Source organism: Schistocerca americana, chromosome 6, assembly GCF_021461395.2.
Source record: "Schistocerca americana isolate TAMUIC-IGC-003095 chromosome 6, iqSchAmer2.1, whole genome shotgun sequence".
Taxonomy (NCBI): Eukaryota; Metazoa; Arthropoda; class Insecta; order Orthoptera; family Acrididae; genus Schistocerca; species Schistocerca americana.
In genome coordinates, this window is record NC_060124.1 from 28,089,856 (window position 1) to 28,378,213 (window position 288,358).

Sequence of the window (288,358 nt, forward strand, 5' to 3'; positions counted from 1 at the left end):
ACTTGTAAATGCTTAGTTGGCACGGTACCCTTGACGTCATTATTAGGAACAGCAGAGAGGGTACAGGCTATCATAGGAGTGTTGCCATGCCCTTCTGCAGCACAGGAGACCAGCAGCTGTGGTGTTGCTTCTCTAGGTTACTCTTACATTATTTGCCTCATGAACAGTAATTGTCCCGCATGCAGTGAATACGGATGAGGTCCAACCTTCTACAAGTACTGATGTAATGCTTTGGAGTGAGGACATCATTGCTTCCTTGCACGTGTTGTTGTTTCCAACAAGATGTGAAGCAGAATGGTAATAAATTTTGAAGAAAGGATGTCCAGTACCAGCATACAATTTTTCAGATAGTATGTACCAAAGACATGCATTCCAAAGTTCATGTATGAGCAGCCCAAGTGGTTATCTTCAAGCCTTTCATAAGGAATATTATTGTGCTGGCCATGTTTTCTTTTAAACACAAGAAAAATTATAAGGTTTCAAAAACTACACAGAACAAGCTGATTGAATATATAAATGAGGTGGTTTATGAATAAATACATCCATGTTTGGATAGAACCTCATTTTATCCCTGTACTGTGAATGAGGCAACATATCTAGGATAAGCCACAAGGCTTCATTGTCGTGAAACTACTGGACTCCACTGGTGACATTCATTCAAGAACAAATTCTTTGTTTTCATCATTTTAGCGAACCTAGAACTGCTGCTGCTGCTGCTTTATTCAATGGGCTGAGTGCGCTGTTCCAAAATTCTGACACGAAAAACAAACTGGTGGCCCAAACCTATGATGTTGCTTCTGTTCTGGCAGGAGAATTAAATAGCCTGCAAGCTAAGGTCCGTGAAATTGCCCCCCAAGATGACTTTACTCACTGTTTTGCACATTGTTTGAATTTCGTTTTGCAGGAGAGCTATTTTTGTATAAAAACAGTAAGAATTTTTTTCTCCATGGTTTAGGGTATTCCTGCTTTTTCCACTGGCCTTCCAAATGTACATCAATTTTCAGCAGGTATTGTTTGTAACTCTTCCCTTTGAACTTTGAAATGAGTTGGACCTATACCACCTGCCATTCATGAAAACTATTTGGGGACAATTGCCGTTTCAAATGAAATAACTGACAGTCCCGACTCTAGTGCAATGACTACAAAAGAAGCTTTTTGGTTTCAAAAATAGCCTCCTAGACTAACTGTTTTTCTTCTCTCTGTTTTTCAAAACATATTTTAGAAGACTAAACTGCTTTTCAACATTCTTCAGAAAAGATAGTGATTCACAGTTTTGTAACAGTGCTGTCTCAGAATCCATAGCTTGTGTAGAAAACTTAAGAAATGAAGATAAATTGATAGACTTTTTAAATTGCACAAAATGATCAACTAATTCGCAGTCTGCAGCTTCCTTGAGTAGACCTGAAATGATGGATGAACACACTGGTAATCAATTGATGTCAAAATACAAGCATGTGTACTTCGAGGTTCTGGATAAAATTGTAATGCAACTGGAAACAAGATTTTCACATGGTCAGCGTTTCCCTGTAGAATCATCGAGTTAACTCGTTTTACAAGTAACAAAGCTGAAATGCCCACTTTAACAGTTTTTTTGTAAATAACACTATTATCATCATTAGCAGTAGTAATAGTATAGTGGTAATGGCTGTCGCCACTGACATCGTCGTCTTGGTAGTGGTCATTGTAGTAATAGTAGTAGTAGTAATAGTAGTAGTAGTAGTTGTAGTTGTTGTTGTCATAATTACAAACGCTAGGTACGTGTACATTAAAGGGAAGGAAAGGGGATTTTCTACATTATTTCTTGGTTTCACCAGAATTTAGAGCCACAACTTGCCACTGCATTCCTGTCTGGATCATTAGTACAATGAATCATCTATAAACATGGTTTCAACCCAATGTATTACCCCTAAACTTACCAAAAACCCCTCATATGACCCAGTTCAGTACAAAATAGTCAAAATTCTAAGATATTAAAACGTCATAAAAGTCAGGGCCTAGAAGAACTGCCTTCTGTCAGATTCCTAGAATTAAAGTGGTATAAACATGTTGAGTATCTAGTAAGAAAATTATGTGACTTTGCATTTGCAGTGTGAATATTAGCTAGTGCCCCTAGCAGACAAGGAAAAATCATGTATCATAAGTATTTCCAATCTATTGTAAGCTTTGATATTATTTTTTTGGTGAGGCTCAAGTAAGACTCGCATATACTGAAAACTGCAAAAAAGAATCATTAGAAACTGGCTGTACATCCAAGAGAATCACGTTGCCCATTATTTAAAAATCTAATGTTCAACAGTTTTCACCTTACGTATTTATATTATCATTTTTTACACAGGAATTTAGAAGTATTCAAGGAAACTTGTTTTGCTCATTCATATAATATGAGAAATATTGATAATTTTTTGCTCCCTGTCACACGTGCAACTACATTTTGAGACACCTAGTAAACTGGAATGAAAATTTACAGCAAACTAAAGCCAAGAACATTCAGAGTATGAAGCTGGACTTACCAGAAAAAGTTACGTCATTCCTCCAATGATCTTATAACTCAGTTGAAGATTTCATAAAGGATGAACTGATTATTTGATGGGATGTAATTTATCAACTTAAAATTAATGACACTATCAGGTCTCATTAACTATAGTTTTATATCACTTAAATTATACTACTAATTTTTTTGACATGTCTCCTATGCTCTAATCAAATGTTTATAGCATCTGTATGTTAGGAGATTACTAAATCACAATTCATTTTTTTTTTTCAGTTTTAATAGACTTCTTGTTTTGTAACACTGTATGTACAAAATTACTGGCGCACAGCAAAACTGATTTTAAAATACTTTGTCACTGATGCGAAGAAGTTCATAACAGTTGTATGATTCACAGTCACTTGTAAGGTCCAAGGTATCTGGAACAGAAGATTGTTTAGTCAAATAACAATCAGTTTCATTTTTGATTTTGGATACATTCAATGTACAGCCCACAAAGTCTAACTAAAATTAGAATCTATGATAATTAAGTGATGCTAAATTTACTATAACCATCCACTTCTTTACATTAATGTTCTGATGACTTTGACATCACAGCAAAATGAAGAGCTCTTACTTTAATAGAGTAAGAATGAATTACTGTAGGTCGTTCATTGAATTCTTGCACAGAGTAAATTATGTAACCATTATTAACTAGGTGTTTCTGACCACTTCAATTGGGAGTAGTAAAACCTTTTAACCTCCCCATTAAAATGAGCAGAAACATTGTTCTAATTCTGATTGGATAAAAATGAGAGAGTGACTTTGTCAGTCTTTTTGAAGGAACACTACCAACATTCAGCAGATATTTAGATAGCTGGGTGGAGCCTACTTTACCCTATTCAAAAATCTGTGAATGATGATTTGAAACCAGCTAATAATGTTTACAGAGTTTAGTTAATCTGTAAAATGAATAGTTACGGGATCTATATCCTGTGGCTGTCTTCATTCATTATGAAAAGGAATACACCTACACATGTTGGAGACCAGGATTAAATCCGTTTATCTCACATCTGAGAGGTAATACTACCTTTTTCCAATCTTACCATCATGAACTACTTTAAGAACGACTTCTCCAAATACATAACCCTTGTGGTCCAAAAACATTCTTCAGATCATAAATGTAATGCGGACTTTTCTGTTTAGCATATGTTACCCAATGCTTGATTATTAGTCATCTCTGCCACAGTCGCCAAATTCTGAACACCTTCCATGCACTCAAGGGTTGAAAAAATCTTAACTATGATACTTCAATACTTTAAAAAAGTACATTTTTAGACCAAGAGTGGAATGCACTTTGTGTGTATTTACTGCATTTTGTGCTTGCTTTAAAAACCATGGTGACTGTGTGGCATAGGGTTATTAATCACTCATTAAGTGGTACGATTGACTGCCTTTGAGTATGCTGATGTGAACAGAGATTTAGTGAGACAGAACTCATTGGCATGCGATGCCCATTCCAAATATGGTGCTGCTGTGTAAATTTGTTGGGTCACTATGTCATACTCCAATCTGTTGATTAATTTTGTCTGTTCCAGTACACCACTTGCAGGAACACTTTCTTCAGCATACTTATATAATAATAGATCAGCATTAAAGTCTCAAGTTGATAACTTTAATAGTTTCTGAGGAACATAAATTTACTTAAGACTCTAAATTTTCAGTCTTTCATAAAACTAGCTTCCTGGTACACTAGTGTAACACTGCATATCTTATAAGTGTTGTAACTAAACATCATCTTGTCCAACAGTGCTAAACTAGCTTCTAACAACACAAGTAAGATTATATTGCAGATATTTCAGAATGTCTATTTTTATTTAAAATTCTTTTTATTTAATAATGTACAGCTTTTATGCTATCTGAATATGCAGTGGAACAAATGAAGAGTATAGATGATGAGATGTATGTAACATATTACAGTCTGGTAGTGGATCACTTACATTGTATGAAAGCCATTTTGTAAAACAATCAGTACTTGTATACATTGTATGAAAGCCATTTTGTAAAACAATCAGTATTTGTATTGAGGAAATCAACAACCCTCATTGTCCACAGTCTGTCTCCCATCAATCACAAAAAGAGCATAGTACCATGTTCTAGAGACAGTAGGCTAACAATACCAATTAATTGTACAGGTCTCAAAAGCTAGTGTTAACTGCCTTCTATTACACAACCAATCTTCTGTGGGTAAGTAGTTACCTTTCCCTTATTTTATGTGTTTTACCTTTCTATTTTTAATTCATGCAGAGTTCCACTAATTCATGTTTATGGTTAATTTTCCTCAAAGTTCTTTGGTCACCACCTGTTTCAAAACCTCATAGCACCATGAACTGCTTGAAATAATACCTATTTACTCACATAGTTCCACATGTGGTGAGCAGGTAATGGAATGTTTAGGAATCAAGAGCCATATTTAGTTTTCATCAGTCCAGTAAATTTGTTTCCTACTCCTTTGTTTTACGTGCACTCTTTGCTCCCCGCAAATTAATATGCAACACAACAGATGAAACTGTCAAGAATTTAGCTAATTAACACATTAATTCAAGTATAAGAACACAGTTTAGACAACTTACCTTCTTTGTAGCAAACTTTCTCTGGAAATATTGGTGATTTAGTGAAAACAAACATAGATTTCACTTTTAAACATTTGTTTTCTGAAGTCAAACTTAATCCAAAGTGCAGAAATTCACTGAAACCAATTAACATTCCATATATCAAGAATTGAAATAGTATTAAAATGGTACTGTTTACAACATCAAATTAAGACTATAATAGTGTGACATTAGCATGTAATGTGTGTTATGAATAGTTAACTAATTCATGTGCAGTAAGCATTATTTACATGTAACAAAGGTTTCAGTAAAATTCACCAATTATTTAAACAGTACAATTAGGGAGTGCATATTATTTCATTAAGTTCAAAAAGTTACCCACAGTGTAAAATGTTAACACATTTACACTCTGTGTAATATTTCATTTTCATACGACAACTTATACTTAACAAATGGTTAGAGCACTCTGGCAGCAAAACAGCTTGTAAACAAAGAGATACAGATGTTGTTGGTGTCAGAAGTTTTGATGCAAAGGAAAACCACAGACTATCAACTAAATAACACACCTACATTTACACTCTGCAAACCACTGAAGAGCATGACAGAGACTGTATCCCACTGTACCAGTTATTATGGTTTATTCCCGTTCCATTCACATATGATGCATGGGAGGAATGATTGCTGGAATGCCTCTGTACCTGCAGCAATTACTCTAATCTTGTCCTTACAATCCCTATGTGAGCAATATGTAAGGGGCTGTAGCACATTTGTAGAATCATCATTTAAAATCTGTTCTTAAAGCTTTGTTAGTAGACTTTTTTGGGATAATTTATGTCTATCTCCAAGAGGCTGCCAGTTCACCTTCCTCAGCATCTCTGTAACACTTTTCCACGTATCAAACCTGTAACCATTCATGCTGCCCTTCTCCGTATAAGTTCAATATTCCCTTGGTACAGGTCCCACACACTTGGGCAGTATTCTAGAACTGCTTGCACGAATGTGTGTAAGCAGTCTCCTTTGTAGACTGATTGCATTTCCCCAGTATATAACCAATAAACCAAAATCTACCACCTGCTTCACCCACAACTGAGCTTATGTGATTATTCCATTTCATATCCCTAAAAAGTGCTGCACCCAGGTATTTGTGAGAGTTGGCGGATTCCATCTGTGAGTCACTGATGTTAAAACAACAATGTAGGAAAGTATTTACCATAAAGAAGACACGTATAAAGTTGGCCAAATCCAGCATCTTCGGCCTGGCATTCCGATTTGTGATGCTGGAGTTGGTGGTCACGTGTGCATTAGGTGTGCTTGCTTCTCTCTCTCTCTCTTTCTCTCTCTCTCTCTCTCTCTCTCTCTCTCTCTCTCTCTGACAAAGGCTGTGGCCGAAAGCTTTATGCGAGTGTCTCAATTGTGTCTTCAACTTGACATGTCTTCTTTATGGCAAGTAGCAATCTTGTCTTTTCCTACATTGTTGATATTCATACCTGGAGTTTCCTTTGTTTCATTGATATTATATATATTCTGCTATGGTAGTCACTGAAGGCTTCACTCATTGCTCTTCTGACACCAAAACGTGTTTCATTCAGCATCTCTATCCATAGTCCAATGCTTTATTTTACACTCATTCTGTAGTAGCCTGTTTCATTAGAAATTTCTTTACAGTGAGTGTATAGCATAGAGGGTCACTCCCATCGTTAACTGTTCTACTGGATATATATCTAACCAGTGCATGGTCAACTATTCTTTTAAACATGAGCCATAGCTCTTCTACATGCTCTTGCACTATGCTGAAATTTTTAAGTTCCTCATTTAGATATAACACTACCGATTTTTTTATCTAGCTTTCTGAACACATATGCCTCTCTGCTCATTTTAGTTGTTCTTTGTACTCTGGTAATCGTTGTTGCCACAACCGTGTCACAGTCACTGATACCAATTTCGATGTGGACACCCTCAAAGAGGTCAGGTCTATTTGTTGCCATTAGATCCAATATATTTCCATCATGAGTGGGGTTCCTGTCTGTCTGTTCTAGGTAATTTCTAGAGAAGGCATTTAGTAAAGTTTCACAGGATGTCTTACCACACCCACCACCAACAAAACTGTAATTGTCCCCATTAATTGTTGGAGGATTAAAGTTTCCATGATTGATTACAGTATGATTGGGGAACGTACATACAAGTGAACTGATGGTTTTCTCTTACATTTTCAGTTACATCAGGAGATGACAGAAGCATCCAATTACCATTTTATTTAAACCCCTGATACTGAGTCTTGCCCTTGCTGTTTCAATTTCCGTCTCCGTTGATTTGAGTTCCTTGTCTACTGCGACAAGTATACCACCTACACTTCCCATTAGCCTATCCTTTCAATATAAATTAAATTTTCTCCAAAAATCTCTCTGCTATCAATTTCAGTTTTCAATCACTTTTCTGTACCTATTGTTATGTGAGCTTCAATGCTTTTCAGAAGCTCTTTGAATTCAGGCACTCTGTTGCGAACGATTCGACAGTTGACCACTTGGATTTTAGTACTCTCACCTGTGTGAGGCATTTCTTCTGATATTACGATACTTCTGAGTTTCTTACAACTATCGTTATCTGGATTGGTTGGAGTCACTTAATCTAAAAAAAAAAACCAACACAAACCACCTTGTGTCCACCCTGCACACATTCGGCTACCTGGTAACAGCCTCTTATGTGTAGTGTACACCTGACCCATTTAGGGGGACCCTACAGTTCTCAACCCTATGGTGTAAATCCAGGAAGTCACAGGCTAACTTGTCACAGAATCTTCGAAGGACCTGGTTCAGTCCTTCCACTTATCTCAGAATCAAGAGGCCACAATCAATTCTGCGGACAATGCTTAAAACTGTGAGCTTCATTGAAACTGCAGGCACATGGCTGGTACCTTCTCTGCGTCGCTGGAATGATCCGACTATGACGTCTGAGCCCAGATGACAGGCATAATTTGCTGTAACGTGCACCACAATCTGCAGCTTGTTCCCTTAGTGGATGAGTAATGGCAGCTCCTGTACTTTCTACAGAGGAGACAGGATCCACAGGACAAGATAGTACTTGAGGTACCTTTGGTACTGGTACTACAGGCAGACTCTCAGGAGTTCTTATAACACACTGATTCGCAGCAGCTGCAAATGGTTTGACAGTAGTCGCAGCAATTTCCAGCTGCTTACAAATGTAACCAACTCATCCTGTGTTTGAGAACAGTATTCACAGTGAAGCTGCATTTTGGCTGGTGCAATGTATAACAGCACAGTGAACAAATAATTTTAGACTAAGCCAGCAGTTTATCTTTTGATCTGCCGAGCTAAGAAAGTACTAATTCCCTGTCAGAACTGAAGCAAATACACAAAATGAAATTTCTAATAAGGCAACAGAAAAACATGTGGTAAAAATTACTAGTTACCTACAAATTTTTGAAATTAATTATAGTTGCTAACAAACTTGAAAACAGAGTTAATTTATAATAAATTTAGATAATGTATCTTCTTTAAGGGAACACCAGATGTAACCCAATATGTTAGCTACAAAATAATCTACAGTTACTAAATCACAAACACTGATTAATAACAAATTATATTATGCACAGGACAATGGTAACTACCAAAAACTCTCAAAAATGCATGCTTATTTACATTAACATACAGTGAAATTCGGGGTGATTTATTCTTTCGCAGTAACTGTGAATCACAACACTGGCTTGCTATGAAATAAGTTATCCAAAAGACTAGTACTGGTAACTTATGAAAATGAATGAGGGTCGATGAATAAGTAATGCTCCACATTTTTTTTTTTTTTTTTTTTAATTGCTGTTAACATACATAGACAAACATCCTTGTTGGTGCTTCACATTTGATGGATGTTCTGTGCGCCGGTGAAGTTTCGAACCATTCTGGCAAATGGTACAGCTGTAGTACACCATCAAAATGACGTCTACATAGAACTCACATTACAAGCAGCATGCTGTAATTGAATTCTTGTGTGCAGAAAAAGAAACTGTGATGAACATCCATAAACATTTGTGTACAGTGTATGGCGATGCTGCAGTTGATAGGAGTAAAGTTGGGTGATGGGTAAAGAAAGTTACAGCCTCAGAAAACACAGAAACAGAGCTCCGTGATCAGCCAAGCTCAGGACATCATGTCACAGCCACTGCTCCAGACATGCTGATTCATGCAGACACCATTATTCGTGCTGACCAGAGCATCAGAACTCAACAATTGGCTCTACAGTTGTCGGTCAGCACTGGAACTGCGCCTGTAATAATCAAGACTCTCAGATATTCAAAGAGGTGCTCACGATGGGTTCCATAAATGCTCACAGCGGACACAAGATCCAAGGAAAGACCATTTCATCTGAATTGTTGGAGCGTTTTGAGACCAATATAGAGGAGTTTCTGTCACGGATCGTTATGAGGGACGAAAGCTGGGTGCACCACTTTGCACTGGAAACAAAAAGGCAGTCCATGGAGTGGCATCATCCTCATTTGCCACAAAAGAAGAAACTCAAGACAACCCCCTCTGCCGGAAAAGTCACGGTGGCACTCTTCTGGGATTGTGATAGCATCATTATTGTGCACATTTATGCCAAGAGGGTCAACCACCAATTCAGAGGCATACATGAAGATTCTGAATAAACTCAAGAACCGTTTTCGATGTGTTCGATCAGACAACAATCCAGCAGAAATCTTGCTCCAACATGATAATGCACGCCCACACACAAGTCTGAAAACCTGAGAATACATTGCCAAATTGGGTCAGACATCAACGCCTAATCCACCCTACAGTCCAGACCTGGCACCCTCAGACTTCTCCTTCTTTGGGCCGCTTGAAGAACACACTTTGAAGATAACGAGAGTGTCGGTCATAGAGTGAAAACAAGGCTATGCCTACAGGACAAGAGCTTTTACCAGCAGCGAAGATATGCTCTTCCACAAAGTTGGCGTACAGCCATAGAATGTGATGGAAACTATGTAGAAAAATAGGACATGGACAAGACATGTTGATGTATATTGTCACCAAATTCTGACTTAACAATAAATATGTTCTGAGAAAAAAAAAAAAAAAAAGTGGGATATTGCTTATTGAACGACCCTTGTATTTTTGTAAGTGTCTCAAAATTCTAAAAAGAGTAATCTATTTATCATATAATTACACGATGAAATTAGAGAACGGTGGTTTTGAACAGGGGTAGACTTACAGTTCACAAAATTTTAAGAGTGTACAAATAAGTTTAAGCCTGCAATGGACATTAACAGCACAAGTTTATCAGGGCACTAGAAAATGTTCGAAATTTTCCAATACAAACAGGCATTTATACAATCAATGCAAGATTATGTAGAAGAAATGCAAACAGTAAATATCCAAATCTAGAATTTCAAACCAGGGTACAAATCTTGCACACGTGGTCTCACACAAATGAAAATTTCTAAGTGAGCTTTTACGTATAAATAAATGTACATATTGCACAGGTTTTTCACTTAGCTGTTTCTGTGCCAACTTCTGCACTGGTGTCCCAAAGAAGAACACTGCAGCATGAATATATCTCAGTCAGAATAGAGAAATGTGCAGTACCAACATAGTAAGTCTTCTGCATGTTGCAGCCAACAGTGCAACTTCTCTGACTAGGCACTTTGTTTAAGACCTCATCAATGTTAACGTGCCAGGATGAGAACCGATATGAGGTGGCATGATGGGAAGTGCAATGAATGGGAACCCTGCCCCAGGTGTTAACAAACCTACTATTTGTGAAAACTTTAGTGACATTTGGCATCCTGAAAAACTGACAAATAAGCAAGGGACTAAGAAGCTAGATAGTGACTCACTTTACAACATTAATTCATACATTCATCCTGTACTATATATTTCATAAAAAAAGATAACTTTCAGGAATGTAGAGTGGAAGAAGTTGTCCATACACAGCAGGGAGTCATCCTGACTACTATCACGAAATTGAAAGCTGCTGCTAATGGTTGTGTTGGCAGAGCTATTGGGAGCCTCATACCCACCAAGACAACAAAGGTACTGCAAATACATTCTTCTCCTATTTGTCTCCTATCCAGGAGATACAGAACCTTCCACTTTTTGACAGCCTAACTGTAAGTGGGAGTGTCAGTGGCAGACCAAGGGGCTCTGTACAAGGGAGGCAGCAACCGGGAAGAACTCAGGGTACTACAGTCATATCCTCTTAACAAGTCCAAGTTATAATCTCTCTCTGAAACAAACTGAGCCAGTGTTTTATAGATGACTTCAACCTGTGAGGTGAAAGTTTGGTGGTTTGTTGCACAGCTGGAGGAGGAGACGGGGATGCTACCATGACACTGGGAGATTTCGCAACCACAGTGCTAAATTTGAGGTTGCATGTCTGCTTGGCCATGCCCTTAATGTAGCGAGATGTAGCAAGAGCAGTACTGTCTGTGCCAGTTGGTAAAATGCAGGGTTTCCAGCTAGCCAACAACTTGTGAGCGACCAGGTAAGGCACTTTTTCCTTCACCTGGATCTCCCGGACAACCCCCTCACCGAGATACTTGGGACAATCTCAGGAGGCGGCAGCATGGTTGCCGTTGCAGTTGATACAGCGGGGAGGAGGAGGCGGACAATCGTCCTCATGAGCAGCACTATCACAGGTTACACATTTGGCTGGGTGTCGACAGGGCTCTCTAGTGTGGTTGTAACGATGACAATGGTAGCAGAACATTGGGTTCGGAATGTACGGTTGTACTGTGATAACTTCACAGCCTGCTTTGATCTTTGACAGAAGCACAACTCCACAAAAAGTGAGAAAGAATGAGTGTGGGCAATAAGGATGCATCTACCTTTCTCATAATCCGATGTACTGCAATGACACCCTGATCAGGAGGTACATTTGGATTTCTATCTCAGTCAGACCATCGAGCAGGTTAGTGTAAATAAGAACACAGGAAGAATTCAGCGTACGATGGGCCTCGACATGAATGGGATAGCCGTGGAGGAGCTAAGCTGCAAGTAGTTGTGCTTGAGAATCAGTCGTCTCCAAAAGTGAAGTACCATTTCGTAACTGAGAGCAGGATTTCACAGGACCAGTGATTCCATCAACACCTTTCTGAATAATAAACTGACTTACTGTAGCAAAGGACTGACAGTCTTCAGTATTTGAAACCACAAGAAACCATGGTGGAGCTGGGTGTGTCTTTGAATCGTTAGTCTCATTCCGCGTATGTGTGTGAGACGGTGACAGTGAACAAGATGATTGGCTCATTGTGAGAAAATCCCCCATGATTGCCAGTGTCTCCAATGGCGTGCTCCTTCCAACTGGGAGGGGCCACGCAGTCCGTGACACGACACCTAAAACTACACAACCACTCCACATCGCACACTAAACTATCACCCGATATCATTAACATCCATCCATCACAGAACCTTAGAACATATTCTAAGCTCTCAAATAATTACATAATTTTAATAAAATGACCTCTTCCATGTCAACCAACATGGATCCCGAAAAAATCAGTCACGCAAAATCCAACTCACTTTTCTTACATTACATCCTTAAAGCCATGGATTATCACAATTACATAAATGCTATATTTCTTGACTTCCAAAAAGCATTCAACTCAGTATCACATCATGCTTTTCAACAAACCCACAAGATTTGAGACAAAAATTTGTTACTAGATTTAATGTTTGTTGGTAGGGAGTAAGCTGCATGTTATCATGGGTTGAAAATTATAAACAGGTACAGCAGTAACATCAAGCATGTCCCAGGGTAGTGTCTTGTGACCTTTGCTGCCCACGTTTTACTTCAATGACCAGGCAGACAGTAGTAACTTCAGGCTTTTGGTGGTGATGCTGTTATCTGTAATCAATTACTGTCCCAAAAAAATGCATAAATATTCAGTTACATCTTTTAAGTATTCAAAGGTTGTAAACTTGCTCACAATGTTCAGAACTTTAACATTATGCACAAGAGAGAGAGAGAGAGAGAGAGAGAGAGAGAGAGAGAGAGAGAGCTTACAGAAAATTTATGTAACTCATAACAGAATATTGTTTAAGCGTGTTGGGGATCCATACCAAATAGGACTAACAAGGGACACTGAATGTTTACAAAGGGCAGTACGAATGGTAACAGGTTTCTTTTAATTTACTTGAGGGCAATACAGAAATGCTGAAAACCCTGAACAGGCAGATGCTTCAAGACAGTAAACTATAATGTGAAAGCCTGCTTACAAAGGTTTGAGAGTGAGTATTAAGTAAAGAATCGAGGAGTACGCTATCACCCCTGTATATATTTCTCCTGTAAGGACTACGAAGTCACAATTAGACTAGTATCAGTGCCACAGCGATACTGAAAATAGCCATTATTTCCATGCTCCACATGAGAACCAAACAAGGTGAAACCTTAATCTGTAGTACCATGCTTAATATCTTTTGCCATGCATTATACCATGTGTTGCAGAGTATGGAGTGCAAGCAATTTTAGCCAACACTGTATTTTGCTGAAATTAATTGTTATATAACTGCTTTAGGGTTAAGAAGCCTGACAATGACCAGGAGAGCAGCATGCTGACCACATGCCCTTCTGTACCGCATCCAGTGGCAGATGATGGCACACTGGTCGGTCAGGCTCAATTGCCCTGTCTAAAGCCAGAACATGTAACTATCTACCTATATAACTGCTTTGTATGTAGAGGTAGAAGTTAAAAACAGCAGCTGAAGAACACAGAACCAGCAGTGGCTTTCTGAATACAAGCTACTTTTCCCTTAAGGCACCTTTAATGCAAAAGTAATTACCAGAATTACCATTGTGAGTAGATACAAACTAATCATTTGTTCCAAAATATCCTTAACAGCCCTTAAGTAGCTGCAATTTTCTATTAAAATACAACTTGTGTCAATCCACTCTCTTGAAAGATCTCATCCACGAGCTTTATGGGTCATCATCTGATGACTGAATGATTGAACGTAAAAAGGATATACACTCTTCACAGTCTCGACCATTTCTCACTACTCTGCAGCAGTTTTGATAGATGTCCACTGTGATGGCACTTTGCCTTGAGTGCTTGTTTAAATTTTACAGTTCAATGAAAAATTACATTTATGTGATTTTTATGGTTTCTTATTTAACTGAAAAGGGACTGATTTATGATATTCATTGTATGAGATAAACAGATGTTCACAAAGTGTGAACATTACATAGTAAACTAAATATCAGATTAATAGCTATATTTCAGTGAAAGATGTTTACTGTACATCATTTAATAACTGGCACTACAGCAGTAAATGAAATTAATTATGTTGCTTATGCTCCACAAGTGTGTGTGTGTGTGTGTGTGTGTGTGTGTGTGTGTGTGTGTGTGTGTGTGGGCGCGCGCGTGCCTGCGGGGGTATACCTGTCCTTTTCTCCCCCTAAAGTAAGTCTTTCCGCTCCCGAGATTGGAATGACTCCTTACCCTCTCCCTTAAAACCCACATCTTTTCGTCATTCCCTCTCCTTCCCTCTTTCCTGATGAAGCAACCTTAGGTTGCGAAAGCTCGAATTTTGTGTGTGTTTTTGTGTTTCTGTGTGTGTGTCTATCAGCATACCAACGCTTTCATTTGGTAAGTTACATCATCCTTGTTTTTAAATAACATAATTAGAAATATTTGGCCTGTAAAATAGCTTGTAACTGCTAACTATGAAATATTAACTAAAACTCTCAACTTAGGGTCTGAGTGACCTACTCCTCCTTTTTAAACTTTTCCAACCAATCCCTCTTTCCTCCCAGAAAAAGGAGCATGCAAGGTATTTCTAGGTTTAAGTTTTTCTCCTGGCACTGTTAGTAAATCTGCCTGTTGAAAGGTAAGTACTGACTAGCATTTCTACCTTGTTATTTTAACTACTGCATCACATGCAGCAATTAGTATTTTTGAGCAGTTAGTAGTAGCAACAGTAGTAGATAGACATGTTTCATATCAGTACAAAGTAGTTATATGAAATGTGACCTAGGTGTAAATTAAAATAATAAAAAGCATGAAGCAATGCTTAAATCATAGGCAGCAATTTGTGACTAAATGCATTGTATTTTCAATACCTGATCAATAACTGTAAAATAAATACACACTAAATATAGAAAGCTAACATTATTTATGACAGCAAAATACCTGTTCAGACTCTGCAGAACTAGTGCCATATCGACAGTAGTGTGCATTTTTATTGTTGGTTTAATTAACAAGTCTTCCAGACTGTGAACAGTAGAGTCACAGAAAACTACTGCATCTACTGCTAATGTTGATAAATAGTCTCTGTCAAGTAACAGCCACCTCTCAGCAGCTACCACAAGTTCAAGTGCAGCATGCCTCTTTGCCAGCCAAGCCATACAGTTATCAACATCCGATATCCTGAAAGCAATGACTTACTAAGTTGAAATCAAACAATGGAAAATCCAGGATGGAATGTAAAAATATTATGAAAAGGAAAGTCGCTACACACCATATAGCAGAGATGCAACTCAGCATCTCCGCTGTATGGTGAGTAGCAATTTTCGTTTTCATAATATTCTTACTAAGTTGAAAACATCATAAACTTTGGATAATCCCTTAGAGGAAGCTGTTAGCTGAACGATACATATTTTTAAAAGGGAAACTACTATGTATAAAGAATTTAATTTCACAGAATTATCAACCATACTGCTATCTTTGTTGCCCAATGGTGAAAGGTAGATATTTCTTTTAAGGTACAATTAAAAAGTTTTTATAAATTGTGGCTTTTACAAAATAACTACAAAATTTCAATTTTTGTTTCATTTTGAAAATCAGGGATCAGAGCAACACAGTTGCATATATTTTTCTGGGAGTGGATAATACCCACACCAATCAGAGCGACATCTTTTGCCAATGGTTAGTGACCACAAGAAGATACTGCCATTTTGTTCAAATTCCCTATAACCATTATTATTGTAATTGTAAAAGCAAAAAAGATGGAAGATTTAAACTTTTGTACTGTTTAGGTGCCATTTGTATCTCATTTTGAAGGGATACGATTTATCATGAATCACAAAAGCAAGTAGGTGTAACTGAAAATTTACGAGGGGCGTTCAATAAGTAATGCTCACTTTTTTTTTCTTAAAGCATGTTGGTTTTAATCAGGATTCCAAGTACACCATATTATTCCCTACTCTTTTGCTACATAACCCTATTTTTCAACATAATCTCACCTCAATGCGACAGCTTTATGCCACCTTACTGGGAGGGCCTGTATGCCTGCAGGCTACCACTCTTCTGGTCGACATTGAAGCCAACATCGTGCTGCATCAATAACCTCTCCATTGTCCACGTACTGCTTCCCGCAGAAGTGCATCCTTCATTGGGCCAAACGGAGAGAAGTTTCTCTTTATGGTCTTCTGTTAGGTGACGAGGAACCCAGCGGGCACACACCTTTGAGCACCCAAATGGTGGAAGAGAGTGTGTGACACTACCAACAGACAACCAGTTGAGTAATGAGATCTCTGGTTGTGATCCATCAATCTCCTGAACGAGAATGTCTGCACATCTAACATTGCAGGAGTCACAGCTGTGTGCAGCTGGCCCGCACATGGGAGATCGGGCGGGTTTGTGCAACCTTGTTGCAATGACTGACACCCCACCGAATGACTCACCATGCTTTTGTTCACAGCCAGGTCTCCGTAGATATTCTGCAAGTGCCTATGAATATCTGCAATGCTCTGGCTTTCCACCAAAATAAACTGAATAACAGCCCTCTGCTCGGAACGTACCTCCATTACAGACTCCATTTTGAAAGTCATATACAGTGAGACCATCTATTGGAATTTCATGGAACTACAAGGGCTGAAGGGAGAATAGTCCACAATGTCCCACAACAAAATCTGCACTTATTTAACCAAAATTTATCAAGAAAATAAAGATGTGTTTTATTACTTATTGAACATTACTGGAAAAAAAAAAAAAAAAAAAAAAAAGGGGGGGGGGGGGGGGGGGGGGGGGAACAAGTACTTTATTTGAGAAACAATGATAAATTACACTTTAAGTAGAACTTATTTTGCTGAATTCCCAACTTCTGTGTGAAATGCTTAAAAATGCAAAATACTGAAGCTATGATATTAAAGATACAAGATACACAAAGCAAAAAATTACATATTCTAGATGGTTGTCACAATACTATGGCAATATCTGCAGCTTAAAATATTTACACAGTTTCAAATTTAATAAATCCCATTAAAAAAATAAAAGATTAGACAAGTGTTAAATACATCACTGACTACAAAATATTAATTCAGTGAATTTATGAAGTTGAACAATATTTCAGGTAGTATGTATAAAGGGCTGTCAAATGGAAACGAGATGGAAAAACATAAGTAAACTGTTTATTATTTCAAAAGTAATAGCCATAACTGTTAAAACATTTATACCAGTGTGAAGAGATGGTAATGCCTTCACAAAAAAATGTTTGTGACTGCCGAAGGAACCATGATTGTATGCAAGCAAGCGTCTCTTTGCCTGAAGCAATCAGCAGCCATGAAGTTTCATAGGGAAGCCCTTGCACATCCTCCATGCAGTCCCAATCCTTCCTCATGTGATTTCCATATACAATCATGGTCCTGTAGGCAACTGCAAACATTTTCCATGGAGGCACTGACCATCTTCTCTCAGTGGGATGAAGGTATTAACTTTTTCCATAAGTCATTTTCATTTTCATTTGACTGCCTCTTGCATAAATTAAATCGCTGGTGGATGCAATAGCTATAAAAAAATAAAAATAAAATAAAAAATTTAAAAAACCAGCTGATATATCACACAGCTGCAAAATTTTCTGGATGCTAATAATAAAAATTCCCAACAAGAGTTAGCAAACAGTGACATCATATTTATATGCAGCTTTTTAACTAAAAATATGAATAAGAAATATGACATTCACAGTATGCCAGCATGCAGTTATGTAACATGAGGCGTATTATGGCAGGAAACAATAAAGTAAAACTGCATATCTGCAGAATAACTTGAGATATTCCATAGTTATGAGAAAGATGTTTCCAATATTTAACATTAGTACAAGAACACTATCACAGATATCATAAATACAAAAGTTCACCTGAGACACTGATAGTTTTGGAACCATAAAGTTCATCAACGAAGGATCTGGAAACTTAAGTTTATTACTGCATTTGATGTATCCTTAGTTACGTAGTGTCTCTTGCTCAATACAGTGCTGTTTGCGCACCACATGTTACTTTCCGAAGCATTGAAATCAGGATTGTGACGCGCTTTTGTAAGCCACTCATAGCTCACGTCATGTGATCTCGCCAGCAGATTACAGCGGATATTCCGTGCATAGGACACGTGATGTAGTCAGACAATGGCAACATCATGTTAAGTAGCGCGTGTACACAAATTGGAAAAGTTTACCGTTTAAATTAATATACATATTGTTGCTACAAGAACAGAAAAGCTTTCACATATAATATTGAACTTTTTGGCACATGTTTCACTTTAATATACATCACACAAATGTGCCAGTAAAATTTTTAATAACGACATATATTTGTGAACTTCTGGGCTCGAAATTTTTCTAAATGGTCGTCCTCAAAGAGTTGATTTTTTTAAATGAGAGTCAAAGGTTCTGTGATTTAAGAAATTCATTGTACACTCACACATAGTTCAGCTTGCATAAAATGAAATTTACTTTGCAAGTAATACTTTTCACACAACCATTCAGTATATTTTCCTGTGACCTGTTAGAAATAGGTATGTTTCCGCAGTTGCCAGAGACCGTCAGATAACAGGCGTCACCACTCTTGCGCAGCTACGATGACCCCAGGAAGCCCATATGTTCATACAGTGCACATTTGTATGTCAAGATTCAGATTTAGATTTTCTTGGAGTACCAGTACTGTATTATCTCATGTTTGGTTCTTTATTATGGCATAATGCCATATGTGCTATTAGATGAAAAGATGTAATTTTGAAATGCAGCGAACACTTTAAACTAGCCAGTAGCATGGAATTAAACATTTTGTTTCAAATAAATTGACTGCCTCGGCAGAAGAGATTAATAAAAGCCAAATTTCTTTTGCAAACCGACAAAAATAACTTCATTGTTCGGCAAGGCGATTAATGCTTGACTATCAAAGGTGGAAATAAAATAAAATCTGAAACTAATAACATATTTTAGCCTTCCGTAATTAAGTGAATGTATTTTAATTCACTTGATAGCTCCCAGCCACAGAAATCCGTTTTGTTTTCATTTTACATGAGAGCAATAAACGAAGAGGAAACAGTAAACTCACTAAACGTAAACACGGGTCACATGGAAACTACTCACCTCTCCACTGCAACAGACTGATCTGTACATCAGCACCAGATCAACGATATTTCGGAACCGCAGCAGCACTAGTAATGGTATGATTTTCATCTCCCTCCTCCCCCCCCCCCCCCCCCCCAAATACATTTCCCCCTGCGTCAATAATAAGCTGTTCAAATCTGAAGTCATTCTGAGCAGTTGCTCTCTTTGCATAGTGTTTGCAAATGAACTTAATTACGAACAATCTGCAGATGCAAGAGACACTCGTCTCTGTTCGTGAACAGCTGAAATTTGTTTTTTGTTTTAGGGTGCAAAACAACTAGGGTCATATGCACCCATGTCAAAACTATAGAACACAAAAACAGAGGGGAGTTAAAAACGACTACACGTCAATCCCAATAGACGTAAGAGAAGACGGCTAAAAACTAACTCAGAAGGAAAAACCAAGCGGAAATATAAATGGTTTTAAAAAAATTTAAAAAAATGGACATTGCGTCAGGAAATTGCGGACACTTAAAACTTGGGTGCAATGTGCACAAAGTGGTGGGGGAGTGCCACTTAAATGGCAATCGTTAAAAAGGTAGTGCCCCGTACGCAACCTAGTTAAAATGACCACCTCGCAATGGGAGGGCCAAGAGGAGGTCGTCCAAACCACCAGGAGAGACTTAATAATCTGGAGCTTATTTTCATGAAGGGAGGACAAGTGGTGATGCCAAAGTGACCCTACCTCCTGACAGATGGCAACACTGGTCATCAGAGGGAAGATAAGAACTAGCGGGCTGAGGTACGAGGCTTGCAGCCTTGGCAGCAGCCCCATTTCCTGGCACACTGGCACGACCAGGGGCGCACATAATCATTACGGTGGCTCCATCAAGAATGAGCAAGTGACAGTTTTCCTGGACCAGTTGCACAAACAGATGGGAGGTGTAAAGGGCACAGAGACTTTGAAGGGTGCTCAGAGAGTCTGAGCAGAGTACACAATTGAAAAACCTGTGTCATTGGACGTACTCCATGGCCAGATACAGGGTGAAGAGCTTTGCTGTAAATTCTGAGCATTATGCCAGAAGCCAATACCAAAAAATATCGGCACCAGTGATGAAGGCACACCCAACACCATGGTCAGTCCGAGAGCCATCAGTGTGCACAAAAGAACAAACACGAAGTTCCATGCGAAGGTCGTGAAACTGAAGACGATAGAGCAAGGCTGGAGTAGTGTCCTTACGAAGCAAATGAAGGCCAAGATGAACACGGACCACTGCACAAAACAAAGGTGGTGAAGGTTTCACATTCATAGGGAAAGTTGAGTAGCGTGAAGTTAGGTTGCTGGAGCAAGAGCCATAAGCAAATTCCAGGAAGTAGCAGAGAAGAGGGACATGCCCCATACTGGCGATCAAAGGATTCATCGAAGAAGGAGCCATAGGATGGGTGGCAATGCACAGCAGACAAACAGCGTGCATACCTGCCGAGGAGAAAGTCATGGCAGTAGGACAGTGGTACTTCAGCAGTTTCTGCATACAGACTCAACCAGGCAAGTGTAAAAGGCACCAGTGGCAAATGGGTGCCACGATGGTGGATAGTACTGAGACAGCGCAAGAGGGACAGATGCGCAGATGCATAAACAAAACACCCAAGGTCTAGTTTTGAACTGGCAAGGAGCCTCAATGGTACTTGGTTTGAGGACACCTAGGACATTGAGAGTCTGCATACAGCAGACTGCCAGGTAAGACACATGGGAGTGTTTCCTATCGAGCATGAGCCCCAGGAATTTCGTAATTTCAACGAACGGAAGAGCAACAAGCCCAAGATGTAAAGATGGTCGGAGAAACCAACTGCGCCACCAGAAATTCATACAAACTGTTTTTTCCGTGGAAAAACGAAAGCCATTGTCAATGCTCCATGAGCAAAGACGTCAAGACATCGCTGCTCAAGGAGACAAGTCCATGGAGAACTGCAATAGATCGCAAAAAGTGAGCCAAAGATGCCTGGCGGGAGACAGGCCATTGTAGGGTTAATGGTGACAGCAAAGAGGATGACACTCAGGACGGCACACCGTTTTCCTGGATAAAGGTATCAGACAAGGCAGAACCATACAAACCTTGAAAACTCAGTCTTTTAAAAATTTCTCAAGGAAACAGGGCAGGTGGCCATGGAAGGCCCACGTGTAGACAGTATGGAGGATACCAATCCAGTAGTGGACAAAGCGACGAGATGGTCAACTACAGAACAGCGCGCTCAAAATCCACTTTGTGAGGTTGTTAGTAAAGTGCGAGACTCGAGCCACCATACCAGCTGGGCATGAATCATATCTTCCATCAACTAGGAAAAAACAACTGGTGAGAGATGGGGCGATAGCTAGAAGGAAGGTGTTTGTCCTTACTGTGCTTAGGTATGAGTATGGCAGTGGCTTCATGCCAGCATCTAGAAAACATGCCCTCTGCCCAGATGCGGTTGTACCTATTAAGCAAAAAATGCTTGCCCGCAAGAGAAAGGTGCTGCAACATCTGAAAGTTAACAGCATCTGGCCCTGGGGTGTAGGATCAGGATGAAGTGAGAGCATGCTCCAGCTTCCTCATCGTAAAGGCACATTGTACCACTCACGATTCTGAGAAGAGAAGGGTATCGCCTGAGTCTCCTCTGCTCAGTTCCGATGGAGGAAGGCAGGGTGATAGTGGGAAGAGCTCGAAATTTCCGAAAAATGGTGGCCCAAGATGTTGGATATAGCAATAGGGTCCACAATGATGTCATCTGCTACTATCAGGCTGGAAATTGGGGAAGGGATCTTGGTTCCAGACAGCTGTTGGAGGTTGGCGCACATGACGGATGGAGGAGTTGAACTGTTAAAAGAACTAATAAAGGAAATCCAGCTGGCCTTTCTGCTATCCTGAAGAACGCAGTGACACTGTGCATACAACTGTTTGTAACGAATGCAGTTTGCCATCGTAGGATGATGCTTAAAAACATGGAGAGCATGTCTCCGTGTGCGGATAGCATCGCGGCATGCCTCAGTCCACCAATGGACCAGGACACAGCGAGGACCGGAATGTTCTGTGGTGGTAAGGATAATGTTTGTAAGATATTCTACCTGGTCATCGCAACTGGGGAAATCTTATTCGTCAAAGGTCGCCAGGGAGGAGTAAGGCCTCTAGTCAGCCTTATAAAGCTGCCATTTGGGTGCGCACGCAGGTGAGGGAGTCAGCAATCAGATGGCACATGGCAATGGTCGCTCAAGTATGTGTCAGAGACAACAGACCACTTGAGATGATGGGCAAGCTGGGCAGTGCAGGATAGATCCAAATGAGAATAGGTGTGTGAGGAGTCAGAAAGGAATGCGGGTGCTCCTGTGTTAAGGCAGAAGAGAGAAGTTGATTAAGGTGGTCTGAAGGTTCAGGGCGAGTCCCAAGGGGGATGGTACACATTAAAGTCACCGAGGAGCAGAAATGGGTGAGGTAGCTGCCCAGTGAGCTGGAGTAAGTCTGCCCTGGGGACATTGAACGATGGAGCGATATAAGTGGTACAAAGGGAAAAGGTCAAGTGAGGAAGGTAAAGGCGAACTGCAACAGCTTGAAGATGGGTAGTCAGGGAGATGGGTTGACTATGATCATCATCCCGTATGAGCAGCATGACTCCCCCATGAGGTGGAATGCCGACCTCAGGGGGAAAGCCAAAACGGCTTGAGAAGAAATGTGAAAACTCAAAGCAGGTATGAGGACTCAATTTTGTTTCCTGAGGGCAGAGTACAAATGGATGCTGCGATTATAAAAGCAACTGTTAATCCTCTTTGTCGGATCGAAGGCTGTGAATGTTCCATTGGAGGAGACTCATGATGAAGAAAAAATGAAGGGATATCACCTTGGCGACTGCTGAGAGGAGGCCTACAAAGAGTTGCAGATACAGGGCACAGAGGCAGGACGATCCTGCTCCAAGAGGTCCACAGACACGTCTGCTTTTATTGTGCTGTCAGCCTGCTGAGCCCATAGCAGAAAAACAGTTGGTGGCGTGCACCAGCATCACGGAGGCCGGCCAGATGAATGTATCACCTGGCAACAGCATCTAATAGGATCTTCGAGTCAGCGAAGGAGTCGGCAGAGTTTGCCTATGTTCGACTTTTTTTAGCCTTTCTGGTTAGTAAAGGAAGACTCAGTTGTTGGATGAGCAGAGGGACGTCGGAAGTCTTCACGGGAGTATTTCTTCTGTCCTTTCCAGCCTGCCGGTTGTGTAGCTGGTGACTTCACCCTGTGAGGTGAGAGTTTGATTGCTTGTTGCACAGCTGGACGAGGTGATGGCAATGCTACCATGACACTGGGCAATTTCACAACCACAGAGCTGAATTTCAGGTTTCATGTCTGCATGGGCATGTCTTTCATGGAGTAAGATGTAACAATAGCAGTACTGTAAGTGCCAGATGGTAGAACATAGGGTTTGCAACTAGCCAATAACTTTTGAGTGACCGGGTAAGGAACTTTTTCTTTTACCCGGATCTCCTGGACAGTCACTCATCGAGACACACCAGACAATCTCAAGAAGAGGCAGCATGCTCACCATTGCAGTTGACACAGCGGAGAGGAGGTGGCAGACAATCGCCCTCGTGTGCATCCCTACCACAGGTTACACATTTGGCCAGGTGTCAACAAGACATTCAAGTGTGGTGAAACTATGGCACTTGTAGCAGCACATTGGGTTCAGAAGGTACGATCGGTTTGTGATAACTTCCCAGCCTGCTTTAATCTTGGATGGAAGCACCACTCTATCGAGGTGAGAAAAAGGGTGCATGTGGGCACTAAGGAGGCATCTACAGTTTTCATCACCCAATGGACAGCAATGACAGCCTGATCAGAGAGGTATGTTTGGATTTCAGATTCGCTCAGACCATCGAGTAGCCTAGTGTAAACAACACCAAAGGAAGAGTTCAGAGTTCTATGGGCCTCGACACAAGCAGGATAGCCACAGAGAAGTGACGCAGCAAGCAGTAGTTGTGCTTGAGAATCCGAAGTAGTCTCCGAAAGCAAAGTGCCATTCTGTAAATGAGAACAGCATTTCACATGGCTGGCAATTGCATCAACATCTTTCTGAATAATGATCAGATTTACCATCGTGAATGACTGACCATTTTCAGTATATAAAGCCATAAGGAACCATGGTGCCGTTGGAAGGCTCTCTGAATCGTTAGCCTCTTTCCGTTTCCGTTTTATAGACGTTAATCGTGAAGATGATTGGCTCATTGCGAGAAAATCCTCATGATTGCCAGCATCTCCAATGGTGTGCTCCTTACAACTGGGGACCCCCTTCACAAGGGGCACTCCCGCTTTAGGTGATCGTTCACACCTCAGGTCACACCCTCCTGGACACCTGACAGAGGGACCGATCGGCAATTTGGGAAAGTAGCAGCTCAAGCAGTCAGCCTTCCCTAGGCCTGGTCTGTACCAGAGGTATGTGCAAACACTACCTGTCAACCCAGGGCTGGTAATTACACGTTACCCAGTCACCTGTTAGGGTCAGACACATGAGCCTGTCTTCAGGAGCACACAGTGAGGAGGAAGAAAAAGAGGAGCCTCAAACACCAAAGCGGAGGAAGGATAGGAGAAGGCGAATGAAGAAAGGAAAAGAATGAAAAACAGTGGTTAGACTGTTCTTATGTCAGAGACAGATAATGCAAAACATTCCCAAAACCACCCCAGACATGTTCCCCACAGGATGGGCGCCAAAAAATAGTAAGAGGATAAGCATGCAGCACAGAGGGGAAGAGATGCTGCAAAGGCTGCGGCCCCATAGTCGCCAAACACAAACCAGCCAAAGAGTGGCAAGCCCCCAGGGTTGCTGAAATTTGTGCTGCTTACACTTACTTGGCTAAACTATTTCTTTCATGTGTTACACTGCAGCACTGGCAGTTGATGCCCTAATATAAATTGTCGGTGCCAGTGAAAATCATTACAAAGTTGATATGAAGCACAAGAATTTTACTACAGAATACAACTACAAATAAAATAAATTACACTACAGCAGATATATTCATCCCGAGAGAATGAGCAACTGTGTTGATATTTAGACCAATTCTCCTTTATTCTTCAGTCCCAGTGGCATATTTTTAATTACATGAAATATTCCATTCACTCTGGATCACCTTCAGATATAAGTAGTTGTGTCCAACTGATCTTGTCTGTGTCAGAACCTCACAGTGTACTGAGACTGAATAATGAATGAGAAGTGTTTGAAATAAATTAGTCAAAAATACCACCAGCACTAGTCCCTTCCTTCAGTTGTGAAACATTTATCCTGTTGAAATTTTTCCTCACTTCTCAATCTGAGTCCATCAGTCACAAATCATAATCAGCCCTATTATTCTTCATCATGAATATTTTCTTGTCTACCATTAAACATGATGCACCACTTTTGAACTGAGTCATCATTCACCACATTTCAACCAGCTTTGGTTACCAGCCTATAAATTTCTGATGTACTGTTTGCTGTACATATCCATCCAAAATTTTAGGTAGCATTCCTACGTGGCATTCTACCATTTGTTTTAATCATAAGTACACCTGCTCACTATTAGCTAATGATTATATACAAAAATATTGTAGGATACTGTGAAATAAACTATTACGAACTAAACAACCTATAATCTTTTTGTATAAGTGCTACATTGTTTCATTATAATTTAGAAATCAACCACTGTTGTGGCTTGTACACTGCCATTTTACAGGAAGTGCAAGCTGAAAATAACATCACATAGTAATTAAAAGATTCAAATACCTTCCTGAAAAAATTAAATCCTGCTTCATCTGTTTGGGTGTTAGCAGATTTGTGCTCAGAAAGATATGTAAGTACTCATTAACAAGCTTCTCCAGACCCATTTCAATAATTATTTCCACACATTCATTACCCAGAAGCTCTGGCACTGTTTCTCGTTCACCAGAAATCAGCTCCTTAATAATCCTTGCAGCAGTTGTGCAGTTTGTGGGACGTACCTGTTTTGAACAAAATAAGAGATTGATGTATATTTATGGAAAATACTCCAGTACAGGGCAATCAAGACAGAGTCAAATAGGCACAAGGCTGGAGTAGGACTAATAACTAAGAAGAAAATACGAATGCACGTAATCCACTATCAACAACATAGTGAACACATCATCATACCCAAGAAAGACACAAAACTTAACACCTGCCACAGTGATACAGGTTTTTATGCCTACTAGTTCCATAAATAATGATGGGAGAAAGAATATGTAATGAGATAAAAGAAATAATTTAGTTAAGGGGGCTGAAAGTTAACTGGGAGTAGAGGGTAAAATAATAAGGATGTGGACTGTGGCAAAAGAATGAAGGGGAGATCTGTCTGGTAGAATTTTGCACAGAGCATAATTTAATCATTGCCAACATTTGTTTTAAGAATCATGAAAGAAGGTCATATATGCACAAGAGATCTGAAGACATTGGAAGATAAATTGAAATAACCACATGATGCTAAAGTTTGCAACAACTAACTGAAACAGAGGAAAGGAATACAACAGATGACAAAAGCTTAGTTTAGAGAGGTGAAACAGTGAAGGCAGCAGAGGAAAAATTATGCAAGAAGATAAGGCCTAATAGAAACCTTTCATCATATGAGATACTGAATTTAATCTATGAAAGAAGAAAATACAAAAATACAGCAAATACTGCAGTCAAAAAAAAGACTGGCAAAGCTGCAGGAACATATCACTATGGAAAAGATAGGTACCACTTATAGCAAAATTAAAGAGACCTCTGGAGAAGAGAGAATCGCTGGTATGAATATTATGAACTCAGATGGCTAACAATAACCAAGCAAACAAGAGGAAGCTGAAAGCTGGAAGGAATATATAGATGGTCTATACAAGGTAAATGAGCTTAAAGACAATATTACAGAAAGGGTATAGGAAGTAGATGAAAATAAAATAGGAAGCATGATACTGAAATAAAAATCTGACACAGCACTGGAAGACCTGCGGCAAAACAAGACCCCTGGAGTAGATAACATTCCCTTTAAAATCCTTGAGGGAGTCATCCATGACGAACTATTCCACTTGGTACACAAGATACATCAGAAAGACAAAATACCCTCAGAAGCATGTAATAAATCTAATTCTGTAGAAAGTAAGTGTTGGCTGATGTTACCAAACTGTCTGCTGAATAAGTCATGGTCACAAAACTGTCTCAAATTACTGCACTTACAAAAGTATGGAAGAACCAGTAGAAGCTGACCTCGGTGAAGATCAGTTTGGGTTACGGAGAATAGTGGGAATGTGTGAGGTAATGACAGGGTTGTACCCTATTCTGATCATACTCAATATGTACACAGAGCAAACAATGAAGGAATGAATTATTTTTTTTTTTTTTTTTTGGGAAGGGTGAAAGGGCTAAACATTAAGGTCATCAGTTCCTCTGTTCTTTTAATAATCAAATACTAAAGGTTTTCAGGAGAAGAAAAAGTTGGACTGCTAAATTAATCAGAGGCAGAGAGCCTGGTACAAAACAGAGGGAAGGAAAGGAATTGTCAATGCGAAAGGCACTGCACTGAGATAAGAGAAATGAGATGGTCTACAGCATCCCCTACCAGAAGGCTGTCCACAGGGCTCACCCTAAATATGCTAGTCCCAAGCCAGATCTTGCAAATAGTAAACCAGGCCCAGTAGCTGTAACATCGAAGGGGCACCGACTCATAAGCCAGACACCAAAAACTCAGCAGTGGTAGGACTAGTGCTTTGTACAGATGGAAGAAAGTGGAATGGTCCACACCCCAGAAGATGTGACTCAAGCAGCAGGGAGTGTCGGGTTTAAGCTGGCATTTCTTTTCAAGCTGGTGACTGTAGTAACCATGTTAATTACGCATCAAATAGAAATCCCAACAAACAATATGACAACCACACTGATCAGTTCATCAAAAAGGTAAAGTTTCGGCAGAAGTGCATAACACATATTTTCGCAGTGGAAAACTAAGCCATGGGCAAGAGCCTACCACTGTGCTTTCTGATGGCACCTTCCAGCTGCCATTCAATAACACTCCTTGTTAAAGAACTGCAGTAAATATATCAGTCATCCACATACAGAGGTGGTGAAACCATACATCCCAAAGCCTCTACAAGTCCGTTATTCACTATCAGAAAGAGGGTCAGACTCAGCACAGATCCCTGTGGGACGCCATTCTCCTGTATATCAAGAGTGCTACATGATGACCCAATTCAGATACAACACAACCAGAGAGAAAATTCCAGACAAATATCAGGAGGGGACTCTAAAATCCCACTTTTACAGTTTGGTAAGGATGTGGTAACACTATGAGGTGTCACAGGCCTTTTGTAAGTCCAAGAAGACAGTAGTGAGGTGTTGGCAGCGGACAAAAACTGCCCATTCAGGAAACTCCAGTTGAATTAAGTGGTAAGTAATGGATCAGACTTCCCTAAATCCACAATGGCTGTTTGACAAATGCCCCGTGTCTCTAAAGTTCAACATGGCTGTCAGTTCACCATTCGTTCAAGCTGGTTAAACAAAACAGTTATGAGTTGGCTAGGCTCACAGTGGTCCATTTCATATGGGGTTTTATCTGGTTTCAGAACTAAGGCAAATGTGATTTTCCCTCCACTGTGTCATGTCATGGCCAAGGGCCAGAGTACTGAGGAGTTCCCATTCACTGAAAGTAGTATTACATGATTCCAGATGTTGGGTAACGAGGGATAGATTGTTTCCCTCTACACTTCTTTTGTAGATGGACGGCTGAGGATTTGGTGTCAGATACAGGTGCTTGAGCAAAATGTGCTGCAAGGTGTTCTGCAAAAACAGTAGGGGCAGAAGGAATATTGCCTTCCGAGAGGATACCACAAATACTGGTTGTTAGCTAATAACTATTGACACAAAGCAACTTGGCCCATACCTGCAAAGGAAAGATATGGGTCACTATGGTAATAACGCACTTTTCCCAACACCCATTCTTCTGGTGCTTTATGAAGTAGAATTCCCAATCAAAGGCAAAAAGGTTTACACTGACAGATGGCACTTCTTACTTAAGGGTTTACACTGACAGATGGCACTTCTTACTTTTATATAGTTTATTACCAACAAATTTCAAACTCACATTAACTAATTGAATAGCTACTAGCATGTCAACAGCAATCCTAAGCATAGCAAAATATGGCCAATATTAGAAATATTATACCGTGGCAACTTATCATGAAATATACCTGCACGACACCCCCACCGCCTATGAACCATAGACCTTGCCATTGGTGGGGAGGCTTGCGTGCCTCAGCGATACAGATAGCCGTACTGTAGATGCAACCACAACGGAGGGGTATCTGGTGAGAGGCCAGACAAACGTGTGGTTCCTGAAGAGGGGCAGCAGCCTTTTCAGTAGTTCCAGGGCAACAGTCTGGATGATTGACTGATCTGGCCTTGTAACACTAACCAAAATGGCCTTGCTGTGCTGGTACTGTGAACGGCTGAAAACGAGGAGAAACTACAGTGGTAATCTTTCCCGAGGGCATGCAGCTTTACTGTATGGTTAAATGATGATGGCATCCCCTTGGGTAAAATATTCCGGAGGTAAAATAGTCCCCCATTCGGATCTCTGGGCGGGGACTACTCAGGAGGACGTCGTTATCAGGAGAAAGAAAACTGGCATTCTACAGACCGGAGCGTGGAATGTCGGATCCCTTAATTGGGCAGGTAGGTTAGAAAATTTAAAAACGGAAATGGATAGGTTAAAGTTAGATATAGTGGGAATTAGTGAAGTTCGGTGGCAGGAGGAACAAGACTTTTGGTCAGGTGAATACAGGGTTATAAATACAAAACCAAATAAGTATAATGCAGGAGTAGGTTTAATAATGAATAAAAAAATAGGAGTTCGGGTAAGCAACTACAAAAAAGCATTGTGAACCCATTATTGTGGCCAAGATAGACACAAAGCCCATGCCTACTACATTAGTACAAGTTTATATGCCAACTAGCTATGCAGATGACGAAGAAATTGAAGAAGTGTATAATGAGATAAAAGAAATTATTCAGATAGTGAAAGGAGAAGAAAATTTAATAGTCATGGGTGACGAATTTGATAGTAGGAAAAAGAAGAAGGAAATGTAGCAGGTGAATATGGATTGGGGGTAAGAAATGAAAGAGGAAGCTGCCTGGAAGAATTTTGCACAGAGCATAACTTCATCATAGCTAACACTTGTTTCAAGAATCATAAAAGAAGATTGTATACATGGAAGAAGCCTAGAGATACTGACAGGTTTCAGATAATTATATAATGGTAAGACAGAGATTTAGGAACCAGGTTTTAAATTGTAAGACCTTTCCTGGGGGCAGACGTGGACTCTGACCACAATCTATTGGTTATGAACTGTAGATTAAAACTGAAGAAACTGCAAAAAGGGGGGAATTTAAGGAGATGGGACCTGGATAAACTGACGAAACCAGAGGTTGTACAGAGTTTCAGGGAGAGCATAAGGGAACAACTGACAGGAATGCGGGAAAGAAATACAGCAGAAGAAGAATGGGTACCTTTGAGGGATGAAATAGTGACGGCAGCAGAGGATCAAGTAGGTAAAAAGACGAGGGCTAGTAGAAATCCTTGGGTAACAGAAGCTATACCGAATTTAATTGATGAAAGGAGAAAATATAAAAATGCAGTAAATGAAGCAGGCAAAAAGGAATACAAACGTCTCAAAAATGAGAGTGACAGGAATTGTAAAATGGCTAAGCAGGGGTCTAAGGACGCAGAGGGGGGGTCTCAGGACGCAGGGGGGGTCTAAGGACGAATGTAAGGACGCAGGGGGGGTGGGGTGGTAAAGACGCAGGGGGGGGGTTGTAAGGACGAAGGGGGGGGGGGGGGGTGTAAAACCGCAGGGGGGGGTGAAGACGAAGGGGGGGGGGGGTGTAAAACCGCAGGGGGGGGGGTGAAGACGAAGGGGGGGGGGGTGTAAAGACGCAGGGGGGGGGGGGGGGGGGGGGGGTGAAGACGCAGGAGGGGGGAGGTCTAAGGACGAAGGGGGGGGGGGGGAGGTCTAAGGACGAAGGGGGGGGGCTAAGGACGCAGGGGGGGGGGGGCTAAGGACGCAGGGGGGGGAGGCTAAAGACGCAGGGGGGGGGGAGGCTAAAGACGCAGGGGGGGGAGGCTAAAGACGCAGGGGGGGGAGGCTAAAGACGCAGGGGGGGGGTTAAGGACGCAGGGAGGGGGGGGGGTGTTAAGGACGCAGGGAGGGGGGGGGGGTGTTAAGGACGCAGGGAGGGGGGGGGGGGTTAAGGACGCAGGGAGGGGGGGGGGTTAAGGACGCAGGGAGGGGGGGGGGGTTAAGGACGCAGGGAGTGGTGGGGGTTAAGGACGCAGGGAGGGGGGGGGGTTAAGGACGCAGGGAGGGGGGGGGGGGTTAAGGACGCAGGGAGGGGGGGGTTAAGGACGCAGGGAGGGGGGGGGTTAAGGACGCAGGGGGGGTAAGGACGCAGGGGGGGGGTAAGGACGCAGGGGGGGGGGGGTAAGGACGCAGGGGGGAGGTAAGGACGCAGGGGGGGGGGGGGGGTAAGGACGCAGGGGGGGGGGGGGTAAGGACGCAGGGGGGGGGGGGGTGTAAGGACGCAGGGGGGGGGGGGTAAGGACGCAGGGGGGGGGGGGGTAAGGACGCAGGGGGGGGGGCGTAAGGACGCAGGGGGGGGGGGGCGTAAGGACGCAGGGGGGGGGCGTAAGGACGCAGGGGGGGAGCGTAAGGACGCAGGGGGGGAGCGTAAGGACGCAGGGGGGGGGCGTAAGGACGCAGGGGGGGGGCGTAAGGACGCAGGGGGGGGCGTAAGGACGCAGGGGGGGGGCGTAAGGACGCAGGGGGGGGGGGGGTAAGGGCGCAGGGGGGGGGTAAGGGCGCAGGGGGGGGTAAGGGCGCAGGGGGGGGTAAGGGCGCAGGGGGGGTGGTAAGGGCGCAGGGGGGGTGGTAAGGGCGCAGGGGGGGGGGGGGTAAGGGCGCAGGGGGGGGGGGGTAAGGGCGCAGGGGGGGGGGGGGGGGTAAGGGCGCAGGGGGGGGTAAGGGCGCAGGGGGGGTAAGGGCGCAGGGGGGGGTAAGGGCGCGGGGGGGGGTAAGGGCGCAGGGGGGGGGTAAGGGCGCAGGGGGGGGTAAGTGCGCAGGGGGGGTAAGTGCGCAGGGGGGGGTAAGTGCGCAGGGGGGGGTAAGGGCGCAGGGGGGGGTAAGGGCGCAGGGGGGGGTAAGGGCGCAGGGGGGGGGGGGGGGTAAGGGCGCAGGGGGGGGGGTAAGGGCGCAGGCGGGGGGGGGTAAGGGCGCAGGGGGGGGGGGGGTAAGGGCGCAGGGGGTAAGGATGTAGGTGGTAAGATGGATACTGACTACAGGAAAATTAAGAAGTCCTTTGGAGAAAAGAGAACCACTTGCATGAATATCAAGAGCTCAGATGGAAACCCAGTTCTACGCAAAGAAGGGAAAACAGAAAGGTGGAAGGAGTATATAGAGTGTATGTACAAGAGTGATGTACTTAAGGGCAATATTATGGAAATGGAAGAGGATGTAGATGAAGATGAAATGGGAGATACGATACTACGTGAAGAGTTCGATAGAGCACTAAAAGACCTAAGTCGAAACAAGGCCCCAGGAGTAGACAACATTCCATTAGAACTACTGATAGCATTGGGAGAGCCATCCCTGACAAAACTCTACCATCTGTTGAGCAAGATGTGTGAGACAGGTGAAATACCCTCAGACTTCAAGAAGAATATAATAATTCCAATCCCAAAGAAAGCAGGTGTTGACAGATGTGAAAATTACCGAACTATCAGTTTAATAAGTCACAGCTGCAAAATACTAACACGAATGGAAAAACTGGTAGAAGCCGACCTTGGGGAAGATCAGTTAGGATTCCTTAGAAATATTGGAACACAGGAGGCAATACTGACCCTACGACTTATCTTAGAAGCTAGATTAAGAAAAAGCAAACCTATGTTTCTAGCATTTGTAGACTTGGAGAAATGCTTTTGACAACGTTGACCGAAATACTCTCTTTCAAATTCTGAAGGTGGCAGGGGTAAAATACAGGGAGCGAAAGGCTATTTACAATTTGTACAGAAACAAGATGGCAGTTATAAGAGTAGAGGGGTATGAAAGGGAAGCAAAGGTTGGGAAGGGAGTGAGACAGGGTTGTAGCCTCCCCCCGATGTTATTCATTCTGTATATTGAGCAAGCAGTAAAGGAAACAAAAGAAAAATTCGGAGTAGGTATTAAAATCCATGGAGAGAAATAAAAACTTCGAGGTTCGCCGATGACATTGCAATTCTGTCAGAGACAGCAAAGGACTTGGAAGAGCAGTTGAACGGAATGGAGAGGGTCTTGAAAGGAGGATATAAGATGAACATCAACGAAAGCAAAACGAGGATAATGGAATGTAGTCAAATTGAGTCGAGCGATGCTGAGGGAATTAGATTAAGAAATGAGGTGCTTAAAGAAGTAAAGGAGTTTTGCTATTTGGGGAGCAAAATAACTGATGAGGGTCGAAGTGGAGAGGATATAAAATGTAGACCGGCAATGGCAAGGAAAGTATTTCTGAAGAAGATAAATTTGTTAACATCGAGTATAGATTTAAGTGTCTGGAAGTCATTTCTGAAAGTATTTGTATGGAATGTAGCCATGCATGGAGGTGAAACATGGACGATATATAGTTTGGACAAGAAGAGAATAGAAGCATTCGAAATGTGGTGCTACAGAAGAATGCTGAAGATTAGATGGGTAGATCACATAACTAATGAGGAGGTATTGAATAGAATCGGAGAGGAGAAAAATTTGTGGTACAACTTGACTAGAAGAAGGGATTGGTTGGTAGGACATGGTCTGAGGCATCAAGGGATCACCAATTTAGTATTCGAGGGCAGTGTGGAGGGTAAAAATCGTAGACGGAGACCAAGAGATGAATACACTAAGCAGATTCAGAAGGATGTAGGCTGCAGTACGTACTGGGAGATGAAGCAGCTTGCACAGGATAGAGTAGCATGGAGAGCTGCATCAAACCAGTCTCAGGACTGAAGACCACAACAACAACAACCTGCACAATGTTTTCGTTATGTCTCAGGTAGATGCTGTAATTCTAGTCCCTTGAAATTTATATATGTCTGCTACCATCATAATTGATAACATATTTAGAACAGAAGTAATTTGAAAGTAATTAAAATAAAAAAATAGGTGTTAATCATTGTTGTCAATATATAGCTTAAAACTAATGTGATTAAGAAACACAGAACAGAATCTAATTAAAATACGAGTGTAGCTATGAAAATGAAAAGCATATCCTGTTCACCAGATTCAATTTTGAAAACATTACTTTAATAAAATGAATTACAATTTTGAAGCTGTAAAGAATTTATATTCTCTATTTTATGAATAATCCACTAAAAGTTAATATGTATTGTTCTAATTATTTACCTGATTGTTTTCATTCTGTATGAAACTGCTTTGTTGCAAATTTCATGTATTACATAATGTAACTTTATTTTATGGTTAGTGTTATTTAATGTACTGTTATCTGTTTTTAGCAGTTACATCATTGTAGCAAAACCTATGTAGGGCAAATGTGGAGCCACTGTTGTACGCCCAGTTTTGGATGAAGTATTGACACGACACCTACATCGATCAGTTAACATGTAATCTATTCTAAATGACGCACACTGTGCCAACTTTGTATAGTTTTACTCTGAAATAAACATAACTGAAGCTCAAAACAAATTGTGGCATGAATTAAGTGAGCATTACAACCCACTTGGTCTGTATTTGTACCGCCTGGATGTTGATCTGTTCTTTTTATTTTATAAAGGAACTGCAACAAGATCAACTCTTTGAAGCTGTCAACGTAGGTTAAGTGTTTGATCCCAGCCTAAGAAAAGCCCTTTTTCATTTGGAAACTTTTCAGGAGCTCCCACCTGTTTGATCTCTGGTTGTCTTAGGATTTCCTGTGGCCACAGTGGGAGTGGTTTTTGATGGAATGTTCCATGGTGGGGCAGATTTCTAATGAGATGTTCCACCGTGGGACAGGTTTCGGAAGAGATATTCTCTGCTTTTATTCCCACCCCTTTGGGTGGCAGCACAGGGCTGAAATAATGTCACTTGGCTTTCTTGATGGACGCTCACTGGTCACTGGTTGGGTAATAATGTGGAAATGTCATGACAATCAAGAAATTATTACTCTCATACAAGTCATCATGTAGCCTCCATTACAGACCTTTGGCATACATGTCCCGTGTGCCACATGGATCTAGTGTGCCACTGCTTAGTAAACGTATGTCATGGTGTTCCATTATAGCACCTCTGTTAGATGTATCACAACCTCAAAACGGTTTGGGACATTCAATTTGCCCAGAATGGGACAATGTGAAGTTAGCCGACACATCAGGTCAACTATCTCCTGATATGTTACTTCCATGTTTGAAGTGATATGGGCAACACAGTAAGTTAAATCACAGTCATCATCTGTATGTTAACAGCCATTGCCTCGAACGCTCCATTGAATGGAAGTTTATCACTAAAAAAAAAAGTCTGCATGCACCAATTTGCATGATTTTTGTGAAAGAGTTCAAAGCCGGGAAACAACATTGAAAAATTACAATCTATACATAAAGCAATAGAGGAGAAGGCTAATAATTTAAGTTCTAAAACAGAGGGAAAAATAACCAAATTAGGTTCAAAAATAAACAGGGTACAGCAAACTGTTACAAATAAATTGAATGTATTATATAAAAAAGTAAATTAAATTCAGGAAAATTTTGTATCAAAAACTTACATGTGTATAGCGTCTGGTATGTCAGATGACTTAAGTTTGTCGAAATGGTTCCTTGGAGGGGAGGCATTGTCAGGGTCACTCAAAAATTTGATGAGTGGCAAATCTTTAGTGATTTTAAGAACAGTTTCTTCAATAAGTTTTGGTTCAAGTCTGAGCAAGCTAGAATTAAGAGTGAATTTTTGAATGGCCTTGTTTTTTAGAGGGACAAAAACAGTGAAAGATTTCTGCAGAAACCTTTTAAGGAGATAAGCACATTAACATAAACCTTCTGATGAAGGGACTCAGATACAATCAAAAGAAGGCTGGCTTAAAAACTACACTGGTATCTAGTTCATGGGCCAGACAAATCACTTCATCAGTTTCCGAAATATGTAGACAAATCGGTTGGTTGGTTTAAAGGAGTGGGGGGGGGGGGGGGGGCGGTGAAGTCATCGGTCCCTTGTTCCCAGTAAAGTAATTACCCGCGGGAAAGAATAAAAGAAAGGAGACGTACAGCACAATAACAGGAGAATGGAAGAACCAGAAGAACGACAGAAGAACAACCAACACTACTACGGGCAACACAGGAAAAGAAAATCATAGAGAGAAGCAAGAAACAGGTAGAAGGGATGAAAACAAGAGCAGACAACCCTGGCTGGCCAACCACGAGAATAAAAAGGAAAAGCCAACCACTCTGCGACACATTAAAACATCCAGCCTAAAAGCATTAGAGTGGAGAACACAAAGGGACAAGGACATGCACGAAAAATTATATAGAATGATAAAACCCACCGTCGCATATAAGACATAAAACTAAATTATCCGAGGAGGCATGGTCAGCTAAAATTAATGGCAATGAGTCCGGTAACTGGAGAGTCTATCGCAGGGCAGACTTAGACGGATATGGGCCACTGTCAGCCGGATGCCACACCGACACTGTGGTGGGTCATCATGGTGCTGGAGATAGCCATGTCACCAAAGCGTGGCCAATGCGGAGCTGTCAAAGAACCACACAGTCCCTGCGAGAGGCCCAGGTGGAGTTCTTCCACACATTCGTAGTCTCCTTAATAGCCCGCAGTTTGTTGTGTGTACTGAGGTTATGGCATTCTGTCTCCCAAAGCCACAAAACTTTGCAGCGTAGTACTGAACACAGGTCAATTGCAGAGAAGCCTATCTCAATAAGCAGATTCCGTGTAGTCTGTTTGGCCAGGCTGTCGGCAAGTTCATTGTATGGGTTTCCAACGTGACCTGGGGTCCAGACAAACACCACTGAACGACTGGACCGTTCCAGTGCATAGATGGACTCCTGGATGGTCACTACCAAAGGATGACAAGGGTAGCACTGGTCGACTCAGAGGCTCAAGCAAAGGGCTTGGCAATCAATTGCGTCAGTAGATTACATGCCATTTATGTTAACACCGGGAACACCTGTTGGGGTCTGGTACCCAAAAACAAGTTTGATCCTTGCTCAGACTTGAGAACGTGGCATATGGCACCCAATGGTCAGTGCAGAAAACGATACTGCCTAATAGATGGAAAAATACGCACCCAGGAGGGTGACCTCGCCCAACAGTTTGAGAACAAGGAGAAGTGCAGATCCATGTTAACAAAGGATGTGACAGGTCTCAGCGCATGATGGATACAATGCACCATGTAAGGTGCCCTTCCCCTGTTGTCTCACTCTTTGGGAAAATTTTGAACAATAGGGGACCATCACATAAAGGCTGAAATGTGCAAGACTCCTTTTAGTCGCCTCTTACGACAGGCAGGAATGCCTCGGGCCTATTCTAACCCCTGGACCTGCAGGGGAAGACAAATCAGAGAGGACTATGGAGAGGTGTGCAAGACTCCATTTAGTCGCCTCTTACGACAGGCAGGAATGCCTCGGGCCTATTCTAACCCCTGGACCTGCAGAGGAAGACAAATCAGAGAGGACTATGGAGAGGAATCATTCACAAAACATTAGTCACGAGACTTATCACCATGAAGGTTGGAACTCTAGTTCCAGTAGGGAGAATTATAGAAGAAAGGTTCGTGGGAACTTTGGACATGAAAAATCAGGATGATAGGGCAAGAGATTACGATGGAAACATGCAATAGAAGTTGGGAAAGAAATGTTGATAACGGAAATGATGCAAACAGACTGGGGGTAGGATGGCAGGCAAACCAAGTGGAAACATTGGGTCACCTCAATGAGGGTCCGCAGTTTGGGGTGAGCAGATCAAATTACAATTGGACCTCTAAATTTTGCAAGAATTCAAATAGGCATAACAATTAAAACAGCTCAAAGCACACAAGTAGATCAAATGGATCATGTAAGTTAAAATAAAAAAAAATTAGGATACTATGTGCAACATTGATCCACTAAGGAAAAAAGTGTGTTAAAAGAAGTAGAGAATCCAGATTTGCCAACAGAGACTATATGTGATTTGTACACCAGTTCTGAATTGGGGGATTGTTTGAAGAGAAAGATGACGGGTTAGTGAATAATAGTGTTGGGCTAAATGAGACTGCAAGGATGATGCAATGGTGGAGGATGCGGGATTGGGGGACAAGGGGATTGGGGGACAAGGTGAAGATAATGGTAATATGAGTACTACTGCTGATAAGAAAAAATCTTGAGGATTCTGGGGTAAGTATACTAGTGAAGTAAACGAAAACAAAATGTTGAAGCTTGATGCTGCTGTTTATTTTGTTAAATGAATCAAGGAAAATGTAGTAGATGGTGAATTTGCATCTGAAAACAGTTGCTGCCCACTCATACGAATTTCTTTAAAATATCCAGATGGGTATTATTATTGTCTTCTAGTTTTGAAACAACCAAAAACTTTTATTCGACAGTCCGATAATACAGATGAAGAAATGTTATTGTTAAAATTAAAATATTTTAATAATTACTCTTTGACTGGACTATGGGGACAAAACTGTTAAAGAGTAGTAATGAGGACACACACAATGTAAATGCTTGTGGTTTGGTGCGGGATGGGGGAAGGGGGGACGTCATGTGCAGCTGAGGCCATCACTCCCAGATTCACTTTTAGTTTTTTCCCCCCTCTTTCTTCTTTTATCCTTGTTCTCCTTGTGGAATTTAGTACTGTGTGTGTGTCAGGAAGGACGAGAATTAGCTGCCGTGTGGCCCATAGTCCAAGTCTCTGAAAAAGGTTTTAACTACGAGCATACTTAAAATTATGGTTCGGGGGAGAGGGCTTTCTGGCACAATTTTATTAAGACTTAAGGTTTACTATTTGATTTCAGTCAAGTAAGTATCGTACATTATCTAAATCCTTTAAAAGTGATCAACTCTCACAATTAATGATACGATAATTGGACATTGAGACTTCTGGGAATATACAATTTTTTATTTGACTGAGATAAGCAATCTGAAGGTGTTAGGGGACGGACAAACTGACACACCAACACCACACCAGCATGTGCGAAAACAAACATGATGATAAGTCCCTCGGTAGACCAAAGTATTCCCTCCCACCAGCACAAAAAATATACTATGTTAAAACATGATGCACCAAAAACACTGCATTCCAGTGGATCTTCACACCTCAAGACATAAGCAAGCTTCACTTGTCTGAATCTGATACAAAGGCGAGTGAGGGCCACTTCGTCCCTTCTCAGAGATTGAAAAGAAGTGTGCCATGGTCGAAAAGCTGGCTTGAGTGATCACAGCTTGTTGCTGGCCACTTCCAGGTACTATCTTTTCCAGTCATCCAACTGCTCTGTCAGCTTCCTCAGTCCCCTTGAATCCCATGTGTCCAGGACCCCAGCAGGAGGCCATCTTTTTCTGCTTCCTGTGCAGGAGGTGGATAGTGGTCCTGGACCATCTGAACTATCCTATCTGCTGGAAACATTTGCTGACTAGTCTTCAGAGCCTAAGAGAGCCCTAAAGACAAGAAATTTCCCTCCACTAGAGTCTCATGTGTTGCAGAGCCCTCTTGACCACCCACAGTTCTGCATAGTACACCAAGATGTGACTGGGTAGGTGGATTTTTAGTGACAAAATCTGAGAAGATAACAGAACACCTAACATTTTCCCCTTGATTTGGACCATCAGCAAAATTCACCATGTGCTTGTGACACTCCAATAAAAGGCATTAAGAACCCTTACAAATATAGGCAGAGTGGGGGCATTCTTGTGCTCCATCATGTCCAAGTTAAGAGCAGGCCTGTCAGTCATCCAAGGAGAGTATGTGCTCCAACCCTGTTTAAGAATTGGTATGGCTACTACACCAAACAGGAAAGAAAAAGCTTAGTTGCCTGGTGACTACTCAAACTTTGTTGTACGAATTGTTCAGCCCCAATACCAATAAGATGCTCAGAGATAGACCTCACATTTGTATACAGGTCAATCCATGAGGAGTTTGTCGTGGATGTTAAAAGGTGTTACACCAGCCTCTGCACACAGGCAAGAAATGGGAGTAGTTTGATAAGCTCCTGTAGCAAAGTCTGATGCCCAAGTAAGTAGGACTAGCTGAGCCACATACCACAAGTATCACACAGCGAAGAAGGACTGCAGCAAGATAGTGAGACATCCACGAAATCCCAATTCGTGCAGTCAAAGGACAATATTGTGTCTCCAGGTGGTGCCATACGCTTCCTCCAGATTGAAGAAGAGATCAGTGAACCGCTGTTTGTGTAGGAACGACTTATCACACCCTCTAACTGGAGGGACTGTCAAGCATGAACTGGTATTTCTGAAACCCAAATTGGAAACAGCTGAGCAATCTCTCAATGTCACAAGCCAACATTGAGCATCAGTTTAGCATCCATTCAGGAGTCTATCCTATGCAGCTAATGAGCTTAACACTTTTTTAGCTATCTGGAGACTTGTCCTTCCCTGGCTTGAGAAGTGGTATCAGAACTATCTCCCACCACTGATCTGGATAGTAGCCTTCGGTCCATATTTTGTCCCAGAGGCATAGGACAACTTCTTTCACCTCCACGCTTAGGTGTCATAGCATGCCATATTGAATCCAAATGGGTGCTGGAGCACTCTCATGCACATCTGTTAATGCAACTTTAGTTCCTACATGGAGATAGGGCGCTTACAATGCTCGAAGTTGCTAGGCGAAAAGTCTAGTCTGCTATTTGGAGGACACCATTGTTCAATATGGCAGGTATTGAACCCGAAATGTCAGTCCTTGATATACTCTGAATAGACACTAATGTAGCAGAAAGGAAAAATACATTAAGAACCATATTGATCTCAGCTCTACCACAAACTGCCAGTACCCATCTAACTAACTGCAGATGTGAAGTATATTCAGCTTTCTCTCTTTTGTATCAATGTTATCCATATAAAACCAATAGTTTGGGATGTACTTAGTCATCTTACTCTGTTATATCAACAAATTTGCATGAATGCTCTACTGTAAAGATTTTCAAATTTCCCAAGTAATGTAAACAATTACTGTTATTGGTATATTTCAAATACTGGTGCAGAAGTAATAAATGTATCAAATAATAAGATTACAGTAAAACATGCTAGGAACATTTACTTTTACACAATACTGAAGTAATTAACATTTTCATGTAAAGCATTGCTTGGACAAATAAGATCTCGTATTCACACAAGTCAGGTGTGCCATAAATTTACGTGATGAAAGAAGTAGACATAGATATCTTGTAACAAGACTTCAATTTTGGAGCGAAAGTCACCAGCTTTTTCTTGGAACTCAACAGAACTTAACACTGGTTTGTCTGCCAAGCTAATAACTGCAGCAGTGACTTTACAGGTGCAGCTACAAGCACACGTGGGTGTCTAGCATCTGCATTGGTAGTTTGTGTTGAGGCATCAAACTTTGCTACTTGTTGCTGCATGCTGGCAGATGTCCTAGCACATACATTGGCCATTTACATTGAGGCATCCAACTTGGCAACTGTTTGTTTGACAATGACAGAACAAGACTGCGACTGCTGGAAGCAAGTAAGATTTTCAAGGCTATGGAGCCTCCTGGTGACCCAAAGCTCTTGACCAAGACTGGATAAGCACCTGAGCAATTAACACGACAGGGAGGTGTATGGCAAGCCCTGGATCAAGAGTATCTAAACCACATCTTCCACAGGTTTGCTTACCTTTACACGCTAGGATGGTGTGCCCAAAATGTCTGGCACTGAAAAAAATGCATCAGATTGGGGACATACAGGTAGACTAAAATGTATGAAATCAACCTTGAAATATTCAGGTAATGTGGTTGAATTATAGGAAAGGATTAGGATAGTTGTTTTTTTTCCCTAATTCACCATCTATCCATTTCACCACATTTCTCACTTTATAATACTTTTACTTTCCCATTGCACTAAGCATTCACTTGGGTCCAGACAAATAGTGTTACTTCTTGACACAGTGCCTTTGCTGTAAGTGAGGACGTCTTGCATTTCAACAATGATAAGATATTCCCCAAGTTTTTTTTTTTCCTTTGCAGCAACTTAGGCACTCAACTGGACATCATTGTCTCTATTAGAAAGCTACCATTCTGCAATCTTAATAGACTTAGGAGCTCCACCATTTTCTGTACATAGAATGAAGATGTTCTCTCTAATGTTCCCTCCTCCCTATTCATGACAATGAATTCATTACTATGCTCTGGCAGTGTTCTGTTGCTGTTGTTCAACACTGATGTGTCCAGTGGGCTGCCCACCAAAAGTCTCTTTGTGGAGTGGGTAGGTAAACGTTCCAGTGGCCCACCTCTTCCACTGAGAGTTCGAATTTTGTTGTTATTCTGAGCCATTTTGGTCCCAAAAAATGCTAGGGAATCATTCACCCACCCAGACAAGAGTCCCATTGCCTAGGTAAGCCTTTCAGAACGGAGGTGCGACAGGTTCCCACTAATGACTGGTCTACCTCAACAGCCACGCATCTTATTGGCACACAGCATACCTTAAGATTGAGGCCTTTTTTTAAATAGAGGTGTGTACCTTCCTCGCAACCCAGGCAGTCAAGTCAAGACTCCAATTTGCTGACACACTGTGTTCTACCATTTCACCACACAATGGTCGCTGAAGTATGCCCAGAGTGTAGCGTTACTGACAACTGGTGGCATTTCCCAATCCCAAGCTCGCGAAACCCAGGATCACCAAACCTGTACAAAGACTGAACTCACTGAGGCACACGAGTTGGGAGACAGGTGTGGCTTTTTGAATGTCATGGATGCAGCGAGTGTTACACACCCGCACACTAGTACATACTCTGTTTCCTGGTTCAGGAAATTAACATCACTATCAGTAATTGTCATACTAACAGTTCTTTTCGCAATCGTGAAAACAGAGCAAAACTTCCTAAGAAAACACAAAAAATTAAAAACTGTTTTTGCCCATGGAATTAAATTGCACGGTAAAGAGTCTATGGTAATGGAAGAGAGAGAGACAACATCAACACGTTAAAAAAGGATTAAAGCAGTTCTTTTAGATAAAACAAACTACACACTCAATTATCATTTGAGCTACACATACTAGGGGTTGTTAAAAAAAGGATAAGTACAAATTAAACATCTATCATTTCACAATATACTTATTTCGTCTGGTACTGGAAAATTATGTGTTCAATATCTGCGATGATTTTGAGCTCAATGTCTTCACTTTGGAAGTACACTGACCCTCTTTCAGAGAGAGAAATGGGAACACACAAAATGAATGTAACAGAGAGATGAGGTATCATCATCCTGCCGAAGTCCACCGAAAGGATGTGAGTATGGTGTGTACAGTGACACTTGACAAGATATGAATAAGTACAGTAGCAGTGATTTTGGAATTAACTAGACTGTAAGTAATTATATGCCTGCATGTTTATTTAACTTTTATTTACAATTCACTCTTGTGTTAAGCTGGTATGTAAATATAGTAAATGGTTTGTAGATAACCAACTAAAATAATCACGTAACTAGATAGCAATCTCAGTTTATATCGTAATTAGAAACAAATAAAAGGCAATAAGTGAACAAAATAAATATATAAAACATATAACTTACATATGGATTTATTTTCTTGGAAAGGACACACCCAAAGAAGATACTGAAACATTGTTTGAGCTCAATCTGGTTACTGCAGTCTGAAAGTTAAAAAGTAAATATCCTTGAATAAAAAACAATAGCTGTTCCTATGAATATCAAAAAGTATATACTACTGAGTTAATGATGGTCTCTCTCTCTCTCTCTCTCTCTCTCTCTCTCTCTCTCTCTCCCCCCCCCCCCCCTCCTCCCCCTCCCCCCACTCTCATCAACCAAAAACAGTGTTTATAACACCATACAAGAACATACAACAAATGAGAACATGGTTAAATGGACACAAAAATGAGGCCACTGAAAAGAGGTGTCCTTTCTTCTCTTACAATTTCTGTATTAACTGGTTTAACACTGTCCTCCACAATTTCTTCTCCAGTGTACCAAAATGTGTATCTCAGACTAGGACTGTACATAGCATTCTAAATTATTTGTTGCATTTAGTCCAAGCTGCCTTCCAGTGTAGTTTTTTGCCATTTATGTCTTTATATCTCCCTCTAGTACACAAAGTTATTACCTGATGTTTTAACTTGTATCCTATCGTCTTGTTCCTTCCATTTGGTGTTTTCTACTTAATTTTTGGCTCTTTTTGTAACACCACACCGCAGATACTGATTCTCTTCTTTTCACATATAATGCTGTATTCACATGTACATTCCCAGAAATTGCTTTTTAAAAGCAAGGCTTAAGTGGGATACCAGTGGACTTCTTTCTTTGTATGGAATTATCATGCCTGTGTTAGTCTGATTTTTAAATCTTTGCTACATAATTCAGAAAAGTGGGTAGTGGTGGTTAGGACCCACATGGCACAGGTTGCAAAGCAATCACTGAACTCCAGAAAGTTCTGCCACTGGGTGGTCAACTCCACTCTTGCCACAGTTTGGCGGCAGCAGTCCATTCTAATAGACAACATGTTGGTAGTCATGCACATCTAAAATTCTGAGCAGAAATTGCTGCTTTCAAATGTGGCCTTTCCCCTGATGGGCTCAGATAATCCTGTGACAGGACTACAGTAAGATCTGCCAGTTGGGTGAACCTGACAGGTGTTGCACCTGTCTTGTACAGGGATATGACCTCCATCGCTTCGCCGGAGAGCTTCTGTAAAGTTAGGAAGGTAGGAGACGAGGTACTGGCAGAAGTAAAGCTGTGAGGACAGGGCGTGAGTTGCGCCTGGGTAGCTCAGTTGGTAGAGCACTTGCCCGCGAAAGGCAAAGGTCCCGAGTTCGAGTCTCGGTCCGGCACACAGTTTTAATCTGCCAGGAAGTTTCATATCAGCGCACACTCCGCTGCAGAGTGAAAATCTCATTCTGGAACTAAATGGATGATTTTAGTCTGCTTACTGACTTTATGAGATATCAAAACACCTTAGGATTTTTAGTCAGATTGTTTGCCAAAATTTTACTTCAAAATTCACTGAATGCTTCTTGCATCACTCTATTCACATTCATTTTGGCTTCACTTTCAGTTTGTCTACAAGATTGACTTCACTTACATTACAGATGCTCTCTTCACTTTCACTGTAACTTTCTACTATAACTACTGACCTACAGTGGCACTTTCACATACCTCACAACCTTACTCAGTACATACTTGTCTAAACATAGTGTACAGTGCTTTTGAGTTTTACTCATTTGTGTTCCACAACTCTGTCCTCAGAGCTGAATATTCGGCACTGTCTACCTAGATATTCTATAATTTGTCTCATGGCACTCATGCTAACCAAAAATATTTTACTACCTTCTTTAATATTCCTGTGCATTAATGGCAGCATCAACTATACTATCAGAATGAACCACTTCCCTGGTATCGTAAGTTTTCTAAAGCCAAACTATTCAAGTTGAAATAAATCCACAATTTTCTTTTTCATTATTTCACATGTTATTATTCTCAAGTTTTGATGCACGAGGCTTATCAGCAGCTCCCACATTTGTGTGTCTTTATTATTGTGGTTGATATTATTCTGAAAGTTTGATGGTTGGTCTCTAGTCACATAGCTTCTACACAAATATGAATAATTATTCAGCTGTCACTTCCTCCAATAGCACTAGAAATTCCCAAGGAATGTTACTTTTTCCAAATTATCCGAAGTTCTGACGAACTGACTAATACTGTATCCCATATGCCACCCATTCCTCCTATCATGCAAGGAGACAATTCCCCCCAGCCCCTCATGGAAGCTATCAATGTCCTCTCTCCACTATCCACTTTCTTCTGCATTTAACAACGGAATTTCTTTCATATTCTTAATATTGATGTCTGTTTCCAACTTCTCAAAATTTATTTTGACTTTACCGTATCCTTAACCTGCTTTTCTGCCAGCCATTTCTTTTTAAATTTCTTCTCAACTTCCCTGCAGCCATTTCACTAAAACTTGCTTTCACTTCCTTTTGAATTTCAGTTCAAAGTGACATTATTGTATCACTTCCCTATTCTTAGCATTACTGCATTTCCTTCTTTTGACTAACAGTAAAAGCATTACACATAGGGGGACAGCATTTTGTGAAGTAGTATATATGGTGTGGCCTTTCTTGGCTGCTGTACGCACCAATTTATTAGCCCAAATTTTTATTTTCCCTGGTAACCAGCAGCCTAACTTAAAATGCACTCACGAGATGAAGGAGAGGATATATATGCCTCAACTGCATATCTGTTCCAGAGCTCTTGAGATCACACAACCATTTAACATCTTGTAATAGGATCTTGAAAACACAACTGAATCAAAACAGAGATCAGCAAAGAATGTCACTCACTTTAGATCAATATAGCTGGCATGAAACTGTGGTAAACTATTAATTTAAAACAGCATCTTCTTATACTACAAGCAGTTGTGGGTTTCTTGGACATACAAAGTGTTACTCTACCAACCCTAGATAGTGCTGGATATTTGCTATACACAAAGACATGCTAGATATAGTTTTGCCTGAATACAAAATCACTTCATAGTATGTGAAAAGTTGGGGTGGGGAGGGGGGGGGGGAGGGGAGGGGGAGTTGCATTGGCCAGTAATTGTCAAAATGTAAAATTTTGCGACCATAGACCAGGCATGAACTCTTACGCACGCACACAACTGTCAGATAAGTAGTACAGCCCACAAACCTCAGTGCAGAGGGTGGCTCTGTGGCTGTTCTGTAGGCATAAAACAGGCCAAGAACTTATTCTTAGCAATCGTTGATTGCAATCATCTAGTTCAGGTATTATGAGAGTGGCTAGGCGTAAGCAAAGCGTCATGAATAAGAGCTAAAATAAACAATCAAACACATTTCTGTCTACATTATTTACATTCAAACCTTTTATTTTTAATTTGGAAAAATAAAAATAATTTTACCTGAAAGTATAAGCCATAGCTTGTCTGTTCCATCGAGTGGAACAGATGAATTATCTGTCACTGCATCAGAAACATTGGTGGGTGCAGATCCCCTTGATGGAGTATTCATGAATTCAAAATCATTCAATCTGTCTATAACATTGCCACTACCTGGAAGTTCCACATCATGACCACCACTAACACGAATACTTTTAAGTGATTTCACCCAATCATGCAACAGCATTAGATGCTGCCACAGCCTGTTAGCATTACTCCCAGCATCACATGTGATATTCTGAAAAAGTAATGTAAGTCAAGAAACACTGATATTTCTTTAAGCAAACTATTGTAACACAAAGTGACCTAAGATATACCTGCACTTCTTTGTTTGTAAAACACAAAGAGTCTGGCTCATAATGTCCCAGTTTCATTCATTAAGATTAAGCCAGTCAGGGTAGCTGTCAAAAATCCCATCATAGCACAAGAAAGTCAACTAAACAGGCTAAACAGGAACTTCAGATACCTAAAGTAACTATACACGATATTGTCAAAATCAAGGCTGTATCCAAAAAGGTCTAGACCATAAGGAAGCTATGACTGACAAACATGATAGAATAATAAAATTATGCACATGCTGTGTTTAACCACTTTGACAGGCAATGCTTGACTGTACAAACAACTTGCCTGGACACAATGCTCCTAAATTTTCTCATCTACAGCTACATCAGAGATAATTTTCACGCACATAAAGCACACAATATTCAAGATTTCAGAGTCTGGCTTGCAGACACCATCAGCATCACTTTTGATATGTTGAGTGGACATGCACACACATTGTCTTTAAACTGAACAGGTATCATTACAGCACAAAACAATATCTTTATTAACAGTATTACTAAACTTCAGTAAGGTAAATAGTTCATCTTTATACATCATAACTCTGAAAAGTAACAGTTGGCACCTCTGAAGCAGCGGTCTGCTGACACTGAAAGAGGTACTGTGTGAGACATGCCTAATGTAGATCCTCATGCCATCTAGCTGTTGCAATGATGCAATCCAGTTGTAAGAACGGGTGGGTTACAAATCGCCATACTGTGTTGCCACCTCATGGCAGTTGTAACAAATGGTCGATCTAAGTTACAAATTTACTAAATTATATTAGCTAGTAATTAAATATATTATTGTCTGCTAATTTTGTTAAAAAGCTTACAGTGTTAAAACAGGTGTAAAATTGCATATTGTGTATTATGTGGCTTTAGAAGTAAGTAATAACTGTTAATGGGATTCCCTCTTATTAATCTGAGCAGCAGTATCCCACCCTTTATGAGAAGAGAGAGCTTTTGAACAAAGATTGTCTAACAAGTCAGTACTAGTGCCAGCACAGTGCATGTGTATAGTGAAAATCTAGCACTGGTAAAATCAGTCTTGGACAACTGATGAATGGCACTACTATTTAATAAAATGTGCACATAAACTGTGTGCTAAGGAAGAAGAGGTTTGCTCTGACTTATTGTGGAGTAAAAATCCAATTGTGTTGTGGGTTACGGGGCTCTGCAAGCTGCAAGAGACATATTGCTGGCTATACGTACAACTGAAGAAGATCCTCTAGCATTTAGAGCTACAAATTGTAAGCTGCCACTTCACATTTGTTAAAGGGACTTGGACATAGCTCGCCACCACGTGAAATGCAACAACTTTATTTGGCCTGTGCCATAACATGTAACAATCTTATTTTGTTTGTGCTACAACATAAAGTGGACTTTGAGTAGGGAAGCCATGTTGGCAAAACATGTAAAAGTCATAACATAATTGGAACTGCATGTTGAATAATAATAGACTGGTTATTTATGAAGCAAATGCTTATCTCATGTGTTTGTTTATGTATTTAAAAATCAACACCTTATAGTTTCAATGTTTTAAACCAAAGATTTTTACAATGATAAAAGCTGGTATTTATTTCAGCAAAAGATCATTTACAGACTTACACTGGTTTTTAATATATAAATTACAAACCAGCCAAATTTCATAATGGATGCTGGGTGTCTCTGTTACTGTTGAGAAGAAGATACTAAAAGGTGAAGTGAAACTACTACTACTACTTTTCTCCAGAAAACTGTGGTGGCTTTGGTACTTCGCAAATCCAAACAAGTGGCGTGTGACAAAATCTGAGTGTGTTAATTAAAGTGAGGTATAGATCATAACTGAAACCCGTTACATAATTTCTGATTACATATTGCTAAGTGACAAACTTTTTCATCCCTGTGTGAAAGATTTTTATAACATCAACACTAAACATATTACCACCACAGTACATAAGCATCTTCAATGCTTCTCAAGTTATTCATTAAAAGTTTATTATGTCACTTTGATGAAAAGTGCTGTTCTATTTCAAATAATTACCTAAGTGTGAATATACGCACATTAATATTACGCATTCCTGCAAATTTCAGTGTTCCATGTTGAACAAACATCCTGTACGATCGTCACCTCAAAGGCAGTTAACATAAAATTATTAGGTTTCCTCTATGATCATTTGTTGTTAAGATCTGTTTACTACCTTTTAAAGTAATTTGTGTGGCAGATTGCAAGCTCTCACAGACAAAAGAGTGATCAGCCATCACATAGCTCAGTATCTATTGCATGCGACTGTCTCCTGTAACTTACAGGTTCAGCTATCAAATATGGTTAATAAAGCAATTATTACAACCTATGATACAATAAATTGAACAATGGAAACTCCAGGTACGAATATCAACAACATAGGAAAACGTAGATTGCTACTTACCATAAAGACAACGAGTTGCGCTCCAGACAGGAACACTTAAAAGACACTTACATAGAGTTTTCAGCCACAGCCTTTATCAGCAAAAGAGAGGTACACACCACTCACACACACACAGAAGCACATCTCATGCATACGAATGCTACCTCCAGCATCTTGGGCCAGAATGCAACTATCACGTGGGATGCAAGCAGCAATCTGCAGGGGGCGAGGAAGGAGAAGGGATAGTAGCACATGTGTGGGGAGAGACGAACGCTGTCTTGCAGAGTATGCAGGGCCTAGGAAGCCAAAGGGCACAGCGTCAGGGAGTTGTAGGGCAGGGAGACAGAAAAAAAAGGAGTAAATAAGGAGGGGAACTGGGAAACATTGGCGGGTGCATTGCCAGAGGGTGGGAAACGAAGGAGGTGGGATAAGAGAGCTGGTAGGAGATGACAGAATAGAGGGGGTAGAAACTGATGCGTTGAGGGTGTGGGAATGTGTGTTACCGTAGGCTGAGGCCAGGATAATTATGGGGGCGGAAAATGTGTTGTAAGGATAACTTCCATCTGTGCAGTTCAGAAAGGCTGGTGGTTGAGGGGAGGATCCATATGGCTCGGATACTGAAGAGTCATTAAAATCACCCATGTTATGTTCGTGCTACACGTTGGACTACTTTGCTCTTGGCCACAGTTTGGCAGTGGCTGTTCATCCTAGTGAACAGTTGGTTGGTAGTCATACCAATATAAAAAGCTGTATAATGGCTGCATCAGACCTGATAAATGACGTGGCTGCTTTCATACGTAACCCAGTCCCTGATGGGATAGGAGTACCTGTGATAGGTCTGGAATAGGAAATGCTAGGTGGGTGGGTTGGGCAGGTCTCACACCTGGGTCTTCCATAGAGCTATAATCCTTGAGAAAAGGGTTGGGGTTGAAGGTGGCACTGGGATGGACTAGGATGTTGTAGAGGTTGAGTGGGCAATGGAACACCACTTTAGGAGCGGTGGGAAGGATCTCAGGCGGGATGTCTCATTTCAGGGCACAACAATAGATAATCGAAGCCCTGATGAAGGATATGGTTCAGTTGTTCCAGTCTGGGGTGATACTGGGTGACAACTGAACATAACCTGCTTGATTTAAATGGTTGCTTCACTACTGAGCCATTTGTACCCTCTGCTCCATCACCAGCTTTTCCAAACTGCAGGGATGGAAGTATTCCTTACAACTCTTTCTTCATTCCTACATTAACCCTAGACTTAACCTGCAATAATGTACTGTCCTCACACACTACACCCAACAGTTTCCACCACATCAGTCGTATCATCTCCTACCCATTCTCATATCCTACACACTGTCTGCTGCCCTTTGCTAATGCAACCACCCATCTTTCCTCACTTCTCTCCTTTTTTCCCGACCTCCCTGTCCCACGATCTCTTGACGTTCTGCCTGTTGGCATTCTAGTCCCTGCATACTCTGCCAGACATGGTTCATCTCTCTTCTCACATGTACACTAGTATTCTATCCCCTTCCTTGCCCCCTCCAGATTGCTGCTTACATCCTATGTGATAGCTGCATTCCAGTCCAAGATGCTGGAGATGGCAGTCACGTGTGCATGAGGTGTGGTTGTTTTGTGTACGAATGGTATTAGTTTCTCTTTTGCTGATGAATGCTGTGGCCGAAAGCTCTATGTTAGTGTTAACTGTACCTATCTGCAACTTAACATGTCTTCTTTACAATAAGTAGCAATGTCTACTTTCCTGCACTGTTTACAAAATAAACTGAATCGAACAGGGACAACGCAACCTCAAACACATAACTGCAAAAGGAAATGTTGAAGTTTTGTGATTGTTGTTATCAAAAGAAACTGTAAAGCCCTTTGAGACATTTATGACTTGCATGTTTATCCTTGTTGATTTGATTCTTTAACATTACCAAATTGGGGCACTAGGAGCCAAACATCTTACAAGAGATAATGAGCTACTTAAACATTTTTGTAGACTTTCCCATCTGTAGTATGATGGATGATGAATGAATGATTACATGTGTTATTACATTTTAAAATACCTCAATATAATAATCATGCCCATTAAAAACAGTCAGTAGTAGAACTGTACCATCTTTTCTGAATCAATAGTGACAATGAACTACACACTCAGATTGCAAGAATGTGATATTTTCTATTTCTCAAAGGGGCAAAGAGAGTGCATTATGAATAACTGAAGGCTGTCAAGCAAGAACACTATTGCAACATATGAGAGATAACACAGTACTGTACAACTGATGAAACATAAACCTCGGCTGACTACTGATATCCCTTCTGTACAACTGCACTTGTGGCCAGTATAGTTATGCAGAAATGGAAGAAATTATTAGGTGAGATTTATTCACATCATCGACATGTCCTAGGATCATGACGCACATGACAAAAAGAGGATTGGAACCTCAATAACATTGACAATATCCATTCTACAACTACAACCACCAAGTTGTAGCAACAGTGCACAACACTTAAAGGTTGCAGGCTAAAGCAATCAATAATATAGCAGTGAATCTTGTGGCACTCTCAGTTCAATGTTAATTACACAAGACTGAACAAAGAGTTAGCTACTACATTAGAAATGTGTAGGTTTAAGTATTACAGCAGCATGAACACACTGGATAAGATATTTAATTTGTATTTCATAACTAAACTTTTTGTTAAATGGCATGAAAAAAGGGAAGGATTATGTATACAATAGAACTCTCAATAACTAAAATACACTGATAAGATTATTAAAAAAGCATGCATTGACTTTCAAATATGAAATGCAAAAAGAAGACTAAAATAAACAATGAATAATTTCCAACATCTAGCAAATCCACCATATTAAATTTGGTCTTTCAGTACCAGATCAATGAGGAAGTTTCAATATGGCCGACTTGCCTTCGTATTGTTCCATCCTAGACAATGTAACATTTTTAGTTGCATTTTCACTGCTTGGTTCCACTGCAACCATTTGAAGTAGACTGACTTTAATGGTGGCTACATGGAGCTGCAGGGGGGCAAGGTATAAGTACTCCCCTCCTCTTGTGGCATTTATTTCTCAGAAAAGATCAACTTTAACAGGGGTTACATTATATAGTTTTTACAGTGCTTTGTTCACCATATAGAAGTAATAAATTGAAATATTATTAAGGATGACAGTCAAAGCAGGTAACCTCAGGATCTCATGTCTAGTTTTTGCTGATGACCTGACCTTACTGGGAAATTAGCTGCAAGAGGTTTCTACACAACTCCAAGCACTGCATTTAATAGCAGAATAATCAAGTCTACTGATCAACATTGGAAATACCAGATTCGTTTCCAGTATTAAAGATACCGTTGCATGATTTCTTCATTCCATCATAGGACTGGTTTCCATTGGGAGGATCCACAGAAAAAGCACATCTCCACCTCTGCTAATTTTATGACCATAGCACTTGGCCCCTGTCAGATGTCAAATTTTCCCACGTGAGGTAGCGTCAAAAGTTAAGTCAGCATTACAAGAAGTCCAATAAGCTGTTCTGAGGGCCCTACTAGGTGCTGGTGTGGTAAAGACAGGACAATGGGGAACTAATTGCTATCACATACGCTATCTGATCTAAAGTATCTGGACACTTATTAACATACATTAATGTAGCTGTGTTAGCCTTCCCCTTTATGACCTCTTGAATTCCGTTGGGGATACTTTCATTGGGGTGTCAGAATGTCTGCGGAGGAATGACTGCTCATGTTTCCTCAAGAATTGAAACCAGAGAAGGTAATAGTGTTGGGCCGTTAGGGTCGGGTGCCAAGTCAATGTTCTAATTCATCCTGAAGGTGTTCCACCCAATTCAAATCAGGACTCTGGGCAGTCCAGTCCACTTCAGGAATGCTACTGTCCACAAATCATTGCCTCAGACAAGCTACTTTATGCGATCGTGCATTGTCATGCTGATACAATCATGGTCTCCAAACTACTACTTGACCCATTCTGATGCCACTGATACTACTGACAACAGAACACTCCCCACTGCCTTTTATACCAGCAGGTCCACGTCTCATTACATTTAGTGGCTGATTCCACATTACACACACAGGGGTGTCATGATACTTTTGATCAATTAGTGTAGACTATAAGGCTCTCTTCAAAGGAAGGAGAGGAGAAGACCTTTGGGCTATAGACTAATCTATGGCTGAAAATGTATCACACAACACACTGAAGCAAGTGGAACCAATGTTACTGAACTGGCATAAATCAAAGTCCAACTTAATTTGTTTTATTAGAGTACCTCAGCATGAAATCTCAGCTCTGGCTTCACAAAGAATTGTGGGCAATGAAGTCACCCAATGCAAGGAATGGCATGGGTAGCTCAGAAATCAGGATGGTTATTTCCCTACTGGTGACCTCCCCCTCTGGATGAAGACAGATCTTACAATGGGTAAGTACATTTATGTCCATTTTTGTACATCCACAACAGCCAACTCTGCATTGAATATAACTTGTTCAATGAAGGAGGTCTTTGAAATCAATGTAAAACCACTGATGTCTTTCAGTGCTAGCTCTATTTTTCACAAGAGGCTCAGTGTTTACATAGGAGTGTGTGTGTGTGTGTGTGTGTGTGTGTGTGTGTGTGTGTGTGTGTGTGTGTTATAGAGAAATTAAATAACTAAAGATCAATACTAACTGCTACATAAAATGGCCGTAACCATTTTGGTTGTGTGAGAAGATGAAAACAGTCATTACAATGCCATTAGATGATATCTGTGGCTGTACCCGGAAGTGGAAATATTGAAGCAAAAAGCCAGGTCCAATTAAGTCTTCTAATTGGTAAATACTGAACTAATCAGTTTGACAATCACTACATCCTGTAACACTTGACATCCATGCCAGTGGTCACATGATGTTCAGAGATGCAGAGTGTACCAGCTGGATTTGAAAACTCTGATTGATAAATGCAAGCAAGTTGTTCATTAATTTTACTCCTCAGTACTCAAATACTAATGATCTGGTAAGGATAACCAACATTTAACACTAACTATGTTACAATTGGTTGGAACTAAAATTTCTGGTGATAGCAAAAAAGGTTTTCAGTTAAGGGCTGTACCGATGCAGAATGCTTCAATTTTACTGGTTAGTATGAAAAGGAACTGACCAGTAAAATTGAAGCATTCATGTTGTACCACGTCAAGACAGACATCCTACCCAAAGTAGTGTTCTGCCACCCACCCAACATAAGAATATCCTTGTCTGTCCTTACTCCAATCCTCCTCCCAATCCTGCATCCCATGGGTCATTCCCTTACATCCCATGGGTTATTCCCTTACAGTCGACCCAGGTGCGAGACATGTTCCACACATCCCCCCCCCCTCCCCCAACAACTCCCCTCTCCTACTGGTCCAATCACAGGCATCTCTTGTCCAATAAAAGGCAGGACCATGCTTGAAAGCAGCATGTTACATTTCAGCTATGCTGCAATTACTGTAAAACATTTTATGTGAGCACGACAAATAAACCATTCAAGCACTTGAATGGCCACCACTCAACTGCAGCGAACTTTACCATCTAGTTGCCTAACATGCTGTGCACCACAACACTAATGACTTCAACAGCAGCTTCACTACATGGGCCATCTGGATACTCTCTCCCAGCACAATTTTCTCTGAACTACACAGGTAGGAATTCTCTCTCCAGTATATCCCGTGTTTTCTTAAGTTGTCTCTCACTGCTTCACCTTACCTTTACCTCCACCTGCCCAATTCCCTCTAGCTCCCTCCCTCCTCCCTCTCCCTCATGACCTTCCCTCTGAACTCTTTTCATCGTGTTGCACAGACACTGAATCATCTGACAAAATACCTGCCTCACACTATCCAGCTATGCCCCTTCTTGCCTTGTGTGTCCTTCCCTATCCTTTTCCCCTCCATCTATCTACCCAGGCTAGGCTTTTGAAAATCAATACTCAATAATCTGCCTAATTACTATCACAAGCATGTACATTTGGATGTCTGTGTGATTAAAGGATGTGTGTACTCTTACTAGAAAAAGGGCATGACCTTGACAGTTGTGTTAACTCTTTTCTATTATGTGTTTTTGTGCACCATGTACCAATACTCTACTGTTACCTGTCCAAGAGGGAAAAGGGGGGGGGGGTTAGAAAAGAGAGGGGGGGGGGGGGGGGAAAATCAGTCAACAGGAAAGAATCCTGTATTACGCTATCCGTCTTCGTCCAATTGGGATCTATCTACATTTGGTGTCCTGCAAGGTTCCATTTTTGGGCCATTACCTTTTTCTTGTGTATGTCAACACAAAAACAGTGGAAAACGTGACACACTAGAACAGTGGGAGGTGTCAGGGGTCAATCCACGTGAAATCACCTAAGCCTCTCTGCTGGACCATCATAAATTTCAGTGAAATTTTATGTGAACATTCACACATGTTACCAATGAACACTGGTAAAGCTTAATGTTCATTGAAGTAAGTCTGACAGATACAGTCATTTGTTTGACTCCACGTGTGACTTTGGACAGAGCAAGGATGAATTTCTGGTGACTGAACTGTTATATCTGGTGATATATTTTGGTGCAAGAATTGTAATTTGACCATCTTTTGTAACTTTATGCATCCTCTTGATAATAGTAATGAAAATAACTTGATGAGTGATACTTAGTCAGAAAATTTCAGGCAAAGTCGCCCAAAAAATGTCGAAGTTTGGCTTTTTGTATCTCAGGAAATAAAGGTATGATGAACATGAAACTTGGTATGTAGTAACCTAACAATACAAGGGTCTCAAATAGAGAGAGTTGTTTAGTACCACTTTCCAAAACTGAATAAATTAAGTGCAAAGGCAAAGATTTTGCAAAGCGGCGAAGATTTTGCAAAGAGGCGAATATTTTGCAAAGAGGCGAATATTTTGCAAAGAGGCGAATATTTTGCAAAGAGGCGAATATTTTGCAAAGAGGCGAATATTTTGCAAAGAGGCGAATATTTTGCAAAGAGGCGAATATTTTGCAAAGAGGCGAATATTTTGCAAAGAGGCGAATATTTTGCAAAGAGGCGAATATTTTGCAAAGAGGCGAATATTTTGCAAAGAGGCGAATATTTTGCAAAGAGGCGAATATTTTGCAAAGAGGCGAATATTTTGCAAAGAGGCGAATATTTTGCAAAGAGGCGAATATTTTGCAAAGAGGTGAATATTTTGCAAAGAGGCGAATATTTTGCAAAGAGGCGAATATTTTGCAAAGAGGCGAATATTTTGCAAAGAGGCGAATATTTTGCAAAGAGGCAAATATTTTGCAAAGAGGCGAATATTTTGCAAAGAGGCGAATATTTTGCAGAAAGGTCAAAAATGTGATATTTTCAATTTATTTTGCAAATTACTATTTACTATAAAACTCTCCAAATTGGGCTGATTAGAAAGACCACAGTCTCAAAAGCAAAACAAAATGTATCTGAATATCCAGTACGGATTAACAATGATAAATAATTTGAATCAAAATTGCACATGAAACTTGTGTACGTAAACTTCAGATTCTTGTATCTTATTAATACATGCTGATTCCAACATGGGCTAACAATGCTACATAAACTGAGGCAAAGTAGCCAGAAAGATCGCCATGAGAATAAAGTTTTAACTTAGACTTTTTGTATCTTCTTGATTAATGGAATTATAAACATGAAACTGTACAACAACTAAGCAGCATAAAGTTTTCCAATATAAAATATCATTCTTGTACTACTTTCCAAATTTCTACAAAATCAGTTAAAACTTTATTTCCATAAAAATTACAAAAATTGATCACATTCAATCTGCTTTTAAAAAATGTTTTCCGTAATTGTTTTCAAACTAATCACAATTGGAAAGAGCACATTTTAAAGCATCCAGAAAACCACATTTAATTTTCCACTGTGCACTAGCAGTACCTGAAAACAACAGACAAACTGAGGGAATGTACCACAACAGACTACATTCCAGAAACTTGTGCCTGTGTTTTGTTGCATCTGGTTCTAATTTTTAAACTGGCAAGTAATAACTCACTATATTGTGTTGGCCCATGGTGTCATTGTCACTACCCATTCCAGAGCATGAACTGCCAACTACCAGCTACAAGCGCGTTCTATATCTTGATTCCCATGCCTGTAATTTGGTTTCTTAATTTGGTTCCAAAGACATTAAAAATTATTAGTTTGTTTTGAAGGTGCTGCTCAGGGGTCTCACTGGGAAAATTTGCTAGCTACATCATATCCTTTTGTACCTTTTGTCTACGGGCACGTTGCAAACTGTTCATTGTTTAATTATTTCGGATCACCTCCAACTTGATACAGAACCTGTAAATGAGTTTATTCAAAAATTCATTGACTTTTGTCGAATCAAACAAAGACCAGTAAAACCATTTCATAAACATCTCAGCTGCGCAATATAAAACTAAGAATTTTGTCAATCAATGTAGCCACAAAAATGATTTAAACATTGATAAGGAATGTAACATATTCAGCACCAGCCATGGAAAATCTAGGTTTAATGGGATTGGTGGCACAACCAAGTGACTGCCTACTCAAGAAGCGTACAAAGGCTGTCAACAAATCAAATACTGATGGCAAAAGATCTATTCAACTTCTGCAACCAAAACTTACATTGGATCAAATATGTATGAGTACAAGTTCCTAAACAATAAAGCTAAGAAAGCAAAAAGTTTCAAAAAATAGAATAGCGAGAAAGCAGCACGGTTGCTGGTATGAGAGAAAATATTATCAAATGGATTTGTAAGCAGACAGGTACCACAACATGGCTTTGAAACCTCAACTATGAAACAATTACAGGCTTGGGGACCTGGATGAAGAGACCTACCTGTGGGTGGTATTTCGTAAACCCTATAGCAATGGGGTTGCCAATTAAGGTTTTTGAATGGGTAGTGACATCACCATAGACCAACACAAAATAGTGGGATATTAGTTGTTAATTCAAAAATAGAAACCACATGCAAAAAAACACAGACAACAGGTTGCTACAATGAAGTCTGTTGTCATGGTACATTACCCATAACTTGTCCATCATTTTCAGGTATTGTTAACACATACCGTAAAATCAAACATAATTTTCTGGATGCTTAAAAACATGTTCTTTTCAACTGCAGATAATGTGAAATCAATTATTGGAAACAAATTTTCTAAAAGCAAATTGAAGGTGATGTATTTTTGACATTTTTACAGAAATTGAGTTTCAATTGACTTTGTAGAAATTTGGTAAGCAGAAAAAGAATGATATTTTTTACTGGAAAACCTTAGGTTGCTAGGTAGTAGTTGTCCAGTTTAGTGTTTATCATGCCTTTAATCAACAAGATATAAGAAGCCGAAGTTAAAACTTTATTCACTGTGTGTTTTTTCCAGTACTTTGCCTCAATTTATGTAGCACTGTTAGCCCATTCTGGAAATTAAACCCACTGTTCTGGGAGAGCTTAAAACATATGTTTTCAAAAGAGATTGGTTTTGAAACTTTAATAGAAAAATATACCCCATTTTCAACATTTCACAAACATCACCATCTTTTCAATGAATTTGTAGATTATTGGAAAATAGTAGGTGAAATTTTCCATTTCACATCCTTATGCTACCAAGCTATTGCATATTAAGCTCATGTTCAGCAAGAGTTTACGAGATAAGAATCTGAAGTTTACAGTTTTTTCATGACGCAAGTTTCATGTCCAGTTAGCCCACATTGGATATTCATGTACACTTTCTTTTGCAGTTCAAACCATGGTCTTTCTAATGAGCCCAGTTTGGAGAGTTTCATAGTATACAGTTTCTTGCAACATCAAATTGAAAATACCACATTTTTATCTTTAACAAAAAAATTTGCACTTAATTTATTCAGTATTGAAAAGTGTTATATCAATAAAACTTAATATTTGAGAACTTTCTGTTGTTAGGTTGCTTCACGCCAAGTTTCACATTCATCATACCTTCATTTCCTGATGTACAAAAAAATCAAACTTTGAAAAAATTTAAATCACCAACAGTTGGGACAGTTCAGCAAAATGTGAACCACTGTCAAACAGGTGCCACAACAGTGGGATGGGTCCTCGCTAAGGATGAGATGACCATGAGTTAGCCAAGTATGGCCAACGTGGAGATTGCAGAGGATGGTCAAGTCCTTGCAAGACACCTGCATGAAGAACCTCCACAGATTCAGTCTCCTTTATCACCCGTAGTTTGTATGGTGAAGTCAGAGTGAACCATTCCATATTCCAGGCACCTAAAACTTGAAGGCGTAATAATGGTCAGAGGTCTGTTCCCGGGATACTGATCTCAAGAGCCGGTTAACTGGTAGCTAGTTTGGCCACGCTATCAGTGAAGTCATTACACCAGATCCCGACATAGCCCGGAGTCCATACGGTCACTGATCGTCCCAGTGTTCAAGGGCACATAGGGAATTCTGGGTAGCAGTGACCAAGAGATGGCGAGGGTAGCACTGGTCGAGAGCTTGCAAACTGCTCCAGGACTCACTGCAGGAACGCATATAATCAAGAGCACGAGACATGGCTACCAACTCCACTGTGAAAACACTAGAACCATCCAGCAAAGACAGCAGTTTAGTATGTCTCACAAAGCAAAGTCCACACAACTAGCAAACCATGGAGCCATCAGTGTAGATAACTTGTGAACCCTAGGATGCACCAAGGATGGAGAAAAATTGGCAGTGTAAGGCCTCAGGATGGACAGAGTCCTTCAGACCTTGTGAAAGGTCAGACTAAGCGGTAGCCGAGGGATGCACCACAAGGGTGGGCCCAGAGGAGAGGTAGAAGAGGAAACAACTGCAATTCAGAGAGGGCAGACCAGATATGGATTGTGATTGTAATGCCTTATCTGTTGCAGGAGATGGATTACTGTATTTGGAAAGGGGAGATGGTAATTTAGATGCAAACGAATGTGTGTAGCATAAATGACAAGCTGTTGTTGGCACTTTATCTGCAAAGGAGGAACCCCAGCCTCCATGTATAAGGTGTTCACAGGGCTAATTCAAAAGGCTCCCACCACAAGTCGAACCCCGCAGTGGTGTATCATATCCAGTACCTGCACAGCTGAGGTAAATGTTGAAACATATATCATACCCACATAATCGAGGCAGGATTGTATCAGGGCTTTGTAAAGCTGCAGGAAGGTAGTGTGATCTGCATCCCAGCTGGTGTTACTTACGCAGTGAGGTGTATTAAAGTGCAACCAGCACTTTCACTTAAGCTGGCAAAGATGGGGTATCCACGTCAACCGAGAATCTAAGATCAGTCTTAAAAAGTGGTAATTCTCCAACACATTGAGTAGTTGGTCATCGAGGTAAAGTTCTGGTTGTGGGTAAATGGTGTGACACCGACAAAAGTGCATGACGCGAGTTTTGGCAGCAGAAAATTGAAAGCCATGGGTGAGGGCCTATGCCTGTGCCTTTTGTATTCTGTCCTGTAGTCGACGTTCAGCAACACTCAAACTAGAGGAGGAAATGTAGAGGCAAAAGTCGCCAACATACAAGCAGGCTGATACTGAGGACCCCACAGCTGCTGCTGCTAGACCACTGATGGTTACTAGAAAGAGAAGGACATTCAGTATAGAGCCCTGTGGGACTCATTCACTTGGTTATGGGGGGTACTGTGGGAAGCACCAACTATGGCCGAGAACATACATTGCGACAAAGTTCTGGACGAAAATCAGGAGCAGATCTTTGAGACACCATTCATGTAAGATAGCAAGGATGTGGTGTCACGATGTGGTATTACAAGCCTTTTGCAGGTCGAAGAAAACAGCTATAAGGTGTTGATGTGGGGCAAAAGCTGTTCAGCTGGCACACTCTAGGTAAACCAGATTATCATTAGTGGAACGGCCTTGGCAAAAACCAACCTGGGGTCGAGCCAGAAGACCCCAAGACTCATGGAGCCAACATAGCTGCTGGATCACCATGCATTCAAGCAACTTACAGGAACATTGGTGAGACTTACACTGGGTGATAACTTAACACCTCTTACAGGATGCGTACCCAGTATCAGTACTGGAAGAATGATGCTTTTTCGCCATTGCAAAGGGAACTCGCCTTCGCTCCACATGCAGTTAAAGATGGTAAGGATGGTATCACGGTAACAATCGACCAGTAGGGATACTTGATCATTAGGTTAGGGAGGCATTCTGGCCCTGGGGCTATCAGGGCACTGGGGTATGACACTGCCAAATTCCTACTCGCTGAATGGAGCATTACACGGCTCCAGGTGGCGTGTAGTAAAAATAATTGCTTTCGCTACAACCACTGTTTTAGGACACGAAAGGCTGATTGATATTTCTCAGAAACTGACAATTGAGCGTAGTGCAGAGCAAAATGTTCCACGACAACGTCTGGGCCAGTGTAGACAGTGCCACTCAAGGTAATACCAGGTACACCTACAGGTGTCTGGTATCCATAGAGATGTCTGATATTAGCCTAAGCCTGCTAAGGAGAAGAAGGTGGTCTGATGGTTAAACGTACCATTCACAGCATTCTCACCTCTGTCTTTTTATCGGCCACTTAAAGCCAATAAGGTGCTCCACCGATGGGCACTGCTTATGGTACTGGAGAGCCTGACTACGATCTCAAATGGGCTCTGCAATATCTGAGGACCACCAAGATTTTGTGTTCTGTTGGGGAGGCCCGAGAAACAGGGGATTACTAAATCAGCTGCCAAAAGAAAGGCTGTAGTTGTATTCTGGACTGCCTCATCAGTATCTCCATGTGGTGGGGAGCCAAGGTCGACAGCAGAAGCAAAAGAAATCCTGTCAGCATTGTTGAGAGCCCATCTGCCGAGGTGCCCAGGGGAGGGATACTGAGGTAGGGAAAGGAAGATCAGGAAGTGGTCACTACCACACAGGTCATCATGGACCCTCAAGTGGATGGATGGGAGAAGACAAGGGTGCAAATTGAAAGGTCTTTGAGGTCTTTATAGCGGCCAGTGACCAGGGTTCCACCCCACAAAGCGTTAAGCGATTTGAATGCGCCCAAGATTAGGAAAAGGGGGGGGGGGGGGGGATGAGAAACCAGTGGGAATCAATGCAAACACAAACAGTATGTTCTGAGACACGTCACCATCTGAAGGAAGGTAAACACTTCAAATGGTAATATCCTAAAATGCACTTACCCAAACAGCCACAGCCTCCAAAGGGCTATCGAAAGGCACGAGTGCGTAGAATATACGTGCAAACTCCGCCCCACACCCTGCCATAGGCAGCAAGATTCTTACAATATCCCCAGTATCCACAAAGGACTGGGGTCTGTGTTGCTGGAAACACAGTCTCCTTAAGGGCAATGCAGAAGGCAGGAGATGTGTCAAAGATGTCTAGCTCAGCCAGGTGGTGGAAAAAAAAAATGCTAGAATTCCATTGGAGAATAATGACATCAAGTACAGTAAGGCCATGAAGGGACCAAGGGGACAGGTTATGCCTTAGGGTCACCTGCTGCCACTGGTTGAGGGGTTATGGCATCAATATACATAGGTTCCGGTTTCTGTTGTGGTGTGCAAACTGGGGCTTCAGGGGCTGCCGGAATCTCCACCTTGGCCACAGGACGAAAAGGCAGTATCTGGTGGGATGGGGGCCACCAGAATGTTGTCCTCCTTGGAGGACTTTTCCTTGTCTTTCCTCTCCTTAGAGGGTTTTTGTGATTGCAAGGGCTTCTCTGAATCAGTTTAAGGCAAAGAGCCCAATCATGAAGCACTGCGACCAGCAGCCTGTGGCTCCTTCAGACCACAATCTCTAAAGAATGGGCTAGCATAGCTGTGGGAAGAGAATATTTTAGGGTATTATCTCCCTGCATTGGGAGAGGACTGGGACTGTCCTTTCGTAGAGACTGCAGCGGCCATATGGCCACCAGCGGGAAATAACTTCATCCGTTTCATTTGCGGCAGATCCGCCATGGTGCTGCCTGCTCCTAACGGGTGCCACCCAGCTTCGGCATGGCTACCTGGCCATTGACCCATTGCTCAGAGGGCCCCAGTCACATACAATAGATGAAAGGTGGAAACTTGACACCCAGTAATAAACCAGGGGGCACCAAGAAAACCATTTGATGGAGGGACAGAAGGAGAAAGGGATAGTAGAAGTAAAAGCATGCAGCACAGAAAGGAAATAATGCTGCAAAGGCTGGGGCTCTGTGGTAGCCAAACACGAGGCCCAGAAATGTGACTTCTAAAGTACCTAACATTTCTTCATTTATTCCATTTGATTGTTTCGAAACATCAAAATAAAACTTTGAATATGGTATATTTCACACACATTTGTTGCAGATGGCTGTATTACTTTTTTCTCAAATGCCATTGGTCTCATTTTCTTTGTGCGTACAACTTGACACTTCTTTCTCTGTTGTATTTGTCTGGTCCTATGGCCCTGTCTTTGTTCAATTAGCTTTCTTGGTCCTGTCTGGCTCTTTGTCGTCTCCCATGTGTAAGATCATCTGAAGAACAATTGCCTTCCCTTCAGATTATTTTTGGTTATTTGATTGTAGATTATGCATGCATTTACTGTTTCCATATCTAGGATATTGTAGAAGACACATGTCAGCCATCTCTTACAAGCAATCTTATATGAATCTTTATGGATTGTTTTATTTACATCCACAACATGCTTTGTAGCATTTCTTCTTTCCTTTTCCCCTCAGTTCTATTTAGTGTACATAAAATAATGATATTCTTACTTTTCTTCCCTTTGTACACTGTTAGGGTGCAACCTGGCTTATTCCTCTTCTTCAAGATGATGATACAAAGTGAGTCAGAACAGTTGTTCACAGTTGGGGAGATTTCAGCAAATATTTTTCATTGTCCCCACAAATAACGTTTTCTTCTGTTGAATTTTCTCAGTAAGATGAAAGGATGCGAAAGAGTTGTTTGTTGTCAGAATTCTTCCTCGATTTAGGAATGGCTCCATGAGGAAATGGACAACATACTCTTCCAGTGTCTTGTGTAGCTGGAGTATTTATGTGCCAGGATATGGGAAGAAACTGCAAATGTATTTTGATGCCATGTCTGCAGCTGTCCAAAATTTGAATCAGTTTCTCTACTGTCATGTTTTCTAATATTCTAGAGAAACACTTTCATAAAGACTGTCAAATTTCAAAAATAAATATAATATACTATCAGCATCTCAATATGGTTTTAGAAAAAATCACTCTACTGAAACGGCAACCTTTCCTTTTCTGTATGAACTCTACAGGCCCTAGATAGGCAGGAACATACCTCAAGTAACTTCCTAGCCTTGTCAAAAGCATCTGATACAATCAATCACGATAAATTACTAGGTAAGATTCAGAACTAGGGTATTAGGGGAGCAGTGCATAATTGGATTAAATCATACCTCCACAAAAGAAAACAACTCATAGTGATATCGCATGAAGTAAATTCGACAATCAAAACTTGTCAATCAGATTTAGTGGTCACACATGGAGTTCCCTGTGGTTCCATATTGTGTCCAATTCTGTTCTTACTACGTGTAAATGATTTACATATGTTGTTGTTGTTGTTGTTGTTGTTGTTGTTGTTGTCCTCAGTCCTGAGACTGGTTTGATGCAGCTCTCCATGCTACTATATCCTGTGCAAGCTTCTTCATCTCGCATTACCTACTGCAGCCTACATCGTTCTGAATCTGCTTAGTGTATTCATCTCTTGGTCTCCCTCTACGATTTTTACCCACCACGCTGCCCTCCAATGCTAAATTTGATCCCTTGATGCTTCAGAACATGTCCTACCAACCGGTCTTCTTGTCAAGTTGTGCCACAAACTCCTCTTCTCCCCAATTCTATTCAATACCTCCTCATTAGTTACATGATCTACCCATCTAATCTTCAGCATTCTTCTGTAGCACCACATTTCAAAAGCTTCTATTCTCTTCTTGTCCAAACTAGTTATCGCCCATGTTTCACTTCCATATATGGCTACACTCCATACAAATACTTTCAAAAACGACTTCCTGACACTTAAATCTATACTCGATGTTAACAAATTTCTCTTCTTCAGAAACGCTTTCCTTGCCATTGACAGTCTACATTTTATATCCTCTCTACTTCGACCATCATCAGTTATTTTGCTCCCCAAATAGCAAAACTCCTTTACTACTTTAAGTATCTCATTTCCTAATCTAATTCCCTCAGCATCACCCGACTTAATTTGACTACATTCCATTATCCTCATTTTGCTTTTGTTGATGTTCATCTTATATCCTCCTTTCAAGACATTGTCCATTCCGTTCAACTGCTCTTCTAAGTCCTTTGCTGTCTCTGACAGAATTACAATGTCATCGTCGAACCTCAAAGTTTTTATTTCTTCTCCATGGACTTTAATACCTACTCCAAATTTTTCTTTTGTTTCCTTTACTGCTTGCTCAATATACAGAATGAATAACATCGGGGAGAGGCTACAACCCTGTCTCACTCCCTTCCCAACCATTGCTTCCCCTTCATACCCTCGACTCTTATAACTGCCATCTTGTTTCTGTACAAATTGTAAATAGCCTTTTGCTCCCTGTATTTTACCCCTGCCACCTTCAGAATTTGAAAGAGAGTATTCCAGTCAACATTGTCAAAAGCTTTCTCTAAGTGTACAAATGCTAGAAACGTAGGTTTGCCTTTTCTTAATCTAGTTTCTAAGATAAGTCGTAGGGTCAGTATTGCCTCCCGTGTTCCAATATTTCTGCGGAATCCAAACTGATCTTCCCCAAGGTCGGCTTCTACCAGTTCTTCCATTCGTCTGTAAAGAATTCGTGTTAGTATTTTGCAGCCGTGACTTATTAAACTGATAGTTCGGTAATTTTCACATCTGTCAACACCTGCTTTCTTTGGGATTGGAATTATTATATTCTTCTTGAAGTCTGAGGGTATTTCACCTGTCTCATACATTTTGCTCACCAGATGGTAGACTTTTGCCAGGACTGGGTCTCCCAAGGCCGTCAGTAGTTCTAATGGAATGTTGTCTACTCTCGGGGCCTTGTTTCGACTCAGATCTTTCAGTGCTCTGTCAAACTCTTCATGCAGCATCATATCTCCCATTTCACCTTCATCTACATCCTCTTCCATTTCCATAATATTGTCCTCAAGTACATCACCCTTGTATAGACACACTATATACTCCTTCCACCTTTCTGCTTTCCCTTCTTTGCTTAGAACTGGGTTTCCATCTGAGCTCTTGATATTCATGCAAGTGGTTCTCTTTTCTTCAAAGGTCTTTTTAATTTTCCTGTAGGCAGTATCTATCTTACCCCTAGTGAGATAAGCCTCTACATCCTTACATTTGACCTCCAGCCATCCCTGCTTAGACGTTTTGCACTTCCTGTCGATCTCATTTTTGAGACGTTTATATTCCTTTTTGCCTGCTTCATTTACTGCATTTTGGTATTTTCTCCTTTCGTCAATTTAATTCAATATTTATTTTGTCACCCAATGATTTCTTTCTACTAGCCCTCGTCTTTTTACGTACTTGATCCTCTGCTGCCTTCACTACTTCATCCCTCAAAGCTACCCATTCTTCTTCTACTGTATTTCTTTCCCCCATTCTTGTCAATTGGTCCCTTATGCTCTCCCTGAAACTCTGTACAACCTCTGGTTCTTTCAATTTATCCAGGTCCCATCACCTTAAATTGCCACCTTTTTGCAGTTTTTTCAGTTTTAATCTACAGTTCATAACCAATAGATTGTGGTCAGTCCACATTGCCCCTGGAAATGTCTTACAATTTAAAATCTGATTCCTAAATCTCTGTCTCACCATTATATAATCTATCTGAAACCTTCTAGTATCTCCAGGGTTCTTCCATGTGTACAACCTTCTTTTATGATTCTTGAACCAAATGTTAGCTATGATTAAGTTGTGCTCTGTGCAAAATTCTACCAGGCAGCTTCCTCTTTCATTTCTTACCCCCAATCCATATTCACCTACTACGTTTCCTTCTCTTCCTTTTCCTACTATCGAATTCCAGTCACCCATCACTAATAAATTTTCGTTCCCTTCACTACCTGAATAATTTCTTTTATTTCATCATACATTTCTTCAATTTCTTCGTCATCTGCAGAGCTAGTTGGCATATAAACTTGTACTATTGTAGTAGGCGTGGACTTCGTGTCTATCTTGGCCACAATAATGCATTCACTACGCTATTTGTAGTAGCTTACCCACATTCCTATTTTTTTTATTCATTTTTAAACCTACTCCTGCATTACCCCTATTTGACTTTGTATTTACAACCCTGTATTCGCCTGACCAAAAGTCTTGTTCCTCCTGCCACCGAACTTCACTAATTCCCACTATATGTAACTTTAACCTATCCATTTCCCTTTTTAAATTTTCGAACCTACCTGCCCGGTTAAGGGATCTGACATTCCACGCTCCGATCCGTAGAATGCCAATTTTCTTTCTCCTGATAACGATGTCCTCCTGAGTAGTCCCCGCCGGACATCCGAATGGGGGACTATTTTACTTCCGGAGTATTTTACCCAAGAGGACGCCATCATTATTTATCCGTACAGTAAAGCTGCATGCCCTTAGGAAAAATTACAGCCATAGTTTCCCCTTGCTTTCAGCCGTTCGTAGTACCATTTACATATAAACAGCAAAAACAGTAAGCCGTATCAATTTGCAGGTGACATCAGCATCTTAATTACAGGAAGTAGCCAAGAAAACTTTGAAAATGACATTAAGATCTTCACAGATAAGATATTACAGTACTTTGATGAAGACAGTTTGATTATAAATCTGGAAAAAAACTGCTGCAATGGATATTTTCACTACCCAGAAAGGACACCCACTAATCCTCCTGTAGGAGTAAGTGGACAAAAAAAATTGAAAAACAGAGGGAGTACAAAATTTCTCAGTAAATGGATTCAACAACACACGAAATGGGATACACATGTGGACTATGTGAACAAAAAACTGAGCAAAACGTGTTTTGTAATTAGAGTAATAAACTGTATACCTTATGATAATCTCAGGACCATATATTTTGCTTGCATTCATTCAATATTGAAATATGGTGTGCTGTTTTGAGGAAATTGTGGAGTTAGTCAGAAATCATTTAGATTGCAGAAAAATATTGTTAGATTAATGGAAGGATTGGCCCTGAGATCAGGCAAACCATATTTAGGAAAAATAAAATACTACCATTTCCATGCATTTATATACTCGAACATGTAATTATTATACAAGAAAAACTAAACAGTAGCAGTCCAAGCATCACCCATAGTGAATCTGTACATAGCTACCACACATAAATAATGTACATGTACAACAGACGAACACAGCACTACTACAGAGAGGTACTCCACCCTGCCATCAAATTGTACAATACACTACCCAAATCCACAAAAATAATAATGGACTTAAACAAGTTCAAATCAACTGTGAAGGATTACTTGGTTGAGCACTGCTTCTATACAGTAAGGGAACACCTAGAAAAACAAAACTGCCTCACCAATTAACAGTTTTTTTTAAATGTTTAGTGTAAGAAAAATATTGTATAATTTTATCTTTCTTTGACATGGTGTCTGAAAAAAATGAGAAAAAATCAAGGAATGTATATTGCAATTAATGAATGGTCCAATATGTTTTGTACACTGTACAGTCCTAGATTCACAGGACCAATAAATAAATAAATACATGTATAACATGTCTAAACATTCTCCTTAATCACTTTCCTGTATCTATACATTTCAATTTCATATTTATTTATACCACATCACGTTTCATTTATTTTCCCAATTTCTGTCTACCTGCATCACACTTTACAACTGCATTACATATTTTATATCTGCAGCACAATAACATAACTAACAGTTTTTAGAGTGGGGCATAATGACGTGTCATACATAATTCCACTGCTAATGGAGTTCTATTTTTAAAAAAATTATGAATACAACACTCACAATGACAGCTGTTGTATCATGAGGTGGTTTCTTCACTGGCTGGTTCCACTTTAATTTCACTGTAACACTTGTGTTCTCACTGTTCTCGTGGATTGAGTTCATATTTGTGTTTACATCACAGGTAGCAACAACATGACACTTTGGCTGTAACAAATGCAATAAATCATTAAAAATCTGTATTTTGATGCCAACTGAAGAGAATCTTGACAGTTTTAGATCCAACAATTTGATGTTTAAGAAGCAAGGAATCAAGAGGTTTCTGCGCTTCTAATTGTTTTGCTTTTCTCTAAATACACATTAATGAATTCCCTGCAGTGGCAAACTATAATTTTGGTATGACAATAGCTTACAAGTTTGCACATAAGGGTAAAAGATCAGCACCATAAGAATTTACAATGCACTAACATTAGCTTCTATATGTTAAAAGTAATCGTGAGAAATTGGAAAAGCTCAACAATGACAAATTTATCTAAATCTGCCTTTCACCCATGTGAATCGATCTGTGTCTGACAGTTGGAATTTCTAAGCAAGAATGTCATATTTAATCAGTAAAATCACAGTTCAAAATTTTTCATTGCATGCCAATCACACAACCTTGTTTTCAGTCTCATGTATTTCTCTCACAGAGGTTCCTTTGACTCCTCTAGAATGTCTTATTTTATGGCTGTATGCTTTATCTGTAGTTTCTTTTATTGTTAGAATTCATCTGCCAGCCTGTGCAAAAATTAGCCTAAAGTGGTGCTTCTATAGTTTCGTTCTCTGACCATCCTAAACTCAATTCCAATGAAAAGATTTCTCATTTAGATCAATGAGCAAATTTGGTAAATTTCAAATTGTAAAAAGTCTCATTTATTAACTCACTGCAATAACGTTACATTTTGTACGTGAAGTGAGCTACAATTAACACAGGGTAATAGGCAGCACAAAGAAATATGTATGGCTTTTCAGTGATATTTACTGCCGCATGTTTTAGAAAGTAAGGAAGTTCATGGATGCGAGAAAAAACAAGGATGATCTACACTCAACATTCTTCAATGACACTGTCAATAGACTCAGTACAAGCTCTGACATGGGGAGGGGGAAAGGCACACGAACAGAGGTTGCACAAGGGACTGGAGAAGACCGATAAAGCTTTTCTTCATAGTTTTGGGACAACACATCAAATTTTGAAAACAAGATAGGCATTGTTGTGTTTTTCTACACAGAAAGAGAGATTAAACAGTTGCTACTTGAATTCAGGTATTTCAAGAACAGAAACCAGAAATGATGAATACCCACTTTAAAAGGATATCAGAAGTCCTCGGTGGAATGCAAATAATGGAAAGGTAAGCACTCACCATATAGTTGAGGCATTGAATGGTCAAGAGAGACATAAACAAGAAAGAAAACAATGAGCCTTTGTATTACATCCTCCTACGACTAACAAAAAAATGTATATGTATGGTTAATTTTTCTGTCCCCCTACAATTTCCAGTGCATCTGATCAAGATCTGCTTTAAACTAACATGTGAAGTGAAGTAGAAATCAATGTAAAGTGAAGTAGAAATTAGAAAATAAAGGAAAACTTAGTTTAGAAGAATTCACACTGGCAAACAGTGGGCAGAGCAGAAGAGGCAATGACCGTGGAGTCAGTACGTTCAGGAGAAGCCATCACCCTCCCCACATAAGCGGACGCTGTCGATTCAGCCATCAGGGCATCGCCCGATCGACTTACGTGTTTCTCAATTGTCACGTGATCAAAGGCCCTCGCCTACATTCCAAGAGCCAATGACCGACGTTAGGAAGATTCTTCGAGAAGCTTTTCAACATGACAGAAGAGGCAATGATCGTGAAGTCTTTCACCTGCAGTGAACTGAAGTAAATAAATACACGAGACGCAGTGGGCCCGACAGTAGTTTTCAGTTTCAGTACAGTTCAGTCGGTGCTGAAGACCGTCATGCAGGAAGAGACTACATCGCACACACAAGCACCAAGTCCGCCGCTGTAATGGAATAGCAAGCAGCAGCCTCACCGCCAGAAGACAGAAGTTAAAAGGTGTTTGAAGACTGATTTTTACGTACCCAGGTGACTTGTGAGGATGGAAAGGAGACGGCCTCACATCAGCAGTCACCTGTGAGCTGGTAATGAAGATCTGACAGCCGAAGACCGCAAGCTGGAGTGCGTTGTTCGAGTCCTGGACACTGGCCTTCCCTCGCCTCGCCGCTCCGCTGGCCGACGCACAACACTGACACACGCGGCCGCTTAGAGAAGAGAAACACTGGGACGCCACATCCAAGGTATCACCACCCGATTCAAGACTTCGTTCTCAATAATTAAACGGGCCACAGCACGACGCGCGTCTCCAGTCAACTGGGCGAGACGGCAACACGAGATACACACCGCCAGACGTAATCAGACGCCGCCGCTGCCGCAGCAGAAGGCTTTGTAAATGACACAGCTGCCGCTCTCCCAGCCAGAACAATCCAGTAAGGAAGCCATTGTACGAATCTTTCAATAAAAGTTACTTATGTAAAAATGCTGTTTTGTTCTACCTCATACCAGAGCCAAGGAAGAACCCACCCTGTCCACATGTTGTTAAGAGAGAAAAAGTAATTTATTTAGTGTTTCTCACTCTGACATAATGCTTTAGAATCAAATGCCCTTTGCAGTAATGCTCATCCTGACAACTGACTAGCATCAAAAGAAAACTCAGTTACACATTACAACAAAAATTGAACATAGGTTTATTTCTCCTTAAACTGACCTTGACATCTGGCATCCGTGCAATAGAGGTATGCTTATTTACAAGTGATGAAACATCTACATCAATTAGGTATTTGGATCCACACTGAGTTACTAGTGTTCGTGACCACCAGCCTTGTACCAACTCCACAGCATGCAACACAGGGTTACCCTTTGTCAGCACCCACAATTCGGGACGATCCACGTGATCTTTGCAATAATTTTTTGTGTACTTGCGCAACAGTAGCCTGAAATATCAAATTCTGGTTAGCTTTATAATGGCATTAGCAGCGCACACAGTTTCATTTAGTGTTAATGAGATTCAAAATAAATGATTAACAATACCAAAATAATTATTCATATTCAATGTTCACAATTCCCATAAGGCCGAAAAAATCAAAAAAATGTAGATTCAACATAAATTTATATTCCACCACAAAATGTGATTGTTTAGCTGATCCAATCTAAAATAATTGTGAGAGTATGATAAGTGGGAAGACTTTCACTAAATTCTTTACTGCAGAATGAAGAAAATACCACAAGCTATCATAACCATTTAGTGTACACATCTTTGCCAGACAATGGAAATACTGAATATGTATGATTCACAAAGTACATATGAGACAATTGAAATAAGATGTACAAATGAAAAATGTTTAGAGAAGTTGGGCTCCGCACTGCAGTTTGAGACATGAAATGACATATATTGTACAGAAAATGTTGCAGACAAATGGAGTAACTTTTATAACACTTTCTTTGCCCATTTTAAAGTAACATGTCCAGTTACTTTAAAAAAGAAATATACTCAAAACCGCATAAGACTTCCTTCAGAAGTAAAACAGCTGAAGAAGAAAATGTTTATTACTTGGCAAATATATGAAGAGTTCCAGGACACATCAACTAGAGACAACTACCACACATGTCGAAAAGCCTATAAACAAGCACTGAATGTATACACAAAGGAAACTATACAGCAAAAAATTGCTACCTCGAATAACATAAGCAAATCATTCTGGAACTGTGTAAATGAGAGAATCAGCAGAAAACCAAACCCTAGTGTCAACAATATCCAACTAACAACTGATAATGTAAATATTTCAGATCCATATTTGATCAGCAATGTTTTTAATACCCACTTTATAAATTCAGGTAACATGTGCGTGACCTCTGACACTGATGACTACAGAACTCCTTACCAGGTACAAAAATCAGTGTTTATGTATGAAACAGATACAACTGAAGTAGAGGGAATAATAAATAAAATGCATAACAAATTCTCTAGGGGATGGGGTGAAATCTCCTCCATTACATTAAAACGATGCAAACATTCACTCATACCTGTTCTGGTCCACCTCTTCAATGAAAGTTTGAATAAAGGTGTGTTTCCATCTGAATTAAGATATACAATAGTCAAGCCATTGCACAAAAAAGGTAGTATCGACAAAGTCGAAAACTACCGACCCATTAGCTTAATTCCAATCCTAAGCAAAGTATTAGAAAAGATTATTTCACTATGGTTAGAGAAACTTCCTTGTCAAAGAGAAAGTGCTACAAGAAACCCAACATGGTTTTAGGAAAGGCTATTCAACATCATCTGCCATATGTGATGTAGTACATACAATACTTATGAAATTAGATGAAAAAGAAAGGGAGGCATGTTTGTTCCTAGATTTATCGCATGCATTCAACACGGTATCTCATGAGCTGCTACTTGAGAAAATGGAAACTTATGGTATTAGAGGAATAGCCAAAAGTCTCATACAGTCATACTTACGAGACAGATATGAGGTCACACAAGTCACACACAAAGTGGGCAATGTTATTAAGAAGCACAGCTCCAGTCCAGCCATAGTAAAGTATAGTGTGCACCAAGGGTCAGTTTTGGGTCCTTTATTGGTCATACGATATGTTAATGATCTGCCCACAGAACACAACAGCAAGACACTTAACTATACGGATGACACAACCGCTGTTAACTGGGGAACCAATGAGAATGATTTGGCCAAAAATTGTTCTGACATCTTATTTGGATTGAAGAACTACTTCCAAAACAATGACTTACGCTTAAACATCATCAATAAAACAAATCTAATGGAATTACAAATACACCACGAACAAGATGAAATGCAATGGAGTGTTGTGTCTGATAATGGTTCAGAAATAAAATTGAAAGATAAAACTTCCTTGGCGTAATGTTAGATCAGCATCTCTCTTGAGAGCATCGTATCTATTTCTTATGCCAAAAACTTAGCAAATCAGTTTATGCAATGTGGATAATGTCAGTTTCTTAAATATGATCAAATGAGTATAATCTACTATGGTTTAGCGTATCCGTACCTCACATATGGAATTGAAGTATGGGGATGTGCTGCTGCCAAGCATGTAAATAGGGTATTCATCCTTCAAAAAAAGGCAGTTAGGATCATGTGTAAGCTTAGATATAATGAGTCTTGCAAAGAAATTTTTAAAATTAAGAAACTACTAACACTCCCATCACTATATATTTATAAAACTGTTCAGGTGATGCTAAAATACAAGCAGTACAATCATCTAAATAGAGAAATGCACATGTACAATACTAGGAGGGACAATGATTATCACCAGGAAAGAAATAATACAAAACGTGCAGACAAGAGTCCCTATTACGTGGGGATCAAATTTTATAACAAACTTCCAAAAAAATTAAAAAGCTTAAGTGGAAGCTGCCTTGAAATCGCCTTGAAGGAGTTCCTCAGCAATAAGTGTTTTATAGTATTAAGGAATTCCTCTCAGAGGGATAGAATACTTCCATTTGTATAAATAGTATTTACATGTACAAAAAAAATCGCAACATAATTTTTTTATCTGTTAGACCTATTTTATATAATTTTTTCCCACAATGTTTTAAGGGGAAATGATCAATATGTAAACTACCCAAAACAAATCCTTGTATTTGTCCATGGAGAATAAATAAATAAATCATTTTGCAATCCATATTTATCTCCTCTTGACTTTACTAGATGACAAATTAGAGTACACTGGAGCACCAAAGAAACTGCCATAGGCAGGCATATTGAAATACAGATAGGTGCAAACAGATAGAATATGGCACTGCAGTCAGCAACGCCTATACAAGACAACAAGTGTCTAGCACAGTTGTTAGATCAGTTACTGCTGCTACAATGGTAGGTTATCAAGAATTAGGCGAGCTGGAAAGTGGTGTTATAGTCCGCACACGAGCGATGGGACACAATCTGCGAGGTAGCGATGAAATGGGGATTTTTCCCGTACGATCATTTCACGAGTGTACCCTGAATATCAGGATATGGTAAAACATCAAATCTCTTACAACGCTGCGGCCGGAAAAAGATCCTGCAAGAACAGGACCAACAACGACTGAAGAGAATTGTTAAGTGTGACAAAATCACCTGCATCCATTCATGTGCATTGCGCATTCTGACGGACTTGGGCAATTCCAGCAGGACAATGTGACACCCCACACATCCAGGATTGCTGCAGAGAGGCTCCAGGAACATTCTTCTAAGTAAGATAAACTACTAACAGCAACAAATAGGCCACCACCAATGATTTTAATCTCTGCTTTGTGAATTGCATTAGGTACTCATTAAAAACTTTAGTTGGACTTATCTCTAGCATTAGCCAGCTTTTAATGCCTGCTTCAACGCTTTCTCTTGATACTTGCAGCTCTGGTTCTTTCACAACATAGCTAAAACAATTTACAGATATAATACTGATGTTTTCCAGGTGTACCCTCTTCTTATGTTTGACCTGCACCTTTTGAGACTGAACATCTGTTTTTATTTTTCCTAGACTCTCTAAACTAAAAAATGTCCAGTCCACTCCACAAAGACCCACTTCTTGTGTAGCTGGCTCCTTTGTGTAATGCACCACTGATCTACTAAGTGGATCCCACCATACCTCTATCATGTGGTACAAGTCAAGGAATCTGCAGGCTGTATGGTCACAGCCTCGAATCTGAGTCTCTGATTTAGACTTTCCATTCGACTCTGTACCAAATGTTAACAGTTGGTCCTGTCAACTGTGAGACAGATGGTGAGCTCCATCTTCATCTTGAGAGCAAGACAGTATGTCTTCACCATTTCAGACAGCCACCAGAAACTTGAGAGACTTCTGAGCCAAAAGACAGATGTTAGTACCAACTTGAGAGACAACTTCAATTGGCTGTACCCCATGCTTTTCATGGCCTCCAGAAGGGCCAGTGCCACATCTGGGATGACTCCCCCTGATATATACACAGAGTGCACATGAAGCTGCTTCCCCTTCTTGGTAGCCATATGCCTAACAGGTTCCAATACACATCTATATTGGAGTCTCAGCTACCAATAATCCCTTGGGTCCACACATCGAGTCCCCCACTGTGATGCCCCTTGGCAACAGCTCAAGCTGTGAGACAAAGCCAGCACAGTCTGGAGCTATGAGTGAAGGGTCACCTACATAGCTCACATTTGAACACAGCATTCAGCCTCTTTCCATACTAGAGATGGTGTAAATCTTCACTACACTAACACGTGAGAAATACAATGGAGAGCCAAAGAAACTGGTACATCTGCCCAATATTGTGCAGAACCCCCACTAGCATGCAGATGTGCCACAGCATGACATAGCATGAACTTGACTAGTGTCTGAAGTAGTACTGGAGGGAATTGACACCGTGAATCCCATATCGCTCCAATTGCACATGCCCCACCAGCTTGAACAGTCCCCTGCTGACATGCAGGGTCCATGGATTCATGAGGTTGTGTCTCCATACCCATACACATAAACATACATCCACTCAATACAATTTGAAATGAGACTCGTTCGACCACGCAATATGTTTCCAGTCATCAGCAGTTCTCATGCTGATGGGCCCAGGAGAGGCCTAAAACTTTGTGTCGTGCAGTCGTCAAGGGTACACGAGTGGGTCTTTGGCTCCAAACACCCATACTGATGATGTTTTGTTGAATGGTTCACATGCTGACACTTTTTGATGGCCCGGCATTTAATTCTATAGCAATTTGTGGAAGGGTTGCACTTGTGTCACATTGGACAGTTCTCTTCAATTGCTGTTGGTTCCATTCTTGGAGGATCTTTTTTCGGCCACAGCAATATTGGAGATTTGATGTTTTGCCAGATTCCTAATACTCATGGTACACTCGTGAAATGGTCATATAGGAAAATCCCCACTTCATCGTTACATCGGAGAATCTGTATCCCATTGCTTGTACACCAACTATAAAACCACTCTCAAACTCATTTAAATCTTGATAATCTTTCACTGTAGCAGCAGCAACCGATCTAACAACTGCACCAGACACTTGTTGTCTTATATAGGTGGTGTTGACTGCAGCACTGTATTCTGCTGTTTACATATCTCTGTATTTGAATACGCATGCCTATACCAGTTTCTTTGGCACTTCAGTGTATAAGAATCGAACTACAAAAGCACACAGACAAAATTAAATAAGTACATCACTTCTAGCTAGAAGCCAGTAATATAATGAAAAACAGACTATGTGCTCTCCTGCTGTTAGAGCAAAGGCTGGTCCCTGAGTCAATTGAGATTCCAAGTTGTTCTGTAAGTCTTTTACAATTATTCAAAAAGATTCCAGTCACCCAATTTTTCTCCTCCAAATATGAAGAAATGTTGTCAACTCACACCTACAAAGGGAGAAATGACCATCACATGGAAACATTTACATATTCATTCTTCCTATGTTTTATTAGAGAGTGGAACAGTCGAGGAATAGTCTGAAAATTGTTCTGCAAACCCTGTGCGAAGCACTTAGATGTGAAAGGCTGCATAGTGATGTAAATGTATACATCACAGGATACTGTATGAATTTAGTAAAAGAAACCAAGTCATTCTTCATAAGCAAACTTACTGTGATTACATGCTATGGATATATATTAGCAGCTTTTTTAACCCTTGAGTGGTTGTGTCGATTTTAACAAGAGCGGGCATGTGGCATACTTTGTACACATGTAAAGAATAGTTGTCTATGGTACCATGTTAAACATGTATGAGCAAAATCACAGTTTACTCTTAGTTTAATTAAACAACAATAAAATGAACTTATATGAGTTGAATCACTGCTTTATTAAACAACAATAAAATAACTTTCATCACTCTGCTGCCATGTAGAGTGTTACCACACAGTATCGACCCACTCAAAGCATTAAACAGCGCTGCTGCATCAGATCCCAGCCAAATGCCTGTTCGATTACTATCTCTTAGACAACTGCCTCATTGTGTGATTGTGCTGCCAGCTCAGAACGTGGGGAATTTTCATGCACGGATCATAAATGTTTTCTCATCTAACTTGCTATTTATTTTATATTACTGCTGCTCACCTGGATGTATGACAACACAACTTATCACAGTGTTAACTGAAACAATAATGAAGGAATAGGTATGGGCTTGCAATTGTAAAACAACAGAATGACACAAGGCACTGTTATTTGTGATTGGCACACTTTATACATGGGCCCACCCGCTTGAGAGTCAAAGAATGTATGGCAGTACCAATTTTCAGGAGTGCCTCCCAGCACGGTTATTCCAAAATCGACCAACAGACCTAACATCAACCAGTAGGAGAAATGGTAGGGGATTTGTTCCACAAGAGTCTACTAGACCTCGCAGAGGTAAACACAGCGAGCAAACAGTGATTCTCCACCACACACGAATTTCAACTGTGACTGCTTGCAGTTCAGTAGCAGGTGGAAAGCGGAAGAGTTGTGTGAATTATTGACAAACAAAGCGACCTCTACCTAGGCCCTTTCCCCAATCAGGTCATCATCATGACAGAGCATATAGCGCCACAGTGCGACAGTACAGGGGCATCAGATGCTTTAAAATGAGTTTCCTACAAACACAAGCACAGGGGGTATTCCTGTGCTAGGAGTTTCAGCTCCTCCTCATGTGTCCTGAACCCTTTAATATTCCACTGTAGAAAGGGAACCATCTATCATGGGAGTAGCACTTTCATCCTGACTTTCAACTGCAGAGGGGAGCCCACAATGGGTGGAGGCTCAGTCTCAGGGTGAGATGATACAGACATCGTGGGACTATGTACTTCCATCTCCATCATTGGGTGATTTTTCACCTTCGACCCTGATTTTTTGGTCTGAGGAGGCTTCAGACCTACAACTGCGAGAGTAGTAGTGGCAGCACTGGATGGTGGACCAGACAATCTTTGAAGGGGCAGGGAGTCGTGCAATGTTAGCAACCACAGCCATTTCTGAAGTTCTCGATGGAGGGATAGGCTTCAAAATAACTGCAGCAGCACAAGTGCATTGACAAACACTAGCAACCTCTGTTGTGTAGCAACATCAGCTTTCTGCAATGGCTGTTAAGGAACTAAAGCAAAGGAGGTGGCAAATGTTGGGGGCAGCATGGCCTTATACATCTTTTTGGCTCACCATAGGGATGCACTTCATAGTCGTAAGGTCTTGTATCTTCCATCCTTCAAGACATACGTTGCAATCCTGACTCCAAATAGAGTGAGCCCCACACACTTCAAAAGACATGAACAAATGACTCCTCCTGGACTGCCTACTCACATTTACCACAAGTGGCTTCTCTATGACACCCAAGAGCAGTATGACCAGAGCACTGGTTTATTTGAAACAGTATATTGGGTTGGGGACATAAGGCCACATGCTTAAAGGAAGGAAACCTGCCTTATGCTCAGGAAGTTCAGTAGCATGAACGTCAGGCTAAAGGAGTCGGATTTTAAAAGATCCTCATCCACCCTCTTCATGATGTTTTACACATTGACTGTACCTTCTGGAGTTCACTCATCTCAGTTCCCCTTTGGGAATGTTCATTACATCCCTGCACATCACAACACCTTTGCTGTAATTAAAGGTGGTGTGTACCTAAGTTTTGATGGTGTAATCCCAAGGCGTTGAGCTTTCTGAAGGTTCTTAACTTCTTGGGAACTAAAACTTTCTGCCAACAGTGCCCCATTATGGAACTGCCTGACTGATTTTAAGTGCCAGCAATGCTCTCTCAGCCTTTTTGAATATAGAAAGGTGACACTTTCTTGAAGCTATCCTCTTTCTTTTACACTATTAAAAACACATTCTGATTACCAGCACGAGTTCTGTTACAACAGACAATACATTGGAAAAAACTCTTGAGTTAGGAGGTCTGGCTACAAGAACCCTCGTGTTTGGTTGAATGTTAGTATCTATCAGCAGCCCACCCTCTCCGCTGGGAAGAGAAGATAATTTTGAGGATTCCATCTTGGTCCCACGAGTAGCTGGGGGAATAAAGGTCCACCTAGACACAGCCCTGTGTGCCTAGATAAGCCTTTTACAACTGAGGTGCAGCAGATTCCCCAGAGGCTGCTTGCTAAAAACTGTTTCACCTCAACAGCCATACAGCTCATCAACACGCAGCTCACCTTGAGACTGAAGGTTTTTTTGTAGAGGTTTTTACCATCCTTGTGATCCAGTTGGTGAAGCCAATATCTCTAGTGGGAGAGAGGACTGGCGACACCATTCTACAGCTCAGGAACCCTGGGGTCAATATAATACTGCCGATTCAAAAGCTGATGTGATATATGCTAACGTAAATAACCACTGGGTACGATTAAATATAAATTTTCTTAAATTGAAAGTTAGTCCTCAAACTCCAAATGATGGTTTGCTTGGTTGCTTTCTTGTATATATGCATTCTGTTGTACGCACTGTTTTTGTCACTGTTGTCACAAGACATGCTTTCCATCTTTAAGCAAATCTTGGGATACATTCAATATTTTTTGAGGATTAGAAAGACAGAATTTCCACAGAAATTTCTCAATGAGCTTACATTTTTTTTATCCATCTTGTCCCATTATTAATCAAACTGGAAATAACTATGGGTTCTTAAATATTTCTGTAATAGATCGGGTAGAAAAGTTGTCCGGTAGAAAAGTTGTCCCGTAGAAAAGTTGTCCCGTAGAAAAGTTGTCCGGTAGAAAAGTTGTCCCGTAGAAAAGTTGTCCCGTAGAAAAGTTGTCCCGTAGAAAAGTTGTCCCGTAGAAAAGTTGTCCCGTAGAAAAGTTGTCCCGTAGAAAAGTTGTCCCGTAGAAAAGTTGTCCAGTAGAAAAGTTGTCCAGTAGAAAAGTTGTCCAGTAGAAAAGTTGTCCAGTAGAAAAGTTGTCCAGTAGAAAAGTTGTCCAGTAGAAAAGTTGTCCAGTAGAAAAGTTGTCCAGTAGAAAAGTTGTCCAGTAGAAAAGTTGTCCAGTAGAAAAGTTGTCCAGTAGAAAAGTTGTCCAGTAGAAAAGTTGTCCAGTAGAAAAGTTGTCCAGTAGAAAAGTTGTCCAGTAGAAAAGTTGTCCAGTAGAAAAGTTGTCCAGTAGAAAAGTTGTCCAGTAGAAAAGTTGTCCAGTAGAAAAGTTGTCCAGTAGAAAAGTTGTCCAGTAGAAAAGTTGTCCAGTAGAAAAGTTGTCCAGTAGAAAAGTTGTCCAGTAGAAAAGTTGTCCAGTAGAAAAGTTGTCCAGTAGAAAAGTTGTCCAGTAGAAAAGTTGTCCAGTAGAAAAGTTGTCCAGTAGAAAAGTTGTCCAGTAGAAAAGTTGTCCAGTAGAAAAGTTGTCCAGTAGAAAAGTTGTCCAGTAGAAAAGTTGTCCAGTAGAAAAGTTGTCCAGTAGAAAAGTTGTCCAGTAGAAAAGTTGTCCAGTAGAAAAGTTGTCCAGTAGAAAAGTTGTCCAGTAGAAAAGTTGTCCAGTAGAAAAGTTGTCCAGTAGAAAAGTTGTCCAGTAGAAAAGTTGTCCAGTAGAAAAGTTGTCCAGTAGAAAAGTTGTCCAGTAGAAAAGTTGTCCAGTAGAAAAGTTGTCCAGTAGAAAAGTTGTCCAGTAGAAAAGTTGTCCAGTAGAAAAGTTGTCCAGTAGAAAAGTTGTCCAGTAGAAAAGTTGTCCAGTAGAAAAGTTGTCCAGTAGAAAAGTTGTCCAGTAGAAAAGTTGTCCAGTAGAAAAGTTGTCCAGTAGAAAAGTTGTCCAGTAGAAAAGTTGTCCAGTAGAAAAGTTGTCCAGTAGAAAAGTTGTCCAGTAGAAAAGTTGTCCAGTAGAAAAGTTGTCCAGTAGAAAAGTTGTCCAGTAGAAAAGTTGTCCAGTAGAAAAGTTGTCCAGTAGAAAAGTTGTCCAGTAGAAAAGTTGTCCAGTAGAAAAGTTGTCCAGTAGAAAAGTTGTCCAGTAGAAAAGTTGTCCAGTAGAAAAGTTGTCCAGTAGAAAAGTTGTCCAGTAGAAAAGTTGTCCAGTAGAAAAGTTGTCCAGTAGAAAAGTTGTCCAGTAGAAAAGTTGTCCAGTAGAAAAGTTGTCCAGTAGAAAAGTTGTCCAGTAGAAAAGTTGTCCAGTAGAAAAGTTGTCCAGTAGAAAAGCTGTCCAGTAGAAAAGTTGTCCAGTAGAAAAGCTGTCCAGTAGAAAAGCTGTCCAGTAGAAAAGCTGTCCAGTAGAAAAGTTGTCCAGTAGAAAAGTTGTCCAGTAGAAAAGTTGTCCAGTAGAAAAGTTGTCCAGTAGAAAAGTTGTCCAGTAGAAAAGTTGTCCAGTAGAAAAGTTGTCCAGTAGAAAAGTTGTCCAGTAGAAAAGTTGTCCAGTAGAAAAGTTGTCTCGGTGTAAAGACCACAATACAGCATAGCTGGAAGTGAGTGACAGAGGATGGATTGCATTTATGATTAGAGACTACTGGACAGGACAAGCATTTTTCCAGTCTTGCATGGCAGTTGCACTATTGGTAGAGCTGTGAAAGAAAGGTCACTTTGAAGGCAGATCAGGCATAGTTGGCTTGCCAGCATCCAGGCAAATCCAACAAGCATACCCTTCACGCAGCACAAAATAGTACAAAACAGCACACTTTACATCCACCATTACGTAGTAATTGCTAACCTCCTGCACACTGCATACTTACTACAACCAAGTTCATAACACTTAATTTTAAAATATCCCTTACAATTCTTTTTTATGTTATATTCTGCTCACGCGTCTCTATTTTCACTCTGTAACACCTAGGTATGCAGCAAAGTTGTGTGTGTATCAGCGTTACAGTCCCTATGTAGCTGCTGACTGCTAGTAATAAACCAAATATATGCTTCTCTTCCACACAGCAATAATCTCTCGGACTCTCGGCATTTCAGCTTCTGTGGTTCCACATCCTTCCCACAGACAAAGCTAGTATCACACTTTGAACACCCTGCCCTAATGTTTGATAATCTGTATAGTATAGGTGCATTACTTTTGTTCAGCATGAAATGAGGCAGGTAACTTTTTAATGACCACACTGTCAATTTTTCTGGTTTTATTTTCATTGCAAACACACTTGCTTCTATATCACATCAGCTAAGAATGTGGTACAATGCCTCCCTTAACACATTACTTAGTTATAATATAATAAAGAATAATAATGAGCAAACACCATTTGTAGATACAGCAGACCACTCACTGTGCTTGTTTTAGTGTTGCATTTCGGTTCTTCCAAGTTGATTACAAAAATATATTTTACCTCCAGTTTCTGGTCATTTTTGAAAATGTAATGCCTGTCAATTCGGTGGTAAAATTTATCCAACCTGCTCTATTTATGAGTCAAATTCAGAAACGACAAGTGAAGCTAATTAAAGTTCTTTCTATGCATCTTGCATCCTGAAGCTACTGTACAACAGACACACTGTACTACACAAACTACTACACTGTACAACCAAGAAAGTATGTACCTCGCTTCTTGTTGAGCTAGTGGACAATAATCAGCCTCCTCACCCAGCCAGTTTTCACAAGTGTGCAATGGTTTACTTTCTTCATCAACAGCAAATGAACATTTCAATGGCGATCCTGTGATATCCAATCCACCTGAAATGATTTTTGAAACCTTTGTATAATTTAACATTAGTAAGATACTTAACAAAATTTCAGTTTTCTGAAGCAATGTCATAATATAGAACAAAAAAACAATGCCTAATCACACATGCTAAAGGACTCACCTGACACTATCCACTAACAACTGCCTGACTTCCCATTACAAAGCAGAAAAATCATGTATTAGAGCATCCATGTAGAAACTCAGTTATTGATCCCAGATACTTAATGCATTCAGCAAACATTTGCAATTATACTAGATGATATGAAAGACACACATATTGAATTAAATACATCATATCAATGGATTATGGGGATGGAGCCTACACACAGCAAGGACAAAGTTTTATAGTTGTCCAATTACCACAGACTGGTGGTGAACAGTACAGCAATCACTTCTAAAGCACACATTAATTCACAAAGTCAAGTATCTGACAAATTGTGGACAGCAAGAAGACTAATCAGGGGGAGCTTGCTGGCACAAGTGAAATGGGAACTTTAATTTTATTTAAGCACGTGTGATTTGTCGGAGACAATGCTATAACTATTCTGGAAAATCTGAAGTATATAGCAGTGAATGAATACTATCAGCTGTGAAAAAGTAAAGAAAACAGCCATTGCACTGGCTGAGATTGATGTGAAAGTAGTTTTTATGCAATAAACCACAAAGTCTAGAGAATAGTAGCAGTTGTTGTCTGAATAATATCATGCTGTTTTCCATCTCAGTTCTTAAATAGTGCACAATCACAATCTCTGCTGCATAAATGATTAGAAAAAATTATGGTTATACACATCTAATAAGCTTATTCCTATCTATTTCACTGGACGAGTTGGAAAAGAGTCCTGGTGCCTCACAAAATCTTGAAAAATGTACTGCACTACATTCATCCAGACACTGATCACAACAGAGTGCAGGTCTCCAATACCCCACCCCACCCCTCCCATCCCCCTCAGAACTAAAATTATCTGTAAGGAGGAAATTACCATTGTTTTGAACACTGGAATGTTAATGACACTGCGTTCTTGAATATTTCAGGATTCATAAATCATACTTTTTTTTTCTTTTTGTCAGTGTGTAGAAACAGAACTAATGGGATATTGAACAAATCACAATCAAATGAAATAAAAGAAACGTGTGCTTTGTACACAATAGTAGGTAGGTGATGAATGATTATTTTGAGGTAGTGTCATTGCTGAATATGAACATATGCATTTTGTGAAATGAGTAATGAAGTTAAAAAAAACTGACATTGTAATGGTGACTCATGGAAATAGTCTAATGAGCCAAAACATGACACCTGATTAATAGCACGTTGCTCCACCTTTGGAATACTATACAGCAGCAGGTCTATATTGCATGAATTCAACAAGTTCTTGGTAGGCTTTCAGAGGTATGTGACACCAGATATCTATGCATAGATCATCCAATTCTCATAAATTATGGGCCATTAGTTCGTGGGTGTGTAGCTGGTGCCTGACAGCATACCAGGTGTGTTCAATCAGGTTCAGATCATGTGAAGGCATCATTCAGTCCAAGACAGAAATGGAAGTTCATTGTCATGCCCCTCGAATCACTGCAGCACAATTCTGAAGATGTGATATCAACAGTTATCCTTCTGGAGATGCCATCACTGTTAGGGAAGGCATGAAGAAAGAATGGACTTAGGGGTCTGCAATAATCTTCGTTTAGTCCACAGCATTCGCGGTGCCTTCCATTACCACCAAATGTCCCACGGAAGCCCATGTGAATGTCCCCCATAGCACAATACTGGCCCCACTGCCCTGCATCTATGGCATGGTTCATGTTCAGCAGCTGTTCATCTAGATCCATACATGACCACCAACCTGGCATAAAGAGAAAGTGATTCATCCAACAAGACAACATAGATCCACAGTCCACTCTCAATGATCCCATGCCCACTGCAATCACAATTGACGGCGTTGTTAGGTCAACATGGAAAGACACAGGGATTGTTTGCTGTAGAGTCCCATGTTCAACAATGTGCTCCAAAACACTTGTACCTTCACCAGCATTATAGAACCCATGCAGGATACAGTGGCCAATGCACAGTTGCCAGTTTTCATATAAAGTGCTCGACGAGTTCATTTGTTTGTTTGCCCCCTTTCACCCCTTCGGCGATGATGGATCTAAAGTGCAACTGTGCAATCTTTCTCAAACTATTTTACAAAAACTATTCAGTAAAAAATTCATTTTTGGATTACTTATAGTTTTAAATGTCATCTTCATGATGACGTGCCCATCATTTCATTAATGGCCTTACTTATTGTGATATTTGCATGTAAGTAAGAAACAGTGCAAAATTCGAAAAAGCTTGCAATGAAAAATAAGGTCCACTATGATTTTGTATTTGGTGCATATTACATAATGTGTTGCTGTGTATGAAACTTAGCTAACACAATGAATTTTTCTTTAGACTTATTTGAAGGTCTATCTTTCACCAATCTCGAGAAAATTGATCTGAGGCAGCTCAGTTTGAGATATCAAAATGAGATTTTGGCCAATCTTAACAAGTGAAGAGAAGAGTATTTTGCCATGTGGTAAAATGTTGTGTGACTAGGGCCTTCCGTGGGGTTGACCATTCGCCAGGGGCAAGTCTTTCGATTTGACGCCACTTCAGCGACTTGCGCGTTGATAGGGATGAAATAATAATGATTAGGACAACACAACACCCAGTCCATGAGCGGAGAAAATCTCTGGCCCTCTGGGAATTGAACCCGGGCCTGTAGGATTGACATTCTCTTGCACTGACCACTCAGCTACCGGGGTCAGAGTGCCATATGGTTATTATGCAAGACTTCATCATCTACTACATTATTCCATTAACAACAGATTTTTCAGTGACAGGATGTAATTTTTAGGGGTCCTTGATAGATATCAAAATAAGTAATGTTATGGGTTTTGAAATAACATATATGAAGACATTACATGTTTACTTTTGCTCCAAAGGATGTGCTTTTTCATAAGCAATTTACCTTATTTTTACTCGGTTCCTTTTTTTAATTTATTTATTTATAGTTCCGTGGGAGCAAATTGAGGAGAAGTCTCCATGGTCATGGAACGAGTCAATACATGAAATTATAACATGATATTAGAAACAGATAAAATAAAATATAAAAAAAAAACATATTCAGGTGACAAGTCATAAGTATAAATAAATAAAATCAACAATGTAACACTGGAATTTGCTTAATTTTTTAGCTCTTCCAGGAGGTCCTCGACAGAATAGAAGTAGTGAGCCATGAGGAAAAAGTTTAGACTTAAAAGAGTTTGGGCTACTGCTAAGATTTTTGAGTTCTTGTGGTAGCTTATTGAAAATGGGTGCAGCAGAATACTGCACTCCTTTCTGCAGAAGAGTCAAGGAAGAGCATTCCACATGCAGACTGGATTTCTGCCTAGTATTAACTGAGTGAAAGCTGCTAACTCTTGGGAATAGGCTAATATTGCTAACAACAAACGACATTAAAGAAAATATGTACTGTGAGGGCAATGTCAGAATTCGCAGACTATTGAATAGGGGTCGACAAGAGGTTCTCGAACTTACACCACATATAGCTCACAACAGCCTGTTTTTGAGCCAAAAATACCCTTTCTGAATCAGAAGAATTACCCCAAAAAATAATACCATACGACATAAGCATATGAAAATATGCGAAGTAGACTACTTTTCATGTTGAAGTGTCACTTATTTCAGATACTGTTCTAATGGTAAATAAAGCAACATTTAATTTCTGAACAAGATCCTGGACATGGGCTTTCCACAACAGCTTACTATCTATCCAAACGCCTAGGAACTTGAACTGTTCCATCTCACTTATAATATGCCCATTCTGTCTGATCAAAATATCGGTTCTTGTTGAATTGTGAGTTAGAAACTGTAAAAACTGAGTCTTACTGTGATTTAGCATCAAATTGTTTTCCACAAGCCACGAACTTATTTCATGAACTACATTATTTGATACTGTTTCAATATTACACACAAGATCCTTCACTATCAAGCTGGCATCATCAGCAAACAGAAATATTTTTGAATCACCTGTAATACTAGAAGGCATATCATTTATATAAATAAGAAACAGCAGTGGCCCCAGCACCGACCCTTGGGGAACGCCCCACTTAACAGTGCCCCATTGGGACTGAACATCACTACCACTCTCAATATTGCAGAGAATTACCTTCTGCTTTCTGTTCTTAAAGTAAGAGGCGAACCAATTGTAAGCTACTCCCCTTACTCCATAATGGTCCAACTTCTGCAGTAATATTTTGTGGTCAACACAGCCAAAAGCCTTCGTTAAATCAAAGAAAACACCTAGCGTTCGCAACCTTTTATTTTATCCGTCCAAAACCTCACAGAGAAAAGAGAGTATAGCATTTTCAGTTGTTAAACCATTTCTAAAACCAAACTGAACATTTGACAACAAATTATGCGAATTTAAATGCTGCAGTAACCTTGTATATACAACCCTCTCGATAACTTTAGCAAACACCGATGGCATAGAAATAGGTCTAAAATTGTCAACATTATCCCTGTCTCCCTTTTTATAAAGTGGCTTCACTACCGAGTACTTTAATCGGTCAGGAAACCAACCACTCCTAAAGGAAAAGTTACAGATATGGCTAAGTACTGGGCTAACATAGATAGAACAATACTTCAGTATTCTGCTAGATACCCCGTCATATCCATGAGAGTTCTTGGTCTTTAGTGATTTAATTATTAACTCAATCTCCCTCTTGTCAGTATCATGGAGGAGCATTTCCGGTAACAGTCTCGGAACACTTTTTTCTAAGAGCGCTATATGATTCCCTGTTGGGACTAGGTTTCTCACTTAATAAACTTAATAAACCACTGTTTCAGAACTCTTTTGCAAATGTGTGTGCACAACATATTAGTGAGGTGACACTGTGTGAACTCCGCTGTGTTTTGGCAAAAGAAGCAACGAGGGAAATCTGTAGGTTTTACTCAAAAATTGCCACTTGTGACACTTCTCTGAAAGTTACAAATGGTTAGCAACCTAGGCAAAAATAGCTGCATTTTCAGCAGAATTCTGTCCGCCATCAGTAGCTGAGTTGTCAGCACAACAGAATGTCAATCCTAACGGCCCGGGTTCGATTCCTGGGTGGGTCGGAGATTTTCTTCACTCAGGGACTAGGTGTTGTGTTTTGTCCTAATCATCATCATCATCATCATCATCATCATCATCATCATCATCATCATCATCATCATCATCCCCCCCCCCCCCATCGACACGCAAGTCGCCAAAGTGACGTCAACTCAAAAGACTTGCACTCGGCGAACAGTATACCCGACAGGAGGCCCTAGTCACACGACATTTATTTATTTTAGCAGAATTCTTTCTAAATACTAGCCAAAGCAGAGGCGACAGATATTTTTGAATGATCAACATGCAAGTGTGGGCATGGAGGGACTCCACTTACTTTACAAAAAATGAGTTCTCGAGATTTCCCCTACAGCGCCTGCCTGTAACCCCCCCCTTCACTACCACTCACTCCATAAATGCCCTGCCAATTGCGTACCTACCAGCCACATTATTCTGCAAGCATTCTATTCTGTCTTCAGATCTGCCACAAATGGGTCCATTCATCTTTACAGAGTGGGCAAGCCTCTGACTTCCATGTTCCGTGATGAAGTGAGGACATTCAACACCTTGTCCTCCACATGTGGTTTCAACCACTTTCCAAAGATACTCAACAGCAGCACGTATACAGGTTCACCGTTTTACAGCTGCTCACACCCAGGCGCTGAGCCATTACAATCTGCCCTCAGTCAAAGTTGCTTATATTGATGGCTATCCCCATTTGTGGATCATCCTACCACCTTAAATGTGTTCACAGTCTGCACTAAATAGTTGAAAGCTACTTCCAACAAATACTGCAGTCTGGGGTACTTCCGGACTACTGTGGTTTGTTGGTTAAAGGAACCAAACTACTAGGTTATCAGTCCTTTTTTTCTGTAACAAAGGTGTCTAGATGACTACATTAGAGATAGCCTACCGCGCAAAACACCAGGGTCTACCAAAGGTCAATGAAGGCTAGAAAAAAGGACAAAAAAGACAAAAGAGAGACATTGAAAGAAAGGCAGACAGGGTGCCCCATCTAGAGAGCAGCCAAAAGCCCCCAAAATATTGCAATGAGGGGCGCACCACCACCACCACCACCACCACCACCACCACCTACCAGACATACCTCACACAGAAACTGCCTAGGAAAGACTAGCAGACAGGGCAACAGAAGCACAGACAGAAGGTGAACAAGTTGAACAGACCACACAAGAGTGGGGAGGAAGAGTAAAAGAGCAGGCAGGGATGCACCACCAAGCACAGACAGCTGCAGCCCAGTCTGGGCGGAGGAGGCACCAGAGTGTTCTGCCAACCCCTCAATGGGCCATTAAGGTAAAGTGGCCCCTCGTTTAGACAGAGTGGTAGAAGTCCCCTTCACAAACAAAACGTAAAACAAAGCCATCCATTGAGGTATCGTCTCCTAACATCAGGGGTAACGATTCAAGGAGATTAAGAGTATGCCAAAGGGTGGCTACTTTGGGACAGTTCAGCAAAATGTGGACCATCATCAAACAGGAAACAACGGCTGTAGGCTGGGTCTTTATGACAGAGGAGATGATTATGAGTCTACCAAGAACGGACTATGTGGTGATGGCAAAGGATTGCAGAGTCCTTGCAAGATGCTTGCATGGAGGACCTACAGATTTATAATCTCCTTGATCACCCATAGTTAGTTTAATGAAGTCCAAGTGAGCCATTCCGTATACCAGATCCCTAAAACTTGCTGGAGTAATACCAGTTGGAGGTCTGTTTCCAGAACACAGATCTCTAGAGTCACCTTACTAGTAGCCAAGTTTGGCCAGGCTATCAGTGAGTTCATTCTCTAGGGCCCCAACGTGACCTGGTTCCAGACGCATGTCCTTGAGTGTCCACATTGTTCAAGTATATAAAGGGAACCCTGAAGAGCCATGACCAAGGGATGGCAAGGGTAACACTGGTTGTGAGCTTGCAAACTGCTCAAGGAATCTCTGCAGATAAGAGAGGACTCACTGGTGCAGAAACGGAAATGCTCTTGAGCACAAGAGATGGCTACCAACTCTGTAATGTAACACTGCAACCACCTGGCAAGGAATGGAGTTTAGTGCAAATACATTAAACTGCAACCAGTCACTTTTTTGAATAGTTAGTTATTATTCCATTAATCTCTTTTGAACCTTTTCAGGTTCATCTTCAGATGGTTTTCTGGAAGTTACATCACTACTTCTAGCATAATGCTGGATGCTGGCTTGCGACAGTGTGGGTGGCTAATTTCTGTTAATGTCTGTCTGCTTCCATTTTGATGGCCAGTTGGTACATCACTTCGCACACTTTTACACAATCTGTATACAGTTACTCTGTGATAGCTATCACAGGTAAATGTACATAGACTGCGTAAAAGTGTTCGAAGTAATGTACCAACTGGCCATCAAAATGGAAGCAGACATATGGATACTAACAGAAAAAAGGTGCCCATTCTGTCACAAGGCACCACCCATCAATATGCTAGAAATAGTGATGTAGCTTCCAGAAAACTATCTGAAGATGCACCTGAAAAGGTTTGAAAACCTGTTCAGGGAATAATAAATAACTATTCAAAAAAGTTACTGGTTGCAGTGTTATGTATTTACATTCAATTAACAGTCAAACGTCCTAAAATATCTGTAATGGATAAGCATAATGGAGTTTAGTTATGTTCCACGTGAGTATAAGCCAAGCCTACGAGATCAGCAACTATTGAGTCATCAGTATAGATTACTTCTGAATCCTGGGATGCACCAAGGATGGAGAAAAATCAGTGGCAGAGGGCCTCAGGATGAACCAACTCTTTCAGACCTCCTGATAGGTCGAGACAAAGCTGTGACAGATGCACCGCGGAGGTGTACGTGAGTGGGCCCAGAGGAAGGTGGTAGAGGAAACAACTGGAGTTCAGAGGGGAGGGACTGGAAGTGGGTTGTGATTAGTAGTCCCTGACCTGGACCGCCAATGCAGGAGATGGAATTCCATGTCCAGAAAGAGGAGATGGTAGTTTGGATGCTTAGGGGAGCAGCAAACGAATGTGTGTAGAATAAATGACAAGCTGTTGTTGGCACTTAATCCACAATGGAGGGACCCCAGCCTCCACAAGTAAGTTGTTCACAGGACTAACTCTAAAGCCTCCTGTTGCAAGTTGAAACCCACAGTGATATATTGGATCAAGTATCCGGAATGCTGAGGACGATGCCGAACAGTATGCCATACTCTCATAATCAAGATGGGATTGTATCAGGGCTGTGTAAGGCTACAGAAGGGTAGTGCAATATGCACCCCACCTGGTGTTACTCAGGCAGTAAAGTGTATTACGGTGCAGCCAGCACTTTTGCTTAAGCTGGCAAAGATGGGGAATTCACATCAAGTGAGCATCGAAGACCAGTCCTAAAAAGTGATAAGCCTCCACCACAGAGAATAGATGGTCGTCGAGGTAAAGACCTGCTTGTTGGTTGGTTGGTTGGTTGGTTTAGAGGCAGGGAGAAGGGACTAAACTACGAGGTCATCAGTCCCTTGTTCCTAACAAAACAATGCCATAAGTGTGAAAACAAAATGGACGAAACATATAACACAAAACGGAAAAGCCAAAAGAATGAAGGGAAGGCAACGAACACTAAAAGGAACAAAAGAGGACAACAGAGACGCTAGAAACAGAAAAGAGTAAAACATGAAAGCAGATTACAGTGGCTCGCCAACCACGAGAATAAAAAGGGGAAGCCAGCCACTCTGCAACACATTAAAACCTCCACCCTAAAACTAGGGTAGAGGACACAGAGGGACAAAGGATATGCACTAAAACCTACATAGAAGTATAAAACCCACTCTCACGGATAAAATGTATAACTAAAGCTGCTGTGGAGGCATTGTTGCCCAACACCGAAGGCAGGGTGCTGGGAAAGTTAAGAGTCTGCCGCAGAGTGGCTAAAAGTGGGTAGCCCAGCAAGAGGTGGACGACTGTCATTTGGGAGCCAAAGCGACACTGAGGTGGGTCTTCGCGACGGAGTAGGTAACCATGCGTTAGCCACGTATGGCCAATTTGGAGCCGGCAGAGGACAACTGATTCCCTGCGAGAGGCCTGCATGGAAGACTTCCACACATGCATAGTCTCCTTAATGACACACAGTTTGCTGTGCTTGCTGTTATGCCATTCCGTCTCCCAAAGCCGAAAAACCCTGCGGTGTAAGACAGAATGCAGGTCAGCTTCGGAGATGCCTATCTCCAGAAGCGGTTTCCGCGTCGCCTGTTTATCCAGCCTGTCGGCAAGTTCGTTGCCAGGTATTCCGACGTGTCCTGGGGTCCACACAAATGCCACAGAATGGTGGGACTGTTCCAGGCCATAGATGGACTCCTGAATGGATGCTATCAGAGGGTGGCGAGGGCATCACTGGGCTATAGCCTGTAGGCTGCTCAATGAGTCAGTACACAGGAGAAATGACTTGCCAGGGCATGAGTAAATGTACTCGAGAGCAGGAGATATGGTCGCAAGTTCTTCAGTGAAAACAGTGCAGCCAAATGGCAAGGAGTGCTGCTCCCTCCCTAAACATATGCAAAGCCTACGTGACTATCAGCCATTGAGCCATCTGTGTAAACCACTTCAGAGCCCCAGAACACGTCAAGAAGCAACAGGAAGTGACAGCAGATAGCAGCAGGATTAACGGAGTCCTTACGGCCATGCAAAAGGTCCAGACAAAGCTGCGGCTGAGGCATACACCATGGAGGCGTATGTGACTCGACTGCAAGTAGAGGTGGTAAAGGGAAGGACTCCAGTTCGGAGAGAAGGGATCGCACACGAACTGCAATCGTTAGCCCCGATCTGGACCCCCTATGCGGGAGATGGACTGCCACGGGCAGGAAAAGAAGACAGTAATTCGGATGCTCAGGGGAACTATGAATGTGTCCTGCGTAACTGGCGAGCAGTTGCGCACGTCTGAATTGCAGTGGAGGGACACCAGCCTCCACCAGTACGCTGGTCACCTGACTCGTCCTACATCAAGCTCCTGTCACTAATCGAACCACACAGTGGCACACAGGGTCGAGTAAATGCAATGCTGAAAGCCCTGCCGAACCATAAACCACACTCCCATAGTCAATTCGGGACTGGACAAGGGCTCTGTAGAGCTGCAGCAGCGTAGAGCGATCTGCACCCTAATTGGTGTTGCTCGGGCAACATAGGGTATTGAGGTGCTGCCAGCACTTCTGCTTAAGCTGACAAAGATGAGGGAGCCAAGTCAATCGAGTGTCGAAAACCAGTCCTAGGAATTGATATGTCTCCACTACAGTGAGTGGATCGCCATTAAGGTAAAGTGCGGGTTCCGGATTAACGGTACGATGCCGACAAAAGTGCACGACACATGACTTTGCGGCTGAAAACTGGAAGCCATGGGCTAGAGCCCATGACTGCGCCTTGTGGATGGTCCCTGGAGGTGCTGCTCAGCAACAACAGTACTGGAGCAGCAGTATGAAATACAGAGGTCATCTGCATACAGAGAAGGTGAGACAGAGGGCCTGGTAGCTGCTGCTAGACCGTTAATGGCCACTAAAAATAGAGAGACACTCAATACAGAGCCCTGTGGGACTCCATTCTCCTGGATATGAATGGAACTATGGGAGTCACCAACTTGGACACAAAGTACGGAGCGACAGGAAGTTTTGGATAAAAATTGGGAGTGGTCCCCAGAGACCCCACTCATACAATGTGGCAAGGACATGAGGTTGGCAATTCATGTCATATGCTTTACGTTAAGTAAAAAAACGGCAATCAGGTGCTGCCGTCTGGAAAAGGCTATTCGGATGGTAGACTCTATGGATACAAAATTACCAGTGGTAGAGCGACCCTGATGGAAGCCGCCCTGACATGGAGCCAGCAAGCCACGTGAATCCAGGACCCAACCAAACCGCCGACATACCAGATGTTCCTGCAGCTTACAAAGAAAGTTGATGAGGCTGATAGGCCAATAGCTATCCACATCAAGCAGGTTTTTACCAGGTTTGAGCACTGGAATGATGGTGCTCTCCCATCATTGCGATGGAAAGATGCCATCACATCAGATCTGGTTGAAGATGATTAGAAGATGTCACTTGTATTCAGATGAGAGATGTTTAATCATCTGGCTGTGGATGCGATCAGGCCCAGGAGCTGTGTCAGGGCAATGTGCAAGGGCACTGAGGAGCTCCCACTCTGTAAATGGGGCATTATAGGATTCAGCGGGTAGTGAATGAGAGGGCGTTCCCTTCCAGCCGCCATTTGATTGTGCAAAAGGCTGGGGGGGGGGGGGGGGGGGGGGGATAATTCTCCGACGCAGAGGCTCGAACAAATTGCTCGGCAATCGAATTTGCGACGGTACACAACTCGCCGTTTATGGTAACACCCAGGACAGCTGTTGGTGCCTGGTACCCACAAAGACATTTGCAGAAATGCACGAAGCAAGTCTTGGTGGCTGAAAACCGAAAGCCGTGGGTGAGGGCCCATGCCTGTGTCTTTCGTATGGTGCCCTGCAGTCAACGTTCAGTGACACCCATCATAGAGGAGCAAGAGCCGTGGCAAAAGTCATCAGCATACAAGGAGGATCACACTAAGGACCCCGCAACTGCTGCTATACCATCAATGATTACTAAAAAGAGAAGACCACTCAGTACAGAGCCATGCGGGGCCTCATTCTCTTGGATATGGGAGGCACCAACCTGAACCCAGAAAATACAAGACAGGAAGTTCTGGATAAAAATTGAGAGCAGACCCCAAAGGTAGGCAGGATGTGGTGTCGCGATATGGTGCCACAAGCCTTCTGTAGGTCAAAGAAGACAGCTATAAGGTACTGACATCAGGGAAAAGATGTCAGACTCCAGGTAAACCAGTTTATCAGCAGTGGAATAGCCTTAACGAAAACCACCCTCAGATGGAGCCAGAAAACCTTGAGATTCAATGAGCCAACAGTTTCCAGCTCACTTTGTGTTCAAGCAACTTACAGATAAAACTGGTGAGAATAATTGGGCATTAACTGTACATCTCTAGAGCATGCTTACCCAGTTTCAGTACTGGAACTATGATGCATTCTCGCCATTGTGACGGCAACTCACACTTGCTCCAGATGCTGTTAAAGATGCCAAGGATATGGTGCTGATAATCCACCGATATGGGCTTGAGCATTTGGTTGTGGATGCAATCTGGTCCTGGGACTATCACAGCAATGGGGTATGACACTGACAAATTCCAAATTGCTGAATGGGGCATTATATGGCTCCATGTGGCACACAGTAAAAGATAATTGCTTTTGCTCCACCCACTGTTTTAGGACATGAAAGGCAGGTTGACGATTCTGAGACACACAGGCTTGAGCATACCGCAGAGCAAGATGTTCGGTGACGGCATTTGGGACGGTTTGGGCGGTGCCATTTAAAGTAATACCAGGTACACCTGTAGGTGTCTGGTTTCCACAGGGACGTCTGATCTTTGCACAAACCTGTGAAGGAGAGGTAAAGGGTCTGCTGGTTTAAATGTACTGTTCCCACCAGTCTCGCTTCTATCATTGTGTTAGGTGGCAGGCCCGGGCACAGAGCCGCTTTAAGGCAATGAGTTGCTCCATTGGTGGGTGCTGCTTATGGCGTTTGAGGACCTGTCTTCCGTCAGGGGGTCCTGAGAGACAGGGGTTCACTTTATCAGCTGCCAAAAGAATGACCAGCTGTATTCTGGACTGCCTGACTGATATCCCCATGCAGCAGAGAGCCAAGAGTGACAGCATATGCGAAAGCACCCAAACCAACACTGCTGAGAGCCCATCAGGGCAGGCGTTCAGGGGAGTTAGGCTTAGGCTGAGAGAGAGAGAGAGAGAGAGAGAGAGAGAGAGAGAGAGAGAGAGAGAGAGAGAGAGAGAGAGACAGGAAAATCGGGAAGTGATCACTATCGCACAGGTCATCATGGACTCTCCAGTGGATGGATGGGAGGAGAAAACAACTGAAGATGGAAGGGTCAGTGAGAACCGTGAACCACACAAACTATGCAACAGCCCAGGTCAACTTGTGACAGTAAGTTTTCACAGTAAGTTTACCATGGCCAGTAATCGTCGTTCCACCGCACAAAGGATTATGGGCAATGAAATCACCCATGACAAGCAAATGTGTGGGGATTTGAGAAAGCAATGCCAACATTAGGTTCCGAAACACTTCGCCATTAGGGAGAGAGGTAGACATTGTAGATGGTAATATTCTAAAATGCCTTTACCTGAACAGCCACAGCCTCCAAAGGTGTATTAAGAGGCACAAGTCCCCTCCCCCCCCCCCCCTCCCCCTCCCACTCCTCTCGTTACACATTCCAAAGCTTTTAACTCCTGGTGTCACCCAGCTCTTGATGCTGAGTATAATTTGAGGCCCGACGGCTTCCCTGGAGGGTGATAAATTCACGAACTTTGTTACAAATAATACAAAAATGTAATGCTACAGTCTTTACTTTTTACATGATGGATTTTCATTCTTTGCATACTAGCTGGCAAGCATTCATCAGATGACCTCAATCACCTAGCCTTAAAAACCCAAATGTTCATTCCACAAGTACTCTGCTGCTCAAATAGCTTCCTCCTTGCGTATTGCATCCCCTGACCCATATCCATGCCATAATTAAGGTTAGAAATCTGCAGTCAAGGTCATCACAGAATTGACCAAGCCTATGGCTGAGACCTCCACAATATGAAGTCTAAACAACATGAGAAATTATTCAGTGACTGTAGGTATGGTGTTACTACTGAAGTGACTGAGAAGAAAGGTACTCACCTGGCAAATTGTAATAGTGCCTGCCATTTAATGGACTAGGTAGCAGATACGGCCCAATTAAACAGTCCTCAACAACACCGACCCACACATTAACGAATAACCACACTTGATGAGCACTAGTAACTGTGGCGTGTGGGTCATCCTCTCTTCAAACATGCGAATTGTGCATGTTTAAGACTCCATCACCCCCGAACGTTGCTTCATCGGTAAACAACACAGAGGATGGAAATGCATTTCACATCGTTCCAGGTACCACTGCAAAAACTGTGCTCTGGGTGGTCAATCAACTGGTTCCACGTTGTGGACATGATCTAAGTGAGATGGACGTAACAATTGCTCTCGAAGGACTGTTCTTACATTCGCTTGATTCGTCCCCATGTTACATGCAATTGCACGAGTGCTGATTGAAGGATCCCGCTCCACATGCTGCAAGACAGCTTCCTCAAATTGCAGTGTTCTTACCGTGTGACGGTAATCTGCTAAATGACCCGGTCTCACGCAGACTTTGGTACACAGCAGCAAAGGCCGTATGATGCGAGATACAGCAATTAGGATATTGTTGTTGACAAACCCGCTGTGCAGTTCGTCCATTGTGGTGCACTATGCACTACGCACCAACCATATCAGTGTACACCTCCAGGTGTATCGCTCCATCAGTAAACAGAGACAATGCACTACTACACTGGTGGATAGCAGTTGCCTACAACTGAAGAGCATAATACGCCCTCTTAACAACTGAAGATCGTATACGACTTGCACCAGTTTAAATAATCCTCATAGGAACAAATGACATTGGGGAAAAATATTTCTTTTGATGTCCCCTACAACCTACCACAGTTGTAGGTTTAAGTACTTTTCACCCTGTATAATTACAGGTTTTCTCTTTACAGACCTCACATTTCTCACGTCCGAACAGTTCATCGGTTAGCACAGGAAGAACAACTTAACCACAATTATCACAGATAACAAAAGAAGATTATAACTGTCGTTGTCCATGAGTGTAGTTCTCTGATAATAATTTCAATTCACACAGAAATTAAATTATTACAGAAATAATGAAATAATTATCGTCATTTTTACACGATACAGCCCTTTTATACGTAGTATCAATAATATTTGTTGAAGTTTGTTCACTTAGTTCATTTTAACATCTTGTGGCTAGAACATAGTGTCGTGGATATTACATTGCCCCTTCATGTCAAGCCTGATAATTAAGAGTAGGTAACTGTATTTTCTTGAAGCCCCTTGACAGTTATATTCCCAGTTTTCTGAGTCCAGTGAACCCAAATTGGGGGGGGGGGGGGGGGGGCGCTAAAGGGGGGGGGCTAAGTTAACCCGGGAAGTATCCACTGCTTTTTCCGAGACTATACAGTTACTGAAGCCATTTAAATACTCAACACTACTTGTGTCATGAATTAAACAATATTGTATCTGAATATTTGCATCATGAGAACAATGAACCTACGTGGACTATCGTCTGTCTGCCGCCATCTTAGCAAAAATATCTCCGCGGCAGTTTTGAATTGAGAATTTTAACAAACATAAATGATGTTAGATATAAATGAATGGAAGTAAATGTGCACTGGTGGTCCCAAATCTACTTTAAAAGACAGAATTCAACTCAGATTGAATCCTTAAATACAGTGTTCACAGCATGTTACATCAATTTCTTATTTGCTGATCTATGAAGCCTAATTATTTCTGACGATTTACATGAAATATTTTAGTAGGAGACATACGTCAGTGTTGTGCGCGGGTAGTATTTTGTGACTAAATGTTCCTTTTTCTAGAGAAAAAGTACTTCCACGTTAAGTAACAGTTGTGTAAAATCTGATAAATGATATGCAATTTAGTGCCACTCATAGGACTTTACAGACAACATTTCTACACGTCAAGTGGAGATTTCTTTAGCAGAGTGACAAATATTAGCCGGGATAATCATTTTTGAGATCAAACCAATTGCTACGCTGACAACGCTACCTTAAATATCATTTACAAGTAATTAAAGTCACGAAATACTATAAACCGGTTCTGACACAGTGATAAGCATAATAGTACATCTGTAGTCTAGATGGGATCAGAAAAATGCCAGATAGAATCTGGCTGCATCCCTGACAATTCCACCAAGATACTTTAAAATGTTTAAGTCTGAATGCCTTTTACTTTGGGATTTCTCATGTGTGGTAGTTTGGTTTTGGTTTTGTTTTGCTTTAGGGCGTAAAAAACAACTGGGGTCATACGTACCCAAGTCGAAACTACAGAACATGAAGAAAGAGGCGAGTTAAAAAATTACTATGTCAGTCCCAACTGACAAGAAAAGACAGCTAAAAACAGGCACGTGGAGAAAGGGCTTTAAAAAAAACCACCACACATTAATGGAGGTCCAAAACTAAAACTAAACTGAAAATTAAATGGTCTTCACCATATTGCTTTGGCGGATAAAAAGTAAAATGCGGATGACAGCCCACACGTCATTTGCTAAAACGACCGATAACTCAGACGGCAATATCCAAGAGCTTATTCCCATGAAGAGAGGACCACTGGCGATGCCAAAGGGACACCACCTCCTGACAGACAGCAACACAGAGATCATCAGAGGGAATATAGGAACTCGTAGGCCGAGGTACGTGGACTGCAGCCTTGGTAGCAGCGTCAGCAGCCTCATTTCCTGGCAGAACGGCATGACCAGAAACTCACAGAAACATCACACTGTCTCCACCAAGAGTGAGCAAGTGGCAGTTTTCACGGACCTGCTGCACTTAAGGGATGGGCGGTGTACAGCACACCTAGACTTTGAAGGGTGCTGAGTAAGTCTGAGCAGAGGTGAGAATCTAAACGGCTGTGTCACCGGATGTACTCCATGGCCTGATAAATACTGTAAATACTTAGCAGCGTGCCAGAAGCCAATATCAAAAGACACGGGTGCCAATGACGAAGGCAAAACGGACCCCACGATCAGACAGCCATCAGTGTACACTGAGGTACTATCGCGAAGTTCCATGCGAAAGCCGTTAAACTGAAGGTGACAGACCGAGGCTGGAGTAGTGTCATTAGGAAGCAAATGAAGGCCAAGGTTAACATGGGCTACTTCACGAAGCCAAGGTGGTGAAGGGTTCACACTCACTGGTGAAGGTGCAGGTAGTGTGAAGTTAAGCTGCTGTAGCAAGTGCCAAAGGCGGACACCAGGAGGTAACAGAGAAGAATCATCTAAGAAGGAGGCATAGGATGGGTAGCCATGCGTGGCAGACAAACGGCATGCATACCTGGTGAGAAGGAGGTCACAGCGGTAGGACAGTGGTAGCTCAGCAGCTTCAGCATACAGACTCAACTGAGCTAGTGTAAAAGGTGCCCGTGGCCAAATGGATGCCACGATGGTGGATAATACTGAGACGGCATAAGATGGGTGGATGTACACACGCATAAACAAAGCACCCATAGTAGAGTTTCAAATGGACAAGGGACCAGTACAGACAGAGGAGGGTGGTTCGATCGGCACCCCAGGAAGTACCATTGAGGACACGCAGGACATTGAGGTACCACGTACAGTGGGCTGCCAGGTAAGACACATGGAAGGACAAAGAGTTTCCTATTGAGCATGGGCCCCAGGAATTTCATAGTTTCAATGAACAGAAGGGCAACAGGCCCAAGACGTAAAGATGGTGGGAGAAACCAATGGCATCACCAGAAATTCATACAGACAGTTTTGTCAGTGGAAAAGCGAAAGCCCTTGTCGATGTTCCAAAAGTAAAGACGATCAAGACATCGCTGAAGACGCCGTTCAGTGAGACAGTCTGTGGAGAACTGCAATAGATGGAAAAATCGTCACCAAAAAGGGAGCCAGAGATGCCCGACGGGAGACAGGTCACTATAGGGTTAATGGCGGTATCAAAGAGGCCGGCGCTCAGGACGGAACCCTGAGACACACTGGTTTCCTGGATAAAGATGTCCGACAAGGCAGAACACACATGCACTTTGAAAACTCCGTCTTTTAAAAATACCTGGAGGAGACAGGGCAGGTGGCCACAGAAGCCCCACATGTAAAGAGTACAAAGGATACCAGTTCTCCAGCAGGTGTCACAGGCCTTCTTCAAATCGAAAAACACTGCCACAGTCTGGGATTTCCGCAGAAAATGATTCACGACATGCGTGGATAAAGTAACAGTATGATCAACTGCAGAATGCCATGCTCGAAATTCACACTGTGTATTCATCAATAAATCGTGAGACTCGAACCACCATACCAGCCAGGCATGAATCATGCATTCCATCTCCTTGCAAATGCAGCTGGTAAGAGATGGGGCGGCAGCTAAAAGGAAAGTTTTTGTCCTTACCTGGCATAGGTATGGGTATGAAGGTGGCTTAAAGCCAGCATCCAGGAAATGTGTCCTCTGCGCAGATGTGGTTGTATGTGTTAAGCAGGAAGTGCTTGCCAGCAAGAGAAAGGTGCTGCAACATCTGAATGTGGATGATGTCTGGCCCTGGGGCAAAGGATCGGAATGAACTGAGAGCATGATCCAGCTCCCTCATAGTAAATGCAGCACTGTAACACTCACGATTTGGAGAAGAGAAGGGTACGGCCCGAGCCACCTCCACTCGTTTCCGATGGAGGAAGGCAGGGTGAAAGTGGGAAGAGCTCAAAACTTCCACAAAATGGCGGCCCAAGGTGCTCGAGATAGTAATAGCATCCATAAGGACATTGTCTGCTACTGTCAGACCAAAAATTGGAGAATGGATGTTGGTGCCAGAGAGCCATCGGGGGTTGGCCCACATGACAGAGGAAGAGGTGGAACTGTTGAAAGAACTAGTGAATGAAATCCAGCTAGCTTTTTTGGTGTCCCAAAGAACATAACAACACTTTGCACGCATATGTTTACAATGAATGCTGTTTGCTATCGTAGGCTCATGGTTAAAAACATACCAGGACACGACATCGTAAAGAGGAAGTGTGGGGTATGGAACGTTCTGCCGCAGTAAGGATAACGTTTGTGAGATATTTCACCTGGTCATCACAACTGCGGAAATCTTGTTCTCTGAATGTCGCCAGGGAGGAGTAAAGCTGCCAGTCAGCCTTAGGAAGCTGCCATTTAGGCGTGCATGCGGATGGGGTAGGAGCAGCAAACGGATAGCAAACAGGAAATGGTCGCTTGAGTAGGTGTCAGAAAGAACAGACCACTCAAGATGAGGAGCAAGCTGGGCAGTGCACAAGGAGAGGTCCAGATGGGAATAGCAGTCTGAAACGAAAGTGGGTGCTCCAGTGTTAGGTAGAAGATGTTAAGTTGGTTAAGAAGATCAGCCAAGAGGGCACCTCTCTGAGAGGTCCTGGGAGAACCACAAAGGGGATGATGTGCATTAAAGTCACCGAGGAGCAAAAAGGGGGGAGGTAGCTGCCCAGTAAGTTGAAGGAAGTCTGCCCTGGTAATAGCAAATGGAAGGACGTATATGGTACACAGGGAAAAAGTCAGTTGGGGAAGGAAAAGGCAAACTACAACAGCTTGAAGATTGGTAGTCAGGAAGATGGGTTGACTATGGCATTCTGTATGAGCAGCATGACTAGCCCATGGAATGCCGGCCTCAGGGGGAAGATCAAAACAAATCGGTAAGAAATGTGAAAGCTCACAGCAGTCATGAGGGTGCAATTTCGTTTCCTGAAGGCAGAGTACAAGGGGACGCTGCGACACTAAAAGCAGCCGTAAATCCTCTTTGTGGGACCAAAGGCCGTGAACGTCATGAGGAGACTCATGTTTAAGAGTTGTAGGGGTGCCACCCACAGCGGCTGCCGAGTGACAGCTGGGGAAGAAGCACTACTACAGCACACAGAAGCAGGAGGATCCTGCTCTTTGGGGTCCACAGAAGCATCAGCTTACTTGTGCAGGCGGTCTGTGGAGCCCAACGCCAAAAAACGGTTGTTGGTGCGCACCGGCGACACCGAGGCTGGCCGGGCTAATGTACCACGTGGCAACACCATCGAAGAGGATCTTCAACGTGGCAAAGGAGAAGACGGTTTGCCTTTGGTAGACTTCTTCGAGCCTCTCTGGTTGGATGAAGACTCTGCCGTTGGTTGGCTGGACGGACAGAGGAAGTCTTCACGAGAGTACTCCTGTCCTTTCCGGCCTACCGGTTGTGTTGCTGGTGGCTTAGTCCCTTCAGGCGAGAGATGCACAGCTGGACGGGGGAATGACGATGCTACCTTGACACTAGGCGATATCACAACCTCAGAGCTGAATTGGAGGTTTCATGTCTGCAAGGCCATGTCCTTCATGGAGAGAGCAGTAACAAGAACAGAACTATAGGTGCCAAATGGGAGAACACAAGGTTTGCAGCTAGCCAATAGCTTGCGAGCGACTGGGTAAGGCACTTTTTCCTTTACCCGTATCTCTTGGACAGCCCACTCATCAAGATACATGGGCCAGTCCCAAGAGGCGGCGGCATGGCCGCCATTGCAGTTGATACAGCGGGGAGGAGGAGGCAGACAATCACATTAATGTGCATCCCTACCACAGGTTACACATTTGGAAGGGTGTCGACAGGACGTTCCAGTGTGGTTGAAACGGTGACACTGATAGCAGTGCATAGAGTTCGGAATGTACAGCTGGACTATGAAAATTTCATAGCCTGCTTTGATCTTGGATGGAAGCACCACTCTATCGAAGGTGAGAAAATACCTTTTCCATTACACGATGGACAACAATGACACCCTGATCGGAGAGGTAAGATTAAATTTCTGCCTCTGTTAGACTGTCGAGCAGTCTCATGTAAATACCACCACAGGAAGAATTCAAAGTTCTATGGGCCTCAACATGAACAGGGTAACTGTAGAGAAGTGAGGCATCAAGCAGTTGTGCTTGAGAATCTGAAGTAGTCTCCAAAGACAAAGTGCCATTTCGTAAGGGAAAGAAGGATTTCACAGGGCAGGCAATTGCATTAACGCCTTTCTGAACAATAAACGGATTTACCGTAGCAAAGGACTGACCATCTTCACTACGTGAAATGCCGAGGAACCTTGGTGCAGCAGGAAAGGTCTCTGAAACATTAGCCTCATTATGTTTTCATTTTGTAGATGTTTATAGTGAAGATGATTGACTCACTGCGATAAAATCCCCCACGATTGCCGGCGTCTCCGATGACATGCTCCTTCCAACTGGGGTCCCCTTTCACAAGGGACGCACTCACCTTGGGTGATTGTTCACACCTCAGTCACACCTCTCCAACACCTGACAGAGACCAATAGGCAATTTGGAAAGGTTGGAGCTAAGGCAATCACCCCTCCCTTGGCCTGGCCTGTACCAAGGGGTACATGCGAAACCTACATGTTGACCCAGGGCTGGGAATTACGCATCACCCTGTCATCAGTTATGCGTCAGACACATGGGCCAGCCTTCAGGAACGCAGAGGGAGGAAGAAGAAAAAGAAGAACCTGAAGCATCGAAGTGGAGGAACAGGAGGAGAAGAGAAACAAAGAAAGGAAAAGGGAGAGAAAAAACAATGGTGAGACAGTTTTTACATCAGAGACAGACAATGAGGTACATTCCCAATAACATCCCAGACATGTTCCCCAAGGGAGGGAAAAGAATAGCAAGAAGATATGCATGCAGCGCAGAAGGGAAAAAAATGCTGCAAAGACTGGGGGCCCCGTGGTAGCCAAGATGTATGGTAGTCATTGAGCCTTGATCAAATGTGAGATCCAGGAATCTATCTGACATTAAAATGGAGAATAGTACAATTAAAATGAAATTCCAGTTAGTTAAAATTGTGACAGATACAAATAAAATCTTGAAGACACACTGTTTCATCCAATGAAAACTTAGAGGCTAACTTGTCTTTTGCGCACAAATCTACAATCTGTTCAGCTTGAAATTTAATTAGCAAGCTCTGAATGCCACGCAAGATGATGATGATGATGATGATGACCAGCAGTAAATCATAAAATCTTCTACAAACAATGATATCTTCATTAGAACCTTCACTGCGTTAATTATGTCGTTAATAGCAGTGGCAAAAAGGGCAATACTTCATGTTTCTTGAGGGACACCATTCATATGAAATTGTGTTTCCTATTTGGTAATGGTATGACCACCCCATAAGAAAGGATTTGAATAAATTTTACAGCCCACCACAGAAGCCCCAGCTGTGAAGTTGTCCGAGTATGTTGTAGGCCTACATGTACAGTCATGCTTTTCCAACACCTAAGAATATCTCTACCAAATGCTTCATTTACAGCCACCGCCATACAATGTAAATGTATACGGGAAATGGATAATGAGTTTCTTTCTGGGCCATTCCACGTAACATGATCAAATTTCGGGAAATGTTCCTGCATGAAAATCGCAGATATTAGAATGAATTTTTCACTCTACAGCGGAGTGTGTGCTGATATGAAACTTCCTGGCAGATTAAAACTGTGTTCCAGACTGAGACTCGAACTCGGGACCTTTGCCTTTCACGGGCAAGTGCTCTACCAACTGAGCTACCCAAGCACGACTCACGCCCCGTCCTCACAGTTTTAATCCCGCCAGTACCTTGTCTCCTACCTTCCAAACTTCACAGAAGCTCTCCTGCGAACCTTGCAGAACTAGCACTCCTGGACGAAAGGATATTGCAGAGACATGGCTTAGACACAGCCTGGGTGATGTTTCTAGAATGAGTAGAGTGAAAATTTCATTCTAGAAACATCCCCCAGGCTGTGGCTAAGCCATGTCTCCGCAATATCCTTTCTTCCAGGAGTGCTAGTTCTGCAAGGTTCGCAGGAGAGCTTCTGTGAAGTTTGGAAGATAGGAGACGAGGTACTGGGGGAATTAAAACTGTGAGGACGGGGCGTGAGTCGTGCTTGGGTAGCTCAGTTGGTAGAGCACTTGCCCGTGAAAGGCAAAGGTCCCGAGTTCGAGTCTTGGTCCGGCACACACTTTTAATCTGCCAGGAAGTTTCACTTGTAGAAATGTATAATCAGCTAAGAAAAGCAAATCCTTATCAGGTTTGGTAAACTGTGCTAAAGAAACTCACCCGTGGCTATCAGGCATGGCCCCTATGGCGATTGGAATGCTAGTTTTCTCACTTTAAAATGAACAAGTGATGGTTAAGCCAACATGGACCATACCAACACACATAATTTTTCAGGTGTACATTTATGTTCAACATTAACTGCAAACTATCCTGATGCAAAGTACTCTACAACTTAAACCAGAATTAAACTAAAATATCAGTACCATTACACAATCAAGGCTATCTAATAATTATAAATAACATGAATCCACACCAAAAATGTCACAAAGACTGCCCTGAAATGGCACCAAAATTTTCACAATGTGACAATGGTGTAAAACCCGGAGGTCATTTATACGATGTGAGCTGCAGCTGTTGTGTAACAAGTTTACTATCATGATCTTCACTGACTTGGTAAGACACAATTAAATTGAGAAGTTTACAGCCTATTTGATTCTGCAGTTATAGCAGAAAAATAGACAAATATGTCATGATGATTCGTGATAAAACACACATCTTTTTTTTAAGTTTTTCGAATTATTTGGACATTTATCTCACTTTCTACTCATTAATACTTTTGATATTGCCTTCCTCAGATAGTACTAAATTGTTTAACGTCATAAAAGATATCAAATTTAATTTGAGTACCAGCAGAATACGGGGCCTCTATCAATAGACCTCCACCTTGTCATTCTTTTTTAGCGCCTTGTATGCTCACATTCAAAATCAAATATGGTTTTTAGGTGGTTTATGACATAATATTTGTAATGAAATTGGTTTAAAAGCGTTTGCAGAAGACTTGTTTTTGTAAAAATGGGCCAAAAATAGCAATTTCTGACATTTTTAGAAATATGGTCATCTTTGCCCTCAAATTGTAAACTATTGGGAAGCAGTAGGAGAATGAAATTGTATATTCTAGGACCTTGTATTGGCAAATTGTTATGAGCAAAGTTTCAGGTGTATCCAACAATTATTTCTGAAGACAAAAAAGCTAATTTCACATTTTTTTCAAGCATCCACATTTTCAGCTGCCTTTGCTTCTAATTATCCATATGCAAATTTATCAGGCAGTCTCTTTTTAATCTCTTGCTTAAGAGAGGGGGCAAAAAGCTGTACAAGATCACCTGGTTTTGTTTCTTTCATGAAAATATTGCCGGAAATATATCTCAAAGTTGTCAAAAACTCTCGGGTGTACTGATGATAGCTGCACTATGGGGCCAAACAAAGGACTATATCTCTGGAAGTATTGAATTACTGATTGTGAAACTTTACCAATGTTCATTGGGCCCATGTGCTATTGTTCATACAAAATTTCATCAAGACGGGTCATTGGTCATATGGGGTCCTCTAGACCACTTGGCATGAAATGATCCATTTCCTAACATACTGATAGGCATTTTGTTTCACAGTTCTCCACCAAAAGTTTTCAGCATGCTGTCGGTCAGTTGTTCTACAACTGCTATGAGCTGCCAACATATGGTCATGCACTTATTTAAAAACTTTCTCTCTGAACGCCACGGGTATCACCACATGTGGCCTGCTCTTTGACATTCTGCACAATAAGCGGTCACGTATCACAAACTGCGACTCCGACTTAAATTACTGAGTCAGCATTAGCTGCCATCAGTAATTAAGCAATCCTCCTGCCCAGTGCTTATAGAATTTAAATTTTCATGCTTAAACTATCAGCATTATTATGCTGTTTCTCTCGTTTGTGCACTACTCATATTCTAATTAAATTTAGTGCGTGTCTTGTCAGTCTACCGGAAAGGTTTTTCAATCACAACAATCAAGTCAATGGGGTATGATCCATCACCACTTTAAACTTCTGACCATACAAATAACAACAAAGTAATACATGTAGATAGCTGCTAACACTTCATTCCCCGTAGTGGGATAATCCTGCTACGATTTGTCCAACTGCCTGGATGTGCATGCCACTGGGTGTTTATTATTATCAACATCATCTATAGTCTTGCTGATAACACATCCCATAGCCACATTGCTCAAATTGCAGGACAAAATGGATTCCTGTTCAAAATTGAAAAATACTAATACTGAATCTTACGTCAGTGCCTGTTTCAAAGTCTTGAACATGTCTGACAACCAGTACACCAAACAAATTTTGGTCTTTTCTTTAATAAACAGTTCGAAGGCTCAGCAATTTCAGCAAAATTTTTCACAAATGTTCTATAATAACAAAGACCTAAAAATGATTGCCATTGCTTGACTGTCTGCAGTGACAAGAAATTAGTAACCGCCGACTCCAACTGGTAATCAGTTTTTACACTGTCCTGACTGATCACATGCCAGATACAGTTTACTTCTGTTGCTGCAAAATAGCATTCATTAATACTCAAATAGTCAGCATTTGACAGTGTTTAGTACCTAATACCTCTCCAATCATCTGACATGTTCCTCCTCATCCTTCAAAAAACACTGATGTCATCGATGCACTACACATTGGTTGCTTGGTTTGTTTGTTTGGGGTATAAAGGGACCAAACTACAGTGTCATCAGTCCCTTTTTCCTGATGCAAGCAAGGCCCAAGGCACAAAAACACCCAACACCACACCTAAAAAGAAAACGAATGGAACGAACCAAAAACGGAGAAAACATACACCACATGGAAAAGTATAAGAAGGTATTAAAACCATAGAGCATACTGTCTGGGCTGGCTAATCACAATAATAAAAGAGGATGCGTCAGCTACTCTGCAATACATTTAAATATCCACCCCAAAAAGACAAGGTGAGATGAACACATACAGGGAAAAGACCACCAAGACAAACAAATGCAAAGAATGTGTGACAGAGTTAAAATGGAGGGATGGTGACAACTGCAGAGTATGATAAAAAAAAACCTCACAAATAAAACGTAAATCTGCTGTTGAGGCATTGTCGCCCAACTGAAGGTAGGGTTCTGGGAAGGTTAAAAGTCTACAGCAGAGCAGCTGAAACTGGGCAGTCAAACAAGATGTGGACGACAGTCATTTGTGAGCCACAGTGACACCGAGGTGGGTCATCGCGACAGAGGAGATAGCCATGTATTAGCCATGTATGGCCAATGTGGAGCCGGCCTGCGAGAGGCCCGCATGGAGGTCTTCCGCACACATTTGTAGTCTCCTCAAGGGCACACAGTTTGTTGTGCTTACTGAGATTATGCCATTCCATCTCCCAAAGCTGAAAAACCTTGTGGTGTAATAACAATTGCAGGTCAGTTATAGGGATGCCAATCTCCAAAAGCAGTTTCCATGTAGCATGTTTGGCCAGTCTGTCGGCAAGTTCATTTCCTGGGATTCTAACGTGGCCTGGGGTCCACACAAACACCACTGAATGACTGTATCATACCAGAACACAGATGGACCCCTGGATGTTCGCTATCAAAGGATGGCAGGGGTAGCACTGGTTGATAGCTTGTACGCTGCTCAATGCGTCATTACAGAGAAGAAACGACTCACCAGGGCATGAGTGGATGCACTCAAGAGCACAAGAAATGGCCGCCAGCTCTGCAGTGAAAACACTGCAGCCATTTGGCAAGGAGTGCTGTTCAGTATGTCCTCCATGAAAATACACAACGCGAATGTGACCATCAGCCATTGAGTCGTCAGTGTAAACCACATCAGAGCCCCAGAACACGTCAAGAATCTAGAGGAAGTGACAGCAGAGAGCTGCAGGGTTAACTGAATCCTTAGGACCATGTGAAAGGTCCAGGCAAAGCTTCGGCCTGCGGGCTTTCAAAAAGGGTGATGATGGTGTCCCTCAACTACGTACCCTCCGACTCAATGTTGAAATATTAACAGCTTTGGCTGGTTTCGTTGTCTAGGGGCTGGGATATGTAGTTGCCACATTACAGGCCAAATACTGCTGAGTCTACAGTACACAATATGAATATACACATGAATCAAATGGTTGAAGGTTCCTATCAATCAGCAATTGTGAATTTTGGACGTAACATAGACATTTATAAATGCAAGTTTGCAATTAAATAAATTCTGCAGGTATTATTTTAACAGCATTAAATGATGGGTACAATAAGAGAAGTACCTTTAAGAATGCCCTTTATTACTGTAAAACACTTATTGGTGTTGATGGTCCAACAATTAAATAAAATATAAGCTGAATAAGAGGGAAACAACAGATTCCTACTTCATGTAATTAGTTATGAACAACAACATAGCTCGCGAGATATTCACTTCTAAACGCGTACTACACGTTCACTGCAGAAGCCACAGAAATCTCACAAGTACACAAGTCAGCACTATGAAATATTTCTATTTCCCGCGACCACGCACAAACTGCTCCACTCTCCAAGTCTTTCCCGCGACTGTGCATCCATCATGCCGTACTCTCCAGGACTCTCCCATCTCCTCTACTGTACTGTCCAGCACAATCACTGTGATTGGCTAGAGTGCTTCCGCCCTGTCTCCAAGCCAATGCACACTCACAATCATAATGAAACACGTTCGAAATACTGTATTTACATCTAAATAACTTTAAATTAAATAAATATTCCTACGGCTGGACCATAAACATGCTCTAACACACAAAACAAATTAAACAAACATATCAAAGGAATAGAACAGAAGTAAGTCAGTAGCCTAATGTCTCTGTGCTTTCTAGAACACAGTAAATAATTGACCAGTATCTTCATGAATAGTACATATCGGATATAAACAAAGACATAGATGAATAAATATATTTATAAGCATGCTGCTACCGTTTTTTCATGTCACTGTGGAGTACTTAAGGTCTGGCGCAATTAATAGTAATCTGCTACTTTGACCTCCAACAACTCTTGTACTATTCCAGTTTAACGCCTGTAATTCATACCAATTTGCGTTTCCGCTAATAGCTTTATATAGACAGATCAATCAACTAAAACAGATGAACCGTTTTATTTTGGAAGTTCGTTACTGGGTGTTATTCTTACGATTTACAGCAAAATACTAAACTTTAAACTAATAATGATATTGAGAATCTGATTACACCATCAGAATCATCGTGCAAATAATGGTAATGTACATGTTTATTTTTGAGGTACCACGATTCGTCTGGCTACTATTAATTTCTGTATTGACTGAAGTGTCCGCCATTAGGGTTTCACAATGTCCGCCATCTTTGGCACTCCTGGTGTACAAGTCTCTTTCATTGACACAGTGTCACCAAGGAATTCCCAGCCACGTGGTCAGGCCATTGTGCGGCATCACGCGGTTACTAACAAGCCACGGGCAGAGCGACCCGCCAACTCCGAACTTAGAATATTTTCACCATGCCACAACTCACCCGTTACCTCACAGGCCTAGGTTTACACCATGGAGGTGTACGTGAATGGACCTCAAGTATAGGTGGTAAAGGCAAGGACTCCACTTTAGACAGAAGAGATCGGACACGAACCGCAATCTTACGCCCTGACCTGGGCCTCCGATGTGGGTGATGAACTGTCATGGATGGGAAATGGAGATGGTAATTCAGATGCTCAGGAGAAGTATGAATGTGTGCAATGTAACTGGTGAGCAGTTGTGCACGCTTAACCTGCAATGGAGGGACTTCGGCCTCCACCAGTACGCTGGTCACTGGACTCGTCTAAAAGCCAGTCGAATGCCACCGTGGTGCACTGGGTCGAGTAAACGCAAACCTGAGTGTGCTGCCGAACCATAAACCAGACTCCCATAGTCAAGGTGGGATTGAACAACAAGGGCTCTGTAGAGCTGCAGCAGCATACAGCGATCTGCACCCCAGTTGGTGTTGCTGATGAGCAGAGGGCATTGAGGTGCTGCCAGCAGTTCCACTTCAGCTGACGAAGATGAGGAAGCCACGTCAATCGAGTGTCGAAAACCAGTCTTAAGAATCGATATGTCTCCACTACAGTGAGTGGATCGTCATTAAGGCAAGGTCCTGGTTCCGAATGAACGACAACGCCGACAGAAGTGCATGACACATGACTTCGCGGCTGAAAACTGCAAGCCATGGGCTCGAGCCCATGACTGTATGTTGTGGATGGCTCCCTGGAGGCGCTGCTCAGCAACACCAGTACTGGAGGAGCAGTACAAAATGCAGAAGTCGTCTGCATACAGAGAAGGTGAGACCGATGGCCCGACAGCTGCTGATAGACCATTAATGTCCACTAAAAATACAGATACGCTCAATACAGAGTCCTGTGGGACCCCATTCTCCTGGATATGGGGGGAACTGGGAGACACCAACTTGGACACTAAAAGTACAGAGTAACAGAAAATTTTGGATAAAAATCGAGTGCGGAACCCGGAGACTCCACTCATATAATGTGGCAAGGATATGTCGTCACCAGGTCGTGTTGTAAGCTTTTCATAAATCAAGAAAGATGGCAATGAAGAGTTGGCGTCTGGAGAAGGCTGTTCGGATGGCTAACTCGAGGGAAACTAGATTATCAATGGTACAGCGACCCTGGTGGAAAGCGCCCTGGCATGGAGCCAGTAGGCACGTGACTCCATGACCCAACACAACTACCGACTTACTGTACATTCTAACAGCATACAAAGAACATTGGTGAGGCTGATGGGCCGATAGCTGTCCACATCAAGTGGGTTTTTACTGGGTTTAAGGGCTGGAATGATGGTGCTCTCCCGCCATTGCAATGGGAAGACGCCATCGCACCAGGTCCGGTTGAAGATAAGATGTCGCTTCTAGTCGGATGAGAGATGTTTAATCATCTGGCTGTGGATGCGATCAGGCCCAGGAGCTGTGTCAGGGCAAAGTGCAAGGACACTGAGGAGCTCCCATTCTGAAAACGGAGCATTATAGGGTTCACTGTGACGTTCAGTGAACTAGAGAGCTTTCCTGTCCACCCACCGTTTGAGGGTGCGAAATGCTGGGGGATAAGTCTCTGACGTGGAGGCTCGAGCATAGTGTTCAGCAAAGTGCTCGGCAATTGTGTTTGCATCAGTAGATAACATGCCATTGATGTTAATGCCAGTAACACCTGTCAGGTTCTGGTACCCACAAACACATCTAATCTTCGTCCACACTTTGGAAGGTGACGTACGGCCCTCATTGGTTGAAACGTACCTCTCCCAACATGCCTTTTCAGTCTTTTTATAAGCTGGCACAGAGCCATTTAAAAGCTATTAGGTGCTCCAAAGAAGGGTGCCACTTGTGTTGCTGTAGAGCTTGCTGACACTCTTTAATGGCTTCAGCAATTTCCAGTGACCACCAAGGTACTGACTTTTGCAAGGGGCACCCTAAAGAACAAGGGATCGTGTTTTCCACCACAGAAAAGATCGTTTTAGTGACCTGCTCAACTAGCACATCGATGGTACCATGTAGGAGAGATTCATTGGTGACAGCAGAGGTGAAAGCTTCCCAGTCTGCCTAGTTTAAAGCCCATCTTGGCAGATGTCCAGGGGATGGCACTTTGGGAGTGACACGAAGATGGGAAAGCGGCACTACCTCCCAAGTCATCATGGGCTCTCCAGTGGACAGATGGAAGAAGTCCTGGGCTGCAGAGGGATAAATCAACGGCCAAGTAAGAGCCATGAGCCACACTGAAATGTGTGGGGGCCCCAGTATTTAAGAGGCAGAGGTCGAGTTGAGATACAGAATTTTCGACATCTCTACCTTGGCCAGTAAGCACAGTGCCACCTCACAAGGGGTTATGGGCATTAAAATCTTCCAAAAGTAGGAAAGGTTTAGGGAGTTGATGAATCTGTGCAGCCAATGCACCATCTGAAGGAAGATATACGTTGCAGACAGTTATTTCCTGCATCGTCCTTATCATGACAGCCACAGCTTAGAGGGGTTTGAAGGGGGCACAGGTTCCCTTCATACTGAGTTCAGAACATAGACAAAAACTCCACCTGACACTATTATAGTTGCTACGGTTCTTGTAATAGCCCCTATAGCCATGAAGGGCAGGGGTCCACATTGCTGGGAACCAGGTTTCCTGGAGGGCAATGCAGAAAGCAGGTGTAAAGCTTAACAGTTGCCCTGCTCAGCCAGGTGGTGGAAAAAACTGCAGCAATTCCACCGGAGGATGACGTTATCGTAAGGCTGGGAAGGCATGAAGCATGCAAGGAGGCAGGTTACACCTCAGGGTCACCAGCTGCCACCAACTGAGTATTTGTATCCATTCCTATTGTGGGTGAGACATCAGTGAGATCCAGGTCCTCAGGGGATGCTGAGGTCTCCACCTCATCTGCAAGTGCAAAATTGGTAGGGAGTGGTGGTGTTGGGGCCACCAGAAGGCCCTTTTTCTTAGCAGACTTCTTTGTTTGCTTGCCCTCTAGCTTCTCTTTAGGAGCTTGCTCGGAGGACTTCACTGAAGTAGCTTCGGGCACAGAGGAAGACCTTGAAGCTCTTCGTCCAGCAGCTTTTGGCTCCTTTAGCCACTGGCGAGTGTCTTCTGTGGCATTAGTGGAGACCTTGGTAGAGAGGGTCCCAATGGAGCCCTTCTGCCCAAGAGGAGCTGGAGGATGCTGTTGCTGCTCTGGCTGGGGGGAGGTACTTTGGGAGCAATGGAAGGCAATTTTTCCCCCTACCACCAAAGGGGCAGATGTATTCTGGAGGCCCGCAGGGCCCACTGTTTGTTGTACAGTGTGGTATGACTGGTACTTGTGATGGCGATGGTGCTGTAGCTGCAGTATATGCGGACGTCACCCTAACGGGTTGTAATCGTTCAAATTTACATTTAGCCTCTTGGTAAGTCAACCGCTCCAGAGTCTTTTAGTCCATAATTTTCCACTCCTTTTGGAGTATTGTACTGTCTGGCGAGCAGGGGGGAGTGCTGCTCCCCACAGTTGATAAAAGTGGGAGGAGGCACACAGGGAGTATCTGAATGCAGTGGACATTCGCAGTCTTTACATGTAGCGTTGGAAGTGCAGCAGGAAGAAATGTGCCCGAATTTCCAGCACTTAGAAGCCCCACATAGGGAAGGGACGTATGGTTTAACGTCACAGCGGTAAACCATCACCTTGACCTTTTAAGGCAATGAATCACCCACAAAGGCCAAGATGACGGAACTGGTAGCAACTCTGTTGTCTTTGGGTCCCCCTGTAAACACACCCGATGAAATGAATATAGATCGGCATGGAGCTCGTCATCAGACTGCAAGAGGAGGTTGCGATGGAAACTAACCCCCTGGACCATGTTGAGGTTTTTATGAGGAGTGGCGGAAACAGGAATATCACCCAGCTGGTCACAAGCGATTAACACCCGGGACTGGTCTGGGGATGCTGTCTGAATCAAGACTGCACCACTTCTCATCTTGGACAGCACTGTCACTTCCCCAAACGTATCCTCAAGACATTCAACAAAAAACTGAGGCTTCATAGGTAGAAAGGAGTCCACATCCATTCTGCAACAGACTAAATACCGAAGCGAATATGGCTCTTCTTTCTGTAGCCCTACATTCCTCCCATGGTGTAGCACGGGAGGGAAACGATTTAGGGTCTTATCTGTCAGCATTGTACTCGATCTTGCCCTTCTTGGAGACTGATGGCAGCGTACTGTCACCAGCAAGAGATGACTTAGTCCGCTTCATTGCAGGTCATCCGCCCTGATGCCACCCGGCCACAGCAAAGGACACCTGACATGATGACCGTTGCCAGGAGTCCTGATGCCCCAGGAAGACAGGCACCTACTCTTTGGCATATGTGGCGAGTTTACACCTCGGATATCAGCAGTGCAATCCCTGTGTTGTCAAGGGGCTACCACCAAATGGGTACAAGACGGCCCCACCACAATGGACTGGCTACTGCACTGGATACTGGGCACAGAGAAATCCAATACTATCATGGGTGCAAAAGAGGACAGGAGACAACAGGAGAAGATGACATACCCCAGAAAGTGTCTTCACCCAACTAGTTGAATTGCAGGTGGAGAAGCAAAGCCATGACAAGAGTTTCAGGGGATTGAATCTAACGGTACGATGGATAACTCGTGCACTATGTAAGGTGTCCTTCCCCATATGGCCCACACTTCTGTAGAATTTGGAAAGTGGCAGGTCAAACCATAAAATGAGACCTGAACTTATAGGCCCGAAAAGTGTGAGACTCCTTTTAGTTGCCTCTTACGACAGGCAGGGATACCTTGGGACTATTCTAACCCCCAGACCTGCAGGGGGGTACTGCATGCATTGTTTCGGTTTTAACCCTCTGAGTACCCCATCCAACAGTCTCTGAAAAGTGGCCAGTGCATCTTTTATTTGAACGGTATTTACGTGTAACAGTAATGGCCCAAGGACCATAAAGGCTGTCTTCTTCCGGTCCTCCAGCATTACCTACACTTCGTGATAACCCCTCTTCAAATCCAACGTCGAAAAATATGTACACCAATCCAAGTTGTTCAGAGTCACTGTTAAGTTCGGAATGTGATACATGTCGCTAAAAGTTTTTGCAGTAAAGAATCAATAATCACAACAAAATCATTTTTTAGTGTCATCTGGTGATTTCTTTTTTATTATTACAGGACAAGGACCATGGGTACACCCCATGAACCATTACTATGTTCAGTAATCCCCATCAGCCAGATGATCAATGAACTCTTCCATCAACAGGTGTAGACATCCCAGGGCCCTGTACTGTTTCCTACACATCAGAACATTGTTGCCTGTTGTGGTATTCTATGCTGCATGACTGGTGTTGCTGTTACTGGATCACTCAGATTAAATAAACAATATCATGAGAAGGAAAGTTTTTACTCACCGTACAGCGGAGATGCCGAGTCGCCAATAGACACAACAAAAAGGTTTTCACACTTAAAGCTTTCAGCCAATGGCCTTTGTCAACCCCCCCCCCCCCCCCCCCCACACACACACACACACACACACACTCTGCAGCCACAGGCAACTGAAACTCAACTGCGAGCAACAGCACCAGTGCACGATGGGAGCAGCGACTGGGTGGGGGAAGGAGGAGGCTGGGATGGGGTGGGGAGGGGAGGAGAGGGGAGGGATAGTACGGTGGGGGTGGCGGACAGTGAAGTGCTGCAGGTTGGGCAGCGGGCAGGGGAGAGGATGGGGAGGGGAAGTAGCGTTAAAGAGAAATAGAGAGAAATAAATATAAGAAAAGACTGGGTGTGGTGGTGGAATGACAGCTGTGTAGTGCTGGAGTGGGAGCAGGGAAGGAACTGGATGGGTGAGGACAGTGACTAACGAAGGTTGAGGCCTGGAGGGTTATGGGAATGGCTCAACAACAAACTCTACTTCCCTTGGTATGTTTGTGCCAACACTGACGAAACTAGCTTCGCTGTATCTTGCTGCATGCTATCATATGAACTTATCATTAGCATACGTGTTCTCAGTTCATTTGGTACCAACTGAATGATTGGTGAATCTTTCGGCATTGTTTTTCTTGCAGTCGTTGCCCCCAGTGGAAACAACATCCCATCGAGTTCAATTGTATATTGCAAACGGTCAATTTTTGCATGATGTTTATCAAGAAAGTCAATTCCAAGGATCGCACAGTACCCTTCACCAACATGTAGCAACACTTCTATAGGCTTCCCAAAACTTTACTTTATTTTGCCACCAATTGACTGCAATAATTTTTAATATATTATTATGTGATCCAGATTTTAGCCTTCTGCCATTTTCCAATAAAAAAACTTATTTATGTGTCAAAACACATAGAAGACAAAGGAGGAATACAAGTCCTTTTGACATACAAATTTTTATACTTGAAAATGCCCTAAGGCTGAAATCTGGATAGTATAACAATAACATAAAAAATGTTACAGTCATATAGGGCACCATCATTCACAAAAATTAACCAAGACTCCGGCTCCAGCCAGAATAAAAAAAATATATGAAAACTTTTAGTTCCAGTGCTAAAGCTGAGCCATAATGTCCCCTAGGAACATCACGTCATTAACAACTACCTCACATAACCTACATTATAGAGACATCTGTCTCTTTTCTACCTAAGAGGTTCAAACATACAGCCGACACTTTAGCACCCGTGTCCACTGTTTACTATGCAAGCAAGCGGCATTCCACCTCAGCACACATTTGTGCAGTACTTTGTTTTACTTGGCATACCATCTGACAGTTGAGACACCTTCTTTTGCTTTTAATGAACACTTACCTCAGTGCTGTTTATCTCACCTTTTGCTTTGGCAGTTATGTGTCTTTTGTCCTACTTCTCCATACCCATATCATTCTAGCTGGTGGCAATGTTCTTGGTGTGGTCCCATACGCTCACATCTTTAATGCTTTACCTCAGAAGAGGAAACACTATGGTCATTCTGTCCCCATGCAGCAATATCTATTTCCTGCAGGCATGTGGGGATCCTTACAGCAGTGGACAAACTACTTGGATTTTCTATCCTCACTGTTTTTTTACATGTCAATGTAAATACCCCTCAAACACATCTAAGGCCCTATTTTCCACTTTTTACAAGATGACTGTCAGCCTCTGAATTCCATGTGAGCTCATAGATCTGTGTGTTAACTTTCCTAATCCTGTCAGAGAAGGACTCCACTGACTTGTTCGCCTGCTTAGCTCAGTGGAAACATGCTTGCCTCCGATGCAAGCAGGCCTGGGTTCGATTCCCGGCCAGGTTGGAGATTTTCTCCACTCATGGGCTGGGTGTTGTGTTGTTATCATTTCATCCCCATCACCAGCACGCAAGTAGCTCAATGTGGCGTCAAATGAAATAAGACTTGCACTTGGCAGCCGAACCTCCCCAAATGGGACCTCCTGGCCAACGATGCCATACGCTCATTTCCATTTTTTTCCACTGACTTATCACGACAACCCACTGAGTTTCTCCCTAAAGAACCTCATGCTCTCACATTTGCAATAATGCAGACAAGTCAATTGGCCAACTCGTAAAATGTTTCTACCTTACTAAGAGGCTCTTGGTACATAATATTTCTTTGCATCACCCACTAACTGTAATTTAGCCATATTTTTGTTAATAATGTATCATTCAACTCCTGTTCTGCTGCAATTCCCAGTAATGAAACTATCTGCTCTTTCAAAGATTCAACTATCTCGTGAAAAATCACTGCACATGTTTTTGGCATTCATGTGACCTCCATCTGCTGTTACACAAGAAAAAAAAATGAGGAAACTTTACCAACAATGCACAGGCAAGAAACAATGTTAATTCTTGAAACACATCATGGCCCAACATGATTCTGTGCACTGCTGTGTCTTATGGCCAAAACATCTACATGTGCTATATACAGCCTACATACACAGCAATTTGTGTCCAGTCAAATTACAATACGGGCAACACACTGGTCAAAAGCAAACTTCCTTAAAACTGCCATGGAACCAAGACAGGTCCGCAGGTTCCTATGGTTTAACAAATGACACTTTTGAATTCACGTGACAATCACAATGCACCACCGGGCCCATAAACAAACAAAACATAAAAAGACCAATAAAAATGGGCACTCAACAAACCACACAGTGGCAAATTGCAAAACTTACAGATCAGTTCAACAATGAGCCAGACAGACAACGTTGGCTGCTGATGCCATAAATGTGCTGCTGTGGTACCCGACAGACATCTCTACGCTGGTGACCAATTACTGTCACCAAATATAAAGGGCTAGAGTTGTCACCTCTATGTTGCCAGTATGGAATAGAATGGAGAGTGATGATGATCTGTCAAACCCCTCAAGGGACTAATGATATATTGTTACCAGAAAAGATATTATTATTCACAGATACACAATGATCTTGCTTCACAGTTTCCAGTAGCTGGCTGAGCCGAAGTGAGTCAGCCTCACCAATATGTGCTGATACCAGCACATCTTGTAGCATTGGCTGCCGCGGCAAGGGAGGTGCATACTCGATGCTCCCACAACATTAGTCAGCTAGCTGCAGGTCAATCGGTGTTGCCTGTGCTGCCTCTGGTGGCCAGCAGGTTAGCATGGTGCTCTTTTTCACACGGCAGACTGCATCCCATAAAGGCAACCATCAGCTCTGCAGGACGTGACCTTCATCACAAAGCGGTACGTCATGGTCCCTCAGTGAGGTAATGGCCAGTGGTGCCAATGTCAGCTCACAGAGACAGGTTGGAAGGCAGAAGCTACTGCACTTCTCCAGATTAATGATACTTCAGCAGCTCACCCGGTACCATCTGCTAAGCCCCCAGGGGATCTGGTTGTAGGAGAGACATAAATCCTCGTCAATGAAGGCAGAAGCAAGGTGGTAGTAACCGACGGCAGCAAACAGCTTCAGCCCAAGCTGGCAGTTGTACCATCAATCATTATCATCTAAGCAAGCTGCAGACAGAGTGTCATAGGTCCCACCCTGGGACTGGTTAGCTGCAAATGAGAACTAAGCTGGTATTTGTAAGTGTCAGTCTACACTAATGACGACGACATCACATGGCAAGAATGACCAAATGTGTTCTAGTTTTCTGAACCCGTCAGCACTCTTACACTGCAACTCCGCTCTTTAGGTTTTCAGTTCACTTATTTCTGCACTGACTGTGTGCTGAAAGCTTAGTCACTGTTACATCATTGTGCTTGGTCAACAGAATGACGTTATACTCCCTTCTCCACAAGGTTGTTCTGCTGCTTTGGCACCTTGGTCCTCCAGCTTGGGCAGTGTGTGGCAATTGGCTTTGTGGGGTGCTCACACTGCATGCAGTATTGACTGTTTTTCTGGGTTGTCATTCCAATTTCGATATTGTGTACTTGCTTGCCCCGACTTCCACACTGGCTCTGGCCGAGGAAACAAAAAAATTTTCACAACTACCCAGGATGTCATTCTGGGGTTAAAAGCTTTTTTCAAAATGCTACCCATTCTATTCAACTGCTCTTTCAAATTCTTTGTTGTCCTGACAACTGCCGTCTCACAAGCAAACCTCAAGGTTTTTATTTCTGCTCTCCAAATTTTAATGCATTTCCCAAACCTCTCTCTACTTTCCTTCACAAATTGCTCAGCATGTAAGGGGACTGTATAACATCAGAGAGATTGCAATCCTCTCTCACTCCTTTCTGAAATGCTGCTTACCTTTCATGTCCTTCAACTCATTATTGCAGCCTGATTTCTATACAAGCTGTAGATAACCTATTGCTCCCTTTATTTTATCCCGGATATCTTCATAACTTCAAAGAGTTTTCCCCAGTCAACATTTTCAAAAGCTCTCTCTAAATCTATAAATGCTATGAAAGTACGTAAACCTATTCTCTAACCAATCTTCGAAGATACATCATAGGGTCAGCGTTGCTTCATGTGTTCCTAAATTTGCCCAGCAGCCAAACTGATCATCCCCGAGGTCTGCCTCTTCCAGTTATTCCATTCATCTGTAAATAATTCGTGTCAGTATTTCACAAACGTGAATTATTAAACGATAGTTTTGTGATATTCACATCAATCAGCACTTGCCTTTCCTAAAATTGGAATTATCATATTTTTTCTTGTGAGTCTAAGGGTATTTTGTCAGTCTGACATCTTTCAATACCATACATTTTGTTACGGCTGCTTCTTAGAAGGATTACAACCATTTCGAGGGATGTCATCTACTCCAGGGGTCTTTTTTCAACTTCAAGCAGCGTCAGGGGAACACAAACACAAAAGGATTTAACTTTCAAAAGCTTTCAGAGCCAGTGGCTCCTTCTTCTAGCGGAAGAGTTGAACAGGAAGGAAAAGGGGTGAAGGAAAAGGACTGGAGACGTTTAGGAAAAAGGGTACTGTCTATAAAAATCACCCAGAACCCCAGGTCAGGGGAGATTTAGCAGACAAGGATGAGAAGGAAAGACTAATTCATCCTGTCCAATAAGTCTCCCATGATATGGGGGTCCAGGGTGACTTTTCAAAATTGTGCCCCTTTCCCCGAACCCTCTTCCTTCTCGTTCAACTCTTCCATCAGAAGAAGGAGCCACTGGCTCCAAAAGCTTGTGAAAGTTAAATCCTTTAGTCTCTGTGTGTTCCCCTGCCGCCGCTTGGTGAGTAGATTTTTTTGTGTTTTCATTTACGTTAAATTATGAATAATTTATTATTTTTGTTGTTAAATTATTCTCTAAGTATCTTATCTCCAAACTCGACTTCATCTACAAGAGTTGGAGTAAAAAATATGGAAACACCAAAAACACATCATATTCCTGTGCCTAATAGGGTGTAGGAAACCTGTTGGCTTCTAACTCCATGGTTTCCAAGAGAATCTTAAAGCAATCTTCCTGCAAAATAGTGGCAAGTCGAGGTAACGATGACGGAGGTGGATAGGGATCAAGTACCCTTCTCACCAAAGTAGATCACAAAGGCTCAATAATATCACGATATGACAGTTGATCCTCATATTCACAAAAGCAGCCCTGGACAATGTGAGCTATGTGAACATGAGTCTTGTCTTGGAACACAGTATCACCACTAGTGAACAAACACTGCAGCGTGTACTGGATGTGATTATCCAAAATGCCAACTAACCCATGGCAGTACTGCGAACTTACATAGTAACCATAGGTCTCATGGAATACCACGATATTGCTGCCCAAATCATCACCAAACCCCCGCAATATTTCAATCTTTGGAAGTAAATTCAACCAGAAGTTGGAAACAGTCAAACAAGACTCATCAGACCAAAAGACTTTCTTCCATCGCTCCGCAGTCCAGCTTTTATGACTTTGGCACCGTGTTTTCCTGTTATTGGCATTTGCATCAGTGATGAGTGGTTTTGGAATTCAAGCTCACCCTGCAGTTCCATTCTTCTGGTGGTCCCTTTGTGTTTTGGTGCTGACAGAATTCCCAAGTGGGACATTCAGTTCTACAGTGACTTTTGCAGGTGTCGTCCTCTTATTTTTTGCCCGTCCTCTTCAATGACCACCCATCACGATCGCTCAACACATTCACATTGTTTCTTATGGATGATGTTTTTCCGTTTTCCCTGTATGTGACATGAATTTTTGACACCGTGCCTCTTAAAACACCAAACACTATTTACTTACAAAAGCTCCCACCAAGCGGGCACCAGCAATTTGCCCATGTTCAAATTCACTTAGCTCTGACCTAATGCACTCAATCACAGAGAATACTGTTCTCACTATGACAGACACTTGCAAAGCAGTGAGGAAATTGCACAAGTGGAACTCTCAGTCAAATACAGGGTGGCACACAAAATGTGTTAGCAATTGTTTCTATCACAATTTACAACGCACATTAGATATCCTGCCGGGATCTCTACAGCAGTACCAGCAGAGCTTGGAAAAACAAATGAGTTACGAAATGACATGTAATTCATGTTACTGCCGCTCGGAGACCAGTAAGCAGCAATGGCTGACAATGGAAGACTGACGACACAGCAACGATCGGCAATTGTGTTACTTTTTCATGAAACGAAAAGCTTTGTTGTGACTCAGAGGCGTTTCCGACAACAGTTTAACATACAATGGGTCCCTTGCATGAAGACCATCCACAGGTTGTACGATAAATTTGTACAGGAAGGAACAGTATTGGAACTGACGCGACCTCGGCCTAAGCCCGTTTGTTTGCCGGAGAATATTGAAGCGGTACGAGTTGCTGTACAGAGAAGTCCCGGGAAATCGTGTATAAAGGCATCAATGCAACCGGGAATATCCAAACGCTCCGTTCAACGCATTCTTAAAAGTGACCTCCATATGAACCCATACAAGATGACCTGTGCACAGAAGCTCACTGAAGAACACAAGCAGCAGAGACTACTGTTTGCTCAGTGGGCAAGGGAAGAAACTCTCAGCAACGTTTGGTTTTCAGATGAGGCGCATTTTCATTTAGATGGTGTGGTTAACAAACAAAATGTACACTTTTGGGCCACTGAAAACACACAAGTGCTTCATAAACGACAACATTATACTCCGAGGATTACAGCGTGGGCAGCAATTTCCAGTCACGGACTTATTGGACCCTTTTTCTTTGAAGAAACTGAACAGCGAGCATTATTTGAGCATGCTTCACAATAGCTTCATTACACAGCTTCTTGCTACTGCCTTGCCCTTCAACATGCAGTGGTTCATGCAAGATGGAGCAAGGCCACATACTGCAAACACTGTGTTGGAGTTTTTACACGAGCATTTCAACGTGCGGATCATTTCACTCAGGTTTCCAGGTCGCTTCAATGATGGACAAAATTGCCCCCCCAATAGTCCAGACCTCAATCCATGTGACTTTTTTCTTTGGGGGTACCTAAAGGAAAAAATTTTCCCCGAAATGTCCACGTGATTTAATGGAGCTCAGAAGACTTATTCTTAAAGCTTGCAGTGAAATTACAGAAGACATGTGCCGTAGGGTAATCACTAACTTCAGTGTTCGTTTGATGGGAGTTAGGAAACAAAATGGTGGACATATTGAGCATGTGCTGAGTTAGAACAAATCTCCATGGACGGCTCTTCATTGTAGTATATGTTCCTTTCAGATTGTATTGACAAAGTTAATATTCAAAAACAAAATGGTAACACATTTCGTGCGCCACCCTGAGCAACCACACAAACTGCAAGCTTAGCCAGCATCTGCAGTTATGTTCACGCGTGGTATACAATCACTGTAAAGAAACTTCTAAAGAAAAAGAGATTACTGCATAATAGATGTAAAGCTAAGTGTAGGGCTATAGATAGTGACATACTGAATGAAACGTGTTTGGCTGCGAAGAGAGCAATGCATGAAGTCTTCAATGACTACCGCAGCAGAATATTATCAAGGGATTTTTCACAGAACCCAAAGAAATTCTGGTCATATGTAAAGGCTGGTAGTGTCACCAAAGTTAGTGTCCAGTCCCTACCAAATGAGACAGGAATGGAAATTGAGGGTAGCAAAGCAAAAGCTGAAATGCTTAACCCAATTTCCAAACGTTCCTTTACGAAGGAAAACCCAGGAGAATTGCCCCAATTTAATCCTAGTACCACTGACAAGATGAATGAAACAAGTATTAGTGTCAGTAGTGCTGGGAAACAGCTGAAACTGAACAAAGCCCCAGGGCGCGATGGAGCCCCTGTCAGATTCTATACTGAATTTGCAGCCGAGTTAACCCTTTTTCTAACTAATCTATCACAGAGCCCACTAACAAAAACTGTGCCCAGTTCTTGGAAAAAAGCACAGGTCACACCTGTCTACAAGAAGGGTAGTAGAAGTGATCCACAAACTACCGTTCTGTATTCTCAACATCGATTTGTTATGGAATCTTAGAACATATTCTAAGGTCATACATAATGAGTATCTTGAACAGAATGACCTCCTCTGTGCCAGTCAGCATGCCTTTCAAAAAATATTGATCACATAAAACCTAACTTGCACTTTTCTCACACTACATACTGAAAGCTTTGGATCAATGCAACCAGATAAATGGAGTATTTCCTCATTTCTGAAAAGCATTTGACTCAGTACTGCGCCTACATTTATTGTCAAAAGTATGATCATATGGGGCAGCAAGTGAAATTTGTGACTGAATTGAGGACTTTTTGATAGGGAGGACACAGCATGTACCTTGGATAGAGTGTCACTGCCAGATGCAGAAGTAACTTCGGGTGTGCCCCAAGGAAGTGTGCTGGGACCTTTGCTGTTTGTATTGTTTATTACTGACCTTGCACACAATATTAATAGTAAAATCAGGCTCTTTGCAGATGTCTATAATGACGTACTCTCTGAAAGGAGATGCATAAATATTCAGTCAGATCTTGATACATTTTCAAAGTGGTTGAGAGACTGGCAACTTGCTCTAAATGTTAAGAAATGTAAAATTCTGCACTTCACAAAATGGAAAAAAAACCTGTAGTATCCTATGACTAAATAATATCAACGAGTACTGTTGGAATCAGCCAACTCATACAAATACCTGGATGTAACAATTTGTAGGGCTATGAAATGAAATGATCACATAGGTTCAGTTGTGGGTAAAGCAGGTGGTAGACTTTCGGTTTATTGGTAGAATACTCGCCAAGTGCAATCTGTCTACAAAAGAGATGGCTTACAAATCACTCGTGTGACCATTTCTAGAATATTGCTCAAGTGTGTGGGACCCATACCAGACATGAATAACAGGGGATACTGAAGTTTGTTTAATCCATGGGAGAGTGTCACCGAGATACTGAAGGATCTGAACTGGCAGACTAAGCCTCTATGCTGACAAAGTCTATTAACAAAGTTCCGAGAATCGGCTTTAAATGATTACTCTAGGGTCATACTACAACCACCTACATATCATTCACGTAGGGATCATGAGGATAAGATTAGAATTACTGTGTGCACAGAGGCACACAATCATTCTGCCCACCCTCCATACCTGAATGGAACAGGAAAGAACCCTAATAACTGGTTCAATGGGATAAACCCTCTGTGATGCACCTCACAGTGCTTTGTAGAGTATAGATGTAGATTTCTCACGTAGTTTCCATATTTTTGTCCAACTTCTGTGCATCTTACCCCATTTTTGGAAACTGTCTTCAAATATATCTCCCTTGTATAGCCCTCTATATATACCTCTCACCTTTCCTTCTTTGCTTAATACTGGCTTGTAAGTTGAGCCACTGATATTCATGCTGTCATTTCTCCACTCTCGAAAGGTCTTTAATTTTCCTGTAGGCAGCATCTATCTTTCCCCCAGTCTTCCATGTTTCTACAACTTTGCAATTGTCCTCTAACCATGCCTGTTCAACCATTTTGCACTTCCTGTCACTCTCATTTACAAGACATCATTTGCACCTTTTTTATATTTTCTCTTTTTGTCAGTTAAATTCAGTGTCTCCCGATTTTTCCAAGGATTTCTACTAGTTCTCATCTTTTTTCCTTTTTTATCCTCTGCTAATTTCAGTACTTCGTCTGATACAGTTATCTATTAATTACCTACAGTATTTCTTCCTCCTTTTTTTGTCTGTCATTGTTTAATGGTCTCTCTCAAACTCCCAACCATCTCCTGTTCATTCCCAGGTGCCATACCCATTTCCTGCCTTTCTGCAATTTCTTCAGTTTTTCTCAGTCAAGGAAATGTTTTCCAGTCCGGTTTCAAATTCTGTGTAGTGTTTAGTAATATAAACCTTCCGAAATCTCCAGCTCACTTCCAACCCAGAGCCTTCTTCCACAATTCTTAAACCAAGTGTTTGCGTTAGTTAAAATACGGTCAGTGCAAAAGTGTGATTAACGGAAGCCGTTCATAGTGCCAGGCTAACTACCAACCTTCCAACTTAACCTATGACTTTGTCTACATTACTAATCACAAAGTCATAGACAACTAAGATTTAATACTCACATTCTTCGGCTTTGCCAACTCAAAACCAAACTGTCATCTTTGAACCTGACCTATACCACTATCACAACAACATTCCAAAAAATAATAGATACAAAAATATTGTCAATGTTCTGTTAAATCTCTTACTGTTTCAGCACACAAGTCCACATCAATAAATTACAGGACAAAGCAGCCATCCACTAATGGTAGGTTCTGTTGACCTCAATATATTACCAGGGGCCTGCCCTCATTACTTTCTCCCAGTCCTTATCATCCTACTATTGAACACCAGTCCCCAGTCACAAATGTTTGTCTCCCTTAACTACCTGAATGACTTTTTACTTTATCGTACAATGTTTCCTCTTTTCACCATCTGCTTTGATTTAGGTTTGCTTCATGTCTACCTTGGCTACAATAACATCTTTGCTATCTTGTTCATAGTAGCTTACCCACAATCTTATTCATTAGCAGGCTTCAACTGCATTAGCCCTAGTTGGTTTTGTATTTATAGCCCCTTACACATTGTCTGGGAGACCTATTTTTGCCACTGCATTTCACTGATTCCCACTACATCTAATTTTACCTACTTTATTAGTAACCCCGACTTGGAATTTTTAACAGGACAATATTTTACCCCACATATAAATGGAAATGATTTTATCCTAGACGATGCCATTAAGCCATACAAAAGACCTGCATGTTCTCAGGAAAGAACAACTACTTTAGTATTCACTTTTGACCATTTAATACACAACTGCAAACCAATACATACAACAAATATTAATAAAGGGTCTCGGGAAGCACAGTGATTAATATCAACAACTGAAACAATTCGGAGGCTCTACACAGACAAGCTGGTCTGCTCAAAGCCTGATGTTCGCAGTAGCCACAGCGAACCCCCACCCCCTAGACCTCAGGTGTTTATATTTAAATAACGTTTATTCTTTTTAGAGTATTTTAGTAAGAGAACAAATTTTTAACAGGCTCGAAAGTAGAGCTTTTTTATGGCTTCTTACAAGTCGCCATCAGTGATTCAGACGCTCTTGGTTTTATACACGAATATACTATTTTTGTATTTAACCGACACGTGCGATACTGTTGTGTTGAATGGCCAATGGGCGAATAAACAGTTCCCAAAATCAGGTCAATCTAGATAGGCCAAGATATGAACTAATCAAGACCCATGACAGCTTACCAATAATGGCCATGGGACTTTTATTGCGCTACCAAATAATATTCAGAACATGCGAACGGGTTCGCCTAACGAAAAAAATGTTGAGCGATTTAAAGGATCTACTGTTCACTGCGTATGAATTCTTTTCTGGCGACGGAACTTTATTACTTAACTTGAAACCATGACAACAGCAACAATGCTGATAAATTAATACTAACATTAAGTCCATCTGTCATCGTATTATTACTGTAGAGTAATCCAGGCACGCATCCAAGTCCTAAGTTGACAATAACATAGCAGTGGCTACAGATTGCAGTAATCAATAATAGTAATATTTTAAAAAATCTAGCATTCAAATATAAACGTGTAAAATATCAAAACTTACACTCACTGGAGTTATCCTGCAAAACATCCGGAGAAGATTTCACCTGCAAAACCATTCGTGTCTAAACAGCTGATCGTTTGAATAATAATAAGTCTTGAGGTTGTATTTTGAATTATGTTTTTCCTACCTCAAAACCATGAACGAACAAACCAACAGATTCTTCCAATCCAAATACTTTAATATATGTGGGCAGTTCTTGTTTCAAGACGTATCCACTATCCTTCACCACATCAATCGCCTTACCCACCAGCTCCATGCTAAAAGCTTCGTAAGTTCGTATGCTACTCAAACTTGGCGGGAGCCAGAAGCACACGAGTTCACGTTGGAACTCTGACATCCGAATGATATACTCTATGACCCATCGATTACGCTGTGTACTGAAATATAAATTCCAAACTGGCAATGTTATTTAACCATAAAATATGTGTTCATGTTACTAAAACGAATATGTTGTACTCATCAAGTCATTTCCCAAGTGAATGTTATACAAATGATGAAACAGGATCAATAGCTAGTTACTTACGCGTTCCATTGATTAATCTCACAGAAACCGTTATGATGTGGAACGTGTCAAGTGCAAAAGAAAGCTTAAAATTTTTATTACCTATCCCATTCCCTTAATTGGCACAAGATGAATTTATTACACATATAAATTTATTTATTCCTATTGAAGAATTCATGTGTGGTACAAAACAAGTTGTCAAGGGGATATAATTTCAATTTATTTTTGAAACTATTACTGTGTCTTCAGACATTTTATTTCATCTAGTAATTTATCGAAAAGTTTTACAGTAATATATTTTACCCCTTTCTGTGCCAAAGACAGGTTAAGTAGAGGATAGTGTAAATCTTTCTTTCTTCTGGTATTATAATCACGAATGTAATTGATGTTTTTAAACTGGTCCATGTTATTGAAAACAAATTCCATTACGGTGCTGAGTAAATATACTGTAATACTGTTGTAAGAAATCAAAACCTTTTAAACAGATGCCAGAAAGGTGTGCGACTATACCCACACATTATTCTAATCACTTTCTTTAGAGAAGTGAATACATTTTGCCTAAGTTTTGAGTTACCCCAAAATATTATTCCATATTACATCAGAGAGCGAAAGTATGAAAATATTTTATCTTGCTAATTTCTATATCCTCAAAATTAGCAATTGTTCTGATTGCAAAACTTGCTTAACCTAGTCGCTTTTGGAGATCCAAAATTATGAATTTTCCAAGATTCTCATCTATAGGTACACTCAAAAATTTATTATGACCTACCCTGGCTACTGAATTTTGTTTATGAGCTATGTTTATTGAAGAAACTGTTCTCCTTGCAGCAGAAAATTGGATGTATTGTGCAATATGTACATTACACCAACAGAGACAGATCGTTGTGTGCGCAAATTGAAGCTGGAGGCGTGCGAAAAATTGCTCAGACATACTGGAGGATATAAATTATTAATCTCTCTGCTTTACGCTCAGAAATCTCTCTCGTTATGCTGACCTGAATACAGTACTGCTAGCATATTTTCACTCAGTTCTGTCGTATGGCATAATCATTTGTGGCAATGCAGACAAAATAGTAATAAAAGTATCTATTATAGATGATGTCTTTAATTATGTTTGAGAGAAAATCACAGAGCGAAATTCGGTAAATTGGAGAAAAAATAACTTTTTGCTCCTTTCTTTACTGCAACCAAAAGTTACACCATAAACGTAACATCAAAATAAAAAGCAAAGATACAATTTTATAATGTCATGGACCACGGTGGCACACAGAATTAACATAAATGTCTGGCGCAATCACACCACGAAAATTGAAATTGAAGCCACTAAAAAAAACTCAGTAGAACGAGCTCACTGCTGTCAACACTCACACGCTTGTTTTATTGAGTTGTTTTGAGATCACTTACAGAGCTTTTCTCTTTGATATGAATTTGGCTCTAGTTAAAGGTTTTGTGAATAAGTCTGCCAGCTGTTTATCAGAATAAACATAATAAACTTCAATCTCATTATTTTCAACATGTTCACATATGTAATGGTATTTAATGTCAATGTGCTTGGTATGCTTGTGACGTTTTGTGTTTTTAATCAGGCGAATAGCACTTTGATTTTCAACATGTAGTGTTGTTGGTTGGTCTAACTGAATACCAAGTTCACTACAAAAACCACGCAATCAAACAACTTCAGTAGCAGCATCTGAAGCTGCTATGTATTTGGTCTCCGTTGTTGATCTGCTTACACATTTCTGCAGACGTGATCACCATGGCACAGTCCCACTTGCTAACAAACTCACATAGCCTATTGTTGACCGACGAGTGTCACAGTCACCAGCAAAATCGGCATCTGAGTAGACCACCACTCCAGCAGAGTCAGCTTTATGCCTAATGGTCAGGTTCCTGGTACCCTGTAGATACTTCATAATCCTTTTAACAGCATGCCAATGTAAAGACCTGCCTTATGTAAAAACCTGCTCACCATGCTCACAGCGAACATGATGTCTGGCCATGAGACAGTTGCTGAAAACATTAAGCTGCTGACTGCCTGCCGATAAGGTTTCCTTTCCATCTCCTTTTTAAAAAAATGGTTCAAATGGCTCTGAGCACTATGGGACTCAACATCTTAGGTCATCAGTCCCCTAGAACTTAGAACTACTTAAACCTAACTAACCTAAGGACATCACATACACCCATGCCTGTGGCAGGATTCGAACCTGCAACCATAGCAGCCCCACGGTTCCGTACTGCAGCGCCAGAACCGCACGGCCACCGCGGCTGGCTCCATCTCCTTTACTTCATGTTGGTTTGCAGAGGAATGTTACTGTCCAACTTGGTTCCAACATCAAAATCAGTGGAGTTCGGCTATGAATCATACATACTGAACTTTTGAAGTAAACAATTGATGTATCTTTGGTGGATTTCTTTTGTAGAAGGGCTTTGTTCAATTTCCAATCCACAGACGTATTTTTCATTGCCCATGGTAGTTTCAAAGATTACTCCCAGTGCTGTCAAAATATTTTCCAGTATTTTTGGAGACTTACAAACAAGCAAGCCATAATCCACATAAAGTGCCAGGTAAACACCAGTGTCATCTGTTGAAGCATGGAAAACACATTTGTCTACTTTCAGTTGTAAAAACCGAACATTGTCAGAAACTGTACAAATTTTTAATTCCAACAAAGTGGTGATTGTTTGAGTTCATATAAACTCTTATTCAGTTTGCAAACATTACTTGAGCCTTCTACAACAAAACCTTTTGGTTGCTCCATGCAAAATTCTTCTTTCAAATTCCCATTCAGGACTGCAGCCTTAACATAAAACTGCCTAATTTCCATATCTTGTGAAGCTGCTATGGCTAATAAAACTCTGATTGAATCATGTCGGACCACAGGAGAGAATGTCTTATCATAATCAATGCCTTCTCATTATGAATAACATTCCACATAATCTACCTTTAAAGCGGTCAATTATTCCCTCAGAATTCTGTTTCACACGACAGACCCACTTAAATCCAACTGCCTTGCGGTTATGTGGTAATGGTACTAAATCCCAAGTTTTGTTCTTCTTCAAGGATGTCATTTTCTCTTCCATTGCTCCTTTCCACTTTGATGACTCTTTCGATGCCATTGCTTCTTCAAAATTTTGAAGTTCAAAGATAATGGCAGAAAAAGCTATATCTTGGTCCTGAAAATGAGCAGGTTGTAACAACAACAACTGTACATATAATAATTTTTCTTCTGATTTTCGATGAATTAATGTAAGCAATGTTTTGATTTCATTTCTTTTTCTTTTCGTGTCATTATGTTAAAGAAAATGTAAGCAACTTTCGATGTGAATATTAATGTTTATGTCAAAATGCAGTATTACTACGTGTTGTTATGCTGGTACGTACATCCACTTGAACAAGGAAAAAATTCACTTAATGCCTAATTAGGCTGGCGACCGTGTTATTAACAATTGGTAGCATCTGCTGTGTATGTTTCTTGCCCGTCCTAACGTGTAGTTGCACTTTAGACTTGCTTGACGTAACATTGTTGTTACTGAGTGGGCGTAAGTCTGATTTTGCCTCCATTCAGGTACACACGGTCAACATATTTACTAAAATCCTTTCTTATAAGGTGAAGCCCATCAAATTATCATAGCACAGGCTTTAAAGAGTTAACGTACGCCCGACCGGAGACCGTTACAAGTGGCGACCGTGACAGGACATCCAGTTGTTGTCGGTCACAAATTAAAGTGAATACCGAACAGTGGATGTTCAGTGGCTCGAATTGCAATAATAGTCAGTAAAGTAAATAGCAGTGAACGTCAAGTACAGTGGAGAGGTGTAATTGGCATTCAGTATGGACAGGAACGTAGACACGGTAGATGTGCCGAGCGTAATGGAAAATGTGGCTGGTAGTAGCAGGAGTTTACGAGGCCAGATAACAGATGGCGTTAGCGGAAAACAGTTGGCGTACATACAATATCATGAACATGTTAACGAACACATTGAAATGTCGAGATCGTCTCGAACACAGCAAGGGATAAAACAGGAAGTAGAGGGTGGCTTTGTAGATGTTAGTGGGTATGTGAATGAATCCACTGACATGTTTGATTCACCACAGATAAAGAAAGAACCGAAAGAAACTTCTGAAGTAGGATCAGAATACACCGATTCAGTAGAACAAAACAGTGTGAAAATTTTAAGCATAAACGATTTATTTGAACAATTAACCAAACAAATTTCAGGGCAGAATAATCAGCTTAAAACACACGTTGATGAGCAGCTTAAAACACAGAGCCATCAGCTCAAAACACAGAATGATCAGCTTAAAGCACAGGTCGAAGAGCAAGGAATTAAAATTAGTAAACAAATAGAACAGGTAGAACAAAAAGTGGGTAATTTAAGTTTTGCGGTAAATACTATGAAATTTGAAATTGACACCATTAACAAAAATATGGATACTATGCAGGGGGAAATTGACAACATTAACAGTAGGTTTGATGTTGAAATTCTCAACATCCAAGAGAAAGTAGAGCCTCTGGTTGAAACAAATGTAGACGAAAAAGTTTTCGGTCTTAAAACTGAAATCGTAAACGAATGTCAACACGGAATCTCACAGTTGAAAAGGGCAGTTTCAGACACTGAAAGAGATTTAGGTGAAAATGTTACCAGATGTGTACAAAAATGTGAACAAAATGCTTCGAAAATTCAAGGCAAAATTTTCGATCTTGAGAGTAAAATTAAAGATAGACCTGGTGTTGTCTGTAATGGCACACCAATTACGAAGCTATTAGAAGGTAAGGAACGCTTTGATCCCGCCAAGAAACATAACGGATGGCATCCGTTAGATTTCATCAAAAATTGCGAGAAGATATTTCCTGAACACTTATCTGATCAGGAAAAGATAAACGCAGTAATTAGCGCCTTAGCAGGTGACGCTAAGCGCTGGGGAATTAATTTGAATACCGAACAAATGACGTTCGAAGAATTCAAGCAAAGGTTTACGGAAGAATATTGGTCCGAACAAAAACAGGATCATTTATGGCACGAGTTTATCATGGCCAAGCTTCATGATAACAGGGGCAGGAATTCTTTGAAAGAATTCTGCGAATATTGGTACCGGAAATTGACACATTTAAGAGGTCGAAGATCAAATTCAGAAATTATTTGGGAACTATATAAAAAGCTTCCAGAAGATTCAAAGAGATACATGGGAAGCAATCATCGTAGCTTCCAAGCATTTCTCGAAAGGGTCGAAGACGAAGACCATTGGCGCGAAAGTCGTGCCAATTATCAAAATTTTGGTAATCGAAATAACCGTAATAATGACGAAAGAAATGACGGCGAAGGGTTTCGCGTCAATATGATACAGAGAGGTAGAGGTAGAGGCAGAGGAAGAGGAAGTTATCCAGGTCGCGGTAGAGGATACACCGCGCAAAATAATAACGACGCAGGAAACTGATTTCCGCGAACGTTGTGGGCCAAACGGAAGAGGACAATATATACAGGCCCCGATTTAAAAAAAGTTACCGAACTGACAGTAATGTTATGAGACAGGTTAGAGACAGGCGTGGAACGACGCAACGTGTTGTTGCGAAACAAGCGTCAGGTGCGAGCCAGAATGAGTCATCTCCGCCGCGCAGAGCGTTACATGTTAACAGGCGAGTGGAGCAGCAGTGGGCAACGGCCCAGCCTAGCGGAACAGCTGTTCAGAGAGAAGCCGCTAGCAGTGCGGCAGCATTAGATACGAACATAGCCGTAAGAGCTGATGAATATATTACGATTGATAATTCCGTGGCGAAGGAAATAATAGATGAAACTGTGAATACACAGAGAGGTGCGGTTAGCAGTGTTTGCAATGAAGTAAAAGGCGAGAATGAATTAGGGGAAGTAAATAATTGGCGTGTGCAGATCGACGATCTGTACAAGGGCCTAAAGCAATGCGAGTGGGAGGATTTTAAGAAGGAGTATGAGGCAAAGAAATTAGTTAGTGGAAAAGGAGATAGAAGGGTCGTCGATAAGGTGACGTGGCCCGAATTTAAGGAGGAGAGAGTAAATAGCGCCGCGCAAAGTACGCGTGCTGCCGATAGGACGAAGGTGAAAAATAGGAAGGAATTGGAGGACGAAATCCTTAACATTAACGAGGAAGTAACTTCTGTTAATGATCCGCCAACAGTACTAGCTGCTACCGAAAGGCTCCGTGGAGAAGGAGCAGATAATTACCTAAAAGTAATTGAAATCCACGAGGATTACACAGTAGATGTGAGTAAAGCTGATGATGAGGCCGTTTTGCCAAAAGAGGATACTGAGTTAAAATTAAAGCCTGACGAAAAAGTAGAGGGAGAACTTAGTGCCTGTCTCAGAAAAGCTTTTATGTTAGAACATGAAAGCGATCCAGAATGGTCGGATTCTGACGATAGTTCAGATGGCGAATATTTCGGTACTGGTGAAAATAATGGGGATGCAGCTAATTGTTATATTGTAGCTAATGATGACGAAGTTTCAAAACAAAATCCAGATGTTGAGACTGAACAAAGAAAGAAAGAGCCACCGGACGACTCAGTGTTTATTTTACAAAGAGTTCAAGTAAGCAAGGACTTTGAACTCCAGAAACCGAAAAAGCCGCCAGATATAAATGGTTCACAGGTCAGGAACGTATCTTGGGACGATGTCACAATCGACCATTTTGCGTTGTGGCGAAAAACGAAGTAAGGGGCATAATTTAGAGCCTGGGGCAAGTTTATATCGGACTTTGAGACTGTCATGAACAACTTACATCACGTATCTACTGGATTCCCACCGGAAGAAATTTTGTTAGGCAGCAGAAGTAAAAGTTTAATTGAGGAAAAACTAGAGTTTCCACCTTGTACAAGTTTGGGGTTGAGTCAAAGGAAAGAATTAGTAAGAAAAAGGGCAAAACAAAAAGCTGAATCTAGATCTAAAAGACACACTAAAAATCTGAAAGTTTCAAAATTTAAAATTGGGGATTATGTTCTTTTTAAAAACCCCGGAAAGTCTAGTGAACTGAACCATGCTGGCCGTTGTGGCCAAGCAGTTAAAGGCGCTACAGTCTGGATCCACGTGACCGCTACGGCTGCAGGTTCGAATCCTGCCTCGGGCATGGATGTGTGTGATGTCCTTAGGTTAGTTAGGTTTAAGTAGTTCTAAGTTCTAGGGGACTGATGACCTTAGAAGTTAAGTCCCATAGTGCTCAGAGCCATTTGAACCATTTGAACTGAACCATGAAATTTCCAAATTTAAATATATTTATAATGGGCCGTGCATAATACAGAACATTCCACACGATAATGCTTACTACCTGATCTACCCAAAATCCAAAAAACCTTTAGGTGTAAGAAATGTTGTGGACCTGAAACTGTATGTTCCTAGGAGTGAGTGACATAAGTACACTCAGAAAATAATTTGCAGTGAATGTGCTGTATCCTATGCTAAAACTATTTTATTCCAAATGTAACAAATCTTTATAAATGTATGTATACCACTGACAGTGTGCTAATGTAGTTATGTGAGTTTCAGATTACCAAATGCACTATACATGTAAGAATGTATGGAGAAAAGGACTGAAAAGGAAAGGATAAATGCCAAAAACCAAAGTGGACAGTATATGAGTCATAATATAAAGGACTGCCAAACACCAATGAGGGCAGATAAATAGTCAAAGGAGAATTGTAAGTGTGATACAGGTGATGTGGTAAAATGAGGTGAAAAGGACTGCCCAAATCTGAATAATAGGCAGCAAATATATGTAGTAAATTTTCTGAATATTATTGTGTGTGTTTTTTTTTTTAGTAAGTAAGGAAATGGACTGCCATTCAATGAAAGCAGCAATAAATTGTCTTATAGTGTATACAGATATTTGCATTTGCTTTTGTAGTTAAATGTTTATGATCCAGATTTTGAAATTATTTCTTTGAAAAAGTTAGAAAAAATGAGTAATTTGCTATTTCAATAATGTTGTGATGGGAGGTTGGACTGTGCAAAAGGCACTTAAGTAAATAACAAGTAAATGTTCTTGATATGTTAAAAAGTATAGACCTATATAATGTGAGTGAAAAGAAAGTATATGGTATAAATTTTTTTTTGGACATTCACATAAAGATTCAGAACCACTGTATAAATGTAAAATTTAGTGTTCCCATTAAATTTATACTTAGTAAAATTTACTGGAAACAGGGCCATGTGTAACAACAACAACTGTACATATAATAATTTTTCTTCTGATTTTCGATGAATTAATGTAAGCAATGTTTTGATTTCATTTCTTTTTCTTTTCGTATCATTGTGTTAAAGAAAATGTAAGCAACTTTCGATGTGAATATTAATTTTTATGTCAAATTTCAAGCTATGCTATGACAAAATTGAAGTGTAACCCATGTTGAATTTATTGTAACATGTTTAAAATTGTAATTGTGCGCCTGGTCCATACGTAGGCAATGTATTAGGATATGTGGAATGTAAAACCTTTGGTGAATACCCTATCTGTAGGGGAGCGGTAAAGGGTGGATGGCAGGCGAGCGCGGGAAAATGCACACGGGCGTGACACGGCATAATGGGCTCAGCAATACAGTCGGAGTTGGGCATCGGTCTGAGGAACACGTTCCGGATCGAGGAGGCTATCCTGGAAAAAGTGGTTTCATTGAGCCTCGGATGTGCCGTTTCCGACGACTACACAGCATGGCTATCTTCTATAGGCACTGAATTGAAAAGGATTGCGACGCTAAGAAGAAGCAAAGTGCCGATACACCAAGAGCCATAGCTGTGATTTTATGTGTGCTGTGCGCCTCGCCATCTCGCCGCCCGCCAACCGCCACATTGACACGAACAGGTTGAATCTTTAGAATTGTATTCGTGTGGACCAGTGTTAATTTTGTTCCTGACTGTTCAATAACAACTTAACATTTACCAGAATAGTGCTATCAATTAATTATCCTTATCACTAACCTAGACAGGGTCCTTTCCACATGTTGTGCAATCCGAGTGCCCCGAAATGAAGATTTAAAGTTTATGTTAATAAGAATTTCCTGCAGACCTTTTTATGCTAGAATGAATTTTAAGGAGCTTTATTGTTAATGAAAATATAAGCAAAGAACAAAGGTCTGACAAAGTTGGAAGTTAATTTTGGAACTGGTTTAGTAATGAAGCTTAATTAATTTGAGACAAAAATAATGGTAGTTAAATGAGAAAGTAATAAGACAAAAAGAGTAGTAACTCATATTTTGTAAATCTTGAGTGATTAATGTTTCCAATAGTTAATAGTTGCAACACAGTGATCATAACAGTTTCAGGGTCCCCCCCCCTTCCACTCTTTTATTTTCTATTCATTTAAATTCAGGAGTTTACTGAACTGATTTGACCTGCAAAGTTAAAGTCAATATAAAGCCTAAATTTATCATTGTTTTACCCTTATTAAAATTGACATTGTTTGTGTGTTTCAAAAGTGCTATTTCTAGGGTAACCTATGCCCAATTTCAGTCAGATCAATAGACAAAACGCAGTTTGTAGTAATCATTATAGTGTAATGTTGTGTATTTATAGCTTGTCCAAATTAGTGCAGAAAGGGAAAATATTAGTTCAGTAGATTTTTCTGGTTCTAAAATTTACCATATAATGCAGTATTACTACGTGTTGTTATGCTGGTACGTACATCCACTTGTACAAGGAAAAAACTCACTTAATGCCTAATTAGGCTGGCGACCGTGTTATTAACAATTGGTAGCATCTGCTGTGTATGTTTCTTGCCCGTCCTAACGTGTAGTTGCACTTTAGACTTGCTTGATGTATCATTGTTGTTACTGAGTGGGCGTAAGTCTGATTTTGCCTCCATTCAGGTACACGCGGTCAACATATTTACTAAAATCCTTTCTTATAAGGTGAAGCCCATCAACTTATCATAGTACAGGCTTTAAAGAGTTAACGTATGCCCAAGTGGAGACCGTTACAAGGTGCTCGTAAATTAGACCGATCTCTCAGATTCATCATTTGATTTTCTTTCATTTGTTCATCAGTATCATCCTCTTCAGATTCCTTTCGAACATCTTTCTGATTTTCTTTCATTTGTTCATCAGTATCATGCTCTTCAGATTCCTCTTGAACATCTTCTGCACATGGTCTCCCAGGTAAAATTCAATATATCTTTGTTCTATGTTTAAGCTATGGGTTTTGTTCTTCATTGAAAGAAACATTCCAGGAGATCGTAAATTTCTTTGACTCATGGTTGTAGAGGCGATAATTGGTACTATAATCATCATAGCCAACCATGATCAATTTCTTTGCTTTACTATCCCATTTTAATCTAAATTTAGCAGGAATGTGTATGTATCCTGCTGATTCAAACTTCCTCAGGTGTCCTAAAGAATGAGGTTTTCCAAACTATTTTTCATATGGCATAACATTGTCATTTGCTTTACATGGTCGGCGATTTAAGATATCTGCAGCACAATTTACTGCCTCTGCGCACAATTCATAAGACAAGTCAGTACTTAATTAAATAGTGCGCGCACACTAAGCAATGGACGTGTTTTCTTGTTCAATGTGGCCACTCTGCTGTGGTGTATAGCGTCTTGTTTTCTCATGTATTATACAATTTTGCTTGAAATAATCTTTAAATTGCTTATTTATGAATTCAGTTCCATTGTCACATCTCAGAACTTTGATTTTGTTTCCTGTGTATCTTCCAATTAGACTCTGAAATTCCAAAAACACAGGGAAAGTATCATGCTTACTTTTAAGAACATACACGAATCTGTATGAAGTGCAATCATCGTTGAAAACCATGTGCAAATGTGCACCTCTAAGAGACGATTTTCTCATCCATCCACTCAAAGCTAAATGAATAAATTGGTAAGGAACTGTCGATCTTGATTCCAAATTTAAATTAAAGATTGTCTTTTCATCTTTCCATACTGAGATGATTCTTGAGACCACTGAAATGAATGCGCCCAAGTCTGTCATGGTGGAATTCAGAGAAGCAGGATTTGCCTTTAGTACATCTGGACATTTAAACAATATTTGATAACACAGATTGTCCATCTCAATTCCTGCTGCAAATAGATCTGAACTGCGAACTTCCAGTCTCTTGTCAAAAATAACTTTCACTCCTCTTTTTGTGACTGCTCACACCGAAAACAAATTTTTCTTTAGCTTAGGAATATGCAATGTGTTTTCCAAAGGGCGAGGTTGCCATTTGCCCTCAACTAGTGACAATACTTCAATTGATCCAATGCCTTCTGCTTTGACGATTGAGTTGTCTCCAATTTGAACAAATGAGTCAGCAGACTGAATTGGCTTAAATATGTTGAACCACTCTTAGTTTGATGTCATACGTTTTGATGCAGCACTGTCACATAACCAGATGTTTTCGCAACCTGGAGCAAAAACATACTCATGTTCTGCACTCAAAGCTTGGTGATCAGATGTGTCAGTTTTCGTAGTTAGTTTTGCTAAATGTTTTCTTCACTCGGATTTAAAATCTCCCTTTTTGTGACACTAATAACATTCAACGTCTTTTCTACTGACCATGTTAGATACACTGTTGTTATCAGTATTTGAACTGAACATGCAAGTTTCGTCCACATTAACTGCTGTTAAGGCTGTTGAGTTTTCAACACATTGTAAAAGTTTTTGTTCTTCTTTCAGTAACCTTAGTCAAATTATCAAACGTTTGTTGATCTTCAGCACACGAGTACCAGGCAGTTGAAAAAACTACAAGCTTTGCTGGTAGGCTTCTCAAAATTTTAGCCATTTTGTCAACTTCTGTAACCAGTTCCCTAATATCAGCTAATGCTTGTTCCAAGGACTCAACTTGACTGATGTGTTTTGCAATGTTGTCTGTTGGCGACATTCTGTAATCAAAAAAAATTCTGCTTGAATGCCATTTTATTAACTAGAGATCGATGTTCATGAATAGTCTTAGGTCTGGCACACATTTCCGCTGCATTTGTGCACATCATAACAGATTGCAGTGGTCAAACTCCATCGCAGTAGATAGAATGAGCATCACCTTTCCATTTAAGTCGTCCCAAGTGGCTTGACTCTCACCAGCTTCATTTAGCCTCGGTTTTCCCTCAAGGTTATTAAGCACTTTTTCAGCACGAAAAACATCTTGCAACTCACATTTCTACAGATGGAAGTTTGTACTGTCTAATTTCTGGATACTATACAGTTTCAATAACCAGGGACTCCTAAGATACGACTTCGCAAACAAATGGTAATGAGATGGGGAGCTATTAATATTAATGAGGGCTACTCTGGGAAGAAGGTAGAGCTGGCAGAGGCTGCAAGTAAGATGGGGCTGGACGTTTTAGCTGTTAGTGACATTCGGGTAAGGGGTGAGAAAGAAGAGGAAGTGGGAGAATACAAAGTCTACCTGTCAGGAGTCAAAGCAGGAATAGCACAATGGGGTGTAGGGCTTTACATCAGGAAAGAAATGGAACCCAGTGTAGTTGCAATAAGGTATGTAAACGAACGACTTATGGGGATAGATTTGACAGTGTCTAGCAAGAAAATTAGGATTGTGTCAGTACATTCGCATTGTGAAGGGACAGATCAAGATAAGTAGTTTTTATGGGGCACTCAGTGATGTAGTTGTTACGAGTAAAGGACAAGGACAGTGTTCTGCTCATGGGTGATTTTAATGCCAGGATTGGAAATCGAACAGAAGGGTATGAAAAGGTTATGGGTAAATTTGGAGAGGATATGGAGGCCAACAGGAACGGGAAACAACTCTTGGATTTCTGAGCCAGTATGGGCTTAGTAATCACAAACTCCTTTTTTAAACATAAGAACATTCACTGGTATACTTGGGAAGGCAGGGGAACCAGATCTGTCATTGACTATATAATAACAGAAAAGGAATTCAGGAAGGCTGTGAGGGACACACGTGTATTCAGGGGATTCTTTGATGACACTGATCATTATTTAATCTGCAGTGAAATTGGAATTGTGAGGCCGAAAGTGCAGGAGGTCAAGTCCATATGTAGGAGGATAATATGAAAAACAAAGAGCCTGTCATAGAAGAGATATGTTTCACAGTTCACATGTGTGAACTGTGCAGCCCATGTTTACTAGACTGTTTTGCTTATAGTATGACGCTTTCAGCTCTATGTATTTAACCCACTATTTATGATACACTGTGTATTTGATGATTTGCTTTTTTTTAAGCTGCACTCAAGATGAAATTATACTACCACCAGAAATCTGATTACTTCCTTTCCCAAATCCATTGGGTAAGTGTTCAACAGCATTGAAATTTCCATTACTAGATTCTGAATATACTGCCAGATTTGCATTAATTTTCACCAATTGTGGAAGTAAGCGAGCTGCAGTGGAATTACAGATCATATTTTACTAAGCACTCAATAATACACTCCTGGAAATTGAAATAAGAACACCGTGAATTCATTGTCCCAGGAAGGGGAAACTTTATTGACACATTCCTGGGGTCAGATACATCACATGATCACACTGACAGAACCACAGGCACATAGACACAGGCAACAGAGCATGCACAATATCGGCACTAGTACAGTGTATATCCACCTTTCGCAGCAATGCAGGCTGCTATTCTCCCATGGAGACGATCGTAGAGATGCTGGATGTAGTCCTGTGGAACGGCTTGCCATGCCATTTCCACCTGGCGCCTCAGTTGGACCAGCGTTCGTGCTGGACGTGCAGACCGCGTGAGACGACGCTTCATCCAGTCCCAAACATGCTCAATGGGGGACAGATCCGGAGATCTTGCTGGCCAGGGTAGTTGACTTACACCTTCTAGAGCACGTTGGGTGGCACGGGATACATGCGGACGTGCATTGTCCTGTTGGAACAGCAAGTTCCCTTGCCGGTCTAGGAATGGTAGAACGATGGGTTCGATGACGGTTTGGATGTACCGTGCACTATTCAGTGTCCCCTCGACGATCACCAGTGGTGTACGGCAAGTGTAGGAGATCGCTCCCCACACCATGATGCCGGGTGTTGGCCCTGTGTGCCTCGGTCGTATGCAGTCCTGATTGTGGCGCTCACCTGCACGGCGCCAAACATGCATACGACCATCATTGGCACCAAGGCAGAAGCGACTCTCATCGCTGAAGACGACACGTCTCCATTCGTCCCTCCATTCACGCCTGTCGCGACACCACTGGAGGCGGGCTGCACGATGTTGGGGCGTGAGCGGAAGACGGCCTAACGGTGTGCGGGACTGTAGCCCAGCATCATGGAAACGGTTGCGAATGGTCCTCGCTGATACCCCAGGAGCAACAGTGTCCCTAATTTGCTGGGAAGTGGCGGTGCGGTCCCCTACGGCACTGCGTAGGATCCTACGGTCTTGGCGTGCATCCGTGCGTCGCTGCGGTCCGGTCCCAGGTCGACGGGCACGTGCACCTTCCGCCGACCACTGGCGACAACATCGATGTACTGTGGAGACCTCACGCCCCACGTGTTGAGCAATTCGGCGGTACGTCCACCCAGCCTCCCGCATGCCCACTATACGCCCTCGCTCAAAGTCCGTCAACTGCACATACGGTTCACGTCCACGCTGTCGCGGCATGCTACCAGTGTTAAAGACTGCGATGGAGCTCCGTATGCCACGGCAAACTGGCTGACACTGACGGCGGCGGTGCACAAATGCTGCGCAGCTAGCGCCATTCGACGGCCAACACCGCGGTTCCTGGTGTGTCCGCTGTGCCGTGCGTGTGATCATTGCTTGTACAGCCCTCTCGCAGTGTCCGGAGCAAGTATGGTGGGTCTGACACACCGGTGTCAATGTGTTCTTTTTTCCATTTCCAGGAGTGTACTTGTTTACACACACACAGATCTTATCCATATATCAGGTAATAGAAACATCATATACAGTCACCACACACAAATTAACCAATATGTGCTCTTAACTGCGATTGCAAAACGTTGAACTACCAGCAAACTTGAAACCGTGAATGTAAAGCTTTAATATTATATTCCTATTACACTAAACACCACGGTTCAGCACAGATAACGTTTATAATAAAAATTCACTCATCATATCAGAGTTGCTTGATACTCACCATACATCTACATCTAAATCAGTACTCAGCAAGCCATCTGACGGTGTGAAATCATAATCCACATCATTTTTTGTCATCACAGCTAACCAACAAAAAAAATGATTTTTTTGTATTGGGATAAGTACACAAGTAGCATTTTTATAAATTATTGCACTTGTACTTCAAAGAAAACTCACGATATTGTTTCTAAATGCACTTAAAAGGTAGAAATAAGTTTTTTGAGTGGGTTTTGATTTATTTTCTTTATAAATATACAGCTACTACATTATTTTCATTAACCAATCGTTTTGTATGCTGGATGGACCTGTAGACACAGTGCTCCTATGCAAGTTTAACATTGGTTATGTTTGTTGATGTACATACTGTGAATGCTTGTTGTTCAAATTTTGCAATATGTAAAACAGAATCATCTCCATTTTCCTATATATCATCCACAATTTCAAGCAATGCTCAATTTTTGCCTTTGTAGAACTCCTTTTTTTGTTTCCATAAACACATAAAATTCATACTGATCATTGAACTGTAAACAAACACCACTTTTTACACTTTTTACACACCCAGAAGTACTGGGAAACCCGCACACAGTAAAATTACTGACACCAAAATCAAAACATTGAATGGAGCTTCGAAATTTAGCCACAAGATGGAGGATGAAAGATGGTAATTCGTGTGGGAGAAGGAAAGTGATGTCACGAAACATCTTTAAGTGGCAACACTTAAGTGATGCCACAGGAATTTAGTATTTCCACACATAACTTCTGTGGAGCCACTCAAGTGGGGGCCAATTGGTGCACTTTTGATGCATGTAGAGACTGGGATATAAAATGGCTTTGCACATGCAACTAAAGTGACACCTCAGCAAATGACATTACAGATAATATGGCACTAGCACTATATTCTGCTATTTCCACAAGTACCTGCCAAAAATCTTGCTAAAAACACTTATAAACGAAGTAGCACTTATAAACAAAAAACCGTTTGTCAACCACTTCTGAATAAGTAAATTTAGAGTACTTGCTCAGTTGTGTATTGAGCTCTAGTGAAGATAAGATACCCACATTAGAGATGCAGGAATTGCTTGAATGAAACTACCAATGGCACTTTCATACTTGACATAAGGTGATTAGCTGTCATCTCTCCAATATTTATACTATGTCTTTAAAAATAAGATTTCAGTGTTCTTGTGTAACGTGTTTGATAATATTTATGGTGCCATGAACATTCATTTGAAAGTTAATATTTTCACTCCTGTATGGCAGTTAAATGAGACATCTGAAATAATAATGTGAATGATTCTATATCAAATTTGGGAGTTATGTTGCATGCAAGTGCACTTAAAGCACTGTAAAATAGTTTGTGATTAGATATTCATATTCCATTATCGAAAGCTAGAGTCAAGCTGAAAGTATATTGCCCCTGGAAACCTTGTTCCTCCTTTCTCAAATTCAATAGACAAGTGTTTAAGTGGATTTATATTGCCAATACTATAATCATAATTTGTGGCTAATATTTCATTATATTTCATCATTTGTAAAATTAATTTGGCTACTGTGACATTACAAATCACCTTTCACTAATTAATCAGTAATACCTGCCTACCCATACATGAATCTTATCCATGCATCAGACAATAGAAATATTACACATTTTCACCACATAAAATAATCACTTTATAGTCATAATTACAATGATAAAACCTTTAAATACCAGCAACTTTGAATGAAGAAAGAAAATATTATGCTCTTGTTAAAATGCACAGCATGGTTTCATGGATCTGGACAGACAGCATTTGGAATAAAAACACATACAACATGCTGTCAGAGTTTCTTGGTATTCGTCATAAAGAATGACACAATACACTACATAAAAATGATATCTTTTGTGCTAAATAAGTACAGTAATAACTTTATCTGATGATCGCAAACAGTTTCAATTGTGTTTAAAAAACACAGAATTTTTTTCTAAGCACACTCAACATAAAGCAACAAGGCCTTTCAGTATAATTTATTTTTTTTACGACTACAAATGTGCAACATATTTTTCAGAAATCAATCTTTTTGGATGCACAATAGACCTGCAGATACATCACTCTTATAAGATTTCAACGCTTTATCATGTACACTTATATAGGCATTGTGGATGTTTCTTACTTCACCTTTCTAATTAATAAATTACAACTGGGGTCTTGTTCCTGCTGTTGCATGCCAGTCTTGTATATAGCAGCAAAATGGGTAAAATTTTCGAAGTTCCAGAGCAAGGCTATCTCACAACATTATGGCGATGTGGACATGAGATGTCCACAATGAAAACATCTCGCCACAAAGATTGTGTCAGTGCAAAACACAACATCAGCATTTCTGGCAAGGCAGGGAGCAGACTTCAGCAGAACATAGTGGGTCGAAGCAGCCAAACAGGGTCACATCATCATCGTTGTGTGACGAAAGGAAGGCTAAGGCGAAAGCTACAAACAGAACCAAGGGCTTTTACGAACCAGTTCTGTACTATAACAAACTCATTAACTAAGCATGGCAGAAGGATAACCCCTGATACTTCGTGACAGCAAGCCCGATGCTGTCATGCCGAATGACGTTGGATAAACATTAGCCAATACTTCACTCGATTAATACCCCAGCAGTTTAGCTCATAAGGCAATCAGTCAGATGGATCGATGGCATACATGGTGTTTGCACTCAACTCCTTGATTGCAGTGAAGTGGCTTCTGGCACAAGTCTGTTGTAGATTTCCTGCACACTATGGACAACAGCTGTTACTGGGAGAAATGGCTACCTTGCCACAATCACCAGTCACAGGGCTCAACATCACAGACTGCCTCAGTTGCAGATGGGAGGACCTGGAGGTCTTTCCTTCTCACCAGGATCAGCACACCAGCGTTCCTGCCATTTTGACAGACTGAATAGGGTATACCTGCACGACAGGCCAATATTGTCAGACCTCACGGCTACACATCAACAATCTTAGCAGTATGATGGGTAATGACGGATAACGAAGAAGGGTGGTGAGCAGTAGGGGACAGAGCACCTCCCAATTCAGTGTGTGTCGTCACTCACTGCCACAGTGCCGTGGTACAGCCAGTTACAGGGCCACCGGAAGTGGTCAACCCCCAGTGTAGCAGCTGGATGGAACGAAGTGTGCGGTGTCAGCTCTCTTGGGCAGGCTAAATGCTGCTTACTCGTATGATACAGGCTCCCAGCGGCATTGACAGACGATGCTAACCACAAGCCAAGACACTACCTCTATTTTTATAGAAATAAATAACTAATTCTCAGTTTCCTTTCACTGTACCTATCGGTGACCTCTTGTCACTACCATCCTTCTGAGGAAAATTCGCAGGGAGCGAACTGTGTGAGTGCCTCCTGACACAGAACCAACTCTGCTTCCGCCCTCCCAACAGTCGCCTTATGCAAAATTGGTGTCAGAAAGTGGTCATGCTTCTGACGCTTGCAGCATCAACGTCAGAGGGCTGTACGTAGCATTTTGTACAGAGCTACATCAGCAGTTACAACAATTGTGTGGTGAGTCACTGAAAAGCTTTGTGTCTCACTCATGTATGTTTTGATGGTGATAATGCCCAGAATAAGACACAGTGAGTTCAGAGTTACTTTTTGCAAAGTTCTGACGCTTGCAGCATCAACATCAGAGGGCTGTACGTACCATTTTGTACAGAGCTACATCAGCAGTTACAACAATTGTGTGGTGAGTTACTGAAAAGCTTTGTTTCTCACTCATGTATGTTTTGATGATGATAATGCCCAGAATAAGACACAGTGAGTTCAGAGTTACTTTTTGCAAAGTCTGGCATCTGAATTTGTGGGCAATTACAGTAAGGTGTATTTTGTACCGGTACATTGTAAAATATGTCGTTTGTATAGGCACAGAGCGCCTTCTCTTAGGTTATTTCTGTAATATATTCCACTTGCAGTATGGTCATGCAAAAGAAAACTTTGTGAAGTGTGTATGGTTGTCGATGAGATGAAGTAATAACTAGATTTTGAAATTCATTTTAGTGTATATTGTGTGTGAGGTATAAGGCTTACTGTGATATAAAAGAAAACTGCACAAACATGAACTACTACAGCAGTCACAGTATCAGTGATGACAGAACAGGTTAAATTATTAAAAGAATAAAACGAGCAAATGGCACAGCAGTTACGTAGTCAGATGGGAGATCTTTCACAATCAGGCCCAAGTGGAGGTAAATCAGCACTGGCAGTACCTGTCAAAACATCGGAGGATGTCGCTAAATTTTATTGTAGCGCTTGTTATCTGCAGCCAGCTTGTGCAGCAGATGGCCAAATTGCGCTTGTTGGGTGAGTCTAAGACGTACATCATGTATCATGAGGTTTTGAGTGAAGTAACGACATTTACAGAGTTGGCAAATGGCTTAAAGCAACGGTACAGAAAACGAAATAGTGCTCGTTTCTTTCGAGAAAAGTTAAGTAACTTGCGACTACTACCAAATGAGACAACCGAAGCGTTTTCAGGCAGGAGTTGAACGTCCAAACTCGTGGGTTGACTAACAAATCGGATACTGTTGCAGTTTTATTGAGACAGGCTAAGGACAGGGTACTGAATGTGTTCCTCAGGGGGATTCCTCCAGAATTTTCTCGCAAAGTGAGAAAGGAAAAACCACAATATATAGCAACAGCGCTGCAGGTAGCCACTTGTCTGCGAGAGATAGTTAGTGTTACTGAGTCACAGAACGATAAGAAAATGTTTGTGTCGGACAAATATTGTTATCTCTGCAGAAGAAGAAAAGGTTATTTTAAAGCACAGTGTCGCCAACCTCAAACTTTTAATTGTCAAAGGATTGGTTATAAGGTACAGGAATGTAGGACAAAGAAACAGGGTAACTATAATAGAAAAAAGAAATCGTTAAACGACAACAGGAATCTTCCTTCTATCGAGAAGTGTTCCCATTAAATAGAAGTGCATTCAATGTCCATGCAGAAATGGATTGTTCATTGGTGGCTTGTACATGTATTGGTTGTAAGCCTGGACCTCATGGATAAGAGCAGACTACAAGAGACAAAGTATAGGTTGCATTCAATGGGTGGCAGTGCATTACATTCAATCGAGACAATACGACTATGGTTTAAAATTGGAAACGCAAGGTTTCATGAGCAAATGGAATTGTTGCCAACGAGGGGAGAAGGTGTCATTGCGATACTTGGGTTAGATTTTCTGTTTAGGCATCATGCTGGAATCAGACATTGGCAACGGACAACTGAACTCGATGGTAAGTCATTTCCATTGGGTACAACAGTTGTAAATGTTTCTATATCACAAGATGCAACCATTGAAAAGGTGGTATCGAATAAACTGTGTATAAGTGCATTAGAAGTTGTTTTATATGACAGAGTACCAGCAGCTACAGGAAAACTATTCTGGGTAACAGTGGATAGTAGCATTCCGCAGGGTATAATATGTTTGCTAGAAACAATAACAAGTAATGACATGTCGAATGAGCAACATAGTTTTGTTTGGAGGTTTATTACGCGTACAAGGGATTGTAACGGTCAGGTTATAGTGCCAATAAGTGTGGATAATTTTGGGGGAGATGAAGTGAGTCTTCCGAAAGGTTTACTTATAGTTATGTCAGAGGTTCTCGAAGAGGAAGGTATTGCTAGAAAAAGTTAACACTTTCAGGGTGAAGATAGACCATTAATGGAATCAATGTTAATACGGCATAGCGATCCACAAGAAGTGCTACCTGCTACACCAATCACACAAATAGAATACCAACAGGCAAACTTTGCCTGTATTTAGAAACCGATAACGACTACCTAAGCATTTACAGCCTTCAGCAGAGGGAATGCTGAATCAGCAGTTATCAGTTGCGATTACAGAACATAGTGATAGTCCATCGTCAGTAAGTATCGTGATTGTTGGTAAGAAGTCACTAGATGAAACAATGAAATATTAGTTTTGTTGTGACTTCAGATTCTTAAATGAAAAAACTGTAACAGATGTGTACCTGATCCCTAATATTACTGATACATAGATAATTTGGGTCAGTGCAAGTTCTTTTCAACCTTAGATCTACGAACTGGATATCATCAAATTGAGGTCAATTCGGATAGATCTAAACGAGTATTTACCACGACTTCTGGTCACTACCAATATTGTAGGATACCTTTTGGAATGAAAACGACACCAGCTACAATTCAAAGTTTATTACATGGAGTCCTCAGTGGTTTAAAACCAAACAAATGCATGGTGTAACTCGATGATATAATTATATCCGTAAAAAGGCTGGAAGAACATGTTCAGCGTTTGCAGATAGTCGTCTAAGGTCATCAGTCCCCTAGCACTTAGAACTACTTAAACTTAACTAACTGAAGGACATCACAAACATCCATGCCCGAGGCAAAATTCGAACCTGCGACCGTAGCGGTCGCGCGGTTCCAGACTGTAGCGCCTTTAACCACTTGGCCACCATGGCCGGCTTGCAGATAATGTTCGACAGGTTAAGAAGGTCTTGACTCATTTAATATTGATAAGTGTAACCTTGCACAATCCCAAGTGAACTATCTGGAGCATATATTGAGCCAAGATGGAGTAAGAACAGATCTACACTTGATATCAGCAGTATGTGACTTTCCAGTCCTTCAGACACTTAAACAATTGCAATCCTTCTTTGGATTAGCAAACTACTATAGAAAATTCGTGAAGGCGTTTGTTGGGTGGCACAACCACTAACAAAATTCTTGTGGAAAGGTATTACATTTAGCTGGACACCAGAGGGTCAGGCAGCATTTCAAAATTTAAAAGATATATTAACTTTAGATCCAGTTTTCATTTTTCCAGATTTCACAAAAGAATTTATATTGTCATGTGATGCAAGTGGTACAGCTTTGGGAGCTGTTTTAGGGCAAATCTTTGATGGTAAAGATTCTTCAAGTCGTCTAAAGAGGTGGTCTTTGAAACTAAGTGCATTTCAATACAATGTGATTCACAGACCAGTTGTTAAACTCATAAAGGCAGACAAACATAATAGAAAGATTGAGGCATTGCAAGTCTCTGGTTTGATCTAAAAGATCTGAAGAAAGTGCAAGCAACTGTTACAGAGTGTCAGGTGTACTGCAAACAGCCACAGTTTGTCATACAAGACGGGGTTTTGCATAAATCAGCCAAGTATGGATCAAGGTGCTGTACTTCTAGCAGTTTTGCAGACAAAAGTACTGCAGCAAGCACACAATCAAACGTTATAGGGTCATGGGGTAAGAGAACAACAAACAGAAGAGCAACAGAAAGCTTTTGGTGAAGAACAAGACCTTAGATGATCATCAGAACGCCAAGAACTGTATTCTGCGCGCACAACACTCTGGTGAACGCTATTTAAAGATACGACTACAAAGACTATTACAGCCTGACCATCCATTCCAAATGAAAGAAGAAGATATTTTGGGCCTGTTTCAAAGGAGTCAATCGGGTATTAACTATGAGTTTAAAATTATCGATGACTTCTCACAGTATTTGGTAATGATAGCAATCCCAGATCAGAAAGAAAGCTCAGTAGCTCACACTATGGTAAATTATTGGATATTTAAATCTGTGGCGCCATAAACGATTATTAAGGATCAGGGGATAAATTTCATTTTGGATCTCATTAATCAGTTTTGTCGCTTACTGAAAGTTAAGAAATTATGTACAAGTACATTTCATTCACAGGTAAATGATGGTACAGAAAGAGTTCATAGGACTATGTCTAAGATGCTAAACCCTTACGTGAATTTTCAACATCAAGACTGGGATGTATATTTAGATTTTGTAATTTGTGCCTACAATTATCATCTTACGAGGCGGTACATGGACGCAAAATGCCTTGTCTGTTTGATGTGATTCAAGCAAAGTCGGGAAAAGACGGTGACACATTAAGGTATTCGAAAAAGCTCTAAAGTAAGCCTAGCAAAAAGTAAAATGGGCTGACAAAAAAGTCCTAGAACGTGAAGAGCATGAGTGGTTAAGTAACAGGAATTTACCAAAGTATCAGACAGGTCAATGGGTATTACTTGCAAGCCCTTACACTCCCAAGGGTAACACGAAAAAGTTATTGACGAAGTTTAAGGGTCCTTACCAGGTGGTCGAGATAAAGTCGCCAGTAAATGTAAAGTACAATTTCCAGAACGAACTTCAATAGAATTAAACTTTTTCAAGTGACTATAGATTCCTTTTCTCAAGTACCAGCAGAGATGCCACACACTAGAATTAAGAAGAAAAAGAGTAAATAAATACCGCAGAGTGCGACATATGGGTTGACATCAAGGAATACATAGTTGTGGATGTAGAGATACATGGGTAATAGTAGGATTTTTCCTTTGCTTTCATTTATTCATGTAATGTACTTATGAATATAGGTAATTTTGTTGTATTTCCACTTTTTTCTTAGGAGGAGGCTAGTACATATATATTTCTTCCTCTATGTAACGGCGAGGATGACGCATAGATGGAGATAGCGAGTATTATGATCTTCCTCATTGTTGGAGCAGAAGGAATTGTCAACCAACCTTTATAAACCGATGTCTTGTTCACGCAGCCAGATGTAGTCCTCACGAATCACAGGTGGTCGCCGAGACTGACATTTGACATCTGTGAGGTAAAGAACCAAGTGAGAAGATTGCGAGATATGCTCATAGAAGTACTAAAGGAAGAAATGAATATTATGAACATAAGGAAGCTGAGAGAGCAGTTTCAGCAAGTGACAGATATAATTCCATACTCTCCTGTACAGAAGAAGAGGGGTTGCTGAAGGCTAGTTGGAAACTACTAAAGACCGTGTTTGGTACAGCAGATAATGATAGTATTTCAAGTGTGAATAGTACAATAGGCCAAGTGCAACAGGTAGTGGGACATATAGGAAAAATAGTAGATTGGCATACAACACAAATTTTGGGTGTGGAGCAAGGATTGTTAAACACAACTAAAACAAAAACATAAAATAACAATGGAATTACAACAGTATGCTAATGATACAATGATTACCATAAATAACGATTTAGGTGTAATAGAGAATCATCTAAAAACTTTGGACAGCAAAGTAGGCATAGCTGGGCTAATGAGGGAATTAGCAAATAGTGTGACTGACGCTAGAATATAACTTGAAAGAATTCAAGAAGCTATCCACTATGCCATGCATAAACAATTAAGCACTTCACTGCTAACACCGGAAATTTTTTTGCAAGGGCTATTGCAAGTGAAAAAGGAATTTCCTGCAGGTCTGCGGCATGTTGTTTCCATAAATAAAAGCAGTATAGCATTTCACTATCATGTTCCCATAGTTAAATTTTGTCTTGATAAAGCATGTACATATGAAGGGCTTATTTCAATAGTTGTACAAGTCCATTACCTCCACTTTTCTGTCTATAATGCTTCTGAAGTTAATAAGGCAAACAAACAGTAAGGAAGGTTCATCTCTAGCAAGAAGCCACATGCTTGAATATTACTGGTATCTAAACTGCAGATTTCTCAGCGGTCATTTAAGTTTAGGACTCTGTATCTCAATATGAACAAAAATGGACTTGTACCACAATTGAAATAAGTCCTTCATATATTAATATACAATTCCACATAACTAGCTTTAAGTCACTATTTGAGTGTTATACAATTCATGCATACCCAGTTGGATCGAGACTTATTAACGGATGGATTAAATTTTCGGTCAATGAACTATTACTTGTATCTAAACAACGAGAAATGCACATAGTTCTAGCAGCAGAAGATATTGGTAAGTGTATTAATGAAATTACTACTACTTGTCCTGCACGGGCAGTTCAAAAGGATAACCGATCACGTGAAGTACAATTATTCCTGGGAAATATAAATGCACCAGAGTGTAAGAAGTTAGTTACGAAGCTATGGACAACTTTAAGCTAGTCGCAAATCATTGGATTTATTCTGTATACAAATAACAAACGGTAGTAGTGAACTGTTATAAAAACAGGACTTTTACAGGAATATTTACTAAGATGGTATCAGTTCTTTCGGACATGTCTGAAAGAACAGATATCATCGGTGACCAAGCAGCTCGTTAAAATGAAATTACGCCGGCCGGGGTGGCCGAGCGGTTCTAGCCGCTACAGTCTGGAACCGCGGTCGCAGATTCGAATCCTGCCTCAGGCATGGATGTCTGTGACGTTCTTAGGATAGTTAGGTTGAAGTAGTTCTAAGTTCTGGGAGACTGATGACCTCAGATGTTAAGTCCCATAGTGCTCAGAGTCATTAGAATGAAATTACAATTAAATGAACACCCTTAGCTGTTTACAGGCGTTGACATACGTCAACGGGGACAGATGAAAATGTGTACCCCGACTGGGACTCGAACCTCGGATCTCCTGCTTACATGGCAGATGCTCTATCCATAATTGGCGGGAGCACTAAATCTATCCATAATGGGCGGGAGCACTACGAATGTAGTGCGGGACAATACGTTGAGAATGTGGGTTTCGCGGGAGGTGTGCCAGAGAGAAATCCCTGCAGTCGCGCTATCCTCTGTGTCCTCAGTGGTTCAGATGGATAGAGCGTCTGCCATGTAAGCAGGAAATCCCGGGTTCGAGTCCCGGTCGGGGCACACATTTTCATCTGTCCCCGTGGACTTATGTCAACGCCTGTAAGCAGCTAAGGGTGTTCATTTCATTGTAATTTTACAGGAATGACAAGAGTAGAATTACAGCTTAGCGGTATATTAAGCAACAGTGCTAAATGTAATATTGCTGGAGTAGACTTTTATCTACCAGCAACCATCATCGGTACTACAGCAATTAATAGTGTATAACAGATATTGTATTGGCCAGCATAGATAAATTGACTGATGCAAATGTTTTCAGGGTTATTAGTGTGGATGAAAGCAGTGCACAGTTTCCATCAGTGTAGCAACCACTAATATAACTGCAGTACGAGCAATCACTTGTGCTGTTTATCTTTTCTTATGGAGTAAAATAACGAAAGCAGCGTTGAAGCCCACACATGAAATCCTTCTGGAATGGGTTGTAACATAGGTTAAGTTGATAAAGAATTTTATAAGTATGGTAAGATTATTCATATTAAAGGTTAAGACATTTTTTGTTTTTCCTAAAAATTTGGAACGAATTTTTTTTAAAAAGAAGAAGGGTATGTTGCATGTCAAACTTGTACAGGGCAGTAAAACAGCTAAAATTTTCAAATTCCTAGAGTGTTGCTATCTCGCAATATCATGGCAATGTTCAAACGGAGTGGCCACAATGAAAACATTTCGCTGATGAGACTGGATCGGGGCAAAACACATTATCGGCGTTTCTGGTGAGTCAGGCAGCAAAAATCAGCAGAACATAGTTGGTCACAGCATCCAAATAGGGTCATGTCTCCATTGTTATGTGATGAAAGGAAGGCTAAGGCAAATGCAATGAACGGTACCAAGAGTTTTTACGAACCAGTTCTCTACTAAAACAAACTCATTAAGAAAGCAGTCAGGAGGACAACCCCTGATAGTGTACCTTCGGCGTACCAAGCCCTATGCGGTTGTGACGAATGACACTGGATAAACGTAGCCACTTCTTCTCTCCATTAATACCCCAGCAGTTTAGCTCATAAGGCAGTCAGTCAGATGGATCGATGGCGTGCATGGATTTTGCACTCAGCTCTCTGACTGCAGCGAAGTGGCTTCTGGCACAAGTCTGTTGTAGATTTCATGCACGCTATGAATAACAGCTGTTACTGGGAGAAATGGCTACCTTGCCACAATCACCAGTCACAGAGTTCAACACCACAGACTGCCTCAGTCACAGATGGGAGGACCTGGAGGTCTTTCCTGCCCACCAGGATCAGCACACCAGCTATCCTGACATTATGACAGACTGAATAGGGTCTATCTGGACAGCAGGACAATATCGTCAAACTTAATCGTTACATGGCAATTGTCATCGTGGCATGATGGATGATGAACAAGGATGGTGAGCCTCCCAATTCAGTGTGTGTAAGTTAAACACATTCGCCGCCGTTACTCACTACCGTAGCCAGTGCTGACGCCACTGCAAGTGGAAACTGCTATTGCAACAGCCAGCTTGAATGACGTGTGTGCTTTCAGATGCCTTGAGCAGGCTGAATGCTGCTTGTGATGTGATTCCTCAGTGGGCATTGATAAATTATACCAACCACAAGTCAAGACATTACCTGTATTTTTATGGAAATAAATAACTGGTACTGAATCTTTTTTAATCTTTTTTCACTGTGCCTACCAGCAATCACAAGTCACTACCAACCTTCTGAGGAAAACTGGCAATGAGCGGACTGGGAGGGTGTTTCCTGACACAGAATCAACTCCACTTCCTACCTCCCAGCAGTCGTCTCTTGCACCACATATCATCCAAAATTTCAAGCAATGCTTAATTGTCTGAATTTGCAGCACTCATATTTTGTGACCTCACAAACATGGTCACTCCTTGTACATCTATTACAATTATTGCTACCACCTCTCCAGAGGATGGCATCTGGTCCACTTTATTGTGGGTGGCTTGTCAATGGTAAGTCTAGGCGTTTTTTACAGGGTAGACAGGGACGAGGGAGGGCTCTGGGTGTTATACTGATCACCCTAAGCAACATGTCCTAGTTGCAGTCTTTCACTGAAATCGGAACTGAGCCAGTTGTCTCAGTTCACCTGTTGGGAAATCTGTCCTGTGTCAAGATAAGGCAAACACAGTAGGTTCGGGGATCTATCAATTGTCCACACGTATGCCAAGTAATGGTGCCCCCTTAGGAGAATGGGAGCAAGAGACAGGAAGGAACAGCATGTGCACCCCGTATGTATGGCTGGAGGCCTCATTCACCATGTTGGAAAGGTTATTCCAGCAGCCACTGTGGGAACAGAGAACAAAGTAACTGCAGATTGTGGCACATGTTGGAATAAATGATGCCTGTTGTCTGGGCTCCAGCAACGTACTTGGAGCATTCTAGCGACTGACAGAGAAGCTTGAGAAGACCAGCCATGCCTATAGAGTTTCAACGAATCTCACAGTTTGTGACACCCCCAGAACTGATCATGGCCCCCTGATCTGAGTTGAGTGGAGGGACTGAAACAGAGTCTTTGAAGGTTCTGTGACAAGCTAGGCTGTGACTTCCTGGACTTGCACCATAGGGTTGAGAACTCTAGGGACATCCTAGATTGCTCATGTGTACGTTGCACACCAGAGGCTATTACCCAATTAGCTGGCTTTGTGTAGGTGCACACAAGGGTTTTTCTTAGATTAGGTGACTCTCCATATAGTCTGGATAATGACAGCTGTAGAAGTATTAGTGTAAGAACCAGAGGAGGTCCCCCACCAGTGAGAGTACTAATATCCTAGTAGTTAACTGCCTAAGCATTCGCAACAAAGTGCCAGAGTTTGAAGCGCTTCTGAAAAGCAGTCAAACTCACATAATACTGGGTACAGGAAGCTGGTTAAAGGCTGAAGCTTATAGCAGTGAGATTCTTTGGTAAAATTTAAGTGTATGTCGAATAGACAGGCTGATAGGAAATGAAGGAGGTGTATTTGTCACAGTAGACAATTCACTCAAGCCGCTGAGATAGATGTTGAAGCTGCATGCAAGGTTGTTGGAAAGACACAGTCCCAAGGGTGGGCATAAAACGACAATCGGATCCTTCTATCAACCACCAGAGTCACCTCCTTATGTAACGAAAGCTTTTGAAAAAACCTCAGTTCAGTTGTGATTAATTTATCCTGTCATAATGTAATAAATGGAGGAGACGTTAATCACCCAACAATCAACTGAGATAGTCACTGGTTTGTTAGTGGAGGGCGTGACAGGACGTCACATAAAACTTTACTAAATTCATTCTCTGAAAACTACTCAGAACATATGGTTTGAAACCTTAATTATGATAGAAATATTTTAGGTCAATTGGCCACAAATGAAAATTATTTCTGTGAGGATGTCCACATCGAAAATGGTACCAGTGACCATGAGCTGGTTGTGGCAACAATGCTAACCAGGTAAATTAGATGAGGAACTTGAAACTTTTAGCACAGGGTAGAAATATGTACAGGAACTATGGTTCAAGTTTGAAAGAATAGTTGATCGTGCACTAGATTGAGGTGTAGCCAGTAGGACAGATGATAATAGGAGGGATCCTCCATACTATACAGTCACTGTAAAGAAGAAACTTCTAAAGAAACAGAGACTACTGCATAATAGGTGTAAAGCATAGCATGGAGCTACAGATAAAGAGATGCTGAGTGAAAGGCATTTGGCTGCCAAATGAGCAATGCTTGGAGCCTTCAAAGGCTACCATAGGATAATTTTGTCTGATGATCTCTCCCAAAACCTAAAAAAAATCTGGTCTTATGTCAAGTTTGTTAGTGGCACCTAAGTTATTGTCCAGCCAGTCATGGATGAGACTGGCAAAGCAAAAGCAGAAATACGTAACCAAATTTTCATACCTTTCTTGACAATGGAAAATCCAGAAGAACTGCTGCAATTTAATTCTTGCTCCACTGAAAAGATAACTTAAATAAATATTAGTGTCAGTGGCGTCGAGAAACAGGTAAAATTGTTAAAACTGGACAAAGCAGAAGGATCTAATGGAATTCCTATTAGATGACATACAGAATTTGAAGCTGATTCCGAAAATATTGATTATTTGAAACCCAACTAACACTTTTCTCACATGACATACTGAAAACTTTGGATCAAGGCTGTCAAACAGATGCAGTATTCTTTGATTTCCGAGAAATATTAGACTCAGGGCCTCATATGCACTCATTGTCAAAAGAACGGTTGTACGGGATATCAAGAGAAATTTATGAGTGGATTGAGAATGTCTTGCTAGGGAGGACACAGATTTTTGGCTTGTATGGAGAGTCATCAACAGATGCGGAAGTAATTTCAGGTGTGCCTAGGGAAGTGTATGTATATTAATCACCTTACAGACAATATTAACAGTAACCCCAGACTTGTTGCAGGTGATGCAGTTACTTACAATGAAATACTATGTGAAAAAAGCTGCATTAATATTCAGTCGATCTTGATAAGATTTCAAAGTGGTCCAAAGACTGGCAGCCTGTTTCAAATGTTCAGAAATATGAAATAGTGCACTTTGCAAAACGAAGCAATATACTTTCCTATGACTACAGTATCAGTGAGTCACTGTTGGAATTGGCCAACTCATACAAAAACCTGCATGTAACACTTTTTAGAGATGTGAAATGGAATGATCCTTTAGGCTTAGTTAAGGGTGAAGCAGGTTCTATGCTTTCGTTTATTGGTAGAAAATTGGGGAAATGTAATCAGTCTACAAAGGAGATTGTTTGCAGATAACTTTTGTGACCCATTCCTGAATATTACTTATGTATGTAGGACCCATATCAAATAGGGATATACTGAACATGTGCAGAAAAAAACAGCACAAATAGTCACACATTTGTTTGATCTGTGGGAGAGTGTCACAGAGATGCTGAAGAAACTGAACTCGAAGACTACTGAAAATCGACATAAACTAGCCTGACAAAGGCTTCTTATGGAGTTTCAAGGACCTTACCTAAGTGATGAAATAATAATAATAATAACAATAATAATACCTTATTCAATGTCGAATTATTCATTGCTTATGTATAAAAACAGGTTACAATTCTTAATACACAGCACGAAAATTCATTCTTCTGAACATGGCATTGGTTAAGAAAACAATTAAATTAAAAATAAAATGCTTTGCTTAATGATTAAATTATAGATAAAATGGTCTACTTAACCCTATCTACAAATTTATTCAAAGCACTTCTTAATCTGTGCAACTGTAGGGATATACTGCAACCCTCTGTGTATCGCTCTCATAGGAATCGTGAGGACAAGATGAGATTAATCACAGCATGCATAGAGGCATTTAAACAATTATTGTTCCAAAATCTTAAACATGGCTGCCATTTAGCAACTGTATAAATCTGATGAGGTTGAAAAAAATCAGCCAACCAGTTGCAAACCAGAGGTTTATTTAGCCCTTGACCTAGGTTTCGATGTTTATAAAAATATCTTCCTTGGTAGGACTGGGACCTAAAAATGTATAAAAACGATTACAAACTATTTTTAAATATACAACAAAATATTAATAACAGAAAAATATTTGTGAGGTAAGCATACACACTTGTTACATCACACGGTGGTAAATTCCATTAGCTGAAGCCGTGTTGCTCCTGTCATATATAAAATCGATATAAAAACCAGAAACATCACATGCCATGACTTAAGACAGCAGCCAGATTACACTCAACATGCATCAGAATAAATGCACAAATGTGTTTGCCAACTGGTAAAGGCCATTGTCTACATAAAATTATAACAGGAGTCCAAGGAATAAAATATTTGTATAATATAAATATTCACCATGCCAGTGACAAAGGCTACCTATTCAAAGATACAGGCTCAAGAGATAAGGAAAAATCAAGACGTAGGGGGCGCTAAATACACAAGTCAAAAAAAGTTTTGCATCACTTTGGTTCCGAGAGTTTCGAAACCTGTACAGGAAATTGGAATATAGATCAACACAAACATCATTTCCGCCCTTTTTATTGCTCATCAAAACTACACATTGTGTGTTGTACTACCATACAGCAAGACCTTGAGAGGTGGTGGTCCAGATTGCTGTACACTCCGGTACCTCTAATACCCATTGATGCATGCCTGTATTCGATGTGGCATACTACACATGAGTTCATCAAGGCACTGTTGGTCCAGGTTGTCCAATTCCTCAAAGGTGATTCGGCGTAGATCACTCAGAGTGGTTGGTGGGTCACATCGTCCATAAACAGACCTTTTCAATCTATCCCAGGCATGTTAGACAGGGTTCATGTCTGGAGAACATGCTGGCCACTCTCGTCGAGCGATGTTGTTATCCTGAAGGAAGTCATTCACAAGATGTGCACGATGGGGGCCGCGAATTGTCGTCAATGAAGACGAATGCCTCGACAATATGCTGCGAATATAGTTGCACTATCGGTCGGAGGACGGCATTCACTTATTGTACAACCATGACCACCAGCTGTGTATGTTGGCCCCACATAATGCAACCACAAAACAGCAGGGAACCTCCACCTTGCTGCACTCGCTGGGTAGTGTGTTTAAGGCCTTCAGCCTGATCGGGTTGCCTCCAAACACGACTCTGACGATTGTCTGGTTCAAGGCATACGTGACACTCATCAGTGAAGGGAACGTGATGCCAATCCTGAGCGGTCCATTCGTCATGTTGATGGGCCCATCTGTACCACGCTGCATGGTGTCGTGGTTGCAAAGATTGACCTCGCCATGGATGTCGGGAGTGAAGTTGCGCATCATGCAGCCTATTGCACACAGTTTGAGTCGTAACATTACGTCCTGTGGCTGCACGAAAAGCATTATTCAACAATGTAGCGTTGATGTCAGGGTTCCTCCGAGCCATAATCTGTAGGTAGCGGTCATCCACTGCAGTAGTAGCGTTTGGGCAGCATTAGCTGGAATGTCATCGACGGTTACTGTCTGTCTGTATCTCCTCCATGTTCAAACAACATCACTTTGGTTCACTCCTAGACGCCTGGACACTTCCCTTGTTGAGAGCCCTTCATGACACAAAGTAACAGTGCGGATGCGATCGAACCGCGGTATTGACCGTCTAGGCATGGTTGAACTACAGACAACACGAGTCCTGTACCTCCTTCCTGGTGGAATGATCGGCCGTTGGACCCCCTCCGTCTAATAGGCGCTGCTCATGCATGGTTGTTTACATCTTTGGGCGGGTTTTGTGATATGTCTGAACAGTCAAAGAGACTGTGTGTGTGATACAATACCCACAGTCAACGTCTATCTTCAGGACTTCTGGGAACAGGGTCATGCAAAACTTTTTGATGTGTGTACATGCTTAAATTAGATTAGATTAGGTTAATACTTGTTCCATAGATCATGAATACGACACTTCGTAATGATGTGGAACGTGTCAGGTTAATAAAAGATGTCTGTACAAGATACTACATTACACAAAATGTTGCATGACACTAATGTTTAAGTTGTTTTTTTTCCCTCCCTTAATTTAGATCTAAAAATTCAGCCAATGAATATAAGAATTATGCCTTACTTGTGTTAAGTAACAGCATTTTACTTTAACGTAAGAATGCAAATTTCTTCTACAAGGCTACTAATAATGCAATTTACATGTATACATTAGGTATAAACTCTTTAATACATCCGCTGACAGAGTAACGCTGTATGTGTAACCCAGTGTGTAGAAAGTAGAGTTCTGTTTACAAAGGACCTCTTACAGATATGTGGGGAATGTGTGAGCTAATTTCAGACCATTCTCTGAGGGAATAAGTGTAATTTTACGTAACGAAATAAATGGCTGGAAATTGGATTTATTAGAAGAACCTGAAATATATAAATATTTTGCTGAGAGAGACGATAACAATTTGAACGATCAGTTCCAACTCGCAAGTTAGCACTCCCTTGAAAGCTTTAAACTGCTGCTCACAGTCACATAATATGTGTTTACCGATCTCCGCTAATATCGGCGAATGTGCCGTTTACCTCAAAATACTTCCTCTCTATAGTTGAGCTACTTACAATTCATATCACTGGGTTTCATTTTCGTGGCCTTTTTAGCACACGTTCAAACGGTTGGTATTCCAAAAAAAGTTGTATTTTGTAATTGGTTCACACTTTTTCTGCGTAAGCCTAAGTACATTTTTTGAGGTTGTGATGTAACTTTATCCAATTTACTATTTCCTCTGCCTTTTTGTAATACAAATATTTTTTTCTAATAGAATTGTCACCTCACTAAATTTACGTGCAGTATCACTCTGCCACATAAATATTTTACAGATAATTTTATATTTAATGTATTGCTCTGAAATTATTGCGTTTATTACTGACCTTTTATAAGAGATCGTCATTTTGCTTTAATGAAATATTACATTACGTAACACCGACAAGATGCAGTGTTTATGTGCATGTATATAGCGCCCACTACATTCCAATTTTGCCTCATCACTTAAGCTTCCACAGTGGTAAGCGAAAGTTTCATTTCTAGTGGCATTGTTTTAGTTCATATTTGCTCTTCCGTCCTCATATATTTGTAACAGTGGTCCTTTGTAAACAGACCTTTAGCTTCTGCACATTGAATGATATGAACGGTATTACTCTGTCAGCAAATGTATTAAAGAGTTTATACATAATATATACCTGTAAATTTATTGCATTATTAGAAGCCTTGTGGAAGAAATTTGAGTTCTTACTTTAATGTAAAATGCTGTTACTTAACACAAGCAAGGCATAGTTCTTACACACATGTATTTAGTGCCCTCTACATCCTACTTTTTCCTGTCACTTGAGCCTGTACCTTTGAGCAGTTGACCTTTGTCTCTGGCTTGGTGAATATTTATATTATGCAATTATTTTATTCTTAGGGCTCCTGTTATAATTTTATGTAGACAATGACCTTTACCAGTTGATGAATACAAATGTGCATTTATTCTGATGTATGCAGAGTGTAATCTGAGTGCTGTCTTAAGCCTTGGCATGTGATGTTTCTGGTTTTTATATCAATTTGAGGAACAACTCGGCTTCAACTAATGGAATTTACCACTATGTGATGTAACAAGTGTGTACGCTTACCTAGCAATTATTTTTCTATTATTAATATTTTATTGTATATGTAAAAATAGTTTGTAATCGTTTACACACATTTTTAGGCCCAGTCCTGCTAAGGAAGGGATTTTTATAAAAATCTAAATCTAGGGCAAGGGTTAAATAAACCTCTTGTTTGCAACTGGTTGGCTGATTTTTTTCAACCTCTTCAATTATTCTTCCCACACTCCATATGTGCATTGAACAGGAAAAAACCCTAATAATTGGTTCCATGGGGCATGACATTTTCATTAGACAATGCTTTTGTTCTGCAAAAAACAAAAACATGACAAAATTTCTAGCACGAAAACCAGAATACAGCCACGAGATGGCATTTGAATGAGTCAATTCAGTTGTATGGGAACGAAGTGACGTCACTAACTTTCGTGGCATGGCCATAAGTGGCGCCACTTGAATGACGCCACGGGATTGTCAGTGAAGCAGTGTTCACACATGCATCTAGTGAGGCGCTACAGCTTGTGGCTTGCTGTAGTGGCAGCGTGGTATAGGTCACACAGGACGCTACAAATTCTACTTAGTTGCACAGCTTTTAGAATGGCATAAATTGAAATCATGTGGGCGGGTATGAATGTTATAGTGCAGGTTATAAATACGATGAAGACGAAACCAAGATGTTGGATCCGACCATAGATTTCGGACAGGGATAAATCAGGGGAAAGAACACATCCATAAAAGAAATGACACAGAGGGCCGCAAATGCTGTCTGCAATGGCGAACTAGCCAACAGCTGGCATGTAAATATCATCGACAGACACGTTGTTCTTCCAAGATTTTAGAGTCTTATTACATTCGTTGATATAGGCATTTCGAAAAACTCATTGTTAGTTTAACAGCTGGCACATCGCACTCTGGATCTATTTCCTGCGTATAATCCACAATCTATACAGTGTTTGGTCTCATAAATTACGAAGTTTGTATTTTCACTTTTTTCAGAAATAAAATTTAAAAAACCACTGTAATTGAATGACTTGCAGCAGCAATTATACTACGATAACTGCGACAGAATGTTCATGTTTCGAAATACTGACACCGGGAATCGTACGCGGGCATGCTGCATGGGAGGCAAGCATGTTACTACTCAGCTAATCAGACAAACATAGCAGATGATAACCACAGTCAACAATCGCAAAACGACGAGGAGCCGTCTGTAACACGGTTTGTAATTATCCACGGCTTCTCGGAAATTTCGCATTTCCCGCTACCACCGTGGCGTCACTTTAGTTGCATATGAAAACAATGTATTGAGAATAACACTTTAAAACGAATTTAATGATATGCACGTACTACATTGCAGAGGCAGTTTCTCGATTATCAGCTATTTATTTGTTTGAGGAGTTATTTTTTACAGGAGTTTGGGTAGCCTATCGGCAAACAAGAAATGTACAGCGAAAAGTGATCATTGAACAGAGGGACATAAAACGCCAACTACGGTACACTCTGTCATGTGTGCCTCATATAAGAGATAATTTAAAAAAATAAAAGAAGAAAATCTAGACCAGGGAAATGTAAAGTGGTATTCACCTTAATGCCGATTAAGAGAGACATATAAGAACCTTCCACAGCCATTGTTGGTGTTACCAACTGTCTGTGTAGGGCTTCTTCAATGTGCCGAAATACTATGCAATATGTGTGCCATAGTTTCGAACACAATTTTGTATCGTTAATATGAATGTTGAAATTACGTTCCCTTGGCGACTGAACTGTTTGCAAAGAGAGTGCAGTAACTACGTTGTAATTATTATTAGGTATCAAACATTTAGGTACCTGCAGTTAATAATTAAAATATTGAAATGGAAACTGAGGCAAGTTTGCCGAGCATCTCCAGTGAATTCAGCTCATCCGAGGAAGAAGGGGAGGCTGCTGAAGGTAACGATTGGAACTGTACTTTCAAGATGTTGCCTGGGGACCTTATACTGATAACGCCGCTTTTACGGTCATAAGAAGCGATTCAGCGTTTCGGATTGCTGATGTGGTCTGTATGGTCAGCCCTTTGACGTTCAGACTTGCACCTCATCATGAGTTGGCTGACAGAAAATGTCTTATTGCCTGAAACACGGCCCCGTTGTCAAAGATAGCCTACGTTTTTGAGAGACGCAGAAATAGGGAGTAGATCGTAATTATCAACACGACTTGTGCCGAATAGGCAAACACTTTAATAACATGAATAGTTAACATAGTTTGTAGACTGGTGGATAAAGTATAGCAGTTTTTCACTGTGCTATAGTGCTTACAAATGAACTGAGAATTTATGTAAAAGTACGAGTAAAGTCAGAGTATAACAATAATTTATGAAATCAGCTGTGCACCTCCAGTATGGTTGGGCAGTAGATGTATACTGGACCCCGTACAGATATATGATAGTAACCCCCCCCCCCCCCCCCCCCCCGCCCACACACACACACACACACACACACGCACACACACACACACACACACACACACACACACACACACACACACACCTTTTTTTCAATTCCTTTCACAGTTTTCAGTAACAGGTGATACTGTTACCGATTGAGCTGTGTAGGCATGACTCCCTGTGGCCAAGGGTGCTCATACTGTAGTTTGTTGGGGGTGGGATTTAGAAGTCAGGTGTGAGGGCTGGCCTGGGGTCATATCTGGATAGCTCAATTGGTTAGAGCATTGCCTGTTGAAAGACTACATTTGTCATAGTTTTAATCTGTCAGAAGGTTTCAGTATTGGACTTGCAGATATATTATAACAACTACCCCTAAACTGTCTTTCCAATTTGTCAGTGTCTCATGGTACATTACATGACAGACTGAAATATATCTGTAGCACTAGTAACACATTTCTATAAAGCTGGAGACAAACAAACGAATTGTAATTACTAGTCCATGTCACTCTTTCCATTTCCATAGTTTGAGAGGTTTTTTTTTAGAAAGTGACTAATGATGAAACATATTATTTTTGTTAGCTGAATTTCTGAAATCCTTTTTAGTTTGACTTTTGTAAATTATTCTCCTCAGACGAAGGTAAAGAAGACAAATGAAGTCACAGTAGAGTTAAATAATAAAAATATCTTGCTGCTAAATTCCAGGAACTAATAATGGTATTTGATTTAGAAGAGTACAAGAAAGCATTGTGGTGTCACAGGATTAAAACTAAACTCAGGATGGGATAATATAATAGGTGTGAAGTTCCATGAGAACTAGCACCATGTTCGCCAATATTTTTAACCTTTTTAAATGATATTTCAATGCCTGTAAATGGCAATTCATAAACTGAAATATATACTGGTAGCACTTCAATATTTGTTGATGATGCAAGGGTACCGATCTAGGGTGTCAAATTCATCTTCATCAGACATAGCTCAGCTGGTAAATCAAATGGCCTGCTAAAGGCTCATAACAACTAATTTAAGTCTTTTAATAGTCACTCAAATTTTTCTGTTAGATATACTTCAAAACAATTTTTAAATAAATTTAGCCTACTATCTTTACTTCCTTAATTGATTTTGGTAGCTGTCAGTTTGTGATTTTGCTGTTTTGTGTAATAATTCTCCCTTCCTCTTATTTTGTGGTCATGTGCTTCTTTATTTGGGTCATTCCACATGAAGTGCCCTAGGGCTCCCTGCTTGACCACCTTCAGTTTTGATGAAATTTGTGCAGGATGTACCTGAGGGCCCTACATGAACTTATGCAAAGTTTCAGGCTCACCTGTAACTTGGTTGAGGTGCCAGAGCCATTTTCGTTAAGACCACTTCTACAGAGACCGAAAAATCGTTAAGAAATCGTCAAGTTTGGCATTCCACTGCTCCTAATGTAAAAGAGCTAGACTCTTGCTGGGTATAGTGTACAACTTTGTGTGCTCTACACACAAATGTTGCAAGTAGAGTTCAGAAAGCAATGCATTTGGCATAATCTCAGTTCAAAGTGGGCAACAAATCATGTCGCGAGAAATTTGCCCCATAGTTTGACGTATAAGTAGTGGAGAAAGTGCGCTATGGACTTGGTCTTTTGCGAAACTACTGTCTGTCTGGGTGTTTAGTATTCACAAATTTTGACCTGGCTTTTGTGTTTAATTACTGTGCTACCATCCTGTAAATTTGCTAAAAAACATGAATGTATCAAAATATACCCATGTTCAAAGTCGTGTATCTCAAAATAGACACCTACCACATTACATTCATTAACACCATTCAACAGAACACATTTCATTCTATTAGAAAAACTTATTTTCATTTTGATGTCTCTTTGGGTAAGGTGCAAAAATGTCGCCTAAAATTTGGAATTTTGTTGATTATGTCTTCATTGTTTAAATATTCATTTTGCTGTTCATCCAGTGATTTTAAACCTGTTTGTGACAGGTTCATTGGTAAATTTTACCATTTAACTGTACTAGAGACTGCTACTTATTTTTTGGGAAGCTGAATGCTTATTAATTTTTTTTCTTTTCTTTATTTAGGACTCAACAATTTGATTTTAGTGTCTGAAACATATCAAGTTGTTGCTGAAATGGAAGAACAAGATCAAGTTAATGTATGCAGTTGTGGAAATACTGATTCCCCATGCCATTTAACCACATACAGTGACTTAAAATGACTGAAAGCTGTAAACCAACTTTCCTTAGAAGAACAACAATTACATACTAGATGGAGTCGTATACATTCTTCTGAAAATACTCAAGTATGCTTCCATCATGAAGCTTTACTCCTAAAAAGATTTGAATTTTTGCAAAGATCATGATGCAACCCATTTGGCAAGAAAAACCACACTGCACGAAAAAGCTTGCGCTCAATCAGCATAGATACAGCTGACCTACTAAAAAGGATAACCATGTCTGATATTAAACCAGGCCAAAAAATGTGCCCTTCCTGTAGAAAAGAATTTGATACACTGAAATATTTACAAATGGACGTTACGTATCAGTCAGATGAAGATGATGAGACTAATGTTGGTCACAATTTGAATACAAGCTTAACATCTGTTGGAATACCTCCATTAAAATTTCAACGAATTGATGCAAGGGATACAAAAGGATATGCAAAGCGCAAAATACAAGTTGAAGGTGCAATTATTAAGAAAATTGCAGAAGTAGGAGGACTGATCCTAGTGAATTGGAGCAACCTTCCACAAGCAAGCAATGCTTGACTTGTTCAGATTACATTGAGTTGATCCAAGAATTGAAAGAAAAGTTACATATATCAAATAATAACGAGAAAATTCAAATTTTGACCTTAGTTCCCCAAAGCTGGTCTATCAAAAAGACTATGAAAGAATTTTGTGTTTCAGAAAGAATAGTAAGGAAGGCTAGAAAGTTAAAAGCTGAACAGGGAATATTGGCACAGCCCAAAGGTAAATGTGAGAAACAGCTTTGTAAGAATGTAAAGGCAAGAGTCATAGAACATTTTTATGATAAAGAGTTTAGTCGCATTTGTCCAGGAAAAAAGGACTGTATTACTGTTCGGATAGATGGAGAAAAGGTTAAAAAACAGAAATACTTATTACTGAACAGCTGAAAAGAAATGTTTGTTGCATCCCAAAATAAAAATGGACCGGAAATTGGATTTTCCAAATTTTGTGAATCTAGGCCAAAGTGGTGTGTGACTGTGGACACAGCTGGTTCACATTCAGTTTGTGTCTGCACAATGCATCAAAATGTGAAACTAATGTTGGCACATAGCCCAATAAAAGGAGATTACAAAATTTTACTGAGCCAAATTGTCTGTAATTTGGAAACAAGGGCTTGCGTGCTTCACCTCTGTGATGTATGTCCAGGAACAGAAGCTCTAAATGAATATTTGGAAAGTGCTTTCGCAGATATTGATCTTGAGAATACAGTTCAGTTCAAACAGTGGACTCACACTGGTAGAGATACACTAGAAACCAGAGAAATGACAGTTGAGGAATTCATTGAACTATAGTTACAAAACTGTTGGCCCTTTCTACTCACCACTACATTGCAAAGTATCAGAGCAAGCATTTGCAGGTCACTAGCGAAGGTCTCAAACCAGGAGAATTGATTATATCAATCGATTTCGCAGAAAATTACTCCTTTATTGTCCAAGATGCAGTGCAGGGATTCCATTGGGAAAATAGTCATTTGTCATTTACTACAAAGGTAATGAAGACCTAAAGAGTGTCAGCTACTGCATAATTAGTGATTGCCTCCGACATGACACAGTTGCAGTGCATGTGTTTTTAACATACTTGATCAAATCCCTTAAGTGCATTTTTAAATAAATTAAGCGTATTCATTGTTTTAGCAACGCTTCTGCAGCACAGTACAAAAATTTTAAGGGCTTCCTAAATCTTTGCCATCATCAAAAAGATTTTATCATTACTGCAGAATGGAATTTTTTTGGACCAAGCCCTGAGAAATCACTGTGTGACGGAATTGGGGGCACAGTTAAGCGTTTAGCCCAATTGACAACCAAATCTTAACACCAACTGATCTGTTTGAATATTGCAAAAAAAAATGTTCATGGCATTGAATTTATTTATATTACAAAAGAAATTATTGAAGATGCAAAAATTGATCAAGGGAAACGTTTTGAGAATGGATGTACAGTGTCTGGTACAAGAGACCATCACCATTTTGTGCCAATTGATGAAAAGCGACTTAAGATTCACAGAGTATCAAATGATACATTGTCCTTAAAAGCAAATGTTAGCCAACATGCTAAAGTTGCTACTAAACATGTTGCCATTAATGAACTACAGCCTGGCCAGTATGTTGCTTGTGTTTATGATGGAAAATGGTGGATAGAAAATACCTGTGAAGATTCATGTGGAGAAAAAGATGCATTGATTAATTTCATGCATCCTCGTGGAGCTGCCCAATCATTTCATTGGCCTACTAGAAGAGACATATGCTGGATCCCAGAACAACAGATAATTGCAGTCATACCAGTCCCAGCTGCTTCAATGATGGGGTGGCAATACAGTCTGCCAGTCTGCTGGAAGCAATAGTTTTGGACATCAGCAAAAAATTTAAAACATTGAACAATTGAAGAATTCTGTGTTATGGCTTCGGAACCACAGAGAGATCCAAAAAAGGCTTGGGAACCTGCTAGATACCCACATTCAGACTTGGGAACCTGCTAGATATTCGCATTCGGGATTGGGAACCTGCTAGACACCCACTTTCAGGCTTGGGAACCTGCAGTAAAGAAACCCACCCATGCATTACCTTGCATGACTATCAGGCTTGGCCCCTTGGTGATGGGGTTACCAGTCTTGAGGTTGGTAGTGGCATAGCCACCATGGACCAAAGCAAGGATTTTCCGAATTACCAAAAAAATCAATAGTTTAGGCGAATTTTGTGCACCTTACCCAAAGAGACATCAAAATGAAAATAAGTTTTTCTAATAGAATGAAATGTGCTCTGTTGAATGGTATTAATGAATGTAATGTGGTAGGAGTCCCTTTTGAGATACGTGACTTTGAACACGAGTTTATTCTGATACATTCATGTTTTTTAGCAAATTTACAGGATGGTAGCACAGTAATTAAACACATAAGCCAGGAAAAAATTTGTGATATACTAAACACCCAGACAGATAGTAGTTTGACAAAAGACCAGGTCCATAGTGCTCTTTCTCCACTACTTATGCCTCAAACTATGGGGCAAATTTCTCGCAACATGATTTGTTGCCCATTTTGAACTGAGATTATGCTAAATGCATTGCTTTCTGAACTCTACTTGCAACATTTGTGTGTAGAGCACACAAAGTTGTACCACTATACCCAGCAAGAGTCTAGCTCTTTTACATTAGGAACAGTGGAATGCCGAACTTAATGATTTCTTAACGATTTTTTGGTCTCTGTAGGAGTGGTCTTAACGAAAATGGCTCTAGCACCTCAACCAAGGTACAGGTGAGCCTGAAACTTTGCATAAGTCCATGTAGGTCCCTCAGGTACACCCTGCACAAATTTCATCAAAATTGATGCCGGTCGAGCTGGAATCATCTTCTGAACTGGGATGCTTGGCATGGAATGATCCATTTAGGAGCGGTTTATCACTTGCTGTCAGTGCTGTCGTATGCTGATATGTATACAGTGAGTACACGTCAAAATACTGTATTATGTTGTACAAAAGCCTGTCTACAAGTTGTTGGATGGCATTTTCGCTGTACTTCTCACCGCTCCTTCCTGAATTTTAAATATTCTTTTTAAGTAACTATCTTGCGCACTTGAGTAGGACAGTGTTCTGAGAACTTTATCATTCACAACTTTTACTGTTTTATGCATGTTGAAAATCTTTGTGTTTATCTTTTCACCCAGTACATCTAAGTGCTCCTCCTGGTGTCAAATGCTTATCTGTAATGGTTCCTAAAAATTTTGTACTGCTTACTTCTTTAATTGCCTTATTATTCTATGTGATATTTACTTTATACATTTCACTTTGTTTAGTTTGGAACACTACAGACATTGTTAATTTAGATTGATTTATAAGAAGATTGTTTTGTACTAGTTGTTTATTTCGAGTTTCAGTATTTAGGTATGCTTCCTTTTCAAACTCCTCCTTTGTATCAACTGTAGTAGTGCTGTCAGCATAAATTTTAAGTTTCTGTTTTATATATTCTGGGAAATAACTTATGAAGAGAACAGCAGTATTGGGCCAAGCATGGAAGTTTGCAGCATACCATGTCTGACAATTTGTAATTCAGATCTGTAATTAATTATATTTATCTCACTAGTATGTCTGATTTCTGTGCACTGTTCCCTATTTACAATTTACAATTTGACTGTTTCATAGCATTTGCCTCAAACTATATACTGATAGAGTTTCTTCATTAACCTGGAATGATTTTACACTGGGGGGGGGGGGGGGGTATCCAAATGCTGTGACTCGCTGATCTTTCATAGTGCCGCCGCATGGTTACACGTGTCCTCTACATGCGGCGCGGTCTGCCAGCCATGCAGCAGCAGCACCACCACCTAAGCGGCCAGCCAGCCAGCGGCCGCTAGACTTGGACTCAGTTATGATTTGACTGTTAAAGTGTACACACATCTTACTCTGTTTACTTGATCTGTGACTTTCGTGTATAGCGTCTTCCTTGAAATATATTTGTTCAACTTGAAGTTATTACACCAAACTTCTAGCTTACCAGGGCCACATTAGAAGAAGACGACCATTCTTAGCCCACATTTAATATACCAACAGTAACCGCTGAAAAAAAATAAATTAACAGAATTTTATGGATCTTTTGCCAGTGGTGTGACAAGTTCTCACATATTGGGCCACACTGACGCTTGCTTTGGGACACCTGTAGCCTGTGGGCCATGGGTTGGATACCTCTGATTTACACAGTCAAGATACTTTAGACAGGTTCATGAAGATTCCGCACGTCTCCTTTTGTCTGTCTAGTGAACCCTGAATATGTTCAACTACATCAGTTGGTGATCTCATTGTTGGTTTCTCGTTTCTGAAACCATGTTGTTATGAGTGTAGTATTTTAAATTTGTTTATAAAACTTACAATTCTATTCTTCATTATCATTTTATATATATTTTGGCAAAAGTGGAGATCAATTATGTTGGTCCATAGTTTCCCAATTCACCTCCATTTATGTTCTTAAATGCAGGCTATGGATTACTTGCTTTTAGTGAATCTGGAAATGCACTCCTCTGCTGCAGCGTCCAGCACAAATGGTAATGGCTTTAGTATACTTTCCCTGTATTTCTTTATGAGGTATGAGGTAACACCATCTAAGCCAGATGAATGTTTGACTTTAAGTTTCTTTATTAAGTTTGAAACTTCAATATCAGTTGCTGGGATGAATGCCGTGGTGTGTTTTATGTGTGGGAATATTGGAACTGCACTTTCTTCATCTGTTTTATTTTGTTTTGTCCATGCAGCTTCCACAGTTGTATAGTATGTGTTAAAGATGTTTGCTATTTGTAGAGGGCCTGTATCACTTGTGTTATCTTTTAGTGGGCAGATGTCCTCTGTCAATTTTGTAACTTTTCCTCTCTCTACATTTGCGAGGAATCATAAGTCTTTTAAGTATTCTCTGCCTTATCTACAGCTGTCTTAATGAATAATGCCTTAATTTCTACGATGAAACTGCAGTGCCCCGCTTGGAGAGCACATAATACACTTCAAGTTTATTTCTTGTATGGAGTATCCCTCCAGTCAGCCAGCTTTTTTTTGGTTCTTGTTTACTAATCTTTTGCTGACAGGACATGGAAGATTATTGTAATAATTAAATAAAGATAAAAACTGCTCCCATTTAATATTTGCATAATTTTCTGCATATTCTGCTTCCCGTTTTTCTTCCATTGACATCTTTTTTAATTGAATTAGATTTTGTGAGTTTATCTGCCTTTTTTACTCCAACATCTTCTGCTAACTAGCATCAGAATTAGACATTTATATTCATACACCAAATGAAACATTGTGAGGTAAATGTCTCTGATAACAAGTTGAAGTGGAGGTGACTCTTATGTTAAGTGATCAGGATACACAGTTCAGCTTATTTTTAACTTAAAAATAAGCCTCACTCTCATTTTGTTGATCTAACAACAAGTGAATGTCCTTATATATTACTTTTTTCACTTCATGTTGTCTTACACTATTAATGTCTTCAACAGAAGTGACAAGTAAGAACATTTGAGTAAAGAAGATAATCCCCATATTGTAGAGGACCGTTTGAGAATATCTGAGCTCTTACACTCACTTCCCAGCACTTTTATCCTAGTAATACTGTATATGTTGTTGATAATAAAAAGCAGTCTCAGCAGAAATGTGTTATGCACAACCGCAATACAAGACAGAAAAATAATTTTCATTGGACTTAATTATATGTGGTTCAAAGTGGGTTACATATTTTGGTGAATATGTCTTCTGTAAGATCCCAGGTAACATAAAACAAGAAAGTGGGAATTCCACAAATTCAAAATAAAATTAAAATCACTTCATTAGTTACTCTTTCTACAAATTATCTGATTATCTATGTTCAAGGATTGAAAATTCTTATTACTTACACAGAAAATGACTATATTCGTCATAAAGTAGAGGGCATAGACAGCAGCTGTTTTATATAATTGAGGAAGCAGTACCTTTTTCCAAGCTAATATTAGTCCCACTAATATAGTAGGTCATACAGGGTGCTTTTTTCCACTGTGTACAAACTCCAGGGATTGATCAATGAGAGGATGTGGAACAAAAAAACATCTAACGAACTTATGTTTGGAAACGCATGGCTTCCATGCTGGAGACCATATATTCAATCATACTTTGTTACAGAGACTGCAGTCTAATAGTACCATGCAGCCACAGTTACAGTATGCATGGTGTCCTCCTAGAGGGTGGTACTGTTCCTCATACGTCATGCTGTAGCCCGCGGTAGTAATTGGTAATTTCGTGTCTGATTCACTTCTCCTGCTGACTCTTCCTGTAGTGGATGTGATACAGTATTGCACACAGTCGTCCTGTATTCGAATCGACAGGGTGTTTACTTAGGGAAAGGCAAAGGCAGTACCTTTCTCCAAGCTAATATTAGTCCCACTAATATAGTAGGTCATACAGGGTGCTTTTTTCCACTGTGTACAAACTCCAGGGATTGATCAGTGGGCGGGAGGCAGTGAGGTTGTATAAGGAGGCCTATCCCAGCTGACAACAATCACAGCATTCAGTGTTTGCAATAGTGTTTTGCCGTTTGTTGCAGACAGAGTTGTTCCAGGTAGCAGGAAATCATGAAGGATGTACCCAAAATGTTTGGACACCAGACTTGGAGGGAAATGTGATTAACACTGTGGAAGATGACCAGGCAGTTGGTATGCCAGTACAGGGTAAACCAGATGACTGTGTGGAACATTCTCCACGACAATTGTTACTACCCTTACCACTTACAGCGTGTGCAGGGCTTTCTAGTGACAGACTTTCCACATCGGGAGCTGTTTTGTCACTGGTTTCTTCACCAGGCAACCACAGTTCCAGGATTTATGTCATCCAACCTATTCACAGATGAGCCCACCTTTACGCGGGTGGTATGTTCAATTTTCATGACAGTCGTCTGTGGGATAGTGTGCAGAGCCCCCATGGTATGGTGACAGAGAAACATGAGCAGCAGTGCATCTGGAATGTATGGGATGGGACAATTGGCGTTTGTATTTTGGGACCAGCCTTCCTTCCACATTGCCAAACAGGCCAGAACTATCGGCATTTCATGAGGGTGACTTTGCCACCCCCCCCCCCCCCCCCCCCCCAGCAACAAAACAGATGTAAATCCACCCCTACTTACAGATGAAATTACCCCCAAAAATTTTTGTAAATTCATCTGTGAAGAAATGTTTTGCAGTATAATTTAAGGCATTATAGAAAACATTGTTGAATAAATTGCCATGACATTGTTAGACCACTGTTTTAATCTCACTGTTTAGGTAAAGACTGTCCTTTAAGCTTCAGAAGATACGTGCATACTAATGGATAACGTAACTCCCAGAAGGTTTTGTAAATCCATTACTGATTTTTTTTTTTTTTTTTTTGCAACATTGTTTAACCCTCAACTGGGTATGTAAGTCTTACAAATGTCTTGGTATATATGGAGTATCTCATTATCCCTCATTAAAAGATTTGTGCAATCAAATGGTATATTATAATTTACTGTCTGAATTATCCAATACTACATCATAGCAGGAAGGACCAGAGACACACTTTTGAATTACATACATTTTATTAGCAGCATCTTTACACAACAGTTGCGACGAATAACAAGAATGATGTATGAACCGTGGCTGACAAGAACACACACTGGAAAAAAAGTCAAAGAACTTTGTTCTCGCAGAGGTGGTGTTCAACTCCCATCCTTGGTAGTGTGGAGCATGGGGGATGTTATAGGACAGAGGAGCTTCCGATGTGATGGGATGCGGTGTAACCGGCTGTGTCATAGATGCCATGAGGGAAGGCCTTTTGGACTGTTGCTCTGCAAGGGAAAAGGAGGTGAGGAAAGAATGTAATCTCAGTGCCCAAAAGGGGATGGAGGGGATGACGTGGATGGGATAAAGGAATGTGAGGAGAGGGGGAGTGGAGTGGGTTGAAGGTATGGAGAGAAGAGGGATGGCAATGATAAGCTGCCCGATGGTGTCAATGGAGGCAGTAATGTTGGCCTCATCTATGGAAGGATGTAAAGAGTAAACATTTTGGAAGGGTAATGTGGGAAGTGTTAGGGTCATCGAAGGAGCAGGGAGGGTTGTGGAGAAGGAATGGGTGTCATCACAGATCTGGATCAGAGGATCTTTGGGGGTGAAAGGTGAGATGTTGATGGAAGTTGTAGTGGCAGTTGGTGGTGCAGGTGAGAGATGAGTGACTGGAACGAGCACATGAGAATCATGTTCCGAGCACAACACTGGGGAATCACAGGAGCACTGGGACAGAGGGTGGTTAGTAGGGAATGTAGGTATTGGTGCACATTGATCTAATGATGAATCACCACACTCAAGTGGAATAGTTTCATTGGATGGTAGCTTATGCGTCTGGTATCTTCAATTGTCCAAGCTGGTTTTAAGCTGTGCAAGGGTACAGTTTGTGGCTTAATGTTGAGAAGAAAAACAAAGGTGTTGTTAGAAACTGATAGTACCTTGTGAGTTTTTTTTCAACAGAGTAGCGTAAACACTCCATGGTTCTTCTGTTCACTTTCACTAAACTTCTATGGATCGACCGACAAGTACTTGTCGGTGCAGTTCGACCTCCGTGTCTACATTCTGCTCGCGACTCATTTCAAACCTGCACACACAAACGTGACGCACAATAGGTAGGATTCCAATTTCTCGCACTCATATCTAAAATATCCTGTGAGACGGTAGAAGGCCAAGTGGTTCTAGAATTTACACAGAAATTCTTGAATCCCTACAGTATGATCAAGAGAACCCACAGCAACGCTTCCACCCAGCCACTGGTGTGACACATGAGCCCCACTTTCATAGTGCGATGTCAGTGTTCCACAAATCTGTTACTTTGGGAATGATAGGCAGTGGTATGGAACTTGGCAACACCGCATAGATTACAGAGCTTAGTGAAAAGGAACATTTCAAATTGCCAACTGTGATCTGTAGTGATAGCTGAAGGGCAACCGAAGTGAACCAGCCAGGTATGAACGAAACCACGGGCTACTGAGTCAGCTGATATTTTGGTGAGGGGGACAGCCTCCATCCACCTACTAGTCCAATCAGTCATCAATGGAATGTATGTCAGGTCAAGATATATGTGGCAAAAACGTCCTTTTGGGATGTCCAAATGTCTGAGAGGAAATAGCGCATGTCGACAGACCTTTCTATGTTAGCAGGGAATGCACATGTGCCTAGATGCAGCAGTCACTTTTGATGTTCAGCCAAAGAAAACACTTGGTAAGCAGGCACTTGTTGGCTTTGATGCCCAGGTGGGTAAGGTCATGAATAGAGTTGAAAACTGTGCGTTGCAGGGCAGAAGGAACTGTGGGACACAGCATGCCAGTAGAAGTGTCATACCACCCTGGAGTTGCTGATCTAGGTAGGATTTGGGGTTCCACTGTAAGGGACTTAGACAAGTCTTGTAACAAGTTCTGTATATCAGGGTTTTGTTCCTGCAAGTGAGCCAATTTGTCCAGGTCAAGGGGCAAAGTCATGGACTGATGACCACAGATGTTAAGTCCCATAAGAAAAAAATAAAAAAGGGGCAAAGTCATGGAGGTAAACTTGAAATGTAGTCTGTGACGATATTGTCAGATCCTTTGATGTAACAGACATCCATAGTGTACTGAGAAATGAGATCCATATGCTGAGAATGATGAGGGGAGGGTCGGCAGCAGCGTTACATAATGCGTCCATGAGATGGTAATGGTTTGTAAAAATGGTAATGTCGCGACTTTCAATGTCTTCTTGGAAATATTTCACTGCCTCGTAAATGGTTTTTAACTCCCTCTCAAAAGCAGACCATTTGCACTAGGAGGAGGACAGTTTCATGGAGAAGAAGAGAAGAGACTGTGAAATGTTGCCTGTATGTTGCTGAAGCACAGCGCCGGCAGAGGAGTCACTTGCGTCCATAGTAATAGAGATCCACACAATCTGTGACAGGGTGTGCAAGTGTAACAGTGTTGGAGAATGTGATCGTGAGATTTTCAAAAGCTTTTAACATAGCATCAGACCAGTTCACTCTACATGATCCAGAAGTGTTCCTGCCTACTAACGCCTCTGTGAGAGGGGCTTGAAGTGAGGTGACATGAGTTGCAAGGTGCCTGAAAAAGTTTACCATACCTAGAAACTTGCAAAGATCATGGTAGGTTTCAGGTCGTGGTAGGACAGATATGAAGGTGACATGATCGAAAGTGGGTGAATGCCCTTGGTGGTATCTTCATGGTCAAGGAAGGTGCAGTGAAGTTGTGTTTTATCATGATTAATGTCAACACCATTGTTTGTGGGGACTTGTAACACATGCGATAGGTGTTTCTCGTGTCTGTCATGGGAAGAGGGAGGGGTAAGGATGTCATCCAGATATGCATAGCAGAGAGGCACAGGGAAAAGTAGAGAATCAATAAAGTGCTTCCAGTTTTGGGTAGCATTTTTTAATCGTTAAGGCATGAAACAAAATTCGAATAGGCCAAATGATGTATTGATGGCCATTTTCGGGATGTCATCAGCATGCATAGGGATATGATGGTAGCCCTTGTGGTAGTCTCTAAACACACATGTGCCATGCAGCTGTTGCACATAGTCTTGGATGTGTGGAATGGGATAATTGTCCATTATTGTGCATGCATTCAGTTATCGGTAGTGTCCTCATGTCAATAGGTATCGTCTTTTTTAGGGACCAGGTGGATAGCTGAAGAACAGTTACTAGAAGATGGACAGACTATACACGTCTAGCAGTTCCTGTACAGTGGCCTTAGTGTGGCGCTGTTTGTTAGATGTCAGGGGCCTCTCCTTGTAATGGCCTTCTGTGGTCACTAACCTTGACAGGTAGTGTTTGAAATAGCCACGAAGTGTGAAGAGGGGGAGGAGGTATCGCATGCAACATTCATATGTGAAGTCATTGATTTGTCAAGTCTGTGGAACAGCAGCATCGTCTGGAGTTGCAGCAGGTGGAATTCCAGCTGGAAGAGCATTGACCATGCGCTGTGCATGTGTCAGGTTGTCGGAAGCATCTGCAACCAGCAGATGGAGCGTGCTGTTGCTGGCGCAAATGGCGTTGATGTCACAAGATTGGAGTAAGAGCTGAACAAGGGAGTTGGCGAGTTGAGCTATCAGAAGTATACACTCAGATGGTAGATGAGCGAGCATGTCACAGTGGGACATGGGGGCTGTAGACAGCGGAGCGAAGGAACATGGTATGTGTGCGCCAGAAGTAGCCACACGAAGTGTACCAGGTGAAGGTAGGATGCATGATGGAGTGAGATCTTTTGGGATAATGCCTGTATCTATGCTGGTGTCAGTCAGAGAGTGGATGTTGGTTGAACTGTTGAGCACGTAGAAGCGTTCAGATGTGAGGTGACTGTTGGATGATGATTGATTTTGAAGGCCTTGCCCTGGTGAAGAAGCGCGATGTAGTGCCTATTGCAACCCACGTGGCAAGTATTCCATTGACAATTACAAGTGGTATCCCCTTAATTGTGGGGAGCAGGATATGAAGTCCCAATGTCCGCCACCACACTGTGCTGGGAGGTGTCGAGGGTAGAAGGTGAGGAGTGGGGGACAGGGAGTGCAGGTAGTGGGGATGGTCAGCTGCTAGGTGACTGCACTGCTCTGTAGTGTGATGCACGAGAACTCACACGACCCACTCTGGGTACGCAAGGAGGAGGGAGGGGGTAGCCACATCCGAAGCGGGACTGCCATCGTAGGAAGCAGTATCTGGTCTTCCAAAAGTGATGAGCTGGCGGTGTCGCAATACTTGATTTACGCAATCCGTGTGCCAAAGTCTATGTTAGTGGTTCTGTAGACAAAGATAGAGCTGTAGCTAGATGTCATATGGAAGCTGGACAACCTAAATGACCCATAAGGCAGTGTCTGTTAGTATGTTAGGATCAACAAGGGCATGTAGGTGGTGAGGGCATCTTGTCGCCAATTTGTTCTGCATGAATTACATGAGGAAGATGCTCGATGATGATCTGCCTTGTATTTGAGGTACCTGGGCAGAGGAGGTGGGGTCAGGATGATATCTCTGATAAGTTTCAGGTCGGCATGAAATTATCCAGTGAGACATACAAAGTGTGCTTCATCACCAGTGATACTACAAATTCCAGAATAGAGTCCATGAGAGCAAACAAAAACAGAGCTATTCTTGTTGAGTGGAGGCAGCTCAGGGAAGCAGCAAGGGGGCGGCCTGAGCAAGCATTGGAGCACAAAACTGTGTTGTAGACAAGGGCAGTGTACTAAATGGAGTGAGGGTGGCGTGTGACAGCAGTATGGTGCCCGGCGCCTCGGTCATAGTGGTGGAGCAGTTCAGGACATCACACCTCACACACACATCTCGGCAAGACACGACTGGCGATGACTCAGAAGATACGACTGGTGCAGTTGGAATGACCTTGGCCATGGGACCATGAAAATTTCGGAAATGTTTGAACTGAATGAATGAGGTGGCACTGCATGAAGGCTGAAAAAAGACACCTGTTTTGAGTAGTAGATGCCCGTGTGCTGCAAAGTCCGATGTGGTGATAAGGCACTGGGATACTGTTGGAGTACCATTTGCTTGAATGGTCCTAGGAAACATTATTCACAACAAACGGCTATAGTCACTGAGGAAAGTGAACATGATGTGGAATTGCTTAATAATGGTATCACTGTTGTGGGTTCTCCAATACTATGCCATAGTAGAAAGTACTAGAGGTACACTTTTGAGTTATATACACTTTTTAATGTCGTCTTTACAAGAGCTCATGATGAGTAACAAGAACAACATAGGAAACATGACTGACAGTAACACACAGGAAGGCAAGGTAAAGAAGTTTGTTCTCACAGAGGTTGTGGTTGACTCATACAGAGTCGACTGCTGTTATGACTTTACTTACACATTGTGCATTTCTAGATGTATATTACTACTGTTTATTACAAGTTAAACAAATATCCACTGTGCTCATAGCAGATGGGCATACTACACATTTTACAGAAACTTTTTGTTTTCTTGTTTTTACTTCTGTTACACATGAAATATCTTGAAGATTTTGGTTGTTTTGATGGTAGTCCATGTACTGCAGTTTTATTATTGAATTTCAAGATGTTTTCTGTGTCATTCTGTAGTTGCAAAGGCAAGTTTTTAAATAAGTGATTGAGCGTATGAGTGTGAGCTAATTGTAAACCAAGTTCTTTCAAAAGCTTTTTTCTAGCTGGCTTATTTGTGTTTTTAGCTGTATTAAATAACACACATGAATTAATTCCTGCTGGATCAAGCATGCCATTATATATAAAAAAAACCCTCAATGCCCATATTCTGGTCTAATGTGCCACTGAATAATTATGGACTACTTGGTCAATAAATTGACCCCATCCGTAGTGTAATTGTAACAATAAATTACGAATCCCGTGTCAAAAAAAAAGTTCATCGTTTGAAGTGATCCACGAATCAATCCAATTTGTGACTTCTTCATGAGATCAGAAGTGTTGGTCAGCCAGGCCATGCGCCATGAGATCTAAACAGGTGATAGTCAGAGGGAGCAATGTCTGGAGAATACGGCGGGTGGGGTAGGACTTCCCATTTTAACATTTCCAAGTACGTTTTGACCTCTTTTGCAACGTGGGGTCACTTTATCGTGCCTCTCGCTGTATTGCGGCTGTTTGTCTTTTAATACTCTGCTCAAACGCATTAATTGTGTTTGATAATGAGCACCTGCGATTGTTTCACTTGGTTTTAACACGTCATAGTGCACAACGCTGAGCTGGTCCTGCTAAATGTAGAGCATGATCTCAGAGCTGTGAATATTCGGTTTGGTCGTCAATGTGGAAGCATGGCCAGGATATCCCCATGATTTTTTGTGTTTAGGGTTATTGTAATGAACACATTTTTCCTCCCCGGTCACAATGCGATGCATATCCCTTCTGTTTTTGCCTCTGAAGCAACTGTTCACTATAGTTCAATTCTTTTATCTTGGCGGCTCGCGCATGCCCGCCCAGACGCTGGAGATTGCTGCGTTGCCAGTTGCACACGACGCACGCGCCAATAGAAGCAGCGCCATAGTATAGCATAGTTCGCAAGCTTACGTGTAGGGGGGGAGCGCGCAGTTCATGAAGTAAAGCCACCACGGCCGCATTAACCCTTTCGCTGCTACAAGGACATGCTCCCTGCATTCCGCGCTGTGGGCGATTTTGTCACTGCACTGCTCGCCTGTGCAGACACATTGTGTTCCGACTGCTTTGACACTCTATCATTCGATTCCACAAAAACTATTTGGCTCAAAAATTAGATTTTTACATATCTTCTTGACTGATACCTTCCCCCCATAAATGGCTTAATTTTGTTTCGATGTTCAACGCAGTTATTATGCAGCATTAAATATAGTAAACCTTTGCACGAAATTTTGAAGAGTTTGCAGAGGTAAAAGTCCATAGAGTATACTTTCCGTATGGTCGATTTTAATTGCCACAATGTTGAGAATGAAATGTGGTCAAGATACCTATATATTTCATTTAATTTAAGTACCACATAAGTGTCGTATGTAATGAGAAATATTCCACCTTTCGCGACTGTAACAAAAGTTTTACTTACACTGGGCACGTTTGGCTTTATTTTAAAGCACTTCAATCAATCAAAAGGAAGTAGACAAAATACATCAAACAAAACTGTGGACTTACAAAAACATTAGGACTTGAATATACCGTCTGTCAGTGAAGTGCTCAGAGCTATGTCAAATATAATTTAGTGTGTGGCACACACAAACAGCATTTATTTGCTAAAACACTGATGAGCCAACACAAACGTTGAATATTGTGCTACCGCAGCACAAAACTACGAAAGGTGACTTGGCAATGGAGGACACAAAATACAGTCCTCTTATGATGCTTCAAAAGAGAGAAACGCGTCCGGTCTAAATAAGTCGCTTATTACAGTTGCAGAAGAGGGATATATTGCAATACCATTGGTAAAATTGCGACTGTGGAACAAAAACAAGAAATAGAACATGAATACCATTGTGTATGTGCCATACCTTTCACCGATGGAAGTGCTTTAAAATAAAGCCAAACGCGCCGTGTGTATATAAAACTTTTATTACAGTCGCGAAAGACGGAATATTTCTCAATATTACATACGACACCTATGTGGTACTTAGATTTAATGAGATATTGTTATACAGTAAATATTATATGAAATTTAGGTATCTTGTCCACATTTCATTCTCAACATTGTGGCAACTAAAATTGACCATACGGAAAGTATACGCTATGGACTTTTACCTCTGCAAACTCTTCACAATTTCGTGCAATGGTTTACTACATTTAATGCAGCACATCGAAACAAAATTAAGTCATTTATGGGGGGAAGGTATCAGGCAAGAAGACGTGTAAAAATCAAATTTTTTGGCCAAATAGTTTTTGTGAAATCGAATGATAAGCGTGTCAAAGCAGTGGAACACCATGTGTCTGCACAGGCGAGCAGTGCAGTGATGACAAAAATGGTTCAAATGGCTCTGAGCACTATGCGACTTAACTTCCGAGGTCATCAGTCGCCTAGAACTTAGAACTAATTAAACCTAACTAACCTAAGGACATCACACACATCCATGCCCGAGGCAGGATTCGAACCTGCGACCGTAGCGGTCACGCGGTTCCAGACTGAAGCGCCTTTAACTGCACGACCACACCGGCCGGCAGTGATGACAAAATCGCCCACAGCGCGGAATGCGGGGAGCACGTGTCTGCAGCAGCGAAAGTGTTAATGAAGAGACAAAGCTCTAGAAATTTCAAAAAATTGCATTCAAACGAATATAATTCGTGAAGTAAGGCACTCCAATATCGTTTTTTAATAAAGAAAATATTAAGCACTACACAAGATTTGAACTCATAACCTTTCACTTGGCAGCCCAACACCTTGACCGTTCCGCTTTCTCAGCTCGATGAACAGTGTAACTCCACAAGGAGTCTAACACCTCACGCAACTACTTATAAACAATGTTGGTATGATTATGAAATACTCACGCTTCGTCGAAGTACAATAGGAAATAAACAATTACCGCTGTTCTTTATTGCGAAAAAGCAGTTCGTGAGATTGAAACAAACACCTTTCCTTGCTATCGCCTGAATTAGGAGTCTTATTGCTTGTTTGGTTTAATTAATTAATAGAATATGAAGCAATTGGTATAAAGAATGCTTTTTCCAAACTTTCTGTAAAAGAAAGTCTGCTATCAAGAGATTGCTTTTGTTCTATTACTTTATTTCTAAAACTGAAGGCACTCGTCCCTGCTCTGCACTGCTGTCGAGATCTGACAACGTCGTTCTCTGTTCATTGGCTGACTGTGTTTTGTGACGTCAGATGCGCAGACCGAACCTAAACTCGGCCGCCAAGATATATGACGCGCACTTTAACACACAAACATCATTCAATGTCTCTTGGTTTCAGCTCACATGGGACCCAAGTTCCTTCTTTCTAAATCATGCCCATAGCCTTGAGACGTTTTGAAATGACTTTTTGTGTCACTCCCACTAATCGTGGCAATTCTTCTTAAGTTTGTCGTGAGTCTTCACTCAGCAATGTCTCCAGTTCTGCATCTTCGAAAACATTCTCCCTTCCACCACTATGCCGGTCTACGACATTAAAATTACCGTTCTTGAAGCATTGAAACCACTCACGACACGTTCTTTCACTAATAGTGTCCTTACCATACATACTTGAGAGCATTCAATGAGACTCAGCCACTGTTTTTTTCATATTGAAACAAAACAGAAACACCTCCCGCAAATGACGAGAGTAAGGCTCATAAACTGACATTTTCAATCAAGAACAACTTTATGACACAGACACAAATCGACTAATGTTTGCATGAGGTTATGTTGATTGAGGTCCAAGCTAACTGCCTGACGTCTGCGATCTGTTTCTTCCGACCGCTACTTATCGTTGACGTCACCTATCGACAAACGGCGGAAGCAAAGTTGTACACCTTGTATTTTTTATGCATTTCATCCACCAATGGGTATGAAGTAAAATATTTATCCATTGTGAAGTTTCTATTTGTTCTAGAAATTTAAGTAGATAATTTTTTAACAGTTTGACCGGCTATAGGTTCACGGCTCAGAGCATCTTGTGTACCAGTGTAAGGTTGTGCACTTATCATATATAAAGTTTTAACATCACATGTAGTATTAAGTTTAATCCTGTACTTATTGGGCTTGGACACTATGTAAGCCCTAAATGGGCAGTATCCTCAGAAAGCTAACAGCTACTCATCAATTATGCAGTAGGCACGAGGGACATTTAGGTACAATTATGTGTAAAATCTTCCCAAACTTAGTGAATTGAGAATACTTATCTTCTTTATTTCTTAAAATTTTAGCATCAAAATAAAGACATGGAAGTAAAAATATAAGCTGTCATCTGCCCATAATAGCTCTGTATATTCTTGACTCTTCTGTAGAAAAACATGTCACTCATAGAAAACTGAGACATTTTTCTGAACCCAGAGATACACAGGATGTCAATTAGTGCAAGTACCTCCTTGAGATCAGTGTCATCTACACATCTCGTTTGTTGTGCGTAACTCAGTTTTTGTCTTCCAATTTCTTGGTTTGTATAAAACACTGTTTTTCCTAGTATTTCTTCAGTGCAGAAGATTTTCCATGTTCTGTCTCCTGATGTACATTTCTTGCTTGCACATGAGCTCCAGATATTCTCAAAACTGTATTATGGCACTTAATTTTGCTTGAAGGAGATTTTAATGTACTCCATTACGACCATTGTGAACAATTATAATGTTTCTCTGTACCTGGCTTACTTCTTCATCAGATAATTTATCATTGTGTTCTGATAAAATTTCAATATTATCCTCAACTTTGCTCACAGTTTTGTCCTCTTGATTCAGATTCGGCTAACTATTGTTGAATAGTATTTTCGAAGTCAGTATCTACTGGATTTACTGTTCTTGTGCTCGCTGTAACTGCAAGAAAAAGCGTGCACAATAATTTTTTTCTGATCATACATGTATACACAGCTATTTGGTTACCCCTTCACACTTCCAGACTGGAACAATGAGACTGCACCTGTGAGCTTATAACCCCATGGGGAGAATAGCCAGCCCACGAAATGCACTACCAGCCTAACAATAACACTTCTCTGTGGAAGTAATATTTTCTGATTTTCTGGGGTAACAGGCTACGCCTGTATCCATTTCAGGGTTAAGACATTATTGAAAACATTGTTGAAACATTGCCAAAACATTTTTACACAATTGCTGAAGGAATACACACTCAAAATACCTGAGACTGGTTTGATGCAGCTCTCCATGCTACTCTATCCTGTGCAAGCTTCTTCATCTCCCAGTACTTACTGCAACCTACATCCTTCTGAATCTGCTTAGTGTATTCATCTCTTGGTCTCTCTCTACGATTTTTACCCTCCACGCTGCACTCCAATGCTAAATTTGTGATCCCTTGATGCCTCAGAACATGTCCTACCAACCAGTCCCTTCTTCTTGTCAAGTTGTACCACAAACTCCTCTTCTACCCAATTTTATTCAATACCTCCTCATTAGTTATGTGATCTATCCATCTAATCTTTAGCATTCTTCTGTAGCACCACATTTCGAAAGCTTCTGTTCTCTTCCTGTACAAACTATTTATTGTCCATGTTTCACTTCCATACATGGCTACACTCCATACAAATACTTTCAGAAACGACTTCCTGACACTTAAAGCTATACTCAATGTTAACAAATTTCTCTTCTTCAGAAATGCTTTCCTTGCCATTGACAGTCTACACTTTATATCCTCTCTACTTTGACCATCATCAGTTATTCTGCTCCCCAAATAGCAAAACTCCTTTACTACTTTAAGTGTCTCATTTCCTAATCTAATTCCCTCAGCATCACCCGACTTAATTTAACTACATTCCATTATCCTCGTTTTGCTTTTGTTGATGTTCATCTTATATCCTCCTTTCATGACACTGTCCATTCCGTTCAATTGCTCTTCCAACTCCTTTGCTGTCTCTGACAGAACTACAATGTCATTGGCGAACCCCAAAGTTTTTATTTCTTCTCTTAGATTAGATTAGATTAGATTAGATTAGATTAATACTAGTTCCATGGATCATGAATACGATATTTCGTAATGATGTGGAACGAGTCGAATTTTCCAATACATGACATAATTAGGTTAATTTAACAACATACTTAAGTTAATATAACTACTTTTTTTGTGTTTTTTATTTTTATTTTTTTTTATTTTTTTATTTTTTAAATATTTTTTTTCTTAATTTATATCTAAAAATTCCTCTATGGAGTAGAAGGAGTTGTCATTCAGAAATTCTTTTAATTTCTTCTTAAATACTTGTTGGTTATCTGTCAGACTTTTGATACTATTTGGTAAGTGACCAAAGACTTTAGTGCCAGTATAATTCACCCCTTTCTGTGCCAAAGTTAGATTTAATCTTGAATAGTGAAGATCGTTCTTTCTCCTAGTATTATAGTTATGCACACTGCTATTACTTTTGAATTGGGTTTGGTTGTTAATAACAAATTTCATAGGAGAGTATATATACTGAGAAGCTACTGTGAATATCCCTAGATCCTTAAATAAATGTCTGCAGGATGATCTTGGGTGGACTCCAGCTATTATTCTGATTACACGCTTCTGTGCAATAAATACTTTATTCCTCAGTGATGAATTACCCCAAAATATGATGCCATATGAAAGCAATGAGTGAAAATATGCGTAGTAAGCTAATTTACTAAGATGTTTATCACCAAAATTTGCAATGACCCTTATTGCATAAGTAGCTGAACTCAAACGTTTCAGCAGATCATCAATGTGTTTCTTCCACTTTAATCTCTCTTCAATGGACATACCTAAAAATTTGGAATATTCTACCTTAGCTATATGCTTCTGATTGAGGTCTATATTTATTAATGGCGTCATACCATTCCCTGTACGGAACTGTATGTACTGTGTCGTATCAAAATTCAGTGAGAGTCCGTTTACAAGGAACCACTTAGTAATTTTCTGAAAGACAGTATTGACAATTTCATCAGTTAATTCTTGTTTGTCAGGTGTGATTACTATACTTGTATCATCAGCAAAGAGAACTAACTTTGCCTCTTCATGAATATAGAATGGCAAGTCATTAATATATAATAAGAACAACAAAGGACCCAAGACTGACCCTTGTGGAACCCCATTCTTGATAGTTCCCCAGTTTGAGGAATGTGCTGATCTTTGCATGTTACGAGAACTACTTATTTCAACTTTCTGCACTCTTCCAGTTAGGTACGAATTAAACCATTTGTGCACTGTCCCACTCATGCCACAATACTTGAGCTTGTCTAGCAGAATTTCATGATTTACGCAATCAAAAGCCTTTGAGAGATCACAAAAAATCCCAATGGGAGGTGTTCGGTTATTCAGATCATTCAAAATTTGACTGGTGAAAGCATATATGGCATTTTCTGTTGAAAAACCTATGGAAACTCTATGGATTTAATACCTACTCCGAATTTTTCTTTTGTTTCCTTTACTGCTTGCTCAATATACAGATTGAATAACATCGGGGAGAGGCTACAACCCTGTCTCACTCCCTTCCCAACCGCTGCTTACCTTTCATGCCTCTTGACTGCCATCTGGTTTCTGTACAAATTGTAAATAGCCTTTCGCTCCCTGTATTTTACCCCTGCCACCTTTAGAATTTGAAAGAGAGTATTCCAGTCAACATTGTCAAAAGCTTTCTCTAAGTCTGCAAATGCTAGAAACGTAGGTTTGCCTTTCCTTAATCTAGTTTCTAAGATAAGTCGTAGGGTCAGTATTGCCTCACATGTTCCAATATTTCTACGGAATCCAAACTGATCTTCCCCGAGGCCAGCTTCTACCACTTTTTCCATTCGTCTGTAAAGAATTCGCGTTAGTATTTTGCAGCTGTGACTTATTAAACTGATAGTTCGGTAATTTTCACATCTGTCAACACCTGCTTTCTTTGGGATTGGAATTATTTTATTCTTCTTGAAGTCTGAGGATATTTCGCCTATCTCATACATCTTGCTCACCAGATGGTAGAGTTTTGTCAGGACTGGCTCTCCCAAGGCTGTCAGTAGTTCTAATGGAATGTTGTCTACTCCCGGGGCCTTGTTTCGACTCAGGTCATTCAGTGCTCTGTCAAACTCTTCACACAGTGTCGTATCTCCCATTTCATCTTCATCTACATCCTCTTCCATTTCCATAATATTGTCCTCAAGTACATCGCCCTTATATAGACCCTCTATACACTCCTTCCACCGTTCTGCTTTCCCTTCTTTGCTTAGAACTAGGTTTCCATCTGAGCTCTTGATATTCATACAAGTGGCTCTCTTTTCTCCAAAGGTCTCTTTAATTTTCCTGTAGGCAGTATCTATCTTACCCCTAGTGAGATAAGCCTCTACATCATTACATTTGTCCTCTAGCCATCCCTGCTTAGCCATTTTGCACTTCCTGTCAATCTCATTTTTGAGACGTTTGTATTCCTTTTTGCCTGCTTCATTTACTGCATTTTTATATTTTATCCTTTCGTCAATTAAATTCAATATTTCTTCTGTTACCCAAGGATTTCTACTAGCCCTTGTCTCTTTACCTACTTGATCCTCTGCTGCCTTCACTATTTCATCCCTCAGAGCTACCCATTCTTCTTCTACTGTGTTTCTCTCCCACATTCCTGTCAATTGTTCCCTTATGCTCTCCCTGAAACTCTGTACAACCTCTGGTTTAGTCAGTTTATCCAGGTTCCATCTCCTTAAATTCCCACCTTTTTGCAGTTTCTTCAGTTTTAATCTACAGTTCATAACCAACCGATTGTGGTCAGAGTCCACACCTGCCCCTGGAAATGTCTTACAATTTAAAACCTGGTTCCTAAATCTCTGTCTTACCATTATGTAATCTATCTGGTACCTCTAGTATCTCCAGGATTCTTCCATGTATACAACCTTCTTTTATGATTCTTGAACCAAGTGTTAGCTATGATTAAGTTATGCTCTGTGCAAAATTCTACCAGATGGCTTCCTCTTTCATTTCTTACCCCCAATCCATATTCACCTACTATGTTTCCTTCTCTCCCTTTTCCTGCTCTCGAATTCCAGTCACCCATGACTATTAAATTTTCGTCTCCCTTCACTACCTGAATAATTTCTTTTATTTCGTCATACATTTCATCAATTTCTTCATTATCTGCAGAGCTAGTTGGCATATAAACTTGTACTACTGTAGTAGGCATGGGCTTCATGTCTATCTTGGCCACTATAATACGTTCACTATGCTGTTTGTAGTAGCTTACCTGCACTATTTTTTTTATTCATTATTAAACCTACTCCTGCATTACCCCTATTTGATTTTGTATTTATAACCCTGTATTCACCTGACAAAAAGTCTTGTTCCTCCTGCCACCAAACTTCACTAATTCCCACTATATCTAACTTTAACCTATTCATTCCCCTTTTTAAATTTTCAAACCTACCTACCCGATTAAGTGATCTGACATTCCACGTTCCGATCTGTAGAAAGCCAGTTTTCTTTCTCCTGATAATGACGTACTCTCGAGTAGTCCCCGCCCAGAGATCCGAATGGGGGACTATTATACACATGAATGTCACACAATTGTAGAAGACTTTGTGGAGGAACTGAATCTGAAAATCATTGGTCTCGTAAGCCACTGTTTCATTTCAAAACGGGTTCATATCTGAGGTACCTGAAAAAACATCTTGAAGGTAGTGAAGTGATTATTTTAATGGATTTTTCACTGAACTATTAATTGTTGTTCAAGGTGCTGTTCAAGGTTTCATTGGTAGAACAGCCAAGCCACATTACATCCTATTGTGGTTTACGTTGGTGGTAAAGAACTACAGAATATATGCATCTGTATTATTAGTGACTGTCTTCATCATGATACCATTGCATTCATATGCTCATAAATAAGTCAGGTTAAATAATTGAGAACAAGGGCTGGAGGAATCAAGCAGGTTCTCTGCTTTAGTGACAGTTCTGCTGCCTGGTACAAGAATTTTATCGATTTATGTCTGCATGAGAAGGACTTTGGCATCTCTGCTGAATGTAATTTATTTGGAACACAACCATTGAAAATCTCCTTGTGAAGGTAGTGGAGGAACAACTAAAAGACAGCTCAAGCTATTTTGCAGAGGTCCCAGATAACCAAATATGGATGCCTGTTGACTGTTTCAGTTCTAAAATGACAACATTTCAACATTATCTTCTTTTATTATATATAAAAACATAGATGAGGTGACTTACCGAACGAAAGCGCTGGCAGGTCGATAGACACACAAACAAACACAAACATACACATAAAATTCAAGCTTTCGCAACAAACTGTAGCCTCATCAGGAAAGAGGGAAGGAGAGGGGAAGACGAAAGGAAGTGGGTTTTAAGGGAGAGGGTAAGGAGTCATTCCAATCCCGGGAGCGGAAAGACTTACCTTAGGGGGAAAAAAGGACAGGTATACACTCGCACACACGCACATATCCATCCACACATATACAGACACAAGCAGACATATTTAAAGACAGTGTGTGTGTGTGTATATATATATATATATATATATATATATATATATATATATATATATATATATATATATATATATATATATATAAAAAAAACAAAGATGAGGTGACTTACCGAACAAAAGCGCTGGCAGGTCGATAGACACACAAACAAACACAAACATACACACAAAATTCAAGCTTTCGCAACAAACTGTTGCCTCATCAGGAAAGAGGGAAGGAGAGGGGAAGACGAAAGGAAGTGGGTTTTAAAGGAGAGGGTAAGGAGTCATTCCAATCCCGGGAGCGGAAAGACTTACCTTAGGGGGAAAAAAGGACAGGTATACACTCGCACACACGCACATATCCATCCACACATACAGACACAAGCAGACATATTTAAAGACAAAGAGTTTGGGCAGAGATGTCAGTCGAGGCAGAAGTGTAGAGGCAAAGAAGTTGTTGAAAGACAGGTGAGGTATGAGTGGCGGCAACTTGAAATTAGCGGAGATTGAGGCCTGGCGGATGATGTGAAGAGAGGATATACTGAAGGGCAAGTTCCCATCTCCGGAGTTCGGATAGGTTGGTGTTGGTGGGAAGTATCCAGATAACCCGGACGGTGTAACACTGTGCCAAGATGTGCTGGCCGTGCACCAAGGCATGTTTAGCCACAGGGTGATCCTCATTACCAACAAACACTGTCTGCCTGTGTCCATTCATGCGAATGGACAGTTTGTTGCTGGTCATTCCCACATAGAATGCGTCACAGTGTAGGCAGGTCAGTTGGTAGATCACGTGGGTGCTTTCACACGTGGCTCTGCCTTTGATCGTGTACACCTTCCGGGTTAGAGGACTGGAGTAGGTGGCGGTGGGAGGGTGCATGGGACAGGTTTTGCATCGGGGGCGGTTACAAGGATAGGAGCCAGAGGGTAGGGAAGGTGGTTTGGGGATTTTATAGGGATGAACTAACAGGTTACGAAGGTTAGGTGGACGGCGGAAAGACACTCTTGGCGGAGTGAGGAGGATTTCATGAAGGATGGATCTCATTTCAGAGCAGGATTTGAGGAAGTCGTATCCCTGCTGGAGAGCCACATTCAGAGTCTGGTCCAGTCCCGGAAAGTATCCTGTCACAAGTGGGGCACTTTTGTGGTTCTTCTGTGGGGGATTCTGGGTTTGAGGGGACGAGGAAGTGGCTCTGGTTATTTGCTTCTGTACCAGGTCGGGAGGGTAGTTGCGGGATGCGAAAGCTGTTTTCAGGTTGTTGGTGTAATGATTCAGGGATTCCGGACTGGAGCAGATTCGTTTGCCACGAAGACCTAGGCTGTAGGGAAGGGACCGTTTGATGTGGAATGGGTGGCAGCTGTCATAATGGAGGTACTGTTGCTTGTTGGTGGGTTTGATGTGGACGGACGTGTGAAGTTGGCCATTGGACAGGTGGAGGTCAACGTCAAGGAAAGTGGCATGGGATTTGGAGTAGGACCAGGTGAAACTGATGGAACCAAAGGAGTTGAGGTTGGAGAGGAAATTCTGGAGTTCTTCTTCACTGTGAGTCCAGATCATGAAGATGTCATCAATAAATCTGTACCAAACTTTGGGTTGGCAGACTTGGGTAACCAAGAAGGCTTCCTCTAAGCGACCCATGAATAGGTTGGCGTACGAGGGGGCCATCCTGGTACCCATGGCTGTTCCCTTTAATTGTTGGTATGTCTGGCCTTCAAATGTGAAGAAGTTGTGGGTCAGGATGAAGCTGGCTAAGGTGATGAGGAAAGAGGTTTTAGGTAGGGTGGCAGGTGATCGGCGTGAAAGGAAATGCTCCATCGCAGCGAGGCCCTGGACGTGCGGAATATTTGTGTATAAGGACGTGGCATCAATGGTTACAAGGATGGTTTCCGGGGGTAACAGATTGGGTAAGGATTCCAGGCGTTCAAGGAAGTGGTTGGTGTCCTTGATGAAGGATGGGAGACTGCATGTAATGGGTTGAAGGTGTTGATCTACGTAGGCAGAGACACGTTCTGTGGGGGCTTGGTAACCAGCTACAATGGGGCGGCCGGGATGATTGGGTTTGTGGATTTTAGGAAGAAGGTAGAAGGTAGGGGTGCGGGGTGTCGGTGGGGTCAGGAGGTTGATGGAGTCAGGTGAAAGGTTTTGCAGGGGGCCTAAGGTTCTGAGGATTCCTTGAAGCTCCGCCTGGACATCGGGAATGGGGTTACCTTGGCAAACTTTGTATGTGGTGTTGTCTGAAAGCTGACGCAGTCCCTCAGCCACATACTCCCGACGATCAAGTACCACGGTCGTGGAACCCTTGTCCGCCGGAAGAATGACGATGGATCGGTCAGCCTTCAGATCACGGATAGCCTGGGCTTCAGCAGTGGTGATGTTGGGTGTAGGATTAAGGTTTTTTAAGAAGGATTGAGATGCAAGGCTGGAAGTCAGAAATTCCTGGAAGGTTTGGAGAGGGTGATTTTGAGGAAGAGGAGGTGGGTCCCGCTGTGACGGAGGACGGAACTGTTCCAGGCAGGGTTCAATTTGGATGGTGTCTTGAGGAGTCGGATCATTAGGAGTAGGATTAGGATCATTTTTCTTCGTGGCAAAGTGATACTTCCAGCAGAGAGTACGAGTGTAGGACAGTAAATCTTTGACGAGGGCTGTTTGGTTGAATCTGGGAGTGGGGCTGAAGGTGAGGCCTTTGGATAGGACAGAGGTTTCGGATTGGGAGAGAGGTTTGGAGGAAAGGTTAACTACTGAATTAGGGTGTTGTGGTTCCAGAATGTGTTGATCGGAATTTTGAGGTTTTGGAGGGAGTGGAGCTGGAAGTGGGAGATTGAGTAGATGGGAGAGACTGGGTTTGTGTGCAATGAGAGGAGGTTGAGGTTTGCTGGAAAGGTTGTGAAGGGTGAGTGAGTTGCCTTTCCGGAGGTGGGAAACCAGGAGATTGGATAGTTTTTTGAGGTGGAGGGTGGCATGCTGTTCTAATTTACGGTTGGCCTGTAGGAGGATGCTCTGAACAGCCGGTGTGGATGTGGGAGAGGAAAGATTAAGGACTTTTATTAAGGATAGGAGTTGACGGGTGTGTTCATTGGCTGAGTTGATGTGTAGGTGAAGGATTAGGTGGGTGAGGGCAATGGATTGTTCAGTTTGGAACTGGTATAGGGACTGATGGAAGGAAGGGTTGCAGCCAGAGATGGGAACTTTAAGTGTGAGGCCTTTGGGGGTGATGTCAAATGTCAGACAAGCCTGAGAAAATAGAATATGGGAGTGTAATCTGGCTAGGGCGAAGGCATGTTTGCGGAGGGAATGTAAATAAAACTTAATGGGGTCATTGTGGGGGTGTTGTGAGGGTGACATGGTATTAGAAGGTGGAAAGTGTAACATGAGGTGAAATGAAAATGAAAATAAAAATATATGGGGAGAGATAAAGGTGAACCGGAAAGAAACTGGAGATCTGGAATGAAAAAAGGCGAATAGGTGTTGGTTACAGCTGGGCTAGCCTCATTTTCATAATCTGCCACCACAATACCACTCCTTTTAATATACTACACGCAGTTTTTTCGAAATTTTCCCGAATATCTCCGTCCTTTAACGTGTTTTGGCGGCAACACAACCACCTAACCTTTATGCACATCGTTGTCTACCAACCCTAGTCCAACATAGCCCAGCTGTAACCAACACCTATTCACCTTTTTTCATTCCAGATCTCCAGTTTCTTTCCGGTTCACCTTTATCTCTCCCCATATATTTTTATTTTCATTTTCATTTCACCTCATGTTACACTTTCCACCTTCTAATACCATGTCACCCTCACAACACCCCCACAATGACCCCATTAAGTTTTATTTACATTCCCTCCGCAAACATGCCTTCGCCCTAGCCAGATTACACTCCCATATTCTATTTTCTCAGGCTTGTCTGACATTTGACATCACCCCCAAAGGCCTCACACTTAAAGTTCCCATCTCTGGCTGCAACCCTTCCTTCCATCAGTCCCTATACCAGTTCCAAACTGAACAATCCATTGCCCTCACCCACCTAATCCTTCACCTACACATCAACTCAGCCAATGAACACACCCGTCAACTCCTATCCTTAATAAAAGTCCTTAATCTTTCCTCTCCCACATCCACACCGGCTGTTCAGAGCATCCTCCTACAGGCCAACCGTAAATTAGAACAGCATGCCACCCTCCACCTCAAAAAACTATCCAATCTCCTGGTTTCCCACCTCCGGAAAGGCAACTCACTCACCCTTCACAACCTTTCCAGCAAACCTCAACCTCCTCTCATTGCACACAAACCCAGTCTCTCCCATCTACTCAATCTCCCACTTCCAGCTCCACTCCCTCCAAAACCTCAAAATTCCGATCAACACAATCTGGAACCACAACACCCTAATTCAGTAGTTAACCTTTCCTCCAAACCTCTCTCCCAATCCGAAACCTCTGTCCTATCCAAAGGCCTCACCTTCAGCCCCACTCCCAGATTCAACCAAACAGCCCTCGTCAAAGATTTACTGTCCTACACTCGTACTCTCTGCTGGAAGTATCACTTTGCCACGAAGAAAAATGATCCTAATCCTACTCCTAATGATCCGACTCCTCAAGACACCATCCAAATTGAACCCTGCCTGGAACAGTTCCGTCCTCCGTCACAGCGGGACCCACCTCCTCTTCCTCAAAATCACCCTCTCCAAACCTTCCAGGAATTTCTGACTTCCAGCCTTGCATCTCAATCCTCCTTAAAAAACCTTAATCCTACACCCAACATCACCACTGCTGAAGCCCAGGCTATCCGTGATCTGAAGGCTGACCGATCCATCGTCATTCTTCCGGCGGACAAGGGTTCCACGACCGTGGTACTTGATCGTCGGGAGTATGTGGCTGAGGGACTGCGTCAGCTTTCAGACAACACCACATACAAAGTTTGCCAAGGTAACCCCATTCCCGATGTCCAGGCGGAGCTTCAAGGAATCCTCAGAACCTTAGGCCCCCTGCAAAACCTTTCACCTGACTCCATCAACCTCCTGACCCCACCGACACCCCGCACCCCTACCTTCTACCTTCTTCCTAAAATCCACAAACCCAATCATCCCGGCCGCCCCATTGTAGCTGGTTACCAAGCCCCCACAGAACGTGTCTCTGCCTACGTAGATCAACACCTTCAACCCATTACATGCAGTCTCCCATCCTTCATCAAGGACACCAACCACTTCCTTGAACGCCTGGAATCCTTACCCAATCTGTTACCCCCGGAAACCATCCTTGTAACCATTGATGCCACGTCCTTGTACACAAATATTCCGCACGTCCAGGGCCTCGCTGCGATGGAGCATTTCCTTTCACGCCGATCACCTGCCACCCTACCTAAAACCTCTTTCCTCATCACCTTAGCCAGCTTCATCCTGACCCACAACTTCTTCACATTTGAAGGCCAGACATACCAACAATTAAAGGGAACAGCCATGGGTACCAGGATGGCCCCCTCGTACGCCAACCTATTCATGGGTCGCTTAGAGGAAGCCTTCTTGGTTACCCAAGTCTGCCAACCCAAAGTTTGGTACAGATTTATTGATGACATCTTCATGATCTGGACTCACAGTGAAGAAGAACTCCAGAATTTCCTCTCCAACCTCAACTCCTTTGGTTCCATCAGTTTCACCTGGTCCTACTCCAAATCCCATGCCACTTTCCTTGACGTTGACCTCCACCTGTCCAATGGCCAACTTCACACGTCCGTCCACATCAAACCCACCAACAAGCAACAGTACCTCCATTATGACAGCTGCCACCCATTCCACATCAAACGGTCCCTTCCCTACAGCCTAGGTCTTCGTGGCAAACGAATCTGCTCCAGTCCGGAATCCCTGAATCATTACACCAACAACCTGAAAACAGCTTTCGCATCCCGCAACTACCCTCCCGACCTGGTACAGAAGCAAATAACCAGAGCCACTTCCTCGTCCCCTCAAACCCAGAATCCCCCACAGAAGAACCACAAAAGTGCCCCACTTGTGACAGGATGCTTTCCGGGACTGGACCAGACTCTGAATGTGGCTCTCCAGCAGGGATACGACTTCCTCAAATCCTGCCCTGAAATGAGATCCATCCTTCATGAAATCCTCCTCACTCCGCCAAGAGTGTCTTTCCGCCGTCCACCTAACCTTCGTAACCTGTTAGTTCATCCCTATAAAATCCCCAAACCACCTTCCCTACCCTCTGGCTCCTATCCTTGTAACCGCCCCCGATGCAAAACCTGTCCCATGCACCCTCCCACCGCCACCTACTCCAGTCCTCTAACCCGGAAGGTGTACACGATCAAAGGCAGAGCCACGTGTGAAAGCACCCACGTGATCTACCAACTGACCTGCCTACACTGTGACGCATTCTATGTGGGAATGACCAGCAACAAACTGTCCATTCGCATGAATGGACACAGGCAGACAGTGTTTGTTGGTAATGAGGATCACCCTGTGGCTAAACATGCCTTGGTGCACGGCCAGCACATCTTGGCACAGTGTTACACCGTCCGGGTTATCTGGATACTTCCCACCAACACCAACCTATCCGAACTCCGGAGATGGGAACTTGCCCTTCAGTATATCCTCTCTTCACGTCATCCGCCAGGCCTCAATCTCCGCTAATTTCAAGTTGCCGCCACTCATACCTCACCTGTCTTTCAACAACTTCTTTGCCTCTACACTTCTGCCTCGACTGACATCTCTGCCCAAACTCTTTGTCTTTAAATATGTCTGCTTGTGTCTGTATGTGTGGATGGATATGTGCGTGTGTGCGAGTGTATACCTGTCCTTTTTTCCCCCTAAGGTAAGTCTTTCTGCTCCCGGGATTGGAATGACTCCTTACCCTCTCCTTTAAAACCCACTTCCTTTCGTCTTCCCCTCTCCTTCCCTCTTTCCTGATGAGGCAACAGTTTGTTGCGAAAGCTTGAATTTTGTGTGTATGTTTGTGTTTGTTTGTGTGTCTATCGACCTGCCAGCGCTTTTGTTCGGTAAGTCACCTCATCTTTGTTTTTATATATAATTTTTCCCACGTGGAATGTTTCCATCTATTATAGTGATATCATTAATTATCTTCTTTCATGTTACACAAAAAGAAGTTTAACGAAATTAGTTTGATCAGGAATGCCATACAATTGCTGGGACAAGAGAAAATCGCTAGTTCAAGTCCATTTGTTTAAACAGAATTGGCGTAAGCAGAGTTTCCAATGATGCTGCAGCATTCACAATTCATGCATTTGAAGCAAGTGAAGAAATTCTCGTTGTTTCAGTTATGTTACATCTCGGACAGTATGTTGCTTGTATTTATGACAGTGCTTGTTGGGTGGGAAATATATGTGAAATTTCATTAGAACAATAAGATTCCTGGCCAGCTTCATGCATCCCTATGTGCCGTGGTCCTGCCTGTTCCTTTAACTGGCCGTCTACTAAAAATATTTGCTGTATCCCAGAGCAACATATGTTTAAAATCATAAAAGTACCATCCACCAAGAAGGCAATGTGTTTATTCAGAATCTGAATGAAGGCTTTATTGGCAATTTATATGTTTTTTCTTCTTCCTTCAGTTGCATCCATAAGCCACTCCGAACCTACAGTGTCTTAAAAAGTTAAAACAAATTGCAATTCCTTGGTAAATAATGCAGGAAACCAAACATATAAAATAAAGCAGACAGAAATGCTTTGGGACCTTAAGGTAACAATTAAATTTCAAACAGTCACACTCAAATCACCCTCCCCTCAACCCCCCCCCCCCCCACCCACCTCCCCATCATTTACACAAGGACATACACATGGTGCATACACAAACGTATTGGTTAAAATTTAATTCAAACTTTTAAAACCAATTCAACTAGCAAATGTCTAAATTCTTTGTAAACAGGAGGATTAACAAATGAGAAGGAAATATATCCTGGAGATCCCCACATTTGCAGTATGATAATTATACGAGGTGGTTGTTGGTAACAGACTTAGTTGAATTTCGACCTAGCAATGATCCTCACAAACTTTCTCCTATTACCTCTATCAGGTGCAGATCTTTGGTCTCCCACATCTTTTTTCATTTGTTTTTGGCCATGTGTCTAACTACGGCAATGACATCCATTGGGATGAATCTCTCTTATTTGCTATTTGTCATTGCGTCCTTAACCAATGGTCAGCCTTCTTACTCCCCACAGTCTCAACATGGCTCTTGATCTATACAAATGATACCTCCGTACCGGTGTTGTGCATCTCTGATACATCAGCAGCTTTTTGGTATGGTAAATAACAACTCTCTCTGTCCTTTCCAATTGATATTAGTGTTTGCACCATGCAGCGAGGCCATAAGTATCATAATATATGTAGTTGCTGTGACCACACCATATCTTAGTGCCCATTCAGTGGCTAGGAGTTTGGCTGTGTAAATTGATACCTCTTTCAGAAGGTGAAATAGCTCCCTTTTTTATTCTTAATATCTACACAAATGCAGCACTTGGTCATTTTTCAAGCAGGCTTTATAAATAGCTATTGGTGGGACTATTGAAGTTTAGATATTTAACACATCTTTTAAAGAGAGTTTGGAACTCACCCAGTCATATGGCTTCAATCATTTTGAATCTATGTTGTGAGGATATACCGACTGTCAACATACTAGGTGAAATGGTTAATCTGTTCGTCTGTAGCCTGTGTCAGGAGTGATGTACTGTTTTGCTTGAATTACTATTAATGGCATCCAAGGAAGAATCAGTAGCATAAACACACAGATCATTGTCGTATTTGAGTATGCAATTTCTGTGTGACAAGGTACATTGGAGGTCACTGGTATAAACATTAAACAGCAAGGGGGAGAGATCTGATCCTTGTGCCAACCATGTGCTGGTCGCCCTTAGTCCGATAGTGGTCTGATCCAAGAACATTTTATTAACCTCCTTTCCTGAAACAGGGCCAGAAGGGTTGCTGACAAAGCTTTGAAATATCTGTAAGTTTCTGAGCAAGAATAGGTAGAAGTCTTTGTTGTATACTTGACTTAGGTCTGTAAAAAATTCCATTAAATATTTATTCATGGACTAACACAACTGGATGTCCACTGTCAGATGCAATAACGTATCTGACTATGAGTGGCAGTCAGTTGTATGTGTGGGCATTCTGTACAGTGTTGATAGGGACCAGAGAGGACTCAGGGTGATATACTGATCCCTCTGACCAACCAGTTTGAGGTGCTGTCTTTCACAGAAATTGGAACTGAGCAAGTGGGACTTACTTCACCTATTGGGAAACCTGCTTTGCACTGCATCAAGAGAAGGCAAAAAGGTCAGGAGTCTATTAATCATCATCAGTTGAAATGTATGGGGAATAATGCTACCTCTTAAGGAAACGACAGCAAGGCACAGGAAGGAACACCAGGTGCACTCAGCTTTATGCGTGGGGGCCTCATTCCGCATGTTGAAGAGGCTATTCTCCCAGCTGTTTAGGGAATGGGGTGTGCAAACTGCAGATTGTGGGGGACGTTGGAACAAACAATGCCTGTTGTCTGGGTCCTGAGGTCATACTTGGATCATTCCAACCACTGGCAGAGATGGTTGAGAAGACCAACCTTATGCAAAGGGTGTCAATGAGGCTCACAATTTACAACATTGTACCCAGAACTTATCATGGCACCCTAGTTCTGAGTTGAGGGGAACGACTGAACCAGAGACTTAGAAGCTTCTGTGACAAGTTAGGCTGGGACTTCTTGGACTTGCACTATAGGGCTGAGAACTGTAGGGTCCTCTAAATGGGTCAGGTGCCCACTACACATCAGAAGCTTCTACTCAAGTAGCTGACTGTGTGTGGTGTGCACACATGAGTTTTTTAGATTAGGTGACTCACTATCCAGACCAGACAAGGACAACTCAAGGAGAAAAGCAAGTATTCATCCAAGATTCAAAGGAATGCGTGATTTCCAAAAAAACATTTGACTCAGCACCATGTCTACACCCTATCATCAAAAGTATGATTGTGTGGGGTACGAAGTGAAGTTTGTGACTGGATTGAGGTTTTTTCTTAAGGGGATTCAGCAAGCTGTCTTTGATGGAGAGTCATTGACTGATGTAGAAGTAACCTGTGTGCAACAGGGAAGTGTATTTGGACCCTTGTGGTTTATGTTGTATATTAATGACCTTGCAGACAATATTAACAATAACCTCAGACTTTTTGCAGATGATGCAGCTACCCACAATGAAATACTGTCTGAAAGAAGCTGCATAAATACTCAGTCAGATCTTGATAAGATTTCAAAGTGATGAAACAATTGGCAACTTGTTTTAAAGCACCTGAAAAAATGAAAAAAATGAAAAAAGAAGATATCCTATGGCTGTAGTATCAGTGAGTCACAGTTGGAACTGGTCAACTCATACGAATAGGTGGGTGTAACACTTTGTTGGAATATGAAATGGAGTGATCACATAATCCCATTTGTGGACTTTGGTTTATTGGTAGAATGTTGGGGAAATGCAATCAGTCTACAAAAGAGATTGCTTGCAAATCACATGTGCGACCCATCCTAGAATGTTGTTCAAGTGTGTGGGATCCGTACGAAATCGAGTAAGGGGATACTGAATGTGTACAGAGAAGTGCAGCATGAATAGTCACAATTTTGTCTGATTCATGGGAGAACGTCACAGAGATGCTGAAGAAACTGAACTGGCAGACTCTTAAAGATGATGTAAATAATCCCAAGAAAGCCAACTTACAAAGTTTCAAGAACTGACTTTAATAAGTGATGACTCTAGGAATACATTACAATCCCCAAGTGCCGCTCCCGTAGGGATTGTGAGGACAAGTTTAGATCAACTGCAGCATGCATGAAGGTGTTTAAACAATCATTCTTCCCATGCTCCATACATGAATAGAAAAACCTCTAATAACTGGTACAATGGGATGCACCCTATGCCATGCCCTTCACAGTGGCTTGTAGAGAATAAATGTAGGTGTAGTACTGTTGTGTCTTGTTCACAACATAAAGCTAGTTGAAAATTGAGTACTAGTTCATAAAACTCTACATACCATTCTAAATGCCTTTTAACCAAATGTTACAAAATTTTATGTACATAGGATAACAGTGATATCGGTCTGTATGAATAGAATGTGTCATCCCTTTCTTTTTTTGGCATGATACGTATCATTGTCATATCTGCAATCTTAATGCGATTCTTCCACAGAGTGATTGAGAGGTTAATAACATGTTTACATTGTGCGTTATTTGCCCCAGGTGCTGTATTTTTTGATGATTTGATGGCTATTTCTAGCTTATTTAATGTGAAAGGTGCATAAATTGATGGTCATCGTTTTTGACTTGGTCAGTTTCAGTTATGTTCTCAAGCATTGGCGAGGTTATTCTGGGCAACATTTACTCCATCATTAGGTGGTTTTGTCAGTGGGGAGGGGGTGGGAGAGAGCACATTATTGGTATTACAGAACCATCGAATTTGTTTCTAGATCGTTGGTGTTATTGTGATTTTATGATTTAACTTATTACAGTCTTCTGCCCAATTGGGTCTTTTCTTTTCTTTATGTTTTCTTTTCACCTGAGCATGACATGCTTTAAGCTGAATCAAATTTTTCTCAATGCTAACTTTTTTGTATGCTTGTGGTGCTTCTTTTCTTTCTAAAACTGCAGGTTATCATTCCTCATCCCACTGTGAGACTAACTTCCCCATCCTGCACTGGCATGTGTGATGTGTGGTATCAATGTTGCCACTGCCATTTCAGTAACCCGTATCAACCCTTTGTAGTGTTCCTCTGCATCTTCTGATTCAACGTAAGATGAGAGCTCTTCCTCTGCTGCCTCACAGTATTTTCCCCAGTTGTGTCTTTTCATATTCCAGACACGTATACTATGACATCGATGGTAATTGTTAGCATTCCTACACTGTTTATATATCAGAAAGTGGTCTGAACCCTCAGTGTCTTGCAAAACCTCCCATGTGTCAGGCGGTGTCAGCTTAGGGGATGCTAAGATCACATCTACTGCCGATGTGCTTTGCATGGTTTTTCGTGGGAGAACTATCATTCAGGATTACCAGGCTATAGGCAAGTACTACCTCAAGTGCAAATGTGCCTCCCCCCCCCCCCCCCCAGCCCTCCTGTGTCTGTTCTAACACTTCCCCATGTTGTACTATGGCCATTGAAATCTCCCCTGATAATTGCTGGGTAGGTGATCTTAGTCATCAAATTATGGAGGGCATGTCTGCTGCCACCAGCTTGTCTGGCTCAGTATACTACCCCAAGGGATGTTTCAATGTTGTTTATTTGTGTCAAAATAGAACATAACACGAAGGGGTCATTTATAACATCTGTAGTTAGTCGATTAAAGTCCACACCATTTTTGATTAGTATGACAGCTCCCCCCAGTCTGTCTTCTTTGTCTTTAAGTACCATATTATATCCTGACGTATAGAACTTCTCGTTCCATTCATAGCACACAAATTTTATATTCCTACAACAAATAGCACAAACTTTACCTTTTAGAGTGGAGCGACAGAACATCCCAAAACAGAACTCTGTGTCATTCATTATTATCCATTATTTTGTAGAAGATTAAAGGAATGTGCCTCAGTAGCTCATGCAATACAATGCAGATCCTTTTGGATTGCACCTGACTGAGCCTTACTGATGATTGACATACATATCTCACATAAATTGCCAACGAATTATCCCCCTGCTTAGCTGGGTGGTAATGTGCTCACCTCCCATGCAAGCGGCCCTGGCTTTGGTCCCCAGCTGTGTTGGAGATTTTCTCCACTCAGGGACTGTTTGTTTTGTTGTCCTCATTATCATTTCATCCTCATCACCGGAGCACAAGTCACCTAATATGGCGTCGAATGAAATAAGACTTGCACTTGGCGGCTGAACTTCCCCAAATAGGGGCCTCCCGCCCAACAATGCCATACACTCATTTCCATTTTTTTTGCCAATGAATTTTGCACTTTCAGGTAATTTCTGTCTGTGGAAGCCTCAGTGAGAGGCTTGGTCTATTTAGGGATGGTCTTCTTGTCACTGCAAATGCAATGACCATGGGTGGCTAGGTTGCATGTAAGGGACTTCCTGGTGTCGAATGGGAGGCAGCTGTCGAAGTGGAGGTAATATTGGTGAGTGGTAGGTTTGATATGGACAGAGGTACTGATGCAGCCATCCGTGAGGTGGAGGTCAACATAGTGGGAGGTGGCTTGCTGAGTCGGAAGATGAAGTAAATGGGGGAAAAGGTGTTTTTCTGGAGGAATGTGGATAGGGTGTCCTCATCCTTGGTCCAGATTACAAAGATGTCACCAGTGAACCTGAACCATGGGGGAGGATATATTTGGTGATGGTGACCAGGAAAGATGTTGTAGGGCTGGAGTCAGTTGGGTGTTGGTAAAGGTAGTGTTCAGTAGCAGCAAGGCATGGGCATTGGGAATGTTCGTGTAGAGGTAGGTGTCATCGATAGTCTTGAGGATTGAGGGTGGTGGTGCAGGAGCGGGAACTGTGGGGAGTTGGCAGAGGAAATGATTGGTGTCTTTTTTATATAGGATGGTAGATTATGGGTAATAGATTGAAGATGTTGGTCTGAAAGGGCAGACATTCTTTCTATGGGGACACAGTAACCAGCAACAATTGGGCATCCTAGGTGGTTGTGTTTATGAATTTTAGGAAGCACATGGAAGGTAATAGTAGGGGAGGGCATGAGGAGAGAGGTAGGCTCAGGGAAAAGGTTCTGGGATGAACCTAAGGATTTGTGGAGGGACTGGAGATCCTATTGGATTTCTGGAATGGGTCACTGTGGTAGGGCTTGTAGGTGGACAAGTCTGACAACTGGTGGAATCCCTCCATCAGGTGATCGCTGTGTTCCATAATGAACTGCTCAGTGCGGTGGGAGCTTGGTATTTAGATAGTTAGATGGAGGAGTAAATTGAGTCAGTCAGGGTTCAATATTGGTTTTGGATTGAGCCTGATAGGTAGAGCTACTGGCGAAAAAGTGTTTCCACTGTCAGGGACAGGAGAAGGAGAGGACTTAAATAAGTCTAATCTAACTAGGAACACAAGGAAATGCAGATCTTTAAAAAAGATAAAATTTATTGAGCCACAAACTGACATTAACAGAATACAATGAAAGTGGTTTACATGTCTTGAATACAGTTAACAACTGAAGGCCTGGAGGCCCATGCATGTCCAGGTGTTGCTGGTGTAGTGCTGTGCACCTGGTGATGGTAGTCAGTGACTGGGCTGCCCTTGGTGGTCATATTGTGTAATTGCAGGTATGCCATTTGAATGTTGGTGCACACTATGCGTGCTACAGAGGCCTGACTTATGTCCACTGTGGGTGGTAGGTGTAGTACCTGCCTGGTTACTACTACACTCCTTCCCTGCAGTAGGGGGTTGTGGGGGGGGGGGAGGGGGGGGGGAGACCAGGCATCACTATCCACAGTGGCGTGACCGAAGAGACATATGTTGTGATGACAGGGGCAGCAGCCAGACTCACAAGAGGTTCGTGATCCACACAGACTGGCACTGTGGAGCAAAGAAAGGGGGGCGAGAGCACCCCTGCCGTCCGTGGACCCTGGAACAACCGATGGACAGGACCACTGATGGGGGTGGCACCCATCTGAATGTTAGAGCCTACAACAATGGGTGCCGGCACATCCAGATGACAGTGGAACTGGAGAGGAGAGGCTCTGATTACAGAAATCCAGATTCCATTGATGCTAATGGTGGCATCTGCTCAAGGCAGTGGGAGATGCCAGAAACAGTCACAGGAAACAAACCCACTGCCATTGCTAATGAAAACCAGCTGCTAGGGTAGGCAGGCACGAGCAGGCTTGTTTGACCCTCAAAGCGACCAGGGCTGATGAAGGACTAGGCAGCAGGACCATGGCATGATGTGGGGGCCTTGCGCCCATCCTGGGATGCAACTGGTTCCATTGTAATGCCGTGAGTGGATCACTAAGGGCATAGTCCATGCACTTGAGAAAACAGGTCTAATCAATCTCAGTGATGTTAAATGATTCAATTCAGTTTTGACCTGGTCTTGTATAGCTAATGGCACTGGCCATCACTGAAAGAAGCGAAGGCAGGTGGAAGATTTGAGAGTGATCTGTGCTGTGAAATTGTTTACACAACGAAACCTTGGGGCAAACAGAACACAATGAATCCAGTTCATAAGAAAGCACTTGTTCTGACTGCAAATGCGCTGCATCCACAATAGAAAAACCAAAGTAGCAAAGGTACCTAGCCCAAAAAAATTTCCAGTACTAACATTATTAATCACCAGGTACACAATGGAATGGACAACTGACTTGTAAATGTGTCAGCTGTGAATTGGCTTAGGATAGAAATCTGCTGTTTGTCGTACCTTACAAACTGGTGCTCAGCAATTGCCAGTATTGGGGACCTTAGTCTGGCCTATGTCTGTGAGTTGATTAGGAACATGGCAGCCCATCTGTCAATTTGTAGGATTAATGGTTTATCCATCACCTGAGCTTCAATGAAATGTTTGTTCTGGCCTACAGAAAATTTGTTGTGGCCCGCAGAAAACAGCAGACACAGTGAGAAAATATTGTGAAAATCAGTGTTTCTGCAGGTGGGGGTGGGGGTAAGGGGGAGGGTATAGAGATCAACATACTGCTGTGTGACTGTTTTTTACATTTATAGCAAGAGACCCATCGCTTGGGGCAGGCAGCCCGCTCTTGCTGTACAAAACGAGGGGCAAGAAGGAAATAGTATTTGCTGTTCCTACTGCCAACAATGTTTTTGTCTGTGTCGACCTGGTTGGCTTACTTGTACTGTGGCTACCTCCTCTTCCCCCAGCATGCTAGTCTCTGTGCATAGGGGCTGTGCATGTCAACAATGGCAACATCACTCAAAGTCTCTCATCGGTCGCCTGCAACACAGGATACCTCGAGTGACTCTGCAATATTTAAAACCTCTTCTAACATAGGTTCCGTAGACTGAAGGGTACATTAAAGCACCTCCTTATCTGGGGCTGAATGAAAGATTTCATCCCTGACCATGGTGTCTGCATAAGACTCCTGAGCCTTAGCTGTGACTAATCGACACTTATGACTGAAACTGTTGAGCACGGCTGCTTATGCTCGATATGATTGCTGCGACTGTTTACGACATTGGTAGAATTCAACACATGCAGCAACAACGCAGTGATAGGAGGACAGCGAACTACACATATCAACAAAAGAAAGTGCTGCTGATCTGAACAGAGGAGCCAACTGGCACAGTCAGTGAGAGGATATCCACAATAAGAAAAGAGCCCTAGAGAACTCCATGTTGACCACCTGGAACACCACAAAGTGTTGGTGAAGCTGCTTCTTGTAAGCATCCCAGTCTTCTTTGGATTCATCATAGGGAGGGAACAGCAGCAGGTGAACAACTGGTGCCTGAGAATGGGTCAGCATAGCTGAAAACCAACATGACCATATGGACCTGTGGTAGTTGCAGTATTGATTGGAGTAAAGCATTCCTATAAGAGCTAAATGGCAGCGAAATCACAGAACGGAAACACATGAAAATTCTGTCCTCAATGTCATGACAGAGAAACCATAGAACAGAAATACACGAAAATTCTGTCCTCAACATCGTCACTTGTGTTCTGACTAGGAACACAAGGAAACACATGGCCATAAAAGAGATAAAATTTATTGAGTCACAGAGTAACATTAATAAGAATATAGTGAAAGTAGTGTACATGTCTCAAACACATTTAACAACTATGGGCCTGTACATACCATTATAAAGACACTACCAATGTTAGGTGTCGATGGTGTAGTGCTGCGCATACATGACAGACCAGTGGTGGTGGTCAGTGACTGTGCTGCTACCGGTGGCCACCTCAGGTAGTCGCGGCTATGCCGTTTGAGTATCAGTGTGTACTATGATTGCTGTAGTTGCCTAATTTACATCTGCTGTGGGCAGTAGGTTAGTAATTGGTGGGTTACTACAAATCCCATCCTGATTGAAGTTGGGAGTGGGGCAAAAGATAAGACCTTTGGTAAGGACTAATATTTCTGTGGGACCGACACTTTTGGAGATAGGTTCATGAGTGTGTTGAGGGTCTATTTAAGCTCCAGGTTTTGTATGGTGGTTGGAGGGAGATGTTTACCAATGTTATTATGTTTTAAGTGAACTGGATGTTATTGTACAGCTTTTGAAATAATATTCTGGCTGCCATTAACTGTATTTACTCCACAACAGTTGGCACTTGTAAAGTCTATTAGTACTTCTTGCATAGCTGTTTCTGGCATGGCTGATTGTTAACAAACAGAACTTATTACTAATAACTTATTACTATTACTAATGCCATACCTTATTACTAATAACTTATTACTAATAACTAACCATACAAGGCTAACAAAACTACTTCAAAATCTTGTCGGGTGCCATCACCAACAATCAGTCTTTCCTTCTTAACCCATCCGGTAAGTCTCCTCTGATACAGGGTTTCGGGCAACTTTTCTGAACTCTCCCCATTTCCTAAACCTCGTCTGTTTGTTCTCTTCAGCCCTTCTAACAGAAGAAGGAGCCACTGGCTCCAAAAGCTTGCACATTTCTTTAACCTTCAAATGTGTTTTCTCTTGCCACAGCTTTGTAAGCAGATTTTTTATCAATCCATTAAATTATAAAACAATTTCACAGACATTCTGTTGATGTAGCACCTATCCATTATGTCATGGATTACTATGGTTTACTAAATAAATCACTTTGTCATAATTCTGTTACACACATGTTCCATAACCAAAGTCCACCAAAATACTTTTTCTCTTTTTAAATTAATTTATCAAAATGTACCCTTGCCCTTGGTACCTATTCTGTGGCTATAGTTATGTGCTTTCCTTCTTTCTGTTCCTCACGTTTATTCTGATGAGTGGATTTTAAAAATTCAAAAAACATTAGATTTTTGTTGAATTTTTTCATAGTTTGTTTATTAAAGATGGTGTTTTTTTTTGTTGTAGGCAAGAAACAGGAAATAAAAGAACAGGAAGTACTCGTTGATGAGGGACCAAAATACACAAAAGAGCAACTTCATTCTCTTGTAAGTGTGTGAATTGAGATGGATCAACAATTGCTTTGTGCTTTTTCCATGACCAGTGTTACATATGTTATTTGTTGCAGGTTGAGAAAGTTAAAGCATTTACTGTGTTATATGGTCTTTCTGCATCAAACTGGTCAGAGGAGGTGTACAGTGTGATAGAAAAATTTTTCACAGAGAAGTCTGAAGATGTGCTCAGCATCTATTTTCATGGGACAACTCTCTGTGCCAGCTTGGGTTATCCAAACTTTCGTGTTCGTGATCTTACTTATTTTGTGAAAGATACAGCGAGTGAGATTTCACCAGAAAACTTTTTTGAAAGTGTCACATTTGGTACCATAAACAATGGAATTGAACTGTCAATGTTGAATATAGTTGGCAAAATATATGCTCCCCCATTCTTTACTGCAACCGCATGGCCAGACAGTATCCTTTGACTAGTTTTTTTGTTTACTGTTACTTAGTTTTACTGTTAAGTTATATTTTGTTCCAGCCATAGAATGGCAGTTTTGTATTTGAAACTGAATATTGAAACAAAAGACAGGGAGTAGTTGTTAAAGCATTTGTATTGAAGGTAACAGATAAGTGTAATAATTGCAGTGATCTAATCTCTGACTTTTCTTCCTCTCCAGGTAGGTGCAAATCACTTTCTGTATGGTTACCTCAGTAACTGAAACCCAAGTATTTAATGTATTGCTGGTTGGCTTTTGTCTCAGGATCTTCATCTCACATTTAAGACTTCTGTGACTTTTCGCCAGCACAAGTGACTGCCGTTTTGAAAAGGTCACCTTCCATTGCTGGTGGCAGACACACCAACAATGAAGGGTGAACTTTTGACAAGCACTTATGCTGGCAAAACATCAGAAAAAGAGTTAAACAAACATCGGCCAAAGATACTGAGAAATAAGTCAACAGGCAATACGTCAACAAGTGGCCACAAAATCATGAACGTTTTTGTCCCAAGTATAATAATTTTTAACTACTAGAATTTATTCTTTGTACTTCGTGCCCTCAACCCCTGCCTCCTCTCTCTCTGTCCCCCATTTTTTAATTTAAATTTTGCACAAACAGTGTTATAATGTGTGAGTTACAAATACACTGTCACTGTCAAATTCTCTGCTTAGTTTCCTCACATGCAAAATTGTGTTCTTAACACAAATATACAACATTAGTAGCTGTGTCATTCTCAATGTGAGTATTGTCCATAGGTTTACAAATAAGACACATTTATCTCAGAAGATACGGCTTCATTTGCCATTTGCATTATTTGCATTTTCAGTAAATTTTAAGTAATGTAACTCACCTTACAGACATTATCTGTTCATAAATTTATCTACGGAGTTGAAGGAGTTGTCATTAACATGATATCAGTAAACTGCAGGAACATCCATGGTAAGGTCACAGACTCAGAATCATATGTTAAAGGTAATGACTCATAGATAGTATTGAGAACAGAAAGTTCATTGAAATCAAAAGTGAATAGCAACAAAATTCTTTATTCAGATTTGAATATTTATTGTAAGAATAGGTTAGACACCAAAGGTGGTGGCATATTTATTGCTGCAATGTATTCAATAGTATCTGCTCAGGTTATCACTCATTCTGAATGAGAAAAGTGTGAAGTTATCCGTGGAGTACTAAAAGGAATCCTCTAAATTTTGGTTACACAATAAATCACGTAAATCTAAAGGCTTTAAATTCAACAAAATACTTAGAGATTACAATTATGAATAATTTAAATTGGAATTTTCACATATATTATGAGGTGGGTAAAGCAAACCAAAGACTGCATTATATTGGCAGAACACTTAGGAAGCCCATCAGTTCTACTGAATAGATTGTTTACACCAGGCTTGTTCACCATCTTATGGAGTATAGGTGTGCAATGTGGGATCTGCATCAGAGGGGATTGATGGCGGACATTGAAAAAGTCCAAAGAAGGCCATCTCATTTTGTATTATCACAGAATAGGGGGGAGTGTGCCACAGATATGATATGTGAATTGGGGTGGTCATCATTAAAACCAGGCATTTTTTGTTGTTGTGGCAGGATGTTGCCATGAAATTTCAGTCACCAATTTTCTCCTCAGATTGCGAAATATTCTATTGGTGCCTGGCTACATAGGGAGAAATGATCACAATGACAAAATAAGAGAAATTAGAGTTCACACAGGAAGATTTAAGTGCTTGTTTTTCCTACATGCCATTCGATATTGGAACTGTAGAGAAATACCTCAAAGGTAGTTCGATGAACCCTCTGTCAGGCAGTGAATTGTGAACTGCACAGTTATCATGTATATGTATATGTGGATGTAGATGAATTAATCTGTGTGAAGTTGAGTATCAAAGGTGGGCCAAAAATGGTTTTTGGATGCCTTTATAGATTGCCTGTGTCAGGAGCTGTAGTGTTAGAGCACTTCAGAGAGAATTTTCTGTATGAGTTTCCTTATCGTGCTATTGGGAGTCATGTGATCACAATTGGCATCAGAGGCAGGAACTCATGGGACATCGTTCTGAATGTCATGTCCGAAAATTACTTTGGGCAGATAGAGAACCAACTTGTGAAGATCACATCTTAGGCCTCCCATCCATTGTCAATTAGGTCTTAAAGGATGGGTAAGACCCACTGCAGATTAATAATCATGTTAGAAAACTGCTGTGTAATCAAAGAGAGCTTCAGCACAGATTCAAGAGAAGTCTAAACCTACCTGGCAAACAAAAGCTGAAGAAAGCAAAAATAAGCATAGGGAGGACAATGATAGAAGTGTTCAATGATTTTGAAAGGAAAATTTGCCAGGTGATCTGACTAATAACTGTTTAGAGGTTTTGGTCTTAGTGTCTTCAGTCTGAGGACTGGTTTGATGCAGCTCTTCATGCTACACTATCGTGTTAAAGCTTCTTCATCTCTGTATAAGTGGTACAACCTACTTCCTTTTCGAATTGCTTATGTTTTCATCTCTTGGTCTTCCTCTACAATTTTTACTCCCCACACTTCCCTCCAGTACTTAATTAGTAGACCTTGATGTCTCAGAATGTGTCCTGTCACTGATCCCGTGTTTTGGTTGAGGTATGCCAATAATTTCTTTTCTTCCTAATTCTGTTCAGTACCTCCTCAGTGGTTATTTGACCTGCCCGTCTAATTTTCAGCATTCTTATGTAACACCACATTTCAAAAGCTGAACTGTTTATCATTCACATTTCACTTCCATACTTGGTTATACTCCAGACATATACCTTTACAAGACTTTGAATACTCAATTCTAACAAATATCTCTTCTTCAGAAACACTTTTGTTGACACTGCCAGTCCCTGTTTTATATTCTCTCTGCTACAACCACTATCAGTTATTTTACTGCCCAAATAGCAAAACTAATCCACTACCTTAAGTGACTCTTCCCTAATTTGCTCAGCAATGCCTATCTTCTGTTACCATTGTTTTGCTTTTTTTGATGTTCGTCTTATACTTTCATTTCAAGACACTGTCTGTCCCATTCAACTGATCTTTCAAGTTCTTTGCTGTTTCTGACACAATTGTGATGTCACTGGAAAATCTCAAATTTCTTATTTCATCTCCCTGAACTCTCAATTCCTTCTCCAAATTTCGGGGATCACACTGGCACTGAAATGGAAAATGGTGGAGAGATCCCTGAAATACCGAATTCAGTCTTTCAAAATCGTTTCACTGTGCAAGATCATTTATACAGTCCCTGCTTACAATCATTGTAAAGACATTGACATGGCAAATATTGAGATAAATGATCATGGACTAGAAAAGCTACTACCATTGCTTAATAGTAGGAAGGCATGAGGTGAGATACCTATAAGATTCTACAGAGATTATGCAAAAGAGCTTGCACCTCTTCAAGCAGCAGTTTATCATAGTCGCTGGAACAACAAAAAGTACCCACTGACTGGAATAAAGCACAGGTCATTCCCGTTTTCAAGAAGGGTTATAGGATAGGTTCACAGAATTACAGGCCTCTGTTGCTGAGGTCAATCTGTTGTAGAATTTTAGAACGTGTTTTATATCACAAATTAAGATTTTGTGGAGAATGAAAATCAACTCTATAAAGATATATATGAATTCTGCAAACAGAGATCTTGTGAAACTCAGCTCACTCTCTTTCTCATGAGATCCACTGTGCTGTAGACATTGGTGCTCAGGTTGATGCTGTTTTAATAAACTTCGGGAAGCATTTGACACTGTCTCGCAGTGCAGTTTAGTGAAAAAAAAAATGAGCTTATCAAGTATTGCACCAGATTTGCAACTGGATTTAAAACTTCCTTGCAGAAAGAGCTCACCACATCGCTCTTAACAAAACTAAATCAGCAGATGTAAAGGTAATTTCAGTAGTACCCCAAGGAAGTGTGCTATGACGGATACTGTTTACAATAGATAACAATTATTTTCATAGTTTATTAAGTGACAGCCAGTTCCTTGACATTAGCTGTATCAGGCATAGATTCGCTACCCAACAGTGACAATATGAAAGTTTGTGCTGGACCGAGACTTGAATCCGGGTTTCCTGTTTGTTGTGAGTGATCACCTTAACTACTTCAGCTAACCTTGTATGCTCCCCAGACTGTGCGAAACTTTCATATGTCACACTGTTCACATCCTTATATCATAGCCCACTTAAATTCATCAGCTAATGCTTGGAGATCTGCTGGGATTCCCACAACAGGGAGAATGAGTCAATGAGGAATTGTGACCAATGTTTGTTACCAACATGTGCAACACAACTACAGTCATGTCTGTAAGAAAAGACATTGTTAACGATCCACAGCTGTACAAAATAATAAGAAAATTATTCACTGATTGTGAGTTCATTGACATCAGCTGTATTATGAATAGAGCTACTATGCGGTCCGGCACAAATTTTCTGTGTCACTACCGGGTAGTTGATCTATACCTATTACAGCTGATGTCAAGGAACTCACAGTGAATGAATAAATTTAAAAATATTTCGTACAGCTGTGCATCATCACATTATTTGTTCACCCATACATGCATCTAAATATGTAAATGATCTAGTAGAACATTTTGGAAGCTCCATAAAGCTGTTAGTAGATGATGCGGTTGTGTGGAAGAAATAACAATGCTAGAAGACTGCAAAGGACTGATCAGTGATGAAGGAACTGGAAGTCGATCCTGAATATATATAAATGTAACATATTGCACGTATAAAGGGGAAGAAATCCACTACTGTACAACTACACCATTGATGACACATTTCTGGAAACAGTGTCTGCTATAAAATATCTAGAAGTAACCATATGGAGCATTATTAAGTCGAGTGATCACATAAAAAATAGTAGGAAAAGCAGTTGCCAGATTGAGATTCATGGGAAGAATCTTAAGGAAATGTAACTCATCCCAGAGAGAGAGAGAGAGAGAGAGAGAGAGAGAGAGAGAGAGAGAGAGAGAGAGAGAGATGATCCAAAGAAGAGCAGCGCATGTCGTCACAGGATCTTTTAGTCAGCCATTTTATCACAGCGTCGTTTAATCAGTGAGAGAGGGTTACGGAGCTGTTCAACAAACTCTAATGACAGACACTACAAGAGAGGCCTTCAGCATCATGGATTGGTTTAATACTGAAATTCCGAGAGAGTATGTTTTGGTAAGAAATTTTTTATGGTTATAAAAAAAGAAAAAGAAAAACAAGGAAATTATGTAGCCCAAGGTAGCATCTTCCTTCAGCACATTTATGGAATTCCATTTCAACAGAATAATGCATATTCGCATGGTGATAGGAATGTTTAAGGTTTCTCCACAAAAAAGGTACTGCTTCTTTCATGGCGTACCTATTCACAGTATATGTTGCCCCTTGAATTAGTCTATGATATCACTGACTAGAGACTTGGTGAAAATTTCCAGTACTCAGTCAGTTGACTTTTGGACTGAAATAAAAGTTATCTGGTTTGCTAGAACTATGTTCAAAGGCTGTTTGACAGGGATCTTGTATATGAAGAGACACTTATTGCAATGTACTATACTAATGAGCCAAAACTTATGTCCACTGCCCACCTTGAGACTGAATACAACGTGATGGTGTTGTGACCACGTGGTGTAATGAAGAGCATGTAAGCAGAGCAGAGATGAATAGGGAATCATTCTAGTCATGATGTATGCCACAAATGGGGAAAGCCTCTGACATAAGTGACTTTGGCAAAGGGCAAATAGTTATGGCCCAACTCCTCAGATTGAGGGGGAAATAGCAAGATGGCAGGCTGTCTGTTCACTTCTGCCATGAGAATCTGTGGAAAATGGTTGGAGGAGGGTGAAAACATGAGTAGGTGACAAGGCACTGTGGACAACCATGCCTCATCAAGAAAGGCTTACCAGCTCTGTAAAGTAGGATAGGCTGTCATCTGTGACAGATATGATGACTAAGTACAATGCTGGTGCAGGCACAACTATTTTGGAGTGCACATTGTTAAACATGGGGCTCCATTGCAGATTATAAATAAATTAATAAATGGTTTATTTGTCCATAATAACTTAACAGTCATGGACATAGTCAGTTTACAAACACAAGAACATTAAAAAAGTTTAGAAGTGAAGATAAATTATACACAATAACATTAAAAATCTTTGAGGGGTTACAAACATTTATCAATGAACAGTTGCTTTAATTTTGTCTTAAATGTTTCCTTTTAACAATTTTGTATTATTTGGCAATCTGTTATAAAAATGTCTTCCAGCAGAAAATGGACTATGATCTGTTACTCTTTAAATTTTATGTGGTAATCCTCTGTTTTTCTTGTATTATAATTATGGATTTCACTGTTGGTTACACTATGCTCCATATTTTCTTTTACAAACAGTATAGTTCTGAGAACATACAATGAACACACTGTTAGTGTGTTATACTTAATGAAATATTCTCTACAGTACTGGCGCTTACTACTATTAGCTATTATCCTAATTGCTCTTTTCTGGGCTCTAAAAGCCCTGTCCATATATACTGTTGGTGCCCCACCCCAAATCTCGATACCATATTGCAGGTGGGAGTGTATAATTCCAAGATAGATTTGTCTTAAAACAGGTGGCACTATTATGCTAGAAAGGCATTTTAGGAGGTAGATGTTACAGGATTTTTTTTACACATGTAGCTGATGTGCTCCTTCCATGTACGATGTTCGTCTTCTATCCCAGGAATTTATGTTTATCAACTATTTCAACTGATAGCTCGGGTTCTGAATTCACTTGTTATGATTTATAATTTAGCAGAAACTCCATCAGAATTGTTTTGTCCTTATTTAGTGCCAGTTTGTTTCTGGTTAGATATTCTGTGATGAGGCTAATGTTCTCTGCGTTATTTTTCACTGTTAACTATTTTGTAGAGCCCCAACTTATGAAGGAGGTATTATCAGCATAATTTATAATTTGAATTTTGTGGAATTATTATATTATTGATGTACACAATAAACAAAAAAGTCCCAAAAATGCTTCCCTGAAAGACTCCACAGTTACGAATTTTATAAGATGATTTTACTGTTTGTGTATGTCTCCCAGTTGTATAATACAGCTTTACACATTGTCTCCTGTCATTAGGGTAGGATCTTAACAAATCTAATGCTACTCCTCTGACTCCATAAGTTTCAAATTTACATATAAGAACAGAATGATTTACAGAGTCAAAAGCCTTGGATAGGTCTAAAAAGGTGCTAATAACTTTGTTTATTCAGTACCACTTGCAAAAATGTAACTACAGCTATTATTGTAGACTGACCCTTCCTGAAACCATGCTGAAAGTTTTTTAGTAGATTGTACTTACAGAAAAATGATTCAAGTTGATCAAGAAGTAGCCTTTCCAACAGCTTACTAAGTATTGATGCTGTGGTTATTCCCTTTTTATGCATCAATCTTATTCCAGTGACTTTTAACAAGTCAGGAAATGACCTCTGATTGAAAGAGCTGTTTATTAAACATTGTAGTGGCTTTATTAATTGATTACTGCATTCTTTCAGAAATTTTTGCCAAGATGTCATCCCAGCCACTGGATGAATTTGCTTTTAAGTTGGAAATGGTTTTCAGGATTTCCAGTTCTGTAACACACCTCAGGAAGAATGAATTACTAACATTACTGGGATTTGGCACCCGTGGTTAGTCGATCACTTCCTCCCTACTCATTGTACTAAACTGGTCTATGAATCTCTCACATACTTCCTTTGGGTTACTCAGCAATTTTTCATTGTCACTTATTATTATGTTATTACACACTGCATTGTCACTCCCTCTTTTTCCTTATGTACTATACTTCACGTTGTTTTGGTGACATTACTAGTTTGCCTCATCAGTTCAGCATACATCTGTGCTTTTAATGTCTTAAGTGCTTCCTTGTAGATTTTTTTTACAGGCTTTATATTTAGATTGGAAGTGCTGCAGTTTGGGTCTCTGAAAACAATATATAAATCCTTCATATCTTACTTTAATTTTATCATGTTAGGGGAAAGTTTAAGATTGGTGGAGCTGTCAGTTTTATTTAGTATTACAGGCTTTATATTTAGATTGGAAGTGCTGCAGTTTGGGTCTCTGAAAACACACTTGATTAAGACAATGGGTTAATGTTGCATAAAATTTGTCCCACTTTTCATTAATATCTTCTATTTCATATAGGCCTACCTAATGCCAATGTTTGTGTGCCAGGGTTTCCTTTAATGTACGATAGTCAAGCTTTCTTTTATAGGTAAGTAGGCCCCCATCAGATACTATTTCTTTGTCTGTATGAAGCTTTAGGACTAATGCACTATGATCTGAAATGTGATTCTCAACAGTTCTAACTACAAGGTCTTCCTTTCTGAAGTTTGTAATAACATGGTCAATACATGTCTGAGAGTCACATGTAATTCTTATTGGCATTGAATTCACATGGGTGTAATTATAGGACTGTAAAATATCAGTAAATCTAAGATAATTTATACTATTAGTTAAGGAGTCTATGTTCACATCCCCTACTATTATAGTCTGTTTTTTATGAGGTGAGAGTTTGTCAACAAGTCCCTCTAAATGACAGAAAAATTCTTCTGTGTACTGTTAGGGGTCTGTACAGGCTAGCTATTACTGGCATTTCTATGCTTTATTCTTATTGCGTCTATTTCAAAAACAATCTCACATGCAAGATTGTCCACCCAATAATGTTTTTTGCACTGGACATTATTTTTGACATAAATACCAACATCCCCACCTTTTCGTTGTTTCCTACAATGGACACTGACCATTTTATAATTACTTAAATTAATGCTACACATTTCTTCAGGTTTGCACCCTAGTTCATTCACAAGATAAATGTGAGGACTACTAATACTTAAAACTCGTCAATTTTTTGTATTTTGTTGGTAATATATTGGACATTTTGTGATACTATTTTGAATTTGCTGTCACTTATGATGTTGTTGTCGGGTAATTCGTCTTCTCTTATACATGGTGAAGGCTTTGCTAGTATTGCAGATACTGATACGTTCCCTTGTTCAACGTTTGAATATGTCAATTAGTATTGCAGTGCACATAGAATCATTGGGATTGGACTGTAGATCAGTTGAAACATGTTGCCTGGTTGGATGAATCACATTTCTAGTTACACTAGGTTGATGGTTGTGTCTGAGTATGCCATCATCGAGGTGAGTGGCTGCTAAAACACAGAAGCAGGCCTGGGGTACCAATATTATGTTGTGAGGACATTCATCCGGCATCCATGGGACCTGTGGTAAGAATTGAAAGCACTGTGAAAACTATACACTGTGTGAAGAGTATTGTGGACCACCTGCATCCCTTCATACTAGCTGATGTCTTCCATGAAAGTCATGACATCTTACAACAGAATAACTGTCAATGTCACAAGGCTGTATTACAGTGATAGTACATACTGTCATTGATATCGTGGCCACCAAATGTGCCTGATCTGAATCCATCTGGAATGCTATTGAGTCCAACTCTGCACCCACAAACCATTGGCTTGTAATTTATGGGAATTACATAACTTGCACATAGATATTGGGTGCCTCATGCCTCTGACACAGACCAAGGATTTGTTGAATCCATACCATTCAAAATCACTGCTGTATTGTGTTCTATAGATGAACCAGCATGCTATTATTGTTTTGGCTAATCAATGTATATGTTGGTTATGTTTATTTCCTCTGTAGAATTTACCATTTATATGCATCACTTCAGGTCCACATATGGAACAAGCTTCTGTGTGATGTCCCTATTTTTACATAAATAATGGTTATTGAACAAACTAATTATTCCCCAATTAATGTTTGTGCCCATGCCACAGTTTGCTACAGTTTTCTGCCAGTTTTACTGATGGACACTGGACATGCAGTAATTCATTTAATAACAAATAGTCATCTTAATGGACACTTACATCATACAGGTATCACATTGTAAAAAGGTTTAGAGGAAAAGTATGTACCTCATCTCTGTGTTGAAACTGGCAAGCAAACTCTTCCCATTCAGCTACAACACACACATAAAACCAGATTCTTTTTTGCTCACCACCACTGTCTTATCTTTTAATAGGGTGAGTATTCTGCCCCATCACAAAAGCTATAAAACTTAAAGGATCGTACTGAGGTACCACTGAAAACAGTGGTGACATCTGTACCAAGAAAATGATATGAACATTCATAAATTGTCCTTCACCTTCAAGGTGTGCTATATACTGATGGGTTAATAGCTGTTGAGAAAAAGACAGTTGTTAGCATGCAACCTCTGGGATTTTGCTACACCCTAGTAGTATAAGTCTTACTCAAGCATACTGGCCCTCTGTTTGGGTGTACATTTATTTTGCTAGTGGCTCATGAAACTTCTACAGATCATCCTCATGCAAGCAAAATACCTCCAGTGGTGTGGATATCAGATATGGTGTACACCCAGTACAACAAATGAGCTATGGTGGCCGGTTCTCCCAACAAAATGTCATATACACACATCAAAACAAGTTTTGCATCATCCCAGTTCCCAGAACTCCTGAAGATAGATGTTGACTGTGGACACAGACCCTTTGACTGTTCAGAGATGCCACTAAACCTGCCCAAAGATGTAAACAACCATGCATGAGTAGTGCCTATTAGACGAAGGGGGTCTGACAGGCGATCAGTTCCAGTCATTCCACCAGGAAGGAGGTACACGGCTCGTGTTGTCTGCAGTTCAACCATGCCTAGACGGTCAATACCGTGGTTTGGTCTCAATGTTGTTCGGACATGGAGGGGACACAGATAGACAGGAACTGTCGACGACATGCCTCGCTCAGGCCGCCCAAGGGCTACTACCGCAGTGGATGACTGCTACCTATGGATTATGGCTCAGAGGAACCCTGAAAGCAATGCCACCATGTTGAATAATGCTTTTCGTGCAGTCACAGGATGTTGTGTTATGACTCAAACTGTGCACAATAGGCTGCATGATGTGCAACTTCATTCCCGATGTCCATGGTGAGGCCCTTCTTTGCAACCATGACACCATGCAGCGTGGTACAGATGAGCCCAGCAACATGCCGAATGGACTGCTCAGGATTAGCATCACGTTCTCTTCACCGATGAGTGTCGTATATGCCTTCAACCAGACAATCATCGGAGACGTGTTTGGATGCAACCCAGTCAGGCTGAACATCTTAGACACACTGTCGAGAGAGTGCATCAAGGTGGAGATATCCTGCTTTTTTGGGGTGGTATTATGTGGGGCCATGTATGCTGCTGGTGGTCATGGGAGGTGCCGTAAAGGATGTACGATACGTGAATGCCATCCTCTGACTGATAGTGCAACCATATCGGCAGCATATTGCCGAGGCATTCGTCTTCTGGACGACAATTCATGCCCACCGTTCTGCACATCTTGTGAATGACTTCCTTCAGGATAACGACATTGCTCGACTAGAGTGGCCAGTGTGTTATCCAGACATGAACCCTATTGAACATGCCTGGAATAGATTGAAAAGGGCTTTTTATGGACGACATGACCCACCAACCACTCTGAGAGATCTATGCCCAATCGCCGTTGAGGAGTGGGGTAATCTGGACCAACAGTGCGTTGATGAACGTGGATAGTTTGCCACGATGAATACAGGCATGCATCAATGCAAGAGGGCATGCTACTGGGTATTAGAGGCACCAGTGTGTACAGCAGTCTGGACCACCACCTCTAAAGGTCTCGCTGTATTGTGGTACAACATGCAATGTGTGGTTTTCATGAGCAATAAAAAGGGCAGAAATGATGTTTATATTGATCTCTATTCCAATTTTCTGTACATGTTCCGGAACCGAGGTGATGCAAAACTTTTTTTGATGTGTGTATTATTAAACAATATAATTGTAACAGAATACAAATTTCTGCTGGGAACCTGTTTTGGTTAGGAACTGTGAAGGAGGTTCTTTGTATAAGAATTTTTGGAATACTTAAAAACATCAAATGATTGAGAAGCAAAATTCCTCTGATGGAGATTACAATCTCATGTTGGGTAACCAAGCTTCTAAGTGCAAAATACCTTGATGGGTTTGTGACACAGCTACACACTAGTCTTAATTGTTTCCTGCAGACCTAATAGACACAGATACCAATCAAATGAAGAAAGAATAGGAGACAGCAGGAATCATTGTCATCATCCATATACTAAGAAATAATATAAAATGTGTTAATGAAGACATGTAAATTTGTGTTATGTTCAATTCACCAGCTCTTCCAGAATACTTTACAACGATCATTATTCACCTTAGAATATGACTGTATGACATTTAAAATGCCACTGTTTTGTCCAGATTAACATGAAGTTCAGGAAATATTTACTATATGACAGAGTGTGGAAGCAGTACAAAGTATTACAACTACCTAACTTCACAAATTATTTTGCCATGACAGTGAAATGGAGGTTATGTATCCACCCAAAGACAAAAAGTGATGCTGTCAGGAACACATGTACCTAAAAGTCCAGCTGCATAAACAGACCACTGCCAAAGCCTTTGTCTTTCGGCAGATTCGCATCTCATCTTTTGTAAGAAAATGCCTTATCTCAGAAAACCAATAAAGGTAAATCTGGTAGTACAACATGCAATACTGTGGGTCCATCATCTCTGATAAAAGGAAAATATCAAGTGGAAGGTAGTAAGAGAAAGAAAAGAACACTGTTTCCCATGCTTTGTTGTTCTTAATGACGATGAAGTTTTCCAACCCCTCGCTTACTACCCAATGTGATAGAAACAAAAGGGGACAGTAAAAAACCCGCACTCTTAACATGGATTATGTACTGTACCAGAATATTAATGGCTTTGTAGTGGATTTGGTGGAAATGAGATGCTTGGCACATTGTAGATACCTGTGCCTATGCCTGCAAGAAACACAGTTTAAAGGGTCTTGACACCTCTGTGGTACTGGATTATAGCTTCCACAGGAAGGATACTCAATGGTGTTAGAGTTAAAGGTGTAGTGGGAGTTTTAGTTAATGACAAATATTCCTATTCTCTCCTTTATTATAAGCAGTTGCTGTAGCAGTGCTTGTGCCAGAGAGAGCAATACATTTATGTATCTGCCCTCATAATGTAAGTTAGTAAGCAAGGCGCTTTACTGTCTGATCACATAGCTCTCCATATCGCCTCTCCTTTGTAGATAGTTCAGTGTGCATAACGTATTTTCTGGAATACAAGCAGTTGCTGCTGTGGTACATGTGCGGGATGGGGCAATACTGTTTCCTTATCTGCCCTCCTAATGTAGGTTTAGTCAGCAAGGCACTCTACTGTCTAATCACATACCTCTCCACATCACCCCTCCTCTGTAGAGATTTCAGTGCATATAACAGTTTTTTTCCACCTCAAATCAGTCTTCTGACTGATTTAATGTGGCCTGTGGTGAATCCCTACTCTGTGGCAGCCTTTTCATTTTGGAGCTGCTCTTGCACTTTATGCCTTCGACTCTTTATTAGATGTATTCCAACCTCTTTCTTCCCTTGCAATTTTTACAATCTACTACCATGGAAAATATTCCTTGATGTCTTAACACATCCTATCCCGTCTTCTTCTGAATATTTTCCGCATGCTTCTCTTCATTGATTCTGTGGAAAACCATCTCGTTTCTTATTAGTCCACCTAATTTTTAACATCCTCCTACAACACTGCATCTCAAATACTTCAATTCTTTTCTTTTCTGATTTTCCCACAGTGTGTGATTCACTGCCTTACAATGCTGTAATTCAAACGTATATTATCAGAAATTTCTTTATCAGTTTTAGGCAAGTGTTAGATACTAGTAGACTTCTTTTGGGTGGGAATGCCCTCTGTCATGCCTTATTTTTCTTTTGTGGTTGCAGAAGTCCTAACCTCCTACTTTTTAGTCCCAAATCTTTGAATCTTTGAATCCACAGTGTGTGGTCATGAGACTCCTCATTCCATTCAACATGTCCTCCAGTTCCTCCTCACTTTCTCTGCCAATTGCAATTTCAGTAGCAAATCTTATCATTCTATCCTTTCATCTTGAATTTTAATCCCACTTCTGAATCTTTCTTTTTATTTCCGTCTCTAGTTTTCAGGTGTGTAGATTGAACAGTACTGGCAAAAGACTAAAATCCTTCCTTATACCACTTCTAATATGAACACTTCATTATTGGTCATGTATTTCTATTTTTTCCTCTTCATTCCTGTGCATGTTATATATCAACCAGTATTCCCTATAGCTTGCATCCATTTTCCTGAGAATTTTGATCACCATCCAGCATTTTGCATTGTTAAACACATTTTAGGCCACCAAGTCCTGTGAATGTGTTTTGATTTTTCATAAGCAAGAAGAGGTATTTTAAAAACTCAGAAGTCTCACAGACAGGTATACTTTGAAAAGGTTTGGGTTGGAAGCCTCTTAAATATTCTTGGTATGGTTTTTTTCGTGTATCTCTCCTGTGGAAGATATATGCAGCTGTTACTGCATCCCCCATACACAGTCCATTCACAGTAATGTGACCACAGCTTGTGTTCATTGTCAGCATGTAACAACTACTTACAGATGGCACATGGCAACACTAGCAGCGCAGTGTATATAAATCATGTTTGGGGGATGCGGAAAACAGTGCAGTTGTTGTGGTGTGGAAATGGAGCGATGTATATGACAGTTGTTTATCTTCCCTTTCTCGCTTTTTTTAAAAAAACTGGAGGCCTATGCAGTGATGTAGCAAACATATCTGGTGCCTGGGGTATGACACTTTATTGGTGGTCCCCCCATCACTACCCCCTGCTCACCTTGGCACTCGGGGTACAACACTACATTTTCTTGGTGCCCCATAAAATTTACTCTAATAATACTATAATTTCTGAAAAATTTTGCTTGATGTGTAGAGCATTTGGCACCCCTCTGCAAGTAGAGCATGATAGACTCCTGCCGCGCCCCCCCCCCCCCCCCCCCATATGCCACTGGTCCTATGTATGAACGTGGTTAGGGACAGTTTTGTTAATGGGACACTGAGCTATTTCACATTTGCATTATTAAGCTAAAGGAACATACTATTGGCATAAGAATACTGTACTCGCATAGGTTTCTGATAATAAATAAAACATGGAAAATTACATTTTTCTCGGATGGTTATTTAATACTGTGACAACAGCTGCCATTTACATGGATGTTCCTGTTCATTCTGTCTTATATACATTTGATTCAGCCCAGCCACAGGTAAATCATATGGTATCGAAGGCACAACAATTGCCCAACCACACGTGTTGTTTATCAAGTAACTTTTATCCACTACAAAGATTTTTGTTTAGGCAGGACCACCTTTAAACTGGGTCTGGGCATGAATGAGCATGGAAGAACTGTCCACCTTGGGCACACCAAGAACCCACATGGTCTACTGCAGGACTCAAGGGACCTGCCTGCTTGCTACAACACTCAAACTATCTGACTGATTCTGGTTTACTTGAACTCCAGATGTGGGAGACATCATTCCATTCCGACAACCCCATTCCCTCTCCCCAACCCTCTGTCCTGAACTGTCACAATGCTTACCACCTCTGAATCTCTGGCCTACTCTCTGTGACACCTCCCTCTTTATGTTCGTCCATACTTGCCCTCGCTACAGGTGAATCCCTCTCATTCTTGAGTCCGAGTGCCCTGTCCTTCCATTTAATCTTCCCCAACCTTCCTCTCTCCTCCCCAAGAAAGGAACTATCAAATTTGAAAGCTGTGAAGTGTCTCTCTGTTACTATTTTGTGTGTCTTTCAGCAGTACCGCACATTTCACCTCCTGAAGGTCTGTGATTGGTAGCAATAGCTTTTCAGAATTCTCCATCAAATTTTTATTTGATACACTCATATTCATTAATTAAAGACATTCCCCCATTTCTTTAAGAATCAAACTCCCAAACATGAAACATCATACCACCCAAACTGTGTGTCAAACAATGATATAATTTGCAGGGGCAGTCAGTGGTATATATGGATTATGTGTGCAAAATGTGTTACAAATAGAATTAACAGTAAAGAAGTAATAAATTAAAACATTGTGCCAGATGCTGAATTTTTACTGCATGAACAGCAAAAATGTAATAAGTGTTAAACAATTTCATTTTTGGGGGGTGTCGGTGAGAAAAGGTTTTGTAGAGATTTGAAATTTCATGTGAAGCGTGTTGGAAGTCACTAAGTTCTCTCTTTCTCAAATACAGGTTGAATATAGTCTAGGTAATCTGTGCACTGTCAGTTATGCTGACTCAAGACATACACACAGTCTCTAACTGTAATACTTGACTTAATTTTATTAAACTTACGATGTTGATCCACAACATGCTGACTGACAACTTCATTCAGATCACAGATGACATAAGCACTTCGAAAACGATAACACAGACCAACGGCGTATTGTAGGGGGACCCACTAAGCCCTTTACTTTTCTGTATTGCCACATACTATGTTGTTCAGATGATAAGAAATGGAGAATGTCAAAACCTATGTATAAATATAATAGAGGGAAACATTCCACGTGGGAAAAATATATCTAAAAACACAGATGATTTGACTTACCGAACGAAAGTGCTGGCAGGTCGATAGACACACAAACAAACACAAACATACACATGAAATTCAAGCTTTCGCATCGAACTGTTGCCTCATCAGGAAAGAGGGAAGGAGAGGGAAAGACGAAAGGATGTGGGTTTTAAGGGAGAGGGTAAGGAGTCATTCCAATCCCGGGAGCGGAAAGACTTACCTTAGGGGGAAAAAGGGACACGTATACACTCGCACACATACACATATCCATCCGCACATATACAGACACAAGCAGACATGTCTGCTTGAAAATGGAAATTGACACGGGAAAAACTGTAAAGATGACATTCTGCAGTGGAGATCGGGAAGCTGTGGAGGACAGAATATACCTTGGGACGGGACCTCTTATGACAATCAATAGCTTCAAATATCTGGGACTGACTCTGTAAACCACTGCCAGATCATTCTGAATACATGTAAAATCATGATCAGCAGCTGCCACAAAAGCCGTGTTTGACATCAAGGCAATATCCAGACTGTCACTGAAAACAGCCATGGCCTCATGGCCTTGTTTGCCGCAAAAATAGTTCCCATCACAATCTATGGAGTAGATATCATTTGGGAAAAGTTGAGTCTAAAAATCCTAAGGACTCTGGAAGCAGTTAAATCACACTTCTTGAAAGCCACCCTAGGTGTTTCAAAACAAAGAGTCGAGGCTAGTATATGAACTCGCCAGGAAACCCTTTTTCATAGAGGAACTGCGTATGAGGCTCACATCTACCGACAACTCGAATAAACTCCTACATGAAAGAGAGAAGAAGAGAAGGGAAATTTGGCTGACTTTTATGCAACAGAAGCCATGACAAACAGATCCTGGACCAACACAAAACAAGAACTCCGACACCTGGTGAATTCATTAGCAGTGCATGGATACCACCACAAAATATATAAGAACAAGATTTTCCACGACCGTGGCAGCGACTATGTGTGTGAATTGTGTGACCAACCCTGTGACTGTCACGATGTGACCAGCTGTAAAAAACGAATAAAATTACTGGTAGAACTCTGTAAATAATAAACAATGGGAACACTGTGATATCACAAAGCTATGTAATTTATGTAACTTATGCATAACTTGTGCTCATTTATTCTAATAATTGTATCAAACCTCTAACATAATACTATAGTTCTTATTGAGTAGACTATGATAGCATTTTAAATTTAAATTCTGTGAATAACTGTATAAAATACTGAAAATCAAAGTTTTGTTGTCTCTGGAAGCCATAGATAGGCAATCTGCAACTGAGACTGTGCCCTGGATTAGCTGTTTGGCGGCACAGATCCCACATGCACATCAGTCACAGTGTGGTCGCAGTAAGTTTCTTTGTAATGTTTTCTGCTTATGCAGTTATGAATACTGAAAAAGACACATATATAGGAAACAGTATTGTCATCGTTTCATTGAAATTTTCTGCGGTTGTAGAAACTCATGTTTGCTAAACAATATTTATTCTGGTATTATCGAGCATTATATTTTTTATCTGTTTTTGAGGTGGATGGTTTGTATTATCGTGTCTGTTGAAGGTGCAATAGAACTGAAACTACTGAAAAGCTTTCTGATGGAGAAAAATCGTAATTTCAGTTTATTTCAGTAATGAATGTTGCTGCCTCTTGTTCTTCATACATTCCAGAAAATTTCCTTAATAGTGCTCATGTGTCAAAAATGACCTCAGCTCTCACTTGCATGCTTTTCTTGCTGATTTGACTGAATTGCACTATAAAATGATGGGCCTCACAGTCATTTACATACCAACTGAAGGATCTGATATTGACGTGGAGACAGCCAGCAAGGATAAAGAACTAATTAAGAGGTTAGAAGGTAAGAGTTATGAGTTATTTAATAAAATACTGTTGTATAATTAATTGAGAGATACATTACAGCACAGCTGAAAGTCACAATGCATACACAAATAATAGATTGCATTTATAATTTTGATGATACCTGCAAAGAACAGGAAGTTGATAAATTGCTTTCCAGGTGAAACTGTGCATAGTTATTGGAAACATTAAAGGGTAAATGTTGTTACAACAGATGTGTAACATATGTTGATTATAATATGTGCTGTTATTTAATTTTAAGGCAGATTTCAAAATTAGGTAATTGTGTCTCATACAGGTATCAGAAAGGGAAAAATTTCTTTACACATGATGAATGTAACTTTTCACATGCTTAGGTAATGTCTGGAAGAGATTCTCTATGTATAGGATTCTCTATGTATAGGATTCTCTACATATAGAATTGTTCATAAATACCTCCAGTGTTCCAAATGGTTCAAATGGCTCTGAGCACTATGGGACTTAACTAACTTCTGAGGTCATCAGTCCCCTAGAACTTAGAACTACTTAAACCTAACTAATCTAAGGACATCACACACATTCATGCCCGAGGCAGGATTCAAACCTGCGACTGTAGCGGTCGCGCGGTTCCAGACTGTAGCGCATAGAACTGCTCGGCCAACCTGGACAGCCCAGTGTTCCATAAGACAACTGTGTGATAACTGCAACACATGCAGAAAATAACACAGATCAATATAGACAGAACATCTTGTGATGCAGCAAATGTTAGTGCCAAATTATGCAGCAGTGGAGGCAGGATATGGAGTTAAGTCAGGTTACCATTCGGGGGGCACTGAAGATGAAAAGTGTCATGCTGGAAAGCACGTCAGATCCAATCCTGAGGCAGTTTGGCATCGAGGTAATCACAAATGTCTGAAAGAAAGTGTGATGGAGCACAGGCTTTGTGCAAAATGAAGTCTCCATTGTGTTTCTGTAATCGTGGCATAGCTCATTGCTGCAGCACGTCCAGGTACTAAAAACCATTCACAGCAAAAGACATTACTCTTATAAGAATCAAGAATGTGTTCTGCAATCTCATTGGAAGTTCTGTGCCCAATCAAGCATGTTATGATGTTTCACCTCTCCGCACACTGAAAACTAAAGTCAGTGAAAAACTGTCTACCTCCAGTAGCTATTGCAAATCATTGCGAAAGTCAGAACAACCTCACTTTCCTGAGTAGTTAGCTCACGTATCAACTTTGTTTGGTGTGGTTTTACACACAGATTTTTGTGTAGGATGCACCATCAGTTGACTGTGGTATCTGCATTTCTCTGCTCACACATGTCATCAATTTCTTTGGGCTCTTGATAGATGATTACCACACAAGCTCCACCTTCTCTGCTATCAGTCTTTGCTGGCCTGTTTTCTTTGCACCACCTAAGCAGCAAGTCTCATGGAATGTATTGTGCCACCCATGGATTGTTTTGTGTGTCAGAGCTTTTTATTTGGTACAAAATTGTCATTTTATCATCAAAATTGACCCAAATTTAGTGAATTCAAGGACATAAGATGCACGTCTCTCCCTATTATACCCTATTTTCTGACATGTCTGCTCCTTAGTGGTGTGCTCTGCAGCTACACTGCACTGCATATTACGAAATGAATCTGGGAGACATACTCCATCCGCTGATATTTGTCATGTTGTCTTGTTGTTCTCGCACAGTTGTTTTCTACTACTGTGGATGTCCATGTGAATAACCTTGTATTTATTAAACCTAGCGCAAATCAAATGGGGTTTGCTTGTTATGATATTTCTTGATGGAAAGTTCAATTTAAAAGGTAGCTGCAGCTTTTTACCATATTCCAGTTTGCTAACTTCCAAAAAGCTTACAGCGTGGCAAGTTTGTTGTCTGTCAGGAAAGTTGTCTCCAAAGTGAAACTACAGTATGATGTATCTAGTAGTAGTAGAGATCGGCAGAAACAAAAGATCACAGAAAGGAAGGAAAAAACTGCTAGCTTTTCAAGCAAGAAGTTGTTTCAAACTTATATATTGTTTCTGCCAGTAAAGGAATCTTTTGTTATGACCAGAATGAACCATATTTTCAATACTTTTTATTTGTGTCTATCTTTGCTGCCATTTACAATTTTGTTCTATCGGCGGATGTAGTTCCTTAGTTACCTGCATCCCATATTGCTAAATTATGTAATTATCTTGTTACTGCAGAAATATTTGAAGTGGGTTTAGTTACATAGGACATAGCTGTCATTGTAATGAGACACTGATCTGATGACTATTGTTTCTATCCAACAGGTGTGGTCATGCACTGGAGCCGACAGATACGTGTTGCCTTGGGTGACCAAAATCAAGTTTCTCCAACTGAGCAACTGTGCCCAAAAGATGAATTCCAGTTCTGGATATATCGATGTAAGAACTCAATTATATTTACAGTTTACTAAATTTGATTAAGGAAAATGTTAGATAAGGAAGTCTGTGACCCAACAATGAAAATTATGGCTTTCCACCAGAGATACTTAAGAAATCAAACTATGTTGGAAATTTTAAAATTAAAGATTATTTATTCAGTAACTCTCATAGAGATTGAAGAGAGGAAACATTAGCATAGGAAAACGTAACTTTCAAACACCAAGGGGTTGGGGTTGGGGTTGGGGTTGGGGTTGGGGTTGGAGTTGGGGTTGGGTATGGGGTTGGGGGTGGGGTGGGGGGTGGGGGGGGGGGGGGGCGAGTGGCACTATAGATATGGAGCAGATAAAGATGAAAGTTAACAGAAGTGAACAAGAGATAGTAGCAGGTGTAACATTAATGACAAAGGACATATAACAAGCCACTGAATACGCATCTCTGCCTTAGAGGACAGTTCTTATATACATTGGTTGATCTATAAATCATTGAATATCAGCAAATAATAACAACTCAAAAAGTTTTATCACCCTTACATTCTAACTTAGAAAATACCAGATGTACATGAAAGACCCCTGGGAGGGGTCCTGGAGTCACGCGGCACATTTACCGGCTCTTGCCGCTGTGTCTGCCGATTGTCGCTAAGCGTTGTTCTGGGACACCAGTGCTTTGCGAATTCCCCCTACATGGTGCAACTCAGTGTACTGGTGTTTTCTTCAGAGTTTTTTTGTCAAGTTTAATCATTTCAAATATTGTTGTTGGACATCATTATTGCAAATGCGCAAGGCTTTCCCTGCCCGTATATCCCTGGTCCCAGTCCTCAGACAGAAACATCGTGCGCATGTCTTTTATACTGTGTGATTGAGTGTTCGGGTGTTTTGTTTTGAGTTTCCATTCAGTATGGTACACATGAAGAACCAACGAGTGTCTCTTGTGTTGAACTATGCATAAACAGAATCTTATATGTAATGCCGACTTGAATTCATACAGAAATCTCCCAGTGTGAATGTTCCCAATTATCTGACAATAGGCAGATTAGTGAAAAATTTCGAGAGACTTGATCTTGTAAATGATGGCCTGGAGAACCTAGTGTTTTAGTTGAAAATAAATTAGACTAGAGAGGGGAGGCCTCAGAAAGAAGTCCGAGAAAATGTCTGCACCGTTTGGCACTTCACACTGATGTGTCAAGAGCGTCCGCTCACAGAGCTGTGCACAAACTGAAAAACCATACAAAATAATGGTAGTGCATCAACTGAGTAACTCAGACAGATACTGTTGCTCCATGTCATTATTGCAACTGGCTGTCGTAGTCTGTGCACAATAGGGAAATTGATCCTGAGATGCTTTTTTGTGATGAAGCATGTTTACATTTGTCAGGGTACATAAATTCTCAGAACAGTCGATCTTAGAGTTCCGTAACTCATCATGAAATACATCAGTAACCTCACCTTGATGTGAAAACAGGAGTGTGATGTGCAATTAGTACAAGACAAAGTATTGGACCAATCTTTTTCCACAAAACAATACTTTCTGACAGGTACGTAAACAATATACTGCATTTTTTTTTTTTTTCGAGAACTGACACCTAATGCAGGACAGTGCAATACCACAAATTGCCAATGCTTCTATGTCAGAAGTATGAAATGTTTTTGATGATGGGGCTGTTGACTAGACTCCACATCTAAATCCAAGTGATTTTTATCTTTGGGGAATGTTAAAAGACAAGGTGTATGCAACCAGTCCCCACACACTCAAATAGTTCGAAGACAGGGTTCGGCTAGTCATTTCCATTTCGACAGCTGAAATTTGTCAAGTGTTTGCTGCAGCATTGACTGGCGGATGTGGTGGCGGTGGCCGGTGGCTGTGCTGTGTGATCCGTGAATCCCTCCTGAGCATCTTTCGTGAGACACCCTATATTTGAAAGTGGATGTGAATCAATTTAAGTAACATAAGTGGCACTAGTGTGGAGTGTGATTGTGTCAAACAGCAATACACCACATAGAGTGATGGGTGATTCTGTTATAGGTGGTCTATTATGTCCTTGGGAAATGAAGTCATTTACCCAGTGATATCATTGTTGGCAAGAGATACATAACAGGCAATAACAACGTGCTGTGGCTGTAAATGCTTTTGCATTTAAGCAGCAAATTGACGTAGTTAGTTACACAGTATTGTTTCTTCAGTTACAAAATACATCATTTGAACTCTTGTTGTTGCATTAATATTTTTTTTATTGTTTCTGGCTCTCCTGCAATTACTCATAGCTGCTCATTTGTGTGTTGTTGGGTGCCCCAGTTTCCTCTTTTTGAATAGTGAACACAGTAATTTCAGTGTCTGCTGAATACAGCCTTTATTCTTTCACCCTATTTTCCCTTTGATGATTTTAAAGATATTTTAAGAAGTTTAATTGATTCTCTAATATAATTCTTTTTCAGACAAAAATCTTCTTGGATTGGACTACCAGCTTCAAAACAAAAATGTAAAGCATACTATAGAGATATTAATGACCTCTCAATGTACTTACATCAGTCAGTTCATGTCAGTGATGGGGGAAATAACGGTAATTTTCTTTGTTCTATTATTTTATTGTGGAGACATATTTATCATAGGGAAACTAGCTCTGAAGAAAAGTAAACAGTTTAAGTAAAATTGTATAACTTTTACAACAGATTAGTTGTTATTATAACAAAAAAATCTAATAGAAATTATACTGATTCACCTTGTTACATTTACAAGAACATGTTTCATACTTATTTATTGTAGCATTATGATACTTTTGGGGCTTGCACCGTCCCCTCCACTACAATTGACTGCAGTAACTAACCTAGCCACGTGTTGTCAAACATTTCTATTTTAGCTAGAAATAACCATGATTTTACTTTACCGTAATGAAAGTGACAAGACTCTCTTGGTAATATTACACATGACAGTGTGGAGATCAGTGCACTAAAATAAGATATTAGTAAAATTTTTTCTTTATATGATCTTAAATTATTCAGCATAACGGTTGCCTGTCCATAGGGAGACACGCTACTTTGAATTAATGTCAGTGTAAATTTTGCCCTCTTACAAACAAAGGATTGAGGTGTGAAATATGATGAGGAATGTGCAAACAACCCAGAAATTTCAATATTTGTTTGTTACGGTAGTATACTTAGAAGCACTGAAATATCAGATTAATTTTGTCCTATATGGAACCTCTAGCTGATTAGCTTTAGGTAGGTTACTTGGGTTAGATTACTGCACCCACATTGACATATACTGTGCAACACTGCACATTTTTATTGCAATTATTCAGAACTCTACAAGATTTTATCATTAATTTATCTACCTGTGTCTTCAGTGCTGATATTCCTCATGTAATAACAAAGACAATAACACTGTTACAATGGCACATCAAAGGAAAAAAGCAAAAGCTTATTCATGCACATTTTAATTTATCACATTTGCAGAGAAAATATTTGGCAACGTGACATTAAATATATTATGATTTTTCCTTGCCATGTGATCTACTGTTTCAGATTCTGACAAAATTTTGATTTTTTGTGGGTAATTCCAAAAATTCTTAGCTCTAATTGTACAGTATTTAACCTTTAGGAGCCCTATAAGTCAATACCTTCGAAATTTATGAGTAGAATGCAAAAGTTTTCATAATTTTTGAGGTGATGACTTTCACAGGATAGTTAAGCTACATCCTGAGAGTTGGTACTCTATTCCAATGGTTTGGGTGGTATAAGGTACACAGGCTTAAAGAACTTTTGATATAGTGTTTGTTGCATCAAGTGCACTAAGAGAGATCAAGAAATTTCGTCTTAAATGAAAATTACTCACAGTTCAGACAGGATTATTTCCTGTAATAATTGTTACAGAAAGCTCTGCTTCTGGGAGTTTGTGATCTGTTTCTTTGATTGTTGCAAATAAACTAAAAAATTATGGTAAATATGTTTTGCCTGATAAAAAACTGAGCACAGTATGTTGAATAAAACTGACTTAATAAGTTGGCAAGTACTTGTGACTGACCTCCTTCTGATGATGTGCATGAGGGCACATGTGAAACACTGGGCACTAGTATGACCACTCTGGTTTAATGCCTTAAAATAAAAAAAAGATTAGCAAATGTGACTTGAAAGTTTATCATTTGTACCAAAATTTCAGACCCAGTAGAGAATAAGCCATAATCCAGAGTTTAAACTTTGAAGCCATATCAGTGTGTTGTCTCCATTTATGATCACAGCTGATGGATTCATAACATCTGTGAAATTTCACACAAAGAACACGATGCTGTGATTACTTTCATGCATTCTTATGGCCATAGGAGGGAAACTTACCTTATCCTCAATCAGCTTATTCCAAAAAAGGCTGTCAATTTCTGAAGCATTACAATTCGCCAAATGAGCTTTTCCAAAAATCATCAGGTATTGCACTGTTTTGAAACACTCGTTAAGGCACCGAAAGGCCTACTGACAGGAAACTGACACATGTGTAATTGACAAAGTAAACGATTTTCCAAGGGCCACTTTGAAAGGGATTCAAGGCTTCTGCAGTGTTCTGAGTGCATTGCTCCTGTGATGATACTGTTATCTGAATAATTAATGCAGTATCCAATACCCTGCAGTAATTGTGGAGAATTTTTTCAAAAGTTGATAAATGCTCAATTGTTCAAAATTAACGATTTTTTTTTGGTTATGAATTGAGCTTGTTCCCATGAACAACCTGTTGAAATGGTTTTGTCAAAATATAATGCGTTTTGTTGTTATAGGATGTTCAACTACAAGCTTTTGCAAAACTTGATGGTTGTTCTCAGCCAGTAAAAGCAAAACTTAATAAATGCAAACTGTGGTTTACTTCTTAGAGATCTCAAGTGAGAATAAAAATGTAGGATGTCGTCAATGTCAGTGATAAAGTGAAAATGTTTTCTCCAGATCCAACATTACAAATAAATCAGTGGTTTACACAACAATGTTAACTCCTGATTATGGAATGTAAAGAAAGAAGCAAAAAGCAAGAATACTGTTTTGCTAAAGAACAGCATAAGGAAAAGAGATGTACAGGCAGACCTGTATATGCTGCAACATCTGAGGCAACGTCAGGGACATCCAAAGACAGATAATTGTGGCATGACATTTTTAGGATGACGTCCCACTTCCAAACTTCAGAGACGATGAAAGATGCTCACGATGTTTAGCTGCGAGTAATTGTTGGGACATTCCACTGTGGGAGATAATATTAACAATACCTGAGCATGGAAAAACGGCTCGAATCTATCACTTCTACAGTGTGAAATGGTGAGTGAACATCTCCACCTGCAGTGTGGGGCCACTTATTCCTTGGCGGCAGGCTTTGAAGGTGCTTAGAAGATGAGGAGAAAGGAGAAGAAAGGTCATGGCTATAATGGATGCTGTGGCGATTGACTATTGAAGTGGCTTATGTAAAACTTACTTCTTTCTTGCTTTTGCACAAGCTACATATGCTTAAGATGATCTTCAGCCCACTTACATATGTGATTGTTTTATTGTGAAAGGAATTGTGAAGAGAGAAAGTTTAAAATACAGTTGTTTACATCCTTCAAGAACCTTGGGGGCCAATTAATGCTCTTTTTCAGCCTCCATCCATGAATAAGAGATTTAAGTTTTGTGAAGATTGCTGGAACATGGTTGGTTGGAACTGACTGACAGGTCCACCTCAGTGAACATTGAGAAAAGGTGTCTGGAACAAATCTTATTAAATAAAGCTACTCTTATCAAATATCTTGAGGGTTACAGATTGCACACAAGAAATGAAACAATGAAGCCACATCAAAACCATCACAGTTCCATTTCACAGACTCCCAAAGAGAACAAGATCTGGAGAATAATAATCACTTAGTAACAAACCACAAGTTCCACAAACTGTGCAAAAATGTTCTGTGCAATTATGAAGGAGGAAAATCTAAACTTGGTTAAAGTATGTTTTGTTTTTTACTTGTCTTGAAACAGAAGGAGTGAAAGGCTACAGCCAAGTAGCCTCTGCTCTATTGAATTTTCTCAGAAACCTTGAAGTGTATGTACTAAAGCTTTAACTACGGTATTTTACAAATATGGGTGGATATGATTATGGAATTATTGAAATTTATGCTTTGGTTAGCGTAAATTGTAATGGATGTAAAATAAGCTTAAGTATATTCATATATTTGTAATAATTCAGTAATTGAAGAAATATTTGATTATTAAGCAGAATTTCTTCAACTTAATGTATCCCAATTATTCTTGATTTTTTTATTTTTAAATATGAACATGAGACTGGTTATTTTTATTATTTAAATATCACATACAACCATTAGTATGTAGATTAATTAGAGGTATCACTTCTTATCATTAAATAAAAGTAAATGAATTAAGTATTTCACACACGCCACTTTTTAGCTTATTTTGCTCTTTTTTACCTTTTATTGCTTGCAGTGAAGGTCAGTAGACTTGTAGTGTGCTGAAAAGTGTTTAATTTGTGTTTTTGTAATCTCAAGGAAATTTCTAACTAGCTTTTCTCCTCATGAGAGATTCAGAATGATTTAATTTAATCTCGTGAGTATCGCGTTGGCGTTGTAAGAAAAAATATAGTAGAAAGAAAAATCTATAACATTCATAAATTGAGAATTTGTGATTGCTACTATGAAATGAAAATAGAAATGTTAAATTAAACAATTATTATTTAATAAAGTAAGTTTTTTTACTGAAATCTAACATTTTGTGAATAATTCTCACAATTTTGAACATAACAAAGAATTGTGCCGTATTTCGGTGAAATAATTGGAAAACACAATAATCTTAGCACAACTCTGGAGCAAAAGAATAAAGTATTCATAATAAGATCATATCAGTAGTCGCAATTGTCGATAATAATAGAATGATTAAATAAATTCCTAACAGCAATACAAGTTTAGTTCATTTGAAAAAAAATGGAAGAACATAGGAGCCTGATAGCGTAAGATGCTGTTGGAAAGGCATATGATTAAAGAAAATGAAGAGGAGAGAAAACGACGGGTGCACATTCTTATATAGAACAAAACACAGATAATAATGATATGCCAGTCACATTATTCTGGGCGTACATATTTGCTGACTTCCAGTGCAGTTCATTGACTTAGTGCTTAGGTTATATCGTTAAATCTTAATACTCTGATAGAAAAAGAAAATAGTATGTTATTACGTCATGGGCAGGGCACAATATTATATGTTCCAGGCAAAAAATGGTCCAGTTCATTTAATTTCTAACTCCTGAAAATAAAAATACATTAATGATGTGATGTGCACTCTAATAAATAGTCTTCTTGGAGGAAAGCAGAAAATTTAATTAGCTGGTACATTGTTCCTTATTAGTGGTCACATCTATAATACTAACAGAGTTTGGTAGAGTGGATGAAGACACCAGAAAAAGGAAGATATTGTTTCACTGACACATTACTATAAAGTGCTGGAACAACATGACATCATCAAGATATTAAATAATGATTGGGAAGCAAAGGATCTCAAGTCCAGTGAACTGAAAGCCTTTCAAAATACTGCTAAGTGAGTAACGGTGTATGAAAAGTCTAAGAAGGTATTTCCATCAATATTGGACACTTATAATGGAAGTCCTGTAGAGGTTGAGGTACGGAAATCCAGGAAGTGAGGAAACCAATAGCACTTGCTGCTTTGTTGCACTTTTCTTATCAAATATTAATGGAAAAGTATGATACTAAAGTGGTATACTTTAGTACATTATTGTATTTCTATCCGAAATGAACAGTAAAGTAACTTAACTTTGTAATTAAAGTTAAATATAAAAAAGAAATTAAAATTTGAATGGGTATATTAACAAAACTTTTTAATTTACATCTTTGAATTATCAACATTTAAAAAATACTTGGAAACTTTGTCCCTCTATTCTGAAATAAACAATAAAAATATTAGTAAAATAAAGCACACAGCTGGAATTATCTCTACAAAAACTATATATATTTTAAGTTATCTCATTTATGTTATTAATAGTTTGATATGATATTAAAAAAAGTGTTTTCTCAAAAAATTACTTTTTTGCATTTACTAAGTTTTGAAAAAATGCTCCTCAAGTGCTCCAAGTATTTTTGGAAGATGGCAAGGCCACTCTTCATCATCATCATCATTGGGTTGTCTGCCTTGCAGCAGGTTTTGACTGCATAGCCCGCCAGGCTTCTTTGTCTTCTGCTTTCCTCTTCACTCTTTGGTACTCTCCTTTTGGCCTGCTGACATCATCCAGCATCTGGAACCTTCTTCTGCCCTTCCCTCTCTTTCCTGGAATGAAACCTTCGATTGCCTCTACTAGAAGGCAATCTCTTCGTAGAGTGTGGCCTATCCAGTTTAGCTTCCAGTTCTTCACCGTCAGCAGCATCCTCCTTTCTTCTCCAACTCTCCTCAGTACTTCTTCACTCCTGACTTTATGAGTCCAGCTGATCTTCATTCTACGTCATATCCACATTTCACAAGCTCCAATTCTTCTCTCTGCACCATACAAGGCCACCCTCCATATTAAGAGCTTAACCAGTTGCTTCCTTAATTCCTTGTGTAAACAACTATTCTCTGCTTTTGAAATGCCTCTTTCGCCAGAGCCATTCTCACTTTGATATTGTGTTAGCAAACCATGTCTTCTTTAATCCAACTTCCCAAATATTTGAATGCTCTTATCTGTTCTATGATTTCTGACTACAACTTAATTTTCACTTTTCTTTTCCTTAGGCCTATGACCATTCCTTCGCTTTTCTTTTTATTAATTTTTATACCATATGCTGCACAGGCTTCATTCAGGTCATTTAGCATCGGAGTCAACGTCTTTTGATTCTCTGCGAGGATCACCATGTCACCTCGAAATCTTATACGTTCAATTTTTTGCCCACCTATCCTGATGACTCTTGTCCAATCCAAATAGCTTTCCAGTGTTTCCTCCAGATAGATGTTAAATAGGATCGGTGAGAGACAGCAGCCCTGTCTAACACCTCTCCCAATCTTGCTGCCTTCAGAGATCCCATTACCTATTTGTACCCGAGCTTTTTGAGTCAGGTACAGATTTGCGATCAATCTTCTCTCCTTCCACTTTACCCCCTTCTTTTTCAAGATACCTACAGCTTATTCCACTGCACTCTATCAAAGGCCTTTTCGAGATCTATGAAGACAGCATACACTTCTTTGCCCTTTTCTATGTATCTTTCACTGATGGTTCTTAGAAGTCCAATGGCATCTCGTGTTCCTTTTCCCCTTATGAAACCATATCGTTCTTCACCAAGTGTTTCTTCCAGCATTCCATATAGCCTACTGTTCAGAATTCGAAGAACTACCTTTGCTCCCTTGATGTCAGGCTGATTGCCCTGTGGTCTTCACACTTTTTGGGATTATTAGTGTTTGGAATTGAGGCTATTATACTCACGAGAAAGTTTTCTGGCCATTTCCCTTTAACATAGATGTAGTTGCAAAGAGAGGTCAACTCATTTTCACCTGTTCTTTTAAATTCTTTAAGATTTCGGCTGGGATGTCATCTACACCACACACTTTGTTGTTTTTAAGTTCTCCTAATGCCTTATTTACCTCTGAACCTAGGATAAAATCTCTCTTTTCATCTTCATTTACTGATTCTTCCTTCTCAGTCTGCAGATTGGAAGGTCTTTGATCCACTTCATAGAGATTTTCAATATATTCTTTCCATCTATTCTGAGAAGCATGTGGGTCACTGAAAAGAGTTCCATCTTTCCCTTCTATCTCCTTATTTATTTTGTTCTTCCTTCCCTGAAATATTATTTCCTTGGCTACTCTATACATCTTTTCGCACTTGCCTCTTTCTCCAGTGTCTCAATTTCTGAGCAGATTTCTCTCGTCCATTAGTCCCTGTCTTGATCAGATACTCTTCCCAGCTCATTGTACAGTCTTCTGTATTGCCTTCTTCCTTCATCAGTTTGTGCATTTTTCCATTTCCTCCTTTCTGCCATCTTCAAGATCATTTCATCGGTAACCCATGGTTTCCTTTTCTGCTTGCACTTCACCAGACCAACAACATCTTTACTGGCTGCCTTCAGGGTCTCTCTGAACTGGTTCCACTGTTTGTTTATGCCTTCTGTCTTTCCTCTAATTTTCCACTTGTCTCGGAACTCTTCTTCAAGCTTTTTGGTTATTCCTTCTTCCTTTAGAGCACCCGAGTTAAACTTCTCTCTCACTTTACCTACCAACATTCTTTTCAATCTAACCTGCACATCTGCTACAACCATGTTGTGGTCAGAGTTAATATCTACTCCCGGATAAGCCTTGGCATTTCTCATGCATGTCCAGAATCTACTCTGTATTAGTATATTTCTGCTATTATCTATATTCGATGTCCATGTTTACCATCTTCTTTTGTGATGTTCAAAAAACACGTTTCCAACTATCAATGAGTTTTCCTTACAAAATCTGACCATTTTCGCACCTCTTTTATTTCTGTTGCCCAATCTAAACTTTCCAACCAAATCTCCATCTTTCCCTTTGCCAACAACCATGTCCAAGTCTCCCATTACTATGATGCACACCTTTTTCTTCTCGCTCTCCACCAGTAATTCAGTTCTGCTGTAGCACTCTTCAGTCTCACCGTCGCTGTGTTGGCTGGTTGGCATGTAGACCTGTATCAGAACTACATATTTCTTGTGACCTTTCAACCTCAGCATCATCAATCTGCTATTTATGTATTCCATCCTCATTATCATTTTTTACTTTCTTCTTTTCCATGATAGCTACTCCGTTCATTCCATTTTTTTCCTCACCTGATAAAATAGTTTGTAGTCATCACTCTGTAAAACACCATTGCCTCCGTGTCTCACCTTGCACATTCCAACAATATTTATACTGTTGTGCTCCATCTCTTTTTTCATATTTTCCAATTTTCCATGTTGTAAGAGGGTGCCAACGTTCCATGTCCCAATCCTTAGCTTTTCCTCTTTCCTTTTCTTTATCTTTACACTTTCAATTAGCCTTGATGTACTCCCCTCCTGGAGATCTGATTGAGGGGATGTTTTACCTCCGGAATCACATACAGTTCCATGTCAAGTGCACCTTGGAAATGGTAATTTAGTAGCTTCCCATTGCTTTCCACATATGATACCAGCTGCCCACTCTGGATCAGATGCTGTTTTCCTCACTGTGAGTCAGACACTGCAGCTGCCTGTTGGTCCACGGGAGGTATTTGATTTCCCTCCTACCACCCCAATCTGCCACCTGGGGACGTGCCCTCTAGGGGTTTCAGGCAAGGGCACCGGCAGCCATAAATGGTAAACAGTTGTACTGGTATAGTCCAAATGACTAGTAATTGTTCTCATGTCTTATTGAATGGAAGTTGTAGATAAAGCTTTTTTTAAATTTATTTTTGAAAAATATTGTCCCGGTGGCTAATCTCATTAACAAACTCTCTCTATGAGGCATTGGATAGAAATCAATGCTGGACTCTGCTTTGATAGTGGCTTTTAAATCACCACGGGTGTGTGACTATCTGTTAGAGTTTTAATGACAGCTGTAAGCATCACCCATTGACTGGTTGAGACTGGAGAAATGATGCCTAGGTCCCAAAGTCATCAGAGCTCAGCCTGAACAGCATCTCTAACAGCAAATAGCAGTGCAAGATCTAGAAAATTTTGACACTTCTGATGGTTTCAAAGAGGTGTGAGCCGTAAAATTTTCTGCACAACCCAGCAATACTTTGGGAATCTCCTTGTATGTATCATAAAGGGAATTGAAATCAGAAAATGGCACTGCTTCTGACACTAAATTGGTGAGGTCCACTATTTTGAAACCAAATGCTGTGAAGGCGTCTTAAACAGAAAATGTTAACTACTATAGGAAATTGCACTAGTAAGAAAGTTAGTACATATTGTGCATGCTCGTAGTTAATTGTAAGTGACAATTATCTGAGAAGATAAATTTTCCTTTGGCAGTAAGACATGACTTGTCACTGAGCCCTTTCTGGTGAAGACAAGCCGAGCCACCAGTACTTGTTCTCATCAATTAATGACACAGCAGCTCTGATGCCTAGCTGTAAGTCTGTGGCTTGGCAATAATAGTAGGGGGCCAAAATCAACTTATGTGGTGCTGGCAGAACTGCATGTGATGCGCCCTGACAGTGTGGAGTGGTGTCTTGTCACTGGACCACATTGACACAGGATGTCGGCAAGCAGCTTATTGACACAGCTGCCAGGTGTTTGACATATGCCTGACACCATGTGGCACAGTGCAGGCAACAGCATCATTAACGGTGGCTGCCGCTGTCCAGGCACAAATGGAGCATCGTCAGCTCACATGATGAATGTATTAATGTCAAGGAGGGAAGACATTTCTGAACCGCCCACTTAATATTTAAAAAAGGTTTACTCATCACTGATGAGGGTTCATTTAAATTGACTTACTTAAGTCTCTCATGAGACACTGGCTCTCCATTTAACTGTGATCTCGGGTAAGACTTAGTTGTGTAGAAGGTATCACCAGCTGGCTGTTGTTTGTGACAGTGACTAACTACTTTTGATGCTTGAATACTAACTACTTTTGACACTTGAATTTTGTTAGGGAAAGTATGCTGAGCATCAGAAGCAACCTCAAAAGATTTAGCAACCTTAAGAACTTCACTAAGACTACGATCAGATGTGGCCAATGCATTAGCTATGACTTCCATGTTCTAGGATATAGTTTAGTCAGCACAAGTTGATCCCTGACATTTGCAGTCGGCTTGTCATGACTGTTTTGCACACCTACCTCAACCAAGAACATAACACAATTTTTAATTGTGTCTATGGCAGTGCCTCAGTGTTGTGACAACTCTGTTGATGACCTATGTTTCCACTTGCAACTTTTAATGCTTCACAATTGAAAGCTGACAACGTCACTATGAGCTGTCAGGAATCTTCGTACACTGTCTGTATTCTACGGGCACAACATCATGTATCCATGATTCTACACAGAAAACTTTACAATTTTAACAAGTGAAATCATCCTGGTGTGCAAGACATTACAACTGAGCTGCACATGTGACTCTAAAACTGTCCGTGTTGTTTGTGACAGTGATTAAATTGGAATCTAGAGGCAATATATTTTTCAGTTGACTGATAGAAGGCAAGAGCAATGCATTTACTGGGTACCAGAAATACTACAAGAAAGAAAGTACAGTTCAAAACATCAGAGGTATACCTCCCAGTTCTCTGCAACCTCATTAAAGCAGGCATTCTGTGGTGGGGTCATAACTGCACAAGAGCACCTGTTCTTGTTGTCGATTTTGTGTTCCTGGTGCTGTTGCCATTGCTGCTGCTCCAGTGACAGCTGTAGTTGCCAAAATTCCTACTTTGGGCCCATAGTGCTGGCACTGGGTATTAATGTATTGCAGACTGTACAATACGCCATACAGACTGGCCTTTTTCCCACTTTTCTGTCCATGTATGATGCAAAAACACAAACCATACACACAGCTATAGTTGCTGTAAGCTGCACAGTGAATGTAAACCAATAGAGAAACCAAGACAATCCAGTAACAAAGCAGAGTATTAGTAGTTGCAGCAGGATGATGAATAACTAGGAACTTTTTACAACTCATTTCACAAGTAGTCTGGGCAGTTGGCGACGTTAGCAGCGCGCAGGAAGATGCAATCCACATGACATACCACTGTCATCCCCAGCAGTCACTGGTGGGAACTGTCGTAGCTGTGTGTAGCATCTTTGCATTGTTACCTATACCTGCTGTAGGCAGATATACTTAAGTTTTCATTCTTTCTTGTGTGCCTGTTGAGAGTGCTTCCACTACTCAGTGAGTTGTCTCCTTTACTCCTAAATCATTTACACTCTGTAAGAGCTTCCCTTACGACAATGATAACAAGATATGTTTCTTGTTGGCTATCACTAGTTTAAGAAGTATAATGAAAAAAGTAGCATGAGTGTGAAACATGGACCTTTATATGTGACACTGGAATTTTTAGAATTTGTTACTGTGTATTAAATAAAAAGAAATAACCTGGTCTTTACAATAAGGTGGGTCACTTACAGTGAGCTTTTATGTGTCTCATTAGTGTTGTGAGTGTGAAACATATTATTTGCTTTGTAACGCCATTACATACTTAAAACATTCTCTGTCCACAGAAAGCTATAATGGAAGCAAAATCAAATATTGAGTTCCTTCAGATTTTGAACAAACCATGTGAGGAACTGGATGAACTAGACTCTCCTGGTTTAGTCCCACTTCATTTGCCACATATCTTGAATTTGATCCGTGTGATTTGGATGAGATCCCCATTTTACAATACAAGGTAGGTTATTGATGACTACTTTTCAGAGCATTCACATATTATTCTTTCTTATGAATGTAAAACTGTGTTACACAAATGAATAGTGTTAAAATGCTTACCATGTATGTAATATGATCATTGAGAGAAAAGTATACAGGGTATCACTAAAGTCCCTTTACAAGCTTGGGGGACATGTTTATTACACCAAAACAAGGAAGAAATGTCTAGTGAACATCGGCACTAAAATGAGTACCTTAAAAGTTATGAACACTTTTTCAGTAGAAGAGATGTGGTTCACAGTATCAAAGATGAACAAGTGTTCATAGCTTTTAAGGTATGCAATTTAGAGCCCATGTTTACTAGACTTTTTTTCTTGTTTTGGTGTAAGGAACCTGTCCTCAAAGTCGATAAAGGGATTTTACTTACACTCTGTATATTATTCTGTAGATATATCGTGAGTTAATATCTTATTTCACAAAAACAATTCTGGTGATGCGAAAAGATTATTTATTAGCTGTGGCTCTTCATATAAAAGTTAAATAAGACATAACTGTAAAATATTTGCATGGAGAGGGTGAAAGGGGGTGGGATTGGGAGCAGGGAGTGGTAAGACATCCACTGCATGATATGTGGTAATGCCCATTAAATAATGTTACTTAGGTAGTTATTTGTATGTTTCATGGATCATAATTGCAATCTCTTGCTTCACTGGGTAATTATGTTACACTTTCTCATTGAAAATATGGGAATATGAATGTCCTTTACAATATCTTTAATTACCTTTATTTTTTTGTAATTATGGTAATTCATTCTTTAATGTATGTTTAGTCTCTGCATAAAATAAGAGAACGGCAACCACTCACCTATTGGGGATTGATGTGTGAAAGATAGGGCCACATAACAAGAAACACTATTCACACTAACTTTTGACTTCTTTCTCTGTTTATAGTAAATGTACACAAATTCAGATGCACAACCATGCAGACAGCCAAAAACACACTCCCATGGTCACAGCAAGACTGATTATTGAATTTTGTGTGGAGTACCTCCAAGAACCTTGTGTCACAATCTTTTTAATTAAATAGGGATACTAACCACTGTCTCATTCCAAAAATGACATTCATGTTTCACAATCCTTCTCAGTATGAAACAAATGAGTCATACCACCATCATAACACAAAAAGGAAATGTGACATACACTGTGACCTGAAAAATTTGTCTGTGGTGTAGAAAGGTGTGAAACACAGAAGCACAAAAATCTTCAACATACTATCAAGTGTCTACAAGGTAATAATGTATTATTTAAAAATAAGCTAAAGCTTGCATGAAAAAAGTTTCTATTCTCTAGATGAATTCTTTGGAAGAGATAGGTAAGATTATTTCCCATGTATTTCTATGTATTCTCACTTTAATGTATCTTGCTGCTTTAATTACAGTACTGTGTAATCTGTAAGTCAAGAACATGATGTTTTTTTAATTTTTAATAACTGTTAGATAATATTTGAAAATTATATCTTAACCTCTGTTTGTGAGTGTAATTGGAACTTACTGATTGCTATTTTCTAATTTGTATTTGTAATCTTTGTTTGTGGTCCTTAATAATAGGCTTTTTACACTTCCATGCATTAGCATGCAGAAGTGGATCTATGGAATATATATTGCAATGAAATAAATAAAATAGAATATTGAAAGTCATTGCCTGAGCTGAAGTAGGGGGAGAGGGGATAGAGAAGGATGCAAGGAAGGGATACCAGGAGAGTTGCAGATCTTTCCACAGGTGACTCAGCAGCTGCACAACAAGATGCAAGGAGAGCATAGGAGAGGTAAAGAAAGAGGGAAAGAGGGAGAGGGTTTGGGGAGGGAGGGGGAAAAGGAAGTGGGAGTGGAGATGAAGAGGGAGACTGGAGAGGAGAGAGAAAGGGAGAGGGGTAAAAAATCTGGGGTGGGGGGAAGAAGAGTGGTGGGAGAAGGCAGTGGTAGTCATGCTTAAGGCAAATAGTCTGTGTTAGTTGCACCCAGATCAAAAAATGTGGAAGTTATGTATTTTATTATCCAGTGCAATTTTTATGGAGTAAATGGAGAGTAATTTGAAACAGTGTTGGGTTTATTAATGAATTTACATCTCCATGCAAAGTGACAGAGCTACACTTCCCACAGATGAATATAATTGTAAAACTGTTCTTAGTTGTGCATTCATCTTTCAAACTTTTAACTCTCTTGATGTCCCTTAGCAGTTGTTCCAATAATATTAACTTTAGTTTTTTAAAGTTGTTTATCAGCTATGATATGATGTTTATTGTTTCACAAATTTTTGTAACCTGAAAACCGATTCAGACCTTGCCATTCTTCCCTCAAACAAGGGCTCGACCACAGTGGTGATTAATCATAGTGACTCTGTGGCTGAAGGTCTCCATCAACTTCCCGACACCTCTGCATACAAACCTTAGGAGCATGATCCCATTCCAGAAATCCAGCATAACCTGCTGCAGTTTCTCAAAGCCTTAGGCTCATCCCAAAACCTGATATCTGAATCCATTTCTCTCCTCACACCAGCAACCCCGTGCTCTCCTACCTTTTACCTGGTCACCAAACTCAACCCACATGTCTCCCTACTGTTTGTCCCATTGTAATTGGGTACAATGCTCTCACAAAATGAACACCTGCTCTTGTTGGCCAGCACCTCCAAACTGTTGCCCACAACCTCCAGTCCTACATTCAAGGTATTGTTCACTTCCTTCACTGCCTCTCCACAGGTCCTGTCCTGTTATAACCAGACTCCTTGTTGGTCGCTGTGAATGCTGCATCCTTGTACACCAAGAGCCCTTATTCCCAACGCCTTGTGGCCATGGAATAACGCCTTGTGGCCATGGAATATTACCTTCTCATTCTCCTGGTACCAAACCCACCATTCATTTCCTAATCCTACTAGCCAACCCCATCCTGAATACAGTAAATCCATTTTCGAAAGCCAAATGTATAAACAAATCTGTGGTACTGCCATGGGTACTTGCGTGGTACTATCCTATACCAGCTTACTTCAGGGCCATCTGGAGGAATCCCTCCTATCCAGTCAACACCTAAACTCCCTGTCGAGTTCAGATTCATTGATGACTCGTCATCATCTGGGCTCATAACAAGGACAACCTTTGGGCTTTCCTCCATGACTTCAGTGATTAAAATGGTTCAAATGGCTCTAAGCACTATGCGAATTAACATCTGAGGTCATCAGTCCCCTAGACTTAGAACTACTTAAACCTAACTAACCTAAGGACATCACACACATCCATGCCCTCCAATGCCTACTCCCAAATCAACTTTACCTGTTCCTTCCCGACTCAATAAGCCACTATCCTGGTGTCGATGTCTGCCTCTCAGATGGTTCCATAAATGTGCCTGTTAACATCAAGCACACCAACCACCAACAGTACCTCCACTTTGATAGCTGCCACTCGTTCCATGTTGAAAAGTCTCTTTTTTACAGCCTTGATTCCAAAGGATGCTGCATCTGCAGTGGAAAGCAGGAGTTGGTGATATATACTGATAACCTTTCAAGAGTCTTAATTGACAGACAAACTCAGCTTATAGACAGACAACATCCTAACCAGCTCATCCACAAACAGATCTATGCCATCACCTCCTCTGACACCAGTAAACTTGTTAACCAGCCACTGACCAGCATTCCTCTGATCACCCAGTATGTGAAAAGCTCAACCACATCCTTTCACAGGCTTCTGAAAGATCTGCATCTTTCCCGCTACCCCCTTCTTGCGTCTTCCCTACCCCATCCCCACCTTCATCAGACCAGGCAACTGCTTTCAATAATCAGTAATCAATAATTAGTCTTACCATTACTGTAGGAGTGTGTGCTTGGCTGTCTGTGTTGTTATGTGTGTGAATATGTGTATGAGGTCTGTTCAAAAAATTCCGGGACTTTGTCCACAAAATTTTTCTATGTTTACCTTTTACTTACTGTTCATGATCTCCTTTGAAATACTGACCTCCACAATTGATACACTGCTTCCAAAGCAGTCTTAGTACACATCTTGCTGGATCGTGTGATGCACCATCTGCAAATTTTCTTTTATTTTGTCTATCATTGCAAATCTTTGTCCTTTCAATGGTGTTTTCAACTTCGGAAATAAAAAAAAGTCTGCGGGGGCCAGGTCTGGAGACTACAGAGGGTGAGGCAAAACAGTGAATTTTTAAAAATTTTTTTTTTAATTCAATTTAATTTAATTTTATTTTTTTAATGTGATGAATGTGCAGGTGCATTTCATGATGCAACAGCCATGAATTGTCTCGCCACATTTCAGGCCATTCCCTTCTCACATTTTCTCGCAGGTGTTGCAACATGTCCCGATAGTACCATCAATTAACAGTTTGTCCCCATGGCATGAATTCGTGATGAACTAATCCTTCAAAATCAAAGAAAACTATCAGCATGTCTTTGACATTTGACCTGACCTGATGAGCTTTTTTTGGGTTTGGAAAGCCTTTCCCGACCCATTGTGAAAATTTCACCTTGGTCTCAACATCAAAACCGTAGACCCACATCTCATTATCAGTTACGATTCTTTTAAGCAACATCTCATTCTCATTTGCATGATCCAAAAGTTGTTTACAGATTGTGAGGTGAAGATCTTTCTGGTCATGACTCATGAGCCATGGGACGAACTTGGAAGCAACATTATGTGTCCCGAGATCCTGTGCTAGGATTTAATGACATGATCCAACCAAAATGTTACATTTTTCTGCAAATTCCTCGGGCAGTCAGCTTTTGATTGGTATGTACCATTTCATTGAGATTGCTGACATGTGCATCATCAGTAGACATCAGAGGGCATCCTGAATGAGGGTCATCTCTAACTTTCATTCCCATTTTTAAACTGCATGAACCTTTTGTAACACTGAGTAGCTTAGGCACTCATTGCTGTAGGCTTCCTGTATCATTTGGTGTGTCTGTGTAAGGTTTTTCTTGAGTTTCACACAAAATTTAATGCAGGCACGTTGCTCCTGTAACTCTGCCATCTCGAAATTTGCAAACTGTGCAACAAAACATTCTGCTCAGTACAGCACTAACAATAACTAACAGACATACAACAATGAAGCTTCTGGCAGTTACACATTAAACACAAGGCTTGTACAGGGATGCCAACTGCATTTCCCCCCAGCACACCATTTGTCCAAAATTACGAATGTTCCGGAATTTTTCAAACAGAACTTGCACTTTTACTAGAAACAGAACAAGAGCTTGGAAGCTAGCGTGAATAGTGTGAATAGAGTCCACTGCCGGTGAGTGGGTTGCCTTTCCCCTCTACATTTACATTGATTAAGGTTGCCAGATTTCAGTGATTTATCAGCACTGTCATTTTTTAAATAATTTTATGTACTGCACATTTTCTTCATAATACACTTAACACAATGAAAAGGAGTACTTTTCAGTTGAGCGTGCAAATCTGAACATTTTTTCACCAGACAATTCTGTCTTATAAAAATCACTGCAACTTTCGCCATAATTGAAATAAGTGTAAAATTCGTTTTTTATTATATCAACTGAACATCTGTTTCGCTCATCCCTCCATTGAATGTTCATAATAGAGAAAACTCTCTCCGTGAATGCATTTGAAGTAAATATATTCAAAACAAATGTAACGAAAACTAGAACACTGCATTGTTTTGATGCGCCAATCATTTTTATAATGTAGACTCATCTCTTCTGTGGTATTGTCATAGCATCTAACTTTGCTTTCAAATCCTCATTCCCTTCCTTCCAAAACAAATCAGAAACCATAGCGAGCCCTGAACGTACATTATCTACACAAAGGAAATCAACAATACAAAGTAATATGGCTAATTTCAAAATATTTTGGAACTGAGGTTTTTTTTTCATATGATATGCAATCCATTAAGGATAAAACATTTCTGTCATCAAAATCAAACCATGTATTTAAATATTTCAGACAAACCTTATATGTGTGTGTGTGTGTGTGTGTGTGTGTGTGTGTGTGTGTGTGTGCTGTGTTCGCATTGGTATGTTGATAGAGACACTAACAAACACAAACACACAGACAAAATTCAAGCTTTCGCAACCCACGGTTGCTTCATCAGGAAAGAGGGAAGGAGAGGGAAAGACGAAAGGATGTGGGTTTTAAGGGAGAGGGTAAGGAGTCATTCCAATCCCAGGAGCGGAAAGACTTACCTTAGGGAGAAAAAGGGACAGGTTTACATTCACACACACACACACACACACACAAATATCCATCCGCACATATACAGACATAAGCAGACATATATGTCTGCTTGTGTCTTGCCCAAACTCTTTGCCTTTACATTACACTGTATTAAACAGTAGCCAGTTTGGATTTCAACAGGGTGAATCAACAGTGCAAGCTATTTTCTCCTTCACCCATCAAATCTTAGAACCTTTTAATAATAAATTATCTCTTGTTGTGACCTTTCTAAGGCCTTCAATAGTGTTAACCATGAAATCCTTGCAGCAAAGGCTGAACATTATGGTATAAGTGGATCATCTGGCTCATGGATAAATCCTGCCTAAGTAGCAAAAAGCAGAAGATCATGTTGCACAACTCTGAGGAGCACTCTGTGTCATCTAACTGGGGCTGTATTGGCTGTGGTGTTCCTCAGGGATCTATACTTAGCTCCCTTCTCTTCCTCTTCTTCATTAATAGTCTTCGTTGTGTACTAGCTTTAAAGCTCATTTTATTCTTTTTGCTGATGACACCTCCATCCTCATCAACAAAACAGCCAACCACAATCTTGAGGATTCGGCCAATATCGTCTGTAATGAAGTACTTAATTGGTTTGAAAATAATGTGATATTAAATGTTAATAAGACCCAGTTTGTTCATTTCCAAGTAAGTAAAAAATTGGAGGGTCAATTAAGTATTAAATGTAATGGTAGTGAGTTACTACAAGTTGAGTCATCCAAGTTCCTGGGTGTTTGTACTGGCAGCAGTCAAACATTCTTTATTTTTTCCACTGTCTGTGACCGAGACACCTCAAAAAATGTTCATTTTAGTTACTTCCATGCACTATTGTTGTATAATGTAATTTTGTGGGGTGATCAGCCACTTTCCAAACAAATATTCATTGCCCAAGAGAGAGTCATTAGCACAATGAGCGGACTAGCTTAGACATTTTTGTAGAAACATTTTTAGAAAATTAGGGATACTGACAACTGCGTGTCAATATATATATTCCCTGTTATGTTTCATTGGTAAAAATGAGCAACTATACAAAACCAATGACTCATACCATACCCAAAACACCAGGAGGAAGATGGGACCTCCATTATGACGTAAAAAAACCTTAGTGTTGTACAAAAAGCAATCCACTACATGACCTGCAATGTGTTCAGTGCTCTCCCACCATCACTGAAATAACTTGTCCACAAGCTTGCCAGATTCAAACAACAGCTCAAACACTATCTAATAGATAATTCCTTTTATTCAGTTGAAGAATATTTCAATTGTGTTAATTCTAATTGATTTTCTTTTAATTAAATCTGATGTACTCTTATGCATTACGATAGTTGGAATCATTGTTAACATTACTATGGCATTTGTGTAGCTATTAAGATCTACCCTTATTTTAATTTTTTTAATTGCAATTTTGTCTATGTCTATTAATGTGTATTTTGTCTTACACCTATATCTCCTCTTGCGAGATGGTTTCTTATGTGTTCCTTTTGTATAATTTATAATAATCTGACACATCCATGCGAATATCCTACTTATTGGATTCATGGGATCTAAATAAATAAATAAAATAAATGTATGGTTGTAATTAATAAATTGCCAATTATGTAAAATTTCTTATAAAATTGGAAATGACATTTATGTCTTATTGTTTACAGCAGTTAGCTTACTTTTATTTCTTTTGATGTATAACAAGGGACATATTTTATTTACTCACCATGAATTATTAATAGTCCTTACCCAGTAGAATTGCTTTAAATTGGAAGCCTCTGGTCAAATAGTGTATTTGCTTCAACACCTGCTTGATAACCTTCAGATTTTACAATACCGTAGTGAAGAAGCAGCAAGAACTCTGTTGTTGAATATGTTCTGACTGCATGCCTGACAAGAGGATAATTATTGAGCGGTATAGGTGGCAGATGTGTGAAACTAGCCCGCTACTACCCCACAGCTGGTGATAGTGATATATGTGTGTTTAGTTGTAGTTGTTTTTTTGTGATGATATTTGAGAGAAATGACACATCATGTGTTTACAGTTGTGGGCCCAGGAAAAGACTTCTTCTCATAATATCATGAGGGGTAGGAGAATTCATGATCAGTTTTGTGCCTCTTCTGTGCTTGCACCTTTGACAGAGGCCTATTTGGCTACTCTCTCTGTACAGCCTCACTGTTAACCATTTCATATGAAAAAGTTCTTCTCTTAGAATCATGGAACCTATGGGTATTATATTTGAGGTGGGTAGTCGAAGAGCCTGTATAGATAAACAATATTGTACCTAGTAGCTAGTCCAGAAACAGATTTCCTGGTCTTTCTCTGTCTCTGGAACATCAAACCTATAGCCACTGTGGAACAGCCACTGATCATCATTCCTCAGTACAACAAAGAACTTGAAATTTCAACATTATTCATCTCCACAATATTGACTATCTTTTGTCATGTCCTTAATATCTTAGTCACCCACACACTCTTTGCTATGTTTCTGTACATTCTTATGTTAATCCAACTTATAATCTTGTGCCACAAAGGTAATTCCCCTGTGGATGGCTAGGTACAAAAGCTGTCTTATACATTCATCAGCATCTTTTACCTCAGTCAAAATCCAACAATGAAAAATCCATCATGGGATAATGACAGACTAATGTCTAATTCTAATGAAGACCTGTTTGGCTGGAAGGTTTGTTTGACAGTCTTTTTGTTGTGCCTATCTGCGACGCAGCATCTGCGCTATATGGTGTTTACCTCAGTCAAGTCATAAACTATAAGAGATAGATCCACATGTGAAAGCAGTCACACTATATAAGGGCAGTGCTGCAGTTATTGTTTAGTGTTGTAGTGTTGTATGTGAATGACAACTACATTTTGGCTGCAAAGAGAGCAATGTGTGAAGCCTTCAGTGACTAATGTAGCAGAATTTTATCTAATGATCTGTCACAAAATAAAAAGAAATTGTGTTCATATGTAAAGGTTGCTAAAGGCTATTAGTGACACCAAAGTTAGTGTCTAATCACTTGTGATGGGGCAGGAACTGACATTGAGGGTAGCAAATCAAAAGCAGAAATGCTTAACTACATTTTCAAATGTTCCTTTACAAAGGAAAATTAAAGAGCACTGCCCCAATCTCTGAATGGATGAGTGAAATACATGTTAGTGTCAGTGGTGTTGAGAAATAGCTGAAATTGTTAAAATTGAACAAAACTCCAGTACCCAAAGGGATCCCTAATAGATTCTATACTGAATCTGTGGCTGGTTTAGTCTTTTTAACTATAGTTTATTGTACATCCCTCAAACTAAAAGTCATGCCCAGTAGTTGGAAAAAAGCACAGATCACACCCATTTACAAGATTGGTAGCAGAAGTGATCCACAAAACTATCATTCACTGTCCTTGACATCAATTTGTTGTAGATTCTTGAAACTTATTCTGAAAACTCAAGCATAATCAGATATCTTGAACAGAATGACCACCAACTAGCATGGATTCCGAAAGCATCAGTCATGTGAAATCTTCCAAAAAGCATTTGACTCACTACCATATCTATGTATGTATGTTTGTATCTCTGTATTGTATGAGACAACAAGCTAAATTTGTGACTGGATTGAGAATTTCTTGGTAGGGAGAATGCACCACATTATCTTGGATAGAGAATCATTAACAGATATTGAAGTAACTTTAGGAGTGCTCCGGGGAAGTGTTTTAGACACTTGCTGTTCATTTTGTATATATCTGACGTAGTACGTGATATTAATAGTAACACCAGGCTTTTCGCAGATGATGAAGTTATCTATAATGAAGTACTGTCTGAAACAACCTGCACAAATATTGTCAGATCTTGATTAGATTTCAAAGTAGTGCAAAGATTGGGAACTTGCTATAAATGTTCAGATATGTAAAATGGTGTACTTCACAAAATGAAAAACATAGTATCCTCTGCCTATAGTATCAGTTAGACGTGGTTGGAGTCTGTCGACTCATAGAAATACCTGGGTGTAACACTCTTTAGTGATGTGAAATGGAAAGATCACATAAGTGCATTTGTGGGTAAAGTAGATGGTAACCTTCGCTTTGTTAGTAGAACTAGACTTTTCCCCATAGCTTCACCCATGTATGCATTTGACACATATATTGAACACACTTCCTCCTCCCCCTCTCTGTGTCTCTCTCTTCCTGCCTGTGTCTGTTCACCTCATCCTTCCTTCCACCCCTCTCGGTCTCCTCCTCCCCACTCTCCTTCTTTGTTTATCTCCTCCTCGTACTATCTTTGTCCATTTCCTCTACCCCCTTTCTGTGACTATATCCTTCTCCTCCCTCCATATGGCCATTTCCTTCTGTCCTCCTCCCCTTCTAGCTTTCCATCTCCACCTCCCCCTCTGCCTTTTCCACCTGCTCACTATCCGTCTGCATCTTCCACCTGCCTCATGCACTTCCCTCTCCTCCCCTCCCTCTGTCCATTTCCTCTTCCTCCTCACTCTGTCCATAACCTCCTCTCTCCATCTCAACCTCTCCCCACCCATGTTCGTCAGTACATGCAACCCCCGCAATAAAGTTCATAAAGCAGGTTGATACTACTCCCTTGTCATGCCAGTCACGCAGGACAGGCTACACATCAGGGGCTTGAAATCATTTATTTGCCAATGAAATACAGGCTGCCATGCAAAGCAGGTCGATAAATCAAACTGATACTACTACATTACCCACTTGTCGTGCAGGACAGCCTACATGTCAGGGCCCAGAAAACCTTTTTTTACCCCTGACATGTTGGCTGTCCTGCAAAACACATTGATACTATTATTGCACGAAATTCCTGTCATGCAGGGCAGTCTGCTTGCCATCGGCCGCAACAAACCCATTTTGGTCCTTATCTCCTCTCCTATTGGAGCTAGGAGGCTGTAAACCCCTCAATGCTGATATCCATGAGGCCTACTGTTTCTGTGCCAAATTTGGTTGAAATTGATACAGGTGTTTGGGAGAATATCTCTAACACACACATTCTGATTTATAAGATAACAAATACTGGGATAATACAATCAGTCTACAAAGGAGATTGTTTACAAATCATTCATGCAACCTGTCCCAGCATATTGCTCATCTGTGTGGGACCCATACCAAATAGGGCTAACAAGGGATGTTGAACGTATACAGAGAAAGGCAGCATGAATGGTCACAGATTTGTTTGACCCATGAAAGAGTTTCACAGAGCTAGTGAAGAAACTGAACTGGCAGACTCTTGAAGATAATGTCAACAATTCCAACACAGCCTACTTACAGTTTCAAGAACTGCTTTTAAATGACGACTCTAGGGAAATACTACAACTCCCTACATATTGCTCCCATAGGGATCATGAGGACAACATTAGATTAATTACAGCACACATGGGGCAATTCGACAATCATTCTTCCCATACTCCATACGTGAGTGGAATGGGACAAAGACTGTAATAACTCGTACCATGGGACATACCCTCTGTCGTGCATTACACAGTGGTTTGCTGAGTATAGATGTAGAGAATGTAAGAGAACCTACAGAACTAAATTTAGAATGGCAAAAAGAACAGCATACGAAAGATACATTGAAGGGGCTCCTAATAAGTGCAAAGCTGCATGGAATGTTGTTGCACAAGAGCATTGCAGGAATGAACATAGCATAGCTCTTGACCCGGATAAAGTTAATCGTTTTTTCATGGACTCTGTAAGTGATATCAGTAACAAAATTGAAACAACAACCACTAATGCAAGTGATCTACTTAAGCAACAACAACCTGCAAACATACCTTTAAATGGAGCACAATCACACCCACTGAGATTACAAAGGTAGTGGCAAAGTTCTCAAACTCCAAGAGCATGGACTACTCTTGGTTGTCCAATTACATAATTAAAAAAAAACAGTGCATATAATTAGTGAACCATTGGCCTTTCTGTTTAATAGGTGTCTAGAGTTTGGAGTCTATCCTACAACTCTGAAAATATCGAAAGTTATCCCAGTGTATAAAAAAGGGGACAAAGATGATCTCAAAAATTACCGACCAGTTTCAATAGTTCCCATTTTCTCGAAAATATTTGAATCTCTTATTTATAACCAACTAAACTACTACTTTGAGTCGCATAACTTACTCTCTAATAGTCAATTTGGCTTCCGCAAGGGAAGAAATACCACCACTGTTGTTCTTTCAATTGTGAATGAGGTAATAACTGCCTTCGAGAATAAAAATGTGATTTAAGTAAGGCATTTTACTGCTTTTCTCATGATATCTTACTTGCTAAACTCAAATTCTATGGCGTACAAGACTCTGCGTTGGCAGTAATTGAATCATACCTAAACAATAGGAAGCAGTTTGCCTCTGTCAGAAACAGAAACTCACAATTGCTAGAAGTTAAGACAGGAGTCCCACAAGGTTCTGTCCTTGGGCCCTTCTTTTTTATAATTGCAGTCAATGATTTACCTCATTGCATCCCCAATATTGTTATTTGTTATGCTGATGACACAACTTTGCTTGCTCAGCACGAGAACCTATCAGTTCTGCAAGATATGATGCAAGATGGCATGGAAGCAGCTCTAAATTGGTTCTCATCAAATACACTGCTTTGCAATCCTGATAAAAACCAACAGATTATACTAGGATTGTCAAAAGAGGTAGAGGTGAAAGCAGTTAAAATTCTAGGAATTCATGTAGACTCTTAAGTTAATGTGGGAAACACACATCAACCATACCTGCACAAAATTGTCTCGAGTTACGTATTTAATGTGGAAACTGAGACGCCTGGTGGCAAAAGAATATTTAAGAGTTATTTATTTTGGACTCTTTCAGTCACATACAGAGTATGGACTGCTGATATGGGGACAATCTCTTCACATCACTGAAGTTCTAAAAATTCAGAAGAAAGTGATACGGGCAATGAGCAATTCTGGTAGATCAGAGTACTCCCGGCCACTGTTCATTCAACTGAAAATATTAACAGTTATTAATCTTTATATGTACACCTCAGCATTGTATGCAAAAAGTAATATAGCAGATTTTGAAATGAGGGAAAGCATACACCACCATAATACCAGAGGCAAAACAAAATTAGACATACCTAGACACAGGCTGACAAGAACAGGGAATTCCCATTTAATCAATAGTCTAAAAATATTTAATAAACTTCCATTTTCTTCTTGGTCATCTCACATAAGTAGATTCAGGAGCAAGCTACTAAATTGGTTACTAATGAATCCTTTTTACAATATAACAGAATTTATGAATATAAAATCAATCAACATTAATGTTTAACGATTTCATTATGTGATGTCACTGAATGTATTTACCTTATGTTATGGTGTATGTTATCATCTATGGGCACTATTTGCAATGCTCATTTAGCTTTAAGGGGCTCCGGAACGCTCTATACTTGCAATGTTAAAATAACGCCTATAAATTACATCTTTCCTCACAAAGTATTTGAGGTAGGAAGTTGAACTTTTTACAGATTATTTATTGGAATATGGGCTACAACTTAACACAGGGATTTTACAAAATTTTAGTTCAGTTATTAAAGATGATTTTTTTGCAATTGTAATGAAAATTCACAACATTTTTTGCAATTTTTTATTTATATATTCAAAAATATACAGTTTTTTTGGAAAAAGGCTGTGTTAAATTATGCAGAAGGTACTGTGTAACATTTACTGAAAGTTTGAAACAAATATGTTTGGAAGATCCTTAGAAAACATGTAATTAGTATGAGAAAATAAAAGTTTTGGGAATCGAGCGACAGATATTGGATTAACTTTTTAGTGCATTCCAGGTCCATAGGATGGATTATCTTCATCCTCTGCAAACTACTCCTGTTTACTCTTGCTTGTATTTCTAGACTCTTTACAGCCCTGTCTGCAGCCCAAAGGCGTTCCTTGTCTAAAGCAAGCATCGCTCGTTGTTGTGTTCGTAGATTTTGCTACCATTTTCTTCAGTTGCAGTTACTGCAACACTGTTCCAAAAGGTGGTCATGTATGAACACTTATCACATTTCAGTTGTATTTCACTAGCAAGTCCTACGTGCTTTATTATGGAGAGTTCCAGACCAACTTCACTACAATGAATACATCTTACACAGTTTGAAAAAATTCCTTTGAGAACCGACATATCAAATATTTCATTCACATCCGATTCGCCCATAAAACATTCATAGTTTTCACTCATTGAACCAAGCTTCTTCTGTGAAGTATTTTCTTTCCCACTTTGACTGCTATGGGCAGGTAAACTTGAGAGATTAGGTTCACTCACTTGGTTATCGTCTTTATTGTTTACAGTAATAACACATACCTTTGGCTTTCCAACATTTCTCCTGTTCTTAAAAGCCTTCAGAGGATTTCTAATAACTTTACTTTTACTCATTATTATACTTCAACAAAACAGAGACTCAACAAACAGAATTAATTACAAATACTTTCGAGATAACGACAGAGTAAATAAACATGAAACAATTGACAATCACACCAGCGATATATATTGAACCATCACAGGTTAGCCACAACACATACTTTATCTCACATCACTAAAATGTACCTGATGAACACGGACGTTAATAATAACACCATCTGACAGCAGTTTAACAGCGCCACAGTGGGTCACGCCCATGTAGAACACATTTCAAAAAAAATTTAAAAATAGTTGTAGTCTTCGGAATTGAATAAATTATATATCTATTAAAAGGTAATAGTCTGCAGATTCAGAAAACGCAAAAAAGTAAAAATTGAACTTTTCGTGATTTTGAGCCTTTCCGGAGCCCCTTAAGGTACTATTCAAGGAAAGTGTTATATGATATCCATGCCTATTCCACCTCAGGTGGTCAATGGTGAATAAAGAATCTGAATTAGATGTAAACTGCACCACTCATCAATCTGCCACAATTAAGTGATTGTCTTTCATCATTTTTGTTAATTGTACTTGATTTGGTGTTTCTTGTAATTTTTCTATCATCTACATGCAAAACAAGACTAGTATCTGCTAATATTACTAATCAAAGATTATTAATATACTGAAGAAAAGATGAGGGCTCTTAAGGTGGACTCTTGAAGGACACTATGTGTAACTAGTTCCCAGACAGTTGAAGAGTTATAGCTTAATATAAATCTCTTTCCTATTGTGAGATCCTTTGTTTAATGTTAGAGAGGTATTACTTTAACCATCTGTGCAAGTACCTAGAACAGAACATAAAATTTACCAGTAGTCTGTACTTTGTTTTTTGTTGAATTAAGTACATAACATCAGTAAACTTCACAGTGTTCTTAAAAGTAAAAATGTAAATGTAGATATACAGGGTGTTACAAAAAGGTACGGCCAAACTGTCAGGAAACATTCCTCACACACAAATAAAGAAAAGATGTTATGTGGAGATGTGTCTGAAAACGCTTAATTTCCATGTTAGAGCTCATTTTAGTTTCGTCAGTATGTTCTTCCACCTACGCTCAATGGAGCACGTTATCATGATTTCATATGGGATACTCTACCTGTGCTGCTAGAACATGTGCCTTTACAAGTACGACACAACATGTAGTTCATCCACGATGGAGCTCCTGCACATGTCAGTCGAAGTGTTCGTACGCTTCTCAACAACAGATTCGGTGACCGATGGATTGGTAGAGGCGGACCAATTTCATGGCCTCCACGCTCTCCTGACCTCAACTCTCTTGACTTTCATTTATGGGGGCATCTTGTCTACACAACCCGGATACCAAATGTAGAGACTCTTCGTGCACGTATTGTGGACGGCTGTGATACAATACGCCATTCTCCAGGGCTGCATCAGCGCATCAGGGATTCCACGCAACGGAGGGTGGATGCATGTATCCTCGCTAACGGAGGACATTTTGAACATTTACTGTAACGAAGTGTTTGAAGTCACGCTGGTACGTTCTGTTGCTGTGTGTTTCCATTCCATGATTAATGTGATTTGAAGAGAAGTAATAAAATAAGCTCTAACATGGAAAGTAAGCGTTTCCTGACACATGTCCACATAACATATTTTCTTTCTTTGTGTGTGAGGAACGTTTCCTGAAAGTTTGGCCGTACCTTTTTGTTACACCCTGTATATTATAACCCATCTTTGTAGTTATGTCATCATTTATTCTGGTTGACTTTTCTTTCCTGTATATCAACTAATTTAGTTTTATATAAATAAGGTTGTTTGTTTAACTGATCACAGCTTAATATGTTGGGATCTTCTTGCTCACAGTAATAACAGAATACCATTTTGGTTAACAGTTGTTACTCCCAATATTAATGTTATGCACGACAAAAAGTTATAGGCTTTAATGAAAAATTTTAAGTCATTTACTATTCATTATTTTTTTATTTAGTTTTTATTGGTCTCTGATACCATTGTGCTTGTCAAAATTTTTTTGTGTATGTGAGTTTCACCCATAATGATCTTTAATGCTTCATATGACGTGCACTGTGAGAGTGTGCCAGTTAAAAACTGAGGATGGTACTATTAATGTTTAGTGTTGTATACAACTGGTAATACAGCCAAGCTGTGTTTTCCATCAAAGTCCATAGACTATGCACCGTAGCTCTTGATTTTGCAGTGAGCAGTGATAAAGACAGTTAAGAATATCTTGGAGTTTTATGATGAATCATAACTTCATTTTCCCAGTTAATCTTGCAATTTAATCAAAAAAATTGTATTTGTTCTTTTTACTGTCATACATTGTGTTACAGAAAAAGTGTTGCTTGATTCTTATGTTAATTGTTTATTGTCTGTATTTGTATTGTTTTTGTAAAATTGATCTTTATTTTTATTGTTATTGTGAAATTGATAATTAAGTCTTTCCTATATCTTTGAAGGGGGAAGATTACAGGTCTGTGCCGTGCTCTGAGCAATCAGATAATTATTAAATGCCAGCGTTCAGTAAACCTGGATGAAATATTCTCAGGATATACTAGAAAAGGAATTAAAACGTTAGAGGCCTGCATCTCATGCTGTGTAAAGTACAGATTTATTTACGAAAAAGTAAGTTGTATTCTAATTTTTTTCAGTTTCCAGTATTACTGATTCTCCTTTCAAGTTTTTCTAGATTATTCCACTTCTGGGTTTAGATTGCTGAGGCCCACACGGAATATTCTAAATGCCAGTGGGATTTAGATAAAGCATCAATATTCAATCATGTTGATTCATTCACCCAAAGATGCCGAGACATGGTGGAAGTATGTGAAGCCATGAGAGTCTTTGGGAGGTATGGTAGTTTTGTACATAAAGTCATTTGATATTTTGTGTGGAGAAGTTCCTTGCTGACTTTTTGACTCTATTCAGGATGGATGAGACAGAAGTAATACCAAGGCCCATGTTTGGAGGGACAGAAGGTCCTGAGTTTGAAGCCACATGTGATAAAGTTGAGAGCACTTTCCGCTGTAGTCTCCAGGCAATACAGGATGTAAAACATACAATATTGGAAGTGCAGGCAACATCATGGTACAGTGATATTATCAGGTAAAAACCAATGGAGTTACAGTTTTTTAGTGTATATTTTAACTAGTTTTAGGTTTTGGTTTCTAATGTCAACAGATGTGGTTCATTCAAAGTGCTTGTGTAACTACAGATGCTTTTTACTTAAGTTCTTCTGGTACTACAGTTGTTTTATGTTCGAAAGATTCTTGGAGAAAGATTTGACCATGACCCTGCTTGTCTGTGGTTTACACATTTGCCAAACAGTATCAGCAATTTAGGTTTGAGTATATTCATGATTGTTTCTGATTATTATTTTTTTATCAATCACCACTTGTCTCTTGAGTGATTATGAAAAATGACATTAAGTTAGCTCATTTTTTTAAAAAATCTAGTGGCATTTGAGTCTTAACATTTCATATAGTTTATTGATGGGGTCATACACCATCAATTATACATCAGTTGAGGGTAAGGTATTGGAACAAAACTGTGTTTCCACCAAATTCTTTTTCTATTCACAATAACAGTATGAGAGTAGTAGCTGTGCAACAAATAAAACAGAATTCTAGCAGTTTTAATTCTACTGTTTTCTTGTTGTCAGCTATGGAGTTGCCAAGGGCCACCTGCAGCTTCTTTGATGGCCAGATGTGTTTTGGACTGAAATTACCAAGCTATAACTTTCAATACTCAGATACATCTCCTACTAAATGACTTCTTACAAATTGTGTCCTACTGTCTCTTGCAAAATTGTTAGAAAAATTAACAGAATGTGCATCACCTACGAGGGGCGTTTGGAAAGTCCGTGAAAAAATAAAAACTACTTACGTGTTTGGGTTAAACATTTTTTATTATTCAACATAGTCTCTTTTTAGACTTTATACACTTTGTTCAATGCTGTTCTAATTTGTTGATACCTTCCGAATAATAGGAATTGTCCAAGTCTGCAAAATAGCTATTATTTGCTGCAATCACCTCCTCGTTTGAATAAAATCTTTGTCCCACCAGACATTCCTTCAAACTGGGGAACAAATAGTAGTCCATGGGGGCCAAGTCTGGATGATAGGGGGGATGTGAAATGAGTTGGAATCCTATTCAGATTAATTTTGCGACCACAACTGCTGAGGTGTGTCCTGGTGCATTGTCATGTTGGAAAAGGACTTTTTTGTGGTCCAGTTGCCGGTGTTTTTCTTGCAGCTCGGTTTTTTTCTTGCAGCTCGGTTTTCAAACGGTCCAATAATGATGAATAATGAGGATCATCCCTTGCGAATCCCAAAAGACAGTCGCCATAACCTTTCTGGCCGAAGAAATGGTCTTCGCCTATTTTGGTACAGATTCTCTCTTGGTAACCAATTGTTTAGATTGTTGTTTGGTCTCAGGAGTATAGTAGTAATGTATCCATGTTTCATCCACAGTGACGAAACGATGATTAATGTCCTGTGGATTCTTCCTGAACAGTGCAAACCATCCTTGCAACAATTCACATGATTCCGTTTTTCGTCAAGCATTAGCAGTCGTGGAACCCACCTTGCGGATAGCTTTCTCATGTCCAAATGTTTATGCAAAATATTATGTACCCGTGCATTTGAGATGCCCACAGCACTAGCAATCTCACGCACTGTAACTCTTTTGTAATCCATCACCATATCATGGATTTTATCAGTGATTTATGGAGTCATAACCTCCACAGGGCTTCCAGAATGTTCAGCATCACCTGTGCCCATATGACCACTCCGAAAATTTTGAAACCACTTATAAACTGTTCTAATCGAAGGTGCAGAGTCACCGTAATGTTTATGAAGCTTCTCTTTAGTCTCCTGAGGCGTTTTGCCTTTCATAAAGTAATGTTTAATCAGCACACGAAATTCTTTTTTGTCCATTTTTTGACAATCACTCGACTTGCTTGATTCACACGAATGCCAAACAATAAATAGAGCAATACGGGTGAAACTTAGCATGCATTCTTTCCAAAGATGCTACTAACTAAACATGACCTCGATACGTGCCGGTGGTGCCATCTCTCGGACTTTGCATGGACTTTTGAAATGCCCCTCCTAATGGGTGATAATAGAAGATATTTTTAAAAATGTGGCTGTTTACTTCAAACCAAAATTATTCCTGTTAGCCGTTTCTTGACTTCCAGTTATCCACAGTTGTTTGTAAGAGGTAAAGTTTCTCAAAATAATGTTATACAGAACAATTGTTTCTAAATATGATTCTTGTAATGCTCTTATTCAGACATAGACACATGCAACAGTGCAGTTTCTCAAAATAATGAGAAATTTTGTTATACAGAACAATTGTTTCTGAATATGATTCTTGTAATGCTCTTATTCAGACATAGACACATGCAACAGTGCATCAAATGATATTTAAAGTGACCTGTGTCAGTGATTTCATAAAAGTGGAGAAATAAGAATACAGTATCATGAAATTATTAATTTATTCACTTATTTGGCATACAACAAATATCCCCATTTATGCTGCAACAAGTTGTATACATTGAAATATCTTCTTATGAAACACATGAATTAACTGATGTAGTATGAAAATAGTAGAATTACCAGTTTAACAACAGGCTTTCTATCTGGCTAAAGTAAATATTTTGATCGAAATACTGTGAAAACAGAATTTGAATGATAAGTACAGCCTGGATGTACAAGTACAATGGGAACAATTATTTCCCACAAAGTGACGGAGGGCAGGAGAGTACTTTTTTTGGGGGGGGGGGGGGGAGGCAAATATGAACATCAGTAAGTATACACAGCCTGATGAAAAAAGAAAAATACCCGGTGTTATTTACTGTTTTATGAATATGTGATCTTGTCCTTTATATGTTTATATTAATTCCTGTTTATTGTCGATCTGAAGATGATCTTATAAAAAGATCGAAACTGGTCACCACATTAAAAAAGTTATGTGATCAAGACTGCTTCCAGTTTATTTATAATAATTACAGATCACTGTTTTTCTATATAAGAAGTATGTTCTTTAAAATGTTAAAAACACCCAGAGGAGAAAATGAAATGAAATAAAACTTCACGGGTTGAAAGGGGAAGTGATGTCATTTCAGTGATAACAGAACCAAGCCAAAGTTACAAAGAATGTTGCAGCATGAGCCCACTTATCAGTATGACTTTGCACCTCCTCTGGCTTAAATACCTGCACTGATTCATTTGGAAAGGGTGTCATAAAGCCATTGCATCCTTTACTGAGGTAAGTTGGCTAGCAACTGTTGTAACTGGCCACTGCAGTACCTCAAAATCACACACACAATTTGTTGAGACGCATGCCATTTGTGGATGAGCATTGTCCTGTTGAAAACTGGCTCTATGATATTGCTGCATGAGAATAACACATGAGGAACTACTGTTATGTACCAATGTGTCGTTAAGAGTACCACAAGTCACTTCCACCCAGGACACAAAGTCGTAACACACGGCACCCAACACCATGACACATCGTGCCTCTCCAAAACATTGGAGAAAGACATCTCATCCTGTGGCCATATTCTCTGAAAATGGGCGGCTGGGTAGTGCAGAACTGTAATTCATCCCTGAACACATTGTAATGTCATCCATTAGAAGCTTTTTGTGTTGTGATGTTAATGGCAGCCTACACTTGGAATGGTAATTTTCTAGTCTGGCTGCTGCTAATATCCAACCAAAGATGGAGGATGACACAGATTACTTGTTCTTGAGTGGTAGGTGCAGATGTGAAGGAGTTACAATGAGCATTGTGCACTGTACAGTGATTCGCCCATATGGTGGACATACATTGTTAGCTGGAATTTGGTTGATGAGTATGCCAGGCCTCACATTCCCATGTAGTCCACCATCAGGCCACTGTCACATCTGAATGATCCACAAATCTAGGCATTGCACGGTTCAATCAACTGGTCAAATGGAGACTGAAAATGAGGCGCCTTTCAAATCCTGTCAACACTTTCTCTTGTGAGCGCAAGACATTTCCACGTCCTTCATGTTGATCACTCAGTGTCTGCTGCTGTTCATGCCCCTATTGTACCCTACTAGGCCTGGTAACAAAACTAAATTTGAACATTTTCATACCCACCCATGTTGTGTTCAAGTACAAAGTTACGCTGACATGTGCACCAATGGAGCTTATGTGGTATGGTAGCCCTCTACCTTCCACCACTTCATTTTGGAACTACAGCAGTTGGATTCAAAGATATGGGTGTCAAAAGAGGTCATCACAGTGGAAGTGTACTAACCTGATTGTAGACTAAAGTTCCATGGTGATGCAGCAGAATTGAAGTTTCATAATCTTATAGTATCTTAGATGATGGCATCACAGTTCAGCAATATATGGAACATTAATCACATTCAAGTGATGTCCATTTTATCTTACACTGTTCTTTATATTTCACAAATATCGTGCTAGCACTTAGATACTGTGTTTATTCTCAGTGGCAGTACATGTCGTAAACAGTTCATGACAGACTTAAAACTCTTGTCTGCACACTACATTCTAAACTTTTAGAAATCAAAGTTTGTAAAACAATAGTCAACTATGTACATTTCTCATAGTGAATCCAGAACACTGATTTGTACACACAATTTGATAAAAATATATTAGTGCATCAGGCTGCTAACTTTCGTGGATATGTAACCCAACTATTGCAACAGTTTCAGAATCATAGATGTTGCTTTTGTAACTTCTGGTTGTAAACTTGTTATATAATTTTACTCTTGTGATTGCTGGGCATGGGCAGGGTACTCTTCACTATATAATGTGAACCGAGTGAGTGCGAGCTTTCACATAGGTGATGACTGTGTGCTTCTTGGATGCTGACAGAATGTTTTTGGTTGGAGTAGAGTAGATATAGACTGGTGTAATGATAAGTTGTGATTTTATTAATTAAATATTATTTTAAAAACCGGTGAAGGTCAGAATCATTAGTAGTAGAGTTGATTTGTTGAATTCAACCATAATCTGATTTAACCCTTTAACTGACAACTATGTGTGAGACTCGTGGTCAGGTATTCGGACCAAATGTGGGTATCACAAGCTTGGCCTTTGGTTCATATGTCAGGCAAAATGTAAACTTCATGAACCTGACCTGCAGCACTTTGGTTGGGCCAAATGAAAACATCACAGTCGTGGCCTGTGGTACAACAGTTGTGACTTGTGATGTGCCCCACCACATACAGCACAGGCCAGGCTCATGATAGATTCTTATTATCACACTCAGTTACGTTTTATTCTTGGTCATGTTTGCACATTGAAATATATGTTCTTGAATGTTAGGGACGTATCCGCACAAAATGTTTTCAAAATGTAAATGTGATGAGAACAGTGAGCATTATGTCAATACTTCTGCAACCAACAGTGACAGTAGTGACATCGTACATCCTGTATGACAAAAACACAGGCTATTAGTTATTGAGGATGATAATGCTGATGAAGATCAACTACCAGTGACTCCTGGCATAAAAGAGGCAACCGTACATGAGGTAGGAGTAAATAAAAGAGGGCTAGATATACAGGGTGGAGCAGAGGAAACACATGTTTTTCACTGTTGAATGACTGGGACATGGTTCGATAAAAATAATAAAAACATGCATTAATTGATAGATTTTTTAATGCAGTTTTGAAATATACATACTTTAATTAGGCTTGAAAAATAATGTCTTGGAGATGACGTCCTTCTTGCTGGATACAAATTTGGATCCTCTCCAAAAAGTTACCCATGGCTCCCTGCAACATTTCATGGAATTCTTCAGGTCATTGATTGTGCGAGGCTTGTTCATGTAGACTTTTGATTTTAAATACCCCACAAAGAGAAGTCGCATATTGACAAATTGAGTGAGCGAAGAGGCCAGTAAACATCACCATATCTCGAAATAACGTGTCCTGGGAACATTTGTCAAACCACTTCCATGGGTGCTCTTGCCATGTGAGCTGTGGCACCATCCTGCTTGATGCCTTTCAAGTTCAACACAGCATGTTGTTATCAATGGAGAGACGTCTACAGACGTTAAAGTAACCTCTGGCGTGCCACAGGGGAGTGTTATGGGACCATTGCTTTTCACAATATATATAAATGACCTAGTAGATAGTGTCGGAAGTTCCATGCGGCTTTTCGCAGATGATGCTGCAGTATACAGAGAAGTTGCAGCATTAGAAAATTGTAGCGAAATGCAGGAAGATCTGCAGCGGATAGGCACTTGGTGCAGGGAGTGGCAACTGACCCTTATCATAGACAAATGTAATGTATTGCGAATACATAGAAAGAAGGATCCTTTATTGTATGATTATATGATAGCGGAACAAACACTGGTAGCAATTACTTCTGTAAAATATCTGGGAGTATGCGTGCGGAACGATTTGAAGTGAATGATCATATAAAATTAATTGTTGGTAAGGCGGGTACCAGGTTGAGATTCATTGGGAGAGTCCTTAGAAAATATAGTCCATCAACAAAGGAGGTGGCTTACAAAACACTCGCTCGACCTATACTTGAGTATTGCTCATCAGTGTGGGATCCGTACCAGATCGGGTTGACGGAGGAGATAGAGAAGATCCAAAGAAGAGCGGCGCGTTTTGTCACAGGGTTATTTGATAACCGTGATAGCGTTACGGAGATGTTTAACAAACTCAAGTGGCAGACTCTGCAAGAGAGGCGCTCTGCATCGCGGTGTAGCTTGCTCGCCAGGTTTCGAGAGGGTGCGTTTTTGGATGAGGTATCGAATATATTGCTTCCCCCCTACTTATACCTCTCGAGGAGATCACGAATGTAAAATTAGAGAGATTAGAGCGCGCACGGAGGCTTTCAGACAGTCGTTCTTCCCGCGAACCATACGCGACTGGAACAGGAGAGGGAGGTAATGACAGTGGCACGTAAAGTGCCCTCCGCCACACACCGTTGGGTGGCTTACAGAGTATAAATGTAGATGTAGATGTATATGTAACTGCAGTTCCTCCCTTTACACAAAAATAAGGTCCAACAATCCCCATCTTTGAAATGTAGCACCACACTGTTACTTTTAAACTGTGGAGAGGTCTTTAGTGTAATTCATGTGGGTTCTCCGGCGTCCAATCCAAACAAATTGGAACATTGACCTAACTGTCTAGAATATGTGCTTCATCACTCATGAAGACTATAGCATCTGCATCGCCCATTATGCGACAAAACTCTCTGCGCTGCACAAAATCCCCTTCACTAAGCTGCTGGATGATCATTATCTTGTACGGGTGAAGTTTATGATCATCGTGTAAGATGCGATGAAGTGAACGACATGACATACCCAGCGCTACAGCCTGTCATCTAGCTGATCGTTTCGGACTAACAAGAACTGCTGTTCTCACTCGGTCTACATTTTCCAGAATATGAACTGAACGGGGAAGACCAGGTGGTTTATTTTTCATCACAGATCCAGTACTTCTAAATGCTGCAACCTGTCGGAGTACAATATTTCGATCAGGCACTGCACCTCGACGTCCCACTCTAAAATTTTGACCCAAAATATGTTGCACTGTGACTACGGAATCATTGTTTGTAAAGTACTGCTCGACAATGAACACACGATGCTCTACACTCCAATGCTCCATAGTGACTGAAACTGCATTGTATTGGCAGTCTGCCAACATTCGTTCGAGGTCAATACCCCCTCTCATCGCTTCATACTAGCAGTTCAAAAAACACGTGTTTCCTCTGCTCCACCCTGTATTTAATGTAATATTTGATAACATGGTCTGGGAGAATATTGTAACCAATACTAACCAGTACGCAGAACAAACACAAACCAATCCAAACAGAATACAAGGACTCAATAACAACCGGTTTCCTGTGAATTGTAAAGGAACTAAAAGATATTTTGTGTTGTCTATAAGAATTGCACGGATGAAGAACCAACTGAATTGGTCGAAGAGGGCTGTTACAGAGGCACCCATATTTCGAAATACAGTGCTGCCAAAAAGATATCTGCAAATTACGAGACATTTGCACTTTACAGACAATGATCTGGTTACCATCACAGACAAATTGAGTAAAATAACACCTGTGATAAAGTATTTGAATCAAAATTTAAAGAAGTTATACAATGAAATACAACATCACTATCGATAAATTACTCGGGTAATTTAAAGGCGATGTATCTTACAAACAATGCAATTCATCAAAAAGGGATCAATTTGGTATTAAATTTTACGAATTATGTGAGTCAGATTCAGGTTATTGCTACGACTTTAAAATATATACAGACCACAGTAAGATAAACTGTGATATAGCACCTCCAAAGCTATCACAGTCAGTGTTATTATGCCTGGGTAATTGATGCTTTTTATACTTTTTATCAAACTTGTGTATGACGCTATCACATGATTATAAAACAAATGTCATTGGCACAATATTTTCAAATAGAAAGAATTTGCCAAAAGATTTCTGTAAACTAAAATTAAATAAGATGGAATACAGAATAAGGAGCTGCAATCGGATACTCGCTGTGAAGCTATATGTTCACATTATGTGATGAAAAACATGAACCAGTAGAAATGATTGTACAAGGATGTAATTATGCTTCAAAACCAAGTGCTTACAACAAGGGAATGAATGGAATTGATTGGCAAGACCAAACACTTGCAAGCTTCCCAATCATGAGGAAATATAGGAAAGAATATAAAAATATTTTCTTTTATGTGTTCAATATTGGTATTTTCGATTTGTACAAAATGGTTCAAATGGCTCTGAGCACTATGGGACTTAACATCTGTGGTCATGAGTCCCCTAGAACTTAGAACTACTTAAACCTAACTAACCTAAGGACATCACACACATCCATGCCCGAGGCAGGATTCGAACCTGCGACTGTAGCAGTCATGCGGTTCCGGACTGAGCGCCTAGAACCGCTAGACCACCATGGCCGGCGATTTGTACATTTTGTGCAGATATTGGTATTTTCAATTCATATATTCGTGCAACAAAACAAATAATGGGGGTAAGAACAGATTTACATTGATTATAGGTTTGAAATAGCCACATCATTACTGGAGAATATACCAGATTATACAGGACAGGGATGAGTACTGTACAGAGATTTACAAGAGAGACTGCATGTGAAACACTGGGCCCATTTTCCTAAGCACAATGACCCAACTGCATCAAAATCGATGCCATCAGGACTCTGTAAAGTTTGCATGAAAAATAAAAATTGTAGTGAAACAGTTTGGGCGTAAAGAAATGTAAAGTTCACTTAAATTATTACACTCCTGGAAATTGAAATACGAACACCGTGAATTCATTGTCCCAGGAAGGGGAAACTTTATTGACACATTCCTGGGGTCCGATACATCACATGATCACACTGACAGAACCACAGGCACATAGACACAGGCAACAGAGCATGCACAATGTCGGCACTAGTACAGTGTGTATCCACCTTTCGCAGCAATGCAGGCTGCTATTCTCCCATGGAGACGATCGTAGAGATGCTGGATGTAGTCCTGTGGAACGGCTTGCCATGCCATTTCCACCTGGCGCCTCAATTGGACCAGCGTTCGTGCTGGACGTGCGGACCGCGTGAGACGACGCTTCATCCAGTCCCAAACATGCTCAATGGGGGACAGATCCGGAGATCTTGCTGGCCAGGGTAGTTGACTTACACCTTCTAGAGCACGTTGGGTGGCACGGGATACATGCGGACGTGCATTGTCCTGTTGGAACAGCAAGTTCCCTTGCCGGTCTAGGAATGGTAGAACGATGGGTTCGATGACGGTTTGGATGTACCGTGCACTATTCAGTGTCTCCTCGACGATCACCAGTGGTGTACGGCCAGTGTAGGAGATCGCTCCCCCACACCATGATGCCGGGTGTTGGCCCTGTGTGCCTCGGTCGTATGCAGTCCTGATTGTGGCGCTCACCTGCACGGCGCCAAACACGCATACGACCATCATTGGCACCAAGGCAGAAGCGTCTCTCATCGCTGAAGACGACACGTCTCCATTCGTCCCTCCATTCACGCCTGTCGCGACACCACTGGAGGCGGGCTGCACGATGTTGGGGCGTGAGCGGAAGACGGCCTAACGGTGTGCGGGACCGTAGCCCAGCTTCATGGAGACGGTTGCGAATGGTCCTCGCCGATACCCCAGGAGCAACAGTGTCCCTAATTTGCTGGGAAGTGGCGGTGCGGTCCCCTACGGCACTGCGTAGGATCCTACGGTCTTGGCGTGCATCCGTGCGTCGCTGCGGTCCGGTCCCAGGTCGACGGGCATGTGCACCTTCCGCCGACCACTGGCGACAACATCGATGTACTGTGGAGACCTCACGCCCCACGTGTTGAGCAATTCGGCGCTACGTCCATCCGGCCTCCCGCATGCCCACTATACGCCCTCGCTCAAAGTCCGTCAACTGCACATACGGTTCACGTCCACGCTGTCGCGGCATGCTACCAGTGTTAAAGACTGCGATGGAGCTCCGTATGCCACGGCAAACTGGCTGACACTGACGGCGGCGGTGCACAAATGCTGCGCAGCTAGCGCCATTCGACGGCCAACACCGCGGTACCTGGTGTGTCCGCTGTGCCGTGCGTGTGATCATTGCTTGTACAGCCCTCTCGCAGTGTCCGGAGCAAGTATGGTGGGTCTGACACACCGGTGTCAATGTGTTCTTTTTTCCATTTCCAGGAGTGTATATTGTATTGATTGATAATACACAAGGTTGTAATTTTTACATAATTAAACCAGTTAGATCTTCCACATGTACTTACACTGCTTAAGTCGTGCGCAATTGGTACAATGTCAGACTGATTTGCGGAACCATGGAATGGCTCAAAGGCCAGGTGATCACATTTAGATTTTGGATCCAGGCTGTTGGAACTTAAATCATACGTTATGGGATTAACTAAATGTATTAAAATTCAGGGTACCATTTGATTAATACACTGTATGCTGTCATGGTGCATTCTCTGTTTTCATGTAAGATTGCCATGTTTGAAATTTACCTAATTTACTCAGATTCATAATCAGAGTCTTAATTAGATAATCAAGGGCATTTTCAGGTTTAGAAAAATTATAGGAACAAAAGTATAATGCCAGGTCTGGAAATCTAACTACAATGTCAGATTGCGAAATCTAACAAGCATAATGGCATGAATGGGAAAAGTAACTTAGGGTGTGGCCAAACTTAATTACATATATCTTTAAAATTAATGCAATAGATTAAAAAAAAATCCACTCATCAAGCAGTGGCGGGAGAAAACATACAGTAGATTAGGAATGAGCAAGCTTTTGGAGCCAGTGGCTCCTCCTTCTGACAGAAGGGTTGAAGGAGAGGGAAGAGGGATGCAGGAAAAGGTGTGGTGAGTTTAAGGCAATGGGGGGAATTCAGAAAAGTTCCCGGGAGCGGAAAGACTTACCTTAGGGGGAAAAAGGGACAGGTATACACTCGCACGCACACACATATCCATCCGCACATATACATTGGAATGACTCCTTACCCTCTCCCTTAAAACCCACATCCTTTCGTCTTTCCCTCTCCTTCCCTCTTTCCTGATGAAGCAACCATGGGTTGCGAAAGCTTGATATTTGTGTGTGTGTTTGTTTGTTTTTTATTGTGTCTATCTACCAGTGCTTTCCCATTTGGTAAGTCACAGCATCTTTTTTAATATATTTTCCCCATGTGGAATGTTTCTTTCTATTATATTCAATTAAATATTCAGTATGCTTTCAATTTGCCCACATAGCAAGTTACAATGGTCTCCCATGACCAGTTCATGAGTGCTGTTTACTGATCAGGGACTTTTATAAAAAACAATTAATGGCAGAGATAGAAAAGATTTAAACAGGAGTTGCACACTTAATTATGGATGTCTTTAAAGCATTACATAAATAACCAAGCACTTAAGGCTAAATTTGCCATCAGACTCAAAAAATTAGATTGAAGAGTGTGAAAGTGCATTAACTGAATAGTAATGTAATGCCTCTCATTTCAGGTTCAGAAATCAAGTAAAAGAGCTTGAAGTTATCTTAGAAAATTTAGTAATCAAAGTTTTTGAAACCATCAAGAATGTTGAGGAAGGTATTGAGGCATTGCAAGGATTTTACCATTATTACAAACGACCAGCCCTCAAACAGTTATTTGAAAAGAAGACAGCAGAGGTAACTCATTTGCATTCATCTAAAATGCACAAATTAATGTAACAAGAAACACAGAATGTTAGTAGTTTTTTAAATATAACAAATAGTTTAAAAGTTGAATTCTGAAGTACAGATACGAGTAGAATTCTGTGTTTGTATTATCAGTCATTAGATGAAGATCTTGTTTCTTTCCCACAGTTTTTAATTCTGGCATCTTATGGTGTTTTAATATATTTTACTGGAAACTATAATTAAGTGCTAAAACATTGATATCATTATATCCTTTTCACCATGTTCACTTTAGTTTTAATTTCCCCTCCCTCTTTCCCTAAATAGAAATAGTTTGTTTGACTTTAATTTCAGTCCCAGTATTTTCAGCGATCAGATACTGTATTCATATTGTCCTGTGATAAAAAGAATAACTATATCATGTCAAGCTTAAGAAGTATAACTTGCAGTGAACTGAGAGGCTCAAGTGTAAGAGCTTCATGATTAATAAAGTTTCAGAAGTGAATGCTTTGATATTTGTCCTGCAGAACATAAGTCTTATCATGTGACTGCTTCTAGCAATAAACTAATTATCTATTGCTTAAATGATGGGGTACAGTCATTTTGAAAGCGTTAGTTCTGGACAGAATAACATAAGCAGTATTACCAGTTGGTGTATGGAATACTAGCTCCTTTTATATGTTTGTAAATACAAGTAAATGTCCATAAACTAGACAAAGAATCTAATATTGTATGCTTATAACATTGATGGTGCAATTCTGAAGCCTTTATGTTGTTTGCATAATTGGGATAATACCAGGGTTGGTTTAATCTTTTCTTGGCCCATAACACTGATAAACAGCAAGATGTGTATTCAGAAATAGGTAGTCATATTTTTTATGTTTTATTTAGTTCCGTATAAAATGTGAACATATAATTCAATTGTATTTCTCCAATTTAAGCACTAACTTGCCTTTTATAAACAAGAACTGTCTCATCACAAAATTAAAACAAAAGTTTTGAACCACTACCTGATTGAGCTATCCATACACATTGAGCTGACCTTGGATTTGATGCCACTCCACTACATGCCGAAACTGGCACAAGGTTGGACATAATGTCATAACTGAATAGGGTATTTGATTTAATGTAAGTTAAAATTCTGCATGCTTTTGCCTAATGGTTCTGGTTCTTTAAATAATGTATTCAGAAAATATGACCAAACTCCCTAATATGACCAAACAGTGTCATTATCCTCTATCAAGGCTTATCTTTTGGATGGAACTTGGCTATTGAGATGTGGTACATTTTTCCCATGCCAAAAATTCCTTGAATTCCTTGACCACAAATTAGGGATTGTTATCTGCAATAGCTATGTTGGCTTAACCACTTAACCAAAATAGTGCTTATGTAGGCAATTAATAATGGTTTTGTTACTGCTCTCTTAGTAGGATAGAACATCATTAGCTCAGTTCAGTATTGCAATATTGCAGTCTTGAGGCAGTGATCCACAAAGGTTCACAGCAACCAAATCCCATAACCTCTAAGAAATATGGTACACAATTGTGTACCAATATTCAGTGTCCACTTTTACTCTCTGCCAAACCTTACAATTTATAAAAGATCCTTAATCCTTTTAACATATTATGAATTGTTGGTGTTTCGACAAATTCATAGTACATTTGCACGGGCCAAAATGCCCTGCATGTATTTATTCTGCATCAACACTTCTATTAGGTTTTCCAGGATATATACATATAAACATTATATTTAATTTCCTTGGAGTGTTTTTTTAATACAATTTCTGTATGGGTCCTCCAAATGGTGCTTAAGCAAGTCCATCTATTTATTTATTTATCCATCCATCTACAGATCATCTCACAATGATTTTGTATTTGTCATCGTAATACAATCAAAATAAAAAGCTCAAAATATACACAGATTAAACAGGTATTATGCTGTTGCCTGGTCTTTGAATGGAAGCTAGTTCACTAAACAGTTTCATTATTTCCTTTTCTTATCTTGTCACAAATAAAAATACACAATAATAAAGCTCCCTTTTTGACATCTTCTCTGTATGTTAAACCCTTGGGAAGAATTAGGTACAGCATTGTCCTGAGACCTGAAGCCATAGGTAGTAGTGGGTGCAGAGAATGGTAAGGTACTGGGCCAGCAAAATTTTGGTTGCATTTAACAAACTTTATTTTCAAAAACACAAAAAACAACTTTAGATTAGACCTAAACATCAAAATTTTGTGGACACTTTTACCAAAATGACAGTACAATTTAATCATGCAAAACCTTGGCAACATAGACATTACTTCAAATTCACAGCTGTTTGAATCAATTCAGAGTTTGTTACAACTGCTGAACATGCAGGCAAATACTAGAGTGCGTGCTAGTTTAGATAAGTGATCACCACAGTGGTCAGGGTGAGTTGGAGTGAATGAAATTATGTCTTAAAAATAAATAAATATACCACATTATATATTAAAGCATTCTGGGAACGGTTAATGGTAGAATATCTATTTAGATGACTGACCACAAAAAATTAAAAATAGACAAAAAATACAAAGAAAATAAACAATGACTTTTTTTATAAAAAAGCTGAGAGATAGTTAATATTGGAGTTCAAACAGACAAAATAGCAAATAGTGGTATTATCTGTAAAAGAGTTTCACCTTATTACTCAGCCTCTAACAAGAGCATTTACATGAGAGAACAGCCCCAAGTGGCGGTAACAGAGTGAGAAGCCGTTAACCTTTGCCTCAAAAAATATACAAACAAGTACTATGGCACTAAAATTAACTGTCACGCATGTCAGCATCTACATAAACCTTACGGAGCAATAGAAATGAGCCTAATTCAGGTGTAGCAAAAGCATGTAAATGAAAGACAGTTCAGTAAAGAGACATTAGTGTGAGACCACGGTGGCCACCATCAATGGAACAAACCCATCATTAAATAAAATAACTCTTACTCACTGAACTCATTAATTATTAGATGGAAATACGATAAACGAGGGGTGAGTATGAACACAGAGAACAGATTTTCTTATTTTAACCAAGTAATAGGTATAACAATTAATTGACAGCAAGAACAGACACATTTTACCCTGTAAAATAAACCATTATTAGAATGCAGTGCATTTATGGTACATGCCACCTTGAAGCTTACCAATCAACACTGAAGACAAGAATTTTAATGCTTATAGTTTCAATGTCCATGTGCAACTATCTGTTACATGTTACCAATCAAACACCACATTCATTTATACTTAACTTTACACAACATAAACAAGCTTAGTGATGGCCTGAAATAAACTGCAATTAGATAATTTCCACTTCAAATAACACATAACAGTAGGTGATAAATGGTTTATTGAAACCATGCAGAAGTTCAGTCAAAAGAAGGCAAGTCACGTGACATGAGTGAAGAGGTGAATCACACAACAAAACATCTAAATTTTTGGCCACTTGCCAATAAGTCTTGAACAGGACAAAAACAACAGAATAGAACATGTACTGGTGACTATAATAAGGCAAGACACCCGCTACAGATAACAGTCTAAACATTGTCCCACAGTTAGCCATTAGGTAACCAGGGTGATGGCTTACAATCCACACAAACACTTAAAAGTTCACCAAGACAGCTGCTCGTTGTTAATCTCAAGCAGTAACAGTTAGCCTTTCAATGGTTGATTTGTTGAGCACATTACAAACAGTAACGGCATTAAGGATACATGGTACTTATAAATGGTGAAAAATTGAAATTTTTTAGGACTTTATTAAATTCTGTAGCCTTTCCTGATTACATTGACATATACATTACAGGGTTTCAAATGAAAAATTGCCTGTATGTACCAAAATTTTAAAGTTACGGTCATGTATGCTGCCCCCCCCCCCCCCCCCCCCCCCCCCCCCCCTATTACTGTTACAGAAACCAGTATTATTTCGAAAATAGCTGTGAACTTCCTGTTTCCAGCAATTATATGTATGATATATTGTATATGTTGGTAACAGTGCAGGTTTCTAGTGTCTGTAAATGATTATCTTTGCTAGCATTTACTTTTGCTTTGTTGAAGTAGTTTGTTTATGTGTTACTGAATGTTTGTTCCCCAAGTGCTACATACATTTGTGGAAGAACATATCCTTTAGTGCGCAGTAAATAAGAACTATGCCATGCATCAAGAAATTCAATAAAAGGAAATTCCATGGTAACCAGTTCACAAACAAAGCAAGCCACACTGTTGAAAGTAACCTATGTATTAGTTCTTCAGGGAAGAAATTCCGACATGGCACACCTCTTGGTGATTCAGATTTTTGTGTTAACAGTGATGCTGTTTGTAGTGGATTTGTTGTTGTTGATGTGGGCATCTTATCTTCTTTGATAAGGGAAGTGGTGAAATGTAAACAATGTGATGGTGTAGGCTGTCTAGAAATAACTCAACATCGAAGTAGCAGGAAGTGTTTAGCATCAAAATTAGTTGTTCTGTGTAGATCCTTCAATAAATCTACCTTGAAAATGACTTTGAACATTGTGCATAATTCATTTGATGTGAATTTGAAGTTAGTGTATGCACTGCGTGCAGTAGGAAAAGGAAAAAAGGCTGCTCAAATGTTTTGTGGTTTAATGGACCTTCCTCCTCCTCCCAGTAGGTTCAGCAAGTACGTAAAAATACCTTTAGGTGCCTTGATGGTTGTGTCTAAAGCATCTATGAAATGTGCGAGTAGAAGAAACTGTAAATATTTGTGGAACCAGGGACATTGCTGTTGCACTTGATGGGACATGGCAACGTCGAGGACATCGTTCCTTGAATGGTGTTGTAAGTGCTACTTCTCTGGAGAATGAAAGTTGTTGATGTTGAGTGCTTATCAAGCCAAGCTAAAGTTTTCCAGGCACAAAAACGTGCAGTAAGAGTTATATGTGGTGTGAACTCAAGAACATCCTGCAGAAGCCTGTTTAGGGAACTAGGGATATTAATTACTGCTTCCCGATATATTTATTCCTTAATGAAATTTGTCATTAAAAATATATCACTTTTTCAAACCAACAGCTCAATTCATGGAATCAATACTAAAAATAAGAATAATCTTCACAAGGATTTAAAGTCACTAACTCTTATACAAAAAGGTGTGCATTATTCAGGAACACACATATTCAATAACTTGCCAGCAGCCATAAAAAGCTTAACAACCAATGAAATTCAGTTTAAGCAATGAATTTCTCAGTGGGACCAAAAAGTGTTGGTATGTTGATAGAGACACTAACAAACACAAACACACACACAAAATTCAAGCTTTCGCAACCCATAGTTGCTTCATCAGTAAAGAGGGAAGGAGAGGGAAAGACGAAAGGATGTGAGTTTTAAGGGAGAGGGTAAGGAGTCATTGCAATCCCGGGAGCGGAAAGACTTACCTTAGGGGGAAAAAGGGACAGGTATACAGTCGCACACACACACACATATCCATCCGCACATATACAGACACAAAAATGTATGCTCGTGTCTGTATATGTGCGGATGGATATGTGTGTGTCTGTGAGTGTATACCTGTCCCTTTTTCCCCCTAAGGTAAGTCTTTCCGCTCCCGGGATTGGAATGACTCCTTACCCTCTCCCTTAAAACCCACATCCTTTCGTCTTTCCCTCTCCTTCCCTCTTTCCTGACGAGGCAACAGTTTGTTGCGAAAGCTTGAATTTCATTTGTATGCTTGTGTTTGTTTGTGTGTCTATCGACCTGCCAGTACTTTCGTTCAGTAAGTCACATCATCTGTGTTTTAGATATATTTTCCCATGTGGAATGTTTCTCTCTCTCTCTCTCTATATATATAATGGAAGGAAACATTCCACGTGGGAAAAATTATATATAAAAACAAAGATGAGGTGACTTACCGAACAAAAGCGCTGGCAGGTCGATAGACACACAAACAAACACAAACATACACACAAAATTCAAGCTTTCGCAACAAACTGTTGCCTCATCAGGAAAGAGGGAAGGAGAGGGGAAGATGAAAGGAAGTGGGTTTTAAGGGAGAGGGTAAGGAGTCATTCCAATCCCGGGAGCGGAAAGACTTACCTTAGGGGGAAAAAGGGACAGGTATACAGTCGCACACACACACACACACATATCCATCCGCACATATACAGACACAAAAATGTATGCTCGTGTCTGTATGTGTGGATGGATATGTGCGTGTGTGCGAGTGTATACCTGTCCTTTTTTCCCCCTAAGGTAAGTCTTTCCGCTCCCGGGATTGGAATGACTCCTTACCCTCTCCCTTAAAAGCCACTTCCTTTCGTCTTCCCCTCTCCTTCCCTCTTTCCTGATGAGGCAACAGTTTGTTGCGAAAGCTTGAATTTTGTGTGTATGTTTGTGTTTGTTTGTGTGTCTATCGACCTGCCAGCGCTTTTGTTCGGTAAGTCACCTCATCTTTGTTTTTATATATATATATATATATATATCAATATAATGGAAGGAAACATTCCACGTGGGAAAAATTATATATAAAAACAAAGATGAGGTGACTTACCGAACAAAAGCGCTGGCAGGTCGATAGATACACAAACAAACATAAACATACACACAATATTCAAGCTTTCGCAACAAACTGTTGCCTCATCAGGAAAGAGGGAAGGAGAGGGGAAGACGAAAGGAAGTGGGTTTTAAGGGAGAGGGTAAGGAGTCATTCCAATCCCGGGAGCAGAAAGACTTACCTTAGGGGGAAAAAAGGACAGGTATACACTAGCACACACGCACATATCCATCCACACATACAGACACAAGCAGACATATTTAAAGACAAAGAGTTTGGGCAGAGATGTCAGTCGAGGCAGAAGTGTAGAGGCAAAGAAGTTGTTGAAAGACAGGTGAGGTATGAGTGGCGGCAACTTGAAATTAGCGGAGATTGAGGCCTGGCGGATGACGAGAAGAGAGGATATACTGAAGGGCAAGTTCCCATCTCCGGAGTTCGGATAGGTTGGTGTTGGTGGGAAGTATCCAGATAACCCGGACGGTGTAACACTGTGCCAAGATGTGCTGGCTGTGCACCAAGGCATGTTTAGCCACAGGGTGATCCTCATTACCAACAAACACTGTCTGCCTGTGTCCATTCATGCGAATGGACAGTTTGTTGCTGGTCATTCCCACATAGAATGCATCACAGTGTAGGCAGGTCAGTTGGTAAATCACGTGGGTGCTTTCACACGTGGCTCTGCCTCTGATCGTGTACACCTTCCGGGTTACAGGACTGGAGTAGGTGGTGGTGGGAGGGTGCATGGGACAGGTTTTGCATCGGGGGCGGTTACAAGGATAGGAGCCAGAGGGTAGGGAAGGTGGTTTGGGGATTTCATAGGGATGAACTAACAGGTTACGAAGGTTAGGTGGACGGCGGAAAGACACTCTTGGTGGAGTGGGGAGGATTTCATGAAGGATGGATCTCATTTCAGGGCAGGATTTGAGGAAGTCGTATCCCTGCTGGAGAGCCACATTCAGAGTCTGGTCCAGTCCCGGAAAGTATCCTGTCACAAGTGGGGCACTTTTGTGGTTCTTCTGTGGGGGATTCTGGGTTTGAGGGGACGAGGAAGTGGCTCTGGTTATTTGCTTCTGTACCAGGTCGGGAGGGTAGTTGCGGGATGCGAAAGCTGTTTTCAGGTTGTTGGTGTAATGATTCAGGGATTCCGGACTGGAGCAGATTCGTTTGCCACGAAGACCTAGGCTGTAGGGAAGGGACCGTTTGATGTGGAATGGGTGGCAGCTGTCATAATGGAGGTACTGTTGCTTGTTGGTGGGTTTGATGTGGACGGACGTGTGAAGTTGGCCATTGGACAGGTGGAGGTCAACGTCAAGGAAAATGGCATGGGATTTGGAGTAGGACCAGGTGAAACTGATGGAACCAAAGGAGTTGAGGTTGGAGAGGAAATTCTGGAGTTCTTCTTCACTGTGAGTCCAGATCATGAAGATGTCATCAATAAATCTGTACCAAACTTTGGGTTGGCAGACTTGGGTAACCAAGAAGGCTTCCTCTAAGCGACCCATGAATAGGTTGGTGTACGAGGGGGCCATCCTGGTGCCCATGGCTGTTCCCTTTAATTGTTGGTATGTCTGGCCCTCAAAAGTGAAGAAGTTGTGGGTCAGGATGAAGCTGGCTAAGGTGATGAGGAAAGAGGTTTTAGGTAGGGTGGCAGGTGATCGGCGTGAAAGGAAATGCTCCATCGCAGCGAGGCCCTGGACGTGCGGAATATTAGTGTATAAGGACGTGGCATCAATGGTTACAAGGATGGTTTCCGGGGGTAACAGATTGGGTAAGGATTCCAGGCGTTCAAGGAAGTGGTTGGTGTCCTTGATGAAGGATGGGAGACTGCATGTAAGGGGTTGAAGGTGTTGATCTACGTAGGCAGAGATACGTTCTGTGGGGGCTTGGTAACCAGCTACAATGGGGCGGCCGGGATGATTGGGTTTGTGGATTTTAGGAAGAAGGTAGAAGGTAGGGGTGCGGGGTGTCGGTGGGGTCAGTAGGTTGATGGAGTCAGGTGAAAGGTTTTGCAGGGGGCCTAAGGTTCTGAGGATTCCTTGAAGCTCCGCCTGGACATCGGGAATGGGGTTACCTTGGCAAACTTTGTATGTGGTGTTGTCTGAAAGCTGACGCAGTCCCTCAGCCACATACTCCCGACGATCAAGTACCACGGTCGTGGAACCCTTGTCCGCCGGAAGAATGACGATGGATCGGTCAGCCTTCAGATCACGGATAGCCTGAGCTTCAGCAGTGGTGATGTTGGGTGTAGGATTAAGGTTTTTTAAGAAGGATTGAGATGCAAGGCTGGAAGTCAGAAATTCCTGGAAGGTTTGGAGAGGGTGATTTTGAGGAAGAGGAGGTGGGTCCCGCTGTGACGGAGGACGGAACTGTTCCAGGCAGGGTTCAATTTGGATGGTGTCTTGAGGAGTCGGATCATTAGGAGTAGGATTAGGATCATTTTTCTTCGTGGCAAAGTGATACTTCCAGCAGAGAGTACGAGTGTAGGACAGTAAATCTTTGACGAGGGCTGTTTGGTTGAATCTCGGAGTGGGGCTGAAGGTGAGGCCTTTGGATAGGACAGAGGTTTCGGATTGGGAGAGAGGTTTGGAGGAAAGGGTAACTACTGAATTAGGGTGTTGTGGTTCCAGATTGTGTTGATCGGAATTTTGAGGTTTTGGAGGGAGTGGAGCTGGAAGTGGGAGATTGAGTAGATGGGAGAGACTGGGTTTGTGTGCAATGAGAGGAGGTTGAGGTTTGCTGGAAAGGTTGTGAAGGGTGAGTGAGTTGCCTTTCCGGAGGTGGGAAACCAGGGGATTGGATAGTTTTTTGAGGTGGAGGGTGGCATGCTGTTCTAATTTACGGTTGGCCTGTAGGAGGATGCTCTGAACAGCCGGTGTGGATGTGGGAGAGGAAAGATTAAGGACTTTTATTAAGGATAGGAGTTGACGGGTGTGTTCATTGGCTGAGTTGATGTGTAGGTGAAGGATTAGGTGGGTGAGGGCAATGGATTGTTCAGTTTGGAACTGGTATAGGGACTGATGGAAGGAAGGGTTGCAGCCAGAGATGGGAACTTTGAGTGTGAGGCCTTTGGGAGTAATGCCAAATGTCAGACAAGCCTGAGAAAATAAAATATGCGACCGTAATCTGGCTAGGGCGAAGGCATGTTTGCGGAGGGAATGTAAATAAAACTTAAGGGATCATTGTGGGGGTGTTGTGAGGGTGACATGGTATTAGAAGGTGGAAAGTGTAACAAGAGGTGAAATGAAAATGAAAATAAAAATATATGGGGAGAGATAAAGGTGAGCAGGAAAGAAACTGGAGATCTGGAATGAAAAAAGGCGAAAAGGTGTTGGTTACAGATGGGCTATGTTGGACTTGGGTTGGTAGACAACGATGCGCATAAAGGTTAGGTGGTTGTGTTGCCGCCAAAACATCTTAAAGGACGGAGAAATTCGGGAAAATTTCGAAAAAAAAAATATATATATATATATATATATATATATATATATATATATATATATATATATATATATATATATATATAAAAAAATAAAAAAAACAAAGATGAGGTGACTTACCGAACAAAAGCGCTGGCAGGTCGATAGACACACAAACAAACACAAACACACACACAAAATTCAAGCTTTCGCAACAAACTGTTGCCTCATCAGGAAAGAGGGAAGGAGAGGGGAAGACGAAAGGAAGTGGGTTTTAAGGGAGAGGGTAAGGAGTCATTCCAATCCCGGGAGCGGAAAGACTTACCTTAGGGGGAAAAAAGGACAGGTATACACTCGCACACACGCACATATCCATCCACACATACAGACACAAGCAGACATATTTAAAGACAAAGAGTTTGGGCAGAGATGTCAGTCGAGGCAGAAGTGTAGAGGCAAAGAAGTTGTTGAAAGACGGGTGAGGTATGAGTGGCGGCAACTTGAAATTAGCGGAGATTGAGGCCTGGCGGATGACGAGAAGAGAGGATATACTGAAGGGCAAGTTCCCATCTCCGGAGTTCGGATAGGTTGGTGTTGGTGGGAAGTATCCAGATAACCCGGACGGTGTAACACTGTGCCAAGATGTGCTGGCCGTGCACCAAGGCATGTTTAGCCACAGGGTGATCCTCATTACCAACAAACACTGTCTGCCTGTGTCCATTCATGCGAATGGACAGTTTGTTGCTGGTCATTCCCACATAGAATGCATCACAGTGTAGGCAGGTCAGTTGGTAAATCACGTGGGTGCTTTCACACGTGGCTCTGCCTCTGATCGTGTACACCTTCCGGGTTAAAGGACTGGAGTAGGTGGTGGTGGGAGGGTGCATGGGACAGGTTTTGCATCGGGGGCGGTTACAAGGATAGGAGCCAGAGGGTAGGGAAGGTGGTTTGGGGATTTCATAGGGATGAACTAACAGGTTACGAAGGTTAGGTGGACGGCGGAAAGACACTCTTGGCGGAGTGGGGAGGATTTCATGAAGGATGGATCTCATTTCAGGGCAGGATTTGAGGAAGTCGTACCCCTGCTGGAGAGCCACATTCAGAGTCTGGTCCAGTCCCGGAAAGTATCCTGTCACAAGTGGGGCACTTTTGTGGTTCTTCTGTGGGGGATTCTGGGTTTGAGGGGACGAGGAAGTGGCTCTGGTTATTTGCTTCTGTACCAGGTCGGGAGGGTAGTTGCGGGATGCGACCTGG

The 288,358-nt window shown here is 40.7% G+C and overlaps 2 protein-coding genes and 1 non-coding gene across 4 annotated transcripts in view; 2 read left to right on the forward strand and 1 right to left on the reverse strand.

The window, feature by feature from the left end:
- Nucleotides 1-2,383: 2,383 nt before the first annotated feature.
- On the reverse strand, nucleotides 2,384-130,501 carry LOC124619558. Of its 2 annotated transcripts, none has more exons than XM_047146041.1 (11): nucleotides 130,279-130,501; nucleotides 130,158-130,194; nucleotides 84,493-84,625; nucleotides 72,826-73,051; nucleotides 70,083-70,226; nucleotides 47,448-47,721; nucleotides 44,093-44,172; nucleotides 26,121-26,335; nucleotides 15,218-15,454; nucleotides 5,101-5,216; nucleotides 2,384-2,907 (listed from the first exon to the last, which is right to left on the reverse strand). In XM_047146041.1, the coding sequence occupies exons 1-11, from the start codon at nucleotides 130,486-130,488 to the stop codon at nucleotides 2,831-2,833; spliced, it is 1,749 nt and encodes a 582-aa protein (XP_047001997.1). In that variant the 5' UTR covers nucleotides 130,489-130,501; the 3' UTR covers nucleotides 2,384-2,830. The 2 variants fall into 2 exon arrangements, with proteins under 2 accessions (XP_047001997.1, XP_047001996.1); XM_047146040.1 differs by having other exon boundaries at nucleotides 2,386-2,907; nucleotides 130,152-130,194; nucleotides 130,279-130,500.
- Nucleotides 45,291-45,365, forward strand: Trnas-cga. The gene has a single exon. It is a non-coding gene; the product is annotated as a tRNA-Ser (tRNA).
- Nucleotides 130,502-181,572: 51,071 nt separating the features above from the next.
- LOC124619703 (dynein axonemal heavy chain 2) overlaps nucleotides 181,573-288,358 on the forward strand; it is a 1,014,172-nt gene continuing 907,386 nt past the window's right edge. Inside the window, 13 exon segments of the mRNA XM_047146260.1 lie at nucleotides 181,573-181,651; nucleotides 211,891-211,970; nucleotides 212,051-212,393; nucleotides 216,300-216,307; nucleotides 225,394-225,404; nucleotides 230,656-230,801; nucleotides 233,071-233,184; nucleotides 235,614-235,738; nucleotides 247,296-247,462; nucleotides 264,477-264,642; nucleotides 264,729-264,865; nucleotides 264,943-265,119; nucleotides 277,023-277,188. Of these exon segments, the coding sequence (XP_047002216.1) occupies nucleotides 181,573-181,651; nucleotides 211,891-211,970; nucleotides 212,051-212,393; nucleotides 216,300-216,307; nucleotides 225,394-225,404; nucleotides 230,656-230,801; nucleotides 233,071-233,184; nucleotides 235,614-235,738; nucleotides 247,296-247,462; nucleotides 264,477-264,642; nucleotides 264,729-264,865; nucleotides 264,943-265,119; nucleotides 277,023-277,188 (1,719 nt within the window).

Coding starts and splice junctions, on each gene's coding strand:
- LOC124619558 (XM_047146040.1), bottom strand. CDS start 130,488: ATGTCAGAGTTCCAACGTGAACTCGTGTGCTTCTGGCTCCCGCCAAGT. Junction 130,195..130,278: donor TGTTCGTTCATGGTTTTGAG/GTAGGAAAAACA, acceptor ATGGTTTTGCAG/GTGAAATCTTCTCCGGATGT. Junction 44,173..47,447: donor GCTATGGCTTATACTTTCAG/GTAAAATTATTT, acceptor TTTAACTTTCAG/ACTGCAGTAACCAGATTGAG.